We start from the raw sequence: 288,358 nt of genomic DNA on the forward strand, positions 1-288,358 counted from the left end.
ACTTTACCAGTGAGCCACATCCACACCCACTCACACCCCCACCTTTTATTCTTTTTACTTTTGAGACTGAGTCTCGCTAAGTTTCTTAGCACCTCACTAAATTGCTGAGGCTGATCCTGAAATTGCCATCCTCCTGCCTCAGCCTCTGGAGCTGCTGGGAGGCATGCAGCACCATGCCCAGTTTGGGGGAGGGGGTAATTTCTAAGATTAGGATGAAGGGAGCAAGAAGTCTAGGGGCAAACCAGAGAGTGAGCACCTCTGTAAGTTTTATGCTATAGGCACCTCTCTCCCTTCACCCAGATCTGCTAGAAAAGCCAACTCCTCTGGCATTGCCATTCTAAGAGCTACCTTGTCCATTTTAGAAAATGTACTTTAAAGAGTTGCCATGTAGAGGCTGGGGTTACAGCTCAGCAGTAGAGCTCTTGCCTCGCACAAGTGAGGCACAGGATTTTATCCTTAGCACCACATAAAAATAAAGAAAATTAATAAAGTAAAGATATCATGTCCATCTTTTAAAAAAATCTTTAAAAAATTAGCCATGAATATGAAAGTATCACCCCACACATTACCTATTCATTATAAATAAGGAGATTCCTTTATAATGGAGAAAACTAGTAGATACCACCTTAACGAAGTTATCAAACTTATTACCAAAAATGAGATAGAGTGACATTTTATGAAACACTGCACTGAGTACACAAGAGCCCTAATCTAGTATTCCTGTCCCAAAATGCACAGCCTGAATCTAATCATGAGAAAAAAATTAACAAATGCAAATTAAGGGACTTTGTGCAAACTGACCCAGACTCTAATAAAATGTTTATGATCCTTTGCCAAAGACCAAAACCAGGGATTTGGGGTATAGCTCAGTAGTAGAAGGTGTGTTTGGCATGAACAACAGTCCAGGTTCAATCCCCAGCACTCCAACAAGAGAACGAGAGAAGAAAAAAAAAAAAAAAAAACAGGAAAGAAAGAAGAGAAAGGAAAAAGGCTAGAAATTTTTCTAAATTCAAGCATACTAAAGAAATGTAACAGCCAAGCACAGTGACACATGCCTGTGAATCCAATTTGGGAGGCTGAGGCAGGCAGATCATGGAATTCGAGGCCAGCCTCAGCAATTTAGCAAGCCCGTGTCTTTTTTTTTTTTTTTAATTTTTTTAAAAAATTTTTTTAAAGAGAGAGAGAATTTTAATATTTAATTTTTAGTTATCAGCGGACACAGTATCTTTGTTTGTTTGTGGTGCTGAGGATCAAACCCAGGCCACATGCATGCCAGCCGAGCGCACTACCGCTTGAGCCACATCCCCAGTCCGCAAGACCCTGTCTTAAAACAAAAATAAAAAAGGCCAGGGATGTAGCTCAACGACAGAGCACCCCCTGAGTTCCATCTCCAGTACCAGCCAGGTGTGGTGGTACAGGCCTGTAATCATAGCAACTCAGGAGGTTGAGGCAAAAGGTTTGCAAGTTCAAGGTCAGCCTCAGCAATTTAGAGAGGCCAAAGGCAACTTAGTGAGACGCTGTCCTAATTTTTAAAAAAAAAACAAAAAGGCCTGGGATGTAGCTCAGTGGTAAAGTGCCCCTGGGTTTAATCCCTAATGCCTATCCCCACCCCACCCCCCACAAAATCAATCCCCAGTATTGAAAACAAAAAGTATGGAAAAAGGAATATGGTATCAATTTGCCATTTGCCATATGAAACCCTCAATTCAATTCTGGATTGAAATTAACAAAGAAAAAAATTCTGTGGCTGTAAGATATTATTGGGACAAGTGGGGAAATTTTAGTACAGATTGTATGATAGATGATAGCATTATATGAATATTAAATTTATTTAGTATGGAAATCATATCATGGTTATATATGAGAATATCCTTATTCTGAAGACATGCATTTTAGGGGTAAAGTATTACATTATCAGCATCTTATTTTAAAGTGGTTCAGCCAAGGAGTGTGTGTGTGTGTGTGTGTGTGTGTGTGTGTGTGTGTGTGGTGTGATGGTGTATGTGTAAGGGAGGGGAGAGAGAAAGTAAATGAGGGAAAGTTAGCAGTTAGGCAATCTAGATGAAAGGCATTTGAGTAGTTATTCTACCCTTCTATTTACCTATTTGTTCATTCATTCATTTTTGTGATACTAGGGATTGAATCCAGGGTTTTGCAAATGCTAGGCTAGTGCACTACCTCTGAGCGACATCCTTAGCCTTTTATTTTATTTTATTTTATTTTGAGACAGGCTCTGGCTACATTGCCCAAGCTGGCCTAAAACTTGTTATCTTCCTGCCTTAGTCTTCTGAGTAACTGAGATTACAGATATGCACCACTGTGCCAGGTAGTTACTGTACCATTCTTGCAATTTTTATGCAGGTTTAAAAATTTTCACAATAAAAAGCTGGGAAATTATGTAAACATACATACCTATTTACATATTATGCTTAAAGACTATAGCTTTTTGTCTGTTTAGTATCCCTTTCTTCCTTTCTATACTAACAGACTTATCCCATTGCCTCCTCCCAATCATGGAACATCTTCCTTTGACCACAGTGATTTGTTCAAAGTAATGGTGAGAACTCAAAAGTATTCAACAATCAGCAAGCTGGTTGAATATAAACCCTGATCCAAAGATAGGCATGTGCATAAGAGGAGCTGATCCAATTACTTCCCCTGGATTTAAGAAAAAAAAAAAAATGGTCCTGGAAAGCAGAGAAGCTCTTTTTATATTCTTTCAGTCCCTAATGCCTTAAGAGAGGGAACTGGATATAAAAGGTACAGAGAGGATTCCAAAGACCTTCAAGTCTCAGGTTCCAGTATTCCTAAAGTCAGTTTCACTCCTGCCCCTTCCAGAGTTTGTTTAGATGAGCCAACAGATCACCTGGGGCTTATGCTGGTTTGATATGAGGTTGAGGTTCTGTCACTTCCAAGCAAAGGCATACTTTATTTTCCCAGAATTTAATTAAGGCCATAAAACTAATTCTTTATTTATTATAAAATTAGTCTTGTGGGGCTGGGGTTGTGGCTCAGCGGTAGAGCACTCGCCTCCCACACGCGAGGCCCTGGGTTCCATCCTCAGCATCACATAAAAATAAATAAATAAAATAAAGGTATTGTATCCAACTACAACTAAAAAATAAATATTTTTAAAAAATTACTCTTGGGACTGAGGTTGTGGCTCAGTGGTAGAGCACTTGCCTTGCACATGTGAGGCACTGGGTTCGATCCTCAGCACCACATAAAATAAATAAATAAGTAAAACAAAGGTATTGTGTTCATGTTCAACTAAAAAAAAATTTAAAAATTAAAAAAAAGAAAAAATTAGTCTTGCAGTTTTATTAATGTAGTATTCTCTCTGAAACAAACAAAAAAAGTTAATGAAAAGGTTGATTTTCCCACATGATTTGCAGTGGCCAGTTAATACAGATCAAATTAATAAGACACAATCAGACATACATGTTAAGTGGGGATTCTGGGAATCTATTGTTTAAAAGAATTTATAGAAAAATAAGCAGTTTGTTTAAGCCTCCTTGCCATCTTTTGGGACAGGCAGAAAGAGCACTGGATGTAGAAAGCCTGAATTCAAACCCTAGATGGATTTCTTATTGACCTCTAACCTTGGCAAATGATTTAACTTTTACTTCACTTTCCTCATCTGTAAAATTGAACGGAATAACAATCACTATCACACTAAGTAGATACTAGCCTTAGTAGATATTCAATACATATTCTTTGGAGTGCTCTTAAAGTGCTTAAAATCCAGAAGCACTCTGAGTATCACCTGGCCTTCTGTTCTCCAACCTATGTCAGTCACACTGAACTCTGTCACACATCCTTCCTGGGAGAGACTATTTAGCAGGCACTGTGAGAAGCAAAAGTGTTCTGATTGTAAACTGTTCCTGTTCTTCAGAACAATAACAAAAATCAAGTGTTAATGCCTGTCTTCTGTCCAGCATGCATTATACTACAGTAATCTAGTGCTAAGGGTGCAACTGGGTTAAAATGAAAAGTATGCACTTATTCATTTGAGGATACCACTTAATTAGAGATCAGTAGCAGCAGCAGAACAAAACTGTACCAGAGTAGTAGATATCAAGGATGCATCCCCAACAATAGGCAACTAGCTGCTAGAGAAAATTTCTCGGATGCCTCACCTCCTTCTAGGCTATCTTCTGAGAACAGGGAAGGAGACAAGGTGTTCCAGAGCAAGACCTGTCCTCCACATGCCCTCCAGGGCACAAGAGTAGGAGGAAGATTGAAAAAGTTAATCAATTTCCTCCTGTTATAAGTCTAACTATTGGAGAGGCTCAGCACTTTGATCCAATTGTGAAATTAATGTTTTAAACCAAATGGAACTGAGTTTTAGCAGTCAAGTAGTAGAATCTGCCCTGGGTAGCTAAAGAACAAAGAGAGGGATTTGCCACAGCACAATTGATAGTCAAAAATAACACTTAGGTGGATTATAGGCCCATGCCTGTAATCCCAGCAGTTTGGGAGGATGAGGCAGGTAGATCACAAGTGTGAGACCAGCCTCAGCAACTTAGCAAGGCCTTGTCTCAAAATTAAAAATAAGACATAACAAGGGCTTAAATGTATGTCAGTGGTAAAACGCCCTAGATTGATTTTCTTTCCTTTTTTCTTTCTTTCTTTCTTTTTCTAGTACCAGGGATTAAAGCCAGGGAACTTTACCACTGAGCAACATTTCCAGCTCTTTTTAAATTTTTTTTATTTTCATACAGGGTCTCACTAAGTTGCTCAGGCTGTGGTCTCCTGCCTCAGCTACCCAAGTCACTGAGATTACCAGGCACACAGTCACCATGCCCCGTTAGCACCCTGGATTTTAGTACCAAAAAACAAACAGGCAAAAAACAACAGCACAAAACACTTAATAAATAATTTCTGAGTATTTACTGTGTGTTCAGTCTGGTCAAGAACTTTATATAGTCATTTCTCAATATTTGCAGGGAATTGGTTGTAGGATCAACTCATTTTGCATTTCTGCAAATGCTCAAGAAGCTGTTTTTGTTTGTTTGTTTGTTTGTTTTAGTTTTAGTACTGGGAATTGAACCCAAGGGTGTGCTACCACTAACTACATCCCCAGCCATTTTATTTTTATTTTGAGACAGGATCTAAGTTACCAAGGCTGGCCAGGAACTTGTAATATTCCTACCTTAGTCTCCTGAGTAGTTGAAATTACAGGGCTGAGCTACCAGCTGGGTTTCAAGAATCTTTATATAGAGCCGGGTGGTGACCCATGTCTGTAATACCAGCAATTAGGGAGGCTGAGGCAGGAGGATTGCATGTTTAAAGCCAGCCTCAACAATTTAACAAGGCCCTAAAGCAATTTATCAAGACCCTGTCTTAAAATAAAAAATTTAAAAAGGGGGGCTGGGGTTGTGTCTCAGTGGTAGTTGCAAGTGTGAGGCACTGGGTTGGATCCTCAGCACCACATAAAAATAAGTAAACAAAATAAAGGTATTGTGTCCATTTACAACTAAGAAAAAAAATTAAAAATTAAAAAGAAAAGGGGGCTGGGGGTATGGCTCAGTAGTAAAGTGCCCCTGGATTCAATCCCTAGTACCAAAAGAAGGTGGGAAAACACACACACACACACACACACACACACACACACACAAACACACACACACGAATATAATATAAAATAGCATAGGGAGCCAGGCATGCTAGTGCACCCTTGCAATCTCAGCAACTTTGGAGGCTGAGGCAGGAGGATAACAAGTTCAAAGCCAGCCTCAGCAAAAATGACATGTTAAGCAACTCAGTGAGACCTGTCTCTAAATAAAATACAAAATCAGGCTGTGAATGTGGCTCAGTGCTTGAGTGTCCCTGAGTTTGACCTCTGGTACCATCCCTCGACCAAAAGAAAATGGCATAGGGGTTGAGGATATAGCAAGCTTGTCTAGCATGCAAGAGGTTCTGGGTTCCATTCCCAGCACTGCAAAATAAATAAATAAATACATGAATAAACAAATAAAAGATGTACTGTTGACAAGATTAGACACCGAGGAATTAGCAGGAAGAGGATTTACTTATTTATTGGTTGGAACCAGGTTCAGAGGGCAAAGTTTTTCACTGTAATAAATCCCTCTGAACCCTGAGTTTAGGAATTTTTAGAACTTTGTACCCCATGTATAGGGGGAGGAGCTCAGAGGTTCACAATCTTCAGAAGTTCACATGACAACAGGTTTTTTGTTATTTTCCCCCCCTCCTCTGGGTTCTCAGCTCAGGCCAGGTTTTACAAAAATAACCCAAAGACATTTTCTCTCTTCTGTCTGTGAAAATCAGTACCTGGAAAAGAGATATATTTGTTTGTTTGTTTGTTTTCTCTCACCAGTTGCCCTTAACTCTGAAATGCAAACGCCTCTATGAAAGCCTTGGGTTAGTTTTTCTTATCACACTGTGTTTCTGCAGTAATATCCCCTGCCTGAAAATAGTTTTACAGAGAATCTAAGAACGATTATGGTGGAGGTCTCTAGAGAAGCTTAATTAAGATTTTCTGTGGAGGAGAGTGGTGCCGCCTCAGTACTGTTTACACATAACCTACATACATCCTACCATGTACTTCTAATCACCTCCAGATTATCTATAGTATGGTTTATGTGTCATGTAGCTGTTGTACTGTATTATTTAGGGAATAATGAGGAGAGAAAAAAAAAGTCTGTATGTATTCAGTACAAATGCAGTTTTTGTTTGTTTATTTGTTTTTCAAATATTTTCTATCTTAGCTGGATACTGTGCTGCACACCTGCAATCCCAGTGACTCAGAAGGCTGTGACAGGAGGGTCTCAAGTTCAAAAAGCCAGCCTCAGCAAAAGCTAGGTGCTAAGCAACTCAGTGAGACCCTGTCTCTAAATACAGTACGAAATTCGAAATTGGGCTGTGGATGTGGAACAGTGGTCCAGTGCCCCTGAGTTCAATCCTCAGTGTTCCCCCACAAAAAAATATTTTAATCTTCAGTAGGTGGTGGGTGTGGAACTTGAAGAAGTGGAGCCCATGGACCTATGTTAACCTTTCTCATCTTCACAACAACCCTGTGAGGTAGGTCCATTACAATCTCAACTGGACACAGGAAGGAATAGAGGCACAGAGAAGTTGATTTGTCTCATTTGAATCTGGGTAGTTCTACCCCAGAGTCATGCTCCTGACCAATATGCTTACTTGTTTCTTGTCCCTGACATGAGATTGCTCAGTAAGCCAGTTGCCCACAGATGAGGGGCCCACCACATATCCAGACCACATAGTATATCACTTCATAGCCCTATTTATTTATTTATTTGTTTGTTTGTTTGTTTGTTTATTTATTTATTTATTTTAGTTGTCAATGGACCTTTATTAATTAATTTATTTATATGTGGTGCTGAGAATTGAACCCAGTGCCTCACACACACTAGGTGAGCACTCTACCACTGAGCCATGACCCCACCCCAGAGTCCTAATTTTCTACTTGCTTAAGGAATAAAATCTTTGCATGTAATCCCAGCAGCTAGGGAGACTGAGGCAGGAGGATTGCGAGTTGAAAGCCAGCCTCAGCAAAAGCAAGGTGCTAAGCAACTCAGGGAGACCCTTTCTCTAAAGAAAATACAAAATAGGTCTGGGGATGTGGCTCAGTGGTCGAGTGCCCCCAAGTTCAATCCCTGGTACCCAAAAGAAAAAAACTGAAATCTTTCAGAATATGAATTTCAAGAACTCTTAGCATATTAAAAGGGGACATTTTAAAGATAAGGCCCACTTGGATTGTAGAAAAAAGGCCAAACTGATCATCTACCAAAAAGTCAAGAAGGCATTTGCTTCTCTGCTGTTGCCCACTTTTCTCAATCCATTTTTTACGTGATGTTGAGAATTGAACCCAGTGCCTCACACATGCTAGACAAGTGCTCTACCACTGAGCTACAACCCCAGCCCTCATTCCATTTTTTAATATATTTTTTTTAGTCGTACCCAATACCTTTGTTTTATTTTTTTTTTTAATACTTATTTATTTATTTAGGCGGACACAACATCTTTGTTTGTATGTGGTGCTGAGGATCGAACCCGGGCCGCACGCATGCCAGGCGAGCACGCTACCGCTTGAGCCACATCCCCAGTCCCAATACCTTTGTTTTATTTTTTTATTTTTATGTTGTTCTGAGGACCGAACCCAGGGCCTCGCATGCACTGGGCAAGCACTCTACCGCTGAGCTACAACCCCAGCCCTCATTCTGTTTTTTAACAGCAAGGATTTTATATTAGAAAACAGTCCTACAGAATAAAAATGTCTTTCTTAAGCTCATTGCCTCTTGTCAAAGATGTCTGTATTGTATTTTTTAATAGTTTAATTCAACAAATATTATTGAGTACCTGAATTGTTGTGATAGGTCTTTGTCTCAAGTTAAATCACACTCCACCAGGAAAGGATGAAAAACACATAACTAACAATAACTCAAGTCTGATTGTAATAGTACTTGTTCTAGTGGTGCTATGGAAACCAAAAGACATAAAAGCTTGGTGTTCGTGGGGTATGTCAGGACCTTTATGGAAACTTCATGGAGGAATTAGCATGTGATTTGGATTGTGAAAACACGAATAGTATAGATAGGGAGCAAGGATGGGAAAACAGCATGCCAGGGAGGATAGAGCAAACCATGGAGATATAAAGTTCATGACATATATGTCCTGGGAAAGACAGACTCTACAAGGCTGAAAGAAGGAGGATGAATATGGGGACAGGGTAGGATTTAGGAAAGAAGCAGAGAATCAGGCAAGAGTGAGGTAGAAAGAGGATGCTACAGAGAAAAGGAACCCAGTGGAGAAGAAAGGAGCATTAGGAAGTGAAGTCTACAAGACTGTGCCAAAGACTAGGCGGGAGTGTGAAAAAAGGTTCAGTTGGGAGGAACTGGTGGTTGAGGCTAAAAAATTAATTTGAGGCTAGATTAGGGAAAGTTCTGTTTGAGACGTTCGCAGATTATCTAAGTGGGGATATTCACTAGGAAAGTAAAAGTTAGGGTCTAAAGCTCAGCCAACTTTATGGCTATGAATAAGAAATAAGGAAGTCATCAACCTGTGAGAGAGAAAAAACTATGAGAGTAGATAGTTATTCAGTAACTAAGGTAGAAAAAGATGCAAAGATTGTGAAGACAGAGATACCTGTATAGGATAAGTAGAGAAAAGAAAACAGTGAAGAATAATGAGAATAACCTGTTGGAGAAGTAGAAGGAGAATCCATGGAAGAGGAATTATGGATTCAAGAGAGAAGAGATTCAAGGAGATTCAAGGCAAGACATGGGGGTGCATACCTGTAATCCGAGAAACTTCAGAGGCTGAGGCAGGAGGATTATAAATTCTAGGCCATCCTGGAAGAGAGTTGTTCCATTCATCACAACCAAGAAAAGGGGGTGGGTTAAGGAAAGATGAACTCTTCCAGGACATGCGCACAGTGACCCACTTCCTCTAGCTATAGCCCCCTCCCCTGCTTATGGTTACTATCTACTCAGTCCATTCAAAGTAGGATGGACTGATTTGTGTTCAGTTTTCATAATCTAATCATTTCACCTCCGAGTATTCCTGAATTAATACAAGAACTTTTGAAGAACACTTCATATCTGAACCATAACATTCTCCCCCTGGTAACCAAAAGTTCACGTCCATACATTTAGTCCATCTCTAAGAGTCCCATAGTCTTAACAATTCCAACATTTCCCAAAGTCTACAGTCTCTTCTGAGATTTCAGGCAAACTCTTGGCTGTGAGCCCTTGTAAAAATCAAGAGCAACTTAACTTATATATGTCCAGTATACAGTGGTACAGAGTAAACTTTCCCCTTCTGGGGGGTGATGTTGTCGCTTAGTGGTAGAGCTCTTGTGTAGCTCATGTGAGCTACACAAATTCAATATTCAGCACCACACAAAAATAAATACATAAAATAAATATATTGTGTCCATCTACAACAACAACAATTTTAAATAAATAAATAAACTTTCCCCTTCCAAAATAGAGGAATAGAGGGATCCAACATGGCGGCCGGCGAGGAAGCAGCACTTTCAATATCTCCACATTAACGGGATCAGAAACACCCATTAAAACAGCTACATTCTACCTACTGAGGATCTTCTAGCAAAATTCCATTGAAAGGAGACCTGCCGAGAATTAGTAAGTTTATTAGACGTGACAGTTTGCCCCAGACAAGTGAAACTTGACCGGCAGCGCGGGCTCAGAGTCCAATCCCGCGGCCACCAGCCGCTTCTACAAGCGGCAGGCGGCCCAGAGCAGCGCGGCAGAAGGGTCCCCGCCCGGCCAGCAGACAGCTCCCGCCATCCCGGCTACCCTGGCGGCCCTGCTCTCGCTCGGCGAACAGCCACCCGGCCCGCCTGGTTCTTAGCCACGCGGCTGCAGTCACCCGGCTTTACAAGCGGCCCCCGGCGGCCCTGCTGGGCGAGAAGGGTCCCCGCCCGGCCGGCAGACAGCTCCCGCCATTCCGCTCTTGCTCTGCAAACAGCCACCCCGCCCGCCTGGTTCTTAGCCACGAGGCTGCAGCCGCCCGGCTTTACAAGCGCCCCCGGCGGCCCTGCTCGGCGAGAAGGGTCCCTGCCCGGCCGACAGACAGTTTCCGCCATCCCGGCTACCCTGGCGGCCCCGCTCTTGCCCTGCAAACAGCCACCCCGCCCGCCTGGGTCTTAGCCACGCGGCTGCAGCCACCCAGCTTTACAAGCGCCCCCGGCGGCCCTGCTGGGCGAGAAGGGTCCCCGCCAGGCCGGCAGACAGCTCCAGCCATCCCGCTCTTGCTCTGCAAACAGCCACCCCGCCCGCCTGGTTCTTAGCCATGAGGCTGCAGCCGCCCGGCTTGACAAGCGCCCCCGGCGGCCCTGCTCGTCGAGAAGGGTCCCTGCCCGGCCGGCAGACAGCTCCCACCATCCCGGCACTCCTGGCGGCCCGCCCGCTCTGCGAAGGGTCACCCCGCCCGGCTCTTAGCCACGCGGGCGCCGTCTGCCTGGCTCTGTGGGCGCCCCCGGCGGCCCAGCGCAGCCAGAAGGGTCCCCGCCTGGCCCGACAGAAGGCCCGTGCCCTTCCGGCTCTGCTAACGGCCCTGCCCACCCGGGAAAGGGCTCACCCCCTTGAGAGGACGGGAAGGAAATCTAACCAAGCTTCTATGAATTAGCGAACTGGGATCTAAAACCAGAGATTGTGTCAGACAAGAGACAAGCCAGTTCCACCTCTCCCTTCGGTCACTCCTGCAAGGAGCCAGGGGCCCGCCATAGCAGAGAGGGGAAGTCACCAAAGATCGGCCAAAGAGATTCCTTCGCAGCGGATTCTAAATTAGCAGGAGCAGCGCGGGAGCCGGCCGGAGCTGGCGGGAACCGCGGCAGCGGCACGGGAACCGGCGGGAGCTGAGGCTGCGCTGACGCAGGAGCCGGCCGGAGCCGCGCGGCGCGGGTCTCCCAGCTACCGCTCCCACCAGTGCTGACAACTGAGGTCTCTTGCACCAGATACGGGGGCGTGGCTACCAGAAGGTAAGCAAATTTGCTGGGGGTTCTCAGCCCCAAGCTCTACAAACTTAGGGCCTGAGGGAGGCAAACAAGGAGAGTGTGCCCGGGCACTAATGAAACAGCTGCTCCACGCGTGTGCAAGGTAGGCGGAACTGTGACCACCGACAAAACAGGCCCAGTGGACCGCCAGACACATCGCTCCAGTTGGGGGAGGGGCAGAGCCGCCGGGCGCCTGCAAGGTAGGCGGACCCACTACCCACCAGCAGAACAGGCACAGCAATACACAGAGCGGCAGAGCCACCCCCCGAGCCTACAAGGTAGGCAGACCTGCGACCCACCGGCAGGTCAAGCCCAAAAACCTGCGGAGGGGCACAGCTGCCCCACGTGCCTGCTAGGTAGGCTGAACTGTGACCACCAACAGAACAGGCCCAGCGGCCGGCCAGACACATCGCCCCGCCCCGGTTGGGGGAGGGGCAGAGCCACCGGGCGCCTGCAAGGTAGGCAGACCTGCGACTCACCAGCAGATCAGGCCCAGTGACCCGCGGAACGGCAGAGCCACCCCCGCGCCTGCAAGGTAGGCGCACTTGCCACCCACCAGCAGGTCAGGCCCAGAAAATCTCGGAGGGACACAGCTGCTCCACGCGCGTGCAAGGTAGGCGGAACCGTGACCACCGACAAAACAGGCCCAGTGGCCCACCAGATACATCGCCCCGGTCGGGGGAGGGGCAGAGCCGCCACCAGCGCCTTTTAGGTAGACAGACCTGCAACCGACAGACAGAACAGGCCTAGTGGCCAGCGGAGGGGCAAAGCCGCTGCTCACGCCTGCAAGGTAGGCGGACCTGTGACCACCGAAAGAACAGGCCCATCGAAAGTACAGGTACAGCGGCCTCCTGGCGTGGTAGGCACATTGCCTCAATTGGAGGAGGGGCAGAGCCACCGCCAAAGCCTGCGAGGGAGACTTTGCAGCTATACAAGAGCAATATAAATATATAGGGGGAAAAATCAATAACACAACAGTTTCACCAAGCAGAAAGAAACGCGATCAGTATGAAAAGACAAGGAAAGAAAGGACCACAAGCAATGCAGGTCAACTCAACTTTAGAAGAGGTAATATCTGCAGCAGATGGAATGTCAGATAAAGAATTCAGGATATACATGCTTCAGATGATCTGGAGTCTCAAGGAAGACATTAGACAGCAAAATCAGACAATGAAAGACCACTTCGACCACTTTGACAATCAATTACATAAACAAATCCAAGAAGTTAAAGATCAATTATACAGGGAGATAGAGGTTATAAAAAACAAACAAACAGAAATCCTGGAAATGCAGGAAACAATAAACCAACTTAAAAACTCAATTGAGAATACTACCAGCAGAGTAGAACACTTAGAAGATAGAACATCAGACAATGAAGACAAAGTATTTCAACTGGAGAAGAACATAGACAGCTCAGCAAAGCTGTTAAGAAATCATGAGCAGAACATTCAAGAATTATGGGATAACATAAAGAGACCCAACTTAAGAGTCATGGGGATACAGGAAGGTATTGAGGTCCAAACCAAAGGAATGAGCAATCTATTCAACGAAATAATACGAGAAAACTTCCCAGACTTGAAGAATGAGACAGAATCCCAAATCCTAGAAGCCTACAGGACGCCGAATGTGCAAAATCATAAGAGATCCACACCTAGACACATTATAATGAAGATGCCCAACATACAGAATAAGGAGAGAATTTTAAAAGCTACAAGAGAAAGGAAGCAGATTACATTTAGGGGTAAACCAATCAGGATAACAGCTGATCTTTCAACACAGACTCTGAAAGCTAGAAGATCCTGGAATAACATATTTCAAACACTGAAAGAAAATGGGTTCCAACCAAGAATTGTGTATCCCGCGAAATTAAGCTTCAGAATGGAAGATGAAATTAAAACCTTCCATGATAAACAAAAGTTAAACGAATTTGCAGCTAGAAAACCATCTCTTCAAAACATCCTCGGCAAAATATTACAGGAAGAGGAAATGGAAAATATCAATGAAAACCAACAGCGGGAGGTAGTACAGTAAAGGTGGGGGGGAATAATCAAAGAGGAAAACAAACCATGTTTAGTAACATAAATAAACAAATATGGCTGGAAGAACAACCCATATCTCAATAATAACTCTGAATGTTAATGGCTTAAACTCACCAATTAAGAGACACAGGCTAGCAGAATGGATCACTAAACAAGACCCAACAATATGCTGCCTTCAGGAGACGCATTTGATAGGAAAAGACATACATAGACTGAAGGTGAAAGGTTGGGAAAAATCATATCACTCATATGGACTTCGGAAACAAGCAGGAGTGTCCATACTCATATCAAATAAAATAGATTTCAAGCCAAAGTTAATCAAAAGGGATGAAGAGGGACACTACATACTTCTCAAGGGAACCATACACCAACAAGACATAACAATCATAAATATATATGCCCCAAACAATGGTGCAGCTATGTTCATCAAACAAACTCTTCTCAAGTTCAAGAGTCTAATAGACCACCATACAATAATCATGGGAGACTTCAACACACCTCTCTCACCACTGGACAGATCTTCCAAACAAAAGTTGAATAAGGAAACTATAGAGCTCAATAACACAATTAATAACCTAGACTTAATTGACATATATAGAATATACCACCCAACATCAAGCAGTTACACTTTTTTCTCAGCAGCACATGGATCCTTCTCAAAAATAGATCATATATTATGTCACAGGGCAACTCTTAGACAATATAAAGGAGTAGAGATAATACCATGCATCTTATCTGATCATAATGGAATGAAATTGAAAATTAACGATAAAAGAAGTAAGGAAAAATCATGCATCACTTGGAGAATGAACAATAGGTTACTGAATGATCAATGGGTTATAGAAGACATCAAGGAGGAAATTAAAAAATTCTTAGAGATAAATGAAAACACAGACACAACATATCGGAATCTATGGGACACATTGAAAGCAGTTCTAAGAGGAAAATTTATTGCTTGGAGTTCATTCCTTAAAAAAAGAAAAAACCAACAAATAAATGATCTAATACTTCAACTCAAAATCCTAGAAAAAGAAGAGCAAAACAACAGCAAAAGAAGTAGAAGACAAGAAATAATTAAAATCAGAGCTGAAATTAATGAAATCGAAACGAAAGAAACAATTGAAAAAATTGACAAAACTAAAAGTTGGTTCTTTGAAAAAATAAATAAAATCGACAGACCCTTAGCCACGCTAACAAAGAGAAGAAGAGAGAGAACTCAAATTACCAGCATACGGGATGAAAAAGGCAATATCACAACAGACACTTCAGAAATACAGAAGATTATCAGAAATTATTTTGAATCCTTATACTCCAATAAAATAGAAGATAGTGAAGGCATCAATAAATTTCTTAAGTCATATGATTGGCCCAGATTGAGTCAGGAAGATATTGACAACCTAAACAGACCAATATCAATTGAGGAAATAGAAGATACCATCAAAAGACTACCAACTAAGAAAAGCCCAGGACCGGATGGGTATACAGCAGAGTTTTTCAAAACCTTTAAAGAGGAACTAATACCAATACTTTTCAAGCTATTTCAGGAAATAGAAAAAGAGGGAGAACTTCCAAATTCATTCTATGAGGCCAACATCACCCTGATTCCTAAACCAGACAAAGACACTTCAAAGAAAGAAAACTACAGACCAATATCTCTAATGAACCTAGATGCAAAAATCCTCAATAAACTTCTGGCGAACCGGATACAAAAACATATCAAAAAAATTGTGCACCATGATCAGGTAGGATTTATCCCTGGGATGCAAGGTTGGTTCAATATACGGAAATCAATAAATGTTATTCACCACATCAACAGGCTTAAAAATAAGAACCATATGGTCATCTCGATAGATGCAGAAAAAGCATTCGACAAAGTACAGCATCCCTTTATGTTCAAAACTCTAGAAAAACTAGGGATAACAGGAACGTACCTCAACATTGTAAAAGCAATCTATGCTAAGCCTCAGGCTAGCATCATTCTGAATGGAGAAAAACTGAAGGCATTCCCTCTAAAATCTGGAACAAGACAGGGATGCCCTCTCTCACCACTTCTGTTCAACATAGTTCTCGAATCACTGGCCAGAGCAATTAGACAGACGAAAGAAATTCAAGGCATAAAAATAGGAAAAGAAGAACTCAAATTATCACTATTTGCAGATGACATGATTCTATACCTAGCAGACCCAAAAGGGTCTACAAAGAAACTATTAGAGCTAATAAATGAATTCAGCAAAGTGGCAGGCTATAAAATCAACACGCATAAATCAAAGGCATTCCTGTATATCAGCGACAAATCCTCTGAAATGGAAATGAGGACAACCACCCCATTCACAATATCCTCAAAGAAAATAAAATACTTGGGAATCAACCTAACAAAAGAGGTGAAAGACTTATACAATGAAAACTACAGAACCTTAAAGAGAGAAATAGAAGAAGATCTTAGAAGATGGAAAAATATACCCTGTTCATGGATAGGTAGAAGTAACATCATCAAAATGGCGATATTACCAAAAGTTCTCTATAGGTTTAATGCAATGCCAATCAAAATCCCAACGGCATTTCTTGTAGAAATAGAGAAAGCAATCATGAAATTCATATGGAAAAATAAAAGACCCAGAATAGCAAAAACAATTCTAAGCAGGAAATGTGAATCAGGCGGTATAGCTATACCAGACTTCAAACTATACTACAGAGCAATAGTAACAAAAACAGCATGGTACTGGTACCAAAACAGGCAGGTGGACCAATGGTACAGAATAGAGGACACAGAAACCAATCCACAAAACTACAACTATCTTATATTTGATAAAGGGGCTAAAAGCATGCAATGGAAGAAGGATAGCATCTTCAACAAATGGTGTTGGGAAAACTGGAAATCCATATGCAACAAAATGAAACTGAATCCCTTTCTCTCGCCATGCACAAAAGTTAACTCAAAGTGGATCAAGGAACTTGATATCAAATCAGAGACATGGCGTCTGATAGAAGAAAAAGTTGGCTATGATCTACATACTGTGGGGTCGGGCTCCAAATTCCTCAATAGGACACCCATAGCACAACAGTTAATAACTAGAATCAACAAATGGGACTTACTCAAACTAAAAAGTTTTTTCTCAGCAAAAGAAACAATAAGAGAGGTAAATAGGGAGCCTACGTCCTGGGAACAAATCTTTACTCCTCACACTTCAGACAGAGCCCTAATATCCAGAATATACAAAGAACTAAAAAAATTAGACAATGAGATAACGAATAACCCAATCAACAAATGGGCCAAGGACCTGAACAGAAATTTCTCAGAGGAGGACATACAATCAATCAACAAGTATATGAAAAAATGCTCACCATCTCTAGCAGTCAGAGAAATGCAAATCAAAACCACCCTAAGATACCATCTCACTCCAGTAAGATTGGCAGCCATTAGGAAGTCAAACAGCAACAAGTGCTGGCGAGGATGTGGGGAAAAGGGTACTCTTGTACATTGCTGGTGGGACTGCAAATTGGTGCGGCCAATTTGGAAAGCAGTATGGAGATTTCTTGGAAAGCTCGGAATGGAACCACCATTTGATCCAGCTATTCCACTACTCGGTCTATTCCCCAAAGACCTAAAAAGAGCACGCTATAGGGACACTGCTACATCCATGTTCATAGCAGCACAATTCACAATAGCAAGACTGTGGAACCAACCTAGATGCCCTTCAATAGACGAATGGATAAAAAAAAATGTGGCATTTATACACAATGGAGTATTACTCTGCATTAAGAAATGACAAAATCATAGAATTTGGAGGGAAATGGATGGCATTAGAGCAGATTATGCTAAGTGAAGCTAGCCAATCCCTTAAAAACAAATGCCAAATGTCTTCTTTGATATAAGGAGAGTAACTAAGAACAGAGTAGGGACGAAGAGCATGAGAAGAAGATTAACATTAAACAGGGATGAGGGGTGGGAGGGAAAGGGAGAGAGAAGGGAAATTGCATGTAAATGGAAGGAGACCCTCAGGGGTATACAAAATTACATACAAGAGGAAGTGAGGGGAAAGGAGGGAAAATATAAGGGGGAGAAATGAATTACAGTAGAGGGGGTAGAGAGAGAAGAGGGGAGGGGAGGGGGGAGGGGGGATAGTAGAGGATAGGAAAGGCACAGAATACAACAGACTCCAGAATGGCAATATGTAAATCAATGGTTGTGCAACTGAAGTGATTCTGCAATCTGTATATGGGGTAAAAATGGGAGCTCATATCCCACTTGAATCAAAGTGTGAAATATGATATAGCAAGAACTATGTAATGTTTTGAACAACCTACAATAAAAATTAATTAAAAAAAAAAAAAAAACAAAATAGAGGAATAGGCACATAAAAAGAAGGAAAGGAGTCCTGTGCAGTGGCGCACACTTATAATCCCAGTCTCCAGAGGCTGAGGTAGGAGGATTTCGAGTTCAAAGTCAGCCTCAACAAAAGCAAGGTGCTAAGTAACCCAGTGAGACCCTGTGTCTAGATAAAATACAAAATAGGGGTAGGGATGTGGCTCAGTGGTTGAATGCGCCTGAGTTCAATCCCCAGTAACCACCCCCTGCCCCCCCCCACCAAAAAAAAAAAAAAAGAAAGAAAGAAAGGATGGGATCTAAACAAGACTGAAATTCAATTTGTCAAACAGGTCCCGTAACTGTGTACAGCATCTAGGACACATGATGGTGAGATGCTTCTTCCAAAGGGCTTGTGCAGCAGTGCCCCTTTGGCCTTGCAGGTTGCAGTGCACGTGGGCTCTCTTTTAGCCTGATGGTCTTTGCAGCTGAAAAGAAAGTGAGAAAGCGAGAGACAAGCGAGTGAGAAATGAATGACGGAGATCAGGCAGAGATCCACACAAAGGTTTATTTGTCAAAGCTGACAAATAAAGGCCATCCCTCTATAGAGTGGAGAGAGGCACCGGAGATATTCAAGATATTCCATGTTCAGCTTTTGTGGATTAGGGGAGTTGTAGTTGTGAAGCTATGGGATAAGTTTTGGGGTACTTGCGTCAGAGCTAGGCGGGTGGGGAATAGCATGGGATTGGCTTAGGTTCCAGAGTCAAAGGGTTGTGTCCTTTTGGGATTGGTTTAGGATTATGGTACCATGGGGTAGGTCACTAATAGGGGTGGCGGGCGTTTGGGTAAGAGGAAGTACAGGATATCTTTGTTTTGTTCCTATCAATTCTTTTTTTTTTTTTTAAGAGAGGGAGAAAGAGTGAGAGAGAGAGAGAGAGAGAGAGAGAATTTTAATATTTATTTTTTTTTAGTTTTCGGTGGACACAGTATCTTTGTTTGTATGTGGTGCTGAGGATCGAACTCGGGCTGCATGCATGCCAGGCAAGCCCGCTACAGCTTGAGCCACATCCCCAGCCCCTAAAGAGGAAGTTCAGGAAAGCGAAATTTATCTCATAAGATGGCAGATAACATTTAAGATGGCTACTCAGATGTTAAATCAAGACCCTATAGCAGGGGCTGGGATTGCGACTCAGTGATAGAGCACTCGCCTAGCACTTGGGAGGCCCTGGGTTTGATCCTCAGCACCACATAAAAATAAGTAAATAAATAGAATAAAGGTATTAAGTCCAACTACAACTGAAAATTAAATATTAAAAAACAAACAAACAGGGAAGCTGAGGCGGCGGCGGCGCTGCGGCGGGGGCTGTGCGCTCGGTCCCGGCCCGGTGCGGCTCTGCGGCGTGGGCCCACCACGGCGAGCCTGAGCGCCGCGGCGGCCCACCTGCGGCGACGGGGAGAGATGAGCAGCAGCAGCAGCAAGAGAGCCCCAACGACAGCAACCCAAAGACTGAAGCAGGACTACCTTCGGATCAAGAAAGACCCGGTGCCTTACATCTGCGCCGAGCCCCTCCCTTCCAATATTCTTGAATGGCACTATGTTGTCCGCGGCCCTGAGATGACCCCTTACGAAGGTGGCTATTATCATGGAAAGCTAATTTTTCCCAGAGAATTTCCTTTTAAGCCTCCTAGTATTTACATGATAACTCCCAATGGAAGGTTTAAGTGCAACACGAGGCTGTGTCTCTCTATCACGGATTTCCACCCAGACACGTGGAACCCAGCGTGGTCTGTCTCCACCATCCTGACCGGGCTCCTGAGCTTCATGGTGGAGAAGGGCCCCACCCTGGGCAGTATAGAGACCTCAGACTTCACGAAAAGACAACTGGCTATACAGAGCCTAGTGTTTAATTTAAAAGATAAAGTCTTTTGTGAATTGTTCCCTGAAGTTGTGGAGGAAATTAAACAAAAACAGAAAGCACAAGATGAACTCAGTAGCAGACCACAGACTCTGCCCTTGCCAGATGTGGTTCCTGATGGGGAGATGCACCATGGCCAGAATGGGGTCCAGCTTCTCAATGGGCATGCACCGGGAGCCGGGCCCCACCTTGCAGGGCTCCAGCAGGCCAACCGGCACCATGGACTCCTGGGCGGTGCCCTGGCGAACTTGTTTGTCATAGTGGGTTTTGCAGCCTTTGCCTACACGGTCAAGTATGTGCTGAGGAGCATCGCACAGGAATGAGAGGCACCAGAGCCAGGACCCTGTCGCTGCAGATGCAAGTGCCAGAGCTCGACACAGGCGGGCTGGACATGCTGCTGAGCCAGGGCGGGCCTGCCGGACTCCTGGGTTTCTCTTTTTAAAAACCTTAAAAGGAAAGCAAAAACCAAAATGTGTGATTTGGAGGAGACACGAGATCCTCAGCTCCCTCTGCTCACCTGGTGTGGTGTGTGTTGGGGCCAGTGTCTACCAGGGCCGCTCACGTTTGGTTTTATAGCTTATCTCCTGTATTGTCTTTTGGACCTGTTTAGTAAACCTGTTTTTCATTTTATTAGATTTGGTCACTTAAAAATATAAAACTCAATGCCTATCAAAAAAAAAAAAAAAAACAAAAACAAAAAACAAACAAACAACAACAACAAACCTAAACAGCCAGCATCTTTTCTTAGCAGATAGCCCATATTATTGGCATCTCTCAATTTCTGGGATCTCCATTCCAGCTTTGATTTCACTTGTACAGCGTATGCATCACCCTTTCATGGATAGGCTGCAGGGACTCCAACCCTGCTACCTTTTGTCTAGCCTCACAGGCCTTCCTTTGAAATCTTAGTGGAAGTCTATGACACCTAAATTCAAACATTTTTCATTTCTGCAGATCCAGCACCACATGGATGACACTCAACGTTTTCTACCAGCTTGCACAATAACTGGGTCTCACGGAATTACAGCTGCAGACCCTTCTGATAGCCTGCATAGCTAAGCATGGTGAAATAACTTCCTAGGCCCTCTATGCAAGCATAGTACCTCCATGATATTTTCCTACCGCAGCCCGGCCGGCTGGGCAAAATAACGGGGGTGGGGTGGGGTGGGGTGTGGGGGGGTGGGGGTTGGATGACGAACAATTTGTGTACCTTGATACAGCAGGAGTAGGAGCCATTTAGATACAGCAGTCAACCAATAAGGAATCTCCACACTTAATGGCCCGCTTTTGTTACTTCACAAACCACTCCCTCTGGCATTTTGCCAGGCGCCATCCAGACTTGTTTACAGACTCTAACATTTCCCCAGGAATCCCCACTGAGAACTCCAGAGTAGCGGGAGAACTCAAAAGTAGCGGCCAAGGCGGATAGTAATGCCTCGCCTGATAATCAATACTGTTGGCAAAATGCCAGGGGCCATACAGACTCCTCCGTGGCTCTCAGCATTTTCCCAAAGGAATTTTCCTTTCTACATCCTTAACCTGGAAATTGGTATGGTCTTGCAAATTCCCAAGACACCCTCAAACCATCTTTCCTATTGTCTCTCTGCAAAGTACTTAGCATCTCCTTAGTGACTATAATCTCTTTAACAACACCCGCTTCCTTGGTCCCAGTTTTACAAACACTTTTCTGGCCAAACTATATTTTTAAAAAATCTTTCAGTTCTGTTTTTGTTATAAATTTTCACAGTAAACCTGGCTAAAAACTTCCAGCAAAATCCATGCCACTGACTGAATGTTGCACTGTCTTGAAATTTCCTTTGTCAGACTAATTAGTCCATCACCTTTAAGTTCAGCCTTACAGAAAGTCTCAGGACATGAGGAAAATGTAGACCTGTACCAGAATATAAAAGTGACCTCTAATCCAATTTCCAATAAACTGTTCATTTCCCCTGAAACTTTATGAGCACAGTCTGCATTCCTTTTAGCATTCTTGTGTCTGAGCTTCCACCAGAATTACCCATTAAGCTCTGCTTTTAACATACTCAGTCTTATCCATCCTGCATGTCCAAATTTTTCCAAACCCCCCCACAAATCATTCCCAAAGACTTCTGAACCACATGATCAGGTTGGTCACAGCAAGGACTCCATATCTTTACTAATTTCTATGTTAGTCAGCTTTGAATCACTGTGACCAAAATACCTGACAAGAACAATTTAGGGAAGGAAAAGTTTATTTTGGCTCATGGGATCCAGAGATGTAGTCCATATTCAGCCAAGTTCATTGCTCTGGGTCCAAGGTGAGATAGAAAATCATGTCAGAGAAGAATTGATCAATTCATGGCAATCAGAAAGTAGGGGTGGGTTCAGAAAAGATGAACCCTTCCTTCTAAGACATGCATAAAGTGACCTACCTCCTCTAGCCATGTCCCATCCTGCCTTAGAGTTACCACCCAATCTGTTCATTCAAATTAGGATGGGTTTATAGGATTAGGTTACAGCTCTCATAATCTAGTCATTTGACCTCTGAATATTCCTGCATTAACACCAGAGCTTTTAGGCAACCACTCATATCCAAACCATAATGAGCTGTAATATCAATAGGCAATCTGTAAACCTTTTTTGGATCATTATTTGAACAAATCAATTGTAAAAAGACACCATTGAAACAATCAGCAAAATCTGACTATAGTCAAAGCATTAGATAAGATATTAAGAATTACTGTTAATTCTTTTATGTATAATAATGTCAAAGTAGTTACTTTAAAAAAAAATCCATATAGCCAGGTGCAGTGGTATACACATGTAATCCTAGCAATGTGGGAGTCAAAGGCAAAAGGATTGCAAGTTTGGGGCTAGCCTGGCAACTTAACAAGATACTATCTCAAAATAAGAAATAAAAAGGACTGGGGATGTAGCTTAGTGATGTCCCTGGATTCAATCTCCAGTATGAATAAAATGATAATAGCAACAACAAAAATAAAATGTCCATAACATTAAAAAAAACTGAGAAAAAATGGGAGAGAGGATAAAATATGATGAGGATAAATAAAAAAATACTGAAAAATGAGTTCCTCGGTTAAAAAAAAAAAATCTGTTTTATTTTAGAGTCTCTATGTCAAAGGAGAACATTCATTTTTTTAGTTTCACATATATCTGTTTAATCATGAAATTATTAATTTAATACTTTTTAGGCTATGTGTGTTTCAACATATAGTATCATAATGCTTAAGGGCGCCTTTTGGATTTAATTTTAACTCTGGCAAAGAGAAAAAATATAAAAAGGAAACAATAAAGGCGGGCGTGGTGGCGCATGCCTATAATCCCAGGGCTCAGGAGGCTGAGGCAAAAGGATGGTGAGTTCAAAGCCAGCCTCAGCAATGGCGAGGCACTAAGCAACTCAGTGAGATCCTGCCTCTAAATAAAATACAAAATAGGGCACCGAGGCTGGCTTTGAACTCATGATCCTCCTGTCTCAGCCTTCCAAGCCGTAGGGATTACAGGCATGCACCACAATGCCCGGGAAAATAGTTGAATTTTGATGGACTTGGATTATAGCAAAGTGAAGTATTTGTATTCTGAGCATGTTCCTTTCCTTCTGGCCACAGAATCAGATCAGGGACCATTTATACTATCTCATACCCTGACCCCAATGCTAGGAACAAGGAGAGGCAGAGGACCCATGGCTTCAGCACTTTAAGTATTTTCCAGGGTTTTCCTGACTGGACCAAGTGGAAAAGGACCTATTCATCTATGATTTCAGAGCTGTTGGTATGGAAACCAGACCAACTCGATACTTTGTTCCTAATTAACTACAAAAGCCATACAATAGGAGGAGGAAATAAGATTGTCAACAAAAAGAACAGAAACAGGGAAAGAGAGGCTGGACTGGCAAGTTCTGACAACTTTCATCTTTGGAGCTGGTGTCCCTGAAGGCAACATCATCTTTGTCAGGCTTTCAAGGGGTGAAACAATAATCTGACCCTTTTTATCTGAGGTTGTTTGAGTTGGGTTTCTAGAATGTACAGTTGAAAGAGTTAAAAATTTTTTGCAGTAAAAGTTGCTAAATCCCAGATGGAATCTAAGAAAGGCTTGCTTTCTAAGGAAAATCTCTGAGATTTGTCTAGAAAGGTCAATTCTTTCTGTTAGAAGGCCTGAAGTGAATATGTTTCTTTTCCTATGATTTTAAAATGCAGTGACCAGAAAGAAATCACTCAATTTCCTTATTACCTGCCTGAGGAGATAAAAAGGTATTTTTATTGTAATCTGATAGTTACAAATGGGCATACAAATACTGAATTATTCTCTTGTCATTCACCATATTAAGAGGCTTGTTAGGAACAGAAAACCCTTTTGGGCCTCAGGATAATTCTTTTTCTTTAAAAAAACTAAACAAAACAAAACTGCAGGTCTGGGGATGTAGCTTAGGGGTAGAGTGCTTGCCTGGCATGTGCAAACCCTGGGTTTGATCCTGTGCACTACAAAAAAAAAAAAAAAAAAAAAGAAAGAAAAGAAAGAAAACTGCAACATATGAAGTTAACCAACAGTAAACTGCCAGAGCTCATTTATTCCACAGGATAAACACTAGCCATCCACTTAGACAAGCACCCTAGATACCTTCAAGCAAACAAACCCCTGAGCAGTAAGTATCATGAAGAATGAATGAGTTTCTTTAACACTTGATCTTTTTTGCTCATTTATTTGTTGTTGTTGTTGTTGTAGTAGTTGTTTTCTTTTCTTTTTGGTACTGGGGATTGAACCCAGGGGCACTTTACCACTCAGCTACATCCCTAGTCCTTTTTATTTTTTATTTTGAGACAGGGGTCTTGCTAAGTTGCTGAGGGTCTCGCTGAATTGCTGAGGCTGGCCTCAAACTTTCAACCTCTTGACTCTGCCTCCTAAATCGCCAGGATTAAAGGCATGCACCACCATTCACATTGTACCCATTTATTTCTGTACATTGTCTCCTCTGAGTAATCTTTCAGTATTTATTCTTCAGGAAATCTTGTGTCTATATTGCCTTTTGAGAACTGATTACAAGATGTTTCAAATTCTTTGCGTGGTAAGAGCTGGATTTTCTTTCATGATAAAGGTATTTTACTGGTAAAAGCCATTAGCATTGCTATGTAGGACTATACGTGACTTTTAATTTCTAGATTTAATGTTTCTGAATTGTTTGGAGTTTTTTTGTGAATGGAGTTTATTTTTTTGGTTTTTTGGATTTTTTGTTGTTGTCGTTTGCTTTTTCATGTGTGGTACTGGGGATTGAACCCAAGGATATTCTACCACTGACTGCATCCCCAGCTATTATTATTTTTCATTTTGAGACAGGGTCTCAATAAGTTGCCTAGTATGGCCTCAAATTTGCAGTCCTTCTGTCTGAGTAGCTGGGATTACAGGTGTGCATCACCATGAGTGGAAAGTCATCATCTTGTTGATTCTGTCAACATATCCTCATTCTTGTATCAAGTATCTATGCTTAGATGATGATGTAAAAAAAAATTATCCAAAGAACTTGCTTTTGCTGGGGAGGGACTCAGCTGTTAGTGCATTTCTGTCAATGGACTGAGATCTCAGGAATTGAGACACAAGAACCAGTACTAAGGTGAGTGGGGTGTCATCATCTTGTTGATTCTGTCAACATGTCCTCATTCTTGTCTCAACAACTGCACATCAGCAGTGCATCATCTGCCTTTGACGTTGGTCTCTGTGTGCTGCAATTGGTTAAATAGATCACCTGACATTTCTTCAGAGTGAGTGTGATATAAGCCAGAGACTTCTATGACTTCACTTTATTGGGCCTCCTGATTTCCTATTGTTGTTGTTGTTATTGTTGTTGTTGTAGGGATCGGGAAGTGAGGGGGCAGGAAAGGGGACTATAAGAAGAAGGGCATCTGTACCAGAGTAGTTTTATACCGCCAAAAGTTTGTTCTATCAAAGTCAGCATGATCCTTGCCTGTTTTTACTTTACAATTATTGGAAGTGCCTCCAAATTTCACTCTTCTTGGTTGGTGCACAGTTTATTGCACTAAAGGTTCTATAAGAATGTTACTGGTGGGGCTGGGGATGTGGCTCAAGAGGTGGCGCGCTTGCCTGGCATGCGTGCGGTCTGGGTTCAATCCTCAGCACCACATACAAACAAGATATTGTGTCTGCTGAAAACTAAAACAAAATAAATATTGGAAAAAAAAAGAATGTTACTGGAATCTCAGATTCAGCTGCTTGCCACTCAACCATAAAATTCAGGAAACAGAGATTGGTGGAGGGAAACAGGTTAACTCAAAGCTGGCCCTGAGGAAAATAAAGATCTTTTTTTTTTTTTTATCTCAAATCTCCATCTTCAGGAGATTCAGAGGCATGAAAAGGCTCTATAAGAGGAAAGGGGGTAAAGTGGGACAAAAGGCAAGAAATATATATCTATATATATATTTAGCTAGGCAATGCTAGCCAGAGAATATGTTACAACTCCAGAGTTTCAACACTTGCTGATGTCTATCCAGGATAAAGGGCTAGTCCTTCAGATTCCATTCTCAGGATGACGATGTTCAGTTGCAGAAAAACAATTTATCAGGAAACTGGGGAGATTGGAGCTTTCAGACTAAAGGAGCTCTGTTACAGTCCCCCCCTAGTCTTATCTATCCCTCAGTCTTGAGGGAATTTGGGTGCCATGTCATCTGGCTGGCTGTTTATTGCTGGATCAGTGTAGATCCCATTGAGAACCTCTTGCTTATTCCTCTTACTTGTACAGTTAAAAATTTAGAAAGTGTTAAAGTCTTAAATATTTAACAGTTCCATCTAGGAGAAGGATTTTAGTGTTAGGCAATCATCATGTGTAAGAACTCTCTATAGGGCTGGAGTTGTGGCTCAGTGGCAGAGCATTTGCCTGGCATATGTGAGGCACTGGGTTTGATCCTCAGCACCACATAAAAATAAAATAAAGATATTGTGCCCACCTAAAACTAAAAAATAAATAAATAAAAAATTTTAAAGAAAAAGATATTAAATCCATTAAAAAAAAAAAAAAAAAACTATATAACCTCCCAGCCCAGTTTAATTTTGGTTTGCTTTCACATGTGACTTTCTCATCCCCCCAACTCTAAACCCATCTCTGAATAATTTCCTCTGAGGACATTACTGATTATTCATCAAGTGGTTCAGTCCCACATCATACGAATTCTTTCCTGTTCTTTGATATGATTAGTCTCATGTTGGAGGTACATACTTCTAATCCCAGTGATTTGGGATGCTAAGGCAGGAGAATCTCAAGTTTGAGGTCAGCCTCAGCAATTTAACGAGGCCCTAAGTAACTTGGTGAGACATTGTCTCAAAATAAAAAATAAAAAGGACTGGGGATGGGCCTGTAACTCAGTGGAAAAACACCCCTGAGTTCAATCCTCAGTACCACAAGGAAAAAAAAAAATCTTCCCTGACCTAAGCCGTGTTATCTGTCCTTCAGCTCAACTGCAGACAAAAATTAAGAAATTCTGGACTTGGAAACTGGAACAACAGCTCTCTCAAGGATACAAGTTGAACAATTAATTTGATTACTGATAATGATATTTGAAGAATAGTCCTTGTACTCCCCTTTTATTTACTAATTTTTTAGTTGTCAATGAACCTTTATTTTATTTATCCAGTGCTGAGAATCAAACCCATGCCTCACACATGCTAGGCAAGCGCTCTACCACTGAGCCAAACCTAAGCCCCCGAAATCCTCCTTTAAAAGCCCTCTGTTCCCCATGGCACTTAGAATTATAGCCTCTGAAACTTGAGTCTCCTGATTTTCATGTTTGCCAGCAAATCAATAAAACTTCTTCATTTTTCCTCAAAACGTTGTCCTTGTTATTGGACTGGCCCAGTGACAAGAACTGAGCTTTTAGTATCATTTCGAAAAGAAAGAAAGAAAGATAGAAAAAAAAGAAAGAGAGATTCATCTCACTGGAGTTACTAAGTTGGTACAGTGTAACCTGGAGCTGTTGGGTGGCCATCATTTTTATTACAACACTAGAGTTTGCCAGGAAGTGAAGTGAAGTCAACTCAAAGGAAATCAAAACTGAAAGAGAAAGGCATATTTGTTGTGACATTAATCCAATCCTTAAGCTAGAACATCACCAGTGAACTCCATGATTCATTAATCAACATGTTTACTTTTATTGTGTAAATCAGTATGAGTCGGATTTCTGTTACTGAGTTGGATTTCTGTTACATGCAATTAATACAGCTGGCAAGAGAGATTGATTAGTATTTCTTTCTTTTTTTTTTTTTTTTTTTTTTGTGGTACTGGGGATTGAACCCAGGGCCTTGTGCATGCAAGGCAGGCACTCTATCAACTGAGTTATATCTCCAGCCCCTAGTATTTCCTTCTTCTTTATCAGATGGGTAATCCTCTAGAGAAGAAAGATACTAAAGAAAAGTAAGTTGACAAAATAACAAAAATAATGTATGCTAGGGGCTGGGTATGTAGCTCAGTGGTAGAGCACTTGCCTACTATTTGTGAGGCCCTAAGTTCAATCCCCATCATTACACACAAAAAGTATTATTTCACTGTCCCTTAAGAAAAACAGCATAATGGGCTGGGGTTGTGGCTCAGTGGTAGAGCACTTGCCTAGCACGTGTGAGGTACTGGATTTAATCCTCGGCACCACATAAAGATGAATAAATAAAGGTATTATGTCAATCTACAACTAAAAAATATTAGAAAGAAAGAAAGAAAGAAAAGAAAGAAAGACAGCATGAGCACTGTATACACCTGTAATTTCAGCAGCTCTGGTGGCTGAGGCCAGAGGATTGCAAGTTCAAATCCAGCTTCAGAAACTTAGTGAGGCCCTCAACATCTTAGCGAGACCCTATCTCATAAAAAATTAAAAAAAAAAAAAAAAGGTGGCTTAATGGTTAAGCACCCCTGGGTTCAATCCCTCGTACAAAAAAAAAAAAAAAGCATGATACCCCAAATATGCAATCTCAGGAGCCTATCACAATACTATTTGAATCTTAAAATCTCTTATTTTTTCATTAAGTACACTGGACATGTTAGTTAATCCTGAGCTTCTGTTTCTTTTTTTGTAAATTGGGAACAGCGTTATCTACTTCCCAGGGTTACTGTAGGAATAGATATAATGTATATAGTACCTGCAACCAGGAGTCTTTTAATAAATGATAGTTATTTGGGGCTGGGGATGTGGCTCAAGTGGTGGTGCCCTTGCCTGGCATGTATGAGGCACTGGGTTCAATCCTCAGCACCACATAAAAATAAATAAATAGAATAAAGGTACTGTGTCCATCTACAACTAAAAATATATAAAAAATAAATAAAATTAAATATCAAACACCTTGACCTGCAAAGACTTTGGGCTAGCGTTTTCTAGAGAGATTAAAAATAAAACCTAAACTTGTTTTCTATCTCTAGTCATTTAAAATCTAGATTGGAAGAGGAGAAAGAAGTATTAAAAAGAGCATTGTGGGGCTGGGGATGTGGCTCAAGTGGTAGCCCGCTCGCCTGGCATGCGTGCGGCCCGGGTTCGATCCTCAGCACCACATACAGACAAAGATGTTGTGTCCACCAAATACTAAAAAATAAATATTAAAATTCTCTCTCCCTCTCTCTCCTCTCTCTCACTCTTAAAAAAAAAAAAAAAAAAAAAAAAAAAGAGCATTGTGCTGGAGTTGTGGTTCAGTGGTAGAGCACTTTGCTTGAAGCCATCAGCCAAGTAGGTATGACAATCTCCTTGCCAGCTTACTCCCATGCTGTCTAGTGGAAGGACTTCTGAAAGGTGACCTTGCTCAAGGACCAGGGCAGGATCCGTGTTTAGGGTGTTCCCCCTTTAGAATAGGGCGGTTTAGCATAATAGGAGATTAGGGTGTTCCCCCTTTAGAATAGGGCAGTTTAGCATAATAGGAGATTAGGGTGTTCCCCCTTTAGAATAGGGCGTATCCTGCTGCTGAGTTCCTCTTGAGTTCTTAGGGTCAGACAGTATATTTTGGGAGACAGAAGCCCATGTGGAGTGGATTTGGGCAGAGTGTGGATTAGGGCAGAGTGTGGATTTGGGCAGAGAACGTGGATTCCCCCAGAATGTGTTTGTAGACGGCCGGTGTGAGTTCGGGAATAAAGAATTGCTGTTTGAATCTACAAGCTGTGTGGAGACTCGTGATTCGTGCCCAGTCAGAGACTGCGGCAGCACTTGCCTAGCATATGTGAGGCACTGGGTTCAATTCTCACCACCACATATAAATAAATGAAGTAAAGGTCCATTGGCAATTTTTAAAATCTTAAAGGGTGGGGGGGCGCAGTACAAGTTGTCATGTGACAGGCCCAGACTTTGTTCCCTTTGGGCTGATCACATAAGCCTTCATGGAAGAAGTGGGATTTGAGTCCCAAAATATTAACAGAATTTTTGATAATAAAAATTGAGAGAGAACATCCAAGAAAGAAAGAAAGAGAGAGAGAGAAAGAAAAGTGAGAAAATGCACTGCTGTCTTTGGGCATTGTAAAACTTCTCAACATGCCTATCGTGTGGAATCCACACAGGAAGTAGAAGAAGGAAAGTCAGTACCATAACCTCACATGAGAACTGTGGTTTCCATTCTTAGGCAGGGGGAACATATTTTTTCTTTCTTCTCTTTTGTGTTGTGGTATCAACCCCAGTTTCAACTCAAACTTGTGATGTTCCTGCCTCAGCTTCCAGAAAATTGGGATTACAAGAGTATACTACCATGCCCAGGTTAGGCAATGGAAATCTTTGAACATAAAGTGTTTGTACAAGATGAAAGTTATGATTGTTCAGGACTGGATCCTTATTCAAATTGTGCAGGTCTACCAGTTTTCCCTAGAGTCCTGTCTGGGTGAACTACTATAACTGAGGAGAGTGAGTTATATGGTGGAACATGAAAAATGTTCGGGAAACATCAGCCCATAGTGGAAAGACTATTTCAGACACTATTGTGTATGGTCAAAAGGACACTTAGATTCTTAAAGCTATAAGAGAGATGAGGAGTGTAGCTCAATGATAGAACACCTGCCTAGCATGTATGGGGTCCTAAATTCAATCCCCAGCAGTGCCATAAAGAAATACAAAAGAAAGTCTACAGAAAGAGGGGGCTGGGGTACTTACATTCACTCTTCTCTTGGAATACTATAATTCATTTATTCCTACCTTCTTTTGCTACCTCCAGACTTCCATTTCAAACTCTCATATTTTCTCCATTTTTAATGCCAATAAAACTTTACCTGTACCTTTCTTCATGCACACTGTTTGTTTTTAAAAATATCTATAATTGGGCTGGGATTGTGGCTCAGTAGTAAAGGGCTTGCCTAGCACATGAGGCACTGAATTTGATCCTCAGCACCACATTAAATAAATTAATTAATAAAGCTATTGTAGCCATCTAAACTAAAAATATTTTTTTAAAAAAAATTCTCCTATTTCCTGTGCAGATTAATCTTGTTTTGATTCTGTCATCCCAATTCCAAACCCATTCATGACAATGTACAAATTAGACTGAAATTCATCAGTTTTCCATAGAAGATACCTTTTTGATGAGATGACAATCAGCTTTTAGACTTGCTTCCTGCTATTCATCATCAGGTGTCTTCAAGTCAAGAACTACTCAAGAGTTCCTTGATTTTCTAATTTCATGAATCTTTCATGATGCTCATTCCGCCTGGAATACCACTCCACAGTCCCTTTCTGAGCTGTCTTAATCTTCTGGGTCCTTGAAGGATCAGTTCAAATACCTTTCTCGTCTCTCTTTCTCTCTCCCATTCTGACTTTGATAACTTCTCCATTTTGAATGCCAATAAAACTTTACTTGTACCTTTCTTCATGCATACACTATTTGTTTTTAAAAATATCTATAATTGGGCAGGGGTTGTGGCTCAGTGGTAGAGAGCTTGCCCAGCATGTGTGAGACACTGGGTTCAATCCCTGGCACCACATAAAAATAAAACGAAATAAGATAAAGTTACTGTGCCCATCTACAACCAAAAAAAAAAATATTTTTAAGAATCTATAATTGTTTATTTTAAAATAAAAATATTAGTACTGGGGATTGAACCAATGGGTTTATTATATCTTTAATATTGAGCTATATACTCCATGATTTTTATTTTTTATTTTTATTTTATTTTATATTTCAGTACTTGGGGTTGAACTCAGGGGCACTCGACCACTGAGACACATCCCCAGCGCTATTTTGTATTTTATTTAGAGGCAGGGTCTTACTGAGTTGCTTAGCACCTCACTTTTGCTGAGGATGGCTTTGAATTAGAAATCCTCCTGCTTCAGTCTCCTGAGCCGATGGGATTACAGACACATGCCACCACGCCTGGCTAATACTTTTTATTTTTCATTTGAGTCAGGGTCTAGCTAAGTTGCTTAGGGTCTTTCTAAGTTGCCCAGGCTGCCCTCAAACTTGTGATCCTCTTGTCGCAGCCTCCAGAGTGGCTGAGTTACAGGCATGTGCCACCATGTCAAGCTAAATCAAATTTTAAAACAGTATGATGAATAAAATATCAATCACACATATTCCCACCATCCAAAATCACCCATTTCTAACAGTTTCATATTTGCTTCTCCCATGTTTTTAAAAGAAGTGAAGCATTATAAATAAAATTACAGTCCCCTTCAGCCAGGCTCAGTGGTGCACGCCTGTAAGCTCAGTGGCTCCAGAGGTGGAGGCAGGAAGATAGAGTTCAAAGCCAGCTTCAGCAATTTAGCGAAGCGCTAAGCAACTCAGTGAGACCCTGTCTCTAATAAAATACAAAATAGGAATAGGGATTTGGTTCACTGGTTGAATGCTCCTGAGTTCAATCCCTGGTACCCAAAAAACAAAAATTAAAAAAAGAAAAAAAAGTTACAATCCCCTTCCATTATACATCCTCTGAGTTACATTTCCCTTTTCAATGTGCAATGACAAGTGCCATCATAAGTGTCATGTGTATCATTCCATTTCATACCCTATAATTTTACATGCATACATTTATGTATTTATCATTAATAGATTGTGATTCTCTGTGTGTATGTTAGGGCTGGGTGTGCTATTATTCTTTCCTACAGTCTGTGTTTCATTAGGGTTTGGGTGATTGTTTTTGTGATGGTAGAGATGGAACCCAGGGCCTCAACCACTGAGTTAAATCCCTAATCCCTAATGTTATTTGGGACCACTGCAGCAGAGAAATTCAAGGGATAGGGTTAGATATTTCATGCATTCAGTAGCAGCCAATAAGACAGAGCATAATGATGACTTCCAGGTTCTAGAGGAATTAGGGCACTCTGATCCTGATAGGATGTCCTTCAGAGTTAACCTCCCCCTCACTCATCAAACTCCTTTCCAATGTCACCTCCTCTGGGAAGCCTTTCCTCTTCCCCTTCTATTGGCTTTCTCCTTCTCCTGTTTATATTTTGATCAGAGTACTTATTACACAGTATTATAATTATGTGATTATGTGTTTATCCCCTGCCCCCACTAAAGCTCCAGGAGGGCAGGAATGTCCATACCATGAGAGCAGAATCGGCATAAAATATGGGAGGCATGAGTATTTGGACGAACAGGCCATGATGTAGTGCCAGTCAAAACAAAAGGCAACTGGGCATTGAATTTTCTTGTGTAAAATGACTCAAAGGACTTACTGTGCTATAAAAATGTACCAGGTCACTGTGAGGAGTGTTGAATAGGAATGTAGCAAAACCAGTTAGGAAGCTCTTGAGGTGACCCTGCAGTGAGATGTTCAGAGAACTGAGTCCAAATGATCACTCCCGCTTGGGGAGAGAGAAATACATCTGAGGGCCGGGGTTGTAGCTGTGGTAGAGCGCTTTCCTAGCATGTGTGAGGCACTGGGTTCCATCCTCCGCACCACATAAAAGAAAATAAATAAATAAACAAATAAAGGCATTATGTCAATCTATAACTAAAAAAGAAAAGGAAAGAAAGAAAAAGGAAAAAAAAAAATAAAAAACATCTGAAAGGCTTTCCAAAGGATATAATGCAAAAGTTGGGATTCCTTGATTTCTCGCTGTGTGGACTAAGACAGTCTCACTAAGATGGACACAGAAATCATCATTTTTTCCGCCTATGTGTAAGGGAGATTTAGGCAGATTAAATGACTCCCTGTGGGTAACACAACAGCAAGTGGCAGAGCTGAGCTTCCAAGGTAGGTCTTTTGGGCTAGAAAGGGTGTGAGACTAACCAGTCCTCTCTCTGCAAAGAGGAGGGAGGAATGTTTTCCAGTGTTGAGATTCCAGTTCCTCAAGAAAAGAGCTTTGCAGGGCCTAAACATTAGAGCTCACATTTATCAAGCTGCCACTCCCTTTCCTGGCCTTAGAGAAGTGCACATAAGGGTGGAAGCAGGCGCGTGGCGCCCGTCCCAGGGCAATGAGAAAGCGGGCGAGGCCTAAGCACCGCGACCTTGGAGCGGATGCGGCTGAGTCACGCCGGGGGCAGGAATGCAGCCCTTTCCGAACACCCCCACCCCCCGCGCTCATGGCTGCCATTCTCTCCTGCGTTGCTGAGCCGTGACTCTCAGCGTCGGCATCTTCAGGGCTGTGGGGAACAACTAGTGACGGCGGTGACCGGAAGAGCTGAGTCAGAGCTAGTAGCGTGATCGACGCCAGCGGGGAGGGGCCGGAGCGCGCCACTGCTCCAGGGCCCGCGCCCAGGGCTGCGCGCCACCGCGGTCCCTGGCAGTCTGACGGTCCCTGGCAGTCTGAAGGCCCAGCCAAAGCCAGATTAGGTGTGAGATTTCCGATATCCCACTCGGACCTGGAATCGTAGATTGAAAATTTAAATCCTGAAGGGGCCTCAAGGGACAATTACTGTTCGGCTCCAGGTCTGCAAACACTATGTCTCAAGCATACTGTTTACTTATCCGAAAGAAAGAACGGAGAGGTTTTGATGAAATGGAGGGGCTCACCGCCCAAAATGACAGGGAGAATATATATAGGATCGGTTGCATGCCGACTGCACAGATGGATTTTGTCTGCTGTTTATGAGTACATTCCTTTACTTTACAATCAAGGTCACTGTTTTTGATCTTCGGCTAAAAAGATTGTAGGGAATGGAATAGCTGGTATTCCTGCTCCATTTCCTTCCTTATCACGTTTTTCAGAGTCTTTATCTTATTGCCAGCTTTCCTAGGCACTGATTATTGTTTAACTAAACACTGTATGCAGGTTTCGGTGGAAGCTACCGATCTTGTGACAGAAAATCACAATACCTTGAGGTAGATGTTGAAGATCAAAGGCACGAAGCCAGAATCAAAGGGATTTTCCTGAATCAGTGCCAAAATATGGTAAATAATAATTTAACACACACAAACACTATTATTACTATTATTTTTTAATGCAATAGTAAAAATTTTAGAATTCCAAGAGATTACATGGCTTTCAAGCTGAAGTTCTAAGAGGATGGGAGCTTTTCAGAGGAAGAAATGTTCCATAGGTCCATGATAAAATTAGTAAGAAGGAACCAGTTTCTTTCTGAAGATTTCCCCACTCTTACTAGACTACTGAGGCCTCTCTCATTTTCATATAATAATCCTTTGTTGGTTTTGCTTTAGACAAACTCCAGCATGCTATATATAGTTCTTAAGGATGAGAACCACATACCTAATTAGAGGCCCTAAACCAGAAACCACAGTTACTTTTATTTCTCTCCCTACATTTTTTGTTCACCTGAAGAGGTTTTTGCATGGCTATGTTAAAACTATCATTTTTTATTTTACTGTTTTCAGGCAACATTATAAAAGCATTCACCCATGTCTCACATATCTACAACATCATTATTTTATTTTTTGTTGGTGCTGGGAGTTTTACCTAGGACCTCACACATGCTAGCAAGTCCTCTACCACTAAGCTACATGCCCAGCTACTTTAAGTAACTTCATTAGGCTCACCACACAAACTCCTAAATTACTCTCCTAGGTGTGTTTTAGGGTTGGTTATTGGCTGGATTTGCTTTTTTTCTGGTTGTCAGGTTTTGTCCTCCATCAGGAAATGTTCTCAATGAGCAAAATGGCCAAGTCTTGTGAGGCAAAGTGGCTGCCAAGTACCCTACTCAGAAAAGCTTATTTTTTAAGAGTTGGCATCATTTTCCCAAATTTCTCATGATATTTTATCCCACATGGGTAATCACAGCCTTTCTTTCAAGCTGTAATTCATTAAGGGCACATACCCTAAAAAGTAGCCCTTTCTAGGTGTCCAACAGAAGTCTAATCCAGAATTGTGTGTGAGATGTTTAGATTTTCATTAAGAAATCTAGTATTTTTAATTTAAATGCCACTGTAAACTAACTGTATGACAGGTTTTGTCATACAGAGCCAATGTTTTAATCTCTATTTCAGTTTTCCTACCTGAAAAACGAGGATAAATCACTGTGAGAATTAAGTGGGATCATATTTGTGAGTCCTAAAAATGATATCCACTTGTACTTGGTGCTCAAAAATGTTTACTTATAATAGATATAATTGTCTTTTGCTGTTGAAGAGAACTATGCTCTGCACTCAGTAACGAATGCCATGCCTGCCATGGTTGTCAAAGCTGAAATGGTACAAGTGTTTCTTTGCAGACTCTCTCCACCATTTGAAAATCAACTGAAAGTGTATAAGTCCTTCTTAATCAGATCAGTTATTTCATAAAGAGAAAATGGATAAAGCTGAAAACAGATATAATGTCACAAGATCTTTTGAATAAAGTTATATATTTAATTATATATTTAGAAACTTGGGTCTGCCTAAAGCATTATGGGACTGAACATTGAGGGAAAAGAAGATCAAGAAATTATTCCTTTTCCTCTTAAGCTCTTTGGCACTACTTTCAAACTACATGCATATGTTGCTTAATTCTTTTTTGTTATTTTGTTTTGGATGTGTGGCCTGAGTGCTTGCCTTGGATCAGTCTGCTTGACAGGTCTTCAAACTGAAGACCAAGAGTCCCAGAGCTGTTTCTGATATAATACAAAATTCTTGCTATTTCACCCTGCTGTCTTAGGCACAGTTTTCTTTTCCTTTTTTTTTTTAATATTTATTTTTTAGTTATTGGCAGACACAACATCTTTGTTTGTATGTGGTGCTGAGGATCGAACCCTGGCCGCACGCATGCCAGGTGAGTGCACTACCACTTGAGCCACATCCCCCGCCCTTAGGCACCGTTTTCAATAGCTGTTATTCATTCATCCATCCAGCACATTTATTTATTTATTATTATTATTATTATTATTTTGTAGTTGTAGATGGACAGAATGCCTTTATTTTATTTGCTTATTTTTGTGTGGTGCTAAGGATCGAACTCAGTGCCTCACATGAGCTAGGCAAGCACTCTGCCACTGAGCTATAATCTCAGTCCACACCCAGCACATTTGTAAAGTGACTATTACATGCTGGGCACTATGCTAGGTACTAAAAATATTCTTCAAATAATCAACCAAAATTTGAAACCTGCTATGAGCCAACCATAGCTGTGGATCATTGAGCTTGTTGCTAACGAATCTTAGAATTATCTAACAGTAATATAGATTTCTTTGTAACAGAACTGAACCTAGAACACTATTTTAGACTCCAGGGACCTGGTGCATGTGAATAAGACATAGAAGTGATTTGGGCCCTCTCATGAAGGAGTCTTTTCCACTAATACTGTTTTTCTTTTCTTTTCTTTTTTTTCTTTCTTTCTTTTTCTTTTTTTTTTTTTTTGGTGCTAGAGATTGAACCCAAGGCCTTGTGCATGAGAGGCAAACACTCTACCAACTGAACTATATCTCCAGCAATACTGCTTTTCTGGAGCTATGCCCTGACAGAATATTATACTAAATGGCTCTATGGACACTTTGCTGGAGATATTGATTCAAGTGGATTCAATTCTAAATTGTGTATCAAGAACTTATTATTTATAAGCACTAGAGTAGAGGGGCAGATGAACCAAAGATAAAACAACTCAAATCTTAAAGCTTATTATCTTAAACCTTCCTAAAAACTTTTTCTTTCTTTCTTTTTTCTTTTTCTTTTCTTTTCTCTCTTTCTCTCTCTCTTTCTTTCTTTTTTTGGTTCCAGGGTGTTTAAGCCATATCCTCAACTGTTTTTGTTTCTGTTTTTGTTTGGTACTGAGGATTGAACTCAGGTGCACTTGACCACTGAGCCACTCCCAAGCCCATTTTTGTATTTCATTTAGAGAAATGAATGAATTTAGGGTTAGGGTTAGGATTAGGGTTAGGGTTAGGGTTTTTGAACTCAGGTGCACTTGACCACTGAGCCACTCCCAAGCCCATTTTTGTATTTCATTTAGAGACGGGGGGGGGGGGGGGGGGGGGGGGGGGGGGGTCTCACTGAGTTGTTTAGCACCTCTCTATTGCTGAAGCTGGCTTTGAACTTGCGATCCTCCTGTCTCAGCCTCCCAAGCCACTGGGAATACAGGCATGTACCACTACACCCAGCTCTCAGCTGTTTTTATTTTTTTATTTTGAGACAGGGTCTCATTAAGTTGCTGAAGCTGACTTTGAACTTGTGATCCTCCTACCTCCGCCTCCCAAGCTGCTGGGATTACAGGCATGGGCCACAGTGCCTGGCCCTAAAGATGCTTCTTATTTAAATACTTCTCTTTTAAAAATCTTTAATGGGTCTCTGTTTTGGTAACAAATACCCAAGATAATTCAACACACAGAGAAAAAAGGTTTATTATAGCTCAGTTTTAGAGTTTTGAGTCTATGATCAGTTGAGTTCATTGCTTTGGGCCTATGGCAGTCCATGGTATGGAGTGTATGGTAGAGCAAAACTGCTTACCTCATGATCAGGAAGTAAAAGCAAGAAAGAAGAAGGGATTGAGGTTCTACTTTTCCCTTTAAGAACATACCCATTGGGGCTGATGCTGTGGCTCAGCAGTAGAGTGCTCACCTAGAATATGCGAGGCCCTAGGTTTGATCCTCAGCACTATATAAAAATAAATAAAATAAAGATATTGTGTCTAGTTACAACTAAAAAATAATAATAAAAAATAAAAAAACATACCCCAATGACCTAAAGACCTTCCACTATGCTTATCTCTTAAAGTTTCCATCACCTTTCAATAGTGCCAAGTTGGGGACCAAATCTTTATCACACAGGTCTTTGGGAGACATTTAAGATGGATAAAAGTCCAGCATGAGGAAGTAACCAGTTGAGCTAAAGTCACCCCTTTGGGATATTTAAAATCCGAACTATAGACACTCTGGCTTTCAGGTGTTTTTTTTTTCTTTTTTTTTTTTTTTATCTTGGAAATACTGCTTTTTAGGCTTCTTTTTTTTCTCTCTCTCTTTTTTTCTTTTTCTTTTTTTTAAAAAGGAAAATGTTTATTGCTTTGCTAGCAAAGGAGACTCACAGGGGACTCCTGTCCCAGAGCCTGTGATTCAGCCCATCATGGGGAACAGGGTTTTTTTAAAGAGGTAATTAGGGAGGAGAGATTAGGAAGGAGAAGATCAGGAAAAACAAGATCAGGGAGGAGAAGGTTAGGGAAAAGAAGGTTGGGAAAAAGAAAAACAAAAACATGTAAGTTTTAAAGTGACAAGGAATATAGTCAAAGCATCAAGTGAACCCCTGTAATATTTCCCCACTGTCAATTTCTAGCTTCCATTTCTATGGAAAATTGTTTTTGTTTTTTCAGAGTTGGGGACCAACCCCATGTTGCACATGCCAGGCAAGCATTCTACTACTGAGTTATACCCTCAACCAAACAATGCATTTTAACTGTGTATCTCAGATACTAAACTTGGGTTGGTATACTATTTCAGAAAATTGCATTATTGGGGCTGGAGATGTGGCTCAAGCAGTAGCGCGCTCGCCTGGCATGCGTGCGGCCCGGGTTCGATCCTCAGCACCACATACAAACAAAGATGTTGTGTCTGCCAAATATTAAAAAATAAATAAATAAAGTCAATTGTTTTTAAAAAAATAAAATTGCATTATTGATGACAGTAATATTGCTGGTATTTGGCATCCACACAGTATACTTGTATTAATCTGAATTTGTAGCTGTAACATTTATGCTTTTGCAGTGAACAGTTGCAAGCATCTGGCTACAGCATTATGAATTCTAGTGTAGCTGTGCATGAGGAATTACATATTGAAATGTGTATTATTACAAATCACTTTCCTTTTCTTTCTTTCTTTTTTTTAGTACCGGGGATTGAACTTAGGGGCACTCACCACTGAGCCACATCCCCAGCCCTATTTTGTATTTTATTTAGAGACAGGGTCTCACTGAGTTGCTTAGCACCTTGCCATTTCTGAGGCTGGCCTTGAACTCACAATCCTACTGTCTCAGTATCCAGAACCACTGGGATTACAGGCATGCACCCTGGCTTTACAAGTCATCTTGTTTCCACATCTAAAGTTCCATTGCCATTATCTGAGTTTCCCCAAAAATATAATCTGAGATAATTTGTAGTTGGAAGTATAATTCCAGAGGGCAGGAATGAGGTATGGATGCCATGAAATTAAGAAGGAGAAAGAGCCAGTACAAGGAAAGGCTTTTAGTTGTCCGCTACTGAGAGAGACTGGAGCTTGATAGTGTGGAATTTGAGCAGATTTATAAAATGTATCTCAGGACCAGAGAAGAGATGAAAGAATCAGTTTCTCATTCTCTGGTGGTCAAGGATTGTCTTACAGAGTATTAACCTCTCTATATTTCCAGCTTGGGCGTGCAGAAGAACCAAAATTGTTTCTATGGGTATACGATAATATAGCATCAGAGAAGCCCTGGGGTAGGAAATGATAGGCCTGAAGAGAGTGTCGGGAGCCATTCTCACACGTGACTGGGTGACTCCCGGTTAGGGTCTGAGGCGCTCTGGCTGTGTCGGAGCTTTCCCGGCCCTCTCCTGTTGAGAGAACCTGTCCGTGTGGGGGTGTAACTGACCACTGACCCCGGAGGCCCAATCACTGACCCTGACCTTGGAGTGTGGCCCCCCGTTCAACCTTCATTGGATGGAATTCTCCCCTGAATTTCTTGCTCCCCAATAAAAGGCTACTCCCTGGCGTGCTTGCTCTCTCTCTCTCTCCTGCTAGCCCTGAGTAATCCTTGCTGCCCTGCCGGGCGGTTAGTGGAGGGAACCAGAGAGGGGAGCCGTCTCGGACCTGGTCATAGAAAAAGGTAACTGAGTCTGTGTGTTTATTTCGATCTCGCTAGCTAACTGTTATGCCAAGAACCTCATTAATGAAACCATTGCGCTGGCTGCATGGTAGAATTGGCGCCCAACGTGGGGCCCTTCCACTGACCGGTCTGTAAATCTTTCCACAAAACTCTGCCTAAAGGGCCTGTTACTGAGGGAGACATTTGTCTCTCAGCAGCAGTGTGACCTTCTGCGTCACAGTTTAAAAAATTTAGAACAAACAAGGCATGATTAAGGCTATTTTGGGGAGTCATAAGCCTATCCCCCCTTTTTAATTTTTGTAATTGAAGTTTAATAGATAAATGAGCTCGTTCTACAATGGCTTGACCTTGGGGGTTATAAGGGTTTTATGATTAATTTTAAACTCTTGACAAAATTGTTGAAAAGAAGAGCTCACATAAGCTGGAGCATTATCTGTTTTAATCTGCATAGGGCATCCTAAAACAGAAAAAGCTGCTAGGCAATGAGAAATTACATTTTGAGAATTTTTTTTAGTACGTGCTGTGGCAAAAATAAATCTAGAATAAGTGTCCACTATGACATGCACATAACACTGCTTACCAAATTGAGGAATATGAGTTACATCCATTTGCCAGATTTGATTTGGTTTTAATCCACGGGGATTTACCCCTGAAGGCAGAGATGGAGTGTGAATAACACATTTAGGGCATTGGCTTACAATCTGATGAGCTTGTTCTCTAGTAATATTAAATTTTTTACGTAAGCTAGAAGCATTTTGATGATGCAAGGAATGGGAAGCTAGTGCACAGTCATATGAAGACATCTGTTGACAAAAAGCTACGAGTCTGTCAATTTTGTTATTACCTGAAGCTAAAGGTCCTGGAAGATTAGTATGAGCTCGTATATGTCCTATGAAACATGGATATTTCCGCATTAGCACTGCCTTTTGTAAATTATGAAATAATTCAAATAACTCTTGTGATGAAGTATACCCAATAACTGAAGTTTCAATATTTTTAGTAACTCCGACTGCATATAAGCTGTCAGAATAAATATTAATAGGCTCATTTGCAAAGTAAGTTAAGGCACAAATCACAGCTTGAAGCTCTGCTCTTTGGGCAGAAGTATAAGAAGTTTGTATTACCTCTGTGTGAACACAACTATAAAATCCTGCTTTACCTGAACTTGATCCATCAGTGAACACTGATAAGTCTTCATCTATAGGATGGGCACGAACAATCTTTGGAAAAATAAGTGACGTTAATGATGCAAATTGTATAATCTTATCACGAGGATAGTGGCTATCTATCTGGCCAGGAAAATCAGCAAAAGTTATTTGTCATGAGCTAGAAGTTTGAAAAAGCCAATTAATCTGTTGAACAGAAAATGGAATAATTATGATATCAGGTTCAGATCCAATTAATTGTAAAATCCTAGTTCTACCCTTAATTACTAATTGAGCTATAGAATCATGAAAAGGAATTAATGTTTTTTGAGGGGAGTGGGATAAATAAATCCACTCAATAACTCCTAATTTTTGCCATATGGCTCCTGTTGGTGTATGTTCAGTTGGAAATATTAATAAATACACCATTTCCTTAGGATCAACTCTAGTAAGCTGTGCATTTTTAATTGCATTTTCAACTTTCCTTAAAGCTGTTTTAGCCTCTAAAGTTAGCTGACGTGGAGAGGTTGGAGAAGGATTTCCTTGTAATATCTGAAATAAAGGACTTAACTCAGAAGTAGTTAGTTTTAAGGATGGCCTCAGCCAATTAATATCTCCTAATAGCTTTTGAAAATCATTAAGGGTATGTAACTCCTTAATTCTTATCTGAAGATTTTGAGGACGGATTGTACGTCCTTGAATTATCTGACCTAGATATTGAAAAGGAGACACTTTTTGAATTTTTTGAGGAGCTATGCATAAACCCATTGCTGTAAGCAAAGTCTCTAACTGAGTAAAGATTTCTGAAAGTACCTCTGGTTTAGCATGAGCCAATAATATATCATCCATAAAATGAATAATATATGCATCAGGAAAGCTACTTCTTATGGGATCTATCGCCTGGTCTACGTATTTTTGGCACAGAGTAGGACTATTACGCATTCCCTGTGGGAGTACTTTCCAGCAATATCTTTTAACAGGTTCCTTAAAATTAATTGTTGGGACAGTGAAAGCAAATCTCTCACAATCTCCAGGATGTAACCTTATAGAGAAAAAACAGTCTTTTAAATCTATTACCATCAAGCTATAATCTAAAGGAATGGCTGTGGGAGAGGGAAGTCCTGGCTGTAATGATCCCATAGGCTGAATTGCATGATTTATTGTCCTTAAATCCTGTAGCAATCTCCAATTTCCTGACTTTTTCTTAATAACAAAAATAGGTGTGTTCCAAGGACTAAGCGTTGGCTCTATATGACCAACCTGAAGTTGTTCCTCAACTAGCCTATGAATTATTTTAAGCTTTTCCCCTGAGATGGGCCACTGAGAAATCCATATAGGCTCCTCTGTGAGCCAGGTGATTTTTTCAGCTGTCTTAGGGATCGGGGAAGTACTCAGGGCCCCTAATAAAAATTTTGGCTTGGAGCATTTACTAATCTTTGTCGTGGAGACTGGTTTGTAAACAGATACTTTTCCTGAAGGGTCTCCTTATCATCTCCAGGAAAATACCTTTGACTAACTTCCTCAACTGACCTTATAGAGTTAGGAGTAACTAATAATAATCCCATTTTGGTTAAAATATCTCTCCCCCATAGATTAGCTGGTAAAGGCTCTGTGCTGTCGCCATTTTGAAATTGGGCTTTTAAGTCACGTGGCTGAGAAGAACTCTGAGCCCCTCTAGGAACCTCTTCTGGATTTTCCTCTACAGGAAGATCGTTTACCTCCTCTGGAAGACTCTCTAGGACCTTGGAGGTATCTCCTCTCTGATATTGCTCTCCATAATCTCCCTGAGGAGTAGCCTGATTTTGTAAATTTAAATTTACATTTTTAACTTTGGACCTGGCTCCTAGTGCTTTTGTTTTTACGCGGCTTAAAGGAAAAGGAATTAACTTAGCCTCAGGCGGATTTTCCATTTATAGACTTGATAGCCCGTTGAATATCTTTTAGCAGGTCCTCAGGGGGCCACGAATTCTGGCCCATATATTCAAAAAGACAAACTTCCAAAGCCGTCCAGGTTCTCTGAATATTATCTATGCTTCCCGGTAATTCATTTGAAAGACAGAACTTTTGTAACTTTCTTCCTAATTTCTCCCAAGTAAGTAAATTTGGAGATTCTTGTTCACAAAACCAAGGACAATATTTACCTACAATCTCTAAGAATTGTAATAACTGAGCTTTCTTTATCTGTTTTCCTTTCTGATTAATTATACTGTCTAAAATAGTCAGATACATTTCCTTATCCGTAGAAGTTGAATTTCCCATTTTAATTAATTTAACGTCTCTTTCCTTCAATATCTTAAGGTACTTTTGTGACCCAAATTGTCACCACTTCCTTTTGTGACCAAAATTGTCACCACTTCCTTTATCTTTTACTTTTTTCTTTATCTTTATAGCGCGCTCCCACTCAATCTAGCTAATCTAGAATGCCCCCCTCGTGGGCGCCAATGCCATGCTAATTATAAGTATGTGTGTGTTACAGCTGCCAAGTACAATGCTTCTCTCTGGGATTGGGAGAAGGTTAAAAACCATTTGTTAGGTATTTGGCAAAATAGTAATAATAGCTTGGATATTCTGGAACTTCATCACCATATCCAAGACATTCAAAATAATAGAGCTAATTTTTCAGATCCTTCTTCTTTGGCTAACCAAATATTGAAGGAGTTAAATGGATTCAACCCTGGAAATATTCTCAAAAACTCGGCCTGGTACATTATTGGATTATTCTCTTTGCTGCTAATGCTCTATTGCGTTGTAATTGTAGGATGGCGAGTCTTCGGAACAAGAATGCAGAAACTCCGGAGAGTGAACCGCCGCCTCATTTTTGGGAAAAGAAAGGGGGAATATGTCGGGAGCCATTCTCACACGTGACTGGGTGACTCCCGGTTAGGGTCTGAGGCACTCTGGCTGTGTTGGAGCTTTCCCGGCCCTCTCCTGTTGAGAGAACCTGTCCGTGTGGGGGTGTAACTGACCACTGACCCCGGAGGCCCAATCACTGACCCTGACCTTGGAGTGCGGCCCCCCGTTCAACCTTCATTGGATGGAATTCTCCCCTGAATTTCTTGCTCCCCAATAAAAGGCTACTCCCTGGCGTGCTTGCTCTCTCTCTCTCTCCTGCTAGCCCTGAGTAATCCTTGCTGCCCTGCCGGGCGGTTAGTGGAGGGAACCAGAGAGGGGAGCCGTCTCGGACCTGGTCATAGAAAAAGGTAACTGAGTCTGTGTGTTTATTTCGATCTCGCTAGCTAACTTTTATGCCAAGAACCTCATTAATGAAACCATTGTGCTGGCCGTATGGTAGAAGAGAGGACTGGTGATACTCACAGGTTGCTCATGAATATGTCAACATTTAGCTTGTAAATACAGGTAAAAGCAAGCCACCATTTCATTTACAATTTTATAGATTCTGACAGAAAATGTGAGACCTTGGCTAGAGACAAAGGACTTTTTTACTTAATACAGCACAAGTGCTGAACAATTCGGTTATACTCTGTGCCACACAGATGCAATCATAATCTCTTTTAATTTAATCTCTTTTAATTCTTTTTTTTTTTATTGGTTATTCAAAACATTACAAAGATTTCAGAATCACATCGGTTACACATCCACATTTTTACATAATACCATAATAGTAACTGTTGTATTCTGCTACCTTTCCTATCCTCTACTATCCCCCCTCCCTTCCCCTCCTCTTTTAATTCTTTTAGCAGAGTTCCTATATCCTTATCCTTAGGTAAGCATCTGGGTTGCTGCTTACCTCATCCCAGTTTTCTCATCATGATTGGCTGCAATTGGCTATTCACCATTGTCACCAGACACAGAGGCATTATATTAATGAGTGTTGGTTATACTGATCCTTATAGCAACTTTTTTTTGGCCTGCTGTTTCATTTGTATAAGTGCAAAGTGACCAAGGTGAAAATTGTAACTTTGAATTTGAATTCACTGTGTCTCACTCGAATGGAGAATATCCTACTTTCAACATTTGTTCCCAGATATAGACTACATATCAACATTAGTTCAGCACATAAATACATCCTAGAGGATAGCGTCCCAAACACAGGGTGCTATGTCCAAGTTGATGCATAGAGTGAGACATTAACAGGCCACTGTAATGAATTTCAAAAACGTTTTGAGATGGGAAATATGGAAAGGATTGTGTCCATCCTCTTACTGTTGTACTTTCTTTGCTATAAAGTCCCTCTCTCTTTCTTTTTTGCCGTGCTGGGGAAGGAATTCCATGCCTTGTACATCTAGGCAAGAACTCTACCAACTGAACTACATCCCCAGTCCAAGAGTCCCTATTCTAAAGCCAAGAGAGCATGATTATGCATAATTCCATATACTTGGGAGAGTAAGGCAGAAGGATCATAAGTTCAAGGCAATATCTTATACCCTATTTCAAAACAAACAAACTAGGCTCAATGGTAGAATACTTGCTTAGGATGTACAAGGTCCTGGATTAGATCCCCAGCACTACAATAAAGAAAGACAGAAAAATTCTGTAAATATTAGGTGGTGCTGGCAGAAGCATTGTGGGTAGCAACAACTTCATTTCTGGAGTAGTTGTGAATCGTACTAAGACCACATTGCTACTCATTCAAGGAAGAAATGGGTTTGATATATTCAATCTGACACCAAGGAATTAACTGGGCCCTCCAATGATGGAATAATATTGAGGTCTCAGCAATAGTCTCTTATGCTAGGGTTTGGGTATTCATCAGTGGCAATAGCCAGATCAACATTGATTGAAAGGAACCCATGTTGGGCCTATGTATAGCCTCCAATCCTACGAACTTGACCACTCCATGAATAGACTCATTGAGGACTGGGATGGCTAAAAAGAGTCTGACTGCCATCCATAAAGCAAGTCATCCTGTCTTCCTGGACTCAGTGTATCCTTTGTGATATTTGTTCTGTAGTAGACATTATCCTGAGACACAAAATTCTATACTCTTTATGCCTGTTTCTTTAAATTCATCAATTTACCTCTTCCTCAGGCCCTTTTTGTCCCATATTTCAAACTTCTTCAAGGATCCTGATTAATCAGACAATGCATACATTACTGGGAGTCCATATTATATCCCTACTCAGGCCACTTATCCCTCCATACAAATCAAATGAACAATAGCCAGGGACAGTGGTGCACACCTGTAACCCCATCTACTCAGGAAGTTGAGGCAGGAGGATCACAAGTTTGAGGCCAGCCTTTACAACTTATTGAGACCATGTTTCAAAATAATAAATGAAGAGGGATGGGGATATAGGTCAGTGGTAGAGTGCTACAGCCCTGATTTGGGATGTCCATGGATTCAATCCTCAATATAAAAAACAAAACCAAAACAAATTGAATGGCCAAAGGTACTATTCTCAACTCTCCCCTCTGGGAGGATATTTCTTGATCATTGTCCTTTATGGTCACCCCCAAGTAGAAGCAGGGGTATGGTTTGATCCATTCTTTTTGATGTTGTTGTACTGGTGATTGAATTTGGAGGGCTTAACCACTGAGTCACATCCCCAGCCCCCCCTTTTTTTTTATATTTTATTAAGAGACAGGTCTCTTTGAGTTACTTAGGACCTTGCTAAGTTGTTAAAGCTGTCTTTGAACTCATGATCCTCCTATCTTCCTGCATCAGCCTACTGAACCACTGGGATCACAGGTGTGCACCAAAGTCCCTGGCTTAAACCCTTTTTTTTTTTTTTTTTTTTTTTTTGGTACTAGGGATTGAACTCAGGGACACTGGATCACTGAACTACATCCCCAGCCCTATTTTGTAATTTATTTAGAGACAGGGTCTCACTGAGTTGCTTAGCACCTTGCTTTTGCTCAGGCTAGCTTTGAACTTGTGATTCTCCTGTCTTAGTCTCCCAAGGTGCTGGGATTCAGGCATGCTCCACCAGACCCAGCTAGGGATATAGGTCAGTGGTAGAGTGCCACATCCCTGATTTGGGATGTCCATGGGTTCAATCCTCAGTATAAGAAACTATACATCCATCTGTTCTTTATTAATGCCAACATAATACCTGACCCTTCTGTAAATAAGGCCTGTTTCCTGTCCCCCCATCATTAGAGTGAATTGAAGGAATTGAAGTGCAATTAACATTAGCAACATAGGAGTTAGAATCATTTGAAATTTATTCATGTCTTCTGTTCCTCCTTAGACCTAATCCCAAATGTAGCATTTCAGTTGTAAAAGGAAATTCTTGACCATATGGCATGATAGACTATGTTAGTCCTCTTTTCATTGCTATGACCAAAATACCTAACCAGAACAACCTAGGGTAGGAAAAGTTAATTTTGGCTCATGGTTTTAGAGACTTAGTTCATGGATGGCTGACTCCCGGGATGAGGTACGTGACTGGGAGCTTTGGTTGCATTGTCCTTGGTGAACTATAGTAAAGTATGTAGGCTCCATTGGGTCCTAGTTACATACTAAATACTGTTTCTTGAACAGTTACGTAAAGGGCCAGAGAGTAAATATTTTATATTTATAGAACATATACAGTTTCTGTTGAATATTTTTTGCATTTCTTTTTTTATTTTTATAATTTTTATTATTAGAGTTCAAAATTGTTTACATATTTAACTTTTGTCTATTTTCCTTTTTAAATTTATTTTTTACATACATGACAATAGTAGAATGTATTACACTCATTATTACCAATTTATAGCACAAGTTTTCTTAACTCTGTATATAAAGTATGTTCATGCAAAATTATGCCATTATACATGTACTCTCTCTTTTTTTGCATTACAATTCTTAATACACAAATATACCACAATTTATCATATCTCTGTATATAAGGTATGTTGACACCAAATTCAAATCTTCATATACATATAGTGTATAATGATAACAATCACCTTCCACCATCCTTGCTATTCTCCTTTCCCCTCCCTTTTCCTCCCACCCCTCTTCCCTACCTAGAAATAATCTTCCTCCCTTGGTCTCCCTCCCTACCCCACTTTGAGTTACCTGCCTTATATCAGAGAAAACATTCGGCATTTGTTTTTTTTTTGGGATTGGCTAACTTCACTTAGCATAATCTACTCTAACGCCATCCATTTACTTGCAAATGCCATGATCTTGTTCTTTTTTAGTACTAAGTAATATTCCATTGTGTATCAATACCACATTTTTTAATCCATTCATCCACTGAAGGACATCTAGGATGGCTCCACAGTTTAGCTATTGTGAATTGTACTGCTATAAACATTTTTGTGGCTGTGTCCCTGTAATATGCTGTTTTTAGGTCCTTTGGGTATAGTCCAAGAAGAGAAATAGCTGGGTCAAAAATGTAAAAACGATTTTTAGCTTGTGGGCTGTAAAAACCAAAAATATGAAAAGGAACAACAAAACCGCTGGGCATGGTAGTGCACACCTATAATCCCTGCACTTTGGGAGGCCGAGGCAGGAGGATCACAAGTTCAAAGTCAGTCTCAGCAACTCAGTGAGGCCCTAAGCAACTCAGGGAGACCCTAACTCTAAATAAAACATAAGAAAGGGCTGGGAATGTGGCTCAGTGGTTAAGTGTCCCTGGGTTAAAATAAAGAAAGGAAGGGAGGAACAAAGGAAGGAAGAAAGAAAGTTATTAAATGGTATGATACAGTGTATAAACTTCAAGATTAGCTTTTCTCACTCAGCAACCTGCTCTGGAGATTCATCCAGGTGGTTTTGTGTAACATTTTTTTCTTTCTTCTGCTGGATACAGGTGATGCATACCTGTATTCCCAGCAACTCAGGAGGCTGAGGCAGGAGGAATATAATTTAAGGTCAGCCTGTGCAAGACTGATTCAAAATAAAAGTGCTAAAGATCTAGCTCAGTGGTAGAGTACCTCTGGGTTCAATCCCCAGTATTGGGGAAAAAACAAGTTTGTTCCTTATTGAGTAACAGCATGCTATAGGTGTACCATAGTTTATTTAACTGTTCACCCACTGAAGGACTTCTAGTTTCCAATATTGGACTAGTATTAATAAAGGATAAATAAATATTTATGTACAGGTTTTATGTGAACGCAACTTCATTTCTCTTCAATTCTCAAGACTGCAATTTCTTGATCATATGGTGGTTTCATCTTTAGATTTTTTTTTCCTTTTTTGCAGTATTGGAGATTAAACCCAGGGGCATTCTACCACTAAACTATGTCCCAGCCCATTCTCTTTCTTCTTTTAAGTATATATTTTCCTGATATATATATTTATTTATTCTGGTACTGGGGATTGAATCTAGGGTGCTTTATCATTAGTCCCATTCCTAGTCCTTTTTATTTTTTATTTTGAGACAGGTTCTCTCTGAGTTGTTCAGCTGGCCTTGAACTTGCAATTCTCCTGCCCTGCCTCCTGAGTTCCTGTGATTACAGGTATGCACCACTGTGCTGGCTCTATTTATTTATTTATTTTTAATATTTATTTTTTAGTTGTAGTTGAATACAATACCTTTATTTTGTTTATTTATTTTTATGTGGTGGTGAGGATCGAACCCAAGGCTTCGCACGTGCAATGCAAGTGCTCTACCGCTGAGCCACAACCCCAGCCCTCTATTTATTTTTAAGTTTTATATATTCTTTTCTATCTTATAATAATTTCTCAATAATGATGTATGAAACAAATCAATAATTGAAAAAGTGATTGACTTATCTTTTTATTCACTGCAGTCTCATACTAGGCCTCTGGATCTAAATTAATAATAATTCTCAATTATCAAATCTTTGGTAAATTCCACCACTATGTGAATATCTGAAAACCATTCTGGGTGAAATGTCTTGAAACATATCATTTGTTCAACATTCTTTGTGTACAAAATTTGGGCTAACTGCTTGATATATATCATCTTACAACAATATAATGATAGAAATGCGGTCATTCCTATCTCACTGAAGAGAAAATTAAGCCCATAGTCATATAAAAGCTAAAAATTATAAGTCAAGATTCCATCCAAGTTTGTCTGCCTTTACTAAGCCACAATAGAAATGAAACCCTGTGGTTTGACTAGTATAATTTTTGCCGCTTAAAAGTTGAATATTTCTGAATCAGCTGTCAATTAGATTGCTGTACTAGACTGTTTTCTGCTGCTATTAAAAAAATTCCTGAGGCTAGGTATTTTATTAAAGACATCTACTTAGATCACTAAACAGGAGTCTGGAGGATCCAAACAGTATGGCACTGCCTCCTGATGGGACTCCCTGGCTGTATCACTACATAGTGAAGAAAGAAAAAGAACCAGACATGTATATAAGGGGCCAAATGGTGGTATCCCTCACCTGTTCTCATAATAACTAACTTGGGTCCAAGGAAAACTATATTAATCTCTTCCAAGAGTGATGCCTCTGATGACCTTCCAGTAGGCTCACCTCTTAAAGTTTCTACCTCTTTGAACCATATCCAAACATGATTGATTACCTTCCTAGAAAATGAAGGCTGCCAAATCCCCAACCACAGTTCTTCTTCCTGGTGACGGGACGGGGCTGATCTTAGGTCAGAGTTTTCTGAGTATTGGAGAAAAAGCTACCTCACTTTTTTTTTTTGGTGGTGCTGGGGATTAAATCCAGGGCCTTGTGCATGTGAGGCAAGCACTTTTCCAACTGAGCTATATCCCCAGAACCTACCTCACATATTTTGACTTCTTTTTGTGGAATCTTCCTGTTTGCCATCTTTCTATATCACATGACCAGGCAAAGTGGGTGGTATATCTCTCTCACAGTATGAGTGGACAGGTAAAAGGAAACTTTTCTAATGTGAATTAAAAGGATAAACGTAGCGTGGTGGTGCACACCTGTAACCACAGCTGCTTGGGAGACTGAGGCAGGAGGTTTGCAGGTTCAGAACCAGTCTCACAACTTAGCCAGGCCTTAAGCAACTCAGTGAGAACCTGTCTTTAAATAAAATATGAAAAAGGGCTGGGGATGCAGCTCAGTAGTTAAGTGCTCCCGGATTCAATCCCAGTACCAAAAAAACAAAAAACAAACCTGATGCATGATTTCTCTTTTGACCCTCATTGTTACCCTGAATACTTTAGGTGATAAAAAGAATATCCAGCTAGGAATGTACTCCAAGGTATAATGCTTGCCTAGCACGTGACACTGGGTTCAATCCCCAGCACCACACAATAATTAAAAAAATAAAATAGGCCTCTCAGCGTCACTAGTTGCTGTGTGCATGCGGAGGAGCGAGCTACCTCGCAATAAACACCTCTTTGTTGCTTACATCGATCTTGGTCTCTGGTGGTCTTTTGGGAGTCCCAAATTCAAGCATAACATATGGGGGCTCGTCCGGGATCCTCCTTATGAGCCTATCCAGACACCCCGATCGAGAGGTGATGAAAACCCGGCTGAAGCACCCATTCCCAGATGACAACCTGTTTTTCCCCAACCAGACTTCAAATGGAACTGACTTCTAAAAGGGAACTCACGTCTCCCATGTTGTCGAGCCCCCTCATCTTACACACCCCCTTTCAGCTCTGAAGCAGCCAGAATGAGCCGTTGCCCCTTCTCCTTATAGCAATAAGGAGTTCCTAAAATTAGAGGGGGGAATGAAGCCAGAAATAGATAGACAATGTAGTTAGGTAAATTGAGTCAGGTTGGATCTAGGAGGCCAATTTTTTTTCATTAATTTTTTTTTAAAGAGAGAGAGAGAATTTTTTTTAATATTTATTTTTTTTAGTTCTCGGCGGAAACAACATCTTTGTTTATTTGTGGTGCTGAGGATTGAACCCAGGCCGCATGCATGCCAGGCTAGTGGACTACCACTTGAGCCACATCCCCAGCCCTAGGAGGACAATTTTGAGTGAGTCTAGGAAGTTGAAGACTGTCCCCTGAGGGTTACTGTTTACCAAGATGTAGAGCCTGCCCAAATAGACCTCCAATGGAGGGAACCATGATTGGTTTCCAATTTTCCAGACAAAGGGGGGAATGAAAAACCAGCCTCTACCTCAGAGCAAAGCCTGTCCAAGGAAGGGGGTGTGACCCTTGTCCTTGGAAAGACCCACTGAGGACTCCTATGCACATACCCACCCTGCTGAGTTGTTTATCTACAAATAACAGGAGAGATCTGCTGCGCCAAGTGTCCCTGACTCAGTCAGGCTAGGTGGGGACCCATAGCAACCCCCTAGCAGCCACCAATCAGCATGAGACAGGGAAAATACCTGGGATCCCAGATGACCCTCCCAGTAGTTTTTGGTGGTTGATAACATGTTGGGAAACCATGTAGTTCAGCATGTACTTCCCTTGAGGTTTAAACCAATCAGTTCAAACGAATCCCCCTCTTGTACTAACCAATCACCCCTACCCAACTTGTTCCTGCCAGTGATGTGCTAATCATGTTTTAGAGTTGTTTTATGATTTTCCTACAGTGTGTGATGATTTGCTAAGAGATACTATGATGTATGTGAAGTCCCTGCCTTCCCCAAAGAGTGTATAAAACTGCTGCAAACCCTGGGCTTGGGGCCTCTTAGCGTCACAAGTTGCTGTGTGCGTGCAGAGGATTCAGCTAGCTTGCAATAACACCTCTTTGCTGCTTAAAAAATAAATAAATAAAATAAAATAAAAATTAAAAAGGATCTACCTTTCTATTGTAATGAAAATATCTCTGTTTCTAACCATGGCAGAGTAACAGCAAACACCTCTTGTTGTAAAGAATGAGAAACTGAGTAAAATATATCAAATAACTATTTTTAGATATTAGACAAGATATGTGGGTACATTGGTGACTTAGGAAGCTGAGGCAGGAGGATTTCAAGATTGAGGCCAGCCTCAGTTTTAGTGAGACCTTGTCTCAATGAAGGGAATGAGGATGTGGTTGAGTTGTAGAGGATTTACTTAGCATATGGAAGGCCTTGAGTTACATCCCAGTACCTGAGCAGAAAAATATTCCAATCATATAAGTCACATTCTCTATATTAGTAACTTTATAAAATAAAACCAAATCTACATATAAGTTGGATATACTACTTACTCTGTCACCTAGCTCCCAAATGGTCCTGGGGCCAAACTATTTTTTTTTTTTTAATATATATAGACTATTTTTTAAAAATATTTTTAGTTGTAGGTGGACACAATACCTTTATTTTTATGTAGTTCTGAGGATCAAACCTAGTGCCTTATGCATGCTAGGTGAGCGCTCTACTATTGAGCCACAAACCTAGCCCCCAAATTGCTTTTGTATAGAAAGGAACTCTGTATTCCTAGATAGGGTCATGCACCCAATGTGTTCTTTTCTCTCTGAAGTATGAGACACAGGCTCTTGTCCAGCTATACACTTGTAAGACTTTTTGTCTCCCAGTTCTTGGTACTATCTCTTTAAAAACATATGTATCTTTTTATCACCACCCCTTCTCCTTTTCAGTTTCAGGGAAGAGTATTAATATTTTTAGATCACTGTCTACATGCCAGGTGCTTTTGCATACACTATGCTGTGCTGTAATCTTCACAATTCCATAATATATGTCATTTTTGGAATCTAAACTATATATGTAATAGTACAAAGAGAGCCAGGTGAAGTGGTACACTGTAATCCCAGCGACTCAGGAGTGTGAGGCAGAGGATCAAAATTTGAAGCCAGCCTTGGAAACTTAGTGATATCCTAGCTCAAAACAATAATAAAAAGGACTGGGGATTCAGCTCAGTGGTAAAGCATCCCTGGGCTCAATCCCCAGTACCACAAAGGAAGGAAGGAAGAAAGGAAGAACCGATTGGTTCATGAAGAGATTTAGATTCTGGCTCAACCATCTAAAGTCTATTCATTCTTTTCAGTATTTGCTCACTAAAGTATTTACTGAACTCCTCTAGTCATTTGAGCTGTGGTAGGAATGGAGGATGCAAAGGTAAATAAAACAATCCTTTTTTTTAAGGCTCTCATATTAAAGTGGTGAAGGGAGAGGAAAATTCTTTATTTTTTAAAAATTTTCTTTCATGATTTTTTTCTTTTAAATATATATTTTTAGTTGTAGATGGATACAATACCTTTAATTAATTAATTTATTTATGTGGTGCTGAGAACAGAATCCAGTGCTTCACACATGCTAGGCAAGTGCTCTACCCCTGAGCTACCAGCTCAGCCTGAGAGAAAAATTCTTAAACATATTATATCAGTACAATGCTAGAGAGTTCTACAGATCTTTATTATGAAGATTTTTTTTAATATTTATTTTTTAGTTTTTGGCGGGCACAACATCTTTGTTTGTATGTGGTGTTGAGGATTGAACCTGGGCCGCACATCCCCAGTCCAATTATGAAGATTTTTTTGACCTTTCACAATCTTAAATAGACTACCTAAGCCTTGGGTTCTTCATTTGTAAATGAGGAATAATTATACTTCACTTCAGGCACAGTAGCTGGCACATAACAGGAATTAAGATTACCAAATCCACTATTCCAGGGAAAGGCTTTTGAGCTACATCCCTAGTCCTTTTTTTTTTTTAATTTTTTAATATTTTTTTTTTGAGAGAGAATTTCAATATTTATTTTTAGTTTTCAGCGGACACAACATCTTTGTTTGTATGTGGTGCTGAGGATCCAACCCAGGCGGCATGCATGCCAGGAGAGCGCGCTAACCCTTGAGCTACATCCCCAGCCCTTTTTTTCAGAGTGGAAAATAGAAGTTTATTAAAGGACAACAGAAAAGACTTCTCCCAGAGGAAGAAGTGGACCCAAGAGATGGAATCCTTTTTTTTTTTTTTTTTTTGAGAGAGAGAGAGAGACAGAGAGAGAGAGAATATTTTAATATTTATTTTTTAGTTTTCGGCAGACACAAAATCTTTGTTTGAATTTGGCACACATGCCAGGCGAGCACGCTACCGCTTGAGCCACATCCCCAGCCCACATCCCTAGTCCTTTTTGTTTATTTTTTGAGAAGTGTTCTTACTAAATTGCCCAGGATGACCTTGAACCTGACATTCTCCTGACTCACCTCCCCCAAGTATCCAGGATTACAAGTGTGTGCCTCTTTACCTGGTGGCTTTTACTTTTTTTGTGTTTGTGTGTGCGTGGTACTGGAGGAGATTGAACCCTGTGCCTCACACATGCTAGGTATACACTCTTTTTTTTTTTTAAAAGAGAGAGTGAGAGAGAAGAGAGAGAGAGAGAGAGAGAGAGAGAGAGAGAGAGAGAGAGAGAGAGGATTTTTTAATATTTATTTTTTAGTTATCGGCAGACACAACATCTTTGTTTGTATGTGGTGCTGAGAATCGAACCCGCCGCACGCATGCCAGGCGAGCGTGCTACCACTTGAGCCACATCCCCAGCCCTAGGTATACACTCTTAACACTGAGCTACACCCTCAGGTTCCTGAGAAAAGTTTTAGTGTGCACTCCTCCTTTCTGTAAACTAAAAACGACAAATGATCGGTTAACAAATTATACTTGAAGCTGTTTACATGATTTTATCACAATAACATAGATATAAAAGGAAATTACCCCGAATCTCCTAGAAAACAATTTTTTTTTTCATTTGCCAACCTTGCTTCCCAGTCTTTGTTCATGTTACAAAGCTAAATCTTTGCATGAATGCTTTCCTGGTGATACAAGGTATATATTTGTAATCTGGGAAAGGGCAGTGTCTCCCCAGTTGCCTTGGTTACTGGACTTCATCTTCTGTGCACAAGGAATCCTGCCACAGTTTTCTAAGTAGCTGAGGCTGAAAGTGTGTACCACTGCATCCAGCAATGTTTACAATTTTTAATGGCTGTGACAGACATATTTAATTAACTGGATTCTTATAATTTGCTCAACCATTTTCATATTGTTGGACATTTCTCTTGAGATATAGTTTTTCAGTGGAGAGAACGAAAACTTTGAAAGCAGATTTTTGTTGGAAAGCGTAGTTGAACCTCCGGTTAAGTAATCTTGTAAAAGTAATTTAATCTTTCTGAAACTGCTTTGATGAATGAAGATGAATTTTTTTAAAAAAATATTTATTTTTTAGTTGTAGTTGGACACAACAGCTTTATTTCACTTGTTTATTTTTGTATGTGGTGCTGAAGATCGAACCCAGGGTCTCATACCTGCCAGGTGAGCGCTCTACCCCAGCCACAACCCCAGCCCTGAAGATGGCTTTTACTAGGGCCTACACTTTTACTCTGCATTTAGAGGTGATTTATAAAAAGTCCTGGCAAACATATGGATATTCAATAGACGTCATTACTTCAGTATTTTGTAATTACAAAAAAAGTAATGTGAAAAATAGCATTCACACATAAAGCTTAACATTTTGTATTATAGTATTTCCTTAGCATAAACAGTCTCATAAATGGGATTACTGGGTCACGGAGTATAAACTTTTTTTTTAACATTTAGAAATACATCTCAAATTGCTTTTCAAAAAAGTTAATTCAGAAGGGCGTGGTGGCACACACCTGTATCAACAGCGACTAGGAAGGCTGAGGTAGTAGGATTGCAAGTTGGCGGCTAGCTTCAGCAATTTAGCGAGTCCCTGTCTTAAAATTAAATAACTAAATACATAAAACTGGTAACATAGCTCAGTGGTAAAGCGCCCCAGAGTTCAATCCCCAATGCCCGCCACCCTCACACACACACACACACAAAAATTCCTTTGATTACACAGCTATTACAAGGACTGCATCAAACATTGTATCAGATTCCCTAGGTATATTATATGAAATCTTTGTAACTCATTGTCTTTATTTTCTTTCCGTGGTTTAAACGTTTTTTTCTTGAAGAGCAGGACTCATCGGTGGGAGCCAGCCACGTGGGCTGCGTCTGCGTCCGCGGACTACATTTCCCAAAGCCCTCCGCTGGCGCGCCGACAGGAAGTGGCCGGAGCATCTCCCGCCTCCACACCGAGGCGAAGAGGTTCTATCCGGGGCCTTGGCGCTTCTCTTTCCTTTCGCGCCGGTTGCCGCTGCGGAGCGCGGCGGGTCCATGTGCGCAGTGAGTGGCGCTACTCTTGCCTCAGTAGCATCCGTGCTCCGGGTTTGACCGAGTCCGCGCTACAATGGACCCCAATACCATTATCGAGGCCCTACGGGGCACCATGGACCCAGCCCTGCGCGAGGCCGCGGAGCGCCAGCTGAATGAAGTAAGGACGCCCGGCTAGCGGCGGCGGCGGCGGCGGCGGCGGGCGGGCTGACTCTGGCAGGCAGAGCCCTCCCGGCCTGGCCAGAAGCGCGGACGGTGTCGCCAAGGGGCCCGTATGGAGGGGTCGGGTGGAGACCTGACGGCAGTGCCCACGCCGGGACGCCTCAGTCTGATGTGGTGGAGGTGGCAGCCGCCAAGGCTGCCTTTGCGTCTGATCCCGAGCTGGGCCTCTGGCTACGGTCTAGGCATGAGGAGCCGGCCCGGGCGAGGCGGGCGTGACGGGCTGGACACATGGCTGGCTCCGGTGGCTGGCCGCCCTCTGGCTCACATCCAGCTCTTTCCTTGAGTCCAGGAGGGGGCGAAACTCACTGGAAGGTTTTCAGACGTTTTCGTGAGCAGTCTTGTCGGCGCCGAGTCTGAAGGGGGCTCCTGGGAATGCATACTGGTTTATGGGGGGCTGCATGTCGAGCCTTGTCACTTTGCTGGGCTGATCAGTGGCCTGCCTCTTGGTCACAACTTATTTCTGGCGAGCTGCTTTAAGAGGGAAGCCTGCGCCTCATTGGTAGGCAGGAGTAGTGTGGGTTAACATATGAATCTGATCCTTGCTCTTCTGTCATAATGCCACAGTCGAGAGGCGGGGTGATGTAGTGGAAAGGGTCAGGTGAAGTGCACCCTTCTAGGTGTAGCTGCATCACTAATTTCTTGAGTGACCTTGGGCAAGTTGCTTAACCTTTTGATTCTTAGTTTTTTCCATTCATAAAATTAGGACACAGGATTGCTGTGATGGTCAAGTGAGATAATGTAAATCTGAGAGCTTTGAAACGTGCTCCACTTGCAGATCATTTTAGATGCTGCATTTGCTGAGGGTTAGTTTCTTCTTGCCCTGTATTTTTTGGAGAGCATTACCACGTGGGTATCTTATTGTACTGTGTTCATCATCATTCCTTGTTTCTTAACTGGTACAGTTTTAGATATTAATGATTCCTATTTCAAAGGCTTCCTCAAAGGACTATTGTAACTTCTGTTGCCAGTTAATAACCGTATTTTGATATATTGTTGAATCTGTCAGTTTTAGTGATTTAGCATACATTTTTGAACTTAAAAAGAAGTTCCACTTTAAAGAGATTCAGTTATTATATGCTCGTCTTAGCTGACATTTAAAACATTACTTTTTGATTTATCAGAAGCAGCAGGAATACCACCAATTGAACAACATCTTGTACAATGTTGTACTACAGAAACAGTTCAAGAAGACTACTCAGATGAATTAAGTGTAAAATTTCAAACTAAAAAGTTAAATCTTTTCTATGTTAAGATCATCATACTATGCTTAACAATTGCATGCTCAAAGTCACCTTGGGAGGAGCTTAGATTTCTTTTGGTGTAAAAGAGGAAGTTGAAACAAATTCCCACTTCGAACCATTACTAAACTATGGGGGCAGTTATGGATCACTTTTTGTTTTGACTTGTGTTATGATAGACACGAATTTTGATGAACATTATTTTGCTTATGAAGTATTTATGCAGGTGTGAGCCTAGAAAAGCAAAAAGTAATTTATATCGTAACTTAGCTCTTAATAGCACATTACTTTGACTAAATATACTTGCATGTAATCATTAATTTAAAACACTGTTACTTGAAAAAGTTGATTCCCTTACATAAAAATTGCATAAATAATACTTTGTGCAAATTTGAAAATCACTTATTCTTTTTAAATTTAAATTAAAACTTTTATTGGCACTTTGTAATTATACATAATAGTGGGATTCATTATGCCATATTTCTATGTGCGCTTATGAATCATTTTTTGGGCAGGTGTTTCATGTCTTGTTATATGCACTGACATAAAAGACCTGGGGTAAGTATTTCACAAGCTAGTTTTTGGAAGGTAAATAATCAATGGTATTCAAAGTCTTTTATTACTTAACCATTGAGTTGCTGTTTTGTAATACTATGGAACAGTGAACACTGTTGATCTTTTCTAGCAGAAAATGTGTTTTATAGCTTTTATGTCTGTGATTGTTAGCTGTTTACATTTTATATATGTCTTTCAATTATTACAGTAATATTTTGTAGTAATTTTCCTAAGGTACCTTTTTAAAAAATATTCATTTATTTACATGTTTATTTAGTTACTTACATACTTACTTGTTTTGTGGTACTGGGGATTGAACCCGGAGCAGTCTTACACTGAGCTACATCCTCAGCCTTTTTATTTCATTATTTTATTTTTTAAATTTTGAGACAGGGTTTTGCTAAGTTGCTGAGACTGGCCTCTACAATCCTACTACCTTAGCCTTCAGAGTTGCTGAGATTACTTCTAGAATATTTACTAATTTCTAATCTTTATTCCATTTTAATGCATTAGTTCCTCCCTCCCTTATATGTGAGTACTTTTTGCTTTGACTTTTTTGAAAAAAATATTTTTTAGGTGTTGATGGACCTTTATGTTATTTATTTATATATGGTGTTGAGACTCAGTGCCTCACACATGCTAGGCAAGTGCACTTCCACTGATCTACAACCCCAGCCCTTGCTTTGACTTTTTGTGACTGAAACTTGATTTAGGGAGAAGATTCCGATTGAGTCTTGAAGCTTGAATATAGTAAAAATGAGGAAGTAACATTTTTATTCTTGAGAGACTTTAGCTTTGAAAACTGTTGATCATTCTACATGTCTTATCATTTTACTGAAGCTGTATTTTGGCTCATTTAATTAAAGGAAAAAGATCTTTAACATGTGAATGAATCCTTTCTTCACTAAGTGAAGTAATCACTGACTGTAAAAATTGCAGATGTTTTCAGAGTATTTATAATATAGATAATATGAAAACAAAACAGTTGGCCATAGAGTCTTTGCACTTAGCTGTTACATTTGGTTGGAACTCCTTTTATTCAATTATCTCCCTGACTTGTTCTCTTATTTCCTTTGTCTCCTTATCACCAAGGAGTTCCCTGGCTAACACACTCCCTGTCTCTCTGTATTTGTTTGCTTTTCTTTGTAGCACTGATTTATTGTACATTTTATTTCTGTTTTCCCCCTATAATTTTTAAGTTTCATGAGGAATGGAGTTGTTTTTTGTTACTATTATTCTTTGATTTGCCAGTGTTAGATTTTATTCACTGACTTAATATTACAATATATAATAGTATAGAATTTAGCTCTGTTATACCCCTTTCAACTCAAGGATGTTTCATCTATTTATTGTACATAGATTGTTAGCAACTGTACTGAAGTCTCCATTTTTAGCAGGTATTATCAAGCTACGTCTACTTAGTATGACTTATTCTGTAGTATGTTTTATGTTTTGATGGCTCTTTTTACTTTTTGGACCACTGTTACAATTTTGGAACTTATTGTCACATTCCAATTCTAATTATCTTCATGTGGCAAACTTTGCCGTTATTATTGGAGAAAATAATTGAAAGGTACAAATTGGAAATTCCATTGAAAGCCCTTTAGATGTTTTAAGTACTGAAAAGTTCTGACCAGTCCTTCCTAGGTATTTTTGAAAGATTCGTTCCATAACCACCTTGGTTTAGAATACCAAGGATGCTCAAGTCCCTCATAAAAGGTAGAATTTCCACATAACCTATGCATATATATCCTTCCTCTACTTTCTTCTTCCTCCCCCTGCTTCTCCTTCTCCTGCTGCTGTTCTTCTTCTTTTGTTGCAATATTGGGGTTTTGAATCCAGGGCAGTCTGCCTCTGAGCTATATCCCCATCCCTTATCTTTTACTTGGAGACAGGGTCCTGCTAAATTACCCAGCCTGGCTCTGAACTTGGAATCCTCCTGGCTCGACCTCCCAAGTCACTGGTGTTACAGGTGTGCACCAGCCAACATGCACAGCCATAAACTGAAGTTTTTATATCTAATGCCAAGAAAAAATCTTGAAATATATTCTGAATGATACTCCTAGTCTGGTTCACTTAATGCCAACTATCTGTATGCTAAATAGTAAGCAAAGTTGTTAGAAATTGAATACTTACCTGCAGTCAGGACTGTAATGGAGCTCTTTGTATGTTTTAAGTGAGAAAACTATTATGTATGACTTTGGTAAAAGGCAGATATGATATCAGCATTAACAGTCCCTCTCTGTCACATTTGTAGCCAAGAGAAATGCCCTAAGTGGAATTTGAAGGCTTACCTATAGATGCCATTTAAACCTTCAATTCCTAAGCTTAATGTGCCATGAAATGGTTTTATAGGCAAAAATGCTGCTGCTTCCTTACATGTTTTATGTGAAAAAGCAAATGAACTTAGTTTTGATATATTTCTTTATTTTGTGTTTACAAATGGTGATGGACAAACTAATGTTGTGATGGACCTTATTTATACATGCTAATTTGATTTTTATTTTTATTAAAAGACAAAATCAAGTGCAAAATAATGGCATATTTGTAGGCCAATTTGCACATTAAACAAAATATTTAAATGTGTAGTGTGTACAAATATGCCGCAGTCTGTCTGGGCACAAAATAACCAAGCCACCACAAAGCCTTGTAGGTTCAAACAGCTACTCTTTATTCCTGAACTCTCACCGGCACTCTACACAATTCCCGGGGAATACACTCCCCTCCACCGGCTCTCCGAGCCAATGGGAAGTCCAAAGTAGTGGGTGCCTGAGGCAGCAGGATCCACCTTAATCCTGGAGCCGCCCTAATCCCAGAGCAGGGTCACCTTTCAACCATTCCCTCTAGCAAAATGCGAGGCGTCATTCCGACTAAACTGTGGCTCTCAACACACATATATATGTATATGTACACACACACACACACACACTTTTTTGGGGGCGGGTACCAGGGATTGAACCCAGGGGCACCTAACCACTGAGCTACATCCCCAGCCCTTTTTAAAAATTTTTTATTTTGAGACAGAGTCTTGCCAAGTTGCTTAGGGCCTAAGTTGCTGAGGCTGGCTTTGAACTTAGAATCCTCTTGTCTCAGTCTGTCAAGCTGCTGGGATTACAGTTGTGTGCCATTACGCCTTTCTAATAGTGTATATTTTTGGAAGACCAGAGTTTTCTGTAGGTTGAGTAGCTAACATTCCTTAACCAGGAATATTGAAAAGTAGATACTATTTGGAATCTGGGAGTGGGAAAGTCTCTGGATACTTTGGCTTTTAGGAAATTACTTGGTGACAGCATGTTGAAGATCTGAAAGATAAAATATGAAAGATTTTTTATATATATATGTATTATTTTGTACTGGGGATTGAACTGAAGGGTGTTTTACCACCACTTTACATCCCTACTCCTCCCTTTTTAAAACTTAAAATTTTCAAGGCTGCCCTTGAACTTGTGATCTTCCTGCCTCATCCTCACAAGTCAATGGAATTATAGGAATTTCCCACTACATTTGGTTCTGTATTAGTATTTGTAATAAAATAGTCATTTTCGGATGTAGTAGATGGATATATAATTTTTTTTATTGTTTCTGTCAGTTACATATTAATGATGAATCTTAGTAAAGTGGCATTTTTTCCTTTTGATCTCTAAATAATTTATAATGAAGTTTTTGTTTGAAGCAGGAGAATGTAGTGAGAGTCTCAGCCTGGTCCTAACTTTTCCCCCTATGATAACTTCATTATGCTTCATATTTCATGTAAAACAGGTATAGTTATTTGGCTTTGTCAAGTTATTTAGTAAAAGGAAAGGTCAGAAATTCTATAGCTTTTAAAATTATTTTGTATTCATTTTATGTAAAAATTTATTGTGTCAATTCCTTAAGTCTCCCTCCTCTTCATTATAAATGGTTTAACTTAGACTAACTAATTGAAGTCTCTCTGCTTGCATTTAACAAATAAACTTTCAAGATATTGAAATTAGGTGATTCCATTGGAAAATGTGGGTCTAGATTGAAAACTGACTTTGGGAGAAGGGATTTCTCTTCATGAGTTAAAATTTATGTCTGGTTTGAGGAGCTGATAAATAAACATCATTGACAAACAGTATAGCAGGCAATTGGAATGTAGAACTGAAGTTTAGAAGAGAAAACCACAATGAAAAGTCATTTTCTTTTGCAGGTTACTATAGAGAAGAAGAAAGTATGAACCAGAGGTGTGGGGTGGACTGGAGGGCCAAAGTTTGGTTATGCCTGTTTTTTGGGACTTGGAGAAACGGGGGGGGGGGGGGGGGGGGGTCGAGTCGATTGGGGAATTGTGCATAAAAGTAGGAGAGATACAAAGAAAAAATTTACAAGTGAGAAGGATAGTTGTGATTAATTAATTTATTTTATATTTTAAATTTGTCCTTTTTAGTTATATATGACAGTAGAATGTATTTTGACATTATACATACATCAAGTATAACTTCCCATTCTTGTGGTTGTACATGATGTGGAGCTACACTGGTTGTGTATGCGTATATGAATATAGGAAAGTTATGTCCGATTCATTCTACTGTCTTGTGGTTAGAGTTAATTTAGCTTCATTTTTCTTACACTATTTTCATAATTTTTCTACCAGTGAGCATGAATTATTTTCACAATATTTTAAAAAACTATTTGAAGAAAGGAATATTGGCATTTCTGGGATTTTTTTGTTTATTTGTTTTTCTAGTGATGGGCATCAGTTGCAGGGCCTTGTGCATGCTAAGCAAAAATTCTACTGAGCTTCATCCCCCATGGCCTAGGTATTGGCATTTCTTTTTCTTTTTTTAAAATATTTTATTAGTTATTGATGAACCCAGTGCCTCACTCTACCCCTGAGCCACAACCCCAGCCCCAAATGTTGGCATTTCTGAGAAATTAAAGTGAACTGAAGACTTTTCAGGGGTAGGAGAGTGGGGAACAATTTCTGATTACAGGATCAGTGAGTGGAATGCTAGTAAAGGAGTAGGATAGATGGTAGATTAAAAAGGTATCAGGATTAGAGAACTTTGTGGTTTTTGTAGTTTCTAATTTTGCCCTGTAAACTTAGACCATGGGAAAGGCGGGGAGGCCCAGTAACCCTTTGGGGAAACTGGCTGTGGAGTAGAAATGAGGGACTAGTAGGTAATTCTGGCCTGTTATTGTGCTACCTGTTATAATAATAGTTTTTTCATTCATCCTGTTTTATAGTCATCAGTCCTTGAGTTAGATCCTTCATATTGCTTCAAGATCTCCTATAGCGTCAATCTATCTGGTCATGTAAAAATTCTTTTTAAAAAATTCACATATAATTATTATTATTATTTTTTTTGGTACAAGGGATTGAACCCAGGGGCACCTAACTACTGAACCACATCCTCAGCCCTTTTTTAATATTTTATTAGGGACAGGATTTTGCTGAGTTGCTCAGGGCCTTGCCAAGTTGCTGAGGCTGGGTTTGAACTCATGATCCTCCTGCCTCAGCCTTCTGAGTTGCTGGGATTACAAGTGGTGCACCACTGGCCCAAATTAATTAGATTTTTTGATATCTTTTTCTTTTTCTTTTTCTTTTTTTTAAGAGAGAGAGAGAGAGAGAAAGAGAGAATCTTTGTTTATTTTTTAGTTTTCGGCAGACACAACATCTTTGTTGTATGTGGTGCTGAGGATCCAACCTGGACCGCACGCATGCCAGGCGAGCGCGCTACCGCTTGAGCCACATCCCCAGATCTGATATCTTTTTCTTAAATATTTTTGTTGTAGTTGGACACAATACCTTGATTTTATTTTTATGTGGTGCTGAGGATAGAACCCAGTACCTCATGTGTGCCAGGGGAGTGCTCTGCCGCTGAGCTATAATCCCAGCCCTTAATTAGATCTTTGTGTCACAATTTACTTCTTCATATTTTATCTTTCACCATTTGCTTTCATTCTCCTAATAATCTGTTTTATAAAACTCCTACTTTTCCTATTTAAAATTTTGTCCTTGCATCTCAGAGTTTAAGCCCTTTAGGGTTTACTTTGAGATTTAATTGGTTTGTCCAGTTAAAACTCTTCAGTATAATATTAAATTATGTGGCAATTGTAATTCTAGTTAGAAGTGTAGAGTTAAGAGATGGACAATGGTGTTGGGATTATTGAAGAATTTTGATAAGATGAATTAGGGTGAAAATTGAAATTATCTGGGTTGATGACAGATACTGAGAAGGTACAAAGTTTTGAAAGGTGGTTTTATGTTAAGACTAGCAGCTTTTAAACTTGAATATTAGGAGTTTTATGTGTGTATGCCCTAATTAATAATGGTGTATAATGACTTGTCTGTTGCTTTAGTTCTCCGGTACTCTGACTGCTAGAATCCAAGAGCTTGAAGAGAGGACTTAGTCCTGTAATTAGTGTCAGCATACAAAAGTTACATTTAGACTTTGACTCACATAAAAGATCTATTATGACGTCTTGAGGCCCATGTCAGTATTTGCTATATGCTAAACTGTTGAGAATACCATAATTTTGTAAAATTTATAGTTTTGTGATAAAAGATTGATGTTAGTGGCATTTTTACTTTAGTTTATTTTTTAAATTGCCTTTAAAAATATGAAGAAAATTCTTTTTTACTATGTGATAGTTTGCTATACTCAGGAATGTCAGAAAGTCGTTAAAGATTTGGCTGGGGTTGTGGCACAGTGGTAGAGTGTTTGCTTGACATGGGTTCGATTCTCAGCACTGCATATAAATAAATAAAATAAAGGTCCATCAACAACTAAAGAAGAATTTTCTAAAAAAGTAAGTTGTTAGAGATCAATGCTCTTAGAATAACAGTTTTTCCTAATTTGGAGAGTTAATGTATGTCTTTTATATATAGATCTTTGGCCTTTTGTTATTTGTATATCATAAAGTTCACCTGTTTTAAGTGACAATCAGTGATTCACACCCCACATGCACTCCATCCCTCCAGTCCTGGGGATTGAACTCAGAGCCTTATGCATGTAGGTTAAGTTCTGTTCCACTGAATTACATTCCCAGTCCTTTTTATTTTTTGTGTTGAGACAAAGCTTCATTAAATTGCTGAGACTGGCCTTGAACTTGTGATCTTTTAGCCACAGCTTCCTGAGTTGCTGAGATCACAGGTGTGTGTCATCATGCCTGCCATATTTAGTTATTTTTAGTAGATTGAGTTGTATAACCACCACCCCAATAATATCCCTTATGCCATTTTGTTATTTATCCCCCATCCCAGTCTCAGGCAATCACTAATCTACTTTCTGTCTCAATTTTACTTTTGATTATCCAATATTTATTACTCTCATTTCTATCATTAACTTTGGGAGAAAGCAGTGCTTCTTCTGCCTTAGGAATTTCAAATGGATGGAAATTTGTATGGAAAAGGTAGATAGATGTCCCAGGTTGAGGTTATTTGTGCTAACCCCTCTTACAGAAATTTTCTTTTTACTGTTAGACTAACTCAGTTGCTTGAAAGACATAGTTTTTATCATTGCACTTTTGAATTTATACCTGTATTTTTCAAGGCAGTATAGCATTAATAAAGTAATAAGTACTTATTTTTATTGTTGAGTGTGGTTGATTTATTTTTAAATATTGTTTTTAATTATAGATAGACAATATCTATCTATCTATCTATGTATTTATTATGGGGTGCTGAGGATTGAACCCAGGGCCTCACACATGCAAGGCAAGTACTCTACTACTGAGCTACAACCCCAGCCCCAGTGTTGTTGATTTTTAAAGACTAATTATTGAATTCACTCATTTAAAGTATGCAATTTAATGATTTTTAGTATAGTCACAGAATTATGCAAACATCATCACACTCTTTAGAACACTTTCCTCAGCCCCAAAAGAAAATCCATACCAATTAACAGTCACTTCTCATTATGCCCCCCTCCCCCCACACACTCCTGCCCTAGGTAATCCAGGCTTTCTGTCCATATAGATTTGCCTATTCTGGACATTTCATATAATTGAAATCATATAATATGTAGTCTTTTGTGACTGGCTTCTTTTACATAGTGTACATGTTCAAGATGCATATCCATGGTAGCATGATCGGTATTTCTCTCTTTTACTAATTGTTAATGCTGTTAATGTCCATGGAATAATAGTTTTTTGTTTTTTTTCAAATCAGAGTAATTTGCATGTAGTACAAAGCTAAAATAACTGTATAGGTCATTCACTTTTTGCCTAGTTATTTTACCAGGGTAGTCATTACCCAGACCAACATGTAAATAATATTTTCATTAGCCTAGAAAGTTTCCTTGGTACTCTTCTTATTGAGTACCTTTCCTTCTCCAGGTTACTATTATTCTGATTTCTGTTACTATGGTTTAAATTTGCCTGTCCTTGAATTTCATATAAATAGAATCATATGGAATGTATTTAAGGAGTTTGACTTCTTTTTCAACTGTGTGTGTGTGTGTGTGTGTGTGTGTGTGTGTGTACACACGAGGGATTGAGCCCAAGGCCTCCACACTTAGGCAAGTACTCTGTCACCTATCTTCATCCCCAGCCCTCAATGATGCGTGTTGTTTATTTTTAATTTTTTTCATAGCTGTAGGTGTACAGCATGTCTTTGTTTATTTTTATGTGTTGTTAAGGATTGAACTCAGTGCCTCGCACATGCCAAGCAAGCACTCTACCACTGAGCTACAGCCTCAGACCCCCTCAACATGTTTTGAAGATGAGTGTTACTGGTTGATTTTGTAGGTTGGTTTTACTTCATTTTTTAATTACTGTATAGTATTTTATTATGAACGTTCCATGGTTTGGTTCATTCTTTCACTTGTTAATGGTTGAATATTATGGATATAAGGACTCATTTTTCTTACATGTATATGTATGCTATAAGGGTAAAATTGCTAGGTTATTAGGTAGTACATGTTAGAAACTGCCAGTTTTCCAAAATGGTACCATTTTCTACACCATTAGCATTGTAAGAACATTCCATCTTTTTATATCCTTATCAGTGCTTTGTCATATTTCATATATTGTTTTGGCATAGGATTGACTATTGTCTACTAATACTAATTGTAGTGAAGTTTGCAATTTTTTTTTTCCTTTTCCTTTTTGGTACCAGGAATTGAACCTGGAGCATTTTACCACTGATATATGTCCCCAGCCCTTTAAATTTTATTTTGAGAAAGAGTCTTGCTAAGTTCTTAAGGCTGACCTTGAATAGGAACTTCCCATCCTCCTAACTCAGCCTCCTGAATCAGTGGGATTACAGTCACCCACCATGGTCCCCAGGGCTGATCCCCCCCCCACCCCTCCAGGGATTAAACACAGGGGTGCTTAACCACTGAGCCTGACTGGCCTGGCTGAAATTTGCACATATTTGTTGTTCATTTTTTGTTTGGAGTAATGAACTCTGTTCCTAAGATGTTACAGGTATTTTTCTTTTCCTTTTTGATTTTGTTTATACCAATGGGGGGAGTTTAAAAGTTCTTCCTTTTTTCTTTTATTTTAGTTGATACTAGCGATTGAATCCAGGGTCAAGTGCTCTACCATAGCCCAGCCCCCAAACTTCACATTTTATCTACTTAATTCTAAACTACTTTTTTTGTCTCTCTGCCTTTGTTATCATGTTGTTTTCCTTGATGATATTAATGTTTTGCCTTGGTTTCCTTGAAGTACCTTTTGTGATCTTATTTTATTTCATGTCCAGGATGGCTGCAAACTGTGCTCACGTGAATTCCTGGGCTCAAGGGGGTCTTCTGCTGTAGTCTCCCAAGTACCTGGGACATTCTGTTATTTTATTTACCCCAAAGCTGCTTGACACATTGACAGCATATTAAACATTTTGAAAACGTAAGAAGAAGAAAAAAAGGTGCTTGACACAGTATCTGTCTTTTTTTTTTATATTAAAATCTTAAGAAGTGAGTACCAGTTATGCTGTAGGAAGATACAGTGGGTAGCATATGCTACTTTTAACTCCAGTAATGTACCTTTGTATATGTAAGGCAAACAAAAATAGTGGTGATTGTGATGGATTATGTTGGTTTAACATGACTCCTAATTATAAACCAACAACTTCATCAGGACTTTTTTTTTTTTTGGTATCAGAGATTGAACCCAGGGGTGCTTAACCATTGAGCCACATCCCCATCCCTTTTTATTTTTATTTTTTTATTAGAGAGAGGGCCTCGCTAAGTTGCTGAGGCTGGGTTAGTACTCATATTCCTTCTGCCTCAATCTCTCAAGCCCCTTGATTACAGGTATGCATCATCATGCCCAGCCTTCCTCAGGACTTAACATAGAAAGTAATCTGTTTCAAGTCTGAAGGACAAACTTCAGCTTTGGGACCTCAAAAGAGATTGTTTAAATACACAAAGCCACATGTGCTGTGTTTTATGGATGATTTAAAGAACTAATGAGTAACTTGGCTACATTCAGTTTACATCTTTCTAATGTGAGATCATACTCTTTAAGAAAGATGAACTCCTACTGAGTATGGATATATAAGGAACATACACATTTGTTATGTGGTGTTTTGCTGGTTTGTTGTTGTTTTTGTTGGTGTTGAGGATTGAACCTTGGGCCTTGCACATGGTATGCAAGTGCTCTACCATTGAGAACAATCCCAGCCTGTTATATCTTCATAATTTGTTAAAATATTTTCTGTGTCTTTTTTATTTACTTCTTACAAACATCCTATGTAGTGAATTTTAGTACACATTTTGTAATTGAGACAGATTTTCTGAATTAGCTTTCTCAAGGCTTAACAATATAGGAAATGTCATCACTTAGAATTACACCCAGGACTATCTGATTGCTGCAGTCCATTCCAGAAGCTTCCAGTTTGATATATAGTCTCCAATATTATAAATGGCCTAAAATTAGTAATAGTATGGATAGTGGTGTTTGTTATGTCTTTCTATCTATCCCTTAAGTATAAATATCCTTTCACACTCTACTATGCTCCTAGGCAATCATGTCTTCTTTCAAGGCATTTATTTCTTGTCTCTTTGAATTTATTCAGTAAATAGTTTGACTGTCTGAAATGCCATGCATCATAATGAGGATTAGGTATATAAACAGTGTGGTCCCTATTTGATCGAACTTAAAGTCTAGTTAATGGTAGAAAAAGGGATAAAACTGGTGTGGGTTACAAATATGGTAGTTACAAATATGTAATAAGTATTTTGAAGAAAAAATAGTTAAAATTATGAGCATTCTAGGGAGCCTTACTTTAACTTGAGTGATTAGATAGGAAAGACTTCTTTAAGGAAATAATGTTTAAACTGAGACATAGAGTGAGACATTGGGAAGCAGTTAACTCTGCTGAAGCAAGGGGAGAATAGAATGTTGTAAGTAGAAACTCAGAGCATGTACAAAGACTCTGAAATGGGGTGACATTTATTATTGAAAGAACCCAAAGAAGGATGGTAAAGTAAGGGCAGGGGAAAAGCTTTTTTTTATTTTACTTATTTTTATTTGTTCTTTCTAGATACACATGACAGTAGAGTGTTTTTTGACATATTACACATATATAGATTCTTTTTTTTTTTTAAGAGAGAGAGAGAGAGAGAGAGAATTTTTTAATATTTATTTTTTAGTTTTCGGCGGACACAACATCTTTGTTTGTATGTGGTGCTAAGGATCGAACCCGGGCCACACGCATGCCAGGCGAGCACGCTACCACTTAAGCCACATCCCCAGCCCCACATATATAGATTCTTAAGTATAACTTGTTTCAGTTAGGATCCCATTATTGCAGTTGTATGTAGTGTAGAGTTACATTGGTTGTGTATTCATATATAAGGATAGGAAAGATATGTTCGATTAATTGTACTGTCTTTTCTATTCCCAGAGAAAGTTTTTTTTTTTTAATTTTAAAATTTGTTCTAATTAGTTATATACTACAACAGAATGTACCTCAACTCATTGTACACAAATGGAGTACAACTTCTTATTTCTCTGGCTGTACATGATACAGAGTCACACTTTTCATGCAGTCATACCCATATATAGGGTAATAATGTCTGTTTCATTCCATCATCCTTCTCACTCACTCCCCTCCCCTCACTCTCCTCTGTTCAATCCATAGTTCCTTCATTCTTCCCTAGTGCCCTGCCTCGATCCCATTATGGATTATCGTCTGGATGTCATTTGGCCTTTGTTTTTTTTTTTGTAAATTGGCTTATTTCACTTAGCATGATATACTTCAACTCCATCCATTTACCTGTAAATGCTGTAATTTCATTCTCCTTTAAGGCTGAGTAATATTTCACTGTGTATACATACCACATTTTCTTTATCCATTCATCTGTTGAAGAGCATCTGGGTTAGTTCCATAGTTTAGCTATTGTGAATTGAGCTGCTGTAAATATTAATGTGGCTGCTTCACTGTGGTATGCTGATTTAAGTCTTTTGGGTATATGATGAAGATTGGGATAGCTGGGTCAAATGGTGGTTCCATTCCAAGTTTTCTAAGGAATCTATCTCCATACTGCTTTCCAGAGTGGCTGTACCAATTTGCAGTCCCACCAGCAATATATGAGTGTACCTTTCCCCCCCACATTCTTGCCAACTTTTATTGCTACTTGTAATCTTGATAACTGCCATTCTGACTGGAGTGAGGTAAAATCTCAATGTAGTTTTGAGTTGCATTTCTGAGATGTTGAACACTTTTTCATATATTTGTTGATCAATTGTATATCTCCTGGAAGTGTCTGTTCAGTCCCTGAACTCATTTATTAATTGGATTATTTGTATTTTTTGGTGCTATTTTTTAGAAATTTTTTTTAGTTATAGATGGACGCAATATCTTTATTTTGTTTATTTTTATGTGGTGCTGAGGATCGAACTCAGTGCCTCACATGTGCGAGGCAGACACTCTGCCACCGAGTCACAACCCCAGCCCCTGGTGTTTCGTTTTTGAGTTCTTTGTATATTCTGGAGATTAGTGTTCTACCTGAGGTGCTTGTGGTAAAGTTTTTTTTTCCCATTCTGTAGGTTCTTTCTTCACATTATTGTTTCCTTTGCTGAGAAGAAGCTTTTTAATTTGAATCCATCCCATATATTGATTCTTTTTTAAAAGTGATTCAAAGGAGTTGTCCTCCATTATTATTATTATTATTATTACTATTACTATTATTATTTTGTAGATGAACAGAATGCCTTTATTTGTTTATTTTTATGTGTTGCTGAAGATTGAACTCAGTGCCTCACATGTGCTAGGCAAGTGCTCTGCCATTCAGCCACAGCCACAGCCACAGCCCCCATATATTGATTCTTGAATTTATTTCTTGTGCTTTAGGAGTCTTGTTAAGGAAGTCAGATCCTAACCTGACATGATTGGATTTGGTCCTATTTTTTCTTCTATTAGGTCAGAGTGTCTGGTCTAATTTGTAGGTCCTTGATCCACTTTGAGTTGAGTTTTGTGCAGGGTGAGAGATAGGAGTTTAATTTCATTTTGCAACATATAGATTTCCATTTCCCCCAGCACCATTTGTTAAAGAGGGTATCTTTTCTCCAATGTATATTTTTGGTGCCTTTGTCTAATATGAGATAAATGTATATGTGGGTTTGTCTCTGTCTTCTGTTCTGTACTATTGGTCTACATGTCTGTTTTTGTGCCAATACCATGCTGTTTTTGTTACTGTAGCTCTGTAGTACAGTTTAAGGTCTGGTATTGTGATGCCACCTGCTTCACTCTTCTTGCTAAGGATTAGTTTGGTTATTCTGAGTCTCTTAAAAAAATAAATCCTCAAAAAAATTAAAATACTTGGGAATCGGGGCTGAAGTTGTGGGTCAGTGGTAGAATGCTTGCCTAGCATGTATGAGGTGCTGGGTTCGATCCTTAGCACCACATAAAAATAAATAAGTAAAATAAAGGTATGGTGTCCAACTATTTAAAAAAAAGTATTTAAAAAATACTTGGGAATCAATCCAACAAAAGAAGTGAAAGATTTCTACAATGAAATCTACAGAACACTAAAAGAAATGGAAGAAGATCTTAGAAGATGGAAAGATCTCCCATGTTCTTGGATAGGCCAAATTAATATTATCAAAATGGCCATTTGCGTTTTTACACAAATTTAATGCAGTTCCTTTTAAAATCCCAATGTCATTCTTCATTGAAATAGAAAAAGCAATTGTGAGATTTGTTTGGAAAAATAAGAGACCCAAAATAGCCAGAGAAAGTTTTTTAAATGAGCCTGACGAAGGGGGCAAAATATCTTCTTTTTAAGGGCATCAAAAATTGTAATAGAACGTTTTTTAAAAGAGATTGATTTACAATCTTATTTTTAATTAATTAATTAATTATTTTGCTGTACTTTTTAAAAAAATATTTATTTTTTAGTTGTAAGTGAACACACAATATCTTTATTTCATTTTTATGTGCAGAGGATTGAACCCAGTGTCTCACGCATGCTAGGCGAGCACTCTACCACTGAGTCACAACCCCAGCTCTATTTTTGCTGTACCCAGGGATGCTTTACCACTGAAATACGACAGCCCTTTAAAAAAAATTTTTTTTAGGTGTAGATGGACACAACCTAATGCCTTTATTTTTATATGGTGCTGAGAATCGAACCCAGGTCCCGCCTGTGCCAGGCGAGCACTCTACCGCTGAGCCACAATCCCAGCCCCTCAGCAACCCTTTTTATATTTTATTTTAAGACAGGATGTTGCTAAATTGCCCAGGCCGACCTTGAACATGGAATCCTTATGCCTAGAGTCTAGGATTATGTTTAAATCTGGTTGGCTGATAAATGGAGAATGGTTAGGAGTGAGAATAGTTAATTTAAGAGGGATATGAGATGGGGTATAGTTTAGTGGTACAGCTTTTGCCTAGCATGTGCAAGGCTCCAGTTCTGGGTTTGATTGCTATCATCACAAAAATAAGTAAATAAATAAAAGGATGGTAGTCACTTGGACTAGGTTGGTATCAATGGGAATGAAGAAAGTGGGTATATTTTTAAAATGTACATTTTAGAATTAGGACTGGATGTGTTAAATTGGGAGTAGGAGAGGAAAGTGTGAGGATTGCCAAGGATGTGATGATGGAAGTTAAGAGAGTTAGTATAGACAGTAGCATAGAAGTTTATGGGAGAAACGATGCTTTAGATACTGAAATAGGGATGTGTAATAGATAAGTCTTTTATAATGATCTGGGTTGGAAATAATGTATGTAACATATAAATTATATATATACATATATATATATACACACACACACACACACACACACACACACACACAGACACACACGTGCGTTATTTTTTATTTTTCATTATCTTTTGTATGGAAGTATTGAATTCAGTAGTGATGTGTAACCACTAAGCCATATTCCCAGCCCTTTTTATATTTTATTTAGAGACAAGGTCTTGCTAAGTTGCTGAGGCTGGCGTTGAACTTGTGATCCTCCTGCCTCAGCCTTCTGAGCTGCTGGGGTTAATTGGTGTGCACCCCATGCCTGGTTATATAGATAGTATTTAAAGACAGAAATTAGATGAGATCAGCTGGAGACTGGAAAAGATGGCATAGGACTGGGTATTGGTAAGTTCTAGCATTTATAGATTAAACAGAATGGGAAATAAGCAAAGAAAGCCTGCGGAGAGAGATCATGAGTGGTGTGATAAATGGCGTTGATGAAAGGTTTCTAAAGACAGTTATTTACTGTGTTGATCTAGTTGGAGAACAGGAAAGGGGTTAGTACCTGCCCTTCATCTACTTGATTCTTCTGTAGTGTCTACTACTTCTTCCATTAGCTGTTTGATTATTTTATATTCCTTCAGTACACTATATGTTTCTATGAGGTCATGGAACTTGGGTGTAATATTCAGTCCTGTATCTCAGCTTCTTGCATAATGTCCTGCACCAAGAACATGTAACTATAATTTTCAGACTATATAATTATCACTCTAGATGTTAATTTGGAGTAAATTTTTTTTGTATTCAACAATAAAATTCTCTGTGAGAATGTGTTTGTAGAATGTTTTTTTGGAAAGTCTTTAAAGAGGAAATTAAAATAAAAATCAGTATATTTCATGTGAACACCTGCACAAAAATACTAAAACTCAGGCTGAAAAGAGATGACATTTATAGGTGGTGATTTTGTTAGAATGGAGGGGAATTAAATGGCAAAATATACAAGAAGTAATTTAACTTGAATGTTCAGTATTGTAATATAAAACTTGCAAAATAGAAAATGTGTAAGGAGTAGCTCTTATTACTCAATGATAACTGGTTTTAGCATTTTTGGTGTGTTTTAGTTTCAGTCTTTTCTGTGAGTTGCATTGCTTATCATATATTTATTTAAGTATGATCATATAGTTTTTATTTTACTTTTATTATGTTAAAGCTATTGATTTTCCCTATTCCATTGAAATATAAAATGTACAGAAAAGTGTTTATAAGGATACAGTTTTCACAAACAGCACACTTATATAAAACAGCAACCAGATCAGGAAATAAACATTATTAGCACCTTGGAATCATCCCAATCTATTCATTATTCATTTTTATTGACTTAATATGTGTCTAGCTATTTAACAGAACATGTATACAAAGAAATTATTACTGAAACGTTGAAGTAGATATCATCACAGAGCATTTTGTTTTTGAGTTGCTCCTACTAATGTAGGTTAAGAATGCTAGTTGTGAGAAATGGAAAGGGCAGTGCAGACAAATGCAAACATACAAACATTTTTAGGATTTGTCATTATTTGTTCAAGTTCAGTTTAGGAGAGTGATGGGCAATAAATCTGGGATCAGGTGACAAAGTCCTTTGTACAAGCCAAGCAATGGAAGAGTATTAAAGTTCTTTGGATCTGTTATTTTAAATTATATTTATTTATAGAAACTTTAAAAAGTTTATTTTTTCCCCCATTTGTTTGTAGGCACACAAGTCTCTGAATTTTGTTTCAACATTGCTCCAAATTACTATGTCAGAACAACTGGATTTACCTGTAAGACAGGCAGGTACGTTTCCTGAATTATTTTCTTGATTGTAAAGATATTGTTTAAAAGGTTTGTAAATTGAATAGCAGAAATATTTTGGGGTGGCCCTTCATGATTTTCCTGAAAACAAATTTGCCCTCAATAAACAGCAAGTGTCTTGATATTTGGTGTCAATTTCAAAGGATGGATGGATGGATTGATTGATTGATATTTTTTGGTGATGTTGGGGATTGAAACCAGGGCTTCAGGCTTACTATTGGTAGAGTGCTTACTCGACATGTATGAGGCACATAGTTCGATCCTCAGCACCACATAAATATAAATAAATAAAATAAATGTATCGTGTTCATTTGCAACTAGAAAATATTTTTTAAAAAATGCTAGTAATGTCAGCTGTCCTTGTTCCAATGTGTGCAGGACTTCCAGTAAGAATTGCTCAGTTGGTAGAGTGCTGCCCAAGGCCCTGGTTTCAATCCCCACTACAACCTCAAAAAAAAGAAAAGCTAATCAAAGAACCAGAATTTAGGAATTAAGTTTGAATAATTTCCCTTGCTGTATCTCTTCTACTTTTGTGGTCCATACCCCACTAGCCTCCCTGGCTTAAGGGCTGGTTAAAAACACCACCACCACCACCTTGTTAGCCACCTAAATTTTCCCACATCAGTTTGATCACTTCATCAAATAGCGATGTACAAAGGTAGTAATATATAATAGTTGACAAGAAATTGTCATCTTTTTTTTTTTCCCTCCTGTACTAGGGGGTTGAACCCAGGGCTTGAGACAGGATCTTGCTAAGTTCTCCAGGCTGACCTCGAACTTGTTATCCTCTTGCCTGAGCCTCCCAAGTCTTGGAGCTGCAGGAATGCACTATGGCATCTGTGATCTGTCATTTTTGAGCATAGCAAATTCTTCCATAAAACAACATGAATTTAAATTACAGGTAGCACTCACCTATAATCCTAGTGGTTCTGGAGGCCAAGACAGGAAAATTGTGAGTTCAAAGCCAGCTTTAGCAGAAGTGAGGTGCTAAGCAACTCAGTGAAACTCTGTCTCTAAATAAAATACAAAATAGGGCTGGGGATGTGGCTGCATGGTCCAGTGCCCATGAGTTTAATCCCCAGTACCCCACCCCCAAAAATGAATTTGAAGTGCTGTGTGATTGAAACCCTTGCGATTTATAGATTTAAGAACCTTTATATACTATGATTTTTCTTTTCTTTTTTTTTAAAGAGGGAGGAGAGAGAGAGAGAGAATTTTTTAATATTTATTTTTTAGTTTTCGGCGGACACAACATCTTTGTATGTGGTGCCGAGGATCGAACCCGGGCCGCACACATGCCAGGCGATCGCGCTACTACTTGAGCCAGCCCCACTACTATGATTTTTCTATATTATACATTTATCACCTTTGTGAGATTAGTTTTAGAAATTATTTTAGTGTGAGATACTTCTGTCTTCAGGTTTTTTTGGTTAGAAAACTGTTAAAATTAGTTTAACTATTCTATAGAAAACTGATTATTTTGGGCATGGTGGCACAAGCCTATAATCCCAGCCCCTCAAGAGGCAGAGGCAGGAAGACAACAAATTCAATGCCAGCCTCAGCAACTCAGCAGGATCCTAAACAACTTAATGAGACCCTGTCTCAAAATAAAATATTAAACGGGTTGGGGATATTTCTCAGTGGCACCCAGCATTCAATTCCCAGTAACCCCCCCTCCACCAAAATAACCGTTTTGCTTCTAGTGTTTATTTGCCAGGTTCTCTTAGATTTAGTGTTCAATTATGTTGGTTATTGCTGTCACTGAGTAGTAATTGCTGTAAATGAGAGTTAATTTTGTTTTTTGATTATTAACTTTTAACATACTTGAAAAAAGCTGGATACAGTAGTATATGCCTATAATTCCTGCTGTTTGGGAGGCTGAGGCCAGCCTGGGCAACTTGAGGGAGACCCTGTCTCAAAATAAAATGTCAAGGACTGAGGATATAACTCATTGGTAAAATACCCTTGAGTTCAATCCCTTGTACCACCAAAAAAAAACCAAAACCAAAACCAAAAAACCGATATTGATTGTAGTATTTTGTTTGTAATACAAATTTTTTTTTGTTTTATGTTTGTAACTAAAAATGATTTGGAAGAAATAATTGAGGTATGGACTTTGTAAAGGGACATTAACATTGCTTTCATAGTAAATATTCTTTTGTCAAACTGATCCATATTTTAGGTGTTATCTATTTGAAAAATATGATAACACAGTATTGGCCTGATCGAGAAACAGTACCAGGGGATATATCCCCTTACACTATTCCAGAAGAAGATCGACACTGCATTCGAGAAAATATTGTAGAAGCCATCATTCACTCTCCTGAGCTTATCAGGTATGTAATTTTCAGGTTCTTTTTTTTTTGGGAGGTCTATTTAGAATATGCAAACCTACCTTTTTTTTTTTTTTTAACTTTATTTTATTTATTTATATGTGGTGCTGAGGATCAAACCCAGGGCCTTTCATATGCGAGGCGAGCGCTCTACTGCTGAGCCATAACCCCAGCCTGCAAACCTGCAATTTTTATAGCAGAAAACTTATCCAATAATGTTTTTATACGACAGTGTCTTTGATTAATTTTCTTACTACAGTTAAATTTTACATTCGTAAAACTTGGAAAACATCCTGTTGACAGATGAAATGGCCGGGTATGGTGGTGTATCCCTGTAATACCAGTGGCTTGGGAGGCTGAGGCAAGGAGGGTCCTGAGTTCAAAAGCCAGCCTCAACAACTTAGCCAGACCCTCTCTCTAAATAAAATACAAAAAAGGGCTGACGATGTAATTTAGTGGTTGACTGTCCTTGGTTTAATTCTCTGTACCAAAAAACAAACAAACAAATAAAAAACAACAAAACTGTGAAATGCTGTCATATACTATATGTATGTATGTATTTTGGTACTGGGGACTGAACTCAGGGGTCTTAACTATTGAGCCACATCCCCAGCCCTTTTTATTTTTTTGAGACATAGTGTCACTATGTTGCTGGGGCTAGCCTCCAGATTGCAATCCTCCTGCCTCAGCCTCCCAAATCGCTGGGATTATAGGTGTGTCACCATACCCAGCTCATGTACTTTATATTGTGTAGTCTTTCAATATTTGAAAGCTCTTTTCTATTTATTATTTTATTGAGGTTCTGGAGTGAACTTAGGGCCTCCCACATGCTAAAGCTAAGCAGACACTCTACCATGGGCTATACCCGCTGAAAGCTCTTATATATTTATATTTTGCAAAATTTAACAAGTGTGGTTGTTCTTAAATGATACTAGTTTCAGGGATTTAAAAAAATCTGCACGCATAACAATTATTCAGTTTCTTTTAAGTTGGTAGGAATAGATAGGTTTTGATGAATGACTTATTTTGAATTATTATTTTGAATTATTTGTATTGCATCTATATACAAACATCAGGTAGATTATTTGAAATTAGGTGTTGTCTGAATAGCCCATTTTCCCTTTATGAGCCAGTGAAATTTTATCTGTTAGTATTTCTTCCTTCTTACTATATATATTTTTTACTTACAGGGTACAGCTTACTACATGCATTCATCACATCATCAAGCATGATTATCCAAGCCGCTGGACTGCCATTGTGGACAAGATTGGCTTTTATCTTCAATCTGATAACAGTGCTTGTTGGCTAGGAATTCTCCTTTGCCTTTATCAATTGGTGAAAAATTATGAGTAAGTGTCTTTCTCATGGAATTTCAAGAAGTAGGAAGAGTTTTGAAATTTCACATACCAATTTGAAAATGTAAAATTATATTTGACATAGCTCATGAAATTAGTGAACTAAATGGTAATTTTAATTTAGTTTTTTTTTTTTTTTTAATTTTTTATTTTTTGTGGTAATAGGGCCTTGTAAATGCTAGGCAAGCACTCTGCCACTGAGTTAAATCCTAGCTGTATTTTATTCTTCTTTAAGATAGTCTCACTGAGTTGCCCAGGTTGGCCTCAAATTTGGGATCCTCCTGCCTCAACCTTCTGAATAGCTGGGATGACAGTCTGTTCCTCCCACACCTGGCTCCTTTTAAAGCTTTGTGTATTGAGGGATTCATACTTAGCTATTTCACTGTTTGCATATTTAAGCATATTATAAATCATGTAAGGTAATTAGTATCAGAAATATTTCTGGTTAAGAAATCATTTTACGTATGGGTTTAGAAATCAGAAAAAAAAAAAAACAACCTTGTAAGTTAAGGTATAGCACTAATAGTGCTAAGCGAAATGTTGAAGGGGCTTTCCTTTAAGCATATGGTAACAGTAGTAAAATTGGTAGGCAATTGAAAGTCTTGATGTGGAAAAATTATGAGGAAGGCTTTTTGAATTCTATGATGGTGATTTTATTTCCAGTCCTAACAGCTACACAGATGCCTTTGTGATACCTCCAAATCTAGGAGTTGTAGTTAGCCTCCAGTACCATTTTTGATTCCCATTTCAAAGTAGCTGATAAACTGCTGCTGTTGTTCTGAGCAGTAGAGAAAATATACCATTTACAGCACTGGTGCTGGTGTTTTCTTGTGTTCCCACTAGCTGCCCATCTTCCTGCTAAGGAATGTTCCAGCTGTTGCTCCAACCTCTGTCAGAATGCCAGTTGTTGTAGTTCTGGTAAGTGAGTGACTAAAATCAGAGAGAATAACAATGATAAGCTGTCAGTTGTCATTGAGGAGGCTCAAGTCTCTCCTGTTTTAAAATCTTAGCAGGAGGGAATTTGATAGGCATTTTCAAGTGGGAAATATAGGAGGCTGCTACAATACTAGAAGTCCAGGTTTTTTTTAGGCAGTGTTTATGGAACTCAGGTATTCAGAAGGGATCTGTGTGGACTGATGAGGTTCTAAGAAAATTCATGGAGATACTTGAATTTGGTGGCCTTCAGGAGCATAGATTCTCAGGAGTTGCTTGTCTGTTGAAGGAGCACAAAGAGCATTTGAAGAGGAAGGCATGTCACACTGAAGTGAGTAGTATGAACAAAGAAAGATGCAGAGGTGGAAATGAGACACTGTATTAAATGGATAGAAAGGAAATCACTTAATAGTATGCATAGTTTCTTATGAAAGGTTGGGAATAATAGTTTGGACTAGTAAATTGGGACCATATTAAATAAGGTTTTATATGACAAAAGAAAATATGGATGTGATTTTTTTTTTTTTTTTTTTTTAGAATTTTGTTTTTTAGTTATCGGCGGACACAACATCTTTGTTTGTATGTGGTGCTTAGGATCGAACCCGGGTCGCATGCATGCCAGGCAAGCGCGCTACCGCTTGAGCCACATCCCCAGCCCCGTGATTTTTTTTTTTAATATTTATTTTTTAATTGTAGTTTGACACAATACCTTTATTATTTATTTATTTATTTTTATGTGGTGCTGAACATTGAACCCAGGGACTTGCATGTGCTAAGCAGGTGATCTACCACTGAGCCAAAACCTCAGCCCTGGATGTGATCTTTTAGATACTGAGGAAGCATTGAATAGTTTATGAACAGAAAAGTGATAGTAGACTTGTATCAGTGTCACATTTTCACATTTTCAGGAATTTTCAGGCCTTGGAGGGAAATTACATGTTTGGCATTAAAATTTACTTTCTAGGGGCTGGGGCTGTCATTCAGTGGTACCGCACTTGCCTGGCATGTGTGAGGCATTGGGTTCGATTCTCACTATCACATATAAATAAATAAAATAGAGATATATCAACAATTAAAAAAAGATTTTTAAAAAATTTGTTTTCTACTACCTCCCAACTTCTAGACCATTATTTAGCACAGTGAGGGGAGGTAGCAGAGAAGAAATTCTAACATGGCATGAGTATTCACATTCACAGTCATCTGGGATGGATAAGTGGAGAGTGCTGCATAGTATAGTTTTCTTTTATTAAAAGAAAGTTTTGTCTATAGACATTTATAGTTTGTGTAGTCAGACTAGAGAGTGCAAATGGCTTTCTTTCATAAAATGTTGCCGTTTTATCGACTCAAAGGTATAGGTAATCCTTTTTAAATATATGCTGAGTATAATTTCTTAGGATGTTAAAATAATGTGTAAAATGAGTTTTCAGTTTTGTTAGTTTTTTAGTTGTAGGTGGACACAGCATCCTATTTATTTATTTATTTATTACTTATTATTTATTTATTTTTCTGTGGTGCCGAGGATTGAATCCAGTGCCTCACAAGTGCTAGCTAAGTGTGCCACCACTGAGCTACAGCACTAGCCCTGAGTTATGAGTTTTGTAAATAGCCTTACCAAGCATTAATGTGAATCTTAATTTTGGTGATACTGGGAATTGAACTCAGGGGAGCTCTAACACTGAGCTACATTCTCAGAGGGCCCCCCCCACATGCTTTCTTTCTCAGTTTCTAATCTTCCTGTGTCCGTCTGTCTCCTATTTGTGGGGATCACTGAGATTACAGGCATGCACCCTGAGCCCGGATCTTTCTTTGTTAGCTTTCTGCCTGCCTTCTTCCCTTCTTTGTTTCCTTCCTTCCCCTCTTTCTTTTCTCTCTGTCTCTTTCTCTCGGTTGGAGATCCAAATCCAGGGTCTGACACATGCAAGGCAAGCACTGTACCACTGAGTTATATACATCCCAGTACTGAACATTTCTTTTTTTCTTTTTTTTTTTTTTTAAAGAGCCCCTCTTTTTTTTTAAGAGAGAGAGAGAGAGAGAATTTTTTAATATTTATTTTTTAGTTATTGGTGGACACAACATCTTTGTTTGTATGAGGATCGAACCCTGGTTGCACACATGCCAGGCGAGCGCGCTACTGCTTGAGCCACATCCCCAGCCTCAGTACTGAACATTTCTTTGAAAATTTATCTTGGTTCTCATGTCACCCAAATAGAAACAAAGAATATACCTTATAAAAAAAAGAATCTTCATTTACTTTTAAAAAATGTACTCAGATATTCAATTCTTTTTTTGGTACTGGGTTTGAACCCAGTGGTATTTATCACTGAACTATATACACTCCCAGATGTTTTTTTTTGAGACAGGATCGACCACTAAATTTCTGAGACTGGCCTTGAACTTGATACTTGGGCCTGAGCTTCCTGAGTTACTGGGATTACAAGTGTGAGCCACTGAGCCTGGCTCAGATGTTTAATTTGTAAATAGATTTTCTCTGAGAGAAGAAGGGTACAAACAAATAAAACTGGGACCATTGATGAGAACTATTTTAAAGCAATTTAAAATAATCATGTATTCCAAAAAGACAAGCTTTGGTTATTAATTCCATAACCAGTAATTTGTATTTTACAAATCTAGTTTCCTTGATGTATCCTTAGTAATAGAAACTTGAATTTCATTTCTATAATTTTAACCTATAAAATGATTATTTGATTTTTAAAAAATAAACTAACATATCTTTTAAAAATTTTGTTAAAATGATAAGTAATATATACAGAAATGTCCCAAGTAGGTCAGCAATTGTTTACCCATAATCCCTAGAACAAAGTGGAATTCAGAATTTTTTGGATTTTAGAAAGGTAATAAGGTCATCATACTAGTTAAATAATACTGGTACACAGTAGCACCCAGTAGTCCAACATATTATATATCTGCTGAAAAAATATGTGAATATTGACCCCAAATGGGATAAATGAAGATTGTGTATAGTTTGTTGAGTATTTTTTTGTTGCCACATGGATGGTAGAACTTCTGGTTTAACAATGAATGCTTTTAGACATTTATTTTCTGCTTTGTACATGCCATTTCTGCCTTAATTTTGTTTGTAATGTGAAAAACTTCCTGATGGTAAAATTTAATTGTTTTTGTTTATTCATCAGCTACTACTGTTTCAGTTAGTTTGTTGTAGCTCCTTATTTGTACCAGTATTCACACTTAGAGACTATATAGTGATTTGGATCTCATTTGGTTAGATTTATGCCTCCATGTGTAATACTGGGAAAGATATTTAACTTCAGGGACTCATTTCTCTCAATTCTAAAAGGGAGACTACTAATGGGGGACTTGAATATTATTGACCTCATTATAAATGTTCAGTCTATATTAGATATTCTGTTTTTGAGGTTTTATTCAAGTTGCTTTTGTTTGTGGTTTTGTTCCAGAATAGGTTTTTTTCTTTTTCTAGATGGATTAGAAAGCATTTTCTTATATTTGTGTAGAAAAACAGGTAGTTTTTATGTATACATAAATTGAGGAAATAAATTCTTACAGAATTAGTTTGTATTCCTATCCACAGGTACAAGAAACCAGAAGAGCGGAGTCCCTTGGTAGCAGCAATGCAGCATTTCTTGCCAGTTCTAAAGGATCGCTTTATCCAGCTTCTTTCTGATCAATCTGATCAATCTGTCCTAATCCAGAAACAGATATTCAAGATCTTCTATGCTCTTGTTCAGGTAATTTGTATAATGTAGATTTTATATATAAAGTCAGTCTACACTTATCACATTAAAAATTAAAGAAATTTGGGCTGGGCCTGTAACTCAGTCAGTCACTCAAGGTGCTTGCTGGACATGTGTGAGGCACTGGATTCAATCCTTAGCACCACATAAAAATAAATACAATAAAAAATAATTTTAAAAAATTTTGAAGAATATGAGTATATAAATAATGATTCAATGGATGATTTGCTAGTAAGATTATACTTGCCAGTATTAAAAGGATAAAGCCTAATTAGCAGCGTACATAAATAATCTCAAGTTCTCTTAAAAGTGTTCAGCACTACAAAAGTAGTCTTTATTTATTTATTTTTTTCCCAGGGTCATAAATTCTTGCTCTGATGTCTGCATTGGTCTTGAACTCATGGGTTAAAGTCATCCTTTTTCCTTAGCCGTCTAACTAGCTGGGTATATAGAGAGCATCACCATTACTGGCCTGGGGTTGTGGCTCAGTAGTAGAGCGTTTGCCTACCACACGTGAGGCACTGGGTTCGATCCTCAGCACCACATTAAAAATAAACAAACAAACAAACAAACAAACAAATAAATAGATGTATTGTGTTCACCTACAACTAAAAACTAAGTATATTTTTAAAAAGAAGAAGAAGAAAAATTTGAGTCTAACTTGGTGTGGATGCATGCCTGCAGTCCCAGCACTCTGGATGCTGAGGTGGGAAGACCTTCAAGCCCAGGAGTTTGAGACCACCCTGGAGAACATAGCAAGACTCCATCTTAAAAACAACAACAAAAATAATTCATGAGTCTAAAACATATGACTTGATTACAGTTAAAAAATATTTTTTGTATAATATTGTTCTTAATCTTCCTTGAATACAAAATAACCCACTATGGTATTGGTTGAATTTGTATTGTCAGTGGAATGTAATTACTTTTAAAATAGATTCTTAAAATTCAAGTTCTGCTTTTTTGTGTCATGTTGTTGCATCTTATCAGGATCTTTTGGTTCAAGTCATACCATTATTAAAAATCTTAAGACTTGTGATTACACCTCTCCTAAGATGTAGTTGATTTTTGTTTTGTTTTTTTGTGGTACTGTGGGATTGAACTACATCCCAGTTCTTTTTATTTTTTATTTTTGAGATAGGGTCTTTCTGAGTCACAGGGGCTGGCCTCAAACTTGTGATCCTCCTGTTTCTGCTTCCTGAATAGCTGGGATTATGGGCATGTACACCTGGCTTTCTAGGTCTTTAAGATATTCTAATCATCTCCCAGTCTGGATCTTCCTTACATAATTCTTCAGTTAAATGCCACTTGAATGGCATTTAAGCTGTAGACTTTTCATATTTTCCTAGCTGGTATGATCATAATTTTAGATTAAAATAATCCTTGAAAATTATCAGAACATAGGACAAAAGAAGTATGTTATCTTCCCAACTCATTCTCTTAGCTTAGCACATCCTTATATCAAAATGTCTCACTTGTGAAAATAGATGCCTTAAAATCCTAAATAGGATATTTATTTTATCAGCCTACTGAAAGGATGTATACCAGGGATGGAAGAATGAATGAGCAATAAGAAATTAATTTTTGCGATTACCTCATTAAGAGAGAGACAGACCTGTAATTATCCTTGGGGATCCCAGAGAAAAGCACTTGATAAAATTAAATAACAATTCCTGCTTTAAAAAAAACAAAAACAAAAAACTGTTTGAATTGTAAATAGAAATTTCCTTAACTTGATAAAAGGTATTTACTAGAAATTTACAGTAAATATCATACTTATATATGAATATAAGATTCAATCCCAGGAAGTTGGAACAAGATAAGGATGCCCATGGTCACTGCCAGTATTTTCCATTATAGATAAATAATCAAAGAAATTTACTTATGTACTAATGGGAATACATTGATTCAATGAAATACTCCTACAAGCAGGGTATGGTGGCCCATGCCTGTAATCTCAGCAGCTCAGGCAGCTGAGGCAGGAGGATCATGAGTTCACAGCCAACCTCAGCAACAGTGAGGTGCTAAGCAACTCATTGAGATCCTGACTATAAATAAAATACAAAAATGGGTTGGGGATGTGACTCAGTGGTTGAGTGCCCCTGAGTTCAATCCCTGGTAGCCCCCCTTCTGTTAAACAAATAAATACTTTTACATGGTATTGTGTGAAGAGTAAATGGAAGTGGAATAGTAGAATTTTCTTTAGAAAGATTTAAAAATATTAATTCCTGATTTTTATTTAGTATACACTGCCACTTGAGCTGATAAACCAACAGAACCTGACAGAATGGATAGAAATTTTGAAGACCGTTGTGAACAGGGATGTTCCTAATGTAAGTTTCTATATGTTATTATATTACAAAACATAAATATTTAATAATCTCTTGGATTTTCACTGATAGTTCCTATAACATTGTTTATGAACTTCTGTAATTCATGATGCAGTTTTTTCTAGATACATGGATTTCTTTTGTTTATATGTATACTAAGTAAATTGTGAAAGGTTATTTCATATATTATTGGTTAAGTGCTTGTGTGTATTTGCTTATTTCATTCTAATTTTTCTGTTTCTTAATTTCTCTGTTTTATGGTACTGGGGTTTGAACATTCTTGGCAAACAGTTTACCACTGAGCTACATGCCAGCCCAACTTCTCTCTTCTTAACTAAATGAATTTAGGATTAGCTGGGTGTGGTGATGCAAGCCTATAATCATAGTGACTTGGGAGGCTGAGACAGTAGTATGACAAGTTTGAGGCCAGCCTCAACAATGCAGTTGACATCCTATTTTAAAATAAAGAATTTTTAAAAGAGATAGAGGTATAGTTTAGTACTGCCTTCCACCCGACCCCTCACCTTTATGGCTGGATTTTAGCCCAGTAATTTGTCAAACATCTCTGGACAGAGGGAAAACCTGATTCACAAGTTGTCAAGACATTGTACTTACATTATTTTTAAAAAATTATAATTTATGCCATAAAATATATCCATTTACCATGTTTAACATAGTGGGTTTTGGTACAGAGTTGTTACATTTTACATTTTATCATAAGTTTTAAAATTACCATAATATTTTTATATAATCTAATTTTTATTTTCCACATTTTTTTTTTAAAGAGAGAGTGAGAGAGAATTTTTAATATTTATTTTTTAGTTTTCGGTGAATACAACATCTTTGTATGTGGTGCTGAGGATTGAACCCGGGCCGCACGCATGCCAGGCGAGCGCGCTACCACTTGAGCCACATCCCCAGCCCTATTTTCCACATTTTTTATTGGTGTATTATAACTGCACATAGTGGTGGGATTTGTTGCTACATATTTATACATGTATATAATGTAACAATATGATTTGGCCAGTTTCACTCAACTGAATAATCTAGTGTCATAGAAAGTAAATACAACTTGTAAATACAAGTTTCTCCTGAACAATTAGTATGTTTTAGGTTCTGTTATATAATTTGCTTATTTGGTCCTCAAAATAATCCTTCTGGCTTTTATATTAAACTTAGTATGGGACAATCATGTACCTTCTTAGTGGGATGTTTAATAATTGCCTAAAGAAGACTAGGTTCTTATTTTGCAGTTTACTTATTTTTTCCCCTGTACTGGGATTGAACCCAGGGTCACAGCTATGCCAAGCAGACACTTTTCCACTGAGCTATATTCCCAGTCCTTATTTAAATTTTTATGTGTGTGTGGTAGTCCCCCCCACTCCTCCCAGTACTGGGGTTTGAACCCAGGGGCACTCCACTACTGAGCTACATATGTTTTTTTTTCATTTTGAGATAGAGTTTCACTGAGTTCTTAAGGCCTCAGTAAGTTGCAGCCTTGAACTTACAGTCCTCCTGCATTAGCCTCTTAAATTGCTGGGGTTAGAGGCTTCTGACATTATATTCAACTAGATTTCTTTTTTAAAGATTTGAATCCATGCAGAAGATAAAATATTTTCCCCCCTCCATAGGAAATCAGGTTGGTATGTATTTTTAATTGGTACAAAATATAACTAAAATGTCTTATATATTTTACACTTTTTTGTGGTATAATTTATATTCAGTAACATTCACCAGATTATAAGTAAATATTTAAGTGGGTTATTTCAGTTGTATGATCAGTATAACAGTCACCCCAGAATGTTTGTTCATGGCTGGTTCTTATCATCTGTTATTGATTTTTGCCTTGTATATTTCTTTTTTCTTTTTCTTTTTTTAGAAGTAATTGAATACTATACCTTTATTTGATTTATTTTTATGTGGTGCTGAAGATCGACCCCAGGGCCTTGCACGTGCTAGACGAGCGCTCTACCGCTGAGCCACAACCCCAGCTTCTGTCTTGTATATTTCTTTTTAAAAAAATATTTATTTCTTTTTAGTTTTAGGTGGACACAATATCTTTATTTTACATTTATGTGGTGCTGAGGATCGAACCCAGTGCCTCATGCATGGTAGGCGAGTGCTCTACCACTGTGCCACAGCCCTAAAATATTTATTTTTTTAGTTTTAGGTGGACACAATATCTTTATTTTTATGTGGTGCTGAGGATTGAACCTAGTGCCTCATGCATGGTAGGCAAGCATTCTACCACTGAGCCACAACCCCAGCCCTGTATATTTATTTCTTGATATTACAAGTAATCTTATGTTTCTTCTTTTGCTTAATATATTAGTGAGATTCATTCATATTGTATAGGAGATTGTTTATTTGCTGTAAAATATTATCCCTTTGTGTAGATATACCTCAATTTATGATATGTTCTCATGTTGATAGATAATCAGGATGGTTTTCGCATATAAGTATTTTGGATAGAACCACAATGAACATATTTAAGACTTTTTTAGTAATTTCCAAAATGACTTTCAAAGTGGTTGTAGCATTGTACTCTCTGTCAGTATATGACAGCTTCTTCTGTTCTTTATTTTTCTTTTTTTGAGAGAGAGAATTCTTTAATATTCATTTTCTAGTTTTCGGCGGACACAACATCTTTGTTTTATATGTGGTATGTGGTGCTGAGGATCGAACCCGGGCCGCATGCATGCCAGGCGAGCGCGCTACCGCTGGAGCCACATCCCCCAGCCCCTTATTTTTCTATTAGATCGGTGTAGCAGCTCATTATTTGAATGGTTGAATAGTAGTCTTATGAAAGTGATGTGATTAAACATTACCTTATTAGTAAATAATTAGGTTCTTTGCATTTTTTTGCTATTATGAATAGTATTGTGAATATTTTCATACATAAAACATTGTTTATCTATACTGATATCCAAAACTAGATTTTGGAAATGGAGTCTCTTATGTCCTTCCCATTATGAACTATTCTGATTTTTTTTTTTTTTTTTTTTTTGTGGGGCAGGTAAGGGGAGGGTACTGGGGATTGAACTCAGGGTCATTTGACCACTGAGCCACATCCCAACCCTCGTTGGTATTTTATTTAGAGACAGGGTCTCACTGAATTGCTTAGCGCCTCACTTTTTACTGAGGCTGGCTTTGAACTTGCAATCTTCCTGCCTCAGCCTCCAGAGCAGCTGCAATTCCAGGTGTGCACTACTGAGCCCTGCTATTCTGTTTTGATTAAGATACTATTGTCTGGGCTGGGGTTGTAGCTTAGTGGTAGAGCACTTGCGTAGCATGTTCAAGGCATTGGGTTTGATTCTCAACCCCACATATAAGTAAATAAAATCAGTCCATTGACAACTAAAACAATTTTTTAAAAAAGATACTATTTTCATTGGCTTGACTATATGATTAAGATCATGGCTAAAATTGTTGATTTTAATTGTCTATAAGAGTTTTTAAAAGCCTTTAGATTAAAATAGGGGTCAGTACTTTCTCAAGTCTGATCTATTGCAAAAAGCCAGCATTAGAAGCACATGCACAAGCTTTTCCTTGAAGATAGTATTATCTTTTATTAACATTAAATAAATATTTCTTTAAAGGAAACTCTTCAAGTTGAAGAAGATGATAGACCTGAGTTACCATGGTGGAAATGTAAGAAGTGGGCTTTACATATTTTAGCAAGACTTTTTGAAAGGTAAGCTTTTCTCTGATTTGGTGATTTCAATTTATTTTTTAAAGCTTTTGTTTTTATAAGTGCAGATTTTAAAGATTATAAAGAAATAATGGGCATGTTAATGTTCTGTTAGATATGGAAGTCCTGGCAATGTTTCCAAGGAATATAATGAATTTGCCGAAGTATTTCTGAAAGCATTTGCCGTTGGTGTCCAACAAGTAAGTCTCAGATAAGTTTTCCTAAGTAGAAATATTTTACTTTAAAGTTAATTTCTGTCTTGCTTATTTCTAGTTTTCTTTTCATCTGAAGGCTGCATGTTTGAACCCTATAGCAATTCTCAAACATTTTTTTGGTCTGAGGACTTCTTTCTGATCTTTAAAAATTACTGATCTTTAAAATTTACAGGGTTGTACTTACTGATATCATATCATTATAATTGAAAACAAAATTGAATAGATAAGTGGGGCATGATAGCATACACCTATGGTTCCTGTGACTTGGAAAGAAAAGGCAAAAAGATCACTTGAGTCCAGAAATTCAAGACCAGGCTGGGCAAGATCCAACAACATCCATTATTACATTTTAATTTAAAAATTTGTCTATACAGTAAAAAATAGCTGCTTTCCAAAATGAAAATGTTTTAGAAAGAGGACTTATTGTTTCTTACACATTTTTTTTTCATAATATCTTTAATAGAAAAGACCTAGATATTTACCTGCTTCTGTATTCAGTCTGTGTTAATTCACTATGGTTGACATTAAAAACAAAATATTGGCCTCACAGGTATGAAGTTGAAAAATGGAAGTGTAATAGACTTCAGATAATTATGGAAATTCTTTAAAATCTCACCAAAATTTGACTACACATTTTTTCCAAGTTCATTGCAATATGGAGTTTCTAAAGTGGCTGGGTGTGGTGGTACACTTTTATAATCTCAGGCTGAGAGAAGGATCACAAGATCAGCGCTAGTCTCAGTAATTTAGGGAGGCAACTTAGTGAGACCCTGTCTCAGTACTTAGACAGGTCTGGGAACTGTAGCTCAGTGTTATAGCACCCTGAGTTTAATCCTCAGGACCCAAAACAACAATAACAAACTTTTTAACAGTGAACATTTTCCATTAAAATATTTTGGTGTATATTGCAGTCTGAGTCTCTTATTTACACGTGATTTTATAACATCTTGGACTTGGCATTTGAAAAGTGTTTATTCATTGAGTTAGTGCAGGCTTTGCAAATGTCATCACCTCACTGTACAATTTCAAAAGAAACCATGCTTGTTAATATCACCACTAGTCTTATCATTTCTATTGTAAAGCTCTCAAGCTAATGGTGGTGAATCCAGGATGCCTAGAATTCTAATTTTTGCTTGAAAACTGAAATTTAAACAGTAGCATGTTTTCAGTTATTTTCTTTTAAGTGACAGGATTATTTTGTTTATTTTAGAGAAAATTCTGCCATATGCACAAGTCTAATAACCGTAATTTGTTTTTTAGTTCTTTCTATCATAAAATAGTCTTTCATGCAATGAGTAATTATTTTAGTTTGCCCTTCAGTCTCAAATAGCTTTTCTTCCTACCTTTGTACTTTGCTTTGTAACATGGCAGGTGATCTCTATGGGTACTTTCTGATTTAATAATTTAGTAATTATAATTTTTTCTGGTTCATCAGAGACATTCTTAAGGAAAACTTGTTCTACATGTATGTGGTTTAGTGCTACTTCCTTGATTCTTTTAGGTATCAGGAACTTTAGTTGATTGATGCAAATGTCAGCCCAGTTTAAAAAGAAGGGCATATAGTATTTTGGCATTATTATGAAATAGCTTTAATCTGTTGGGTCCTCTGATGAGGATCTTCTTAGGATTCACAGAAGTCTGAATCATAATGAAAATTGGTGTTGTGAAATATCAATTAGAGTTAGAACTCTTGACCACAGTTAAATAGGTGAGTGGTTTGGTAGGTTTTCCTAGAAGATGCTCAATAAGACAAGGCTATCTCAGAATATTGTGGTAATTCAGTAGGCAGCATATGTTTTTCATTGTATACTGAATCAGAAACTAGGCCTTTGATATATTCTTGCTCAAATTTGTTTATGAAATAAATGCCTTGGGAGTAAATGTGTTTCTTCACATAATTTCAAAAATTATTACTTATTAAATGAATTTGGATGTTAGTTTTACTGATGATCTGGACATTAAGGTAAATGTCATATTGGGCTGAGATGTTGCTTAGTGCTAGAACACTTGTCTAGTATGTGTGAGGCCCGTAGTTCAATCCCCAGAAATGCGAAGGTAAAGAAATAATGTCAGATTATTTTATTTCATAAGTGGTTAAAATTTTTATTTGAACTTCAGTTTTTGATGGAACTTTTTTTTCCCCCCAAAGGTTTTATTGAAGGTGTTATATCAGTACAAGGAGAAGCAATACATGGCTCCTCGAGTTTTACAACAGACATTAAATTATATAAACCAAGGAGTTTCCCATGCCCTTACTTGGAAGAACCTGAAGCCTCATATACAAGTAATAGTTTTGTACCTGCAATGCTTTTCATAAATATAATAGAAATAACATTAATTTCCACAAAGTTTGAAAATTTGTGTTTTTAAATTTTTTTTCCTATTGTAGTTCTGTTGATTATTTTGATTGTATACTAGTAAAAGGAGAGATTGTTTTCCAGGATAATTGGCTGACCTTCTATAAGTAATTTATTTGTTTATTTGTTTTTACAGCTATAGGATTTCAGAGACTTAAAATTTCATATTGAATTCCTTCAGAATACTTAATGTGTACCTATATATGCATGTCTTATTTTATAATCACTTCTTACAGAAAAGGTAAAAACTTGTAGTTGATCTGGAAATGCATTAGTAAAGTTTGGATTAAACTTTAAAACACACCAAGTATTGTGGTGCATGCATGTAATCTCAGGAAGGCAAAGGCAGAAGGATCCTAACTTTAAGGGCAGCCTTGGCAATTAGTAAGATCCTATCTCAAAATCAAGAAAGGACTGGGGATATGGCTCAGTGGTAAAGCACTCCTGGGTTCAATCCCCAGTACAAGAAAATAAAATTCGAGTCATATTTGGCACATACTCATAATCCCATCCTGTCTGGAGTTTGAGACAGGAGGATTGTAAGTTTGAGGCCAGCCTCAGCAAATAAGTGAGGCCCTAAGCAACTTAGCAAGACCTTGAAAAATTGAAAAGCCTTGGGGATGTGAGTCAGTGGTTAAGTGCCCTTGGGTTAAGTCCCTGGTACCAAAATAAACACACATACACACACAACATAGTTATTTATTTTTTTTAGTACTTAAAGGAGATTTGTCAGTTGAAATTTGAAAGCTGAAGGCTATTACTTTTCTTAATTTTTAATTTGCAGGGCATTATCCAAGATGTTATTTTTCCATTGATGTGCTATACAGATGCTGATGAGGAACTTTGGCAAGAAGACCCTTATGAATATATACGCATGAAATTTGGTGAGGAGTTTTAATTTTTAGAAACAATATGTCAATAGTAAAAGTTAGTGATTATCTGTAGCAAACCTAAGTGATGTTATAGCCTCATCTTTGGTTCTTTCAAACAACAGTTTATCCATTCTTAAGATGATTCATTAATTATAACATGATAATTTTTATTTTTAGGAGACATAAATTGTAGAAGTGTTAAATTATTTAGTTATGAGGATTGCATGTGCTTCTGACACATGCCAAAACTGTTAGATAGTGAAGATTACTCCTTAACACTAAGTGTCTAACCTGTGCTTTTGGATCCAATGTCAGTCATAATATGTGAGGGAATTAAAAAGATGCATACTGAAACCTGGAGTAACATGTACTTCCTGCATAAAACTAAAGAATTATAATTTGGCTAATGTTGAGTTTTTGTCCTTTTTCCTACCAGAATACTCTGTACTTTTGCCAACCCTATTTTGAAAATTCCCGTAGTGTTTTGTGTGAAAGAATTTTTTAGGAGAATTAGGTGTGTTACCATTTAATTTGTTTAAAAAGATTAAGATTAATTTTCTTATTTACTTTATATCAGATATAGAAAATTTTAAATGCCCTTTTTACACAGCATAACCTATAAATTGTTTATTATTATGAAATTTAAAAAGAAATTTTTTTAGTTGTCAATGGACCTTTATTTATTTATTTAATGTGATACTGAGATTTGAACCTAGTGCCTAACACATTCTAGGCAAGCGCTCTACCACTGAGGTACAACCCCATCCCTGAAAATGTTTTTTGATGAAATTAAAATTATTGTTTTCTGTTGTAATTTCAAATTTGTTTTCCAGATGTATTTGAAGATTTCATCTCTCCTACCACTGCTGCCCAAACACTTTTATTTACAGCCTGTAGTAAGAGGAAAGAGGTAAGTTACTTACTTTGCAGATAACTTTTGCTACAGTACCTAAAATCTGTTCAGATATACTCAGTTACAAATGCCAGACATGTTAGACGTTTGTTAAGTGTATTTTTAAGGAGTATTGGAGTAAAGTATTACTTATCTCTCAATCTAGGTACTACAGAAGACTATGGGATTTTGTTACCAAATTCTTACAGAACCAAATGCTGATCCTCGAAAAAAAGATGGAGCCTTACATATGATTGGCTCTTTAGCTGAAATACTTCTGAAGGTATTTGTTTTTTTTTTTTTGAATGTGTGTCTTATGCAGGTAGTTCATTTAAATTAACTCGTTTATTGAGGTACAGTAAACATATGATGCAGTTTGCCCATTTAAAATGTACAGTTCAGTGGTTTTTAGTTATATTCAGAGAATTATATAATCATTACCCTTGGATAATTTCAAACATTTTCATCAATCCCAAAAGAAACCATGTGGACATTAGCAGTCTTTCCTCATTTCATCCCAAACCTCCTAGCTGTATGCTGCTCTTTGTGTACAATTGCATCTGGATTTGTTCTGGATATTTCATATAAATGGAGGTGTAATGTATGGCCGTTGGAGTGTTTTCTTTCATTTTGTATATTTGCAAGGTTCATAATGTAGCATTTGTCAGTTCTTTTTGTTGGTACATTTTGTTGAAATTTTGCATTTCATTTGTTCATTCATTAGTTGGTGAACATTTGCTTTGTTTCCACTTCTTGAATATTATGAAAAGTGCTATGAATATTTGTGTACAATTTTCTATGGGGATACAGGTTTTCATTTCTTTGGGGTATGTACCTAGGAGTTTAAATTGGTGGTCATAGTTGAGAAACCACAGGATTCTTTTCCAAAGTGGGTATAGCATTTTATGTTTCTACCAGCACTGTATGAAGGTTTTCATTTTTCCACATTCTTACCAGTACTTATATTTTTTATTATGCCAGTTTAGTTAATGGGAAATGACATGTCATCATGGTTTTGATTTCCATGTTCCTGACGGCTAATAGTATGAGAATCTTTTTTTCTTTTTTAAACAGAGAGAATTTTTTAATTTTAATTTTATTTGTCAGTTTTGGGTGGACACAACATCTTTATTTTATTTTATGTGGTGCTGAGGATCGAACCCAGCGCCCTGCGCATGCCAGGTAAGCGCGTTACTGCTTGAGTCACATCCCCAGCCCAGTATGAGAATCTTTATTGGCCATTTGTATATCCAGTTTGGAGAAATGTCTATTCAAATCATATTTCCCTCTTTCCTTTTATTTATTTATTTATTTTTATGTATCATACTTACATCTTTTTAAACACCTTTATTTTATTTATTTTTATATGGTGCTGAGGATCGAACCCAGGGCCTCACACTTGCTATGCTAGTGCTCTCCACTGAGCCTCAGCCCCAACCCTCCCTCCCCCTTTTAATTGGATCATTTTTTAAAAAAATATTTTTAGTTTTACATGAACACAGTACCTTTATTTTGTTTAGGGTTTTTGTGGGGGGTTTTTTTGTTGTTGTTTTTTTTTTTTTAATGTGTTGAGGATTGAACCCAGTGCCTCATGCAAGTGCTCTACGATTGAGCCATAACCCTAGTCCAGGTCATTTGTTTTTTACCATTGATTGATTAGAGATCTTAAATACTAGACCCTTGCTTGCTTGCTTGCTTGCTTATTTATTTTTGCCTGTGTAAATGCTCTATTAGCTTTCATGATCAACTGAGATACAAAAACAAAATTATGGTTTATAGATAGAGTTTAGATTTTGGTTTATTGGCTTAGAGTAGTTGCTTAGAGTAGATATTATCAATATAGATTCTATAAAAATATGCTGTTTTATGAATATGATTTGCAAATATGTTCTTCTGTTTCTTAGGTTATCTTTTCATTTCCTGGATGGTGTCCTTTTTTTTTTTTTTTTTAAACAACCTTTGTGATACGGGGGATTGAATCCATGGATACTCTACTTCTGATCTTACTTTTTTAAAATTTGGCCATCCTTTTTTCTTTAATTTGAGACAGTCTTGCTCTGTTTCCAGGATGACCTGGAACTTGGGATCCTCCTTAGTCAACCTCTTGGCAGCTGGATTTATATGTCTGGGCCACCACATCTATCTCCCTTCGTGATGTCCTTTAATATCTCTATAGGATTTTGATACTATATCCAATTTATCTACATTTTCTCTCCTTGCTTGTGTTGAAGATATTTGTTTTCACATGAGGTTTTTGTGCCCATATACCCACTAGCTACTGGCATACTGGGGTTTGAACCCAGGGATGCTTTACTACTGGCTGTGATCCCCAGCCCTTTCTATTTTCTTTGAGACTGGATTTCACTGTTATCCAGGCTAGAACTTGCAGTCTTCTTGCCTCACCCTCCTGAATTGCTGGGATTACTGGTGTGGCAACTACATCAGGTTGAGGTTTATTCTGTACATATTGCAGGATAGTTGTTAAAGAATGTTTTTCTTCTAAAATTTATGGATCTTTAGGACAATTTGCAAACATGAAACATCCATTTGCAGGCTAGGCACCTCATGATTTTGTCACAAATATTGTGGTAAAGAGTAACAAATCAGATTAGTTTGTGTTTAGAAACCTGAACTCAATTATATACATTGTATATGACATCATAAACAAGATCTACATTTTGTTTTTCCTTTGAAGTTAGTAAATCTACTCCAGATGTATGTAAACATTGAGTAATTGTAACTTCCCTACTACCAGGAACCTTGCTCCACTGAATTCATCACATTTTTTGTTTTACCTACTATGCCTTTTATGGTTACATTTTATATAGGCATGGCACAATTAACAAATCCAAGAAATTAATATTGTTGTAGATAATTTTATAAGTTTTCCCACTTATTCTTTAATGTTCAGTTCAAGGAATTCTTCTAAAACCATTATTAACCATTTGGGAAATAGTGAATTTTAGATTTATGAAAGTATCTTTCTTTTTTTGGTGGTGGTGCAGCTACTGAGGATTGAACTTAGGATGCTTTACCACTGAGATATCCCCAGCCCTTTTTATTTTTTGAGACAGGGTCTTGCTAAGTTTCTTAGGCCTCAAAAAACTTGTGATCCTCCTGCCTTAGCTTCTTAAATTGCTGGGATTACAGGTGTGTGCCACCACTCTTTGCTCAGGAAAACGATATCTAGTTTATTAGTTTGAGAGCAGGATATTTCTCTAGCTATATATGTTCAGTTAGATACTATACAGAGAGGTTGTTTTGTTAGAAAAGTTTCTTGAGAAAAAAGTAAGAAGTAAAGTTAACTTTGTTGTCATTAAACACCATTTTTATTAAAATTTGGTCTAATAGCTTGTTTGCCATTTTGTTTTTAAACCTTGGGTTGGGCAAGGTAGGCCTCAGTAATCATACTGAAATTTTTATTTTTTGTGGTGCTAGGAATTGAATCCAGGACCCAGCACAGCACATGCTAGGAAAGTACTCTAACCACTGAACTACACTCCCAGACTTCTAATTACTTTCTAATGAGGTGATTTTAAATATATAAGAATGTATTGGGGCTTTGGTTTCAAGGGGTCAGAGGATTAAAGTAAATGTATGTTATGACATTAATAGTCAATGTTCTGTCTACTTGGAAATTGAAATGATGGTATTTGGAACTATATCCAAATAATCATTTATATTTACAGAAAAAGATTTATAAGGACCAGATGGAATACATGTTGCAGAATCACGTATTCCCTCTCTTCAGCAGTGACCTAGGCTACATGAGAGCAAGGGTATGTATGTATATCCTGTAATAAATGACTGTGGGATTTTATATTTAAACTTTTGAATGTTTTACTTCAAAAGCTATGTTTCATGTAGGATGTCTGTTTAATGTAAATCTTTAAATGGCTGCTATAATGTGTGCATGGTTTTCATCTGTGTCTGGTAGCAATGTCTGTCTGTGTTTTGCATTCAGATCTTGCTATCCACACAAGTGTCTTGTAGCCAAAGAGTAACTTGGGATCATAGTACTGGTCTAGTGTTGTCTCTTTGGACATATCTACCACTGGCCAGCCTCCAAATTCCCACACATTGAACTCTAAAAAGAGATTAACTTGGGGGAATTTGGTGTATGATATTTATAGTCATTGTGCTTTTTTTAAAAGGCTTGCTGGGTACTTCACTATTTTTGTGAGGTGAAGTTCAAAAGTGATCAGAATCTCCAAACAGCCTTAGAGCTGACAAGAAGATGTCTGATTGATGATAGGGAAATGCCTGTAAAAGTGGAAGCTGCCATTGCACTTCAAGTGTTGATCAGCAATCAAGAAAAAGGTAAAGGATTTGCATGTCAAAAATACCGAATTTCTTTTTGCCTAATTGTACAATATTTATTCTTAGGAAGTTAACACCTTTTTATTTCTTCTTTCTTCTTTTGTGGTGCTCCAGATTGAACCCTGCACCATGCTGGGCAAGCACTCAAACACTGAGATATATCCCCAGTCATATCATACTTCCTTTTTATGTGAAAGTACTCTTTCTTACATGTTGTGTCAGGTTTCTAAAAGATCTAATTGTTTTACAAAAGAAGGGTTTATTTTTTTTTGTTTTTCTCTTACAGCTAAAGAATACATCACACCATTTATCAGACCCGTAATGCAGGCCCTTCTTCATATTATAAGAGAAACAGAAAATGATGATCTTACCAATGTAATTCAGAAAATGATCTGTGAATATAGTGAAGAAGTTACTCCTATTGCAGTAGAAATGACACAACATTTGGTATGTTTGGATTACCATTTTTTGCAAGCATTTAAATTTAGCTCGCAGTAGGTTCCACTTAACATGTCACAAGTATCTTGACTTAGGTTTGAAACAAATATTTTATGAAGCTTAATAGGTAGGATGTAGGGTTTTAAGCCTCTTGACAGCTATTTTAACTCATTTAATTTTCATACAGACCTGGGTAAAGATTATACTATTTTACAGATACAAAATATAACAGGTAAAAGTTTAAATAACTTGCCCACATTGGATATGGTAGGGCTTGAATTTATACGTAGGCCTCCACCGTACTCTTTGTTTTTTAATTCTTTATGGTATTGGGGATTGAACTCAGGATGTTCAATCACTGAATATCCAGTCATTTTAAATTAATTAATTTATTAATTTGTAATTTTTTCTTTTGAGGCAGAACCTTGCTAAGTTGAACAGATTGGCCTTGATCCTCGTGCCTCAGCCTTCTGAGTAACTAGGACTACCAGGCTTTCACCTTTGAGCACAGATTTAGCCAGTAATATTAATGAAAATATTTATGATATTGAATACATTCTATAACTTGTCTCCTTTTTGAGAAAGTGTGAGTAACTGGAGCTCGAACCTAGCTAGGGTGCTCTATCTCTGAGCTGCACGCTCAACCCTTTTCTTTTACTTTGCTTTGTTTCGTTTTTCAGTTCTGGGCATTGAACCTGGTGGCGTTTTACCTTTGATCCATATCCCCAGCCCTTTTTATTTTTTATTTTGAAACAGGATCTTGATAAGTTTCTGAGGCTGTTCTCAAACTTGTGGTCCTCCTACATCGGTCTCTTACATTACTGGGATTATAAGTGTGCGCTACTGTGTGCCCAGGTTTTATGTCATTTTTGAGACATGATCCTGTTAAATTGGCCAGGCTAGCCTTAAAACTTGAAATCCTCCTACCTCAACCTCCTTGGATTACAATTGTGTATCACTGCACCTGGCCACTTGTTTCTTTTAATCTTCACAGTGTTTCTGTGAACGTCCCAAATTGTCATGTCAAGAAAAGTCTAGGAAGGGAGTTCAAGTAAGCTTGTTTCAGGTCACCCTATGAGTGATGGAGCAAGACCATTTGATTATAGAGTCTACACTGTTAATTATTCATTAATTTGGAGGCATTGATTTGTTCTGCATTCCCAGTGAGAACATTTTAAAAATAAAAGTGTTGCGGGAAGGGCAGGGTGGGATTGGAGGGGGAAAAAAACACCTGCAAACTAAAATAGTGTTAAGACTATGTTATAGTGTTTAATTGGCAAACCTAAGTTGCATTCTTTTGGGTCTAGGCAATGACGTTTAACCAAGTAATCCAGACTGGTCCAGATGAAGAAGGAAGTGATGACAAGGCAGTTACTGCCATGGGAATTCTCAATACCATTGATACACTTCTTAGTGTAGTTGAAGATCATAAAGAGGTAAGAAATGATTCATTCTGGAATAGGTTTTATGCACTGTCATTTTACACTGAGTGTGCTATAATTTTTGGAGGGCATGACCTGAGATAACTCTATAATCATCCCATCTACATTGACTTTGCATTTTTAGTAAAAAAAAAAAAAAAGTTTTGGTAAAATATGTATAACATAAAATTTGCCATCTTAGCCATTTGTAAGTGTACAGTTTACTATTATTGAGTGCTTCAAAGCATCACCACAATCTTTCTACTTATCTTTTTTAAATATATTTTATTTATTTATAGTTTTGTAGATAGACACAATACCTTTATTTTATTTTTATGTGGTGCTGAGGATTGAGCCCAGTACCTCATACATGCGAGGCAAACACTCTGCCACTGAGCCATGATCCCAGCCCTTCTTACCTATCTTTTTTTTTTTTTCGGTTGTCTTTTAGAAAATTAAGGGAACTATAATCATGGATTTTTAAAAATTGAATTATTTCAAACATCCAGAAAAAGATAAACCATAGAGAAAACTATAGCTGATACTACCTAATCACTACCAAATATTATTGCATTTAATCATTTTTATATTACGTTTAGATTTTACTTTCAGGAAAAACAATTTCAGATGATTTGGGGTTTTTTTGTTTTTGTTGTTTTTATTTATTTATTTATTTATTTTGTGGTGAGGGGTGTTGCATGCACGACCTTGTATATGTAAGGCATTTTGTCTGTTAGTGTGCTTACAGCCCCAGCAATTTCAGTTAGATGTAGTTGAATCCCTCAGGGGATTGCTTCCTAATCTCCTTTCCCTCCTTCTATTCTTCCTCTAAAATTAATCACTGTCATGAATTTGGAGGAATAAATTCTGGTGTAGATGTTTCTATAGGTTATCGTATCCATAGCTTGTGTTTTTAGATCTCTGCCTTTTACAGCTTGAGATTTCCAATAAACCATTGTTGTATTCCCTATTAAAATAGAATATAGGCAGAAGACATCAGAAATCTTATAGCTGCTTTAACAAGTAGATTATTTTGAGGAATTGAAGAGGTATTGCATAATATGTATTTGAAATGGCTATCTTGCTTCTTTTTTTGGGGTTCAGGTATTGGGGCTGAACTCAGGATAACTGGACCACTGAGCCTCATCCCCATCCCTATTTTGTATTTTATTTAGAGACAGGGTGTTTCTTAGTTGCTTAGCACCTCACTTTACTAAGGCTAACTTTCAACTTATAATCCTTCTGTCTCATTCTCCTGAGCTCCTGGGATCACAGGTGCGTTGCATCGCACCCTGCCCTTATTATAATTTTGAGACATGGTCTTGCTAAATTGCTGAGACTGGTCTAGAACTTGGGATCCTTCTCCCTCAACTCTTTGAGTCTGTGAATGCAGGCATGTACCACCATGCTCAGTTTATCTCCTTCTATACCTGATTAGTAGGAAAATATTTAATCTCCAGAATGTTCTTTTAACATTCTGATGGCTGTCAAAGATTTGTGGTTCTATTGAAGGCCATACTGAAAATTAATGAGGAGTTGATTATTTTCTATTAATTGTGATTGTGATGGGGAGCCCAAGTTCATCTCCTTGGTTCACTGATATAATTTGAAAAACAGCAGTGACTTCAAAATTATTGAGATTGGTAGCAACAATGACTTCCTTCAGATTATTTCTCTTGTAAGTGTGACTTTTCAGTTACCTCTGGACTGAAGGAGTCAGTGCTTAACACACAAAAAAAATACCTCTAGGTGCCAGGAGCAGTGACACTTGCCTGTAATTCCAGCACTCAGGAACCTGGGGCTGAGACAGGAGGGTTGCAATTTCAAAGCCAGCTTTGGCAAATTAGTGAGACCCCATGCAACTTAGTGAGACCCTGTCTCAAAATAAAAAGGTCTGGGGATGTGACTCAGTGGTTAAGCACGCCTGGGTTCAATCAATTAAAAAATCAAAACCTATAGGTTCTCTTCAGAATAGTTAGATTGCATATCCCAATATGCAAATTATTACCTTTCAGTTTTTAGTAGATGAATCAAGTTATTTGTGTTTTTTCATTATAATGATATTTTATCAAATTTCAATCTCAGATTGGTGTATAGTTTCATAATATGCATGTCATTTCATAACAACATAATTTAACAATGTGCTTTCATATAGAAATGTAGTGGGTTATTGAATATTATCTTAATTTATTAAGTGTGCTGCAATTCCATATGATTTTTTTGTCCCCCTTTTTTAGATAACCCAGCAACTTGAAGGGATCTGCTTACAGGTCATTGGTACTGTTTTACAGCAGCATGTCTTAGGTATCATTACACATATTGTACTAAGAATTTAGTGCCATTCACATTGGTAAACATTTTCCTAATGACTTAGTATTCTCTTTTAGAATTCTATGAAGAGATCTTCTCTTTGGCTCATAGTTTGACATGTCAACAAGTATCTCCACAGATGTGGCAGCTACTGCCCCTTGTATTTGAGGTCTTTCAGCAAGATGGCTTTGATTACTTTACTGGTAAGTCTAATTAGCATGAAAATGCTAATTAGAGGGTTTCACCTTTCCTCCATGTTGATTGATTCATTTATAGCTTATCATTTGGTTATATACTTTTAAATGCTCCAACTTCTTCATTGGTTGGGTAAGTTATCATTAGTAGTTAATGCTCAAGGATAACACACAATATTGATTTAGTTATTTTAGGTTTGCTCTTTTAGTGCCCCCATAGCTATTTTATGTATGATTATTTGTATGTTTGTTTTACTATTAAATATGAAGGAATACAATTAAGAAATAGGTTCCTTTCTGCATTAAAATTGAATACATCTTTACTAAAATTGAATGACAGAAAATGGGCATCATGATGTTTACTTGTATTCCCAGTGTCTCAGAAAGCTGAGTAAGGAAGATAGTAAGTTTGAGGCCAGCCTTGTCAAATTTTAGATCACCCTGGACCAAGTTGGGAGACCTTGACTCAAAATACAGAGGGCTTGGGATGTAGCTTAGTGGTAAAACTCCCATCAAATCCCCCATACTAGGAGTTAAAAAAAAAAATAGAGAGAGATCATCTGATTTCACAGATTTGCCCTTTTCTAAGGAAAATTTTCAGAAGCAAAGATAAAGCATTTGTATTAGTATACATATATAACTGATGCTTTTTATTAATACAGACATGATGCCTCTTCTGCATAATTATGTAACAGTTGATACAGACACACTTCTATCTGATACCAAGTATCTTGAGATGATATACAGTATGTGCAAAAAGGTAGGTCATTTTAAGGTAATATTAGATCTTACAAGTTTGCTCCTATACAATTATGAGGATACATTTGATATCACATTATGAAAAACATGGTGAGCACGTGGGTCTGATAAAATCAAAGGGTTTAAAAGCTATGAACACTCAGGCGTGGTGATACACACCTATAATCACAGCAGCTTTGGAGGCTGAAACCAGAGGATTATAAATTCAAGACTAGCTTCAGCTAGTAAGTGTGGGAGACCAACTTTACAAGTGACAGATTCACTCTCCCCTCGCCGGTTAGGTGCTGAGGCGTTCAGTCACAGAAATATGGCAGAGCTTTCCCCACTCTTCTTGGGTGTGAAGGTCGGTGTCTCTCGTGCATCGGGTGTGTCTTGCTACAGCCCCTTGGGTGGACCTATGCTCACCTATTCCTTTTTAATATAGTCCCTTGCCCTGATTAGGATAGAATCTTCCATGGAAATGCCTTGTGTGGGTCCCCTTCTCTTACTGTGCCCTTGGGTGTGGCCTACCCAGGTGTCAGTCAACCTGCTGACAGTGAACCATCATGAAGATAGACTCAGCCCTCTGAAACCTGACCCCTTGCCTCATTTAAATAACCTTCCTCAATAAAAAGGGTCAGCATGTGCTCTCCCTCTCTCTCTTTCTGCGGACCCTTAAGGTCAGAGGAGCCATTACAGCGACCCCAAACAAAAAGATATTTGTGTCTCTTGTGTGGTTATTTTGCGCAGCCCAGTCAGCCCAGTTTTACTGGAGTGACCCCTGAGCCTTTTAGTCTCGAGAACAGAAACCCGGCAAGAAAGGCCCTAAATCAAGTAGTGAGACACTGTCTTTAAATAAAAAAGAGCAAGGCCTGGAGGTATGTAGCTCACGAGTAAAGCATCCCTCAGTTAAATCCCCAGTACACCCCACTCCCTGAAAAAAAATTCAAAAAAAACTTTGTTTTCTAGATTGCCTAGTAATGACTTTAGCATGCACATGTCTTCTGTATGGCTTCTGACATTTACTTACTTAGAGTTACAAATGTTTTGATTTTTAGTGTCTGGAGTTTACTTTAACCTAGTTCTGTGGAAACTAAAGAAGGAAAGAATCAATAGCTTGAGATTTTTTGAAAGAATCAAGAATAGTAGACAGATGTTTTGTTTAATTTTTTTTTTTTTTTTTTTAGTTAGAGTTTGATAGAGATGTATAAAGGAAAGAAATACTTGGAGATTGTAGGTTTCTAGAGGCTAGAAAGTAAAAATACTATTCTTACAACAAGGGTAGGAGGATAAATTTTTACTTAAGAGTTTGATTGGTGAGACGTGTTTAAATGGGGGGCTGGTATTATTTGAATTTCTAACAGTTTTTGTTAAGAAGTAGCAGCACATTTTGCTGCCAAGTATGGATGTAATTCAAGCTACTGATGAGATTGAGGAAGGAAGATTGCTTGAGCCCATGAATTCAAGGCCAGCTTGAGCAACAACCTTAGTGATAATCTGATTTACGAAGGGGAAAAGTATTTTTGTCAAGAAGGTTTTAGATATGCTTGTCTTTCACTTAATATTTTTCTTTTTTGACCCCTTGTTCATATAGTAATTCTTTAGTTGTGTTATTCATTTATTGCCGGTTATCTTGTCTATATTAATATTATGGTAAAAGAAATAATACTCTTACAATCTACTTTGTTATTCCAGAACACTTATCCATACATTTACAGTTTTCTAATGTTAAGTACCATGTTTTCTAATGTTAAGTACCATGTCATGTCCATGTTCTTTAGTTCTTGTCTGTTGTTTATAGGCCAGTGGTTGCCATCAATAGGATATTTCTTCCTCCTTCATCCCACAGCACCCCAACTCATCATTTTTCATATTTTGAGACAAATGTTTTGTCTACAAATAGCAGCATTTGTGTAATTCTTAACAGAAGAGTCAGTACCCTGAGAAAGATTGTTTTAGCTTCTACCTTTGTGTGAGAAGGTAGTGGTTCATATCCTGTTTTAATCCAGAATGGCATTTCAGGATAGATCACTAAGACCAGGACACCAGAAGGCTAGACTATTTGACAAGTTTAAATCCTCAGGTGTTGTAGTTTAGTCTCTACAATGAACATTGTAATCATTCAGAACCACTCAGAAAGGAAAGGAAAGGAAATTATTTCTGATGTAAACATTTTCATGAAACCTTCTTGGAATTTATATTTTTTGTTGATCAGGTTCTTACAGGAGTTGCGGGAGAAGATGCTGAATGTCATGCAGCAAAATTGTTAGAAGTCATCATTCTACAATGCAAAGGGCGTGGCATTGACCAGGTCAGTGAGGGTAACTGTGTGTAGGTTGTTGAGATTGAATCCAGAGCCTCATGTATGCTTGGCAGACAGTCTACTTTTGAATTTCATTTCATCCCCAGCCCAAGGCTAACTTCTAATGCTTTTATTTGGAACTTCAGAGAATAAATCAATTTTTTTCTCAATCTTTTTCTCCTTTTGGCATTTACAATATATTGTGATACACTGTTGTGTACCATAGCATTTATTTTCACTGTTGGTGTAAAATTTAACCAATATATATTAATGACCATATATTTAATATGTTAAATACAAGTATTGAAGTTTCATGTGTACTTTGTTATGCTAGGTAAATTTTGGCTTAAGATTTCTGACAGCTTTAGTAATTAAATGAGCCTAAAGGGTTAGTTGAGGCAACAGTTAAATTAATATGGATAGAATAGTTAGGGTGCTATTCATTTCAGTCTTGGACTACCTTGTAATCTTTCTTTACAGTGCATTCCCTTATTCGTGGAGGCAGCTTTAGAGAGACTGACAAGAGAGGTTAAGACAAGTGAACTTCGAACAATGTGCCTGCAAGTTGCAATTGCAGCTTTATATTATAATCCGCACCTCCTACTGAATACCTTAGAAAATCTTCGCTTCCCTAATAACGTTGAACCAGTAACAAACCATTTTATTACACAGTGGCTTAATGATGTTGACTGTTTCTTGGGGTAAGTAACATGAATTGGACCTTTATGAAGAACTCTGTTTACTTAAGAAAATAGAGGAAAATTATTTTTATATATTATTCTTTTAGGCTTCATGACAGAAAAATGTGTGTTCTTGGCCTCTGTGCTCTTATTGATATGGAACAGATACCACAAGTTTTAAATCAGGTTTCTGGACAGATTTTGCCAGCTTTTATCCTTTTGTTTAATGGATTAAAAAGAGCGTATGCCTGCCATGCAGAACATGAAAACGACAGTGATGATGATGATGAAGCTGAAGATGATGATGAAACTGGTAAGAGATTTGTGGTGAATTTCAGCAACACATATATAGTTAAAAAACTACTGGACTTAACTTTTTTCTAGTCCTTCTCCCAAAATTTAGGATCATAGCCGGATGCATTTATAGTTGTTCATTCATAGAAAGACTTCCTTATCTCAGAAGAGTAGCAAAGTCTATAAAGGCAGAATTGTCATCTATGTTTCCTTATAAGAGGGAAGTTCCAGGCATTATAGTATGCAATCAATAAAAGATGGTTACTCTGTATTTGTTTGGCATAGCAAATATAGCAAAGAATGCATAAGTGGTATTAGAAATTATTGCAATTGAGGGGCTGGGGTTGTGGCTCCATGGTAGAGCCCTTGCCTAGCACATGCAAGGCCCTGGGTTCAATCCTCAACACCACATAAAAATAAATAAATAAAGGTATTATGTCCAAGTATAACTGAAAAATAAATGAATATTTTTTTAAAAAGAAATTACTGAAATTGATTCAAGGTAAGATAGGCATTGCAGTTTCTTTTCTTTTTCCGCAAGTATTAACTTAGCAAGTCTTGTTTTCCATTTTGGCAGTACCAGGAATAGAACCCACGGGTGCTCTACCACTGAGCTACATCCCTAGCCCTTTTTTATTTTTATTTAATCTCACAAAGTTTCTATGCGTGAGGCTGGATATGTAGCTCAGTTGTATTGCACCTTCCTTGAGGCCCTTGGTTTGATTTCCAGCACTGGCCCCCTGCCAAAGTTTCTATGTGTATTACTCAAACTATATAATTTTTTTTGGTATTTAGTTTGAATTTTCATACTAGAAGGCCAAGAGCATATCATGGGCTGCAATCTTCCTTCAAACTAGGTGAGGTGGCTCACACCTGTAATTCCAGAGGCTGAGGCAGAAGAATCGAAAGTTAAAAGCCAGCCTTAGCAACTTAGTGAGACCCTTTTCAAAAAAAAAACAGGCTGGAAATGTGGCTCAGTTGTAAAGTGCCCCTAAATTCAATCCCTGGTACTCCTACTACCCCTTGCCCCGCCAAAAAAAAAATCATCTCTGGTGTTTAGAATAAGACATGGTTGGGTTTCTTGAACATGCATAAGAAGTTATTATTCTGTCTGTTGCTAGACATGTGTTTAAATACCAATTCCTGGAACTTTTCCTTGACTTTATTAATGAATTATAATTCGCTGAAAATGGTAAGCTATTGTCACTTAGAGTAACAAACTATTTCAGTGTTATATTTATGAATTGGCAGAGGAACTAGGGAGTGATGAAGATGATATTGATGAAGATGGGCAAGAATATTTGGAGATTCTGGCTAAGCAAGCAGGTGAAGATGGAGATGATGATGATTGGGAAGAAGATGATGCAGAGGAGACTGCTCTGGAAGGCTATTCTACAATCATTGATGATGAAGACAACCCTGTTGATGAGTATCAGATATTTAAAGCTATATTTCAAAGTAAGTCAGCTTATCACATATAGAACTTTAATTAAACAATCTGTCCCTTAATGAAGAGATTAATTAAAGTACCCAAAATTATTTATGATGATGCCATCAAACTACTGAGTATTCTGTCCTCTTCCTCTTGTTTTTCCATTTAGTTTAGAATTTTGAAAGATATACATTCTAGATTATAGTGTATTTCTTAAAATTTAAGTACAGTGACAATTCCTCTTTCTTCTGATTCTCAGTCTTTCAATTTTCCTCAATTATTCTTCCAAGTTTATATCTATTCAGTGATTATGTATTTTTGCATCTCTTAATCAGTTCATTCTATTATTACAGAATTAGCAATTCTAATATAATCAATTTTAAGCTTCAAGCAGCTAATTTAACCACCCAAATTTGGTTGTAGTTATACAGATTTCTCCTGGAATTCTAGATATATCACAGTTATGTGTGGCTATAGAATACGACATGCTATTTTTGGTTAATAGCATCTTTTGCTTGAATTTCAAGGTGTAATGCCTATAGTCCACCACTCAATTTATGAAACTAAATTGCTGATCGCGTAGTTCTGTAGTCTCAGCTATTTGGGAAGCTGAAGCAGGAGGATCAAAGTTTGAGTATAGCCTGGGCAACTTAGCAACACCCTGCCTCAAGATAAAAAATACGAAGAACTGGGGATGTTGCTCAGTGGTAGAGCAACCCTGGATTCAGTCCCCAGTAATGAAATTGCCACTAAATTTGAAAGCCCTTCCCCCTGGGGTTCTCCACTGTTACTTATCATTTCTACATAGGAACTTTGATATGGAATAAATTCTTTCATAATCAAGGTTTAAGTACTCCAAGCCCATGAAAGTATTTTTGATGCCAGTTCACAAATCGTTTTCTGAATTAGATGATAACAAGAATTGATTGAAGTGCCAGAACTTCTGGCTTGCTTTGTTTTTTGTTAGGTATGAATAGGACAGTCTCTAAAATATAGTTTCTAATACAGCGCCTCTGCACAGTTGAAGTAAAGGAGAAACAGAAGATCTAGTGATTTAGCATTAGGATTTTGCCCCCCAATTACCTTGCACCCAATACACGTGGATATCACTTTTACATTCTTTACTTGCTCGGCAGTGAAAATTTTGGGGGTAAAACCTATTTTAGACTCTTTTTGCTTGCAGATGTGTGTGTGAAATAGGAAATACTTGCTCAGACCTACCACCATTTTATATTCACTTATGTAGTGTATTTTTTTGGTTGAACATTGTGTAATTTTAACACTTGTTTTTGTGACATTTGGAAAAAATTTGTTCTATTCCTCACAGAGTAACCATTTTTTAGGCTATGATGTAAAAATGTGTGACTTGTCATTTTAACTTGAGAATTGCAAAGTTACCTTTCTATGGAAAGACTTTATGTATATACGCTTTTCTTTTTTCTTTCTTTTTACTGCCTGCCAAATCTGGGGTCTCACATACTCCAGGAAAGAACTCTAGCAGTGACATAAATCACAAACCAAGTTATATTAAAGAGAGGTTTTTGAGTAGGCAGAGGACGAAAAATAAAGCGTTTATTTTGTATTGTTCACCCTTTTTCTTGCATCTGTATTTTCAAGTCATTTAACTCTGAATATTTTACTTTATTTTATTTATTTATTTAGGGAACCAGGGACTGAACTCAGGGGCACTTGATCACTGGCCCTCATCCCCAGCCCTATTTTGTATTTTATTAGAGACAGGGTCTCACTGAGTTGCTTAGTGAGTTGCTTTCTAAATTGCTGAGGCTGGCTTTGTACTCGGGATCCTCCTGCCTCGGCCTCCAGAGCCGCTGGGATTACAGGTGTGTGCCACTGCACCCCACTTATTTTATTTTTTATGTGGTGTTAAGGATTGAGCCCTCAGCACCTCATAGTTGCTAGGCAAGTGCTCTACCACTTAAATTAATTTTATTATTGAAACGTCCCTAGTACAATACAATAAGAACAATTAACGATATTTTTGAAGCACAAAGATGAACTGGAATTAACTGTTTGCCCTATATCTTTTATTCCATAAGTAACTTAAGATAACTTTTAAAGTTATTTGGGAGGGCTCCAGTTGGTGGAGTGCTTGCCTTGCATGCACAAGGCCCTGGGTTTAATCCCCACCACCACAAAAATAAACAAACAAACAAACAAACAAATAAATAAACAGAAATAAAGTTATTGGGGAGAATTTTATTTTTGGGTTGCGGATAGACAGAACAGAATAGAAAGAATGTATCAGTTGTCCAGCACAGTGGCACACGCCTATAATCCCAGCGACTCTGGAGGCTGAGCAGGAGGATCAAGAGTTCAAAGCCAGCCTCAGCAATGGCAAGGTGCTAACCAACTCAGTGAGACCCTGACTCTAAATACAAAATAGGGCTGGGGATGTGGCTCAGTGGTTGAATGCCCCAGAGTTCAATCCCTGGTACATAAAGAAAAGAAAGAAATAGCTGTCAGTCCTGCGTATTAATGTTTTTCCTACTTGTTTTTGTTTTGATAGCTATTCAGAATCGTAATCCTGTATGGTATCAAGCTTTGACTCATGGTCTTAATGAAGAACAAAGAAAACAGTTACAAGACATAGCAACTCTTGCCGATCAAAGAAGAGCAGCCCATGGTATGTTAGTCAACCATAATCCCTTTTTGATGTAATTAATGACTTAAAAGTTTTTTCTTTTAAACATATTTTTTTGTTGTTGTTGTAGATGGACACAATATCTTTTGTTTTTTTTATTTATTTTTTTTATTTATTTTTATTTATTTTTATGCGGTGTTTAGGATCCAACCCAGTAGATTACACATGCGAGGCAAGTGCTCTACCACTGAACTACAACCTCAGCCAATGATTTATGAAGGAATTTAACATTATATAAAATGTATATTGTATAATGGTATGTAGACTATGTGTATAGCTCAGTGGTAGAGCACTTGCCTGGTATAAGCAAGGTCCTGGATTTACTCTACAGTCAATCAATCAATCAGTCAACCCAAAAAATCTATTGTGGGTGATAAATTTAATCTGAGGGATTTAATACAGGTGATAATTTGGTTTTAACTACATTTCACCTATTTTTAAGTGCAACTGAAGATTACTTTCAATATGTAGTAACTTTAATAAAATTGCTTAAGTTCTTGCTGATATTTTGATAAAAAAATATTTTGTTATAAATCTAATATTTTTTTAAAGTAATAAATTACCTGGGTGTGTTAGCACATGCCTGTAATCCCAGCAATTTGGGAGATTGAGGCAGGACAATTGCCATTTTTCAAGACTAGCCTCAGCAATTTTAGGAAGACCCTGTCTCAATACAAAGGGTTAGGGATGTGAGTTGGTTATTAAGCACCCCAGGTTAAATCCCTGTACTAAAAATAAAAAAGGTAATGAATAGAAAATCCCCAGTTTTTTTTATCTTTAAACATTTTAATATACTCCCTCATTCCACTCCATCCCTATGCTCCATGTTAGGAGCCAAACTTTACCAATATATATATATACTTTACCATATACACACCACTATATGTATATATATACTTCCAGCCCTGGAATGCATGTTCAAGATCTATTCTTTTTGTGTGTGTGTGTGTGTGTGTGTGCCAGGGATTAAATACAGAGCCACATCCCCAGCCCTTTTTATTTGGAGATAGGGTCTCACTAAGTTGTTCTGGGTCTCAGTTGCTGAGGCTGGGCTGAAATTTGTGATCCTCCTGCCTCAGCTTCCTGAATTGCTGATATTATAAGTGTGTAGCACTGCGCCTAGCAAATGTGTACTTTTAATTTTATATACTCTGTAACAGTTTTCTCTAGGTTTTAATACTCAGACCCCTTTATAGTTGTGGTCAAAGATGAGATCCTTGGCCTGGGATGTGGCTCAGTGGTACAGTGCTTGCCTAGCATTCATGAGGCACTGGGTTCGATCCTCAGCACCCCTTAAAAATAGACACAATTGTCTATCTATAACTAAAAAAAAAAAAATAGTAAATATTAAAAAGATGGGATCTCTTATAAATAAGGCATAATTTTTTTTTTTTTTTTTTTTTTTTTTTTTAAGATACTAGGATTGACAATATAAGATTAGGGATTGAATTCAGAGGTGCTTTATACTGGGCTACATTTCCAACCTTTTTTATTTTGAGATAGTGTCTTACTGTGTTGCAAATACCACTATACCCAGCTCTTAAGTATTTTTTATTTTAGAATTCTTTTCAAGGTGGTTCCTTATTGATACATATGGCTGGTATCAATCATGGTTCCTTATGACTCAAAATGGAGTGTTTAAAGATTTTTTTTTCTTGAGGCCAGGCATAGTGGCACACAACTATAATTGCAGCAACTTGGGAGACAAAGCATTTGAAATTCGAGGCCAGCCTCAGCAATTTAGTGCCAGCCTGTCTCAAAATAAAAGGGCTGGAGCTATATCTCTGTCATATAGCACCCCTGGGTTCAATACTCAGTACCTTAAAAATGTTTTTCCTTAACCATGGAAATTAAAATTCGCTAAAGGATTCTACAGCATAAAACAGGACAGATTATCTTCTCTACATAGTGCATGCCCTCTTTCCCCTTATACTTTTGTCAGGGAGAATAGAGCTGTCAACTTTGGAACATCTTGGCTACTAATGGTAAACTACTATCTTGTTAATTCTTAAGTTCTTTTTTTCCCTACAAAGTAGTAAGATAATTGAATGTCCTACTAAAGTTTCACTTATTTATTTTCTAGAATCCAAAATGATTGAGAAGCATGGAGGATACAAATTCAGTGCTCCAGTTGTGCCAAGTTCTTTCAATTTTGGAGGCCCGGCACCAGGGATGAATTGAGTTCTCAGTTTCTTTCCTGCTGTGTGATTGTAGTGAAGAGCTTGTGTTCCTCCTAGTAGTGGTTCCAGAACTGGTTCATGTTACCTACTCTAAACTAATTGATCAATAGATGGACAAAAAAACCCAGGAGGTGGGACCTGATCATGCAACCTGGCACTGGAAGTGAAACCAGAGGGAATTTTGTGGGGAGGGGGGGTTAATGTGGGGGTATTTTCTTTATTTTTTGAAGAAAGTAAGATCCTGACTCTGAAGCTTCAAGTGACACTGTGGAAATCTGAAACAAGAGGGTATGTCATGAAGGCAGCTTTTCTTTTTCTGAGGAAAAAATAGGCATGGGCTACAGGACTATTTAAAATGTCTCATTTACAGTATAAAGCTCAAAGGTAGATGTAATTTTTACACCTATGAGTATTTGTCCGATTTCTGTCTCTTCCTCACCATTGGGTATCCTTTGTATGTAAATAAGATAAGGTAATATGATAGCCTTATTCAAATGTCTTCATTTTCATTCATCAGAGATTGTTCCTATGTAGATTATTGGACCTTTATTGTAGCACTACATAACTGATTTAAAAATCTGTAAATGAATTAGCACTTTCATATTGAAACAAGCCTGCTAGCCTATGTATAAAAGCAAAAATGTTTGCTGTTTATAAAAAGGGATGTAATAGGGTGGGGGGCAGGGGTAATTTCAAGTTATTAATTTAAAAATGAACTAGCAATTTTGTAACTGGTAACTTTGTGGTACACTCACCTCTGATAGTGACTTGAATTCGGTATGTAAAAAGGGGTTAGTGATATTTCATTGCTGCTAAAAATGGCAACTCCCTCTGTGTCCTGTTTTTTTCTTAAAGCTCTCAGTGTACAAGTGAATATTTGGATACAAGACCTTACTGTAACAAACAAGAAAGGTGATATCTGAAGCATGTAAATTGGATATAAAGTTCTGCTCTTAAAGAGTTGATCTTAGAGTATGGCTAAACATCTATATATGCAATATTAAAAGAAATTAATTCGGCTATTATGTCTTGATTTGATTGCAGTTTTGTTCCTATTTATAATTTCTTCCCTTCAATGGCCTGTTTTAATCCAATAACAAGAAAAAATGCAAAATGCATCCTTAACAGTTTATATCATCTGCCTATTTCCCTTTGCACAGCTCCTCTGCCCCTCTTGATGATTGTGGTATCTGATCTTATTTATAGGCTGAAGGCACATGGTTTGCTCCAAAAACCACTATTGATACCACTGGAAAAACGAGCCAGCAACAAGACAGTGTCGAGAGGTTGGCTTGCTCCCCTCTCTTCTAACTGCATGTTGAAAATAAGCCTTTATTGATCTTAAAACGTGTCAGATGAGTCATACATTGGGTTATTTTTATATACATGTATACACAATGTTTCAAATTGAAAGCAACATCTCAGTGGACTCAAACTTACATGCTATTGTCTAAAACATTAAAAATTTGTAAGTATAAGAATAAAATGCACATAGATATTTAAAATGCATAATTAAGGAAACCCATTGGTGTTGTGCTTTTCTTGTATATCAATAATTAAGCCACTATTGCTGGCACTGTTTGGTTTTCTATTAACACAGAAGGAGTGAAGTATTTCGTATATTTATGAATTTACTACTAAAATCTTGGCAAAAAAATTGTCTAATGTCTATGAGTGAAAACTGTTAATCAAGTATGTTTCTACTGCCCTGCCCCCAAGTTAGACACCAACTGTATACCCTAAATTGCTTAAGGGGATTTCACATTATATAAAATTAATAAAAAATGGAGTAGTTGTATATATGCAACATTGTGTACAGAGGGGAGATATTAAATAGTATTTGTCTTCCTTTACCTCTTTTTTTTTTTTGTCCCCTACTTTTTAAAATTTCAAACTTTACTGCTGTTTGAAATGATAATTCCAGTTTTCACATTGTTATTGGAAAACCATATCTAATAAAGGTTTTAGTTACTCCCATGAACAGAATGACAATTCTCATTTGGGGTTTTGTTTCAAGAAGATGTATTGTCATGTCTTTGAGAACAAGTTTTATTGTCTCTCATTAATTGGTTCCAAATTAATCTCCATTATTTATTTATTTATAGTTATACACAGGCACAATATCTTTGTATATTGTTGTGCTGAGGATCGAACCTAGGTCTCACACGTGAGAGGCTAGCGCTCTACCGCTGAGCCACAACCCCAGCCCCACCATTGTAGACTTTAACTCCAAATTATACCTTATAATTAAACTACTTAAATAATGTTCAAATGACAGCTTTTAATGAATCCAATATATACCTCAATTTTCATGATTTCCTTAAACAATATCAAATTATAGTTTGTTACAGATCATATGTCTTAATATGTTTGAGTTTCTACATGGGAATGCAACTCTTGTAAGTAGTTATACATAGACACCCTCCCACCCCAACCTGCCCTGCACTGGGCATTTGAACCCAGAGGTGCAATTGCAATGGAACTACATCCTCAGCCCTCTTTTGAGACAGGTCTTACTAAATTGCTGAGGCTGGCCTCAAACTTAAAATCCTTCTTCCTTAGACTCCTACCTCCCTGGGATTATAAGCATGCTCCACCATGCCCAGCTATAAATTTGTTTTGACATATTAAGATAGTGACTGCTGTATTTTGCTCTAGAAGAGACTAGACTATAGGAGGGGCCAAACCAGAGCCTCATAGCTATATGCCGCTATTCAGCCCAAATATACCCTCTTCCTGAAGCAAGCACGAAGAAAAAGGCATTAAGAATTACCATAACATACTGTAATACCAGCTACTGTGGCAGTAGGATCACAAGTTTGAGAGGAACCTCAGCCACTTTAGCAAGATTCTATCTCAAAATATAAATTGATGGGTGTGCTGGCACACACCTATAATCCCAGCAAGGTCAAGGTGTAAAGATATCAAATTCAAGGCCAGTCTCAACAAATTGGTGAGGCCGTATGCAACTTAGTAAGGCCAAATCTCAAAAAATAGAGCTGGGGATATAGCTCAGTGGTAAAGCACCCCTGGGTTCAATCCTCAGTACCAAAAAAATAAGAGCTGGTATTGCAGCTCCATGGTAAAGCTCCCTTGGTACCACCAAGTGGGAGTGGTATTTCATGAATTTAATGAAAGTTATGTCTTCAGTAAGAACACATGACTTAAGCATAACAGTCATTCCATACTTACAAAATGAATCACCTAAGTTACATCAAACTGCTATAAGATTTGTCCGTTCTGATATAATGTAAATTTTTGGCAAAGATAACCTGAGGTTATTTACCATCAGTGTTTCTACTGAATTCCAGTCCAGCTTCTACTCTTAGATTGGCTACCCTTGCAATACCAATACTTGGGCTTCATGGTTTTTTTTTTTTGTTTTTTTTTTTTAAAGGTTACATGTTCACTTACATGTCAAGTATCTTGGAATACTTTAATCTTTTTCAGAAAAGGAGAAATTGTTATCTAAATAAGTTACATCTTGAAGCTAGAAAAAGTTCTTCTTGCAAGAACATTAGTTCTTTTTTCTGTGTGTGGTAGTAGGGATTGAACCTATATTAACAGTAGAAATCCCTCATTTTAGCACTATGAGAGGAATTAATATCTTAGAGTAATTTTTTTTCTGGGATTATCATCACCCCCTACCACATTTTTAAAGTACAGGTTAGTTCATCTTTATATAGTACGATTCTGCTTCCATGCATATACTGAAGTTTGTCAGCTATACTCAATATTTGAAGCTTACATTTTAAATGCTTCCTATCAAAACCTTTTTAAAGTGTCTTTTAAAAGACTGGCCAGATTAGCCAAATTTTGTACAAACGTGTAACAAGAGACTCCACTACTGGGGTGGGGTTATGGCTTAGCAGTAGAGCACTTGTCTAGCATGTGCAAGGCAATGAGTTCAATCCTCAGCACCACATAAAAATAAATAAATAAATGTCCAACTGCAAGTATAAAAATAGAGACTCCACTATGTATAATGCACCCCAAAACAGAACAACAACAGAAAACCTGGCCAAACAATAAAAAGAATAAACTTCCTCAACTTGATAAAGATATCTACCAAAAACCCAAAGTTAATATGCTTAATGGTAATAATTGTTCCTAGTCAGGAACAAGACAAGGATGATCACTTTTACCACTAGTACTCAACATTACAAATCAAGTTCTAGGCAAGGCAATTAAACAAGAAAAGGAAGTAAAGAGAATCCAGGTTGAAAAAGTAAAAATATATTCACAAGATGATATGATAGAAAATTCTAAGAAATAACATGCACAAAATGATTTTAAGATTGCAAGATACAAGGTTAGTAATATACAAAAATTAGTTGTTTTTCTAAACAGCACTATGCTAAAACTAAAATTCCACTTACGAGTAAATACAACAAAACAGGGTAAAACTGAAATAACTATATAAGTGGAAGATAACATGAACGCTGCAACATAGCACAAATTGATCTACAGATACAGTTTTATCCATATGAGATTTCAACTATCTTTTTACCCCCTGCCCAGCAACTTACAAGCTTATCAAAATTCTTGGGGAAAACTATACACATAAATCTTAATGGTTCTTTATTAGGTAGTGGTTTCTTAAACTTGTATCCAAAGCACATATTTAAGGAAAAAAATAATTGGGCTTCATCAATATTGTGGTTGTATTTTTTGTTGTTGTTTTGCATGGTACTTAAAATAGAACTGAGGGACTTGCACATACTAGGCAAGGGCTCTACCACTGAGCCACAACCCCAGCACTCAAAAAGACATATTTATTTATTTTGGTACTAGGGATTGAACTCAGGGGCACTCAACCACTGAATAACATCCCCGCCTGTATTTTGTATTTTATTTAGAGACAGGGTCTCACTGAGTTGCTTAGCGCCTTGTTGCTGAGGCTGGCTTTGAACTCCTGCTTTAGCCTCCCAAGCCACTGAGGTTACAGGCATGCACCACCACACCCAGCCACAATGTGTAAAAACTTTTGCAGAGGGTCCTAATTTCAATCCCCAACACTGGAAAATAAGTAAATAAATAAAGGGTGGGGTGGGGTGGGGATAAAGATGGATAATTACAAGTACTGGCAAGGATGTGGAGAAATTAGAATCTTTACATGTAAAATGCTCATCTGTTGTGTTTGGCAGTTTCTCAAAAGGTTGTAAACAGTTTTACCATATGACTCTGCAATTGTATTCCTAAGTACATATACCAAGAGAAATAAAATACGTCCATAATACTTGCACAGAAATGTCATAGAGGCTGGGTGTGATATTGTCTCTCTGAAATAGAACGGGGGGGGGTGTATGCAGAGATGTGCTTCAGTAATATCCAAAGTGTATTCCTAAGAGCCAAAAAGAAAAAAATCTTACATGCAGAAGGCCCTTGGTTCAATCTCCAGCACTACACACACACACACACACAAAAAGGTAGAAACAATTCAAATATCCATCAGTTGATAAATGTTAGATTCATGCAATCAACTGTTAGCAAAAAGGAATGAAGAGCAAATCACATGCAATCCCAGCAATCTGGAATGGGGAAGCAGGAGGATCCCAAATTTAAGGCCAGCCTGGGCAATTTAGTGACCTTGTCTCAAGGATTGAGGATGCTGCTCACTGGTAGAGCACCATGGGTTATATCCCCAACACAAAAATAAAGAACTATAATGGGGTGGGACTATAGATCAGTGGCAGAGCACTTGCCTAGCATATATCAGGTCCTAGTTTGTTAAGAGGCATACCTTTGGGATCTTCAGGGCGTTTGAAGTTTTAAAAGTTATAAAATTATATTCCAGAGAGTATGGTGGTGCATGCCTGTTATCCCAGATATTTGGGAGACTACATGTGTGAGACCAGCTTTGGAAATCTAGTGAGACCGTCTCAAAATAAAAAGGGCTGAAGATGGCAGAGCATCACAAATTTGAGATTGGCTTTAGCAACTTAGGGAGACCCTGCTTCTTAAAAGTATGTTCTAATTAAACTCTAACAAATGGAATGTAAATACGAATTTTCCTTTCTGTGTGAAAGCTAAGAAAATTATCTTCAATCTACAAACCCAGGATTTTCTCTTCTTTTTTGAGACACTGTGTTATCCAGGCTGGCGTCAAACGATTCTTCTATCTCACCCTCCCAGTTCACTGAGATTACAGGTGTATGCCACCAAATATGGCACAAACCAAAGACTCAACCCTGTATCCATGAGCCCTATGAAAAGTACAGTTGTTCAGTATATTTTTTTTCAGAGGTTTCATCAGAATCTCAAAGGAGTTGTCAAAGTACTTAAGAACCACTGCTATAGGAGCTGGGATTGTGGCTCAGTGGTACAGCGCTTGCCTAGCACATGCGAGGCCCTAGGTTTGATCCTCAGCACCACATTAAAGAAATAATTAATTAAAACAAAGATATTGTGTCCAACTATAACTAAAAAAACCAAATTTTTTTTTTTTTAAAAAAGAACCACTGCTGTAAACAATGAAGTGGAAAAAGACATTTATTGAGCACTAAAAAACATCTGAGAGGCACTGTGCTTTCTATCTACATTACCATAAACCCTCCCAGCAATATTGTTAAATGGGTGGCAAGTGACACATCTGTAGCTACAGTTCCTAATTGAGACAGACAAAACACTGGTTTGGGGTGAGGTGGTACTCTCCTATAATCCCAGAGTTCTGGGAGGCTTAGGAAGGAGGATTGCAAGTTTGAGGCTAGCCTCAGCAATTTATTGAGACTGTATTGTTTTGAAATGGATTCTGGGGATAGAACTCATTATATCAGGACATAATAAGCTATGTTCCCAGTGCTTTATTTTTCGGTACTGGGAACTGAATACAGCTACCACACATGAAACGACTTATTTGTACCCATTAACTTCATCACTGAGCTACATTCTCAGCCCTTTTGGTTTTTTTTTTTTTTTTTTAATTTTTATTTATTTATTTAAGAGAGAGGAGAGAGAGAGAATTTTTTTAATATTTATTTTTTAGTTATCCGGAGGATACAACATCTTTGTTTTGTATGTGGTGCTGAGGATCGAACCCGGGCCGCACGCATGCCAGGCAAGCGCGCTACCGCTTGAGCCACATCCTCAGCCCCAGCCCTTTTGGTTTTGAGATAGGTTGCCCTAAATTGCTGAGGGTCTCAAAAAATTGCTATCTGGTCTTGAAATCCTGCTGCTTCAGCCTCTGGTATAGCTGGGATTACAAGTGTGCACCACTACCCACAGAACCTCTTATCCTTCAGCTGAGCTTTGCTTAAAAGGGAATCAATCTATCCATTTATTTTTTTTGGTATTGGGAATTGAACCCAGGAGTGCTTTACCACTGAGTCATATCCCAGCTCTTTTTATTTCAGATGTACATGGACACATGTGGTGCTGAGGATAGAATTCAGTGTCTCACCACTGGGCAAGTGTTCTACCACTGAGCGACAACCCAGCCTTATTTTTGAGACAGGGTCTCACTAAGTTGCTTAGGACCTCATGAAGTTACTTGGGCTGGCCTCAAATTTGCAACCATCCTGCCCCAGCCTCTCCAGTCACTAGGATTACAGGTGTGAGCCAAGGGCTCCATTAACTTGTAAATGAGCAAAATCCTCTAGCATCAAAATCCTCTAGCAGCTTTTTTTTTTTTTTTTTTTTTTTTTTTTTGGTGCAGGGGGCTGAATTCAGGGGTATTCCACCACTGAGCTATATCCCAAGCCCTATTTTGTATTTTATTTTAGAGACAGGGTCTCACTGAGTTGCTTTACTTTTGACGAGAATGGCTTTGAACTGGCGATTCTCCTGTCTCAGCCTCCCCAGTGGCTGCGATTACATTTTTCATACAAGAACCTAAAAAGTAATCAGAAATATTTTAAATTCCTAAAGAATGTGTTAAAGCTTAAAAAAAATCCTATTTTCCTTCTAAGAGCGTTTGGGTGCAAATTATGCATGTTTGCCTTGGTTAAGGTACACCTAACCTAACTGCAACCCCAGAGTACAGATATGCACCAAAGCACTAACTGTCTTGAGGGCTGGCTATATTTTAACATATTTTTGACTTATCCCCCTGTCTATTCCATAATCATCTGAAATGCAAGAAACTAAACATTATCCTACTCTCTCCGTTTAAGTACCCAAATCTGTTCAAGCAAGCCGGTATCCTCACAATCGATTCTACACCTGGCTTGCCTCATTTAGCAAATATTGAGTCTACACACTTTATTTCATTTTTACTCAGGATGGTTTCCCAAGCAAATAATATTTACTCAATACCTCCTGAAATTACTAGTATTTCCAATGACTTAGAAAAGGAATGGATGAGAGCTACCACACATGAAACGACTTATTTGTATCCATTAACAGGTTTAGGGGACCCGATTGAATACTTTCCCGCACCCCTTTGACTTTTTCAGTTATCAACATACAAAAGGGAAATAAGATTCAAAAGAGCGTAGCGACACCAATTCAGTTGACTTCAAACTTTGAGCCAAAAGTAAAAAAATGAATAAATGCTTCCAGTCTCCCGGAGGAATCTTAGACTACCACCACTCTGGTGCCAAACTCCGCGGGAGTTTCCGGCGCAGAAGGCTCACCCTCCCACCGCACGGTGATGCCCCCGGCGACTGGAGAAGCGCAGGCAGGCCTGGAAGCCAGTCACAGGCACACATCAGGTCTCGGGTAAACGGCCTTTGCCCAAGACCAAGGGCCTCAGTCAGCATTGAGAGCCCCCGGGGAGCGGGCAGGTCTCCCATCCTGTCTTATGCTTCCCCTCCTCTTCCCTCCCAATGGTACAGCATTCGGCAAGTGCTAGGCAAAGCTCATCTGTTCTCCAGAATTCATTCCAACAAGCCCACCGGGAAATCCCAATCCGCCTCTTCGCCCCTGTGGGGAAAATGGCGCCCGTCACCCTTTCTCCCTCCCAGGTAATCACAAGGACCAACCTCCCTCCCTTGCTACAAAATGGCGTCTCCCGCTGGAGCCCCGGAATCCGCATAATTAACTTGTCAGTGAAGTGGTGTTGGTCTGGGATGAGCGGTTCTGCCAACCAGTAAGACACAGAAACTTTGATTCAGCACTTTGCGCGAGCCACTCAGGCGCTGGCTGGAAGACCAACCTCGATGACGTCCCAAGTTGGGGCGTGCCTAAGGGGGCGATTCCCTTCTGGTAGGTTAAATTTGGTCCAATTAAAAGCAGGGAATGTCCAGTGAGTGACGTAATACCTGCCCAATGGAGGCTGGGGGCGGGCCTCAGACACGCTATGCGGGTTGCGGGGCCTGGGGGCCGGGCGGCTGTTTCCTGTCCTGGTGCATGGTGGTCGGACGAAGGAATTGTTGGAAAATTTTCTCGGAGGTTCGTATATAAATGTGTTTTTACCCAGTGTGCATTATTCTCCGCCCGGCCGCCGCCCTCAGCGCGGCGGCGCGGGCCCGCTTGGGCCCGGGCTCCGGCTCCCACTGCTCAACCCCGGCCGCAGGCCTTGTTGATCCTACGGCCGCCTCGGTAGCTGCGCCTGGGCAGAAGCGGAGTTTATTAATAACCCGCAGCCGCCACTCTGGGCGGCGGAGCTTTTCTAGCTGAGAACGCAACCCCCCCTTGTCCCAGCGTGCCGCGCCCCGCCTGTTCCCCTCAGGGGACCGCCGAGGGGAGGGAGAGTGAGAGGAGAGGGTGGAGTCCTCGGGAACCTGGCGGCGTTTCTCGGCCTGACCTCGGCGCAGAGTCCCCAGGCGCGCCGGGGCGAATCTCCTCGGCTGCTACGGGTCCACGGTTCACACGAGGGCCCAGCAGGGGCGCCTGCGGCCCGGCTGGCCGTGGGCCCGCTCGGGACCCTGCTTGCGGATAGCATCCAGAATTTCCTCCCACTCGGATCGCGGAGAGATTTCTTGTTTTCTTCACTTGCTTTATTATTAATTTTTAAAGGACTTATGAATCCTAACACCGAGTTATAGAAATTTGTAACTTATCATTCTCTCTTTCCCCGGTTTTGACTAAAGAGTGAACAAATCATTATAACATCTTGTAATATTTTATCGTTTTGAGTTCATTTTTGTTCCCTCCTCTTTTGATTTTTAAAAACTATCCCCCACATTATAACGCTTTTTAAAGGGCACCGTTGTCGGCACATTATTTGAAGTTAGTTTCTGCCTTTGCTATGGAAGAGTATAAATTAGCTGCATAGTTAAGTGGGGATGTAATGAAAAATTGTAGATTTTAAGATTGTGGTCGTTTTTGTCCTTAATTTTGCCAGAAAATGACGTGAAATCAGTGTAATACTATTTTATTTTTTTAAAAGTAAGTACATAGTTTATTGTTTAAGAAATTTGACGAAATCACCCCCAAATACCAGTAAGATGCATAAATAGTTTTATCCTGGCATATTTTGACTATACTGTTTATACTAAATTGGTTATCTAAAAATGACACCTCCCCCCATTAAAAAAAAAAAAACAACTATTGATACGATGCACATGCCTTACCTTCCACAAATTAAAGTATAATTAGCTGAGTTTTATTATATTCAATTTGTACACTTCTTTTACTTAAAATATCAATCCCATTTATGTATCACCACAATTTTTTAAACATGCTCATCACTCTAAAAAGAAACTATGATTCCCCGCTTCCTCTCATCACCCCAGATTATGCCTATTCTGGTCATTTCACGTAAATGCAATCATAGAGGAAGTGATCTTTTGTGACTGGCTTAGCATAGTATTTGCCAGAATGTTATAACGTGTATTAGTACTTTATTTCTTTTTTATTGCCAAATGGACACAGTCAATTTTATTCACTCATCTGTTGATGGATATATGGGTTGTTTCCATTTTTTGGCTATTATGGATAATGCTTCTGGGAACATTTGGGTGCAGATTTTTCTATGGACATGGGGTTCAGGTGGGGAGTGTTATTGTTTTGCAGTGCTGGGAATCCAAACCAGGGTCTTATGTATTCTAGGCAGGTAGGTACTTGACCACCAAAATACATCTGTAGTCTTCTTTAAAAATTTTTGAGAAGGGCCTCACTAAGTTGCCCAGACTGGCCTCAAACTTGTGATCCCCCTGCCTTATCCACCTTTGTAGCTGGGATTACAACCATACCACTATACTGCGTTTGGAGATAGGTGTTTATTTCTCTTGGGTACATGTACTATAAGTTGTCTCATATGATAACTGTATGCTCAACCTTTTATGGAACTGTCAAACTGTTTTCCAAACTGGCTGTACCATTTAGATTTTTACCAGCGAGGTATAAGGGTCCCAACTTCTCTACATCCTTGCCACTACTTGTTATTATACCCATCCTGGTAGATATGAAGCGGCACATATTGTGGGTTTGATTTGCATTTCTCTGAATGCTAATGATATTGAGCATTTTTTCCATGTCTCTTATTGGCCAGTTGTATGTCTTTGAAGAAATCTACTTGGATCCTTTCCCCCATTTAAATTTTTTTTTTTTTTTTTTTTTGGCCTCTTTATTTATTAAAAAAAATTTTTTTTTTTTTTGTACTACATTCACAGTCCTTTTCATTTTTTATTTGGGAGGCATTTAATCACAAAGCCACATTCACAGTCCTTTTTATTTTTTATTTTCAGAGAGGGTCTCACCAAGTTTTTGTAGCCTTGCTAAATTGCTGAAGCTGGTTTTGAAATTGCCATCCTCCTACTTCAGTCTCCTAAGCCACTGACTGGTATTACCGGTGTCCACCACCATGCCCAGCTTCTTTTCATTATTGAGTTGTAAAGTTCTTTGTGTACTCTAAATAGAAATTCCTTATCAGATACATGATTTACAGAGTAACCTAAACCTTTGCTAAGCATTGGGATATTGCTTAAAGATTCATTGTATTCTTCATAGAAAGATGACCTGGCTGGAGTGGAAAAAAGTAATTTATTACTTTAGCTGTTATTCATTGTTTACAGTGTGTGTGTGTGTGTGTGTGTGTGTGTGTATGTATATAGATAGATAGATGTGTGTGTATATATATAATGATGTGTGTATGTATGTATATGTGTGTATGTATGTATATATATATACATACACACACACACACATATGTATATATATATATATATATATAATGATCATTTGAGAAGAACTTTATCAGTCCTGATTTCATTACTTAGCTTTGAGGTTTTATATAGTGTTTTAGAGTTTTGGTAGGGGGTAGTGGTTAAATCTGAAGTTTTACCCAGTTCTGAATCTTTTTGCTCCTGGCTTTATTTCAGGACATAATGATTCCCCACCTCCATATTGGTGATTTACCCACTCTACTACTGAGCTACATCCCTAGCACTTTTTATTTTATTTTGAGACAGAGTCTTACTTAATTGCCCAGGCTAGCCTTGAATTTGTGATCCTCCTGCCTCAGCCTCCCAAATTGCTGGGATTACAGGATCACTGCCACCACTCCTGACTAGAAAAAAAATTTTTTTGAAAACAGTGAATACCTTTCTTCACACTTTCTCATAAAACTAATCATATTTTAAAACTGCAGTGACAACTCTACCCTGTGGAAATATATATTCATTAAAATGTAGACACAGATATATCCTTCCTGTCTATATTTCTTGGACTTAATATTCCATTTCCACTTATGTATACCACTTCACTGGCTAGGCACTGAATTATGTGATTAAGTGTTTTATATATGTACATAAACTTATAATCCTCACTACAAACCTACTACTGTTGTTACAGTTACTACTTTGCAGGTGAACCAGCTGAACATTAGAATTACTTGTCCACTGTAAGCTGAGACATGATCCTGTGACTGGCTCAGAAGCCCATTCTCTCAACTGAAATTCTCAATAACCTACAAGATTTTAATAAGCTACCAAATGCCCTCCTCTTTAACTTCTAAAATATATCTGTTGACCCTAGAATAATAGTATTTTGAAATCTGTACATAAAATAACACACATAGCGTTATTTATATACATCTTTTTAAAAAATATTTATTTTTTAGGTGTAGATGGACACAAAATAGTACCTTTATTTTTATGTGGTGCTGAGGATCAAACCCGAGTCCCGCCTGTACTAGGCCAGCACTCTACCACTGAGCCACATATACGTCTTTAATAATAAATGCATTTGGGTGGGGATGTGGCTCAAGCGATAGCATGCTCGCCTGGCATGCGCGGGGTGCTGGGTTCGATCCTCAGCACCACATAAAAATAAAATAAAGATGTTGTGCCCACCAAAAACTAAAAAATAAATATTAAAAATTCTCTTTTTTTAAAAAAATAATAAATGCGTTTGGCTCTATAGACTCAGTTTTGAAAATACAGAAATTCATTATATAGTATGGGTATAATGATCATAAGAAATTAGAATCATTTAAATTCATGGCACTTTATAAACAATACATACACACAGCAGCATACCATACAAAGTGAGACAATGAAAGAAAAGGAATAAAGATCTAATCTTTAATCTTGCCTTAGGCTATAACTAGCTATAACTACTTACAACTTGTATTTCTTTTTTTTTTTTTAATATATATGTTTTTTTAGTTGTAGTTGGACACAATACCTTTATTTTTTTAATGTGGTGCTGAAGATCAAACTCAGGGCCTTGCACGTGCAAGGCAAGCTCTCTACCACTGAGCCACAACCCAGCCCCACAACTTGTATTTCTTTGTTCATCCTATATTTAGAAAGCATATATTATGTGTCAGGCATTCTCCTAAGAACTAGGAATTCAATGATGAACCAATAGACAAGAAATCCTGATATCATACAACTGAAGTGTTTGATTACAAATTCTCTAAGAGGCAAGAAGTAGATCAAGAGAGTGCTATGACAGAGAATAAGGGATGTTGTTAAAATGTCACATATTTGAGATAGGAGGTGACACCTAACAATAAGCACAAAAGCCATCAGAAGAGTTAGGTGTATTCTAGGAAATAAAAGGGTCAGCATGGATATATATATATATATATATATATATATATATATATATATATAAAATGGAGGAGGACAGTTGTTGAGACCTCTGACATATGATTATGATAAATTCAGATATTTATTGAACATATAGTCATAATTTTTAAAAAAACAAAGACCATGAGACACAGTAGCAGCCAGGTACAGTGGCACATACCTGTAATGGGAAGTTGAGGCAGATAGATCCCAAGGTCAAGGCCAGCCTCAGCAATTTAGCAAGACCCTCAGCAACTTAATGAGTTCTTGTCTAAATATAAAATTAAAAGGACTGGGAATGAAGTTCCATGGTAAAATACCCCTGGGTTCAATCCCCAGTACCAAGAAAAAAAAAGACAGTAGCATATAATAAGCTGTATCAGGTGGGCGTTGTATTCTCTCTCTCTCTTTTTTTTTTTTCCAAAATAGGAAACAAGCTCAGCAAGCTGGAGCTAAACAGAATTTGAATGTATAAAGGCCAACAAATGATATAATTTTGTATAGATTAAGAGCTGTGACGAAAAACACATGACCAGTGATTCAAAGTGATCTGGGCTATAAGCCAAATAACTGCAAATGCTGTAGCCCTTGATGATAACTGAGAGCTGGGTAGTGAGGGAAGGACACCTTGGAATTGCTAATAAGGATGTGTGGAATAAAGACTCTTCTCGTGTGTCTGTACTACCCTTTATGTTTTGGGCTTCTACAGAATACCTACTTATTTATTTATATTCACATTTACCAGCTGAAGTTGTAGCTCAGCGGTAGAGCACTTATGTAGCACATGTGAGGCATTGGACTCGATCTTCAGCACAACATAAAAATAACAAAAAAAGGTATAGTGTCCGTCAATTTTAAAAAAAATTCACATGTTCATTTTTGTGTGTCCATAAGGCAGTTAAGTGCTTCTTTATTAATGTTTTTGTGTCTAGTTAAAAAAAAGAAAAAGAAAAATTAAGTGACTGTTTTTATTTTAAAACGAAAATAGTAAGCCATGGAAATAATACACGGTGATTTTTTTCTAACTTACAGGATGTGTACAGTAAAAATTAAAAGTCTCTTCCCCATTCTACCCTCATTGCCTAGTCCTGTTACTGGGTACAAACTATTTGAGCCCTTAAATGTATTCACAAGCTTGTGCTAATACTTTTATACATTTTTTAAAAACATGAATGCAATCATACCAGGTATATTCTGCATGTTGCTTCCCCTGCCCCCCAACTTAAAATATATCTTGGATTTGCTTCTCCATGTTACATAAAGATCAATCTCATTCTTTTTTTTGTTGTTTTACAATGTTGGGGCTTGAATCCAGGATCTTGTGTATGCTAGGCAGGCAGTGTACCTTGGAGCTATATCCTCAGCACCTCTCTCATTCTTTTTAATGGCTGCATATTTCACATATAGATATCCTATATTTAACATCCTTTTGAAGGACTTTTAGATTTTTGACCATTTTTGCTATTATAAATAATGCCTCAGTGAACCTTGCACACTTTCATGACTGTTAGAAAAATTCCAAGAATCACTTAGTTGAATAATTGCATTAAATTTTTGATAGTTTGGTGTCGTGTACAGTGGGGATTACACTTTGTGCTTTTTTTTTTTTTTTTTGAATATTTATGTTTTAGTTATCGGCGGGCAAAACATCTTTGTATGTGGTGCGGAGGATCGAACGCGGGCCGCACGCGTGTCAGGCAAGCGCGCTACCGCTTGAGCCACATCCCCAGCCCCCACTTTGTGCTTTAATGACCTGTTTTCATGTTTCTTCTGCCATGGAGTTTCTTTTTTGTTTTGTTTTTGGGCATTGAACTCATTGGCTGCTGATCTTCATTCCCAGCCCATTTTAAGTTCCCACACTGGCCTCAAACTTAGAATTTTCCTGCCTCAGCCTCCTGAGTAGCCAGGATTATAGGCATGCACCACCATGCCCAGTTTGGAATTAGTTTCTTAAAGTACTGAAGATGACTAGGAATGTAAGGTAGAGGTAGAATGGTCTACCAGCATGCACGAGGCCCTGGATTTAATTCCCAGCACCACAAAAGGAAAAAACAAAACCCCAGGAGGACTTTAAAACAAACAAAAACCTCTCTATGTTTTCAATAACATGTATGTTGAGATGTGCATATACACACAAATAGATATATACACACATATAAACATATAAACATGTGTTTGTGTGTATATGTCTTTTTAATAGTTTGCCCATAGTTTAGGTAAAGATCTGAAGGTGAATGATGGAAGATGAAATTACAAAGGTAAGTAGGTGCCAAATTGGAGAATTGCCTGAATGTCAGAAGACCTACAAGCAGTATGAGTAAAATATTAGAAGGAAGAAATGTGCAAGCATTGTATCCTAGAATCCTTTGCAAGAATCCTAAGATTTTGCTCTACTTTAAAGGAACCCAAACTACAATGTGTCGTACTAGGGATTTTTACAAAAAGACAATGCTGAAAATAGACCAATTCCATAGACCAATTCTCAGGAAGAAAAGATTTTTTTTAAAGAGCTTTAGCAAATAAAAATGTGTTTCTGTGTTTAAACTAAAAACAATTAAGGTACATATCATTTTAATGCTTCCCTTCTTTGATTATCTTTAATTATCCCTCTCTTAAATCAAACAGAGGGTCTAGCATATCGTCAAATACCAGTAAAAATATGGGGAAATTAGCATATTCATTATGTTGCTGGTAGCAAAGCAGTTGAAACAACCATTTTAAAAAATAATGACAGGCAGGCTGGCAATGTGGCTCAGTGGTAAAGCATTTGCCTAGCATGAATAAGATCCTGGGTTCAATCCCCAGCATTTTGGGGGTAGAAGATGACATGGCACACACCTATAATCCCAGCAATAATTTGGGAGGCTGAGGCAGGAGGATCATAGTTTGAGGCCAGCCTCAGCAACTTAGCAAGACCCTGTCTTAAAATTTTTTTTAAATAATTAAAGGATAGGGGATGAAACTCAGCAGTGAAGCACCAAAAAAAAAAACAAAACCCAAAAAAACCATAAAGAGGGCCTTGGTAGAACACTTGCTTGGCATACATGAGGCCCTAGGTCCAATCCCCAGCTCTGTAGACACACCATCACCACCATCCCTGCCGCCCCAGTCATGCAAGTAATGATCACTGATTGTTATAAAAATGCTCATATTTTCTGATCCACTAAACTTAATTGTGGGAGAATTTTTCTTTTTTTTTTTTTTTTTGAGTGGCACTGGGGATTGAACCTAGGGGTGCTCTACCACTGAGCTACACCCCCAGCCCTTTTTACTTTTTATTAATTTTGTCGGGGAGTACCAGGGATTGAACTCGGGGCCACTTGGGCACTGAGCCACATCCCCAGCCCTATTTTGTATTTTATTTAGAGACAGGGTCTCACTGAGTTGCTTATCACCTCGCCATTGCTGAAACTGGCTTTGAACTCACAATCCTTCTGTCTCAGCTTCCCAAGCTGCTGGGATTACAGGCTGCGCTACTGCACCCAGCTCCCTGCCCTTTTTATGTTTTTTATTTTGAAACAGCGTCTTGCTGAGTTATTGAGTCTGCCTTAAACTTGTAATCCTCCTGCCTTAGCCTCCTGATTAGCTGGGCTTACAGGCATGTGCTCTGAGAGGTTAAGGATATAATCTACTCTGCTTCTCCAAAGACACTATATTTGTAAACACATTTACTGAAAGATTATTTTTAATGACAAAGTCATTTATGCTTATATTTAGTAAGAAAAATGTTAAATGGCTTATAAGAGAATTTAATGTTGTTTTATTTGTGTTTTGTGTTCATTTGGTACTGGGGCTTGAACCTAAGATCCCTTGAATGCCAGGTGCTCAGTCCACCATTGAGCTACACCCTGGACACCTTAATTTAATTTAAAAGTGATCACCAGGTGTGGTGGTGCACCCCTGTAATCCCAGCGGCTTGGGAGGCTGAGACAGGAGGATTGCAAGTTCAAAACCAGCCTCAGCAAAAAGTGAGGTACTAAACAACTCAGTGAGACCCAGTCTGTAAATAAAATACAGAAAATAGGACTGGGGATGTGGTTCAGTGGCTGAGTGCCCCTGAGTTCAATCCCTGGTAACCCCCCCTCCCAAAAAAAATGAATTAAAAGTGATCATTATTAAGGTGTGTTGTCAATTTGGCAGAACTTATAGAAGAGAAAAAAGCTAAAGATTCTACTTTTAGGGATCGATTTCCGTAGTTTGTTATTAAAATTTTAAAAACTGAATACAAAATAATATCTCTAATTACAACACTGTAAAATATATGTATATATAGATAGCAAGAACTAAAGAAGAAAAATGAAAATGTTTGATTTTAAACTATTGAGAATCATTTTTCTTAATTTTTTTTAAAAAAGAGAGAGAGAGAAAATATTCCAATATTTATTCTTTAGTTTTTGGAGGACACAACATCTTTGTTTGTATGTGGTGCTGAGGATCGAACCCGGGCCACACGCATGCCAGGCGAGCACGCTACTGCTTGAGCCACATCCCCAGCTCCATTTTTCTTAATTTTAAAATTTATTTTATAATATTGTACACAAGAAAAATTTCAGTGGTATACAGAATAGAGTGAGATAGCTGGCCCTGTTATGGACTTGAAGAATGAGAATGGCACAAAGAGAACATAAAGAGATTATTGCAATAGTTAAGATACAAAATGAGGGCTGGGGATGTAAGTCAGTTGATAGAGTGCTTGCGTTGAATGCACAAGCCCTGGGTTCAATCCCTAGCACCACATACACACAAAAGATATGAGATGAAAAAGTTTTGAAGAGTGAAAATCATGTGTGGGCAACTGCTGTCTTGTAATCAGAATTTAAGCCAAGGGTGGTGGTACATTCCTGTAATCCCTGCCACTTAGGACACTCAGGCAGGAGGACCACAAGCTCAAAGCCAGCTTCAGCAACTAAGCAAGGCCCTTCTCAAAATAAAACAATTAAATTAAATAAAGACTGGAGATGTAGCTCAGTGGTTAAGTGCTCCTGGGTTCTAGCTCTAGTACCATAAAAAAATAAAATTAAATGAAAAATTTAGTTAAGGGGTGACCTGATCATTTTTATTCTGGGTGTCTCACTTTGATGAAAATAGGCAAATCCAGATGGCAAACCTCTTAGAGCAGAAAGATGAATTGGCAAACCTTAATGGTGTTAGGGAATGTGTTGTGTTTATTTGGAAAGAAACAGGATATATATACATATATGTATATGTGTATATATACACACATATATACATAATTATATATACATTTTATATATATATATATATACACACACACACACACACACACAGTATATATTTGTATAATTTTTGGTTTGTTTGTTTTTGTTAGTACTAGGTATTGAACCAATGTCCTGGAGTCTTTTTATTGTGCACCTGTGATGAAACTCTTATGAGAAAACCCTTGCATATAAATTGTACTTAGATTTATAGTTTTTAAGGTAAGATTGTGGTGGTAAGTTACTATTTTTAGTATAAACAAGAGACTAAATGAAGTAGGAACAAATGGGAACAAATGCCTGCTTTCTTTGCCTTGGCATCTTATTATTTATATTTAATAAAACAATGCTAAAAATTTTTGAAATATTTTTAGTTGTAGACAGATATGATACTTTTATTTATTTTTATGTGGTACTGAGAATCGAACCCAATGCCTCACACATGCTAGGCAAGTGCTCTGTCACTGAGCCACAACCCCATCCCCACAATGCTAAAATTTATTTCTAGTATATTTAGCTGCTTTATTTCTAGTATATTTAGCTAAAATTTATTTCTAGTATATTTAGTATATTAGATATACCACAACTGGTATGTCTCCTAGTATGCTGAAGTTGTGTTCAAATTTTCACTTTCAGGTTTAAATTGATAATATGAAGCTTTAAAGAATCTAAATATATGAAGAAATATTTTCTACTTTTGTGTTTCATGTAAATAGAGTTATTTTCCACAGAGAGGATGTACCCAGTGCTTTTTAGATATTCCTTCAGTCTTCTGGTATGCAAGTACTTTACCCTGTATATCTTAAAAATAATTAGTGATTAAACTTCAAACATATTATCTACTACTGTTCTAGTGCCAGTAGATCTATTTGATTAAAGCATATTGTGGGATTTTTAAAAAAATTGATCTCTGAATTAATCTGTGCAAATCAGCTTTACCTTTCTGTTTCTTCTCTTGGCTCTATGATAAATTGGATGCATAACCCTGCTATCATCACTTTTATTTTGATTTAAGATTTTGAGTTCATGTAAGCAATCATTCTCATGAATAAAATTTAAAAGGTTACACTTTAAAAAAGAAGAAAACAAAAGTTTACACTTAAAATGCATTTATAATCAAATGCCACTTTTAGCTGTTTTTTATTAGGGTTCAAGATTGTGTGTGTGTTTATTTGAAAAAAAGATTCTACTCCAATACATACTTGAAAGCTTTTATAATATGCTCTGATTGTTCTTTTAATATCTCTTTTTGCAACTCTGTACCTCAAAACTAATAAACAGGAGCTGGAGTGCGGTGGTGCACGCCTGTAATCCTAGCGACTCAGGAGGCTGAGGCAGGAGGATCACAAGTTCAAAGCCATCCTCAGCAATGGCAAGGTGCTAAGCAACTCAGTGAGACCCTGTCTCTAAATAAAATATAAATTAGGGCTGGGGATGTGGCTCAGTGGTTGAGTGCCTGTTACTCCCCCTACCACCCCGCGAAAAACAGTTAACATATACAGTGTTCATCTTGGGGGATTTAAAGTACAATCTCCTATTGTGAATTTTGAAATGGCTTTTTTTTTTTTGGTACCTGGAATTGAACCCAGGGCCACTTAACCACGTAGCCACATCCCCAGCCCCTTTTTATGTTTTATTTAGAGATGGGGTCTCACTTAGTTGCTGAGGCTGATTTTGAACTGGTGATCCTCGTGTCTTAGCCTCCCAAGCTTCTGGGATTGCAGGCATGCACCACCACATCTGGCCAAACTGCATGCTTTTTAATAGAGCAACTTCAGAAGTGGTGTTTGGAATATCAGAATCTTTTTTCTCTACTTCTGTTCCTCAGACTCCCTAGTCTCACGGAAAGCAAACCAGAGTATACTTACCATTCAGCTTTGTTCAGGTGTGCCCTTACTAAGTCATGTCATTAGTGCTACTTTCTTGAGGTATAAGACATACTTGTAGTTTTAATACTCTTACCCTGCATATTAAGTGAAATTGCATGTTATATCAAATATCTTATACTGTTTATGTCTTTCAAAATTTGGGGGGGTTCAGTAATATATTTATGTCTTTTGTTTTATATGTCATTGTTTATCCTCAAGGGACTGTATTTTTCTTCAAGGTAGAAAATGTTGTTAGCCCAGATAAATCGGGATTCTCAAGGAATGACAGAGTTTCCTGGAGGAGGAATGGAGGCTCAACATGTTACCTTATGCCTCACAGAAGCAGTAACTGTGGCAGGTGAGCAGTCATATTTGAAGGGACCACATGGGTTTGGTAATATCATTTATCTTAAATAGAAACTTATGACACTGTATTTACTTCCCTGTAACTTAATTAGAGGTAACATAAACGTAGGCCTTTCTGAGGTTTTGTTTTGTTTTTTGGTACTGGGGATTAAACCCAGTGGTAATTAATCAGTCAATCACATCTCCAGCCTTTTTAAATTTTTATTTTGAGACAGGGTCTCACTAAGTTGTTGAGGCTGACCTTGAACTTGTGATCCTCCTGCCTCAGCCTCTTGAGTTGCTGAGTGTGCCACCATGCCTGGCTATTCTGAGCATTTTTTTTTTTTTCCCCTGATGTGGGCATTGGGTATAGCAGGGCAGGGAAATATTTTTTAGTAAATGCTAAAAGAGATTCCATTTTGGTCTCTTTAAGTATTAGGTAAAGCAACCTGCCTATTGCTAATCTTCATTTTTTTAAAAATTTAATCAGTATGCACATATACTAGTTATCTAAAGAAAGTAATTTTGTTTTATAATAGATGGTGACAATTTAGAAAATATGGAAGGTGTAAGCTTGCAAGCAGTAACACTTGCAGATGGCTCTACTGCTTACATACAACACAATTCTAAAGGTATGTGCCTCCTAAATGGGCAGTTGGTTAGTACCAGCAATTTATAACGTTAGCATTGGAACCCCTAGCAACTATACCTCCTTCCCAGTCTCTCCTAAAGACACTAGATTGCTTATAATAATTTTAAATTATTTTTAACTTTAAATTTTGATAACTAGATAATTTTGGGACACCCTTTTAGATAATAGGAAGATACTCTAGGGTATCAATTTAGTGGGAGAGAGGAGGGAAGGGAGTGTGTCTGACCTATTTCCTATTTTGAGCAAAACCATTCTTTCGTTTTTTAACTTTAGGTTATTATTTAATGTGTTTATTAAACATAAGGATAGACATTTGGTTTTGCTTTTGTAACGTTGTCTCTAAGTTACTGTTTACTTTGCTCCAAGAAATAGCCCAATTCTAAAACTCTTTGTTTTTATGGGAACCTACTGAGCACAAATGTATATACACAGGGTCTGCATTCCTCCCAGGAGTGACAGTGACAACCAGCCTCACATACGCTGACATATTGTTCAGCTTCCCCATAGTCAGGGTCACTGATTCTGAGTGGTTCTGAAAGGTACCTTGAGGTTCAATTCATATAGCTTGCTGTGATGAGCCACTCTTCCTCTTGTACTTGTTTGATTGAAAATTGGAGGGGAGGAAGGATGGCTGAGGGAGGATTTTCTGCTTTCTATAGGATCACTGGATGTGTTATTGAATTGCCTCAGAACGTTGAGGGAAGAATCAAGATGAACATGAGCTTAAGTAGTGTATGTTTTTATAGTTGATATCATTTTGAAATTGTATAAAGTTAAGAAATTTTTGTTTGTGCTAATTTATTGGCTTGAATCTTTTGTTCCAGATGGGAAGCTCATTGATGGCCAAGTCATTCAGTTGGAAGATGGTTCTGCTGCCTATGTTCAACATGTGCCCATACCTAAAAGTAGTAAGTATTTAAGATACAACACAGGAAACCTCCTGATTCTCTGATTTCGGTGTTTGCTGCCACCAGCTTCCTCATATTACCTAAATTTGGTCCTGATTTCTAGTCTGCCTTTTTTTGAAAAGGGAGATAAGTAGGTGCCAGAGGTAGAATCTAAAGACCTTTTTTGTTGTTTTTTTTTTTCCTCCAATACTAAAGATTGAACCCAGCACTGCTCTACTATGAAGCCATAACTCCAGCCCTTTTTTTTTTTTTTTTAAAGAGAGAGAGAGAGAATTTTCTAACATTTATTTTCCAGTCTTCGGCGGACACAACATCCCTGCCTGCATGTGGTGCTGAGGATCGAACCTGGGCCGCATGCATGCCAGGCGAGCGTGCTACCGCCTGAGCCACATCCCCAACCCACCCCAGCCCTTTTTAAAGAAATTTGAGACAGGGTCTTGCTAAGTTGCCCAGGCTGGTCTCAAACTTGCAATCTTCCTGCCTCAGCCTGTCAAGTAGCTAGGATTGTAGGTGTGCACCACTGCACCTGGCTTAAAAACCATTTTAATGTAACCAAGACTGAGTCTCAAAGATAGTGGAAAGGAAGTTCTAGAAATTAGTGGGTAGCAGTCCTAGGTGAATGTGTCTATTGTTTGAAATGAATCCTACATTACTCTTTTTCTTTTTTCCCCTACTTTCAACTCTCTTCCCCTTTTGTGTGTATTCCTAAAACAAGTATTCTATTGCTTTTAAGTGCTTTCTCAAAGCAGCTTTATTGACTCATAAAGCAACTATAGGTTGTCATCATGCATTTAATAGCTAATTGATTGGTTTTTGCCAAGTTAGTAATTGGAACATGTTGGAAAGCATGGGACCTAAATGTAAACAATTGTTTCTTGAGCAGGGGACAGTTTGCGTCTAGAGGATGGTCAAGCAGTGCAGTTAGAAGATGGAACCACAGCATTTATTCATCATACCTCCAAAGGTACAGTAACTTTGAAAATATGAAGTAAGGGAAAAGTGGGAGTATGGGAAAAATAATATCTGCTGAAGTGTCATCATGTGAAAAAAATTGTATTTATCCTTTGAAGTTCAAGGCACCTGGCTTGCACACAGTTAAAAAGAGAAAGCTTTCTCACAATTTGAGCTGCCAGAAACCATTTGGAACAGTAAACACTATGGACTTTGAAGTCATAATTACATCAATTCAAATCCTGGTTTCTTTTTTGTCCTATCTTTATTTTATTTATTTTTATGTGGTGCTGAGGATCGAACCCAGTGTCTCACACAGGATAGGCAAGTTCTCCACCACTGAGCCACAACCTCAACCCACATCCTGGGTTCTTTACAACTGATTTTGACTATTACTTGTTAGGTTTTTAAAAATTTCCTGGTTCCTAAGGAAAAGTGACTTTTCTCAAATTCTGATTCCCATTTGTATGGTAGTAAATATACCTGTTTCATAGAAGTTTTTTTGAGAATTAAATGAAATAACATAAAGCACGTCATCTGGTGTTTCTAGTACTACTCAGTAAAAGTTTATTTCCTTCTTCTTTTAAATATGTAACTGTTTGTCAAACCTTAAGGCCTTTCTCTTCTACTCCTTCAGATAGTTATGACCAGAGTGCATTACAGGCTGTTCAGCTGGAAGATGGCACCACAGCCTATATCCACCATGCAGTGCAAGTCCCGCAGTCTGACACCATCTTGGCAATTCAGGCTGATGGGACAGTGGCAGGGCTTCACACTGGCGATGGCACAATTGACCCTGACACTATCAGTGCTTTGGAACAGTATGCAGCAAAGGTATGGTATTTTACTTCAGTACTGTCCCAGGTACAGCCTCTTTATTTTTCATGGAAAAAAAAAAAAAGTACACTTTATTGGGAAACTAGCAATACAGAACCCAAATCATTCAACCTCAAAGAGAACTGTATTTATCTTAAAAAGGTGAAGTGTAAAAAGATATATTGGAAGAAAAAATAAGGGAATGGGGTAAGGACTTATAGAAAATAAATGAATTAGCAGGTCATTCTCAAAAAGAGATATTCAAGGATGAGTGCTATAAAAGAAATAATAAAGTATAGATATGCCCAGCATGCCTATAATCCCAGTGGTTCAGGAGGCTGAGGCAGGAGGATCATGAGTTCAAAGCCAACCTCAGCAACTTAGCAAGGCCCTAGGCAACATAGCGAGACCATGTCTCTAAATAAAATATAAAAAAGGGATTTTGGCTTAGTGGTAGAGTGCTTTTGTAGCATATGTGAGGCACTGGGTTTGATTCTCAGCACCACATATAAATAAATAAATAAATAAACAGACAAACAAATAATCATCCACAACTAAATATATATATATATTTTTTTTTTTTTTTTTTGCATTGGGAAACTAGCAATGCAGAACCAGCAATGCATATATATATATATATATATATATATATATATGGTTTGTCAGCAGTGGTAGAGTGACATTACAGAAATAGAAATAATACAGAAATCCAGCGGAGCTTATATTCTGCAATCCAAGGCAGTTTGGGAGACCAGGCAATTTTCTTATTGTTCCATTCATGGAATTTTGTGGATCCTTTCTCTGTGACTTACTCATTACACACATACTCTCTCTCTCTCTCTCTCTCTCTGTGTATATATGTGTATATATATATATACACATACATATACATACACACACACACACACACACACACATATATATATATATATAAATGTAAGTAATATATGTATATTTAAATGTAAAAAAGGGCTGCAACAGTGGTTCAGTTCTGAAGTGCCCCTCAGTTCAATCCCTGGTACCAAGAAAAAAAAGAGATGGATTGAGTTTTGATCATTGTGTAATGCTGTATGGCTATAGTTTCAACCCTTTGGGAGGCTGAGTTAAGAAGATGTTTGAGTCTCAAGAGTTCTAGGCCAGCCTGAGTAATGTACAAAAACCCCAGCTCTAAAAGGGGGTGGTGGTGGGTATTTTTCCTGCATCAAACATATTTCTCTCATTTAATTTAAGTTTTTTTTTTTTCAATTTTTATTTGAGAAGTTTACACAAATAATAATAATGATAATAATAACAACAACAACATCAACAACAACACAACAAAACCTCCATGTTCTCACCTGCCATACATTACCAAAATGTAAAACATGGGGCTAAGGATGTAGTTTAGTAGAAGAGGGCTTGCCCAGCATGCATGAAGTCATCCTGGTATCTTGTCACCACACTGTAAAAATGTAAAGATAAGGGGCTGGGGTTGTGGCTCAGTGGTAGAGTGCTCGCCTCACATGTGTGCAGCCTTGGGTTCAATTCTCAGCACCATGTAAAAATAAATAAATAAAATGAAGGTATTTTTAAAAATGCAAAGGTAAAACATCTTTAAGCTTTATTTTATTCCTATAGGTGTCCATTGATGGAAGTGAAAGTGTAACAGGTACTGGAATAATTGGAGAAAATGAACAAGAGAAAAAAATGCAGGTATGTAAATCTCCTTTGTTATATAAGAATCTCTTAACGTTTTCTAAGCAACAATAGAGAACATGCTACTTTTCCAGGAAAATTGCACCATTTCAGAAAAACAGTATCCGTATTAGGACCAGCTTTCTCAAATTACCTCAGGCCCTAAGATTTGTTAGTGGTGGTAGAGTGACATTACAGAAATAGAAATATCACAGAAATCCAGCTTAGTTTGTATTCTGGAATCCAAAGCAGTTTTGGAAACCAGGCAGTTTTCTTACTGTCCCATTCATGGAATTTTGTGGATCCATTCTCTGTGACTCACTCATTACTATGACCTAATCCTTGCTATTTTGCCTTTTTTTTTCTCCACCGACTTTCGTACCTCCATACCCCCACCCTTCCCCTTTCTCCCCTTTGCCTTATCTAAAGTTTGTCCATTCCTCCCAAACTCCCCCCCAATCCCCATTATAAATCAGCATCCTTATATCAGAGAACACATTCGGCATTTGGTTTTGGGGGATTGGCTTACTTCACTTAGCATTGTATTCTCCAACTCCATCCATTTACCTGCAAATGCCATGATTTTATTTTCTTTTAATGTTGAGTAATATTCCATTATGTATATATACTACTTTGCCATTTGTATGTTTTAAAAGTTTCTTCTACTTCTATTCTTCTACTTCTATTCTGGTATTTTCCTTTTCAAATTCTGAAGGGAAGATCCAGACAAACTAATCATTATTATTCATACTTAGCAAAACTGATTGTACTTTTTGTACCAGACTGCTTCCTGGGCTGCAAATGGCCTGTGGCTTCCTTTGATTCAGTGTTCACCCATGGTCTAGTCATTGGCTACCCCTTGCTCAGGTAACACCCTATTAACCACCCAAGTAACCATCTTTTTTGTCCCCCTTCTTACTGGGAATTGGACCCAAGGCCTTGTACATGCTTGGAAAGCACTCTACCACTGAGCTATATTCCCAACTGTTTTTTTTAATATTTATTTTTATTTTGAACCCACCTGAGGCACTGGGTTCAAACCTCAGCACCACATAAAATGAAATAAAAGATATTGTGTTCACCTACAACTGAAAAATAAATGTTTTCTTAAAAAGTTTATTTTTTAGTTTTAGATTGACATAATATCTTTATTTTATATTTGTGTGATGCTGAGGATCTAACCCAGTGCCTTATGCATACTAGCGAGCACTCTACCACTGAGCCACAACCCCAGCACCCCCAACTATTTTTTAATGTTATTTTGAGAAAGGTTCTCACTAAAGTTGCACAGGCTGGTTTTGAACTTGTGATCCCCCTGCCTTAGCCTCCCAGGTAGATGGGATTACAGGTATATGTCTCTGTGATCAGCCAGAGACACGTTTTTGAGCATTAACATCACCACTTAATAACATTTAGTGAGATTGTTAGGGCTTATCAAGAGGTTTTTCAGTTATAATACTAATAAACGATAAAAGAAAAGAATTACTGATATCTCTGATACAAGTTTGATGATTGAATAGCCAGTCTATATATTTAACAGCTCAAGTGGTGCTACAGAGTAACAAGAATATAAATTTAATTTTCTGTTTACTAAGTCCATGAGCTTTGAAATTGTGTGATTCTTGGTAAAGTTTTCAAGTCTTGGAATTCACTTTCACATTTTATGAATGAGACTTAATATTTTTAAATTTTATTATGTCAAATTCATCTCAGCTAAATTCTACTGAAATGGAAACACATGTAAACGTATGCAAGAGATAGCTCAGTGACTTGCAGTGGCCTATTAAGTTTTCTTATTGGTAACTACCAAATGATAAGATATTTAAGCAGTACAATCTTAGATTTTTTTTTCTTTTGCAGTACTATGTTTTGAACCCAGGGGTGCTCTACTACTAAGCTATATACATCCCCTTTTCTATTTTTTATTTTGAGACAGGGTCTTGCTGAGTTGCCCATGCTGGCTTTGAACTTGTGATCCTCCTACTTCAACTTCCCAAATAGCCAGGACTACAGGCCTGCACCACCATGCTGCAAACAGATTGGGGGTGGGGGGTAATGGAAATTAACTCAGAGTATTGTATCAGGGTATACATTCCCAGCCCTTTCTTCCTTTCTCCTTCCATTTTTGTACTTTTCCCCCTCTTTCCTCTCTCTCTTTCTTCTGCTTTCTTTCCCTCCCTCTTCCCTCCCTGTCTTCATCCTTCCCTCTCCTTTCCTCCCCTTTTCCCTTCCTTTTTCTCTTTTTTATCACCAGGGGCACTCTACCACTTACCTACATCCCCACCCTTTTTTATTTTTTATCAATAAATTGCTGAGGCTGGCCTGGAACTTGCAATCCTCCTGCTTTAGCCTCCAAAATCACTGGGATTATAGGCATGTGTCACCATACCTGGAAACTGTAAAATATTTTTAAAGAAAGGAAGTTATAAGTGTGCTTGTAATTAACTAATATAGAGTGAGACTTAACCAAAAAATGAATGAATTTACCATCAGGCTTCTTAACCTATTAACATATATTATTATAAAAGACTATTAACATCAGTTGTTAATTTCTTTTTTTTTTTTAAAGAGAGAGTTACATATATATATATATATATATATATATATATATAGAGAGAGAGAGAGAGAGAGAGAGAGAGAGAGAGGGAGAGAATTTTTTTTTTTAATATTTATTTTCTAGTTTTCGGCAGACACAACATCTTTGTTTGTATGTGGTGCTGAGGATCGAACCCGTGCCGCACGCATGCCAAGCAAGCGTGCTACCGCTTTAGCCACATCCCCAGCCCAGTAGTTAATTTCTGAATCCAGAAACAGAGGGATTGAGAATTACTAAGGCAAAAATGTCATTAAAAACTTCATTACCTTTTTTTTGAGGGAGTATCAGGGATTAAACCCAGGGGTGCTTAATTAACTACTAAGCCACCTCCCCAGCACTTTTTAAATATTTTATTTAGAAACAAGGCCTCGCTGAGTTGCTTAGGGCTTCACTAAATTGCCCAGGCTGGTTTTGAACTCCTGATCCTCCTGCGTCAGCCTCCCAAGCTGCCATGTGCCACCATACCCCACAACTTCATTACTTTTTATCTGAAGAAATAAAACCATTGTTATTGGTACCAATAGACAAAATAAAAGACGGTTCAATAGAATTTTTTTTGACTAAAGCCTTCTGTCTTTTTCCTTGCAGACTAGATCTGTGCTGTCCAGTATGGTAGCTACTAACCACACGTGGCTATTGAGCACTTGGTGGCTAGTTTGAATTAAGGTGTGGATTTTTAAGACATATTGTGAAAAAAAAAAGTAAAATATCTCATCAATAATTTTTCATATACATGTTGAAATAACACATATTTGGCCTATTATATTGGGTTAAATAAAATTAACTTTATCTGTTTCTTTTTCCCATTTCAATGTGGCAGTAGAAAATTTTAATTATATATATGGCTTGTATTTGTGACTTATTCTTTTTCTCTTTGGTACTTGACCAAAACTTCCTGTTTCTCTAAAACAATTGAGTATCACATTTGATATTGAGGGCCCAATGTATGGTATTAAAAAGCCAGACTGCCTCAAGGAATCGTAGCAAATAAGCAGAACGTATAACTTCTGGTCTCATCCCTTTGTGCTCCTTCTATATTTTTGCTTATGAAGTTGTAGCTCTGTGTCTGCCTGAACTTTAAAGAAATTGATAGCTAAAGCAACAGATTTTCCTGTAAATAGTCTTGTTTCCAAGGTCTAGATTTTTTTAAAAATTGTGATATTTACAGTTTAGAATTTTTGTTTCAGCTGTAACATGAAGATGTTAGTTGTGCCACTGAACTCATCTCTGTTATGAACAACAACAAAAAATTCACCGGACAAGGAAAGGCTTAGAGTACTTAAAGCAGTTCTCAGGTGGAGGCAGTTTTGCCCCAGGACATGTGGCAATGTCTGGAGACAGTTTTTTTGGTTGTCAGCAATTTAGGTAAAACTACTTGAAACTTGGTGGGTAGAGAGTTCCCCCAAAGGATAGCTCCACCAACAAGGAGTTACCCTCTGAAAATGTCAGTAGCACTGAATTTATTTTCAAGAATTTTTTTTTTTGAGAGAGAGAGAGAGAGAATTTTTATTTATTTTTTTTTAGGTTTTTTTTTTTTTTTCTTCGGCGGACACAACATCTTTGTTTGTATGTGGTGCTAAGGATCAAACCCGGGCCGTATGCATGCCAGGCGAGCGTTCTACCGCTTGAGCCACATCCCCAGCCCCAGTAGCACTGAATTTAAAACCCCAATATAAAATAGTCTCTAAGAATACCTGTGTGTTCATTTGTAAGAACTGTAAAAACACTGGGGGGAGGGGGATGTGTTTGTGGCAGACTATAGCTATTGTCATTGCCCTCATGTTACAACACCCTTATTAAGTAGAAAACAGTATTGAAGTAGTATACAATTTATAATCAAAAGATCCAGATTAAGTTTCTACTCTGCTATTTAGTAGCAGTGGGACTTGCAGCAAGTTACTTCTCTGGATCTGAATTTTTTTATCTGTTACTTGAGAATGATGATCATATTTGCTTTACTCATCTCATGAGTTTATGATAACCAAGTGAGATTTTTCATTTGGTTAATATTTAAGTAACACATGAAAATACTATTTGTAGATACATATAATTGTTGATACTCTACGTGTTATGTTAGAATGCCAGGCCCTTTCATCATTCAAAACTAACTTTTCTTTAATTGGAGATCAAAGTACTTTGGTTTGACAGTATTTTAATCAGAGCTGTAATAGTTGGAAGACCCACAAAAACCAGTCAAGCTAGCTCAAGGAAAAAAGAGATATATTGTAAGGATATATCAGAGCAAATAAGAAGATCAGAATGGGAACTGCTGAACATTTAGTCCGCACAGGCACTAGAATTACAAAGGAATCAGGAATGGAGGCTGATCTCACTTGTTTTTCTTCTCTCTCCCACTTCCCACAAAGGGCTGGTTTCTTCCATGGCATCTCTGCTCCCTTTTCTCTGGAGATACGCTTTCTCTGTCTTCTTATTGAGTTTGCACATGACTCATCATAGCCATGCTTTCTCAGGTTTACCACTCATGACCAACTCAGGATTTCCATTTCTTCCTCCCTTCCTCCCTCTCTCCCTCCCTCTCTCCCTCCCTTCCTTCCTTCCTCCATTTATTTCTTAGGTCAAATTCCTGCAGAGAGAATCTGTACACTTGGCGAGACTTTTTTTTTTTTTTTTTTTTAAACCTAGGCTGGCCTCAAGCATCTGGGCTCAAGTGATCCTCTTACCTCAGTTTCCAGAGTGCTGAGACTATAAAGGCATGTAGCATGGGGCTCAGCCTGAATTTTTAAGCCAGACCACATAGGCATTGATATATCATTGGCCAGCCTATAGATGTACAGTCTTCCAGAATCCGTGGATGTTGTTTTTCCTAAATCATGGGATTGAACCCAGGGCCTCATGCCTGCTAGGCACGTGTTCTTGCATTGAACCAAACCTGTTTAGTATAGGCAATTTAGGTGTGGTTCATATTTTATTTTTGTTTTGTTTTCTGTATTTTTTAAATCTAGCTACATGACCTTGAACCAAGTGAAACTTTATATATATATTTGCAGTGCTGAGGATTGAACCAAGGCCTCATGCCTGCGAGGCACATGTTCTTGCACTGAACCACATCCCCAGTCCAAACCTTGCTTTTCTTAAATATTTTAAGCCCACTTTTTTCCATCTCTTAAAGGTAATAATTATATCAGTGATTATTAGTCAGGGGCAAAGGATTTTTTAAGTTGACACAACAGTTGTACATATTTTGGGGCCAGGCACAGTGATATACACAGCAACTTTGGAGGCTGAGAGAGGAGGATCACAAGTTCAAGGCCAGCCTCAACAACTTAGGGAAATCCTATCTCAAAAAATAAAGAGACCTGGGGATGTAGCTCAGTGCTAGATTCCTCATAGGTTCAATCACCAGTAATCCCTCCCTCCCCCCCAAAAATTGTCATACCTCTTTGGGGGGTATAGTGGGATATTTCCATACAGATAGACAACATGTAGTGATTAGGTCAGGATAATTAATGTATCCATCACCTCAAATATTTATCTAGGATTTTTTTAAAAAGGTGCTAGAGGTGTATCTCAATGATAGAGTGTGTGCTTAATATGCATGAAGTTCTAGGTCCAATCCGTAGCACCAATATTAATATTTTAGTGTTTTGTTTTTTTAATTTGGAGATTTTCCAAAAAGAAAACCCAAAATGACCCATAATATTACCATACATATAGCTGTTGTATATACTTTAAAAAATAAAGTTTTTTACAAGATGAAATGGTATAAATTAGGAAAAATTTGTTGGATACTTGGTTCCCCCCCCCAAAACTAGGGATCATACCCAAAGGGGCTAAAGATGTAGCTCAGTGGTAGAACACCCCTAGATTCAATTCCTAGTACAGCGAAAAAAAAAAAAAAAAAAGAGGTCTGGGATATAACTCAGCGGTACAGTACTTACTTTCCATGCATGAGGCCTTGGGTTCAATTTCCAGTAATAAAGAAAAAAAGAAATCTGAGGTTACTGAGATGGGAGAACACATTACTTTAGAGTCTAAATATCTAGTAATGTAGATTTTTAAAATTTTTGTGAAACTGGGTATCAAATCTAGGGTCTCATCCATTCTAGGCAATATTCTACTGAGCTACCTTCCCAACCCTAAAATAATTTTTATTGATCAGTTCTCACCCCATAAATCAGATTACATGAAACATTAATTTCCTTAAGAATGAGGATAAAAAGCAGCAAGCAATTAAAAATACATTTATGAAAATTTACTTACCAAAACCTTCATATTTATCTAAAAGTAGTGAGGTATGGCAGAATCTCTTATATAAATCAGATATTTTTTTAAATAAAAAGAGAATCAACAGATCTTTGAGGAAAAATCATCAGGATCACATGCTTGTTATGCCTTTTATTTTCAGATTTCTTTTTAAGCCTACAACATCTGTAGTATCACCCAGTGATGATTTTGGCTTCATTATTGTGAATTTTTTACAACATTAAAAAAACCTCTGGAGCTGCTCAGTGGTAGAGCACTCGCCTGGCACATCTGAGGCCCTGGGTTCAATCCTCAGCATCACATTAAAAAATAAATAAATAAAATAAAGGTATTGTGTCCAACTACAACTAAAACAAAAAGCAAAAACAAAAAAACCCCACAAAACTCTGAGTCATTTTTGAACCTTGAGTGACAGCCAGCACAGAAAAGAGTATTGCAACATATCACCATATGACCCACATAGTAGACAGCCATTCTTCAACATTTGTGGTATCATAATTTCTAAAATAGGCAGCAATCTTTAAAAGCCTTTACTAGCATAGGAGTGTTATTTGAATTCTTATGGTATTATATCCAAAAGAAAAGATCTTGTGCTGAATATAAGTACAGAATGTTATATTGATTGTATTATCTCCTATAGGTGACTTAAATGACCTAATGCCTGCACATACCTCCTCCATCTTTCTCTTTCTTCCTTTCTTCTTTCTTCCCTCCCTTCTTTCCTTCTTTCTCCTCTTCCTTTTCTTTCTTACTATTGAACCCAGAAGTGTTCCACCAATGAGCTATACCACATCCCTTTTTTTTTAATATGTATTTTTTAGGTTTTAGGTGGATACAATATCTTTATTTTATATTTATGTGGTGCTGAGGATCAAACCCAGTGCCTCAGGCATGCTAGGGGAATACTTTACCACTGAGTCACAATTCCAGCCTCAGCCCTTTTTATTTTTTGATTTAAGACAGGATTGCCTAAACTGGCTTTGAACTTAGGATCCTTCTGCTTCAGCCTCCCAAGTAGCTGAGATTACACATGTATGCCACTAGGCCCAGCTTTTCTCATTGCTTTTGAAATGCTTCTGAAATTGAAAATGTATTTGACATTTTAGGGCATATGTCCTTAAAAAAAAGCATAGTTAAATAATAGTATGTCAAGAAATACGTGCATACAATGGGGATGGTACTTGGGTTGATTTTCTAGGAGAGAAATAGATCTTTGAAACTAGCAGTGCCTTCAACTGTAGCTCTCCTTTTGACTGTTTCAGAGCCGCTGACTTCAGCAATGGAACAGGAAGAATGTGACTGATTTAGATTGATAGACTCTTGATAAAGTGATAATCTGAATCTGGAACCCACATTATAGCTTTATCTTTTTTTATTGTGAAAATTTCAGCTTTTTTATTTCCATTTGAGTAATTTAAATCATAATTTTTGTTTTATCTAGATTGTCTTACAAGGACATGCAACAAGAGTAACTGCTAAATCTCAACAGAGTGGAGAAAAAGCATTTCAATGTAAATATGATGGATGTGGAAAATTATATACAACAGCTCATCATCTCAAGGTGTATATATAAATGTTTTATTTAGTTATAAGTATACCTAGGACATTAAATACTAATGTGATATGCATATAGCATTCAAATGCTTATCAAAATACTGACACATGCTCGCACTCAGACACACAAAAACCTGTACAGACTGTAGAAACTGTCAGTTCTTTAAGGACCTGGACTGTGTTTTTTCACCTGTATATCCCTGATGTCCTGCATATTACCTGGCACATGTGAGACACTTTGTATATTTCAAAACATTTGGTCAAATATGAAATTTTTGTAATTATATGAGAGATGTGTATGTTCACTCTGCTAACAGTGATTCACCAGAATCCAGCAAAAGTTGATGTTAATTTGTCCTGTATTAAATTTTTGGACGAAGTATTTTATTTTAATTGTAGATGAACACAATAGAAGTACTGTGACTCATTATAACAATATCTAAGACATATTAAATAACTATGTCAGAAAGTGTGCACGTAGCATATTTGGAGTAGTGACCCAAGAGTCCATCTTCATTACTTGTTAGTGTATAACCTTGGCATATAATTGACTTCTTGGTACCTCATTCCCCCAACTATAATTGGATCATAAGAGTACCTCTCTCACAGAGTGGTTATAAGAATTAAGTAAGTTCTGCTGTCACAGCAATAGATACTATTATGTCCCCACCTTACAAAGAGGACTTCAAAGTTTAGAGAAGGAAGTGGTGGAACCTTACTTCAAACTTAGACCCCTCTAATAGCAGCCTTTACACTTTTTACATTGGGTAACATTTCCTTGCACCCTGTCCTAATTCTCTTCATTCATGTTTCATGCAGGTACCTTTAATCACTCTGGAAAAACTCAGACCTCAGATGTTCCTGTTCCTTATTAAAATGAATATTTTAAGCCCATTTTATCCCCTCATCCTAGATGTAGAATACAAATAAAAACTTAAATATGGGCTGGGGCTATAGCTCAGTGGTAGAGTGCTTGCCTTGCATACATGAGGCACTGGATTCAATTCACTGAGGATTCAATCCTCAGCACCACATAAAAATAAATAAAATACAGATATAGTGTCCATCTGCAACCAAAAAAAAAAAAACGTAAGCTGGGCATAGTGGTGCACATCTATAACCCGAGCTACTTGGAATACTGAAGTAGGAAGATTGCAGGTTTGAGGCCAGCGTGGGCAACTGGCAAAACCTCATGGCTCATGCCTGTAATCCCAGCAGCTTGCGAGGCTGAGGCAGGAGGATTGTGAGTTCAAAGCCAGCTTCAGCAGAAGCCAGTTGCTGAGCAACTCAGTGAGACCCTGTCTCTAAATAAAATACAAAAAAGGTCTCTCCGAGGTGTGTGCCACTGCGCCTGGCTTGTTTGCTTGTCTTTGTCTTCTTTTTTAGAGTGCTGGGGATCCAGCCCAGGATCTCACCATGCTAAGCAAGTACTGTACCACTGACCTATATCCCTATCCCTGGGCTATAGTTTTTGTGGAAAAGGTGTTTTATTTCTTTCAAAAGCATACAACAAAATCACTCAGCAATAAGAGGGGAAAATAGGTCTATGTTAAAATCATCTTACTTGAGGAATGTGTGGAAGAAATGGAATCATGCCTGTGTTTTAATAACAGGTCCATGAACGGTCACACACAGGAGACAGGCCTTATCAGTGTGAACATCAAGGCTGTGGGAAAGCTTTTGCAACAGGTAAGAACATAAATTTTCTTTGTTTCTAGGTTCTGATGGAGGTCAAGCAGAGATAAGTGGGCAAAAACTTGACCCTTCATCCTTGTCTTGAGTCCAGAGAACACATGATTGGGTTTTCTTTTCTTTTTTAAATATTTATTTTTTAATTGTAGTCGGACACAATACCTTTATTTATTTATTTTTATGAGGATCGAACCCAGGGCCTCACACGTGCTAGGCAAGCGTTCTACCACTGAGCCACAACCCCATCTCTTCTTGGGTTTTCTTTTTTTTTTGAGAGAGAGAGAGAGGATTTTTTTAATATTTATTTTTTAGTTTTCGGTGGACACAACATCTTTGTTTGTATGTGGTGCTGAGGATCGAACCCGGGCCGTACGCATGCCAGGCGCGCTACCGCTTGAGCCACATCCCCCAGCCCTTATTGGGTTTTCTTAACTCTTAACTGCCTCCTTAGCCTGATTGCTCTATCCCTCTCTGTGTTCTTTTTTTCCTTCACAGACCTGTCTTTGCCTACTTTGGTGCTTCTCACTACATGTTCTACTTTCTTTTAGCAAGAAAAATAAAAGCCAAATTTTAAAAGCTGACTAAAAATTTGACATTAATACAGACCTTAGGGAAGTTCCCACTGAGAACTGGAACTTAACAGTGGGATGGAGTCTACCCAGGGATATATGTGGCAGGGCCAACATGTACCAGTCCTCCTGACATTCATTCTTTGTTCCTTGTCTTTAATCCAATTTAAACTTTTTGGATATGAGTTGTGAACATCATCTAATATAATTGGGACACTTTTTTAAAAATATATTTTTAGTTGTAGATGGACACAATACCTTTATTTTATTTATTTATTTTTATGGGGTGCTGAGTATTCAAACTCAGGGCCTCACATGTGCTAGGCAAGCGCTCTACCACTGAGCCACAGCACCAGCCCAATTGGGAGACTTTTAAAAAATTAAACACACACTTCTAAACAGAGATAAACTACTAAAAATTTTCAGTGTGATAGTCCTGAGCCGTCTAAGAACGTTTTTAATAACATGTTTTATTCTTGGAATTTACTATATTTTTCAGTACTTTAATTTCAATGTGAATGTTTAGAGGAGTATTGTGTAATCAAATTTCTTTTAAATTTTCCTTGAAGGTTATGGATTAAAAAGTCATGTCAGAACTCATACAGGAGAAAAGCCATATCGGTGTTCAGAAGATAATTGTACCAAATCTTTCAAAACATCAGGAGATCTACAGAAACATATTAGAACTCATACAGGTACCATTGTAAATAGTGTCATATCTAGGACAAGAATTCTTCATCTTCAGGGAGGGGATTTGGGGAAGGAGTATCTGGAAAAATTTCAGGGAATCAGTATCAGGGGCTTCTTTTAAATTCCTGAAATTCCATGGAATTTGCTATTTGTGTTTATATATTTCTTACCAGGATAAGGGCTCAAGACTCTCTTAGATTCTTAAAAGGGTCTGTGTTCCAAAAGAGATGAACAATGGCTCTAGAGTACCATCCCTTGCAGCTTGCAGAAATTATCTGAGCAACAAGCTCATTTTCCTAGGATTGCATGTCTAGTTAGTAGCCTGAGAACAAAACCTAAGGCACTTGATTCTGCCTGAGTGTAGTATCGCTTCTCCTTAGTAAGCTGCTGCTGAAGAAAATATCTGAGCCCCTAATAGCCCCACAGAAAGAAAAACATGTAGCCACTTGCAGCAGTGTATGCCTGTAATCCCAAGGACTTGGAGACTGAAGCAAGAGGATCACAAGTTCAACTCAGGGAGGCTGTCTTCAAAATAAAAAATAAAAAGGGCTGGGGATATATCTCACAGATAGGGTGCTCCTGGGTTCAATCCCTAATACCCCTCTCCTCACCCCCTCCCCAAAAAAAGACTTGTTACTTGTGATCATCTCTTCTCCTCTTTAAATGTCTTTATCTTCTTTTTCTTTTTTAAACTGCTTGTTTCCTTTTTTTTTTTTTAGAGAGAGAGAATTTTTTTAATATTTATTTTTTTTAGTTTTCGGTGGACACAACATCTTTATTTTATTTTTATGTCGTGCTAAGGATCGAACCCAGCACCCTGCGCATGCCAGGCGAGTGCGTTACCGCTTGAGCCACATCCCCAGCCCTCTTACCTTCTTTTTCTAAGTGATACTTTATTCTTATCTCCCCTCACTCCCCTCTCTACCCTATGCTTGACTGCTTGTGGAATTGATACTATAAGGGTGATTATTTGTTTTTAGTTTTTTTGTTTTGGTATCAGGGATTGAACCCAGAGGCTCTTAACCACTAATCACATCCCCACCCCTTAGCTCTCACTAAGTTGCTTAGGGCCTCACTAAGTTGCTGAGACTGACTTTGAACTTAAGCTTCTCTTGTCTCTGCATCCCTAGCCACTGGAGCTGGGATTCTAGGTGTGTGCCTCTATGCCTGGCTTAAGTATTTGTTTTGGATCAGAGCTGAACAAAATTCAGAAACTGTTGATAAAAGATGCTATTTTAAGCTATTGACTAAGTAATAAAGCATAAAGTAATTTAGAGATTTTTAGTATAGTTGTTTTAAACATGGTGTCATAACTTTGTCCCCAAATGTTGCAATTTTTGCACTTCCAAATACTCTGATATAGTTTAACAGATTTCCAGGGAGGATTCTTCTAGCAACTAAGGTTAATCTTTAGTACAAACATGATCCTAAATTTGCTTTACTTTGTAATGCTTAGGAATGGTTGTAGGTATCTGCTTCCATCTCATTCCTGCACTTATTTTTATTCATTATATCAAAGGCAAGTGTTTCCAAGATGCTATAAATTTTGTTTGGATTTGCAATATAAAGCCAATTTGTTGTATAAAAGCTATATACAACCATGACATTGAGCAAAAACGTCAGGATTATGATTGGATTTTTTTTTTTTTTTTTTGGTACCAGGGATTGAACCCAGGGATATTTAACCATTTAGCCACATTCCTGGGCCTTTTTTTTTTTTTAACTTTTGAGACAGGGCCTCACTTAGTTGCTGAGGCTGACTTTGGGATCCTTCTGTGTCAGCCTCCCAAGATTATGAGATTATAGGCGAGCATCACTGTGCCTGTCAGAATTGTGATTCTTTAATTCATCCATCAAAACATACAGTTTTGGTCTTTTTTTTTTTTTTAAGAGAGAGAGAGAGAGAATTTTTTAATATTTATTTATTTATTTTTTAATTTTCGGTGGACACAACATCTATATTTTATTTTTAAGTGGTGCCGAGGATCGAACCCAGCACCCTGTGCATGCCAGGCGAGCGTGCTACCGCTTGAGCCACATCCCCAGCCCCTGACACTGGTCTTTATGTTTTGTTATTTCTTTATTTTTCATGGTGCCAAAAGTTAAACCCAAGGCCTTTTGCATGTTAGACAAGCTCTACCATTGAGCAATAGTACCAGCCCCCATACACCACTTTTATCATGACATTTTCATGATTTACAATGTTATAATGGCATAACATTTTTTTTTTTAAGAGAGAGAGAGTTTTTTTTGTTTTTTGTTTTTTTTTAGTATTTATTTTTCAGTTTTTGGTGGACACAACATCTTTGTTTGTATGTGGTGCTGAGGATTGAACCTGGGCCTCACGCATGCCAGGCAAGCGTGCTACCACTTGAGCCACATCCCCAGCCCATGGCATAATATTTTAACATGGTACAATGTTGGGTTGAATAAGGGGCTTAGGAACTTAGGTGATTTCAGTCAAAAACAAATTAGGTGCTACAGAATAGTAATACATATAGTACAACGAAAATTGTCCTAGAAAATTGATGCTTTTCATACCATGTCACAAGTGGGAAGACTTTAGAGGTCTTCTAGACTTGGAGGAGATGGGACTTGCCCAATATGAATTCTGTTCTCCTTTGGTGAACATATGGTGAAAAATTCACTTGAAGAAAAGAGAAAGATTCCGTTCCTTTTTTAATGATTTCAAACTTGAGGGCAGAAGTCTTTTGGAATGGTCTGTACCAACAGGGAAACCATAATTTTATTTGACCCAAAGAAAAATAACAGACTTTCTCTCTCTCTCTCTCTCTCTCTCTCTCTCTCTCTCTCTCCATATATATATATATGAAATACTTGTGTCTGTCTATAAAGATTTTTTTTTCCTGCTCCAGAAGTTGTTTGCTTGAGTTCATTATAGAAAAGGGCAAAAGCTCTTCAATTTCTATAATTCATTATAGAAATTGAAAGCAAAAGCTATCTCCTGCTTGACTGTTCAAAGGACTTTTGAGTTTCAAGGTTGTATAAAGCAAATAGGAAAGAAGGAATATAATTGGCAGAGTTTTCATTCATAAGTTTGGACTATGAGAATAGTAATGTATTTAGCAAGTGTTTTGACAAACATGCTAAGCACTAGATTTTAAAAGATTAAAATTATTTTTTCTGCCAGATATCGTAGCATAAATAAAGCAGGAAACAAACTTTTAAGTGATTCTGGGGTTGTTCTAACTTAATCCTTATTCTTGACCCTATTTTTCTCTTATATATTTTTTTTCTGCCATTTCTTTCTGTGTTTTTCTCAGCTCAATTTTTAATATGCACATCTGAATGATTCCATCTTGGGGAGACATGTAATCACTGATGAGTTTTGAATACCATTCAGTTTTTCTAAGGCAAATTTGTTAGGAGTGGAAAATACTATTTCCAGGGGAAAAGAGAAAGCCTAAAAGGGAAACTTAATAGAAGACTCAAGTCTTGAGCCTGATCCCAGGCAAAATTGAAGATAAGACATTTCAATTTTCTATCTATTTTTGTACCATTTAATTTATTCTCCTTTGTATTTTCAGGAGAAAGGCCCTTTAAGTGTCCCTTCGAAGGCTGCGGTCGGTCCTTTACAACATCAAATATCAGAAAAGTGCATATTAGGACACATACAGGAGAAAGACCTTATTATTGCACAGAACCAGGATGTGGGAGGGCATTTGCCAGCGCAACCAATTATAAAAATCATGTGAGGATACACACAGGTAATGATCTCTGATCTCTTGGTCCTTTATCTTTGAAGGCTTAGTTTAATTCTTGCCCCTTCCAGAAACAATACCTAGCTAATCTCTTCTTTTCTTCCTACCAGTTGGCATGGAGGAAAGAAGTTAAACACCTTTAAAATTTTTCAACTTAATCATTCTTTTGTATGTTCATTTCTTCAACAATTATTGACATCTATCATGAGTTTTTCTACCAGACACCATAGATTTAGAGACAGATAAGACATTATCAAATACAGTCTAGTTGGGGAGAGATTAGTGGTCATGAACTTGCTGAAGAATGTCTGTAACATGAACAAGATGCTTGGGAGCAGAGGCAGAAACAGTCATTTCTTGTAGGAACGGAAGAAATGTTTCAGAAAGACTTTACTGGGGAATTTGACTTTTAGACTGAATCCTGATGTAAAAGGTAGACAGAAGATTATTCTTTGCAGGGGAAGTGTAATGAATATAGGCACAAAGGTATGAAAAAACATAATATTGGGTGGTTCCATATAATTAGAGCATAGATTACATGTAAAAGATTTGTACGCAGTGAAGTTGGAGGAGTAATCAGGGGACTTTTGTATTATGCTATCATGGTAAGGGTGTTTCTTAAATTAAACATTGTGGAGCTTGTGGGGTAGAAAAGGAGGAATGATCTATGGATACATTTTCCACTTTTTTGGCAATACTGGGATTGAAACCAGGGTTGGTGCTCTACATCCCCAGCTGCGCCGCCCCCCCCCCCCCTTTTTTTAAAATAAGACAAGGGTCTTACCAGGTTGCCCAGGCTGTCCTTGAATTTGTGATTCTACTGCCTTAGCCTCTCAGGTCACTGGGATTATAGGTGTATACCACCATGCTTGGCTTCTCATTTTTTAATACACAGCTATATTAAGATAAAATTCACATACTAGACATTTATCCATTTATTTTTAAAGAGAGAGAGGGATAAAGAGAGAATTTTTTTAATATTTATTTTTTAGTTTTCGGTGGACACAATATCTTTATTTTATTTGTATGTGATGCTGAGGATCGAACCCAGCGCCCCTTGAGCCACATCCCCAGCCCCATTTATCCATTTAAAGCATAATGATTCTCCAGACGTGGTAGTGCATGCTTGTAACCCTAGCCACTCAGGAGGCTGAAGCAGGAGGATTGCAAATTCAAGGCCAGCCTCAGGAATTTAACAAAGCCCTAAGCAACTTAGCAAGATCCTGTCTCAAAATAAAACATAAAAAAATGCTGGGGCCAGGTGCAGTAGCGCACACCTGTAATCCCAGCGCTTGGGAAGCTGAGGCAGGAGGATGGTGGGTTCCAAGCCAGCCTCAGCAACATCGAGGTGCTAAGCAATTCAGTGAGACTCTGCCTGGAAATAAAATACAAAATAGGGCTGGGGATGTGGCTCAGTGGTTGAGTGCCCCTGAGTTCAATCCCTGGTACCCGAAAAAAAAGGACTGGGAATGTAGCTTGGTGATAAAGCACCCCTTGGATTTAATCCTCAATCCAAAAAAAAAAAAAAAAAAAAAGGGAGTGGAATTATTGGGACACTTTAAAAAAGTCTTTTAACTTTTTGTTTTTTTTTTCCTCATCAATGAGTTTTTCCCTTCTTCTTCTTCTTTTTTTTTTTTTTTAGTTTTCGGCAGACACAACATCTTTGTTTGTATGTGGTACTGAGGATCGAACCTGAGCCTCACACATGCCAGGCGAGCGCGCTACCGCTTGACCCACATCTCCAGCCCCATCTTTTAACTTTTAAAAAAAATTTTTTTCTAGTTGTAGATGGATACAGTATCTTTATTTCATTTTATATATATATTTATTTTTATGTGGTGCTTAGGATCAAACCCAGGGCCTCACATGGGAGAGGCAGCACTTTACCACTGAGCTACAACCCCAGCCCTGTTTTTTAACTTTTGAGGAACGGCCAAACTGTTTTCTGAAGTAGCTGTGCCATTTTACAATCTCACCTGCAATGTATGATGCTTCCATTTGGTCCACACCATAGGCAGATAATTGTTTTTTTTTTTTTATTATAACTTTCCTAGTGAGTGTGATATCTTTTGATTTGCATTTTCCTGATGACTAATAATGTTAAGTATCTTTTTATGTGCTTATTGGCCTTTCATATATCTTCTTTGGAGAATTATCTTTTCACATCCTTTGCCCTTTTTTAACTGGGTTGTTTTTTCACTATTGGGTTGTAAGAATTATTTATTATTCTGGATACAAGTCCTTTGTCAGACAGATTTGCAATATTTTCCCTTCTATGGGTTGTCTTTTCAATTTTTTCTTAAAATGCAGTCTATCATGAAGTTTGATTATCAGATGATCCATGTGAAGCCATGTAGCCAGCCAAAAGGAACTCTAAAGCTCAAGCAAAAAAAAAAAAAAATTGATGGGGGTGTACCAGGAATTGACCCCAGAGGTGCTTTACCACTGAGCTACATCCCCAGTCCCTAGCTCTATTTATTTATTTATTTATCTATATATTTATTTATTTATTTATTTTGGATAGCATCTCACTAAATTGTTGAGGTTGACTTTGAATTTTCCATCCTCCAACATCAGCTTCTGGAGTTGCTGGGATTGAAAGCATGTGCCATTGTATACTGCTCCATTCAGTTTTTGACTGTGGTTTGGTGCCGCCTAGTGGGGATTTCTGTTCTCAGTTGAAAATTGGCTGATTTTCCAAGTTGAAATTTGCTGCCACTTTTCTGCTTAGGAAATCTACTCCCACTTCCCTTTCCCTCACTACATTTTCTTTACAACCATCCACCAAGATAAGAACTTAATCCTGCCTGCTTTGAGAATGGATATTGGGAAGAGGACAGGAAGCCGTCTCCAATTACTTTTATGTCTAAAACTTAAATTATATTAGTGAGGGATTTCTTTGTGGGTAGTTTTACTGTGGTTAGAGCCATGAGAAGAAATGCCCCAGGGAAGATATAAAATAAGAATTAGCTGGAACATGCATCTCTACACTTACACATTCCATATCAGAAATGAAGCATTCACACTAATACTTCCAATTCTAATATGTCCTACAAGGCTCTTCCTCCCCATTCCATATTTGTATGTCTCTTCCACACTGAGAACCCTGGCTTCTACAGCATTGAATATTTATTCATTTTCTCAGTCTTTAGTTACATCTAAAATAATTTTAGTATAACTTCAGTCATACCACCACAATGCACAAGCCTATTGAAGAGTTCAAGGTTTGTTTGCAACTGCTGCCTCATCCCTAGCTCAAGACTGAGGACATATAGTTAAATGCCATATATAAAATATTAGTTAAATACTCTATATGAAAGTTACTTGATGGGGGGCTGGGGTTGTGGCTCAGTTGTAGAGTACTTGCCTCACATATGTGAGGCACTGGGTTCAATCCTCAGCACCACATAAAAATAAATAAGTAAAATAAAGATATTGTGTCCATCTACAGCTAAAAATACTAAAAAAAAAAGTTACATGAGGGGTGAGGGTGTGGCTCAGTGGCAGAATGCTTGCCTAGCATGTGTGAGGCATCACATAACAAATAAAGGCATTCTGTTCATCTACAACTACAAAAAACAAATTACTTGAAATAATTTATTTTCCTCATGCCCCAGTGTGGATAAAAGTATTCACTTAAACTATAATTAGGATAACTTGTTCCATTTGCTTTCAGTCTTAGGTCCCCATACCACCACAAAATAGCATTGCCTAGATATTCTGTGATATTAAGTAATTTTGTTAATTTTGTTTATATTTTGTTTAAAAATAACAGGATCCATCTTTCATATACATAATCTCACACATTTCGGATAATATAGAATGTTTTCTGGGGTTTTAGAATAATCCTAGGTAGGAAGAAGGGATAAATTTCTAATAAATAAATGAAACAATATTGGTTATGAATTAATAGTTGAAGCTGAGTGATTGGTACATGGAGTTTTGTTATACTGTTTCTCTATATTTTTGTGTAGTTTTTAAATTTTCCATAATAAAAAGTTCAAAAAATATTATATACTACCTATAGTATTCTCAGATTATTTCATAGAACAGGAATTAATAGTTTTTCTTCCATTTGTCTTGCCTACTTGCTATTGGTGAGGAAAGAATAGCTTTTGATTGGATCTAAGAGGTCAAGTAAAGTTAAATTGTAAATGTTCTTTTAGATATATTTAGATATATAGTTGAACATTGACATGTCTAACTTGTCCGTAGACTTTTTAAAAAAATCCTTTTTCATTATCTTTATAAAACTTTTTGGGTAAGCTGCATTAGTTATAGTAATACTTGCATTTGTTATTCTTATTATTAGTATATCTATCTAGTTACAGGAAACAATAAATTATAGTTTCATCAAAGTTAAACTGGGTAATAACATCATCCTTAATTCTCTCATCTCTTGAAATTAAGGAAACATTGGGATTGATGCTTAAGGACAATATTCAGAATGTAGACTACCTTTTGAGCCAAGTTAAAATTATAGTTATGGTTTTTCCCTCATGGTAGGATATGAAGAGATTTGGAAAGCTTTATGTATATATGTTGCTGTGTTGGGTAAGCGCTTCATTACTGATCTATGTCCACAGCCCAGATTTGGCAGCTGTTTAATTTTAGAGGTCCTCCACCCCATAATGGAATAATTATGTCTACCTATGTAAAAGCTTTTTCTTTTTTTTTTTAAAAAGCTGACATTTTTGTGTGCTGGTTTTTCTTAGGGGAAAAGCCATATGTTTGTACAGTTCCTGGGTGTGACAAAAGGTTTACAGAATATTCTAGTTTGTACAAACACCACGTCGTTCACACTCACTCCAAACCATACAACTGTAATCACTGTGGTAAGACATACAAGCAGATCTCCACGCTGGCTATGCACAAACGGACAGCCCACAATGACACTGAGCCCATTGAGGAGGAGCAAGAAGCCTTCTTTGAGCCTCCCCCAGGTAAGGTTTTTGTCCATTATAGCTGTTTCTGAGTTTGAGAATCAAACAACTATGAATATAATTTATGATTCATAACATTTTATCAAATTAGAAAGTTGCTTTTCTGTAATCACACAAATTTATAATTTGTAACTGTGAAAATTACTATTGAAGAAAGGTTCTAGAGCTCTGGGTTGTGTTAAGAGAGGAACTTGGTCTTATCTGGGAAGGTGTAGGTTTCTCTGAGGAAATGGTGTTTGGAGACAATCTAGAGGGTGAATCTTCATATAGGCTAACTAGGTGAAGAAATGGGTTGGGGGAAGGGAAACAGCAAAGATGAGAACTTTCAAGTAGAAGGTATGATACTACAAAAAGCAGGAGGTTAGAGAGAGCAAAGTAAATTAGAGATACTGAAAAAAGCCTGATCAGGTTGGTGGTTCTGCCTGGGAAGGTGGTGTGAAGTGAGGGTAGAGAATGAGGTAGGGGCAGCCTAATCATAAGATTAGAGAAGTACTCCAAATAATACTTCATTGATTCAGGTGCTATTAGGTATACAGTAAGAAACAAAATAACTCATTTCAATGAGGAAAAAACTTTGAAAAATATTTTATAGAATTATAAAATTCTATAAAATTTTAAACTATAAAACTATAAATTTTAAACTATAAATTATAAACTATAAAATTTAAGGCCGGGCACGGTGGCACTAGCCTATAATCCCAGTGGCTCGGGAGGTAGAGGCAGGAAGATTGCAAGTTCAAAGCCTGCTTAGCAAGGTACTTAGAAAGGTACTTAGCAACTCAGGGAGACCCTGTTTCTAAGTAAAATACAAAAAAGGGCAGGGGATGCTGCCCAGTGGTTAAGTGCCCTTGAGTTCAATCCCCAGTACACAAACAAAAAAATGTAGTCATAAGACTCTTATACTTTTTAAGCCCTTTATCTTTTTCTTTTCTTTTCTCTCTTTTTTTTTGGTGGTACCAGGGATTAAACCTAGGGGTGCTCTTCCACTGACTATACCCCATTCCTTCTTTTTTTGAGATAGGGTCAAGACAAATTGCCAAAACTGTCTTCAAACTTGAAATTCTGTCTCAGATTCCTGAATCTCTGGGCTTATATGCATGTATCACCATTCTCTGTCTTTTGATTATCTTTTTTTCTTTCTTTTTTTAAAATATTTTTTAGTTGTACATGGACACAGTGTCTTTATTTTGTTTACTGACTTTGTGCTGAGGATTGAAACCAATACCTCATACAAGGGAGGCAAGTGCTTTACCACTGAGCCACATCCCAGCCACCTTGATCCTTTCTTATATGTTAATATTTCATATTATTAAAAATTCCTGTTTTTTTTTTCCCCAGTACTGAGAATTGAATCTAGGAGGTACACTATCACTGAGCTACAACTCCTGACCTTTTTAAAATTTTGAGACAAGGCCTCCCTAAATTGCAGAGGCTGGCCTTGAACTTGTGATATCTTAGGTTTAAAAAAAAAGCCTAAAATCTGGTGGGGCACAATGGCTAATCTCAGTAGCTCTGGAGGCTGAGGCAGAAGGATTGCAAGTTTAAGGTTAGCCTCAACAACTAAGTGAGGCCCTAAGTAATTTAGGAGACCCTGTCTTAAAATAAAAAATAAAAAGGGTGGGGATGTTGCTCAGTGGTAAAGCACCCCTGGGTTCAATCTTCAGTACAAAAAGAAAGAAGGGAAGGAAAGGGAGAAGGAGGAAGGAGAAAGGAAAAGAAAGAAAGGAGAGGAGAAAGACACAAGGAAGGGGAGAATGTTTTTCTAAGAATAGGTATAGATTTGTTTTCCTTTCACTTGGTTCCCTGGGTTTTGTAACCAGTTGGAATAATAGTGTATATAAATATCTGTGGAACAGAAGAAAAAAGAGTGAAGTCATTACTGTCATGGAAATGGCACCTTGATGACTGTAGTCATGTGCATGCATCAACTACTGACTTTCAGAAGACTTATAGATTACTTCTTTGTAGGGGAAAATTTTTTGCTCTCTTTCTTTCTTTTACTTCATGTGAAGTGGAAAATGTTGGAAGAATAGAGATCAGTAATCTCCCTAGTTGACAAGTATAGCAGTAATGACTTAAAATTGCTGTTTACTTGCTAGTGGTTTGCAAAATAAAGAAGTAAGGAGGTTGCTTTTGTTTAACTTCTTAAATGATTAACTTCACCTCAGATAATGTGCCATTACATTGTCTTTGCACAATGATGTCATTGTTTATTGATAACCTGTAATCAGTCACTTGTGTTAAAGGCTAAATTAGTAGACAGAGTTTGCAAAGTTTAGTAGTTTTGTGGTTTATGTTTATGAAGATTCTTTTATTTTATGGTTTATTTTGTTTTGTGCTTTTTAGTTATACATGACAGCAGAATGTATTTTGACATACAGACATGGAATATAACTTCCCATTCTTGTGGTTGTACCTGATGTGGAGTTACACTGGTCGTGTATTCATATATATATATGTACACACACACACACACACACACACATATACACACACACACATTTGTATATATTTTATTGTAGATGGACACAATGCCTTATTTTATTTATTTATTTTTATGTGGTACTGAGATTGAACCAGTGCCTCACATGTGCTAGGCAAGTGCTCTACCACTGAGTTACAACCCCAGCCCCTGGTCATGTATTCATATATGAACATAGTTATATCCAATTCATTCTACTGTCTTTCTTATTCTCACCCTGACCCCACCCCCAACTTGTATGGCTTCTTAAGTGACTCCAAGAACTTAGTGCATCCTTGTTGTATTGAAGGATTTTTTTCTAGTCTTTCTATAGAGTTTCTCCTTTCCCTTTCCCAACACATATGCACAATATCACATAATTATTCCAACTAAGATTTAAAAAGTGTGGGGCTGGGGTTGTGGCTCAGCGGTAGAGCGCTCATCTCACACACGAGGGACCCTGGGTTCGATTCTCAGCACCACGTAAAAAATAAATGAGTGAAATAAAGGTATTGTGTCCAACTATAAAATAAATATTTAAAAAAAAAAGATTTAAAAAGTGGTCCCCCAAAATTAAAAGACTTAAATTTGATGGGAAAGGTTTGATGTGGTCTGATATGATTTGGTTTAGCTTTCAAAATGTAGAAGTGAAGGAAGTAAAAGGAGGTACTAGAAGCTTTTTTCGTAATTTAGAATATACTCATATAAATTTTATATAATATGCTCTTTAATATTAAAATATTCTCAGTTTTCTAAACAGATTGATTAATTGGTCATAGAGGTTATTCTTTTTTTTTTTTTAAACAGGTCAAGGCGAAGATGTTCTTAAAGGGTCCCAGATCACATATGTTACAGGTGTAGAAGGAGATGATGTTGTATCCACACAAGTAGCCACAGTAACCCAGTCTGGGTTGAGTCAACAAGTTACACTCATATCCCAGGATGGGACCCAGCATGTAAGTGTCTACCAAAAGCTAGTCAAGTTAAATCATATTTCTCTTCAACCGTTTTTGAAAAGACAGTCCAGGTCCTCATTGAAGAATTTCCTTGGAATATTCCTTGGAATATCAAGGAATAAAGGTTGGATTTCAGCCTGTAGGCAGGCAGTAACATATCTCCTAAAAGTTCTCCATAGGCTACTGAAAGAGATTACATGAATGAGTTTAGTAGGGAGAGAATGTTTACGTCCCTGTAAAATTCATATTGTGTGTTACTGGTATCACTCAAAAGTGAGGGGTAATGAAGGTCAGAACCACAGGGAAACTGAGGGCTTGAAAAGTATCCAAGTGAAACATAGATCTGAGAAGGGATAGATTTGGTGGCTAATTAGGTCCAAGAGATGAGGTTTGAGAAAACAGCAGAGCCTTGGCTGAGGTGATCAGGATATGATGGACTCAATAATAAGATCCTGGGAAATAAGTGACAGGCAAACCTATGAAATTTCCAAACTGTAGCACTCTTCCTTTCCAGGAATCATGGAAGTTTACTCAACTAACTCCACAGAGTTAATAAAGCAAATATCTTGATTTCCTCCAGAAAATGCACAGTTTAATGGCTGTTCTCTAAAAGCTAAACTTGTCGTTGTTTTCTAGATTCTGCTAGCTTAAAATAACTTTGATTTTATTTTTGAGTTCTAACTAAGGTTTTCTTAGTACCTTTAAAATCAGAAATGTTGGGGTATAATGTGCTTTTTTATCTGTCTCTTCCAAGGATGAATCTCTCCTTACTCATCTCTCTTGGACTTTTACCTTCCATAATTAATCTGCCTTTTTAACAAATTGATAACTATTAACATGCCTGTATTAGTTAGGTGGCAGAACCCATTCAGGATCAAATAATACAAAGCATTCATACCATCACATGCTTGCACCCCCAGCCCCCACTTTGACATTGTGAATTCTGCACAGTACTCTGCCCACTGACTGGCATGCAAGAAAGATTAGACATATTTACTTAACCTGATTTTAATTCATTAGCTCTAAAACTTTGTCTTGAATCAGATCATCACAAACAGAGGACCTCTGGAAGTCATTTAATCTACCCTTCCTTCCTATGTAGGAGAAATCCCTTCTATAGCAACTTTGAAATATCCTTTACTGAGCTAATACATAGTGATTGATTAACTTCTCTGTTAAGAGGCAGCCAGGAGAACTCTACTATTTATAGGGAACCCACCCCTGTATTGTTCTTTTTTAACCATACGGAATAAATCTAATCCCTCTTCTTATACTCCAAAACAACTGTCTTCCCCATCATAATGAGTGTTGTATTTCTTCTAGATTCAACCTTCCCATTTCCTTCAGTAATTAGATTTCCATTCCATTCCTTCAACAGATATTTATTGACCATCTATCCCATGCCAGACATTTTGGTACTCAATACTGGGTGTACAGGAAAGGGAATATCACAGTCTAGGAGAAAGCCATTTCTAAAATGAACAGTTTCTCGTAATGAGGGATATATAATTGATGGGCATATAAAGTGGTGTGGAAGCCTGAAGTAGAAAGTAATGAATCTTGGAGATTCTTATAGATTTGGTCATTCAGTTGGTTCCTGAAAAATTTTCATGAGCTTGCCATGCTAAGAATGAAGGGAAGGGAAAAGCCATGAATGTGACTTTGTCTAGGACTGGGAATCAGTTGTGGCTGGAGAGTCAGATGCAAATTAGGAAGTAGTAGTTGGTAAAGGCTAGATCATGAAAGGTTAAGGATGCCACAGAGGAAGTCTGAACATTGAAGGATAGGAAGTAACTAGGAATTTTAGCAAGTAGAATAATAAGACTTGATTTGCTTTGTTTTAGAAAGGTGTTAAGGTGGAGGATGGTTAGGGAACAGTTATGCTGGACACTTGGAAAGGAATTGGATTACTACAGAAATTCAGATGAGAGAAAAATGGGGTCTCAACTAACAACAGGGATGTAGAGAAGAGGAAGAGATCATTTAAGAAATACTGCTGGAGCTGGGGATATAGCTCAGTTGGTAGAGTGCTTGTCTTGCATGTACAAGGCCCTAGGTTCAATCCCCAGTACCACAAAAAAAAAAAAAAAGAAAGACTGCCAGGCACAGTAGTGCATGCCTGTAATCCCAGTGACTCAGGAAGCTAAAACAGGAGGATTGCAAATTTGAGACCAGCCCCAACAACTTAGCAAGGTCCTAGCAACTTAGTGAGACCCTGTCTCAAAATAAAAAATAAAATGGGCTGGGGATGTAACTCGGTGGTAAAGTGCCTCTGTGCCTCTAGTGCCAAAAAAAAAAAAAAAAAAAGGAAGAAAAGAGAAGAAGACTGATTTGTCTGATGACTAGAATAATTTATTCAATTGTGAAAGGTTTATTTGCTCCCACAGACTAAACCTATATAAGGGTCAGGCCCTATAACTAAGATCGCCAAATATAACATGAAGCATTGATTTGTAAAAGGCACTGTATTACAGGTCAACATATCTCAAGCTGACATGCAGGCCATTGGCAACACCATCACAATGGTAACGCAGGATGGCACACCCATCACAGTCCCTGCTCATGACGCAGTCATCTCTTCAGCAGGAACACACTCTGTTGCTATGGTCACCGCCGAGGGTACAGAAGGGCAGCAGGTAATGACCTTTGTCTGTTATGTCAGTCAATACATATATCCATTTCAAAACTGTTGCACATATGAAAAAAAAATCTGTTACACAACTTTATATATATGACAGTGGTAAGGCACAAAAACTTCAAATTGAATCCAGTTTTGGAATTTCTTAGCTAATTAACCCTCAGAGTCTGGTTTTTTGTTCATCTTTAATTAGGAGTGATAGTTCTATCTGCTCCATAAGATCAATATAAGGATTAAATGAGATAATGCATGTAAAATACTCAGTCCAGCTGTATATTAAGTGTTCCTTACTGGTAGCTCTTATCACCATCATCATTATCATATACTCAAGAAATTAATTCATTTGCAAAATTTACTTATTTTTACTTTATTAAATTTTCTAGGTATTAATATACTCACATAATTAAAAAAAAATAGGGACAGGGTAGAGCCAGTAGTAGAGCCCTTGTCTAGTATGCATGAGGCCCTGGGTTCCACCTCCAGCACTACAGACACACACATACCAAAAAAAAAAAAAGGACAAAAATGTATATACAGGTGTACAGTGAAAAGTCTCCTCCCATCCTTGCCTCTTATCTACTCAGTTTTTGCCCCTACAGATAATTCACTTTTATTAACCTTTGATGTGTTCTTCTAGTAATTCTTTAAGCATATACAAATAAATAGTTGTCTTCCCTTCTTTCTTCTTCTTCTTTTTTTTAATGGCAGTAAATGATACTTTTCTGCATCTTGTTTTTTAAACTTAACACTAAGCTGGGCTTGATAGTGCACACCAGCAACTCAAGAGACTGAGGCAGGAGGATTGCAAGTTCACGGCCAGCTTGGGAAATTCAGTGAGATCCTGTCTCAAAATTAAAAATAATTTGTCTCTAAATCAAGGCTAGCAGTTTGTTGAAACTGTTCCAAGCAAGAGCCTAAACAAATGTCTTTCTGTTGTCTGTTGGCCATTTCAGAAATTTGGAAATGTAATGATCAATTCATTAGAAAGAAACATCTGAGTCATTGGAAGTAGATGTGGGCTAAGACTTATTTGTGGTCTTAATACTGGGATTCCAAAATATCAATACAATATTTATCTCTATTTTCCTGATTTAATTGTTCATTAGAAGTATAATGCTCTTAAATCTATTAAAATAAATAAATAAATGCAAATAAAAAGGGTTGGGGCTATAGCTTAGTGGTAGAGTGTAATCCCTAGTTCCACAAAAAAATAAATAAACTCACATTTTTTTCCTGTTTTTATTATAACTATCAACACATTTTAATTCTACAAATCAATGAGTTTCAGTGTGTCATTTCCATACATGCATATATCATGGTAGATACATGCTTTTATTGTATCTACCTTCCCTACTATTCTCATCTTCTCTCTCCCTCTTCCCCCTTCTCTTCCTTAATAATCCCTCTTCTATTTACAGATTATTTATTTTTTTCTTTTTAGTCTTCACATGTGAGAGAAAACATGTAACCATACTTGTCCTTTTCTGTCTTGCTTATTTCACTTAACATGATGGTCTCCATTTCTATCCATTTTGCTACAAATGACAGGATTTCATTCTTTTCTATGAGACTGTATTTTAAATACTCCATTGTGTATATATACATATTATTTTATCCATTCATCTATTGATTGGCACATAGGTTGATTCCATGTCTTGGCTATAATAAATGGATATGCAGGGATCTCTCTTTCTTTTTTTTTTAGAATTTTTAAAGATGTTGATGGGCCTTTATTTTTTTATTTTTTGTTTATTTATTTTTTTAGAGAGAAAAAAATTTTTTTTAAGAGAGAGAGAGAATTTTTTTTTAATATTTATTTTTCAGTTTTTGGTGGACACAACATCTTTATTTTTTATTTTGTGTGGTGCTGAGGATCAAACCCAGTGCCCCACACATGCCAGGTGAGCCACATCCCCAGCTCAAGAGAGAGAATTTTTTAATATTTATTTTTTAGTTTTCAGTGGATACAACTTCTTTATTTATTTATTTATTTATTTTTATGTGGTGCTGAGCATCGAACCCAGTGCCCCGCACATGCCAGGCAAGCGCACTACTGCTTGATCCACATCCCCAGCCCCAATAAATATTCATTTCATTTATTTGTATGTGGTTCTGAGACTTGAACCCAGTGCTTCACACATGCTAGGCAAGTGCTCTACCACTGAGCCACAACCCCAGTCCCGCAGGGGGATCTCTTTTGTATGCTGACTTCATTTCCTTCAGGTATATCCCCAAGAGTGGTATAGCTGAATAGTTTCCTGAGGAACTTCCATAGTGTTTTCAATAGTGGCTGTACTAATTTACATTCCCACCAACAGAAATGTATAAAGGTTCCTTTTTCTTCATATCCTCACCAGCATTAGTTTGTTTTGTATTGTTTTGTTTGTGGGTACTGGGGATTGAACCCAGGGAGCTCTACCATTGAGTCATATCCTCAGCCCTTTTTATTTTTTATTTTCAGATAGGGTCTAGCTTCAAACTCAGGATCCTCCTGCCTCAACCTCCTGAGTTGCTGGGATTACAGGCATGCATCATCATGCTGGCTTCAGCATACTTCCATTTGCATTTCTTTAATGGCTAAAGATATTGAGCATTTTTTCACATTTATTAGCCATTTGTGTATCTTCTTTTGAGAACTGTCTATTCGGGTCATTTGTCCATTTATTGATTGGATTATTCTTTCATTATTAAATTTTTGAGTTTTTTTTAATATATTCTGAATATTAATCCTCAATTACATGAATACTAGCAAAGATGTTCTCCTATTCTGTAGATTGTCTCTTTATTCTGTTGATTGTTTCCTCTCATTTGCTGAAGCTTTTTAACTCAATGTAATTTGGTTTGTCAATTACTGCTTTTATTTCCTGGCCTGTTAGAGTCTTATTCAGTACTTCCTATGCCAGTATCTTGAAATGTTTCCCATATGTTTTTTTCCAATATCAGATTCAGGTGTTACATTAAGGCCTTTTGATTCTTTTTCTTTTTCTTTTTCTTTTTTTAATTTTAGAGACAGGATCTTGCTGAGTAGCTGAGTTGCTTTGGGTCTCACTAAGTTGCTGAGGTCTGCTTTGAACTCTCCATTCTCCTGCCTCAGCCTCCGGGCTGCTGGGATTACAGATGTGTGCCACCGTGCCCAGCCTTATGTTCATTTTAGGGTGAGAGATAGAGATCTAGTTTCAGTCGTCTACATGTGGATTTCCATAGTTTTCCCAGCACCATTTGTTGAAGAGGCTATCTTTATTCTAACATGCTTTTGGTAATATTTTTGAGAAGCAGATGGTTGTGGATGTGTGGGTTTATTTCTGGCTCCTTTTTTGTATTTTGGTTTACATGTCAGTTTTCTGTTTGTTTTGTTTTATAGTAGAGCTTGAACCCAGGGGTGCTTTACCACAAAACTATATCCCTGACATTTTTATTTTGAAACAGGATCTTACTAAGTTGCTTAGGGCCTCAGCCTCCTGAGTCACTGGTATTATAGGTGTGTGTCACTGCACCTGGTGGTACATATCTGTTTTTATGCCAAGACCATGCTGTTTTGGTTATTGTGAATCTAAAGTATATTTTGAAATAAGATATTATGATACCTCCAGCATTATCTTGTTTTGTGCTCAGGATTTCTTTGGCTCTTCAGGGTTTGTCCTTCCTTATAATTTTAGGATTGATTTTTTTTTTTTTAATTTTCCTATGAAGAATGTAATTTTTTTAAAAAATATTTTTAGTTGTAGATGGATATACCTTTATTTTGTTTAGCATTTTTTTTTTTAATGTGGTACTTGGGATTGAACTCCAGTGCCTCATGCATCAAGCACTCTACCACTGAGCCATAACTTCAGCCCTGTCATTGATGTTTTGATGGGGATTGACTGAATCTGTAGTTACTTTTCAATAGTGTGACTTTTTATAAACTTTTATTTGCATTTGTTTTATGCTGAATTTATTCCAGTGCCATGAGTTTTTGTTTCTTCTGGGATCTTTTTCTTTTGTGCAGCCTTTTCTGGCTTAGGAATAATTTATTCCTTTTCAGTAAAGATCATCTCGATGTGGCAGGGGAGCTTGTGTATGAGTTAATCTGACCATGCACTTTGTAAGTGTAGCAGCCCATCTTGTTGCTTCATTCACCTGGATAAGTTCAATGAGTAGAGAATGTACATCTAGACCCTTAAGATATTTTAAGCATGTGCAGTAGAAACTCAGCACTCTTTTGGAGCCACTACCCATGTATTCAACCTCATTGTTTGGCCTGGGCATACTTACCAACTCCACAGTTGGCCTTTTTTTTTTTTTTTTAATATTTTTTAGTTGTAGTTGGACCCAATACCTTTATTTATTTATTTTTATGTGGTGCTGAGGATTGAATCCAGGGCCTCACACATGGTAGGCGGGTGCTCTATTGCTAAGCCACAACCCCAGCCCAGTATGGCCATTTTAACAATATTAATTCTCCCAATCTGTGATCATGGGAAGTCTTTCCATCTTGTGGTGTCTTTCTTCAACTTCTTTTTCATTTTATAACTTCCATTGTAGAAGTTTTTCACTTCTTTGGTTAGACTTATTCCTAGGTATTTTTATATTTTGGTGTGGGGGTGATATTGTGAATGGGATTGTTTACCTGATTTTTCCCCCTTCTGGTAATTCATTATTGGTGTATAAAATTACTGATTTTTGTTTTTTGTTTTTGGTACTGGGATTTAACTCATTGAAACTTTATCACTAAGCCATGTCCCCAGCCCTTTTTAATTTTATTTGAGACAGGGTCTCACTAAATTGCTGAGAGCCTCATTAAGTTGTTGAGGCCAGCCTCAAACTTGTGATCCTCCTGTCTTGGTCTCCTGGGTTGCTGAGATAACAAGGATGTGACACTGTATCTATAGGCCTGAGTTTTGTATATTGGTTTTGTATACTGATTCTTTGCTGAATTTTTGTATCAGTTCTAAGAGTCATTGGTGGAGTCCTTAGGATTTTCTAAGTATAGAATCCAATCATCTGCAAATAGGGATGATTTGACTTCCTCCTTTTCTGTATGTATCCGATTTTTTTCTTTCTTCCTTTCTGATTGCTGATTCCTGTCTGATTGCTCTGGACACACTTACTCTTTTTTTTGGTACTAAGAGTTGAGCCCAGGGTTCTTTACCACTGAGCTACATCTCCATCCCTTTTTTATTTATATTATTCATTTTGAGACAGGGTCTCGCAAAGTTGCTTAGGACCTAAATTGCTGAGACTGGCCTGGAACTTGGAATTCTCCTACCTTAGCTGCCTGGGTTGCTGAAATTACAAGCATGTGTCCTTGTGCTTTTTTTTTTTTTTTTATTGGTTGTTCAAAATATTACAAATCTCTTGACATATCATATTTCATACATTAGATTCAAGTGGATTATGAACTCCCATTTTTACCCCAAATACAGATTGCAGAATCACATCGGTTACACACCCACATTTTGCTGTTTTTGATTATAAAGGAAATGCTTCAGTTTTTCCCCATTCAAGTTTAGTGTTGGCTGGAGGATTGTCACACACAGCCTTTATTATGTTGAAGTATGATCCTTTATTTGATTTACTCAGGGCTAACATGAAGGGATGTTGGATTTCATCAAAGATTTTTTCTGCATCTGTTAAGATGATCGTGTATTTTGTTTTGTTGTCAGTACTGGGGACTGAATACAGAGGTCCTCTACCACTGAGCTATATCATCTGCCCTTTTTAGGTTTTATTTTGAGAGAGCCTCCGTAAGATTCCTGGGTTGGAATTGAGATCTAGTGATCACTCTGCCTTAACTTCCCAAGTAGCTGGGATTACAGAGAGGCATTACAGCATACAGTGGGCCTTTTTATTTTTATTTTTTAATAATTTGTTCAGCTAGTCTGCATCTTTTAATTGGAGAAATAAGACCATTTATATTAAGGGTTATTATTGAAGAGTGTGTATAATTCCTGTTGTTATTCTAATGTTTGATTCTTTGCTAATTCTCATTTACTGCTCTACTCTTCTAATGACATTTATCCTTTCCCATTAGTTTGTTTTTTCTTTTTCTTTCTTTTTTTTTTTTTATATTTTATTTACATTTTAGTTTTCGGCAAACACAACATCTTTGTTTGTATGTGGTGCTAAGGATCGAACCTGGGCCGCACCCATGCCAGGGGATTGGCGCTACAGCTTGAGCCACATCCCTAGCCCCATCCCATTAGTTTGTGATTGTTTATCTTTCTTCCTCTTTAAGTGTCTTTTGTAATGCTGGTTTAGTAGTCATGAATTCCTGTAGTGTATACTTACCTTGGAAAGTCTTTATTTCTTCTTTAATTCTGAAGGAAACTTTGCCGGATGTAGTAATCTATATTCACATTTATTTACTATCAGGGATTAAAATACATGATTCTGTGCCCTATTACCCGTTACAGTTCTGAAGAGAAATCTGCTGTTATTCTGATAAGTCTGCCTTTATATATGACTTGGTGCTTCTCTCACAGCTTTTATTATTATTTCTTTGTTCTATGCTTTTGGCACTTCAACTACAATATGTCATAAAGCAGTTCTTTTCTGGTCATGTCTGTTTGGGGTTCTAAATGCCTTCTATCTCTCCATGTCTATATCTTTCAAAAGATTTAGGAATTTTTTTTTGAGGCCTTTAACCTATACCTCTCCCTTGCCTATTCTATTTATATTTGTGCTTGATTTTTAATGATGTCCAATAAATCTTGCATGTTCTGTTCATTCTTATTTTGTTCATTACTGTCTGAATATGCTTATTTTCTTTAAGTTCTGATATTCTTTCTTCTACTTGATCTAGTTTATTCATGAGATTTTCAACTAAGCTTTTTATTTGACTTATTGAGATCTGTTTCCAAGATTTCTCTTTGGTTCTTTTTCAGAAATTCTTTTTCTTTATTGAATTGTTCTTTTGTACCCTACTCTGTTTTCCTTAATTCATTCGTTCAGTTTATTTGTATCATCTTTTTTCTTTTTTAAAAAAAATATATATATATTTTAATTTTAGGTGGACACAATATATTTTACGTTTTTTTAATGTGGTGCTGAGGATCGAACCCAGTGCCTCATGCATGCTAGGTGAGCACTCTACCACTGAGCTACAACCCCAGCCCCCATTTGTATCGTCTTTCAATTCATTAATTGTTTTTTTTTTTTTTTTTTTTTAGCAGGGAGGGTACAGGGGGTACGGGGCATTGAACTTAGGGGCACTCAACCACTGAGACACATCCCCAACCCTATTTTATATTTTATTTAGAGACAGGGTCTCACTGAGTTTCTTAGCACCTCGCTGTTGCTGACGCTGGCTTTGAACTTGTGATCCTCCTGCCTCAGCCTCCGAAGCTGCTGGGATTAGAGGTGTGCGCCACTGCACCCAGCTCATTAATCATTTTAAAATAATTCTTTTGAATTCTTTGTCCAGCATCTCACCCCTTCATTACCTTTGGACAGTTATTAGAGAGTTATGAATTTTTGGAGTTGTTGAGTTATCCTGTTTTTTTCATATTGTGTGTTTTTGTGTAGAGATTTAAGCATCTGTTAGGATAGATATTCTAATTTTATGTAAGCCTCTTCTTAGTGAGCAGCCTTCTCTTGACAGTGAGTCCTGGCATTTCAGTTTGTTGAGTAGTGTTGAGTTTGATTGCAAATGGACTTTATAATGTAGTTTCCTTGTGGCTTCTTTGGCTGTGATTAGTGGATTTTGACACAGTGTGTACTGTATTGGAGCGTGAGGGATTCATTTTCTTTGTAGGCCTCCCAAGAGTAGGGTCCTTCTAGTAGTTCAGGCAGGTGTGTTGTAGAAAGATGAGTATATGGGGTGTACCCTCCATGGTTATTCTTACAGTCTTGTCAACAGGGTATGGGAACAACCTAAGTTGAGGTCCCTCTGGATGTGATATCCACAACCGTTGTTTTACTTCTCTTTGCTGAAGGTGAATGGGCTTCTGGACCTACTTAGCCATTCCTACTTGGTACCAGGTCTTCTTTAAGTTGAAGTATCTGCCAAGTTTGATTGGGACATGGTCATGGCTTGAGTAAGGTACAATTTCTCCCAGCTGGGCTAGGATGTGGCCCAGTGACAAAGTACCTATCAAGTGTGTTCAAGGTTCCAGACTCAATACCTAGGACCATTCAGAAAGAAGAAAACAAAAACAGTAACAACAACATAAAAATAATCTAAATATAGAAATACAGTAAAAAACAAGTCAAGATAACAATAAAAAAGGACCAGGCGTGGTGGTACACACCTGTATTCCCAGCTACTTAATAGGCTGAGGCAGGAGACTCACAAGTTTGAGGCCAGCCTGAGTAACTTACCAAAAACCAATATCAACACAAAATAAAGCTGGGTGCACTGGCACATGCCTATAATCCCAGTGGCTTAGGAGGCTGAGGAAGGATTGCGTGTTCAAAGCTAGCCTCAGCAACTTCGCAAGCCCCTAAGCAACTCAGTGAGACCCTGTCTCTAAATAAAATAAAAAGAGCTGGGGATGTGGCTAGTGGTTAAGCATCCCTGGGTTCAACCGTTGGTACCAAAAATAATTTAATTAATTAATTAAAATCGAATGACTTAAGGGTTGAGGACGTAGCTCAGTAGTATAGCACTTGCCTAGCACGTATGAGGTCCTGGATTTGATCTCTACTATACCTCCCCCCGCCCCCCCCCAAAAAAAAAGAAGAAGAAGAAAAAGAGAATAATAAAGAGGAGGAAACAGAGAAGAAGAGAAGAAGGTGGTTTTGAGGAAAAAAGTGAGAAAAAAAACTCAACTAAAGCATTAAAATAAGAAAAAAATAGAAAAATTTAAACAATAATATAAAAGGATAGATGGGGACAGAGGAAAAGAGTCAAAAATTCCTCCCAGCTGAGGCGGTTAGATTGTTGATGCTTCTTTCCAGGTCTTCTGATGTTGGACTGCTAGGTATGAGGGCCAGGGTGCCGCAGCTCAAGCCTGTCGTGTTCCTCTCAGCTCATATCAAAACAAGATCGGGCAGTATGCAGGCTGTGACCTAAGTTTCTCACTGGGCAGGTTGAGGAAATGTTGACTGCACCAGTGCTGTATTCTCTCTGGAAACTTTATGTTTTACCCATGGGTATGGTGAACATTGGGGTTACCGTGAGCCCTTCTTGCTGATTAAGATTCAGTGGTATGTGGACCATATCAGTCCAGAGGTTTCTAGTCTGTGCATATGGGGAGATGGCAAATAATCAAACCATGGCACATCCCTGGAAATGCCTCCAGGAGTTGGGGGAGCAATCAGACTCCCAAGTTTTATACTCAGTAGAGGCACAGGAATGGAGCAATTTGCTAGCTTTGTCTTATAGTTCTCTATAGCATTGGTCTCTGAGTTCTTGGACCTGGCTCCCTTGTGAAACCACATGTAACTGGTCTTGCTCCTTATCACAGAGTGTAGAATTGCAAACTGCTGTGCCCCCATTCTCTTCCCTATCATAGGCTATGTTTCCAGCTGCTTAAACCTCTCAGGTTTGTGTCATTCTCCCAAACCATGACTGTCTTACATGGCTGTCTCCCACCCAGTCAAAGCATAGGGTATCCTAAGAAACTCAGAATTGTTCCAAGTTTGCTGATCCCCAGAGCAGTTTAGTCCCTACAGGACCCTTCTCCAGATGGCTCCTGGTTATAGCACTCAGAGTTTGCTGACTGATGTGATAATGTAATGTAAGCTAGCTTGTTGTGCTGGAGGAATCACTTTCAGACCAAATGTCCAAAATGGATTTAAAGTTTATAAGAACCATGGATCTCTCCTACAGTTAGGACTGCTGGTCTGCTGTTATTATCCAGGTTGTTTGCATTCTCTAACTTACCTTGTGTTTGCAGTGTTGGGCTCCCTATCCCTAGCCAGGGAACCAGGGTTGAAATCTTTCCAGTTCTCCTAAACCTTGTTGTTTAGGTTTCCTGTCACTGTGTATTGGTTCTCAAAGTTCTTCTTTTCTTTCTCTCCTCAGTGTATGGTTTCTCCTTTGTTATCTTGACTCGTCTCACTTGCAGAGTCACATGGAGGATACTTGTATTCCACCATCTTGTTTCTCTGTTTCTTACTATTAAGATTGAAATGGAAGGTTGGGGATATAGCTCAGTTGGTAGAGTGCTTGTCTTGCATACACAAGGACCAGGTTCAATCTCTAGCACCACCAAAACAAAATTTAAAAAAAGATTGAAATGAATGCCAGGCACAGTGGCACATACTGTAATCCCAGAGACTTGGGAGGCTAAGGCAGGAGGATTGTGAGTTAAAGCCAGCCTCAGCAATTTAGCAAGGCCCTAAGCAATTCACAGAGACCCTGTCTCAGGATAAAATATAAAAATGTCTGGGGATGTGGCTCAGTGGCTAAGTACCCTTGGGTTCAATCCCTGGTTTTAAAAAAAAAAAAAAAGATTGAAGTGGACTCATCCAGAGAAAGCTTTTAGGGACCCTAGAGAGAATCCTTGGCCATAGTCTTTCAATGAGTGTTTATTGAGCATCAGCTGCATGCAACATACAAGGAACAAAATGGTGAAAAGGACAGTCTGTGCCCACAGAGTTTTCATTCAGTGAGACAAGATGTATGCCCAAACCCAAAAGAGAAACACAGACAAAGCCATACACACCCAGCTAGTCCACACTCTAGTCCTCTGTGGAAGAAATGTCTCTGAGTCAGCTCGGACCTACTGACCTCCAAGATTCAAAAGCTGGGTCATGGTTCCCAGAACTGCCTGAACAGTATATCCCCTGCAGTCTGGGGATTGAACCAGGGCCTCCTGCATGCTTGATTAGCACTCTACCACTGAGCTATACCCTCAGCCCTTTTTATTTTCTTTGAGACAGGATCTCACTAAATTGGCCAGGTTGGCCTCAAACTTGCAATCTTCCTGCTTTAGCCCTGAGTCACTGGGATTACAGGTGTGGGATACCACACCTGGCTTAGATGAGTTGAGCTGATTTAAAAAAATTCACATGAAAATGCAAAAGAACCTATAAAGCCAAAACAATCTTTTTTTTTGAGACCGGGAGACAGAATCTTGCTGTTGCCCAGGCAAAATTCTCTTAACTCCTGGGCTCAAGAAATCCTCTCACTTTAGCCTCCCAAATAGAACAAAGTTGGAGGTCTTATATACCTTGAAATCCAAAACTCAGAATCATAAAACTTTTAGAAGAGAGGCAAATATTTTTGAACCTCAGGGTAAAGATTTCTTGGACAGAATATAAGAGGCACTAACAAAAGGGAAGAGGAAAAAAAAAAAAAAAAAACAGATACATTGGACTTAGAGTTAATTCTGCTCACTAAGGCAATGTAAGGTAAGGATTAGATATCCCTAAGACAGGGAAAAGATTATTTGTGTGTGTGTGTGTATGTGTATATATATAATAAAAATAATAAATAACAGACAGCTACAAATCAACAATAAAAAGATGAACAGCCCCTTAAAAATGAACAAAAGGGACTCTTAACTGCTAAGCCACATCCCCAGCCCTTTTTTATTTTTTATGAGACAGGGTCTTGCCGAGTTGCTTAGGGCCTTGCTGAGTTTTGAACTTGCGATCCTCATGCCTTTGCCTCCCAAGTCGCTGACATTATGGCACCTGCAGGCACACCTGCTAAATTTTTAAATGTACAGATCATTCTATTTATATTCTTTATTTGAACAGACTTCTCCTCAAAGAAGATATAATCTATGTATGACCTATAATGAAAAAAAATTAAAAAAAGCTTCACATTTTTGTTCATCAAAGAAATACAAAATAAGGGGGTAAGGGTAGAGCACTTATCTAGCAGAAACCTTGGGTTTGATCGCCAGCACAGAAGGAAAGGAAGGAATGGAGGGAAGAAACAGCAAATTAAAAATCACTATGAGATACCATCTTAGACCCAAGACAATAGCTAAAATCTAAAACCAAATGTTGACAAGGATGTGAAGCAGCTAGTGGGAGTATAAAATAAACATCCATCTGAGTCATTTGGTAGTTTCTTATAAAATCAAAGAACTCTGTACTTTATGATTCAGCAACTCCAATTAGAACACATATCGTATGATTCTATTGCCAGGAGCCATTGCACACATGTGTAATTTGGGAGGCTGAGGCAGGAGAATTTCAAGTTAGAGGCCAGCCTCAGCAATTTAGTGAGACCCTGTCTCAAAATAAAAGACCAAAAGGACTGGGGATGAAGCTCAGTGGGTAAGTTCTCCTGGGTTGAATCCCTAGTACTAAAAAATCAATAAAGTCAAACATCTCTATTCTATAAAGCAACAATTCCACTAGGATACATATTGTATGATTATATGAACTATGGACAGACAGAATTAATCCATTTTGGAGGGAAAATTGATTAAGTAGAATATGAAAAAATTACTCCAGATTTTGTTTTAGGTAGTGGTTTTAGAGATGTATTTAAGTGTCAGAATTCAACAGACTACCCAACATCTGTCCATTTTTTTTCATTCCTTTTTTACTATATGCTAATTATACCTTTATTTTTAAAAAGAGACCAAAACAAAGTACAGGTACTTGCCTTCAGGCTATCTTGTGAACAGGAGGTCCCACCTAATAATCAGTTTGCAGTCATTTCCTTGGTTCAAAGATTCCAGGATGGGTTTATAACCCAGCTTGGGTAAATATACCTTGTACCAACTGCAAGTCCAGACCCTAAGGCAAGCATTCTTATGTAGATTGTCTATAGACTTGTGAGTATGGAAACTAATCAGGCTTTAAAAGCTGGAATGAAACCAGGCAGTTTCCAGCAAAAGAAAATAACACAAGGGGTGAGGGTTTCACCTAAGGACTACTCCTTTGGCTGCTGCAGCAGCTGCAGCGTAGGTCTTTGGGCAAATGTTGGCTTCTGAGATGTTTGGACATAACCTGTGAATTACTTTAATCCTTAAATTGGCTACAGCTGTTTCTGTATATTCATTGGGAAGTCCTTCCTGACTCAGTCCCCTCCTTTTCCTCTCCTTCTTCCCCTCCCACTATTACATTTCCCATTCTTAATTTTTTTGGGTTAGTGCAGAGAAACATACCCATTTCTTTATGTATGCTGAGCACACTCTATCACTGAGTTATACCCCCTGTCTCTGCTTAAAAATTGACCATTCAGGGCTAGGGTTGTGGCTCAAATGTAGAGCACTCTCCTGGCACCTGAGGCACTGGGTTCAATCCTCAGAACCACATAAAAATAAAATAAAGGTATTGTGTCCACCTACAACTAAAAAAGAAAAATATTTTTTTAAAAATTGAGGGCTGGGGTTGTGGCTCAGTAATAGAGCACTTGCCTAGCAAGTGTAAGGCTCTGGGTTTGATCCTCAGCACCATATAAAAATAAATGAAATAAAGATATTATGTCCATCCACAGTTTAAAAAATATATATATACATTTTTTAAACTGACCATTCAATGGAGTAAGGATAGTCTTTTCAACAAATGGTACTGGGAAGATTGGATATCCACATGCAAAAGAATGAAATTGTGCCCTTATGCCATGTACAAAAAATAATTCAAAGTGAATCAAAGATCTGAATTTAAGAGCAAAAACTGTAAAACTCTAAGAGGAAAATAGATGAAAATTTTCATGACCTTGGACTAGGCAGTGATTTCTTATATGACACTAAAAGCATAGACAATGAAAGGGGGAAAAAATAGATAAATTGTGTTTCATCAAAGTGTAGCTCAGCAGTAGAGCACTTGCCTAACATGGCTCAATCTCTAGCACTAGAAAGAAAAAAGTTTTTGTGCATCAAAAGGATATTACCAAGGGCTGGGGTTGTGGCTCAGTGGTAGAGCATACACTTTGAACTTGTGAGGCACTGGGTTCGATCCTAAGCACCAGATAAAAATAAGTAAAGGTATTGTGTCCATGTACAACTAAAAATGTATTTTTTTAAAAAAAAAGGATATTACCAAGAGAGTGAAAAGATAGCCTACAAAATACTTACAAATCATATCTCTGATTTGCACAACAACACTAAAAACCCCAACTTAAAAATGAGCAAAGACCTTAAGTAGACATAAAAAAAAAAGGCCAAGAAATTCATAAAAAGATATTCAATATCAATCATTAGGGAACTACAAATCAAAATTAAAGTGAACTTTTACTTTACCCCCGTTAGGATGTCTATTATACAACCCCCACCCCACGCCCCCCGCCAAAAAAAAAAAAATGTTAGCAAAGATGTAAAGAAATTGGAACTCTTTTAAGTATCACTAGTAAGAATGTAAAATGGCACAGCCATGCTGGATGTGGTGGCACATACCTGTAGTCTCAGTGATTTAGGAGGCTGAGGCAGGAGGATTGCAAGTTTGAGGCCAGCCTTAGCAACTTAGTAAGATCCTGTCTCAAAATAAAATAAAAAGGGCTGAGGATGTAGCATAGTGGTAAAGCAGTTGCTTAGCATGTACTAGGCCCTGGGTTCCAATTCCCAGTAGCATACATACACAAAAAGCACAATTCCCAGTACATAGAAAAGAAAGTCATAGCTACTATGGAAAACAATAACAATTTGCTTATGTCTATAACACTGTGCCAATATTTTGTTAAAATTTTTTGAAAATTTGTATGTTGATGTTCATGTTTATAATTTTTTTTTCCCTGTGAGTTCATCTATTTCCAAATCAAAGCTGTGCCAGCTTTACAAAACAAGTTGGGAAGTGATTTCTTGAGTACAATTTTCTGTTTGTGTAAGGTTAGCATTATTTTTTTCCTTAAATGTTCGATAGAATTAGTGACATCATCTGAGCCTGGAGTTTTTCCTTTTGGAGGAATTTTATTATGATTTCAAGTTTTTTAAAAATAGGTAATAGTGCTAGTCTTATTATTATTTTTTTTCTTTTTAGTTGTTGATGGACCTTTATTTTATTTATTTATTTATATGCAGTGCTGAAAATCAAATCCAGTGCCTCATACAGGGAAGTGCTCTACCACGGAGCTACAGCCCCAGATTTTTATTTATTTATTTTTTATTTTGGCAGGGGTATCGGGGATTGAACTCAGGGGCACGAAACCACTAAGCCACATCCCCAGCCCTATTTTGTATTTTATTTAGACACAGGGTCTGAGTTGCTCAGCACCTGGCTGTTGCTGAGGCTGGCTTTCAACCCGAGAACCTCCTGTCTCAGCCTCCCGAGCCGCTGGGATTATAGGTGTGTGCCACCACACCCAGCCCTATATGGTATTTTGGCATTAAGCAGTTAATCTTCTAAATTATGTTACAGATAGGTGAGAACATAATACTTTGTACTTATTAACTAATTCATCATTTCCAGTGGCTTTCCTTCGTGTCAATTTGAGTTTACAAACTCAGAATCATTTCCCTTAGGCCTAGAGTCAGCTACTGTTTATTGGGACTTTACTGCAAACTGCACATATTTGTGGTTTTATAGATCTTAAGGATTTGAGGAAAGTAGATTTGAGGGTCCTCTTTCTAGTTAATCCCTTCTTACATATCCCTCTCAACGTATAGCTATTCTGGAAGCCTTGGATTCCATTATACCCTAAGTTACTCTATGTCAAAAAGATGGTTCGCATCTTCAGAGGAAAATCTATCTAAAGCATAGATGTAACCCAGGTGATTCTCTTCTTTTGAGAATCCTGTCTAGTTATTTTTCCTGTTTTTCATTGTTCTTCAATGCCTTCAAATTTGCTTTTTTATATTTTTGTCAAGAGTTTATAATTGTTATCTTCAGGAGGTTTAGTCTAGTTTAAACTACTCCAGGGGCTGGCTTAGTGATAGAGCACTTTCCTAACATGTAGAAGGCCCTAGGTACACCTCACAAAACAAACAAACAGTATAGGCCCCTATGCTATTGGTGAACTGAAATCTAGTTTTTGTTTTTTGCTATTTTTTGAACATTAGTGGAATTGATCAAAGTTAAATATTTGCTTAAAAATGTACCATTTTTAGTAGATTAATTGCCAAGTAAAACAGCAATTTTACTTTTCAAAAATTTTATTTGTTCTTTTTAGATTTATATGCCTATAGAGTATATTTTGACATATTTATACAAACATAGAGTATATTCTAACTAGGATCCCAGTCTTATGGTTGAACAATTTAAATTTTAATCTGTTTCTTTCTCTGAATTTGGCTGAAGAAATCTTATTTATTTATTTATTATTTTTCAGTACTGGGCATCAACCCAGTACCTAGTACATGCTAATCAAATGTTCTACTGATATGAGCTACACACCAGCCTAGAAATTTCAGAATATCATGTAACAAAAGTAGTTTTTATCATTTTCTATATCATATACATTTTTAAAAGCTACATTAACAAGACGGAGTGGTGCATAAGGATCTCAAGTTTGAGGCTAGCCTCAGCAACTTAGGTCCTAAGCAACTTAGCAAGACCCTGTCTCAGAAATTAAAATAGGACTGGGGATGTAGCTCAGTGGTAAAGCACCCTTGGGTTCAATCTCCAGCACCAAATAAATAAAATTTAAAAAGAAGTTGTATTTATGCCAGGTTCTGTGAGCAAGTCTGTAATTCCAGCTATTCAGGAAACTGAGGCAGGAGGATCATCACAAGTTCAAGGTCAGCCTTGGTCATTTACAGAAACCCTGTCTCAAAATAAAAAGAGAAAAGCTAATACATTTGTGGTGTAAGAGTTACACAAGCACTGTTGACATATTTGGCCACAGAGGCTTCAGGAGGAATATCAAAAGGTTCTGTGGAATCTAAAATGGGAAATTTAGATTGGAAATTTAAAATGGGTTCAGTGGCAGACACCCGAAATCCCAGTGACTCAGGAAGTTTAGGCAGGAGGATCACAATTCATAACCAGCCTCAGCAACTTTGTGATGCTCTAAACAACTTAGAGAGACCTTGTGGGGGATGTGGCTTAGTGGCAAAGTGTCCCTTGGTTTAATCCACACAACAAAAATAAATAAATGAGTATAAGAAGTGATGTTGTTCATCAGTAATACTATTGGTTCTTCCAGTTTTCCTAGTTAAATGGAAATTTAGGGCTGGGGTTTGGCTCAGCAGTAGAGCCCTTGCCTCGCACGTGCGGACCCTGGGTTTGATCCTCAGCACCACATAAAAAATTTAAATAAGTGAAATAAAGGTATTGTGTCCAACTACAACTAAAAATAAATATTTTTAAAAATGGAAATTTAATTTTAAATGAAACAGGTAAACAGGAGAAAATAGTCTATTATCTACCACTGATCCACACTCAGAAATAAATAACGTTTGTAATGTAGTCTACCAATATAATTTTCCAAGTAGCTGTTTCCAGGTAATAGATCCTAAGTACAACCACATATCCCTGGCACAGCAGATCTACTTCTCCAGTGTCCTCTACTCTATTTTGCCAATGGTTCACTTCATAAACATAAACAAATCCCTTCTCTCTGAGGCTTAACTTCCTCAAATATAAGAGAGGAATCCAAGCCAGGCCTGGCAGTGTACGCCAGTAATCCCAGCGGCTCAGGAGGCTGAGACAGGAGGATTGAGTTCAAAGCCAGACTCAGCAAAAGCAAGGTGCTAAGCAACTCAGTGAGATCTTGTCTCTAACAAAATACAAAATGGGGCTGGGATGTTGTTCAGTGGTTAAATACCCCTAAGTTCAATCCCTGGTACCAAAAAAAAAAAAAAAAAAAAAATCCAGAATGGATAGTATAAAGTCTCCTCCAGTGATAGGCTTCATAATTCTATGATCAGAAAGGAGTATTTCCTTTTGAATTTAAAGACAATCCCTTGCATTAAATGGACTTCAGCCTATTTGAGTCATAGACTTAAGTCTTCATGTGTGCTTTGTTTTACTTAAGGTTGCAATTGTTGCTCAAGACCTGGCAGCATTCCATACAGCCTCATCAGAAATAGGGCACCAGCAGCATAGCCATCATTTAGTAACCACAGAAACCAGACCTCTGACCTTAGTGGCAACATCCAATGGCACCCAGATTGCAGTTCAGGTGAGTACAAGGACAAGCTATTTTCAGCTGACAGCAGTGCTACTCATAGCTCTCAACCCAGGACACTGGGCTTTATATGTGACCCACACAAAAGCAGGACACAGACTTATCTGGATTCCTAGCTTACCTTAAGAAAATTTCTATATCTGAGGTGATCTCAAAGAGACTAACATTTTGTTCTTTACTACCTCTGCATATTCTTGAGAAATTTATAGCAAGAAAAATATCTCAGGCATGTGTCCCTGTGTGTACCCAAACAGCCATCTTTACTATCAAAATAAAAGTCTAACTAGGCAGTATTTTGTAAAGTTCTTAAGAGCTACTCTTGGAGATGAACCTAGTATAAACACAGATCCTAAATTAGTCTTCTGAGAATTCCTGCACTGCCCCCCTTTTAAAGTGGGGAATGTCAGAAGACCTGCAAGGAGCTACTCTCTGGGAAAAGTCACTGGATTCAAGTAGAGAATCTAGAATCCTGGATGCTAGGTGCAGATATCCTTTCCTTGGGGACAATTTTCTTCCATGTGTTTACTTGATAAAGGGTTGGAACACACTCAAGAAAATGCCAGCCAACATGCCAGGTTAGTTTTCTTTAATTTATGGGTAGAGAAGCTAACAGTCTGAGAAGTTCTTCATCTCCAGACTGGTCAAGATGACTACCTTTTGTCCTCTGAAATTAGTATAAAGAGTTTATCAAAATCCCAAATAAACAAACTGCATTAGTCTCCCCCACAGAAATTTGGTTTTGTACTCTAAATGATTAGGTCAGAATAGTATTTTTAACAAGCCCTAAAATTACAGAGAGAGATTTCACTTCTGGCATATAACATTTCTTTCAGCATTATCTTGGCTGTGGCTTTTGGGTTGTTAGTGTTTGATGTGTATGTTCCTCTTTCAGCTCGGAGAACAGCCATCTCTGGAAGAAGCCATTAGAATAGCATCTAGGATCCAACAAGGGGAAACGCCAGGGTTGGATGACTAATCCTCAAAACAATGAAGCAATAAAGCAGAAGGAGCCTTTCATCTTGTGGCAGCAGAAATCCCATCTTCTGGCAGCAGAAATGCCTGAAGCCCGGGCCCTGGAAAACCAGAAGTTTTCCATTCCTGATACACTGTACACATTTTTATGCAAGAGTGGAGAACATTTTATTCTTGACACTTTTGTGTATATAACCCTTGGAATAGATTCCCAAAGTGATTCATTGTGTACAAGGAAGTATGAAATTAGGGCAATACAGTAAATTTTCATGTTACTCTTTTATCAGATCACAAACTCCTAGAATCCACTTGCAAGATTAGTGAAGTCTTTCGGAGTATTATAATGGATTATTAACTTACTGTGAAAAAAATAAAAAATAAATCCTGTATCTAAAATGTCAAGGTTCTACATGTCAAACAATCATAATTCCAAAAGCCATCATGGTCAATAAAGGATGTAAAGCCTTCAGATATTTCCCTGAGTTAGTAGAGTGTCTGCAGTTTTTGTTCTACTATATACTTGTTCATTTTTATTTGTATCTCATGGTTTGAAGACTATCCCTGTTACATACCAACCCTTGGAGCTTAAATGCTAATTTTATTAGCATTACATTGGATTATGTATAAAATTATAAAGTTGGGTTATTTAAAATTAAAACATTAAATCCAGCATTTGGGTTTTGTTAAAGATTTTACTAAGTGTTCAGTCTTTTGTTACTTTTTTTTTTTAATGTGTTCTAATGAGTTATACATGACAGTAGAATGTATTTTGACACATTTATTACTGTTTTGGGCGGGTTGTTTGTTTTTGTGGTGCTGGGAATCAAATCCAGGGCCTTGTACATACAAGGCAAGCACTCTACCAACTAAGTGTTTTTGTTTTTGTTTTTTAAATAATGAATTGTCAAAAGTTTCACCAGAAGCCAGGTGCCATGGCACATGCCCGTAATCCCAACAGCTTAGGACACTGAGATAGGAGGATCAGAGTTCAAAGCCAGCCTCAACAATTTAGTGAGACCCTGTCTATAAATAAAATATAAAAAGGGCTGGGGGTGCTGGGGTTGTAGCTCAGTGGTAGAGTGCTTGCCTAGCATGTGTGAGGCCCTGGGTTCGATCTTTAGCACCACATAAAGATAAAGAAAGAAAGAAAAAGGTATAAATCTACAACTACCAAAGAAAAATTTTTTTAAGGTGGGGGGCAGGCTGGGAATGTGGCTCAGTGGTTAAGTGCCCCTGGGTTCACTTCCTGGTACCAAAAAAAAAAAAAAAAAAAAGTTGACAGAGGCTGGTGGCCAGTGCTTTAATTGGAAAGGGCTTTACTATGAAAATTAGGTTAGTGGAGTGGTGTAAATTATTTATTTTTGCTTATGTGCTTTTGTTTTAAAGCCTGTTTGCCCTTAATTTTATTATTAATTTTGAATACAGCAATTTTTTAAATTTTACCTTTATATTTGTTTTGTTAAATTGATGTGCGTAGGGAAGTATTTCAGAAAGTACCAGTAATATAACTGGGTTCAGTGTTGCATACTGTAATTCTAGCAATTTGGGAGACCGAAGCAGAAGGATTGCATTTTTTTTTTTTTTTAAGTTTTAGGTGGACACAATATCTTACGTTTATATGGTGCTGAGGATCCAACCTGGTGTCTTGTGCATGCTAAGCAAGCACTCTGCCACTGAGCCACAACCCCAGCCCGATTGCAATTTTTTTAAAATATTTTTTTAGTTATACATGGACACAATGTCTTTATTTTATTTATTTAGTTTTATGTAGTGCTGAGGATCAAACCCAGTGCCTTACATGTGCAAGGCAAGCGCTCTGCCATTGAGCTACAACCCCAGCCCACAATTTTTTTTAATTTATTTTTTTTGTAGTTTTAGATGGACAGAATGCTTTTATTTACTTATCTATATATTTAGTTAGTTAGTTTATTTTTATGTGGTGTTGAGGATCAAACACAGTGCCTCACACATGCAAGACAAGTGCTCTGCCACTGAGCTACAGCCTCAGGCTAAGGATTGTAATTTTGAAGCCAGCCTCAGAAAGCAAGATCCTGTCTCAAATTTAATTAAAAATGTCTAGGGAGGTAGCTCAATGATAAAATGCCCCTAGGTTCAATCCATAGTACCAAAAAAAAAAAAAAAAGTACTTTTCTATATTTCTTACGTACTCATGACAACCTTGTGAGATATTTGGGTGCTTTGTTTTGGGATATTGGGGATTGAGCCCAGGGGTTCTATGTCACTGAGATACATCCTAAGACCTTTCAGATTTTTATTTTGAGATAGGGTCTTGCTAAATTGCTGAGACTGGCCTCAAACTTGCAATTCTCCTGCCTCAGTCTTCCAAGTAGCTGGGATTAGGTGCATACCACTGCATCCAGCCTCTTGTGAGGTATTTGGGATTTACTATCTCCATTTTATACATAAGGAAACTGAGCAACCAACAAAACTAATTTACCCAGAGAATTTTTTTCACTACACCACAGCTTCCTCCTCAAATGATTATTTGTAGCAGAGATTATCTAGATGTATTTTGGCCATTTCTGATTTCCTAATAACCTGAGCACTTATTTTATGATGTAAATTCAATCCACCAAGGTAAAAAGAAAAGGTATGGAGCTGGGATTGTGGCTCAGCGGTAGAGCACTCGCCTAGGATGTGTGAGGCCCTGGGTTTGATCTTCAGCATCATATAATTATAAATAAAATAAAGGTACTGTATCCAACTGTAACTAAAAAATTTTTTAAATATTTAAAAAAAAAAAAGGTAAAGGGCTGTCCTACATTAGTCACTCCTGCACTGTCCTTTAAAGCCCAGCATTGTTTGCTAGAGCATTGGAATGTGGTTATTTTTCATTTTAAACTCTACAATACAAAGGGGGAAATGTGTTGTTTTATTTAATGTAAATTTTATCTTTGGTTGGGCCCTTTGAACTCTTGCTAAAGGGGTCATGACTTGAGCATTTAATATGAGAAACACTTCAAGGTTGGACAGAGAAAGGATTGGTTGCTTTCCCTTCAAAGCCTTCCTAAAGGTATAGCATTAGAAAAGTTCCTAGTTGCCTACAAATCCAGCCTTCATTCTTTTTTTTGTTACTGGGGACTGAACCACTCAGGGGCACTTAACCACTGAGCCACATCCCCAGCCTTTTTTTATATTTTATTTAGAGATGGGGTCTTGCCAAGTTGATGACAGCCTTCATTGTTGATGGAGACATTTAATCACACACAGAACTACTACTTTAAGGCCTGAGTCTCAACAAGTGCTAGCTTAGTGGGACAGACCACAACCTATGAATCACAGGGTAGGGCTCCATCCTACCAGGGTTGGTCCCTGACTACTGTCAGGGAGCTGCTCCACTGGGCCAGGTAGGCTATTGTGCTTTGCTTTCTAGTACTAAAACCCAAGCTACCTGCCTCCTTTGGCCCCTTAATCTGTCTTTGCTCAGATTTCAGCACCTTTGCCAGTTAGATTGGGGAGGGCTGAGTTGAACAGTTTTAATGAACCTGATTGTATCCCGCTGCATCCAGAGAGAAGGGCACCATGTGCTGCTGGGTGTCCGCAACTTATTAGTGAGATGGTATATTTCCTCCAGACTCCAGCTGCTGTGTTGACAGTTACCAATGAGGCTGCTCTGAGGTCTCTTCAAGTGCAAGATGTGGAAAGAAGTCCAAAGTTGAAAAATCTCAGAAAGGCACTTGATGAAACACGACAACACTTGAACAATGGAACCAGGGAGCATAACCCTCTGCAATACAATCCAGATAATGCTCAAGGCAAACCCTTCAGTCCAAGTAAAACACCCTACCCTACCCCAGGCACAACTTAGGGTTATTACAAAGAAAAAGCTCATTGTCAACAGTCTGCATTCCTCCAACTTAGTAAATATATCAAGAATGATGGCCTCCATATTGCTTTACAGGTAGCAGCTACCCAGAGAGTCAGATCTCTTCTTCCCCCATGCCCACCTCCCAGTCTTTCAGGGACAAACTAAGCTTGGCCAATATCATAGCCGGCCTCCCTGTATGGCAGCCCTAGGGTAGGTAAGCAACTTGGGAAACTGTTGAAATTGACCGTATTTATGAACTTACACTCCAGTATGTTCTCAGAAAAGATCATAGGCCAGTCAACTATGAGCAGATCACTCAACAGTGAGCAAAAGGTGAAAAGCAAGGGGCACAGCTGAAGGCTTGTTGCCAAGGAGTAAAAGGGAACACGTGAGCTTCTTCCACCCCCTCCACTGGAGCACTTTCTATACTTAGGTATCCTCTGGAAATAAAAGGATCTGTCAAATACTGTAGCCAAGTACCACCGTGCCCAACCATTGGCTTCCTGAGTGTGTTATCAGTACAGTTTGAATAAGAATCTGTACTTAGAAGGGCCCTGAACTTAAGGTTTAATACACTGTGCCTGCCATCTTGAAATTCTTTTTTTTTTTTTAAATAATTTTTAGTTGTGGATGAACATAATACCTTTATATTATTTATTTATTTTTATGTGGTGTTGAGGATCAAATTCAGTGCCCACATATGCTAGGCAAGCACTCAACCACTGAGCTACAAATCCAGCTCGCCATCTTGAAATTCTTAATAGTTTTATCTTTGAATCTGTTTTGTGGAGTCCTATGCAATAGTGAAGCATGTCCTGAAGACTTGGAGCCTGGGCTCACACACAGTCCTACTCCTGCTGCCTCCCTGGAAGGTTCCTCACCATCACAACCTCCCCACTGCTGGCCTCCCACTTCTTGCCCTCACCCACAATTGCTGCCACCCTCTGCATAAACCCTGTGGAGTGGGGTGTGGTGGTGGCCATTCCCACCCTGAGCCTCAGGCATACCCCTTCTCCAAGAGCATTCCAGCTCTGAGCTTTAAAGATACTTGTATAAACCTGTTTACTATGGACTGGCTTGGCAGTGCTGTGGGAAGGAGAGATGCCTGGCAGGAAGGAGAATCTGGCAGATGTCAGGCTCACAAGCACCTGTGAATACCACAGTCACCATGTCCAGGATGGTTCTCAGCAGGCTCTGCTGGGATCTTCTTCTCCTTCCAGCTTTCCTAAGCCAGACTTGTGTATGTCTCTTCTAGTCAATTCTAATTTTGTGTTATTTCAGTGATTCCAAATATGAGTTAAATACTTTTTTTTTTTTTTAAATCAGGGATTGACCTAGGAGTGCTTAACCACTGAGCTACATCCTAGTCTTTTTTATTTTGAGAAAGGATCTCGCTAAGTTGCTTAGGGCCTTGCTAAGTTGTTGAGGCTGGCTTTGAAATTGGAATCCTCCTGCCTCAGCCTCCCAAGTTGCTGGTATTACAGATGTGTGCCACCATGCCTGGCTGAATTAAATACTCTTGATATTTGCTTTTAAATTTGGCACTGAAGGGGCTGGGGATGTGGTTCAAGCGGTAGCGCGCTCACCTGGCATGCGTGTGGCCCAGGTTCGATCCTCAGCACCACATACAAAAAAAGATGTTGTGTCCGCCGAAAACTAAAAAATAAAATATTAAAAGTTTCTCTCTCTCTCTCTCAAAAATAAATAAATAAATAAATGTGGCACTAAAGAATTGTTATAGTTTGGATCTTGAATGTCTCCCAAATGTCCATGTGTTGAAGGCTTCATTCCCAGCCTGTGGTGCTATTATGAAATGGTGGAACCTTTAGGAGGTAGAGACTAGTGGAAGGAACTTAGTTCATTGGGGGCATGCCCTTGAAGGGGATATTGGGACCCCAGCCTCTTTCTGCTTCTTGGCTGCCATGGTAAACAATTTTCTGTGCAATGCACTCCTGCTGTGATGTACAGTCTCACCACATGTCCCCAAATCAAACCAACTGTGGACTAGAAACTCCATAATTGTAAGCCAGAATAAACGTTTTCTCTTTTTAAGTTGAATTATTCCAATGATAGAAAGCTGATTAACACAAGAATATAAAGATGAAAGCAGTGGTACATGCCTATAATCCCAGCAGTTCAGGAGGCTGAGACAAGTGCAAGGTGCTAAGCAACTCAGTGAGACCCCATCTCTAAATACAAAATAGGGCTAGAGATGCAGCTCAGTGGTTGAGTGCCCCTAAATTCAGTCCCTAGTACCCCCGCCCCAACACACACACAAAAAGATGAGGGGTAAAATCTATGCTAAAACTTTCAATGTTTAATTTTTTTTAGAATATTAAATAGCAAATAAAGTCAATGACAAATGAAGATAGAGACTACAAGGGACAAGCTATGTGTGTCTACCTTTTTTGTATCTGTGTGTGTCCGTGTACTCACATGCTGTTAAATATACATACAAAAAGCTGCGTGTGGTGATGCATACCTATAATCCCAGCAACTCTTGAGGCTGAGGCAGGAGGATCTCAAATTCAAGGCCAGTCTCAGCAACTTAGCAAGACCCTCAAAGTAAAAAATAAAAAGGACTGGAGATATAGCTCAGCGGAAAAGTACCCCTGAATTTAATCTCTAGTACTAACAATAATAATTAATAAAATACGTAAACATACATATAATAAAATTTACCATTTTAACTTTTTTTTTTTCAGTGCTGAGGATTGAACCCAGGGCTTTGTGCATGCTAGGCAAGCCTATGTTAGAGTGTGCAATTCTGTGTCATTAAGTAAATTCACATTCTCATGCAACCATTACCACATTCAGTTCCTGAACTTTTCATCATCTAAAGTGAAGCTCTGTACTCATTAAATATTAACTCCCCATTCCTCCTCCTCCTCCCACCCCCGACAATCACCAATTTATCTCTATGAAGTTGACTACTTTAGGCAATTCATATCATACAATATTTTTTATTTTTGGTACTGGGTGCTTAACCACTGAGCTACATATATCCCTGCCTTTATTATTATTTATTTTGAAACACAGTCTCTAAGTTGCTTAGGGCTTCACTAAGTTGCTGAGATGGGAATCAAACTTTTGATCCTCCTGCTTTAGCCTCCAAAGTTGGTGGGATTCTAGGTATGTGCCACATGTCCAGTGAGTATTTGTCCTTTATTTATTTATTTTTTGGTACCAAGGATAGAACCCAGGGGCACTTAACCACTGAGCCACATCCCCAGCCTTTTTAGTATTTTATTAGAGATAGAGTCTCACTGAATTGCTTAGGGGCTTGATAAATTATGGAGGCTGGATTTGAACTCGCTATCCTCCTGCCTCAGCCTCCTGGGATTATGGGTGTGTGCCACCGAGCCCAGCGAGTATTTGTCTTTTTGTGTCTGGCTTGCTGTACCTTTCAAAGCAATTTTTTCTTACTTTTTGACTTAGAGGCCTGACATTTTCATTTCACGTTGAGCCCCACAGATTACATAACCTGTCCTTCTGAGAAATATGTTTGTGTTAGCCTTTCCCTTTCTGCTGTAGATGTGCGACTTGTATTTTGTGAATTTATATTATCTATTCCTCCCTTTAGAATATGGGGTCCTTTATGCCAACTGGAAATTTAAGCTTCCAAGTAACTCCTGGAGGCTTTGCATAGCAGCAGCATCACAGCTAGCTGTTTCCTCTTATTCTAAACTCACCTGGCTTGAGAGATACAGGGACTCCTCAATTCTCTAGGAGATTCATTTTGCTTCCAGGGCATGGCTGAAATTGAAGGGACAGAAAGTCATGTGAGAGTGAAGAATGCTCAAAATTCAGGATAAACTGCATGAGTGTTACAATGAAAATTCTCTGGCAAAAGCAATTTTGTTTACTTTTCTGCCTAAATGATCTCACCTCTGAGGCCTTCCCTGGGATGCCCAGGATTCTTGAGCATATAAAAGCTCTCCCCAAGCCTGAGCACTTTCACTAATTTGCCCCAAAGCCCCCAACCTCAGAAAGAGACATGAGAAACAGCTGGAATCTGAGCTATAGGCTCAATCCCAGGGCCCACCACATGAATTATGCAATTTCTATGGGAAAAGCAAAGAGTTAAAAGCTCTGTGCCCCAGGGGGATTACCTTATCTTTTAAAACAGGATACCTTTGCTCCAGAGCAGTGGCAGGGCTTTTGAGCTATCTTGGCCCTGAGAGGACACTAGGTCCCACTTGGGAGCAGGTCCAACACTCATAGGAGGTTTTACCCAGATAAAACTGGTCAGACAGGCTTCTCATTGCTTTAGCCTTTTCTAGTATCCTGATATTGCTTCATATTCTTTTAACCAATCAAGCAGCAATGACAAAAAAAAAAAAAAAAGCTCCATAATTTTCTGCAAACATAGGCTTCACTATTATGAAGGTGCAATCAAGATTCTCAAAACTAAAAAGAAAAGAACTGGTTCATGAAAGACATGACGATGCGCCTTGGGGGTCAGCCCAAGGAGGTGTTCTGATAGTTTGGGGAGCAATCCACAAGCCTTATCATCTGTGGTTCACCTCATTCTGGGACAAATGGATCAGTTGTGTCCTGACTGGGACACTTTGGTTTTGCTTTGTTTTGTTTTTTGTTGTCTACAATGCTATTGATGGGACCCAGAGCCATATGCATGCTAAGCAAGTGCTCTACCACTTAGCTATACCAGCCACAGGAGAATCGTGTGTGTGTTACTGGTGACTGAACCTAGGGGCATGCTACCACTGAGCTATACCCCCAGCCAGGGGCTCAGTAATTCCTGAGTCTGGCCTTGATCTTATGATCCTCCTGTCTCAGCTTCCCAAGTCACTGGGATTACATACATGTGTGCCCCATGGGATGGTCTTTGTAGGCACAAAAGGAAGATCCCCCTGCTCTGTGAGTCTATACAAAGAAACTGATAGTAGACAGATTGATAGGAGAAAAAGGTATACACATTTATTATGCACACATGCACATGACAACCACAAAAAAACATGAGACTCAAAAGCCTCAATTGTTGAAACTTAAATAGAAGTTTAAACTACAGAATGACATAGGGGGTGAGGTTTCATGAATGAGGACAGGGGACATGGAGTAAGTGATTTTGAGGGAGATGAATGAATGTGAAAAACAAACAATAGCCTGAAAGAAAGTCAGTCTGGGTTATGGATGTGGTGTTCTAGTGTTCCTTTCCTAGGAGTTAATCTTCTTGTTTTTTTGTTTTGTTTTGATTTTGGCAGTACTGGGGAATTGAACCTAGGTGTCCTCTACCACTGAATTATATCCCCAGACCTTTTTATTTTTTAAATTTTGAGACAGAGTCTCACCAACTTGTCCAGGCTGGCCTCAAACTTGCAATCCTCCTGCCTCAGCCTCCTGAGTTGCTGGAACTACAGGCATGTACCACCATGCCAGGCTATTTTCCCTGTTGATGAGACTATAGGGATGGTACTCAAGATAAATGTATATCTGTTGGAGAAACCTGTCTTAGATAATTGAACTTCAGAGGGACCCCTCTTTGTGCTTTGGGTGGGTGGAATGACAGAAGGTCAAAAGAAGCTTTGTTCTGGTACTGCTTTTCTTTTTATCAATGTGCCAGACTCTGTAGTATTTTTTAATATTTTTAGTTGTAGATAGACACAATAACTTTATTTTATTTATTTATATGTGGCACTGAGGACTGAACCCAGTGCCTCACACGTTCTAGGCAAGCGCTCTACCACTGAGCTACAAACCCAACACAGGAGTATCTTTTTTGAGGCCCAACTCCTTGAAGAAAGTCATTTCATGAAAGAAAATGGGGAGAGTAATAGAGAAGAACCCTGATTGCCTCCTCAGGTCACTTGGATGTTACTATGGAAAAAGTGCTGACTTCAGATTTGGGAGACGAGTTTTGTTTTCTTACACAAAGACAATCACTTTTGGCTTTATCTTTTGATGATACAGGGGATTGAACCCAGGGATGCTTTACCACTGAGCTGTATACCTCAGCCCTTATTGAAACAGGGTCTTGTTAAAGTACCCAGGCTGGCCTCAAACTCATGATCCTCCTGCCTCAGTCTCCTCAATCACTGAGATTTCAGGTATGTGCCATCATGCCTAGCTCCACTTTGGGCTTTTATTAAAACCTAATAAACAGTGTTGGCCAAAAAAAATACTTCTGAGGGGTATTTCAGTTTCCATCCAGAGATGCAAATTGTAGTGCTTGACTAAAGACTGCTGAAGAACAAATCTCATTCCCATCCAAGGCAAATCTCTGACAGAGGCCCCTACCTGTCACTTATTCTTAACAACATTCCACACTCCTATGCTCAATTCTTCAGGACAGGCAAGGTGGTAGCAGTAAGGAAGGATCAACTATGTCAGGAATGCTCGGGTAAATGAATGAAAACTTGGAGGAAAAAAATTCAAGTTCCACCTCATCAAAATAAACTCCAAATAGATTAAAATGGTAAACATGTAATAGACGCACTATACCAAATAGTAACGGTTATGTTTAAGGGTAAATGTCAGCATTCTCACATCTTTGAAACAATGAAAGAAACTGCAAAGGAAATCAACATTCAAAAATGTAAAAACTGGACAGAATTTTTTTTTAATTTTTTAGTTTTCAGTGGACACAACATCTTTATTTATTTATTTATTTTTATATGGTGCTGAGGATCGAACCCAGCGCCCCGCGCATGCCAGGCAAGCACACTACCGCTTGAGCCACATCCCCAGCCCTGGACAGAATTTTTAAAAGACAGTAGATTAAGAAAAATGTCTTCAAAGAGTAAACAGATAACATCTCAAATATAAAAAAAGTTTGTTTAAATATAGAGGAACCATCAAGGTAATAATCCTTACAGAAGATAAGTAGGTAATTCACAAGATAAATAAAAGTAGTACCTCTACTACTGCATGGGGAAATACTCATTGTTCTTGATAATCAGAAAGTTTAAACATAACACTAACATAGTTCATTACATCTACTAAAGTGGCAAAGATGTTTTAAAACTATGATGCATAATATTAATAAACTGATAGGGCTGGGGGTGGAGCCCAGTGGTAGAACGCATGCAAGAAGCTCTGGGTTGATGGATCCCCAGCATCACAAATAAAATGAAGTGGGTAAAATAAGTCACCACATAATTTTTTTTTTTTTTTTTGGTATTGGGGATTGAACTCAGGGGCACTCAACCACTGAGCTACATCTCCAACCCTATTTTGTATTTTATTTAGAGACAGGACCTCACTGAGTTGCTTAGTGCCTCATCATTGCTGAGGCTGGCTTTGAACTTTCGATCCTCCTGTCTCAGCCTCCCTAGCTTGTCGGGAGCCATTCTCACACGTGACTGGGTGACTCCCAGTCAGGGTCTGAGGCGCTGTGCCTGTGTCGGAGCTTTCCCGGCCCTCTCCTGTTGAGAGAACCTGTCCGTGTGGGGGTGTAACTGACCACTGACCCCGGAGGCCCAATCACTGACCCTGACCTTGGAGTGCGGCCCCCCATTCAACCTTCATTGGATGGAATTATCCCCTGAATTTCTTGCTCCCCAATAAAAGGCTACTCCCTGGCGTGCTCTCTCTCTCTCTCTCCTGCTAACCCTGAGTAATCCTTGCTGCCCTGCCGGGCGGTTAGAGATGGGAACCAGAGAGGGGAGCCGTCTCGGACCTGGTCATAGAAAAAGGTAACTGAGTCTGTGTGTTTATTTCGATCTCACTAGCTAACTTTTATGCCAAGAACCTCATTAATGAAACCATTGCGCTGGCCGCATGGTAGAATTGGCGCCCAACGTGGGGCATTCTAGATTAGCTAGATTGAGTGGGAGCACGCTATAAAGATAAAGAAAAAAGTAAAGATAAAGGAAGTGGTGACAATTTGGGTCACAAAAGTACCTTAAGATATTGAAGGAAAGAGACGTTAAATTAATTAAAATGGGAAATTCAACTTCTACGGATAAGGAAATGTATCTAACTATTTTAGATAGTATAATTAATCAGAAAGGAAAACAGATAAAGAAAGCTCAGTTATTACAATTCTTAGAGATTGTAGGTAAATATTGTCCTTGGTTTTGTGAACAAGAGTCTCCAAATTTACTTACTTGGGAGAAATTAGAAGAAAGTTACAAAAGGTCTGTCTTTCAAATGAATTACCTGGAGGCATAGAAAATATTCAGAGAAACTGGACGGCTTTGGAAGTTTGTCTTTTTGAATATATGGGCCAGAATTCGTGGCCCCCTGAGGACCTGCTAAAAGGCATTCAATGGGCCATCAAGTCTATTCAAATGGAAAATCCGCCTGAGGCTAAGTTAATTCCTTTTCCTTTAAGCCACTTAAAAACAAAGGCACTAGGGACCAAGCCCAAAATTAAAAATGTAAACTTAAACTTGCAAAATCAGGGCCGAGCAACAATTCGGGGAATTCGAGGAGAGGTCCCACAGTGTGACGTCACTGGCGCTGACCAGGACAGCCCGCGATTTTTTCCGGAGCGATTTTTACCAGAACGTAGATCGCAGACAGTTTTCCTAGGGCCTTCAAGGACAGTTGTATTAAATCCTGAATCAGGGCCAGAACAAATCCCTACTGGGATTTTCGGCCGCTTCCTGATAATACTATAGGTTTAATTTTGGGACGTAATAATTTAAAGGGAGCCATTGAGGTGATACCTGGTGTGATAGATTCAAATTTTAAAGGACGATTAAATGTTACTGTAAGATCCAATTATGCCCTAAGGCTCACTCCAAGAGATACATTTGCCCAATTGATTTTATTGCCCTGTGATGCAGGGAGACACCTGCCGGTAGGTTCAGTTTCTAAGCCGCCGGACAGAGTATACTGGTCACAGTTAGTACGACAAAAGCGTCCTTTATTAGAACTTAAAATTAATAATAAAAAATTCCTCGGAATAATTGACACAGGGGCTGATATCTCTGTTCTTTCTAGTAGGTTCTGGCCAAGGAACTGGCCTTTACACGTAGCGCCAGCTAACCTAGAGGGCATAGGACAGATTTCACAGCCCGCTCAAAGTGCCAACTATCTCCATTGGGAAGATTCCGATGGGAACAGTGGAGTATTCAAGCCTTATGTGTTAGAGACTTTACCAGCTAATCTATGGGAAAGAGATATTTTAACCAAAATGGGATTATTATTAGTTACTCCTAACTCTATAAGGTCAGTTGAGGAAGTTAGTCAGAGGTATTTTCCTGGAGATGATAAGGAGACCCTTCAGGAAGAGTATCTGTTTACAAACCAGTCTCCACGACAAAGATTAGTAAATGCTCCAAGCCAAAATTTTTATTAGGGGCCCTGAGTACTTCCCCGATCCCTAAGACAGCTGAAAAAATCACTTGGCTCACAGAGGAGCCTATATGGATTTCTCAGTGGCCCATCTCAGGGGAAAAGCTTAAAATAATTCATAGGTTAGTTGAGGAACAACTTCAGGCTGGTCATATAGAACCAACGCTTAGTCCTTGGAACACACCTATTTTTGTTATTAAGAAAAAGTCAGGAAATTGGAGATTGCTACAGGATTTAAGGGCAATAAATCATGCAATTCAGCCTATGGGATCATTACAGCCAGGACTTCCCTCTCCCACAGCCATCCCTTTAGATTATAGCTTGATGGTAATAGATTTAAAAGACTGTTTTTTTCTCTATAAGGTTACATCCTGGAGATTGTGAGAGATTTGCTTTCACTGTCCCAACAATTAATTTTAAGGAACCTGTTAAAAGATATTGCTGGAAAGTACTCCCACAGGGAATGCGTAATAGTCCTACTCTGTGCCAAAAATACGTAGACCAGGCAATAGATCCCATAAGAAATAGCTTTCCTGATGCATATATTATTCATTTTATGGATGATATATTATTGGCTCATGCTAATCCCAAGGTACTTTCAGAAATTTTTACTCAGAGACTTCGCTTACAGCAATGGGTTTATGCATAGCTCCTCAAAAAATTCAAAAAGTGTCTCCTTTTCAATATCTAGGTCAGATAATTCAAGGACGTACAATCCGTCCTCAAAATCTTCAGATAAGAATTAAGGACTTACATACCCTTAATGATTTTCAAAAGCTATTAGGAGATATTAATTGGCTGAGGCCATCCTTAAAACTAACTACTTCTGAGTTAAGTCCTTTATTTCAGATATTACAAGGAAATCCTTCTCCAACCTCTCCATGTCAGCTAACTTTAGAGGCTAAAACAGCTTTAAGGAAAGTTAAAAATGCAATTAAAAATGCACAGCTTACTAGAGTTGATCCTAAGGAAATGATATATTTATTAATATTTCCAACTGAGCCTACCCCAACAGGAGCCATATGACAAAAATTAGGAGTTATTGAGTGGATTTATTTATCCCACTCCCCTCAAAAAACATTAATTCCTTTTCATGATTCTATAGCTCAATTAATAATTAAAGGTAGAACTAGGATTTTACAATTAATTGGATCTAAATCTGATATCATAATTATTCCATTTTCTGTTCAACAGATTAATTGGCTTTTTCAAACTTCTAGCTCATGGAAAATAGCTTTTGCTGATTTTCCTGGCCAGATAGATAGCCACTATCCTCGTGATAAAATTATACAATTTGCATCAGTAACGTCACTTATTTTTCCAAAGATTGTACGTGCCCATCCTTTAGATGAAGCCTTATCAGTGTTCACTGATGGATCTAGTTCAGGTAAAGCAGGATTTTATAGTCGTGTTCATACAGTGGTAATACAAACTTCTTATACTTCTGCCCAAAGAGCAGAGATTCAAGCTCTGATTTGTGCCTTAACTTACTTTGCAAATGAGCCTATTAATATTTATTCTGACAGCTTATATGCAGTCGGAGTTACTAAAAATATTGAAACTTCAATTATTGGGTATACTTCATCACAAGAGTTATTTAAATTATTTAATAATTTACAAAAGGCAGTGCTAATGCGAAAATATCCATGTTTCATAGGACATATACGAGCTCATACTAATCTTCCAGGACCTTTAGTTTCAGATAATAACAAAATTGACAGATTAGTAGCTTTTTGTCAACAGATGTCTTCATATGACTGTGCACTAGCCTCCCATTCCTTGCATCATCAAAATGCTTCTAACTTACGTAAAAAATTTAGGGGCTGGGGATGTGGCTTAAGCGGTAGCGCACTCGCCTGGCATGCGTGCAGCCCGGGTTCGATCCTCAGCACCACATACAAACAAAGATGTTGTGTCCGCCAATAAATAAATATTAAAAAAAATTTTAAAAAAAATTTAATATTACTAGAGATCAAGCTCGTCAGATTGTAAGCCAATGCCCTAAGTGTGTTATTCACACTCCATCTCTGCCATCAGGGGTAAATCCCCGTGGATTAAAACCAAATCAAATATGGCAAATGGATGTAACTCATATTCCTCAATTTGGTAAACAATGTTATGTACATGTCATAGTGGATACTTATTCTACATTTATTTTTGCCACAGCACGTACTAAGAAAAATACTCAAAATGTAATTTCTCATTGCCTAGCAGCTTTTTCTGTTTTAGGATGCCCTATACAGATTAAAACAGATAATGTTCCAGCTTATGTGAGCTCTTCTTTTCAACAATTTTGTCAAGAGTTTAAAATTAATCATAAAACGGAAATTCCTTATAACCCCCAAGGTCAAGCCATTGTAGAACGAGCTCATTTATCTATTAAACTTCAATTACAAAAATTAAAAAGGGGGGATAGGCTTATGACTCCCCAAAATAGCCTTAATCATGCCTTGTTTGTTCTAAATTTTTTAAACTGTGACGCAGAAGGTCACACTGCTGCTGAGAGACAAATGTCTCCCTCAGTAACAGGCCCTTTAGGCAGAGTTTTGTGGAAAGATTTACAGACCGGTCAGTGGAAGGGTCCAGACCCGGTGATTATATGGGGCAGAGGGCATGCTTGTATTTTCCCAGAAAATTCTTCTCATCCTATTTGGGTGCCTGAACATGCTATCAGACATGGAAGAGATAGAACCCAGATTCAAGCAACTGAGGATCGACCCAGAGGAGCCCCTACCCAGAAGGAGGAGATATCGGAAAAGGATGAAGAAAGACCAGATTGACCCAGCCGAAAAGCTGATTTCATGGAAAGACGTAAAGAAGCTAACAACCCAGGCTTCCCGAATACTTCGAGACCTAGAAGAAAAGAGGACCCCAATGATGATGGTAGCAACAGTAATTGCCCTACTGGGCTGTCAGGTAAAGGGGGATCAAGTAGACACTTACTGGACATATTTCCCAGATCCACCCCTGGTACACCCAGCTGTGTGGACTGGAGAATCTATTCCAGTATTTACTAATGACTCATTCATGATGGGAGGATTTACAGATACTCATATTACTCCCAATCATGTGACTAGATTTAATTATTCTGGCTATAGTGCCCAATTACCCTTGTGTTGGTCCCACGATAAACATTCTGGCTGTCTAAAAGTATCATTCAAAGAAAAGACAGCGATTGGTAGACCTAGACTGACAAATAATTCTATTTATGGGGATTTAAAACCTAATACTAGATCAGTAATTAAGATGGGACTTTCCCATAATAAGCCAGTCATTTCTGCAAAACCTCCACGGATACACCACTGTCCAAATAGTTCTACAATTGAGATTGGCACCTTTCCTAAATGGATGGATTGTATAAATCCCTTTCCTATACAACATAAGGTGTCTAAAGATAGTGGGTATATATTAGACTGGTCTCCAAAAATTGATAAGAGACAATTACGAAGAAATTCTGCTATGACACCTGCAGGATTTGTTAGTAATATTTTGACTTATGGTGAAGGTGGTGTTCAAAAAGATATTTGGCGTTTAATTGCTGCCTCAGAATTCTTACATTTTACAGACAAACCCTTACCAAGATTTATTGGCAAGAACTGTAAAGAGGGATCTTGCTATGGCTTACGAGCTTGTGTCCAATCTCCTTATGTTTTAATTATTGGAAATGTAAAAGTTAAATGGATAGATGACAGATATATTGTTACTTGTAAAAAATGTAACCTAACCAATTGTATTACTAGGTATAATGGAGAAAAAGGAGTGCTGATACTTCATCAGCCCTCTTTCGTTTCATTACCTGCTAATATTTCAGAGCCATGGTATGCTGATGCTGGTTTACAAGTCTTGCAGCAAATTCATGCCCAGCTGGCAAGACCTAAACGTGCTATTGGAGTTATAATTGTTGGTGTTTTGGCGCTAGTCTCTTTTATTGCCTCAACTGTCTCTGCGTCTCTGACATTGTCTCAGAATATTCAGCATGCAAAATTTCTTAATAATTTAGCTCAAAATACTTCCAAGGCTCTGCGTAATCAAGTAAATATTGATGAAAAGATTGAAACTAAATTAAACGCCTTAGAAGCAACTGTTATAGACATAGGTAATGAACTTTCAGCCTTAAAATTTAAAGAAAGGCTTAAATGCCATGCTAATTATATGTATGTGTGTGTTACAGCTGCCAAGTACAATGCTTCTCTCTGGGATTGGGAGAAGGTTAAAAACCATTTGTTAGGTATTTGGCAAAATAGTAATAATAGCTTGGATATTCTGGAACTTCATCACCATATCCAAGACATTCAAAATAATAGAGCTGATTTTTCAGATCCTTCTTCTTTGGCTAACCAAATATTGAAGAAGTTAAATGGATTCAACCCTGGAAATATTCTCAAACACTCGGCCTGGTACATTATTGGATTACTCTCTTTGCTGTTAATTCTCTATTGTACTGTGATTGTAGGATGGCGAGTCTTCAGAACAAGAATGCAGAAACTCCAGAGAGTGAACCGCCGCCTCATTTTTAAGAAAAGAAAGGGGGAATATGTCGGGAGCCATTCTCACACGTGACTGGGTGACTCCCGGTCAGGGTCTGAGGTGCTCTGCCTGTGTCGGAGCTTTCCCGGCCCTCTCCTGTTGAGAGAACCTGTCTGTGTGGGGGTGTAACTGACCACTGACCCCGGAGGCCCAATCACTGACCCTGACCTTGGAGTGCGGCCCCCCCTTCAACCTTCATTGGATGGAATTATCCCCTGAATTTCTTGCTCCCCAATAAAAGGCTACTCCCTGGCGTGCTCTCTCTCTCTCTCTCCTGCTAGCCCTGAGTAATCCTTGCTGCCCTGCCGGGCGGTTAGAAAAGGGAACCAGAGAGGGGAGCCGTCTCGGACCTGGTCATAGAAAAAGGTAACTGAGTCTGTGTGTTTATTTCGATCTCACTAGCTAACTTTTATGCCAAGAACCTCATTAATGAAACCATTGCGCTGGCCGCATGGTAGACTAGCTGCTGGGATTATAGGCGAGTGCCACTCTGTAAAACCCTGTCTGAAAATAAAAATAAAAAGGGCCAGGCGCTGTAGCCACACCTGTAATCCCAGCAGCTCAGAAGGCTGAGGCAGAAGGATCACAATCTCAAAGCCTGCCTCAGCAAAAGCAAGGTGCTAAGCAACTCAGTGAGACACTATCTCTAAATAAAATACAAAATATGGGGGCTGGGGTTGTGACTCAGTGGTAGTGTGCTTGCTTAGCATGTGTGAGACACTGGGTTTGATTCTCAGCACCATCTACAAATAAATAAAATAAAGGCCCATCAACAACTAAAAAATATTTTTTAAAAATACAAAATATGGCTGGGGATGTGGCTCTGTGGCTGAGTGCCCCTGAGTTTAATTCCCAGTATCCCTCTAAAAATAAAATAATAATAAAATAAAAAGTGGGGCTGGGGTTGTGGCTTAGTGGAAGAACGTTTGCCTAGCATGTGTGAGGCACTGGGTTCTATTCTCAGCAATGTATATAAATAAAAAATAAATAAAGGTCCATCAACTACTAAAAATATATTTTTTATAAAAGGGCTGAGGATGTGTAAATCTAAAATCTGGTTCTTTGCAGTGGGAGGAAGCAAGCAAAAAAATTAACAAATTTTGCCCAGTACAGTGGAGCATACCTGTAACGCTAGCAACTGGAGAGGCTGAGGCAGGAAGATCCCAAAATCAAGGCCAGCCTCAGCAACTTAGTGAGTCCCTAGGCAATTTATCCAGATGCTTTCTCAAAATAAAAAATAAAATAGCTGGGAATGTAGCTCAATGGTAAAGCACTCCTGGGTTTAATCCCCAACACCAAAAAGAACAAACAAACAAACAAAAAACCTGACAAACCACTTACTAACAAATTTTTTAAAAAGAAGTTTTCATAAATATAATAAGTGATAAAGGAATAAAATACTTTTGCCTAGCATGCCTAAGACCCTGTATTCCATACCCAGCATTACAAATTTGGAATGAGAAAAGGCTACAGCCATCAGTATAGGGGAAATTATGAGAATTACAAGGGAATGCTTTATTCAATTCTATGCTAATACAATATAAAATATGAATGAAATAGATAATACTCAAGGAAATGTAAATTACCAATAGGGACTTAGAAGAATACAAAATCTAAACAGATAAATATTCACATAGTCTAGGGGGATGTGGCTTAGTGGTAGAGTGTGTGTCCAGCATGTGCAAGGTGCTGGGTTATATCCCCCCCCCATACACACACACACACACACACACACACACACACATCATGGATGAAAGCTGTTAAAAGCTATACCAAAAACAGGCAAATAATAAAACCCGATAAATCTAGATAGGTTGGTGAACATCATTTTTCAAACTTTTCAGAGAAGTAATCATTCTAATACTACTAAAGCTGTTCCAAGGATAGAAAAAGAATGAAGGAAGAAGGTCATGCTGACCATACCTGTTATCATAGCTACTAGGGAGGTAGAGGCAGGAAGATGACTTGAGTAGTGGAGTTCAAGCCAATGTGGGCAATGAAGGGAGACCCAGTCTCAGAAAAAAAAGAAAGAAAAAGAGAAAGAGGGAGGAAGGAAGGGAAAAAGAAAGGAGAAAGAAAGAGGCAAGGGCCACCAGGCTGGCTCTGTGTTTTAAGCCAAAATCTTACATTGAGCAACATAAAAATTATGGACGTCATTTATGAATGTAGATGCAAAACACCTTAAAAATATATGAATATAATTTTTCAGTATATTTTGAAGCAACTTGACTAAGTACAGTTGGTTTCAGGAAGGAAAAAATGATATAAGGAAATCCATTAATCCAATTTACCACATAAATAAGTAAAATGAGTAAAAAATAGAATAATGAGAAATATTAAAATTTTGATATAATTAATTTAATATATGTTCCTTAAAAATATTATGTATTAGGGGCTGGGGTTGTGGCTCAGTGGTAGAGCGCTTGCCTGGCACATGTGAGACACTGGGTTTGATCCTCAGCACCACATAACAATAAATAAATAACTATTTTTTAGTTGTAGACAGACGTGTCTACAACTATATTAAAAAAAATTATGTATTAGGGCTGGGGTTGTGCCTCAGTGGTAGCACACTTGTGTAGCATGTGCGAGGCGCTAGGTTCGATTCTCAGCACTACATAAAAATAAGTAAACAAAATAAAGGTGTTGTGTCAAACTACAACTAAAAAATAAATATTTTTTAAAAAAACATTATGTATTAAAGGGATATAATACTTCTTTAACATAATACAGATATAAATCCTGTGAATGTTCACATGCACACTAATATATATATATCATCAACAAATAGTACTTTGTGTGTGACTAAGAATTGAATCTAGGGACACTCCTACCACTGAGCAACATCCCCAGTTCACTTTATTTCTTTTTAATTTTGAGATAAGGTCTTGATAAGTTGCTGAGGCCAGCTGGGCACAGTGACATATGCATGTAATCCCAGTGGCTTGGGAGGCTGAGGCAGGAGGATCACAAATTTAAAGCCAGCCTCAGCCCACAATAGCCAAAGCAATCCTTAGTAAGAAAAGTGAAGCAGGAGGCATTACCATACCAGACCTTAAATTATACTACAGAGCTATAGGAACAAAAATTGGTATTGGCCCCCCAAAACATGAAGCCCGATGGTATAGAAGAGAAGACACAGAGACAAACACACATAAATACAATTATCTCATACTAGACAAGGCATCATAAACATATATTGGAGAAAAGATAGTCTCTTCAACAAATGGTGCTGGGAGAACTGGAAATGCATATGTAACAAAATGAAATTAGACCCCTATCTCTCACCCTGTACAAAACTCAAAGTGGATCAAAGATTTAGACATTAAACCAGAGACCCTACATCTACTAGAAGAAAAAGTAGGCCCAAATCTCCATCATGTCAGCTTACAAATTGAATTCTTCAACAAGACTGCTAAAGCACAAGAATCAATAAATGGGATGCCATCAAACTAAAAAGCTTCTTCACAGCAAAGGAAACAATGAAGAACACAAAGAGAGAGCTTACAGAATGGGAGAAAATCTTTGCCACCTGCACCTTAGATAAAGTATAAGTCTCCAGGATATATAAAGAATACAAAAAACATTAACACTAAAAATACAAATAATCCAATTAAAAATGGGCAAAGCAACTGAATAGATACCTCACAGAAGAAATATTATTGATCAACAAATACATGAAAAAATGTTCAAAACATCACTAGCAATTCATTAAAACTACACTGAGGGGCTGGGACCGTGGCTTGCCTAGCATGTGTGAGGCTCTGGGTTTGTTTTCAGCACTGCATATAAATAAATAAAATAAATGACCATTGGAAAAAAAAAAAATATATATATACCAAAAACTACAGAGATTTTATCTCACTCCAGTCAGAATGGCAGTTATCAAGAATACAAGTAACAATAAATGCTGGCGAGGATATGGGGAAAAGGCGCACTCATGCATTGCTGGTGGGACTGCAAACCACTCTGGAAAGCAGTATGAAGATTACTCAGAAAACTTGGAATGGAACCACCATTTGACCCAGTTATCCCACTCCCCAGTTTATACCCAAAGGACTTAAAAATAAACATACTATAGTGAAGCAGTCACATCGATGTTCACAGAAGCTCAATTAACAATAGCTAAGCTATTGAACCAGCCTAGGTACCCTTCAACAGATGAATGGATAAAGAAAATGTAATACATATACACAATAAAATATTACTCAGCTATAAAAAAAAAAATGAAATTATGGGCTGGGGATTTGGCTCAAGTGGTAGCGCACTCTCCTGGCATGCGTGCGGCCCGGGTTCGATCCTCATACAAAGATGTTGTGTCCGCCGAAAACTAAAAAATAAATTAAAAAACAAAATGAAATTATGGCATTTGCTGGTAAATGGATGGAATGGAGACTATTATGCTAAGTGAAATAAACCAAAGGCCAAATGTTCTGATATGCAGATGCTGACTCACAGTGCTAGGGGAGGGGAGTGAAGGTTCACCAGATTGGCCAGAGGGTTTAGGGGGAAATCAGACATAACTTTTCTATGTTCATATATGAATACGACCAGTGTAACTCCACATTATGTATAATCACAAAAATGAGAAGTTATACTCCTTGTATATATGTCAAAATGTATTCTACTGTCATGTATAACTAAAAAGAAAAAACAAATAAAAAACAACGAAGCCAGCTTTAGTAACTTAGCAAGGCCCTAAGCAACTTAGTGAGATCCTGTGTCTAAATAAAATATAACAAAAGGCTGGGGATATGGCTTAGTGGTTAAACACTCCTGGCTTCAATCTTTGGTAACAATAACAACAAAAAAAAGTTGCTGAGGCTGGACTCAAACTTGCTATCCTCCTGCTTCAGCCTCCAGAGTCTCTGGGATTACAGATATGTGCCAATGTGCCTGGAAAACTAATGTTATTCTTCTTCTTTTTTTTTTTTTTTTTAAAGAGAGAGTGAGAGAGGAGAGAGAGAGAGAGAGAGAGAGAATTTTTTTAATATTTATTTTTAGTTATCGGCGGACACAACATCTTTGTACGTGGTGCTGAGAATCGAACCCGGGCCGCACGCATGCCAGGCGAGCGTGCTACCACTTGAGCCACATCCCCAGCCCCTAATGTTATTCTTAATATCCCCATAGGATGCTCACCATCTCTATTATTTATTTATTTGTTTGTTTGTTTATTTATTTATTTTTAGTGCTGGAGATCGAACCCACCAGGGCCTTTGTGAATGCAAGGCAAGCACTCTACCAACTAAGCTATATCCTCAGCCCTATTATTTAATATTGTTCTTGATGTTGTTCTAATTAATGCAACTAGACAATAAGAAATGAAACACTAGGAAGCAGAATTATTATTGATTATATCATTGTCTACCTAGAAATAATCAAATGAATAATTGTCAGAAATAATATTTCATTTATTTATTTGTGGCTCTGGGGATTGAGCCTGAAGCATGCATGCTAGTCAAGTATCTTACCACTGAGCTACATCCCTAACCCTTTGTTTGTATTTTACATGTTTTTATTCTACACTGACAATTTTTCTGTGTTCTATTGTTTCTTGGATTTGACTGGCAAGTATCACAACCCAAAAGGCCCTGGAAGTTATCAGAGTGGATGGTGAAAGGTGAGAGTAGGGATGGGCAGAAAACAAAGCCTGGCTGCTTCAAACTCCTTAAATGGAAGGCAGGTGATCCTGTTAACACTGAGTAGGAATATTGCTCACAATTCTAACATTCTAGCTGCACTTCCTTGGAAGGAAGGCTATTATGAACCAGCAGGGGCCAGGAAGCTCTTCCTTATCAGCAGCTCTTCACAGATAGCAGCCAGAACACAAAGCTGCTTGTCTGAGACTGACTTGGAAGGCCAGGTCAGATAAAGTAAACAAATTAAGAGAAAAAAAAGTGCAGGGTTCTTTCCCCAAGAATAAAGCTGGGGGTGGAGGGGGAGGGAAGACTTGTGGAGAAGTGAGGAAAGGGAAGGTCTCAGGCATAAGGAAGCTGAAAGAAAGGAGCACTCCAATCATGTCAAATCTTCAGAACTTGCTATAATTTTGTCTGCCTTATCCAGTTTTAGAGAGAACTAGGATTTGTTCCTGGCTCTCTCTTTGATAAGCACTCAGGCACTTTGACTTATTTTTGTCTCATTCAATCCATTACAAGTCAGAGCTTTTGACAACTTTGTGTATTTCTTCACATTTTTCTGTGGTAAATGTATGCTTCAGGTTGATTTTCTTGTTTTTGTATTTTAATGTAATCATCATATACTTTTGCAACTTTTCTGATTATGTTATGGACATCTTTTCATTTTGTACATGTAGCTCTGATTCATTACTTTGCAAAATGTAGTTACTTAGTATGTCATGGACATTTGAGTGGCTTGCAATTTTGTATTATAACCACAGATTTCCATTTGGCTGATTTCTTCATTCAGGATTCTACTTAAGTGCTACCTCCTCAGATTAGCATTCCTCCATCTCACCACTTCTTAATCCCTCATTCTACTTTTTTTTTTTTAAACAACACTTACCATAATGTGATCTTTTTGTGCATTTGTTTACTTATGTATTGTTTGTAATATACTGGTTGCCTTGAAAATGTTATGAAAGTTAAAATTCTTGACTGGCCTCAGTGGCACATGCCTATGATACCAGAATGGTGAGAAAGGAAAATTGAAAGTTCAAGGCCAGCCTCAGCAATTTAGCAAGACCTTGTCTAGAAATAAAAAAAATAATAAAGGTTGGGGATATAGCTGAGAAGTAAAGTGCCTCTGGGTTTAATCCCCAGTACCAAAAGAAAAACAAAGAAAGCAAAAAGAAAGTAAAGATTCTTGCAGGCATGTTAGGGAACTTCCATAGCTAATCCTATAATCCCAGCTACTCAGGAGGGTAAGGCAGGAAGACAGAAATTCAAGATAAACTTTGGCAATTTATTGAGACGCTGTCTCAAGATTTTAAAAAATTTAAAAAGGCTAAGTATCAGGAAAAAAAAAAAAAAAAGAAAGGGAAAATAAAAGGTAAGGACTCCTATGCATCCCTGCTGTGTTCCTAGTGCCCAGAAGGTGCCAGGTCCAAAGGGATATCTAAGTATTTACTTGGTGAACTAATCATATAACAGTAAACATTCTTTTACATATTTTTGTAAATCTGTACAAATGTTTCAGTAGTGTTACTGGACCAAAGAGTGTGAATATTTAAATTGTGACAGAAATCACCAAAACAATCTTTTAAAAATGGTACCAATTCAGCAGGGCTCAGTGGTGCCTGTAATCCCAGTGATGTGGGAGGCTGAGGCAAGAGGACTGTGAGTTCAAAGCCAGCTTCAGCAATTTAGCACAAGTAACTTAGCAAGACCCTTTCTCAAAATAAAATATAAAAATGGGTGGAGATGTGGCTACGTGTTTAAGCACCTCTGGGTTCAAAAAAGGGGGGTACTGGAGTTGTAGCTCAGTGGCAGAGTGCTTGCCTGGCATGTGTGAGGCACAGGGTTCAATCCTCAGCACTACATAAAAATAAATAAATAAGATATAGATATTGTGTACATCTACAACCAAAATAAATATTTTAAAAAAGGTACCATTCATATCTATCCCAATAGTAGATAATAATGCATAATCTGCAGAACACAGGATAATATCAATCTTTGCATTCTCTCTTCTTGATCTGAGAATTTAAAATACATTTGGGTTTTATGATGGGGCAAAAAAGTCATGCAAGTCTGGCTCCCTCTGGATCTACTTCATCAAGAGTGTGCCTTCATGTAGGGACTTTAGCCATCACACTGCCTAATTAGTCAGGTCCACCAGCAAGGTCCAATGATTCTGCTTACATCAAGTCTCTAATTAATTCTTCCCCTTCATCTTACTCCATTTTTGCTGGGGTAAGAGGAACCAGGTCCTAAACCAACAGTAATACAGTCTCAGTAATGCCAGTTCTATGATTGTATATCGCAAGTTCAGCCAGCCTCAGCAATTTATCAAGGCCCTAAGCAACTAGGGAGACCCTGTCTCAAAAAAAATAAAATAAAATAAAAAGGCCTGGGGAATATAGTTCAGGGGTAAAGCACCCCTAAGTTCAATCCCAGTACCTGAAAAAACAAAAAAAATCTTCTCAGAGAGTTCACTGGGTGCCATGGTGCCTGTAATCCCAACAACCCTGGAAACTGAAACAGGAGGATCTCAAGTCAACACCAGCCTCAGCAATTTAACAAAGCCCATAGCAACTTAGGAAGACTCTGTCTTTAAATTAAATAAATAAATAGGGCTAGAGATGTAGCTCAGTGGTAAAGAACCTCTGAGTTTACTCCCCAGTACACTGCCTCCCCATCCACCTCCCTCTCCCCCACCAAAAAAAGGATGAATATGTACAGCCGCTGATGCAGTATTTATCACATAGTTGATAAACATCATAAATGTTCTCCTCTCCAAAGCATCCCCACTCTTTGTAGCACTAAGAACATTATATATATATATATATATATATATATATATATATATATATATGTATACATATATATATACACATATACATATATGTATATATATATATACACACACACACTGACCAGCATTAAGGGAATATGCAGTTGATAGGCTAAGGTTGGTACCTGAACATGGCAGACACTCAACAGATGACTGTCAAGTAGAGTTAATTTTTGCACTTAGGAACCTGTGTTTTCTTCAGTGTACACATTTACACTACCAAGTGACTGAACATGTCACACAAATGGATGCTCTCTAACCAGCTAGTCACTAGATGAGCTCATCTCTCAATCCTGTCTGAGCAGAACAAAGCCTTTTACAGAACTTTTAAGACTGACTCACCACTTAGTCATCAAAACATAGCAATACTCCAAACATACTTGCTCTTGTTAACAAAAGACCAGCATGGGATGTCTGTCTTTTCTCCCTTCCTTCCCCTACTGAGAAAGAGCCCCTTGACTCACTAGCAAGAATCATCTCAACAAAGCTGATTTAAATAATCACACAACATTGCCACCATCTAGGTCATTTCCTGTGTATGTCACAAATCCAGGGGAGAGTCAATTAATCAATTATCTGAATTTTTTTGAGTGGTTGCAATTCCGTTGGACACTCATGATTCCCCGTTTATGACATTTCTGAGAAGTGATCTTTTCAGTTATTTAAACTCATTAAAGTACAGAGGAAAGTAGCCCTTTGCCTCTGGAAAGGGAAAAAGGGGAAATATTGGATTTCTCTGAATATACTTGATTCCATCCCAAAAGAGTCATTAAATAGCAAATATTGTGCATAATAGCTGCTTCAGAGAGGCATAATTTTAAAATATGTTGGTTTTAAACTCCTCTCTTATCTAGGAATGATGTGGTCAGTGGTATTTTCTCTTGAGAAAGGTCTTACAGTTAGTATCATCCATTGCCTGACTGTAGCAGACTATCAAGCCTTTCAAGACCAGGAGCCTGCATGAGGCTGAGAGCTGCTGAAATAATCAGGAGGAGCCTGATTATTCACTAATAAGGATGTTTATAGCCAAGGTTTTCTACGGGTACAGACACAATTTTAAAATACCCTAGCATGGTCTCTCCTAGCTTAAGACCCCCAAGCAAAAACTGAATGAGAATCTTCAAACTTTTCTTTTTTGTAGTTCTGGGAATTGAACCCAGGGTCTTGCATGCACTAGGCAAGCACTCATTACTGAGCTACAACCAGAGCCCCCAGATCCTCAAATTTTAATATAGAAACCATATAAGTGAGCCAGGCTTGGTGGCATAGACCTATAATCCCAGTGATTTCAGAGGCTGAGGCATAGACCTATAATCCCAGTGATTTCAGAGGCTGAGGCAGGAGGATGTATGTTAGAGGCCAGTCTCTGCAAAGAAAAAAAAAATTGAATCAGGTTCTCAGAAGCTTGGTGAGACCCTATCTCAAAATAAAAAATAATAAAAAGGGCTAGAGAGGTAGTTCTGTGGTAACACACCCCTAGGTTCAAACCCTAATTAAAAAAAAAATTGGAATGAATATATATACATATACATATATATATATATATATATATATATATATATATATATATATATATATAATCCATACCTAACAGATATAATTAAATCTGCCCTTAATCTACCTTATATAAATATTAGGAAATAGTATATTAGTAGTCCCTGAAGATTCAGACATTACAAGAAATGTTTATTTCATTAAACTATCAATTGGTCACCTTTACATTGGTATCATTTCTGTTCTGATTTGATTATCCTAGCTGGGTGTGCAAAACTGTCTATTCATATTAAGTAAATTTTGGGGGGGATATAAGGAGTCACATGTTGTATTTACTGACAGTAAAGTCATGTAAATTGTAATAATTTACAAATGTAAATTATTCTCAAACAACACTGCTATAATTAAAAGCATATTTCTAGCATATACTTAACTATTTGTAAGGAATAATACTAATTTTACATTGAACATCTAGGGAAGAATTTGACTTTGATTAGTTTGTACTTTCAGTGTAAGCTGATGAACATTTAGTAAAATGGTCAAACAACCTCATCCATCAGAGGATATTAAGGCAAGTGACAAAATAGAGAAATCTAATCTATACCTGAGAAGTCAAACAGGAGCAGTGCTAGGAGTTGCCACATTCTAGCCTGTGACCTGGATTCCTGAGGTCAACCGGCAGTTGGTAGCAGTTAAAGCTGAGGTTTGTTGAAAGAACAAGCAGAAGGGGAAAGGTAAAGATAAGGAAGATGAAGAAAGACAGTTGAACATTTTTTTTTTGTATTATTTGCTTTTCAAGTGAAAATGTGAGATTTTGACCAATGTGGCTTTTTAATTATAAATATATCAAGTAGGCTCTTTTGAGATGAACTGATTATTTCTCTAGAATCAAAAGCATAAACTAGAAAAGATTCAGCTTTGGGTAAAGCCCCCATTAATTTTATGAAACATTCCTAGAGACTCTACATCACTGGAAAAAATTTTAGTTCTTAGTTCTGAAGGATTTCATTCAAAGAACAAAGTTTATATTAGTAAGCAAACATATTCCTGTGCTATATATATTTAAAGTGCTTAGGATGATTTAGAAATCTCAATTACAAATCTTCAGGGCATGAATTTTGCTTATTTTTCTGCCAAGGAAAGTCAGTGGGCTAATAGTGGCATTAAAGCCTTTTACTTGCTAAGTCATGGATCTAATCAGGATAAACAGGTTAAGTTTGTTCTCTCCAAAGCTAGAGGCAAAATTGTGACTCAGTTATTACAACACTACCACAAGCATGTGGATTCTGCAAAAATTGCCTAGCAACATTACAGCTGGAAACAACATTGGGTAGGGAAGGAAACTAGAAATTTGACTTAGATATGCCCTGGTGCAAATGGGTGTAACTCTTCTCTTGGGTACAGTGTGTGCTGTACTCAATGAGCATGAAATTTTAAAAATCAGAATAGTCATTTAAAATTTCAGTTAGGATGTTGCTGTAATTAAACCATAATACTGTGCCATGTGCTCAGCTGAGGAGGTAGGGCCTGATTTCTCATTCATTATGACACTTTTTTTTTAAGGATTACTAGATCTTCTTTCAGTTATTCCAGAAACATTTATGAAGCACTGTCCTGGGGTCCAAAGCACAATCCTGGTTGGTGGATGGAGTTCAAAAGACAAAACTTGATTCCAGCTCTGGGTGTGAGGAAAGACACATAAGTTAAGAGAGTTCTACAGTCCATGCAGGTGTGGGCAAGAGTAAATCATGCAGAAAAGCTTTAGGAAGTGGCTCTATCACTGAGTACTGGAGTGTGCCACCTTTGGTTCCATCCCCACCCAAGAGTAGGGATCAACACAGTGCCTCCAGAATTCTGGGCAAGCACTCACCATGGAGTTACACCTTAGTCTCTAGCATTGAGTCTTGTTTTCAATTTTTAAAAAATACTGGCTTTTAAAAACCAAAGGATGAATGTTATCTCTGATATACCAATGTTAAAACATGTTAAGTGCAGGAGGAAAGAACAGAAGTTTATTGGATTGGACAAAAGGGAATAAAGGGGACTGGGGTTGTGGCTCAGTGGTAGAGCACTTGCCTTGCATGTGGGAGGCCCTGGGTTTGATCCTCAGCACCACATAAAAATAAATAAAGACACTGTGTCCATCTACAACTAAAATATAAACATACACACACACACACATATGGGGATGAAGGGAGAGAGGATGGGAATAGGAAAGACAGTAGAATGAATCAGACATAACTTTCCTATGTTCATTTTTTAATTCACAACCAGTGTAACTCCACATTATGTACAACCACAAGAATGGGAAGTTATACTCCATGTATGTATAATATGTCAAAATGCATTCTATTGTCATGTATAACTAAAAAGAATGAATAAAAAATAATACCAGCCTTCCCCCCCCCCCCGCCCTCCCCCCTCATTCTACATATTTACTGGGAACTTACCTCACCCACTATGGGTGAGGATGCCAAGCATTCAAAGTTCTGGGACTGTGCACTGAGAATTTCCCTTCCCATATTGCCCCAGTTTGAGAACTTCCAGTTTAGGGAAGCAGACAGATGGCAATGTAGGAGTTGACAAAAACAAAACAAAGCAAACACTGTTCAGAATGTTTACCTCCAAGAAGGGGAACTGGGCTGGAAATTGAAGGGATAAATGGGAAAGTTTTGTATCATTTAAATCTTTATGATTTGGGGGTGGGGAGGCCATAGAAAAAAACGATATAGTGTGATGTCTGCTAACCTTTATACACTTTCATTGAATGAAGTAGTAATCCTCTATTCAATCTTAAAATAGGAACTGGGATTGTGACCCACTGGTTGAGCTCTTGCCTAGCATGTGTAAGGAAAGGCACTGGGTTGGATTCTGGCACCACATATATAAAGGTCCAAAAACAACTAAAAAATTTTTTTAGAAAACTCTTAGAATAGGCAAATTTAAATGTAAACTTGCCAATTTAGGAAGCTAACCAATTAACATTTTAACTAAGGGTTCTTTTATCAGTGATAAAATAGTACCTAACCCATATCAGAACACTACAATAAACAACTTAGGGAAGGTCCTTGCCCTCAGGGACCTTATTTTTCCAGCATAGTGACAAACAACCTACTTGGAGGTAGACATAAACCTGTTAAGGAAATAAAACAGGGAATTGTTAAAGACCAAAGTGGGACAAAGAAGGGGATATGAGAAGTTAGTAACAAGGGATATAAAATTCTTATAGAGGAGGGGCTCAGGAGTAACAGTCTAATGAGAAGAGGCCTAAGGGGCTTTAAAGTTCCCATTTACCTACAAAGCACATTTTTATACAAATCCATGCTTTAGATCCATAAAAGGAGCAGTTTTCTAAGGTTATTTTTATTTACATTTCATAGAAAATGTCACTATCTACACCAAATAATTCTGTTATCAGAAGGGACAGAGGGGGAGGTATTAGAGGGTGCTAGAAAACAATCCTTGGCTTTGACCAATCTGGATCAGAGAATGCCTCTCCTTGAAGTGTACAGAGTTCTGATCGTCTATAAGTTTAGAATTAAGTTTGGGTTAGCATACAAAAAAGGCATACTTACATTAGCTAGCAAATGTTTGTGGAAATAGCTGTAGACCCTTTATTGTCATCAGTTGTGATCTCAAGACAATTCAACAAGCGATGTGCTAAGTACTAAGACCAGTTTTAAAAATGCAGCTTGATGTTAGCTTTTGAAGTGTTAGAACAACTTAAATCACAAAGTATTAACTCCCATAAAATGCTATGATAAAAAAATAAATAAATATAAGTGGCCATTAATCCAAGATTACTGTCCAATATTGTGAATCAAAAACAAATTCATCACTGGTAGTGATGCACGCCCATAATCTCAGCGACTAGGAAGGCTGAGGCAGGAGGATCACCAAGTTCCAAAGCAGTCTCAGCAATTTAGGGAGATCTTGTCTCAAAATAAAAATAATTGTAGCTCAATGGTAAAGTGCTTCCAGGTTCAATTCCCAGTACTAAACCAAAACTAAAACAAAGAGAAAAACCCACACAACCGAAACCAAACCCTCCTGAACAAGCATTAAATATCCGCTGACATCCAAAATTCACAAAAAGCTTGCTGTAATCTACTGGTAGTGAGAATACAAATTGTTTTCCTGGAGGGCAAATTTGGCAGCTTAAATCCTTTGACCCAGTAATTCCCACTCCAGCAATGTTTCCTAAATAATAATAATACCACGGAGAAAGAAGGATATTAGTCGCGGGGTTATTTACAACAGAAAAACTGGGAAAGAAATTTTGTGTGTGCAATAAGGTACGGTTCGACAGGGTAAGATGGGAATTGTTTTCTCTAGTTAGACCTTAGCTGCCTGGCCAACCCGTTTTGCCAACACAGGCCCACGTGCAGGCTGACAAACACCGTGGTCGCTTGGGGGGCACCAGTTTGGGGTAGCGCCGCCGGGGTGCTGCTTCTGTTTACCGGGACAAGCCTTGGCTCGGCTGCATACGGGGCCACAGGCCTGGAGAGCTCACCTCAGCAGGTCGCACCCGCCCCCAATAGCCACCACCTGAGCAAACTGAGGCTCAGAGGACGCGCCTACAGCCAGTGTCTTCGCGTCGGGAACTCGCGTGTGAGTCCTCTGGTTGACCTCGGTGTCCCTCCTAGGCACACCAGTTCACAGAATTCAGGAAGGTCCGGAGGCCCGACCTCGAGTCCGAAACGTGACTGCACACCGCCACGCCCACAGCGCCCCAGTGGCTAGCGCCAAAGGGACGCCTGGCTGCAGGCGGCTCCGGCTACTGCCGGCCCGCAGGGACCAAGGAGGCCCCCACGCCGCCCGCAGAGTTTCAGACCCCGGAGCGGCCCTCCGGGCGGCCCTGAAGGCCGTCCCGCAAGGCGTACCTGGCTCTCTTCGCCCCTCCCTGAAGGCCGCCTCGGGCTCGCTCATAGGCCCGTGGCCTGGCAGCGCGCCGACCGGGAGGCGGAGCCAGCAGTTTCGCGCCAAAATCGCGTAGCTGGTTCCTCCCCCGCGGGCTACGTCGCGCCCTCCTTTTTTTTTCAAACCCAGAGCGGGGCGGGGATTGGTGGGCCGGGCTCTCACGTGGTTAACGGTCGCGGGAAGCCGCGGAGCCCGAACTTGTGGCTGGACCTGCGGAGACCCCAGCCTCGGTGCCCCGGCCGCCCAGCTTCCGCTGGACAGTCCGCGCCGCCACTGCAGCCGCCTCCCGCAGCCCAGAGCGCTTCGGAGTCGCCGTCGCCGCCGCGCAGGCTCGCCGCCGCCGCAGCTAGGCGCGCCCAGTCGCACGTGGCGGACCCGCCCCCTGGGCCGGCCGAGTCCTGGACTCTGCGGTCAGCGGCTCTCCAGTCCTCCGCCCCGGCCCCAGGCCCGCAATGAGCTTCCTTAGCCGGCAGCAGCCGCCGCCGCCCCGCCGTGCGGGGGCCGCCTGCACTTTGCGGCAGAAGCTGATCTTCTCGCCCTGCAGCGACTGTGAGGAGGAGGAAGAAGAAGAGGAGGAGGAGGGCAGTGGCCACAGCACTGGAGAGGACTCGGCCTTTCAGGAGCCGGACTCGCCGCTGCCGCCCGCGCGAAGCCCCACGGAGCCTGGGCCAGAGCGCCGCCGCTCGCCCGGCCCGGTCCCCGGCAGCCCCGGGGAACTGGAGGAGGACATGCTGCTGCAGGACACCTGCCCGAGCGCGGACGCGGCGGGCGGCGGGGCTGAGGGCGATTCGTGGGAGGAGGAGGGCTTCGGCTCCTCGTCGCCGGTCAAGTCGCCAGCGGCCGCCTACTTCTTAGGCAGCTCTTTCTCGCCTGTGCGCTGCGGCGGCCTGGGGGATGCGTCTCCGCGGGGTTGTGGGGCGCGCCAGTCCGGCGAGGGCCCCTGCTCGCCGCTGCCCGACCACCCGGGCACCCCGCCGCACAAGACCTTCCGCAAGCTGCGGCTCTTCGACACGCCGCACACGCCCAAGGTGAGCGGGCGGGCGGGAGGGCCGGGCGCCGGGCGGCCGGGCCTTTAAACAGGCCGCGGCGCCCAGCCGAGCGCGCCGCTGTCGGGGTTCGGTTACATAACCGCCCGGCCGCGCCCCGCTCGCTGCCCGGCGCCGCCACCCAGAGTTGGCAGCCCCTCTCTTTGGCCCTGCCCAGGAGTTGTCCGTTAAGATTATGTAACTGAACAATGGGCCTCGTCTGCACTTCTTCATTTTACAAAGGGGCTGGTCGGCGCCGTGCAGGTGGCCGACGATTTGACGCCCCCGGAGTCGGGGCCGCCCCGAGCACCTCAGCCCCGAGTGTGGCACAGATATCGAGGGGTGCAGGACCGGCCCCCTGACACTCCCGAGCCATATGGTGCCTTTTAAACGCGACGACGAGGCCTGTAATTTGGGCCCCTCGGGCAGAAGGTGTTTGGTTAAAAAAAAAAAAACAAAAACAAAAAAACTCCCCGCTCTTATCCTTTTCGTGTCTAGTGGCGTTATGGGGAAAAAGTGAGGACTTCCACTGGCGAGTAAAGCCCGGCCTTCCCCGCATTTACAGTCCTAGACTCAGAATAATGCCGGGTAGCTTTTAAGCTTCGTTCAGGACGTAGTATCGGGTAAGCGTTTGTTTTGTCCGTGGGATAGCGGTGCCGGAGTTTGGTTGCCTTTTGGGTGATGATTAGGGACTCTGCTGTTGATATCTTAAGCAGGGTCTCTGCACCTGTTGGTGGAGTATGCCGATTACCATTTCTTATACTCCAAAGTCACCCAGATTTAAGGACAGACACTGAAATTAAGACAAGCTGCACATTTGTGTGCGAAACGTATCTCAAGTGAGTCCGGGTTCACTTTGTTGTCCGTTCATCCTAAACACCAGAAATATATGTACTTTTGAGAATTAGTTTTATTAGCGGATTTGCCTACGGCAAGTGAGGGGAGGAGTCCCGCGGGAGTGTCTTTCAAAGCACTATTTAGATGGGGGAGGGGAGCTTTTATGAGACTGACTGCTTTCTATTTTCAGATGACTGGGGTTTGTTAACTTTTAAGACACTGAAATTAATTTAGTTTTAGTTAGCATAAATATTCCTTTTAGGATTTGAGACCGATTTTACTTTGCTCCCTTTTTCGGAAAGATAGATAATATCTAATCTCAGACTCTTAAATTAGCCTCTGTTTCGTTGTTGTTGTTGTTCGTTTGTTTGTTTTGTTTTTCACGAGTTAGAGTTAATCTCCAGCCCGTTTGATACAGGTTCTCGCTAAATTGTTCAGGGCCTCGCTAAATTTCTGAGGTTGGCTTTGAACTTGGAATTTTCAAAGCCTCTCAGCCTCCCGAACCGCTGGTATTAAAAGCTTGTATGTTGCTTCATTTTTTTTTCCCTGCGGTGCTAGGGATGAAACCAGGGCTTCCAGCATGTTACTCAAGCACTTAACTACTAAGATACATCCCCAGTTCTGGTGGGGTACTTTGATCTCTACCTTCAGCCACTTAAAAGGCCTGTAAAGTTTAGATTGAGAAGACTGTCTGGAGGGGTTGGGTCCTAAGAATTTTTATTTTTCCTTCTCTAGAGTTTGCTTTCCAAAGCTAGAGGAATTGATTCCAGCTCTGTGAAACTCCGCGGTGGTTCTCTATTCATGGACACAGAAAAATCAGGAAAGAGAGAATTTGACACACGACAGACTCCTCAAGTGAATATTAATCCTTTTACTCCGGATTCAGTTTTGCTTCATTCCTCAGGACAGTGTCGTAGAAGAAAGAGAGCGTATTGGAATGAGTGAGTCATTTATCAATAGTTTGGCTTTCCCATATACCCAGAATTGGTTTGGTGTACTTAACAAAGTTTAGCTTCTACTGAATGGCATAGATGGTTAATTGTGCTCTGAAATGTTTTCTTATTAACACTTAGGAAAGGAGTGTTGTGAAAAAGGAAGGAATAAAAAAAATATAAATTGTAGGAAAGCTGGTGTCAAATGAGGCAGGCAGTAAAGCCTTATTAAAAAGGCTTTATTTTCTTTTTTCTTTTTTTTTTCTTGGTATCAGGGATTAAACACTTAACCACTGGGCTACATCCCCAGTCTTTTTTTATTTTGAAACAAGGTCTCACCAAGTTGCCCAGGCTGGCCTCAAATTGCTATCCTTCCATCTTAGTCTCCATAGTTGCTAGAAATACTGGTGTGAACCAACATTCCCAGCTTTAAAAAGACTTTAATTTTGATATGTGTGGTAATGTTGACATCTAGTTAGTGAGCGTATCTCAGCGGGGACCTTTTTATTATCTGAACTGAATCTTGTGATTACAAAATTAGAGGAATTGATTCCAGCTCTGTGAAACTCCGTGGTGGTTCTCTATTCCTGTATATGTACCATAGTCAATTTTAGATCTCAAGTTGATGTATCTATTAGATGTGTTGATGAAAAAATATATGCTATTTTTTCAGTTCCTGTGAAGATATAGAAGGCAGTGATTATGAGCTTGAAGATGAAACAAGACCCGCTAAAGTAAATATTTATTTCTGAAATTTAATATATACATGTTAAGTAAGCATGAAAACATAACCTAGAATAATTTTTTAAAAGTTCACACATAGTCCTGTCATCATAGCAAAAACTCATTTTCATTTCTTTGTATTATGTACATGGATAACCTTTTTATTCCAGAGAATTACAATTACTGAAAGCAATATGAAGTCACGGTATACGACAGAGTTTCATGAGCTGGAAAAAATTGGCTCTGGAGAGTTTGGTTCTGTGTTTAAGTGTGTGAAGAGGCTAGATGGATGCGTTTATGCTATTAAGCGATCAAAAAAACCATTGGCCGGCTCTGTTGATGAGTATGTATTACACATTCCTATCTTTTTTTTTTTTTCATTTCCTATGGCATTACAAACATTAAGGTTTTAGATGATCAAACGTTGAATTTAACTTGTTTAATTTTTGAGAAATCATAATGATTAATCAGGCCCTTTTAATTTTGTGCCATTGTTTTTTTATTTTAGAGTCTAACTTAAATTTATTATTTCTAGTTAACATCCATGAATTTACAGTAGAATAGCATGTAATCTTTCCTGAGTCCTAAGGCCAGCAAACTTTGATCTTTCTGAAAGTCTTTAATGGAAGGAAGCCTTTTGGAAATCTCATGAGTCTTAACCCTGCCCCCACACTCAGCATATTTCATTTCAGCATAAAGTTTGAAAAGTAAAGTTTCAGAGAAATTAACTCAGGTTAGTCTTGAGTAAAAAATCATTTACCATTCTATTGATCTCAAATTTCTCCTAGGCAGAATGCTTTGAGAGAGGTATATGCTCATGCAGTGCTTGGACAGCATCCTCATGTGGTTCGATATTTCTCTGCCTGGGCAGAAGATGATCATATGCTTATTCAAAATGAATATTGTAATGGTGAGTAATGTAATGGTTTTCTCATACACTTATATACTTGAGAAAATGAGCACCAAGGAGGGAATATTATTATCTCAAGTTTTTCTCCTTCTTTCTCTCTGACTCTTGTCTCTGTTTCTTTTTGGTGTAATGAGTATTAAACCAAGGCCTCACATGTACAAGGCAAGCACTCCCCAGCCTGTCTTATAAACTGAAAAGATTAGAGGCCTTCTGTGTATTTTAAGTGCAAGTAGATTGAAAACCTCCCTTCTAAAGCACCTTGTAGAGACCTCAATAGAACTTTGTATACTATGCATATCCTTGTTATTAAAATTACACCAATCCATTTGAGAAAATAGCGATCTTCCCTTGTATATTCTGGTATCCTAGAACCTAGCATAAGTGCATAGGGCATATAGTTGTTAAGACTGTCTTAGTTGGGGCTGGGGCTGGGACTTAGTGGTAGAGTGCTCACTTTACACACATGAGGCACTGGGTTCCATCATCAGAACCACATAAAAATAAAAGGTGTTTGTGTCTACCTACAACTAAAAAAATACACATATATATAAAAAGATTGACTTAAAAGAATAGTTGTGTTTGGGTTATTTATCATTTATGTATTTTGCAGTACTGGACATTGAACCTAGGGCCTAACATATGCTAAGCACTACTGCTGAGCTAATCCCCAGCCCTTTTATTTTATTTGGAAACAGGCTGGCCTTAAACTTGTGATCCTTCTGCTTTATATTTTTGTGGTGCTGAGAATTGAACCTAGGGCCTTATACATTTTGAGGCAAGCACTCTACCAACTGGGCTATGTCCCCAGCCTTGGATAATTTTATAATAAACAGAAATTTATCTGGTTCATGGTTCTGAAGGCTGGGTAATCTAAGAGCTTGTCAACAGCATTTTTTAAGAGCTGAACCCCCCCCCTTTTTTTTTTAAATAAATCTATTGATAATAACAATCTATTTTTGAGGATTGAGTCCCTGTGATGTAGTCACTTCTTATCAGATACCCCCCCATCCCCACTCCCATTTCTTTTTGCATTGGGGATTACGTGTCCAACACATGAACTTTGGGGGACACACTCAAATCATAGCAAAGAGATTTTTTTTCCTGTGGGATCTCACTGCATCCATCCTTGCTTTTCCATTTTATTTTCTGTTTGTAGTACTGTTGTTGGTCATGAAAGGACAATGACTCTCCATTAATGTTTTTCATTTCTTCAAGGTGTACTGAAATTCTGCTTTACTACCACCATCTGCTATTTTTTGCTTTTTAAATTTTTTATTTGTTGATGGACACAATACCTTTATTTATTTATTTATTTATTTATTTATTTATTTTTATGTGGTGCAGAGGATCAAACCCAGTGCCCTATGCCTGCTTGGCAAGCACTGTACCACTGAGCTACAAACCCATCCCTGCTGTTTTAATTCTTTAGCTGGTCTGTCTCCCTCTTGCAAATTGAAACAAAGCAGACATGTATAGGATAAACTTTGGACCTCCTTGAATTGTTTTTACCTTCATGAAGTTCTTTAAGGACCAGCTGGTTTCCTTCTTTTATTTTATTAAATCTGTACCAAAATCCTGATTTGAATGCTGATACATAGGATTCTATTATGCACTCGTATTTCTTTATATATATTTTTAGTTATAGATGAACACAATACCTTTATTTTATGTATTTATGTGGTGATGAGGATTGAACCCAGTGCCTTACACGTGCCAGGCAAGTGCTTTACCACTGAGCCACAACCCCAGCCCCTATACACCCACATTTTTATATATGATGTATTATTTCTATTTCTGTACATCTTCTGTGACTATTAGAGAATTTGGGGTTTAGGTAACCCTTGAGAAAGCAAAAATTTATTTTTGTTCATTTTCATTTTTTCTTTAAATAAGCAATATCAGCAATCTCATAGCTTGTTAATAATTAAGTGGTACAGATTTAGGTTCTCCATATTTAAAAATAATGAACAAAGCAAGTTCATTTTCCAGTCTTTACTCGTTTAGTTCTCTGCCCTTGAAAGAACTTTGTTCATTATATAGCATTGCTGCTAATTTGTTTCACACAGCTCTAGAAATGTTTCTATTCATAACATCAAAATTTATGTAGCTGTTTCTTATGATCTTGGACTATTTTTTTTCTTAACCCTAATTTTTCAGTTGCTGAGTTTAATTTATAACAACCATATTGTCTTTTCTGTAACATATTTGCTTGATGCCATCTCCTTTTAATTTATTTTTTCACGTTGATGTGATATATCCCCCAACCCCAATTTTTAATTTAAAAATACATTTGACACCTGGAAGACACTATAGTACACACCTGTAATCCCAGCAGCTAGGGAGGCTGAGGCCGAATAATCACAAATTTAAAGCCAGCCCCAGCAATTAACAAGGTCCTCAACAACTTAGTTAGACCCTATCAAATAAAAAATAAGAAGGGCTGGAGATGTGGCTCAGCGCTTAAGTGCACCTGGTTCCAAATCCTGGTTACTCCCCTCCCCCAAAAAATATAAAATATATTTGACATTTTGGTTTAGTCTTAAATTGTAGAACCTCCTTTCCTGACTAATGCACTATTGACCTTTCTGATTTTATTACCCTGCGTGATTTTAAGTTTTAAATATATTTGTTGTTTTGTGGTGCTGAGGATCAAACGCAAAAAATAAAAGTTTTGATTTTGTAAGCAGGTTGAAGGGCAAGGTCCTAGAAAATATCATTCTTTGTTGAGAGTGAAAAGGAATGAAAGAAGACTATGAAAGAAGAAAATATTAATTTTGCTGTTTTTGTTAGGTGGAAGTTTAGCTGATGCTATAAGTGAAAACTACAGAATCATGAGTTACTTTACAGAAGTAGAGTTGAAGGATCTCCTTTTGCAAGCATGCTAGGCAAGTGCTCTAACACTGAGCTGTAGCCCAGCCCAGGTTTGTTTTAACAGTTCCTCATTGATTTTGAGACAAAGTATAAATGTAAAAAGTTTTTAAAAGTGTAAACAAATTAATTGATTGGTTTAACCTATTCTATAAAAGCAGGTTTATATTCTCATTCATAAAAGAGGTATAAATGTAAACCATACTCGGATACTGGTGTTTACCTCTAAAATTTATGGACTTGTTAGGGTTAGGGCAAGAGTTACTCATACATTGATAATGGGCATATAAATTTGGCATGGTCTTCTGTGGAGAGAGAATGAATTCGTGTGTGTTTTGCGTATATTACAAATACTTACAATCTTGATCCAGCAGTTTTGGTGCCAGGACATACTACATATGTGTGAAGTGACCTATGAATAAAGATATTCATTAGGTAGGTCACAGTATATAAAAGATTTTTAAATGTCCATCAATTAGAGGTTTGGTTAGTGCATTACCATTCAATGGAATTCTGTGGGGACACAAGAAAGAAAAGGATAGTCTTTTTATATTAACAGAATTTTCTTCAAGATAATGAACATATAATATCATTTGTTAAAATTTGTTGAATACCTAAGAAACTGACAACATTGGTTTACTCTGGGAAAGTGAACCATTCAGGTTGCTGGAAAGAAGGTTTAAATTGTATTTTCTATCCATATGAGTCTATTTACCTATTAAAAGAAAAAATAAAAATTTTATTTTGTAACAGGTTGAAGGGCGAGGTCCTAGAAAATATCATTCTTTGTTGAGAGTAAAGAGGAATGAAAGAAGACTATGAAAGAAGAAAATATTAATTTTGCTGTTTTCGTTAGGTGGAAGTTTAGCTGATGCTATAAGTGAAAACTACAGAATCATGAGTTACTTTACAGAAGTAGAGTTGAAGGATCTCCTTTTGCAAGTTGGCCGGGGCTTGAAATATATTCATTCAATGTCTTTGGTTCACATGGATATAAAACCTAGTAAGTATTATAAATCCTCTGACTTGCATTCTTTGGGGATATAGAGAATAAATCGTTTCATTGTAATATGAAACCACATGGTTTTTCATTATTATCTTAAAGTATCTTTGTTAAAAGTACTGTTTTATGATTCTTATTCATCTCTTTCCTTGTTACCCAACAAATTTACATACTACTCATTAAAAAACCTTTCTGCTGTCTTTTATAGGATCAGTGATAGAGCACTTACTGGCCTTAAGTATGTCCCTGGGTTCAGCCTCAGTACTGCAAAAACAAAAGCAAAAGACTTAACACCCTACTCCTCTGCTAGGCCAGGCCATATTTAAATTTTCTCTAATTGACCCATGTCTTTTTTTTAAATTCTTTTTAGTTGTAATGGACACAATACCTTTATTTTTTTATGTGGTGCTGAAGATCAAACCCAGTGCCTCACATGTGCTCACTGAGCCACAATCCCAGCCCCTTTATTTATCCAAGTCTCAGCAGTTGATTTGTTTAAAGTAGTATCTCTCAGCACCATGCATTACATCTGGTTATATCCATTTTTCTCTTTAGCATTTCATTCTGCTGCTACTCTCTTATTTACTTACTTATGTATTTGGTACTGGGGATTGAACCTAGGGGTGCTTTACCACCAAATCATCCCCTCCTTTTTGTTTTTCCTCCAATTATTTTTTATTTTGAGACAGAGCCTCACAAGTTTCTGAGGCTGACTTCCAACTTGTGATCCTCCTACCTTGGTCTCCAGAGTCTCTGAGGTTACAGGCATGTGCCACCACACTTGGCTGCTTTTTTTCTACTTTTTAAAAATGATACAGGATTGTCTTGCAAGATACCTTTTCTTCTGAATTTGATTAGTTGCTTCCTTGTATCATTTAACTTGTTCCTTTCTCCCCTATATTTCCTGTAAATTAATTTGTAGCTAAAGGTTGATAGGAGTCAAACTGAACATTTTAGTCCAAGTGTTTTTAAGTTGAATTTTATAGGTTTTTTTTTGTTGTTGTTGTTGTTGTTTTTGATTTTAACAGTACTGGGGATTGAACGCAGGGCTTTATGCATACAAGGCAGACACTCTACCAACTGAGCTATTTCCCCAGCCCTTTTTCCATCTTTTTATCTATGGGAATGTATGTCAATTCATGAGAATTTAAGTCACTTTATACTTTTTTTTTTTTTTTTTTTGTGGTGCTGGGGATTAAATCTAGGGCCTTTAGCATGTGAGGCAAGCACTCAACCAACTGAGCTATATCCTTAGTCTCTATACATCTTATTTCTGATGTAATTTTTTATTTGAAATTGAACATCTCTCTAAATAAAATTTTTATTTTCAAAAGGAAAAATACATTGGTAGTGGTTGTGAATCTGAATTAGTAAGGTCCACTAGCTATACTCCCTTATAGCTTGTATGAACTGTAAGATAAACATCATAGACCCTTGTGTTGCAAGGTACAAAGTATGAAATTATTAAGAGATATGAAGTTTTTAAATCAGCAAATTTACAAATCCTACCATAAGTTGTCTAAAAATAAATAGAAATTGGACAGAGGAGTCCAGTGAGTATAACATTTATAAATTCAGAATTTTATCAGTAATAATAAAATGAAATCTGCCACTAAAACTTAAGTTAATCATGAGTTTACTTGAATTTGAAGGAAAAGCTAATGTCTGTACAGTAGCAAATAGTGAACCACAAAGCAATATTGGTCAGTAGATTCTGTATGGTAAGCCAAACTTGCTGGCTAAATGTCTTATTCATGCCAGCCTTGTAAGCACTAAATTAAAATTTGTGCTTTGGCAGCATCACAAATTACTATGTTTTGTATTGTTTTTAAGTTAATAAACTGCTAGAGATTAATATGTATTTGATTCTAATGCAGGGTTTTCTAAGTGTTCAGGGATCGTTGTCGAGCTAGGAAGTATTTTCCCAGAAAATATAGCTTTGTCATCCTCCCTTGAAGTTTTTGTTCTCATTGGTTTTGGGGTAGAACATGAGAACTGGATTTTTAAAAGCCTTTTGGATGATTTTGATATTTGACTTTGCTTATAAACTATAATTATACTTTTGTTAGTGAGGCTTAAATAATTAACTATTTAACAGGTAATATTTTCATATCTCGAACTGCAATCCCAAATGCTGCCTCTGAAGATGGAGATGAAGATGACTGGATATCCAACAAAGTTATGTTTAAAATAGGTAAGAAAGATAACTAGATTGTTATGTTAAAATTAAGACAAATGCTGTTTGTTTTGGTTTTTAATTCTGAGTGTGTGTGTGTATGGATGTATGCATGCCAGAAATTGAACCCAGGGGGCCTTGCACATGTTAAGCAAGTGATCTACCACTGGGCTATATCCCCAGCCCTTGGTTTTAATTCCTACTGTGATTTTTCAATACTTCTAGGTGATCTTGGGCATGTAACAAGAATCTCTAGTCCACAAGTTGAAGAAGGTGATAGTCGTTTTCTTGCAAATGAAGTTTTACAGGAGGTAATTTTTGTCTTTTGATAATTTATTAATACTTTATTAATACTTTTGCTTTGTACTTTATTAATATTGTTGCTTTGTAATACCTATCAGTTGTTGGAAAAATATGAATTTTTATAACTAGTGGAACAGAAAGTCTAAACCATTAGGTGGGAATATTTAATCTAGTAAAAGTCATTGAAGGCAAAGATTTATTGTGACATTGAAGTTAGAGATGTTCTCATACGCTACTGGTGAACTTTAAAATGGTAAAGCCTTTTTGGAGATCAAAATGTTAAGATCTGTCAGTATTTAAAAATCTGTGGTTTCAAAATCAGTTTGCCACATAATTTCAGAAGAAGTCTGACAAATATTTAAAATAGATTAACAACAGAAAGTATAATTATGATCTTATTAATCTTTTATATATGTATTTGTCTGCTTTATTGCTCATGTATGTATTTATAACTTGTTGGTATGTTCATGTACACGTATTGTGTTTACATAGGAATCCCTAGAGAGTGAGTTTTTTCTGAGAATTTAAGGAGCTTGTTATAAAGTTAAGAATGCATTTGGTTTTATATATATATTTAAATTTTCCCTTCTGGAAAGTGCATGTTACTTTGTAATTTAAACGTGGCATTAACATTTTAATTTAGTCTGATTTTTCACTTAAATAATCATTGAAGTGTACTCTTTTGACCATTTTTACATAACTTTTACAGAACTATACCCATCTACCAAAAGCGGATATTTTTGCCCTTGCCCTCACAGTGGTGTGTGCTGCTGGTGCTGAACCTCTTCCCAGAAATGGAGACCAGTGGCATGAAATCAGACAGGGTAGATTACCTCGAATTCCCCAAGTGCTTTCCCAGGAATTTACAGAGTTGTTAAAAGTAAGCATTTTATATATGAACCATTTTATCAACACTGTTGAATACTTTGTTAAGTTGAATATCTTTAATTTTACTTTTCTTTCTAAGGTTATGATTCATCCAGATCCAGAGAGAAGACCTTCAGCAATGGCACTGGTAAAGCATTCAGTATTATTGTCTGCATCTAGAAAGAGTGCTGAACAATTACGAATAGAATTGAATGCTGAAAAGTTCAAAAATTCACTTTTGCAGAAGTAAGTGAGAAGTTTTTTTTTTTACTTTTTCATTCTCATTAATTCTCAAGAGTTTTAATGAGAGCCAAGCACAGTGGTGTATGCCTGTAATCCCAATGGCTTAAGAGACTGAGGAAGAAGGATCACGAGTTCAAAGCCAGCCTCAGCAAAAACAAGGCACTAAGCAACTCAGTAAGACCATGTCTCTAAATAAAATACAAAAATAGGGCTGGGATGTGGTTTAGTGGTTGAGTGCTCCTGAGTTCAGTCCCTGGAACAAAAAAAAAGAAATTTTTAATGAAAGATCACTTAGGCTCAACAAAAGAAATAATATTAGTTTGATATGTTGTTGCAAATGAAAGTTTGGAGACTTCTGCCTTAAATGAGTATTTGAAATATTGTGTTCTTAATAAACTTTGAAATTTATGAAACTTAAAAATGTTAAGCCTGGAATTTTTGCAAGTGACAATAGTTGTTAACCTCTAAATAATAGTAAAAGCTAAGTGAGCCCTTACCAGTTTTTTCCCCAGACTCATCAAAAATTGTCTTCCTTAAAACATTCTGTTGTGCTTATTTTACAAAAGGATGAAATTAATATTGATTAAGTTGGCAGAGATGATTATATATATTTGGCCTAAATGGCTTGACAGTTTTAGAAAGATAGTTGTAAAGATTAAGATATCAGGGGCTGGGGTTGTAGCTTAGGGTAGAGCGCTCGCTTAGCACATGTGAGGCCCTGGGTTTGATCCTCAGCACCATATACAGATAAAATAAACATATTGTATCTACAACTAGGAAATAAATATTTTAAAAAATCATCAAAAGAGAGAAATGGGGTCTGGGGTTATAGCTCAGCAGTAGAGTGCTTGCCTCACAAGTGTGAGGCACTGGGCTCGATCCTCAGCACCACATAAAAATAAACAAACAAAAACAAAGGTATGTGTCCATCTACAACTAAAAAAAAACCACACACATATATATAAAAAAAGAGGGAAATATTGGAAAGTGTTAGTAACCACATGTCACATTTCTAGTTCTTTTGATTTATTACTCCCATTTTGAGTATAACATAAGAAAAGTGACTTTTTTAAAGTTTTGTATTAAATCTTAAAATTTTTAAATTCTAAAATTTTACATTTAAATATTAAAATGTTTACATATCTTTAGTTTGATAACCATCAGTTTATACAGATAAGGTTCTCCTTTCATCTGTTATGCAAAGTAGGTTCATAATTTAAGTTAGAGTTTTATTTGAATTTTTTTAGTGCTGGAAATTAAACACAGGGACACTTTACCACTGAGTTAGTCCTCAGCCCTTTTATTTTTTGAGACAGAGTCTTGCTAAGTTGCTGAGGCTGACCTTGAACTTGGGATCTTCCTGCCTCAGCCTCCCAAGTCATATAAATTACAGGTAGGTGCCACCATGTCTGGCTGAAATTATTTTTTAAGACCTAAAGTTATTACTATTTATTATTACTCATGTCTTTATATTAAAGTATATATGGTATTTTGATGCCAAAAGCACAAAATAAAAATAATTTTGTACATTTAAGTTGAATAGAAGCTAAAGTTTCATGTTGTATTTTTTCTCTCTTTAAAAGTAGATCTTAGAGTGAAAAAAAACAAAAGTTTAGAAAAAAAAGTACATCTTGGAATAATGGTGTATGAATAGCTCCCAGTTGATAGTACAGTTTGTGTTTGGCCTCTTAGAATCTCTTCCTAGGATTAATAGATAAAAAGTTCTGTTTTCTATTTTTATGTTCTTAGAGAACTCAAGAAAGCCCAGCTGGCAAAAGCTGCAGCTGAGGAAAGAGCACTCTTCACTGACCGGATGGCCACTAGGTCCACCACCCAGAGTAATAGAACCTCTCGACTTATTGGAAAGAAAATGAACCGCTCTGTCAGCCTTACTATATACTGAACTGCTCATTTCCCACCTCCCCGCAAAAAACTGTGACAAGAGGAAGCTAGGTTGAAATCACTGCTAGAATCCACTTTGCAATTATTTTCTCTATTGGTGTCAGTAGTTTTACTGAAATACTTTTTAGGACTTTTATTTGTGAATTACAGTTGAAAGCTGTATTTTGACCTTTGCCATATCAGGCTTTTGTGTATAGTCTTATCAGTTTGTCTTCTGTAGGATGTCAGTCAGTCACTGTTGGATGTTACACCATCCTTTGCAGGGTTAACCACTGTGGTGGTGTGCTGCTTACAGTTTTCTGTTGCATTGTAATAAAAGGTATCTTTCCCTGTAGTGACCTGTAGAAAGGACTCAAGGGCTTTATTGCAAACATACTTCCCTTTGAAAAGAGAAATATTAAGATACTCAGTACTACTCAGCCTCTCCAATGTACCTGTGTGTCAATCTTACATTTCTTTTTTTTCTTTTCTTTCTTTCTTTCTTTTTTTTTTTTTTAATTGTGAATTATACTTATATATCCAACTGGGAGCACTTTGTAGGCATTGCATGAACCATGGAATGATAATTCCATGGAAGTATTGCCTTGTGAATTTGCTGCTATTTTAGTTTTGTCTTTGCTGTAAAATTGTAGCATTAAACAATCATCATTGTTAATAGGCTTTCTTTTGAAACAATTATGTGAAATATATAGCTGCTCTTGATGAAAAGCAGCTATTTGCCTTTTTTTTCTCTTTGAACTTTGAAGCTAGTGCATTGAAAAAAATGCACCTCTTCCCCTTTGGAATGCTGTATTAATGTAGTATAATTATTACTGGTTTTGTAATTTTTTCGGATAATGTCCTTCCCTGACAACTTTTTTAAAATGTCTCCTTCCTTCTCCCAAGTTTTGTACTTGATTGTATGGTTAGTCTGTTTTTAAATGTTTTGCCTGGTTTCTCTTCAATATTTGTGTATATAAAACTGATCTTGGTAATACTGTACATAGCTGTTTGAAATGCCAGAATGACTTCTGACTATACCAAGTTTTTCACAAAATATATTTGATCTGTGATTAGCCACTTAATTATTAACACTGGCTAATGGATATTACCAAAAAAATTGTCTCTTGTTTGTTTTCTCATTAACTTTGTTCTAAAACATGTTTGCACTTGTCTGTTTGACTTGTGTTTTATTAACATTGATTGGCATATTAAAAGTCACTCTGAGCTTACCTTAATTGTCGATATCTTTGTGGTGCCTGTTTTCTCTTATTTTATCTCCATTATCACTACATTACAAAATGTAGAGTGTAATGTATATAAAGTACTATAGCAGAGTGCATATTTTTGATGAAATACAAAACTTACTACCAGTTTAATGATAGGCTTTAGTCCAGTTATATTTTGTGATTCCCTGAAAGTTCACCCATCAACTTTAAGTCATTAAAAATATTCACGTAATATTTTTGTATTGCATTACATATTATGCATCTGACTTGCTAGAAATATGGTATAATGTAATTTAAAATAGCCTAAGGTTAATTCAAGTGAATAAAATAAGATTCATGACTTTTTCTAATTTATACTGAGTCACAGAAGAGAGCTTTAAAGTGGGAAAGTTTGTGTGAGTGTGTGTGTGTGTGTGTGTGTGGTACTTCAGATTGAACCCAGGATCTCACACATGTTAGGCAAGTGCTTACCACTGAACTACACCACCAGCTCATTTTATTTTGAGGTAGTCTGCTAAATTGCCCAGATTGGTCTTGAACTTGTGACCCTGCTACCCTAGATTCCAAACTGAGTGCAAATTGAAATGATAGTGCTTGTTCTAATGTGACATTTTTTCTGACAGAGCAAGAGTGATGTTGCAAGATCATTATGCTTTGATCATAGTCTATTATCGATCAGGCTCTTGATTAGGCTCTATTTCTGCTATAAATATTTCTAACAAGCTTGATTATTTTACCTTCTTAGCATCTTAAAAAGTAAAACTTAAGAGGAAGAGGTGATAGAAATTGGTAGACAGATAAAAACTAATGGGTGCTGGGCACAGCAGTGTACACTTGTAATCTTGGAAGATTGATACCTGAGGATTGCAAATTTGAAGACAGCCTCAGCAACTTAAGGAAACGGTATATCAAAGGCTGGGGGTCCGGGAAGCTGTGGCTCAAAGATAAAGCGTTCGCTTACCATGTATGAGGCACTGGATTCCATCCTCAGCACCACATAAAAATAGAATAGAGATATTGTGTCCACCTATAACTTAAAAATATTAAAGAAGGGGCCGGTGGGCTGGGGATGTAGCTCAGTGGTAAAGTGCCTTGGGTTCAATCCCTAGTACCCCCTCCCCCTGCCGCCCCACCAAATCTGATGAGTATTAATCAAAGAACCTAAAAGACCTCATGGACTGGAGCAAGTAAATGTTTCAATTTTCATTAGCTAAGGAAGACAGCTATAAAAAATAATTTGTGTTCATTGTGATCATTCTAAGTCATTAAGGTACATTTTTCTAGTGTACTAGCTTCAAAGAAAAATTCAGGTGTTTTTTATCAAGATTTGTAGTAGTTTTGTTTTTTAACATACTGTTTAATTAGGTTAAGGAGAAAATAATCTGGTATTTGGTGCTCAAGGGGGAGTTCTTAAGCCATCTGAAACCTGATGTGAAAGTTGGACTCATGGTCACTTTTGAGTGCCTTTTATGTATTGTGGTAGACCAAAAACCAGTAAGAAATAGTCTTTGCTTACTAGGGACTCAAGATAAAGTAGAGGAGACTCATGTAAATATATATAATGACAATAAAGTGTGTTAAGTACTCTATTGGAGGGATTGGGCAAGGTTAAAATGATGGTTCAAATTTCTACACATGTCTTGGGAAGATAGTAGTGGTAGATTGAAGAATGGATCCAGGAAATGAAGTTCAGACTGGTTTCAAAGCCACTGTAGCAAAAAGAGGATAGAGATTTCATTAGATGGAAACACTGCACTTGAAATAGTTTAATTTTTATTACAAAGAATAAGAACTTAGCATAATATCTGCTGGGAAGCACTAGTGCTAATAATGATGCATCGAAGAATTTTCCCAAAAATTTAATTAAAATGCAAAGGTCTGTTACTGTTTACAGTATTTACCATTGGTATAATTATATTCTTTTTGGAAAACAGTTTAATAAAGAAGAAAAATTAAAAGCAGTTGGGTAAGAGGAATCACATTAGAATTTTTTTTTTAAGAGAGCCAGAGAGAGAGAATTTTAATTTATCTTTTTTTTTTTAGTCTTTTGGCAGATATAACATCTTTGTATGTGGTGCTGAGGATCGAACCCGGGCCGCACGCATGCCAGGCGAGCGTGCTACCGCTTGAGCCACATCCCCAGCCCTCACATTAGAATTTGACTACAAATAAAAATTTGCCTTGCCAAGACTCCAAGAGCAATACCCCTTTAATTAATGAACTTTTGAAGAGCCAATTCTCAAGCTTTGAATTTCACTTGGTTTTCACTCCACCAGATGTCAAACAATAACATTTCAAAAATTTCATATAACAGCTGGGTTTGGGTAAGGTTTCAGGCTATCTCCTAATTCTAAGTAGCAGACTAGTGTAGTTTTTCTTCCTCCCCAGTACATCTCCACAAAGCATCTCTCTTGACTTTAGCCAACAGATAAAATGTTTTGCATCCTTAAGGCATTTTTATTTATGAACTTTTTGAAGGTCAATTAAAGCAATCAACAAAGATGATGGATCAAAAAAGTTTTGGAAGTGTTTTGGATATTGTGAAAATCATAAGTGAAGCCTGGAACTAGGAATTTGGAGGAAACTCCCTTATTCAATATTTTTGAAGGCATTTGTGTAACTAAAAATCATCACTGAAACTGATTGACAATACAGAGTGAGTGGATCTAGAAGTTAACTTCTGTAAACCTGGTTATGTTGTTAGAAATTTCTCAGAAGCTCAGCGAAGTAGATAGTTTTTTAAAAAATGGAAGAGTAAAGACATCATTGAAACTGTCCCTCTTCTAACATTTAGTTTTCACAAACTGAGAGGTACTCATCTGAACATCATTGAATTTTTTTTTTTTTTCTTTGTGGCAGATGTCCCTAATTTTCAATGCAGTTCAAAGGTCTCTGGAGTAAGGAAAAAATCTATGTATGCTCTAGGAAGATTTACCAGGAAAAGATGGCATGTTCTGTCCCAACTTCATTAAACTAAGAGTCTAAGAAACCTCGGCCAGTCCAGCCCTTGAAGAAGAATACCTCAAAGGAACATTTATATCATAATTCATATTGTTTAATTTTGTATGGTTAATAAATATTTTGAAGAATATACATTTGTTTTTGAGTTCTGACATTCTTATGATATGAAGTGGATTACCAGCCCCAGAATACTGATTTATGCCAATGGGAAATAATGTACATCATCTGTATTTAAGGATGATTACTCAGTAGGAGAGTCACCTTTGTGAAGGTGAGAATATGGAAGCTTGAGGGAGTTAAACAATTTAGGAATAGGTACTCAGAGCAGAACCAAAATTCCTACTCGGATCTCATTTGAAGAACTGTGTTTTCCAGACACTTGAAAGTTGAGGACAAAACCAATTAAAGGACAGGGCAGTTAGCAAAGGATAGTAAGAAGGAACAATGTAAGAATGAGGAAAGTCGGGAGAAATCTTATGTCATAGATACCAATAGAGAACTTAAAAGAAGAAATCAGTTTACCGATAAGATTAAATGACTTAAAGTTCTGAGAAAGCACCTAGAGTTCATTAAGAGATTTTGATAAGAAGTGCTGGTAGAGGGGGAACAAAAGCCAGTTAGCAGTGGGTTGGGATGTGAACAGGATATGAAGTAGAGACAGCAAGATAAATCATTTTTAATATGGTTAAAGGGAAGAGAGTTCTAGCTAGAAAGGAATTTTGAGTTTTGTTTTTGATGAACTTTATTATAAACTTACTGTGGGCTAAGTGTTTTACAAAACACAAAAACATTTAATCCTCATAAGAACCCCATGACATCAGTGGCAGTGTACTCATGTAATTCCTGCAACTCCAGAGGCTAAGGCAGGAGGATGACAAGTTTCAAGCTAGCCTCAGCAATTTAATGAGACCCTGTCTATAAATAAATAAATGAAATAAAAGGCTGAGGATGAAGCTCAGTGGTAGAATTGTTTAATACCCAGTAACACACCACATACACATACAACTCCATGACAAAATCTGCATTTTATACGTAATATTCAGAGAAGTAAAATGAATTTCCCAGATTACATAGCTACACTCTCAGGAGTCAGACCCCAGAGTGCTGCACTGAAGCGCACTAGCTTAATTCAGAACAAATGTTCTGTTCCTACAGCAGAAAAGGAATGAGCATGGATGAGACAAATTTGGGGAATGTAGAAAATGGAGGTGGGGAATTCCCAAATGATGGACTCTCTTCTGAAGTTAGAAGTGAATTCCATGAATTCAAAGTGTTAAAGGGGCCTGAGGACAGACAAGTGGAAGGAACACTTTCCATTCCTTGCAAATGAGGTGGGTAAAAAGTTTTTTAAAAAAAGTTTTCAGGGCTGGGGATGTGGCTCAAGCGGTAACACCCTCGCCTGACATGCGCAGGGTGCTGGGTTCGATCCTCAGCACCACATAAAAATATAATAAAGATGTTGTGTCCACCGAAAACTGAAAAATAAATATTTAAAAATTCTCTCCTCTCTCTCTTAAAAAAAAAAAGTTTTCAGAGTATACTATACAGCTATTTAAAGCAGTGTTTAAAGGTGTTTTATAGCTTGGGGAAATGCATGTATTATATAATAAAGTGGAAAAAAAATCAGCAAGCAAAATTGTGCATATATGGGGCTGGGGATGTGGCTCAAGCAGTAGCGCGCTCGCCTGGCATGCGTGCGGCCCGGGTTCGATCCTCAGCACCACATACAAACAAAGATGTTGTGTCCGCCGAGAACTAAAAAATAAATATTAAAAAATTCTCTCTCTCTCTCTTTCTCCCTCCCCCACTCTCTCTCTCCCACTCTCTCTTTAAAAAAAAAAAATTGTGCATATATATATATATATATATATATATATATATATATATATAAAACATTAAACAAAAGAGCATGAGACTAAAATGATCATTAATTGAAAACTTCAATTATGGGGCTGGGGTTGTGGCTCGGCGGTAGAGTGCTTGCCTAGCGTGTGCAAGGCCCTAGGTTCAATCCTCAGTGCCACATAAAAATAAATAATAATAAAGGTATTGTGTCAACTATAACTAAAAAATAAATAAAAAAAAAGAAAACTGTGATTATGAAAAATTTCCCTCTCCTTTTTCATTTTAAACTTATCCTATTTTATTTTTTAAAAATATTTATTTTTTTAAAAATATTTATTTATTTATTTTAAAGAGAGAGCGAGAAAGGGAGAGAGAGAGAGAGAATTTTTTTTAAATATTTATTTTTTAGTTATCGGCAGACACAACATCTTTGTTTGTATGTGGTGACGAGGATCGAACCCAGGCCGCACGCATGCCAGGTGAACGCGCTACCGCTTGAGCCACATCCCCAGCCCTTAATATTTATTTTTTAGGTGTAGATGGACACAACACAATGCCTTTATTTTTATGTGGTGCTGAGGATCGAACCTGGGTCTTGCCCGTGCTAGGCGAGCGCTCTACCACTGAGCCACAATCACAGCCCCTTAAATATTTATTTTTTAGTAGTGGTTGGACACAATATCTTTATTTAATTTATTTATTTATATGTGGTGCTGAGGATCAAACCCAGGGCCTCGCAACATGCTAGGTGAGCGCTCTACCGCTGAGCCACAACCCCAGTCCCAATTTATCCTATTTTAAACAATAAGTTTTATTTTATAATAAAAATAAATTTTAAAAACATTTGAGGTTATTAACATGAACAGTACAATCTGGGAAAATCACATGGCTTACCAAGATTTTTCCAATGATGATGCCCATTCTTCCTCCAGATTTCTGATAATTGAGACCACTCCTTTGAATTCAGGTATACCAAATGGAGTTTTTCCTAGAATCTTCACCAGCATAGATGGGGAAGCAGCTCCCATTTTTTTTGGTCCCCCCCCACACACAGAAGGGGTAGTAGTATTTGCAGGAAAAGAGAATGAACCAATAATTGAGAATGAGGAGAGCAAGATCTAAGTGTCTTATTCCCCTTAATCTTGATTTATCTCCATGAGCTTACACAAGTTTTTCTTTAGCCTAAACTTTTTAAAGTCATTTTGTCTTTTTGGCCTAAGCTATTTTGAAGAGGGTTTCAGTTGCTTAAAATTAAAAGAACTTGATTATTGTAACATAGTTCTCTAAACTAGCAGCCATGAATTAAATTTTATAGATTTTGTATGACTGAGAAATATATGGCAAAGATCTGAGTGTTCCTGAGTTAATCCTTTTGTTGGAGCTCCTGCTACATCAAGATGGCATTTGACACAGAGGAGACTTCATCTCCTCTCTACCTGCCTAATTTTCCCTGGTTACATATGGTTAGAGCATCAAATTTTTTAGTGCCTACTTTGTACAAAGCCCCAGGCATAGCACTTTTAAGTCTGCTGAACAGGATTAAGCACCACATTTTCATTAACAAGTAAAGAGACGTATGTAGTCAGGTGATTTGGACAATTAAATGTGCAGTTCGTTTTCCTGTTTGCCACACACTATTGCTATGATTATCAAAGAAGCTATTCTTGAAGAAAGAGGCTAGAGATGAAGCAGGGAGATGTCTTGGATTTATATTTGACATATAAAGTTGGGAAAAAGTACTGTTTTAAGCATCCTCATTCTGAAGATGTGTATATATATATATATGTGTGTGTGTGTGTGTGTGTGTGTGTGTGTGTGTGTGTGTGTGTATTCCATTCTGAGGGATGGAACAAATACTGAAGATGGGGAACAAATACTAAAGATATCTAAGATCTGGCTCCATCACATGCTTCTGGATTTTAGAGTCCTGGATTATAGAGTTCTGGCTCTGGCATTGAAGGGACCAAAGTGTAGAATGAAATTGCACCCATGCTTTCTGTGTTAATTGCATTCTTTGGTTTGTTTGTTTCAATCTGTGTTTATTTTGAGAACTTGCACTGTGCTAGGGATTATTAGCTAGTGATAGACACTGAGGAATACAAACAAGATATACAAGATGACCCCCTTTCATCACACACTTTTTTATTTGTACACAGTGTAGAGGAGGAATTAGGCAGAAATAACTGTATGTATAGAAAAATAAGTACTCTTTTTGGTTAACATAGTCACTATGAGGACCAAATGATATACAATCCATCAGAGAGAGAGGTAGGTGTTGCTATTCTGGGAGAGGTGACACTTCCTCTATGTCTTGAAAGATGAATGACAAGTTTGCCAAGTGGATGAGGTAAAAGAGTTTCCTAGGTAAAGAGATTACCACAAGCAAGGCACAAAGGAATGAAACCGCTTGGGGCATTAAGGGGTGAGAACATAACATGTGTTAGAGGAAAACAAGCAAGCTGGTTTTGCACATCGATTACTAGGAAGCCATATCACTTTGCCAATTTCATGTTTTCTATTTCTGGGTTTCGATTCTGCAATAAACAAATGGCTAAGAAATAAGAAATTCTATTTATTCTTGTTCAGACAAGAGTAGAAAACAATAATGAATAAGCAAATGAGAGAAATGTATGTAAGAAGTCCTAGGCTGTGTCAATCAAGAAGTGAATCACAACAACCATGGGAAGAAAAGGAAAGAAGAATGTCCATTGTCATTGCAACTTTGGCCTTTTCTGAGTTCTGTCTTCTAAAAAGAGCCCAGAGTAGCTGCTCCTGCCTCACCACTGGCCCTGCTGTCTTCTTCATCAGATCAGTTCTAGGTACTGTCCCTCTTGCCCTCTGTACTATGCCCTTCTTCCTGCAATGTGTCTGGTGCTTCCTCCTCTGTGCCCAAGCCCCTATGCCAAGACTTAGGGATTGGCATGTTTTGCTTTTCCCTGTTTCCTGGTTCCTGAATACTGAGCAGTCCCTGGGGAGCTGATGGTGTAGGACAGGGCTGTATTTAGAGCTAAGCCTCTCTTCCCCTTTGGCAGAGCACCTGCTTCTCTTCCTTTTTTATTCCTTTTACCTAGAAAGGACCAGAAAGAGTAGCTCCCTCCCCACATATAGTAGAGATGTCTACTGTTGAACCCATCAGTGTTGCCTTTGTGAGCTTGGCTGGAGAGCTTGCCAAGCAGGCTTGATTTGGGGTTTAGTGTGAAAGCTATAACTCAAGGAGATCCTGATCAAAGTGGCCAGAGGTACATAAGAGTTAAGTGAACATTTTTCCTGTTCTACACCTTCAATGACTATTTAAGTGGTTAGCACATTTATTTGGCATTTCCTTGACAAGTGGCAAGATTTTTTTTTTTTTTTTTTTTTGCATTGAACCCAGCAGGCCTCTATCATTTAGCTACATCCTCAGACCTTTTTTCTTCTCCTTCTCCTCCTCTTCTTTCTCCTTTTTTTCTACTTCTGAGACCAAGTCTAGTGAAATTGCTCAGGTTGGCCTTGAATTTTCCTTCCTCCTGACTCAGCTTCCTGAGTTGCTGGGATTACAGGCATGACCCACCATGCCCAGCTTACATAAGAGATAAAATCTTAGGGAGTAGTAAGAAAGGCCAATACAGAAAACCAAATTCAATTACAAGCAAATGCAGAAATCTTGGGTCCAGGCTAGTATCAGGAGTGAGTCAGAAAGGACTGGGACAGTTACCACCTGCCCTCAGCTGCTTCACTGGTTGTCAGTAGTGTGTAATTGGTATGTCATACTGGCTCACATATGAGCTCATATACACACAGGCTCACACATCTTAGAGTACCAGAGAATAGTCTGGCTTCGCCCAGGAAGAGATCAAGACCCATGTGAGGAGTCTGCAACACACATGCCCCGTCCTCTCACATTTTCCTCTTCACAGGCCTTGGAAAGAGCTCTTTCTTCCCCCACAAGCTTCTTATGTGTGAAACTGAAGTGCATGCAGATTCAAATCTTCATGATTTCCCTTTGCCAGGAGACTTGAAGTTTCTCCCTTTGGGCATAATAAAAAAGAGAGCAATTAGAGGTGAAATGATAATGATGTCAGAAGGAAGAGATAAGGCTGGGAGTATAGAGAGACAGGCCCCTGGGTAACTTCTTGGACAGTAAAGTAAACAGCACTTGCAGATATTTGCTAAGAAACCTACAAAAAGGCTATTTTTTTTAATAAAGTGATTTATTTATTTATATTTATTTTTATAAAGAGAGAGTGAGAGAGGAGAGAGAGAGAGAGAGAATTTTTAGTATTTTATTTTTTAGTTATCGGCGGACACAACATCTTTGTTTGTATGTGGTGCTGAGGATCGAACCTGGGCCGCACGCATGCCAGGCGAGCACGCTACCACTTGAGCCACATCCTCAGCCCCAAAAAGGCTATTTTAAAATCAGGAGTTATGTGACTGAGTTCCATGCCTCTTCAAAGAAGTAAAAATGCTTGATTGATATTTTGATTGGACTAAAGGTTGAATGAATAACTTGTGGACTCTGAGTGCCTTACCCAGGGTTGGGCAGGGGGCTGACTTCCTTAAACCTATAGATCTATATAAACCTCTGGACAATAGCCACTCTTTGATATCCCTTTCTTTGAACTCTTCCCTCTTTAGGAGCTCTGCTTTCTTTCTCTTACTCTAATAAATCCTGTTACTTTGCTCCCACCCTTATATCTGTGGATTTTATTCTTCAAATTCATGAAACAAAGACCTCAACCCCATGCTCCATGCTACAGTAAGAGGGAGTGAACACAGAGAGCAGGATGTGAGTAGACCCTGTTATGGGTGGGAGAGATGAGAGGAGCTGAGGTGTCAGAAGTCAGCAAAGATAAGGACAGCCAAAGGGACTGAGAGAGAGTGACAGCATAAGGAGAAGGGCTTGGCTATGTTTCTATGTGCTTTAACACATGGATTTAGCATGACTGACATACTAAGGTTATGTAACTGTCTTTGGGGAATGGATTGAAAAACACTCACTTAGCAATGAAATATTATACTTCCTTCCACCCTGGAAATTGTCCTTGCTACACAGGGTGCCCTCCATGCTCAGTGGCCAGGTCTGTACTATGTGACCATGTCCCCACTGCTAGTTGTTTGGTATAGGGTCAGATACATGAATCAAGAGGACTTGTTGGACCTCATCACAGCTCTCTGCTGATGGCAGCTGGGATATGAGAAAGTCCAGGGAGCTGCTGACATTCAGTGATGCTGAGAATTCAGGCTGCAATGTTGTTAAAGGTTGAAACAGATTGCAGAGAGACCAGATGTTGAGAGCCACAGCCGAAGGGGCCCCAGCAAACTTTCAGACTGCCAGCTGATGATTGGCTCACAGCGGCCCCAGCAACATCTAGCTGATTGGCTCCTCTGCGGTGATGCTCATTGGGCTGTTTCCCTGCCCTTTCAGACCACGGAGCTGCTCATTGGGGGACTTTTTTGGCTCCACCCATGCGACCCAGCCAATCGGCCTCAAGAGCAGGAGGATTGTGGGAGGAAGAGGTTGTTGGGGTGTGTGGCTTGTGGGAAGCCGGTGGTGGCAGTTGGGCTCTGAGGGTTTTTTCCTGAGGAGCTGTTTTGTTTATCTTGTGTGGTTCTAAAAATAAAGTTAGTTTCTTTTGACAAGTGGCTCCTGAATTGTGCCCAGCCAGACTGCGGCATTTGGTGGCTCGCACGGGGAGCGACTGAGGGTAAGTAAACCGCTCACCCCTGAGGGCAGGGTGAGAGGATGGGGAGCCATTTTAAGATTCCTCTTTTGTTTTGCTTCATTTTTGTTTTAAGTTGCCTGTCCCTGGAGATGAGTGAGACGGAAGAAAAACCGCTCACTTCTGAGGAAAAACTATTTACATCTGAGGAACAGATAGGGAGAAAGGACGGATGCACATGTAAGGAGGATAGAAAGGCTATAATGAATTTTTGTTTTTCCATTTTTATTTCATTCTGTCTCGGTTTTGTTTGGCGTCATCTTGTTGGGTTGTATTATAGTAGAAATACGGGATCAGAAACTAGTAAAAAACAAACTGAAAGAGTGTTAAGTAAATTGTTAGAGGAAGAAGGCATCTCAGTAAAATCAAGAACAGTCAGGGCATACGTTGATACAATGCAAAAATGTAGCCCATGGCTTTTTAAGGAGGAGTTGTTAAATATATCACAATGGAACCATCATGGTGAAGATTTAAAAAGAATAGAAAAGAACAGCCCAGGAACTCTGCCAGCTGGCACATTGGCATTGTGGGCATTGGTATCTGGTTTTCTTAGTCCAAAACCTTCAATTCAGACAAAGGTAGAGGAAGGAGAAGACATATTGATTCAAGTAAATGAGGAGGTCTCTCAAGTTAGTCAGAAAGAGGAAAAGATTCAAGTAAAAGAGAAGGTCTTTCGAGCTAATCAGGCAGAGAAAGAAAGTTTAGAGCAGAAAAAGCCATCAGGGGGAAAGTTACAAAAGGAGACTGCTACTAAAACCTTTCTATCACCAGAGGGCTTAAGTGTCCAACCAACAGCACCACCTCTACAGGAGACTGCTACTAACACCTTTCTATCACCAGAGGACGTAAGTGTCCAACTGACAAGGCCACCTTCATATGCTGAGAGGCCCCCAACCCCCGCAGTGGATAGTTCAGATCCTGAGACAGGATCTCAAGTATTAACATGCCCTGTATTTGAGGTAGGAGGGCAGCGAATTTACCATACTTTAAATTTCAAAACAGTGAAGCAGCTAAAAGAGGCTGTAACAACCTATGGTCCTCAAGCACCCTTCACTGTAAGCTTGGTCGAATCCATTACCAACTCGAACATGACGCCAGCAGATTGGGCTAATATGTGTAAAGCTGTGCTAAATGGAGGACAATACCTGTTATGGAAGGTTGCCAATGAGGAATTTTGCAAGGAGACGACTAGGCGAAATGCAGCAGCTGGTTATCCTCAGAGAAATCTAGATACGTTGTTAGGAAAGGGACCTTATGAGGATCAGCAGCAACAAATTGCATATGATCCTGGTGTATATTTACAAATTGCTGTAGATGCAGTTAAGGCATGGAAGACTTTACAAGGACATGGAGGTTTACAAGGTCAATTATCTAAGATAATACAAGGAACTAATGAATCTTATGCTGAATTTGTAGATAGGCTTATTCAAACAGCTACCAGAGTTTTTGGGAATACAGAACAAGCAATGCCATTAATAAAACAACTGGCTTATGACCAAGCGAATCGTTGGTGCAGAGATATCATTAGACCATGGAAACATGAAGATTTAAACACATATATTAAATTATGTAGAGACATTAATGAACAAGATCAAGTCATGGCAGCTGCAGTAAAACAGGCTTTAGATGCCAGAGACATTAATGAACAAGGGAAAATTGTGGCAGCTGCAGTAAAACAGGCTTTAGATTCCAGGCCAAGAACATGCTACAATTGTGAACAAACAGGACATTTTAAAAGGAATTGCCCCATAGGAGGAGGGTTTAACAAAACTAGGAATCAAAGGAGTAGAATACCGGGTATTTGCCCACGATGCCGTAGAGGGAGACATTGGGCTAATGAATGCCGTTCTCAAACCACCATAGAGGGTACTCCATTATCAAAAAACGAACAAGGACCAAGGGTTTATCCACGATATCGTGGAGAAAGGCATTGGGCTCCATTGCCAAAAAATGGACAGGGGGGCCCAATGCTCCGGGGCCCAAAACCACAAATATACGGAGCACTGGAGGAACCCAGCAACCCCATCAGGGTAGTGCCCAGGACACATTGTCCATCAGATCCCTCATCAGACAAACCAGAGGGAGCGCAGGGTTGGACATCTGCGCCTCCGCCAGATCAGTACTAACTCCAGAGATGAGAGTTCAAATCATTCCCACAGGGGTGAAAGGACCTCTTCCCAAAGGAACAGTAGGCTTATTATTGGGACGCAGCTCTTCTACTCTAAAAGGACTTATGATAAGTCCTGGGGTAATTGATCCCGATTATGAAGGTGAAATAAAAATTATAGCCAGTTCTCCAAACGGTATATCTATAATTTCACCAAGAGATAGAATAGCACAGTTACTAATAATACCAAGCCTACATGATAAATTTTCCAGTCGTGCTGTAGAAAGAGGTTCCAAGGGATTAGGCTCCACAGGTATAGATTGGGCTATGCTGTCTTTAAATTTAGATTCTCGCCCCATGCTAAAACTAAATATTCAAGGACATGAATTTAATGGGCTACTGGATACAGGTGCAGACCTTAGCATCATCTCTCGTCAAGAATGGCCAAAACATTGGCCATTACAACAAGCCACTCAAACGCTTCGAGGCCTAGGAGTGGCGACTAATCCCCATAGAAGTGCAATGGTATTAGATTGGAAGGATCCTGAAGGATGTGAAGGAACTATACAGCCATATGTATTGGATCATCTTCCTATAAATTTATGGGGACGAGATGTCCTAGATCAATTAGGTTTGACATTAACAAATAACATCGACCAAAATGCACCCACTATTATGACTAGACAAGGTTTTAGGAAAGGAAAAAGATTAGGGAAACAAGAACAAGGTATAGCAGCACCAATACAAATAGATCAAGGAACAGACAGACATGGGTTGGATTTTCAGAAAGGGCCACTGAGACAATAAAAATTACTTGGAAATCAGAAAGACCAGTATGGGTTCCTCAGTGGCCCCTGACTAAAGAAAAGATACTAGCAGCCCTTGATCTGGTCAAACAATAATTAGCAGAAGGACATATACAACCTTCTGTATCTCCCCATAATACTCCCATTTTTGTCATCAAAAAGAAATCTGGTAAATGGAGATTATTGCAAGATTTAAGAGCCATTAATAATGAGATGGTTATTATGGGACCTGCTCAATCGGGGATTCCTCAATTGTCTGCTTTGCCAAAAACTTGGTATGTTTTATAGATATTAAAGATTGGTTTTTTTTCAATTCCAATTCATCCTGAGGATAGTCCACGTTTTGCATTTACTATCCCTGCACTGAATCATGAAGGTCCTGATCAGAGATATGAATGGAAAGTACTCCCTCAAGGGATGGCTAACAGCCCAACTATGTGTCAAATTTATGTTAACAAAGCAATCCAGCCACTTAGAAATCAAAATCCTGAACTACAAATATTTCACTATATGGATGATGTATTATTAGCACACAAAGCTAAAAACACATTGCTAGACTGTTATGCCACACTTACAAACTTATTAAAAATTATAATCTAGAGATAGCAATAGATAAAGTACAATTAAATTTTCCAATTAATTATTTAGGAGTTCTATTATCCTCAACCATGGTCCGTCCACCCAAAATTCAAATACGAGTAGATCAACTCAAATCACTTAATGACTTTCAAAAGTTATTAGGAGACATAAATTGGATAAGGCCTTATCTAGGTATACCAACAGGAGAGTTGGGACCTTTATTTGATATCCTAAAAGGTCCATCAGATCCAAATTCACCCCGAATGTTAACGCCTGAAGCAAGAAAGGCATTAAAAATCATTGAAACATATATGGAAAATATGAATTTGGATAGAATTGATATAAGTTTGCCTTTATTATTTATTGTACTACCAACAAAAAATATTCCAGGAGTATTTTGGCAAGAAGGCCCATTATTATGGATACATTTATCTTATTCTCCTAACACTATTCTTATTAGGTATCCTGAGGCTGTAGGACAATTAATACTCAAAGGAATAAAAGCAGCAAAGGGAGTGTTTGGAATTTCTCCCAATAAAATTATTACTCCATATACTATGAATCAAATTGATGAGTTAGCTAATGAGTTAAATACTTGGGCAATAATCATGTGCAAATCTAATGTTTCATTTGATAACCACTTACCATCTAATCCTTTATTGTCTTTTTGGTCATCGCATCCTGTAATTTTTCCAAAAATGACAAGAAAAACACCTATCGGGAATGCTCCAAATATATTCACTGATGGATCAAATAATGGTACAGCAGCAATAGTTACACCTGATCAAACTTTTACATTTTTAGTACCCAAACAATCAGCTCAAAAGGTAGAGCTTAAGGCAGTATTACAGGCTTTTGCGATGTTTAAAAATTCTGTATTTAATTTATTTTCCGATAGTCAGTATATAGTTAATGCTATAGTATCCCTTGAAGATGCTGGTAGGATTTCCCCTTCCTCTACTATTTTCTTTTTGCTTTCCACTATACAAAGTCTAATCTGGGACAGAAAAGATCCATTCTTTATAGGACATATCAGGGCACATACAGGATTGACTGGAGCCCTTAGTTTGGGCAATGATTTAGCAGATAAAACTACACATGACATACATATTTTCTCTACACTAGAAGAAGCTATAAATTTTCATAAAAAGTTCCATGTCAATGCTAATACTTTACAAAAGCGTTTTAAAATAACTAAGGAACAAGCTAGACAAATAATAAAACAATGTCAAAATTGTGTGACCTTTTTACCACAAGTTAATCTTGGAGTCAATCCTAAAGGATTGATACCTAACCATATTTGGCAGATGGACGTCACACACTTGCCAGAATTTGGAAAATTAAAATATTTGCATGTTACAGTTGATACTTCTTCTGGATTTTTGATGGGCTCCCTTCATGCCGGAGAAAAAACTAAAGATGTTATAGCTCATTGCTTACAAAATTTTGCCACTGTGGGCGTTCCAAAACAGTTAAAAACAGATAATGCCCCTGGTTATACTTCTACCTCTTTTAAACAATTTTGCTCATCATTTGGCATTACTCATATAACAGGAATCCCATACAATCCACAGGGACAAGGCATAGTTGAAAGAGCTCATCAAACTATTAAAATGTACTTATTAAAGCAAAAAGAAGGAATTGGGAAGGGGTATATATTCCCCAAAGATAAACTTAAAATAACCCTTTTTACTCTAAACTTTTTAAATTTGGATTCATCAGGGCTTAGTGCTGTGGAAAGGCATATGTGTCCAAAAAATGTATATAAGCCCAAGGTACTTTGGAAGGATATTCTAACAGGACAATGGAAAGGTCCTGACCCAGTAATTGTCTGGAGTCGGGGGTCTGTTTGTGTGTTTCCACAGGGAGAACAGCAGCCGATTTGGATTCCAGAGAGATTAACTAAGGTTCTGACCCAGTGATTGCCTGGAATCGGGGGTCTGTTTATGTGTTTCCACAGGGAGAACAGCAGCTGATTTGGATTCCAGACAGATTAACTAAAGCGATTTCTACAGACCAAAAAGAAGATGTGATATCCAGAACTCCAGTTTGGTTATTCTTACATCTGCGACAGAACCAGAATGCTTTTTTCAATATCTATTTTATTATTGCCCTTTCCCATATTTTTTTTTTGAGCTCATACAGACCTAGGTTAATGTTTTGCTGATCAGTCCTATTTTTTGACTATAGAGTTTTTAAACATTGCAATGGAGATTTCACCTGTAAAAAGTTATAAGGCCTTTACTATTATGTTATGTGTTGTATGTATTATGTGTGCACACTTGTGTTTTGTGTTTGAATGTACGTATGTCCATATGTCATATATGATGAGCGCTCATGAAAAAATGGATCCAAATAATTTTTTTTTATTCACGTGATTTAAATGGTTTAATTTAAATTGGGTAAACAGCTGTTGAAGATTGTTTTAAAATGTGAACAAAAAAGGAGGTTAACAGATCTGTTTGTTTACTTTCACCTTTCCTTTTCATTATATTTAATAATTCTCTTAAAGATAATGTAAATTGTTAAGAAAATTGTTTTCTTTTAATGCCTTCTGGAACGTTACATAATTTTTTCTTTAGCCATTATTGCCAAAATTCCTATCTTCATCCCAGTGCCGGTGAAGACAATGTAAATTGTTAAGAAAATTGTTTTCTTTTAGTGCCTTCTGGAATGTTATATAATGTTATATAATTTTTCTTTAGCCATTATTGCCAGAATTCCTATCTTCATCCCAGTGCATGAAGACAAAGATAAACCCAATCTACAGCTTCTGCAATAGCCATCACTGAACTGCTTGCAGAACTTGCCTGGACTATGTATCACTTATATGCATTGTGAACTCACTTGTATGCATTGTGAACTATCTGTTGGTGCAGCAACTTCTGGTAGTGTTGGGGTATTTATGCTGATGGTGTCATCAGTGGTACAATTTTTCCAAAAGGAGCCGTCAGCTGGCTTGGTGTATCTTCCTCCCTTCTGTTTGTCATGATCGTTCAGCTAAAATTTGGGGGCCAACAGAGGTGAGGCAAAGAACCTCACCCCCCCGCTGGTACGAAGACCTCTACACAGGTGTGGCTGTATACTGGACTGGTAGTCAATGATGGGTAAGATCCAATTACTATGGTACCAACCTAAGACAGGAGGCTGACGCCTTGAGGTCAGCTCATCCGATAACGGGTAAGAACCATATGTACTATTGGACAACCTAAGGCAGACACGGTCCCTAAGCCACATGCTTCTTGTTTAAACAGAGAGGGGAGATGTTGAGAGCCACAGCCGAAGGGGCCCCAGCAAACTTTCAGACTGCCAGCTGATGATTGGCTCACAGCGGCCCCAGCAACATCTAGCTGATTGACTCCTCTGCGGTGATGCTCATTGGGCTGTTTCCCTGCCCTTTCAGACCACGGAGCTGCTCATTGGGGGACTTTTTTGGCTCCGCCCATGCGACCCAGCCAATCGGCCTCAAGAGCAGGAGGATTGTGGGAGGAAGAGGTTGTTGGGGTGTGTGGCTTGTGGGAAGCCGGTGGTGGTAGTTGGGCTCTGAGGGTTTTTTCCTGAGGAGCTGTTTTGTTTATCTTGTGTGGTTCTAAAAATAAAGTTAGTTTCTTTTGACAAGTGGCTCCTGAATTGTGCCCAGCCAGACTGCGGCAGAGAGACCAGACATTGAAGACTTTGTTCCAGAGGCATCTGACAGAGGCCCACACTCAGGGTTTCCCTCCTATTCCTCTAGTTTAGTTGAAACTTGAAGCACTTAATTGTCCTTCCAGTTAAGTCTCACCTGCTTTTCTTAAAGTCCTTGGTTCATTTTTTATTTCTTTTTTTTAATTTATTTTTTTATTGGTTATTCAAAACATTACAAAGATTGCAGAACAAGAATGCGCACCCGATGACAAACCAGGTAGGTTAAGTTAATGGTACCCAGAGCTTTGTTCATCCTGAGACTCCTATAATTGTACACCTCTACATCTCAGTTGGACCCAGGAGGAGCTAGGTCAGTGGAGACTATTTCCCTCTAGCCAGTTTTGTTAGTCCTGTTGGCATCTACATTTCCAGTAAGGTGTCAGTCCACTCATGTAAGACCACAGTTCAGGAGGCAGCATGAGACCAGAAGCCTAGGCACATACCTGGAGTGTCCTCAGAAAAAGGACATCTATTTTCAGCTTTATGTGTGACCCAGCCTCTTTTTCTACTAAGCTTAATATCTGCAATGAAGCGAAATCCATTTCTAAACATGCAGGCAAATGCCCTGCACATGCTTACTCTGAATGTGCCTTGTATTCCATAAGTCACATCTATGCCAAATCAAGATGGGCTGCTGGCCAAGACACAGTACTTCCTCCTAAAGTCATCTGTAGGAGGAGAGTTAACAGTTGAGCAATTCAGGACCTTAAAGGGAACATAGTGTTTTTACAGTCAACAACTTGCTGATTAAAGAAATGTTTGGGACACTTTAATAAAGCTTGAATTGGTAGTAGTGAATATTGTTCAAGTTCCCTTTCCTGTTTTTGCAAAGAGAAAGCTAAAGAACACAAAGTTCAATTTGGCTATCATTAATTTTTTCTGCAAAGCTAGAGATTGAACCCAGGGCCTCTTACATGTGAGGCAAGAGCTTCATCACTAAGCTACATCCTTATCCCAGAAAGTTCGATTTGTTTTTGTTTTTGTTTTTGTTTTTTGGTGGTTCTGGGAATTGAATCACCAAAGGCCAGATGCATTCATGTGCTCTACTACTGAGCTACACCCTAGCCCTTTTAGTTAAAAATTTTAGTGTGTGTGTGATATTGAGGATTGAACTCAGGGATCCTCTACCACTGAGCCACATCCTTAGCTATTTTAATTTTTTATTTTGAGAGAGGGTCTCCTTAAGTGGCTAACCTCAAATTTGCAATCCTTCTGCCTCCACTTCCCCAGTAGCTAAGAGTATAGCCCTATGCCTCAGCACCTGATTCAGAATGTTCAATTTTGAACACATACAGTTTAAGGTCCCTGAGGGGTCCTGAGATGGCAATGGCCAATGGACAATCAGCTATATGTTAAGGGCCAGGACTTAGATTTGCGTATCACCAGCATTTGGAGAATTCTTGAAATGAATAATCAGTATGAGATAATCTGACAATAATTCATAAAATGTCAGAAGTATAACCAGGACAGAGTACTGGGGATGGCAACTATGGTGTTGATGGGGAAAAAGGGATTAGTGAGGGAAGTGGGAGGAAAGCATTCAAGGAGATGGAAGAAAATGAGGGGGAACCAGCAGCTCAGTAGCCCCAGGTGAAGATAAATAGTGGTCAGCACAGAGAAGAGGAATGGGAAGAAGATAAGGACCGAGGGGTTCCTCCAATTGAGCCACAAGGAAATCTCCATAATATTGGAAAGAGCGGCTGCAGTGGTGTAGTGTAGAGAGAATCCAGATGTTAGGGGGTTGAAGATCCTGGAACCTGTCTATAGAACAGGATTTACCCTACACTGCTCAGCAGCATGTAATGTCGTGAGATGAGGAAGGGAGAGCTGCAAGAGAAGATGACTATGTTTGGAGAACGAGGTTTTTGTTAGGAAGTATAATACTTCTAGGTGATGACAAGGTGCAGCATGTGACCAAGGGGATGAGGATCCCGAGCTATAAGAAGAGCAAATGTCATGAGAGATGAGGAGTTGGAGACTTTAAGACATAGAATGTTCTAACCACAGGGACACCAAGTGGTCCAGTATGATGGCGTTATTTCCCCTGGAAGCCTGTGAGTCAGGAGCCAGAATTCTCCATGAATGCTGGGGAAGTTAGCAGATGGCAGTACAAAGAAGGGAACCTCAAAGAAGAGGGAAGGTCTAATGAGGCAGTGAGGGAGGAAAGATAATGACTATCTTTGTGAGGTAATAGGTGGGCTATGAAAATCAGTTGGCTTCTCTCAAGAGGTAATCAAAGAGCCAGGAATGGTAGCCACATGCCTGTAATCCCAGTAGCTCAGGAGGCTGAGGCAGGAGGATCTCAAGTCCAAAGCCAGCCTCAGCAATTTTGTGAGGCCCTAAGCAACTCAGAGACCCTGCCTCTAAAAAAAATACAAAAAAGCGGGGGCTGGGGATGGGATTGTGGCTCAGTGGTAGAGCACTTGCTGGGCATGTGTGAGGCACTGGGTTGGATTCTCAGCATCACATAACAATAAATAAATAATTTTAAAAATGGGGGCGCTGAGGTTGTAGCTCAGCAGTACAGTGCTTGCCTAGCATGTGTGAGACCATGAGTTTGATCCTCAGCACTACACAAAAATAAATAAATAAAATAAGGATATAGTGTCCAACAACAACAAAAATACAAAAAAGGGCTGGGAATGTGGCTCAGTAGTTGAGTGCTCCTGAGTTCAATCCCCAGTATCCCCCTCCTGGCTAAAGAACACACACACACACACACACACACACACACACACACACACACAAAGGAAATAATCAAAGGAGCAAGATAGGGTGGCATGTACCTATAATCCCAGCTACTTGGGAAACTGAGGCAGGAGGATTACAACTTTGAGGCCAGTCTCGGCAACTTAGCAAGACCCTGTCTCAAAATTTTTAAAAAGTGCTGGGGATGTAACTCAGTGATGGAGTGTCTGCATAGAATGTATGAAGTCCTGGGTTTGATCCCCAGCAAATGCAAATATGTATGTGTGTGTGTGTGTGTGTGTGTGTGTGTGTATGTTTGTATGTATATATGTATATACATACAAATATACATATATATGTGTATATGTATAATGGCTATAATGTCGCCATTGCATACATGGTTCATCATTGACGTATATGTATGTATATATGTATATGTGTGTATAGTGTGTGTATATGTCTGTATATATATGTATATGTATATGTGTGTGTGTGTGTGTGTGTGTATATATATATATATATATATATATATACACATATATATATATATATTTTTTTTTTTTAAATAAGAGGTGAGCAAAGAAAGCCATCTGAGGTAGAAGGGGAGGAGGCTCCTTTCTATAAGTGAATCAAGCTCAGGAAGCTGTAGTAGTGATTGTAATAGTGGCAGAACAGAAGGCAGCATCAGCCCAAGAGTACAGGAAAGAGTACTGACTTGTATTTGGGGAATCAGGCTGGATGACAGGGAGGAAGCACAGTGGGACTCACTGACCAGGGATTGAAGGACATCAGTTTGAAGGGACTTCCATGCAGTACAAACTAAGACCATCGGCTATGTCTGCAGATAGGTGTGCACCAGATTCCCAGCAGAAATTTGGTGCTACATTTGAGAGTCTCTACAGGGCCTTCCCTTGGTGACAGGTAATTAGACCTGAGTCAGAACAGGAGAGGTGGATATGCTTTTGTCACAGATCCTGTGACTGGCCTTCCAACCATTCACATGATCTTCTCTTTAAGGAGCACATGCTGTTCAGGTAGAATTGACTTTGCTTCAAGCTCCAGCAGTTTGTCCTGAACCAGGCAGAGAACTTTCATCCCCCAAGCCAAGTAATTGATTCAGGGAAGGACCTAAGGCGGTCCTCCCTCCTCTCTGTGTTGGCTTTTCTCTGGCTACAGGAGTTGCTTTGGGGTAGGCATATGACAGAAACTGACTCAAACAGATTGAAGCCCAGTAATCAATCTTCAGGGAAGTTATAGAGTAAGAATGTGTAATCTGTAAAAAACAAAACAAAACAAAAAACTATAGCCATTTCTATCCCCACAAGGGAACCAGCTTGTATTACCCAGGGTGCTCCAGAGAACAGAAGCAACAGGATATATCCATAGGTATATACAAGCATGCATCTTTTAATGATGAGGACATACTCTGAGAAATGCATCCTAAGACAATTTCATCATTGAGAAACATCATAGAGTGTATTTGCATAAACCCAGATGGCTATAATGTCACCATTGCATACATGGTTCATCATTGACTGAAACATTGTTATGCAGCACATGGATGAATAGGAGATTTGTTACAGGCATTGGCTTGTATGATTATGGAGGCCAAGAAGTCCCACCATAAGCCACTTGCAACCCAGGAAAGCTAGAGTATACATTCAGTCCAAGTCCAAGGGAACAAGACCCAGGGGAGTTGATAGCGTAAATCCTGGAGTCTGAAGGCCTGAGAACCAAGAGCTCCAATGTCCAAAAGCAGAAAGCAGATGTTCCAACTGAAACAGAGAAGCAATCTGTGCTCTTCTACCTTTTGTTCTATCCAGGCTCTCAATGAATTGGAAATGCCCACCTATATTGGTGAGTGTAATAATTTTGTGTGTATGTGTGTATCAGAGGGTTACTAGATATTGAACCCAGGGATACTCTACCACTACATCCCCAGTCTTTTTTATTTTTTGAGATGGGGTCTTGCCGAGTTGTCTAGACTGAACTCAAACTTGCAATCCTCCTGCCCCAGCCTCCCAAGTAGCTTGGAATACAAATATGAGTCACCAGGCCCAGCTAGAGGGCAATTTTCTTTACTTAGTTTACAGATTTAAATTTGAATCGATTTCAGAAACCTCCTTACAGACCCACTAAAAATTAATGATTTAACTGTACATGCATACCTATAATCCCAGCTACTTAGGAGACTGAGGCAGGAGTATTGAAAGTTCAAGGCCAACTGTAAGCATGCATGAGGCCTGGGTTCAATCCCTAGACTGCTAATTAATTAATTACCAGTCATTTGGGCATCTTTTAACCCAGTCAAGTTGACATGTAAAATTAATCACCACACAGCCTCAGGACAAAGCCAGCATTCACAGAAGGGCAGAGCTGACAGAGTCAGGAGAAATGAAGTCCCTTAAGATGTTGGGAAGCTCTGGATCAAATCATTGCTTCTAGACTTTCCCCCCATTGAGACAATAGATGTGCTTTCTTGGTTATACTAGTTTGAATTGGGTTTCCTGTTACTTTGCTTTACCTGAGGCATCCCAATTGTGAGAGATTATATTAGGGTTCCCTTTGTCCCATTAACTCTCCTGCCCCATCTACTAGGTCAATGTGTGTTTGGCCCAGATTCTGAAATTAGAGCTGGATGTAAATATGAATCAGGCAGCTAATCTTCTCTGTCAGAGAATATTTGGCTTTCAGCCGTATCTTGGTGACTAGCCATGTACTGATATTTTCTAGACTCTTTTTCATAATCACTCCTGCTTTCTTAGTAATCTACCAAAGTTAGTTCTCTGCCAATAAGAATATTTACTCTTGTCTCTGATCTTTACCACATGGTTATTGGCTGCATTTCCTTCCCCTTCTCATTCATTCAGCCACTATTTATCAAGTATCTACCACATGGAAGGCACTGTTCTGGACACTGGGGACACATCAGTGAACAAAACTAACAATTCTACCATCAGGAGTTATAGACCTATGTTCTAAAAAATAAACAAAATAAATAAGTGAAAAATATGTAACTTTAGCTAGTGATAAAGTAGAAAATCCAGAGCTGGGAGGTTTTTTGTGTGTTTACTTTAGATAGGGTGAGTAGAGAAGAAGGCCTCGCTGTGAAAGTGGCTTTGGCTTTTGGGCAGAAATCTGAACAAACTGAGGCATGGACCACACATGAGTGTGGAGCAGAACAGCATTCCTGGTAGACAGAAAAGTCCAGTGGTCTTGAGGTGGCATGTGTCTGATGTATTTTAGAATTGTAAGGAGGACAGTCTAACCCAGAGGAGAGGTGAAGGGAAGAACAGGAAGTCAGGTGATGGGTGATGGGTGATGGGTGATGGGTTGCCTGGGGCCCTAGGGCACATGAGCACTTTAGCTTTTCCATCCAATAGATGAGGAAAGTTTGAAGTACTGGATTGCCAAGAACTGACTTATGTTTTAAAAGCAATAGAATAGTAATCAGTCTGAAGGAGCATGCCTATAATCCCCAACTGCTCAGGAGGCTGAGGCAGGAGGATTAAAAGTTTGAGGCCATTGTGGGCAACTTAGATCCTGTCTCAAAATAAAAAACAAAGAGGACTAGGGATGTAGCTCAGCTATAAAGTACTTCTGAGTTTAATTCCTCCACTAAAGAGAGAGAGGGAGAAAAAGAGGAGAGGGGAGTGAAGAATGAATCCAAGCTTTTGTACTGAGCAAATGAAAAATTTGACCTATTATTAACTGTTAGAGAAACATGGTGTGCTTGTGTGTGTGTGTGTGTGTGTGTGTGTGTGTGTGTGTTTGGGGCGGGCGCATGGAGAACAAGTGATCAGTGTGGATATTCAAATTTGAGATGCCTTTTAGACATCTAAGTGGAGAGGTCAAGGAGACAGAAGGATCTGGAGAGTGGAGTTCAGAGGTTAGGGTTGGAATTTATTTGAGGATCATTAGAACAGTAGTGGTATTTAGTCACAACACTAAATAGACCCACTTAAGGCATTTTTTTACTTTTACTTTAATGACCCTTTCCCTGAACAATGGCACTGCTTTAATTCATACCTTCAGATACTTTATTTAGAAAAAAACTAACACATGGTGAAAATGATGTTTTGCATCTAGAAGACTCTAACTTTGGGGAGAGGTTGGGGTAAGGCCATATTTTTGAAGTGTCACCTCCATTTATGCTAGATTTTATTGATTTAGCTAAGATAAAATAACATTTGACTGTAACTCTTCAGTATAATGAATTCATTATTGTCTTTATATATATATAAAGTAAGTTAATTAAAATTTTTTTCAAAGTATTACAGTTAAAAGGGAATCAACTTGTGCTCTACTAGTCATATGCTCTTGCCCAAGGGCCATGGTACTTTTCTGTTCTCTCTGCCTGGAGCACTCCTTCCATAGGTTGAATGAAATTTGCTCCCTCACTTCCTTCATCTCTCAGCTCAGATATCTTTTCATGACTAACCCTCTATGCTGACTAACCAGATTCCACCAGCATGTCTCATTCACTTTTCTATTTCTCTTCTTAGCCTTACCACTATGTTGCAATCTGTATATTTGCTTGTTTACTTTCCTCCATTATAAGGCAAGATTAAAGTCATGTTTGACCTGGGGTAGGAACTGCTGAATAGCAAATTACTGAATAAATGAAGATCACCTTATTGTCATTCTAAAGAATTGTATGGTCCTAGAAGCTCTGGAGGCTGAGGCAAGAAGATCATGAGTTTAAAGCCATCTCAGTAATGGCCAGGCGCTAGGCAACAGAGTGAGATCCTGTCTCTAAATAAAATAAAAAATAGAGGTAGGGACGTGGTTCAGTGGTTGAGTGCCCCTGAGTTCAATCCCCAGTACCAAAAAAAAAAAAAAAAAAAAAAAAAAAAAAAAATTATGTGGTGACTTATTTTACCACTTCATTTTATTTGTTTTGTGATGCTGGGGATCCATCCAATCCAGGGCCTCTTGCATGCGTTCTACCACTGGGCTCCACCCCCAGCCGTACCAGTTTATTAATATTATGCATTATAATTTTAAAACATCTTTGCCACTTCAGTAGATGTCATTAACTATGTTAGAGTTATAAGTTTAAACTTTCTGATTATCAAGAACAATGAGTATTTCCCCATGCACTGGGGTACTACTTTTATTTCTTCTCGTGAATTACCTACTTATCTTCTGTAAGGATTAGTACCTTGATGGCTCCTCTATATTTAAACGAACTTTCATATATTTGAGATATTATCTGCTTACTCTTTGAAGACATTTTTCTTAAGCTATTGTCTTTTTAAAATTCTGACCAGTTTTTACATTTTTGAATGTTGATTTCCTTTGCAGTTTCTCTCATTGTTTCAAAGATTTGAGTATGCTGCCATTAACCCTTAAACATAACTGTTACTATTTGGTATGGTGTGTCTATAACATGTTTACCCTTTTAATCTATTTGGAGTTTATTTTGATGGTAGAACTTGAATTTTTTTCCCCTCCAAATTTTCATTCATTTACCCGAGCATTACTGACAGAGTTAATCCTTCCTTACTGCCATATTTGGGAATATTACTTCACTAAGTGTCTCGTCAGGATTATATATACCTATTTGTTCAGTCGCATTCCTTTCATTTGACCTCAGCTTCTATTTTTGGCTTTTGGTTTAGCTACAGTCCTGCAGTGCCAAAGGAACATCTCGCCCCCTGCAGGCGGCTTCATTCCCCCAGACCTGGGAAACCCGGGGCAAGGATACCCACCCTCCGGGCTGCTCACATCCTGGTCTCTATTTTCCAACCCCGGGTGAACAGTGGACATGCTGCTCCATCACTGCAGGATGATTTGTATGGATCCACCTCCCCACCCACGCCCTTTATTTTGGCTGTGCTGGGGATTGAAATTGAACCCAGGGCTTTACGCATGCTAGACAAGGGCTCTACCACTGAGACACACGTAACCCCAGTCCTCTTTGACTAGTCTCCTTCGGCCCTTGTTTCCTAAAATCTCGAGGTTTCCGAGCCCCGTAACTCCAGTATGGGGTAGGGCCGCCGGGCCTCTACCCCGTGGTTGGGTAGGCTCTGCCCCTTCGGACTCTCTGGATTTTTCCACTTCCCTGGCCCCGATGCAACAGGTCCACTCTGCACGCACCGCACTGGGCGGTAGCGCGCAGTCCTGGCGAGCAGCCCTTAACATCACGGCTTTGCGTCGCTGGTCGGGATCGGTTCTGGGCGCTGACTGCTGCCTGTGCTGAAGTTGCTTTCCAAGCCTGCTTGCTCGTCCCTACCTCCTCCCAAGGTCCCCCTACCCTCTTTGCACACCACTCACTGTGCCTCCTCCTACCGAGGGTCCACTGCTGAAAGTGTTGCAATAGACACAGTAGTTCGACTACGAAAAACGCAATGTTTTATGTGTACAACTGATGTGCGCACACCTATTGTGTGCCAGATACTCTAGCCTGGAAGAGTAGCGTATGGAGCCAGCAACTAGAGCCAGGTTTGGGGGCTAACGTCGAAATCAGTTTGACAGCGTCTCAGGATGGGTGGAAAGGGCGCGGTGAGGTGTTTTGGGGACTACTGTCCTGGAGACGTCGGTGATGGGCAGTAGGCTGGACAATGCGCCCCTGTTCTCGCCATCTCCCCATTCCTCCGCGGTCCTGACAGTAAAGCGGGTGCTTGTGGGGAACCCAGGCCTTGAGGGCCTTGCGCCGGGGCGCCAGAGGGAGCTCACGCGCAGGGAGTTCCGCGGGTAGAGGCGCCGGGACGGCCACCCGCTCCTGCGCCTTGGGGCTGCATCCAGGCACTCACCCCAAGCGACCCAGTGACTGCACTTCACGCGCGGGTCACGCTGATTACTCTTTGGATACTGCTAACACTCCATATCTGGAACCTCCGATCGTAATTGGAGAACAAATCTTAAATAAAGGTGAATCAACCAATTGCTGCAGCACTTCCGTGAAACACACACACACACACACACACACACACACACACACACACCGGCTGGACTAAAGGACCTTTTAAACAAGTTTCTCAGCCCTGCACAAGCGTTTAGTGTCCCTTTGGAGAAGGTACATGACAACGAATCTCTGAATTTAGTATTTCTTTTAAATTAATTTGTATTTATTAATTACTATTCTATTAACAGACTCAAAAAATCTCACAGAGGTCGGACACATTGTATGTAAGGCATTGTATTTAGAAGTCCTTAATGGGTATGGAGACAACTAGGACGGATATAGGACTCAGGAAGTCCATGAAACCTCAAAAATTTCCAGTTTTTTGAGCTGTTGTGCAGTTTTCCTCGGAAGGAGTTTCATAGTTTTATGATGACCAGAGTTCAGAACCTTAGTTAATAAATATTGCTCTGAAATAAATTCTAGAGGACAGCATGTTAACTGAAATGTGCCAGACTCAGGGTCGAGTGTTTTCTCTCATGTGAGGAAGCTAGAGCAAAGAAAGGGGGTGGAGGGGTGGCGGAAAGGTTTGTATGGGGTGGAGGAGGAAGGAGTGAGGATATCTTAAATATAGAGGGCAGATCCATGGAATAGAAAGAAACTGATGGGGAGGGAGGGAGAGACGTGAAACTGGAGGCAATGTGGAATTAGCTTGACAAAATTTTGCTGTGTGCATGTATAAATATACCACAGTGAATTCCACCTTTGTATATATATATATATCTACAAAGCACCAATTTAAAAAAATAGAAGGAAATAAATAGAAGACCAATAGAAAAGAGAAATGGGAATGGGGGAGGGGAGAGGGGAGGCAAAGAGGAGGCACGGTCTGAAAAGAAGCAAACTAAATTTCATATATGTATGATTATGTCTAAATGAACAAAACTATTATGCATAACTATAATGAAACTTATAAAAGCATAAAAAACAATAGTAGCAGGTCTATGGATTCAGAACTGTGCACCAATACTGAATCTGCCTGGGGCCCTGGAATCTGGCATCGGCTGGGGAATTTGATTCTCCATCTAGAGTCACTTGAGTCTACACTTGACCTTCCTTCCTTAAAGAATACCCCTCCCCTCGCCCCACCCTACAAAAACTTTAGGGGCACAGTTGGTTTCCTTTTAAAGCCAAGTTAGGTTCAAGCAGATATACTTCTGCATTTCTGAGCTTAAATAGAAATAGCTTTCTGGTGGTTTTTCCCCCGTTAGTCATGCAAACCTCTATGCCTTGCTTATCACTGGGTTTCAGCCTCCAGGGCAGCTCTTCTGCACAGGCTTGTCTCAGGACCCCTCATCACCTCCGCACCCAGGAGTCCCTGGGGGAACTTGGGGGTTTACTTCACTGGGCTGGGATTTTCCTCAGCCAGTCACTCAGGGAGTTAAAACGTGTTCCTTTTATGGAAAAAAAAATAACACAGGTTATTTTTGTGAAGAAGAAAATTATAAAGCTACCCATAGACAGCACAATAACTGTTTTTAATATCAGCTCTTCTATGTATACACATTTTGGATTGCTGTGATTATGATAGTACAGTAACTACTTTTCTATAACATACCATAATTGTTTTATGGTCTTCATAGTTAGTGGTTTTAATAACTATATACTTTTCTATCCTACAGGCACACTTTATCATTTCCCTGGTTGTACATTTGCATAGGTTCTAGGTTATTGTGGTGTGTGTGTGTGTGTGTGTGTGTGTGTGTGTGGAGTGGTAGTGTTGTGCCATGAATGTTGTGTTCAGAGAGTTCACACAGGTTTCTTCTTTTCCCAGGTCAATTTCTAGTGTCATGATAAACTCTCAAGCTACAGAGACGCCAAGTTTGCTTTACTCATTCATCCAGTAAATATTCAATTAATGTTAACTATATTCCAATATTGGCCCAAGCACTGAGGATACAGAAGTGAACAAAGATTCTGCTACTAGGGAGCTTGCAAGGTAAGGGAGACTAGATGATGTGTTTTTTGTTTGTTTGGAAAGTAGTGAAAAAAAGATCTTTTTGATAAATTAACATTTTGAACAGAAAAGTGAAGGAAGTGAAGGAACAACCATTTTTCAAATCAGGAAAAAGTGATTTCTGGGCAGAGGAAGCACAAGTACAAGTGCAGAGGCACTCGTAGAAGCCAGTGTGATAGGAGTGGAGTGAGCCAGGACAAATGAAGGGGATGTGCCTAGAGATATAAGTTGTCCATGATAGGGCCCACATCCTGGGCGGGGGTGGGGGCTACCGAATTTTACTCTAAGATGAGGAATCATTAAAAGGTTTTGAGCTGTGACTTAACTCTTAAAGGAATCAACTTGGTCATTGTGGGGAACAGTAATCCAGGCAAGAGATGATGTGTGCTTTGGAGCAGGCACAGTGGTGAAGATGGTAAGGATGGCCTCAGGATGGATTCAGAAAGATCTTAGTGGTTTGAATGTGAAGTTTGAAAGGGAAGAGTATCAAGATTGCTTTTATGGTTTAGGTAGGATGTTGTTTTTTTGTGTGTGTGTTTTGTGAAGGGAGGCAGGGTATAAGAAATTTAGCTTTGGACAGATTAAATCAAAGATGCCTGTTAGGCTGGAGTTATACCTCAGTGGTAGAGTGCTTGCCTAGCATGTGTGAGGCACTGGGTTCCATCCTCAGCACCATATACAAATAAATAAAATAAAGGTATTGTGTACATCTACAACTAAAAACAAAAAACATGTATATTAGAAACTAAATGAGTAAATTACTTTGGATTTAAGAGTTTGAAGTTTTAGACTGGGTGTTGTGTTGCACACTTATAATCCCAGTGACTAGGGTCAAGGGGCTGAGGCAGGAGGATTGCAAGGCTGAAGCCAACCTAAGCAATGTAGCAAGACCCTGTCTCAAAATAAGAAAATAAAGAGGAATAGGGATATAGCTCAGAGGTAAAGCACCCCTGGATTCAATCCCTAATACAGACTAAAAAAAGAAAGAGACAGTTTGAAGTTTAGCTGAGAATCAGAGTTGACTTTGGAGATGTCCATGAAGATAGGATATTTAAAGCATGAGATGACATGAGATCAGTCATTTATCCAGCTACTTATTTAACAGCTTCTAATGCCTAAAAGACAAGCCAAGCTCAACATGTCCAAAACCGAATATCTGATCTTAGCTCCCCCAATGTTTCTACCCTCAGACTCCCCTATTTCAGTTGATGATAGCACCATTCATTCATTGCTCAGAAAAAAAACTAGGAGTCAGACTTTATTTTTTCTCTCACCTCCCACATCCAATCTGTCAGAAAAGTCCTGTTGAATCTGTTTTCAAAATATATCCAGGATGTAATCCAAACATCCCCCACCCCTCCCCACAGTGCTGGGGATTGATCCCAGGCCTTGTGCATGTGAGGCAAGCACTCTACCAACTTAGCTATATCCCCAGCCCCCAAACACTTTTTTTTTTTTTTTTAAACCACCTTTCCACCTTTTGCTGCTACCATCCGGATCAGAGCTGCCATTAGTTATTTCTCAGTTGGGTTACTGCAGTAGTCACTTTACAATTTCTTCTGCTTCTGCAATTGCACCTCCCCCCCCCCCCCAGCCTGTTCTTTGCAACCTCCAACAGGTGGCTGTTTCATTCTGAATAAAAGACAAAGTCTTTATAATGACTTACACCATCTGACTGGAGCCTCTACCTATGGCTTGTCTTCTGCTGTTCTCTTTATCCTTCACTTTGCTCCAACAACTTGGGTCTCCTGTCTCAAACATGCCAGACATACTCCTGCCTCTATTCCTTCACTGTCCTAAGATCTTGCTCCTCTGACTGCTCATGACCACTCAATTTACTATGCAACACTTTTCACCCTTACTCCTGCTCCTGCTTTCTCTGCCTGATCTTTTTCTTTTTATATGACTTCTCACCTAATAACATAAGACAGAGTATTTACCTGAAAGTGAGTGCTTCAAGAGCAGGAATCCTAGTTTTATTTGTCTTTTTTGTTTACTTGTGTGCCCCAAGTACTCTCAACAGAGCCTGGAATGTAGCAGGTGCTTGATAAATGTTTGCTGAATGAATGGATAATTGAATGTAGGACTTTATGAAATGAGTCTGATGGCCTTAAAGGCAGATTGTAAAGATAAGGCTGAAATATGAACATAAGGGAAGAGGCCAGGAGTATACAAGATGCAAAGACTCATTCTGGGCTAGGTGAAGGGTATAGATAAGAAAATTACAAGTGCTGAACCAAATAACTACACAGTTTGAACCAAGGTAGGGAATGGAAAATATCTTATTTATTTATTTATTTATTTATTTATTTATTGTTGTTTTTATGTTGAAAGCATATTTTAAAAGTGTTGTGCACTAAAAAAAACAAACAAAAAAAAAAAAAAAAAAAACCAGCCCTTTTTATTTTTATGTTTTATTTTGACACAGGGACTTGCTTAGGGACTTGCTAAATTGCTAAGACTGGCCTCAAAATTTCAATCTCCTGTCTCAGCCTCTGGAGTTGCTAGTCTGACTCCTAGTTTTTTTTCTGCGCATCTCCACTGCGCACCTGTAACCCTAGCAAATATGCACTTGTCTACTATGACAGTCTTAAAAATCTGGAAGTTACAGAAACCGTGCAGTTATTTGTTAGTTAACTGATTCATTCAATCATCTATGAAGTATTCCCTATATTTATAATATGGAAAATCCAAGAGTATCGATGTTCCACCCAGACAGAGACCTGAAATAAAGGTTAGAATATTTAGGTGGATGGAAGAAGAGGTGGGAAAAATGAAGTGAGTTGTCTGGTGTTCCTCCAACATATACTGCTCTTTTGCTGCCCATTAGCTCTATCCCAGTAGCCCTGGGTCAAGGAAGGCACAAATGGAGGGTTAGAGCTCCAAAGCCTCCTAAACAGCTGCATAGGGCAGCTGTGTAGGCTGAGACCAACTTGGCCTTCTCTTCCTTTCTTCATCTGCTCTGAAATGTCTGAGGTCAGTCAAATCCTGGGGTGGGACACATTGGCAAGTGCAAGGGGTGCTGGGAAGCTCTACCAATTAGAGATTCATCTGGATCAAACAGCAGATTTTGCAAATATGCAAGTCCTGAGGACTGAGATGGGTGGTATTATAGTTTGAATATATCCCCTAATGTTCCCTGTTTTGGAACTCTAATCCCCAAATTCATATGTTCATAGTATATGGAAGTGGAACTTTTGAGAGATAAGTAGGCTGAGATGAGGTCATGAGTGTGGGGTCCCTATGATGGCATTAGTGGCTTCATAAGAAAAGGAAGAGATACCTGAGCTAGCACTCTTGCAGTTTCACCACATGATGCCCTCTGTCATGTGATGACAGAAATATGGCCCTCATGGATGCAAGTAGATGCCAGCACCATGCTCTTGGATTTAACAGCTTCTAGAACTTTAAGCCCAAAACTTCTATTTTTTTTTATGAGTTACCCTGTTGCAGGTAATTTGTTGTAGCAACAGAAAACAGACTAAGACAGCTAAAAATGTATCTTATAGAATCTAAATCCCATGACAACTTAATACCCTATGTCCATTAATAAAAACACATGATCTTTTAAAGTTGGAATTTTGTGTCTTTTTCTCCTTGAACTTTCAAAATTTATTGTAAATTATTGTAAAATTCACTACAGAATTTTATCCTGATGTAATATGTTTTTATCTTTGAAAGTCCTCTATTGATTACATATTATTCTTTGAATGAATTGAAATTTAAAAGTATTGTTTTCTATGACAATAAAGTTATAGGTGCTAAATTTTTCTGTATTGAATTATGATTATTGTTGAAACACATTGATGGAAATAATATAAATGTCTTATGATTATGATGAAAAAGATTTTTTTTGTACCAGGGATTGAACCCAGGGGCACTCAACCACTGAGCTACATCCGTAGCCCTTTATATTTTTAATTTTGAGACAGGGTCTCAACTAAATTGCTTAGGACCTTGCTAAATTGTTGAGACTGGCTTTGAATTTTCAATCCTCCTGACTCAGGCTCTCAAGCTGCTGGGATTATAGGCAGTACCACTGTGCTCAGCATGAATTAAAAACTAAAAATACATTTCCAGCACAGCATATAAGACCTGGATGTAAACTGTGTTTTTCTATGGAAATTTATTTTTTCTTCTTTAAAATAATAAAAAAAAAATCATTGTCAGTGCATCTACTTACCTAGAACAAACATTTCTTGATAAAAAGTCCAAGACAGACTCCAATACATTAATACTGGGTGATTTCAACACACCTCTCTACCAGTAGGCCATTCACACATAAATTAAGTAAATACTCTTCAGACCTAAAAAATACTATCAATCAAATGGGCCTAATATGTATGAGGTCTCGAATTGGGTGTAAACAGATACACATACACACACAGATATGAAAAATTGTGGTATATATGTGTAATAAGAATTGTAATGCAAAAAAAAAAAGTACATGTATAAATTGGCGTGAACAAATCGGCGTGAACATACTCTATATACAAAGATATGAAAAATTGTACTCTATATGTGTAATAAGAATTGTAATGCATTCCACTGTCATGAATTAAAAAAAATAAAATCAGTAAAACTAAAAAAAGAAAAAAATTCTCTAATAAAAAGAATTGACCTAAAAAAATAAAAAATAAAATAAAAAATAAAAATAATTTTAAAATATGAAAAACAAAATATTAGTGAAAATGTTTCTCTTCATGAGATAGATGGGCTTGTGTTTTTTTTTTTTTTAGTTCATGTATTAGTGATTAAATATTACCTTGTTCATATAAACAGATGAGATGGAAGGAATTCAGTTATTACAGATATTTTCAATTATTTGAACCCTTTTTGTTATATACCAAAATCACATAGCAAAGTATTACCAAAAATTAATTTTAACAACTTATTAGCTGACAATTCAATTTTCAGTTTCGTTGAAAGTAAAAGAATTGAAAACCACTTCTCTTTTAAAATCATTTGTTACTCAGACTTTTTCACTCATCAATTTCCGCAAAGTGTATCAAGAAAGGCCTTACCAAGATTTAACAAATATTACTTATATCTTCAGTTCTTTCATGTAGAGATAGCTTCTTTAATCCAACATGCTCATAAAGAGAAATGTAAAAATATTAATTTTAATATGACTTGCCAACATAATTTTTTTTAAAAAAATGCCTTATTTTACTATGGGCTTTAAATAGAATTTGTTAAAGCCTTGGAGCTGCAGAATTGACTCCGTTTAGGAAAATTTGTGTCATATAATCAAATTGGCTATAATCAGCCTAATTTTCAAATTAATTAGCCAATCAGCCTTCCATTTTCAACTTCAATAAACGTATTGTGTTTCTTGGTCCTGAGTATGAATTCTGGTTCTAGATTAAATATCTAAGTGAGGCAGAGAGCCCTGCCCCAAGTTTGTGCCTGGAGGATAAAAGTTGCTGCCCTGGCATTTCTTATTGATCTCTTTGTTTTTCCCTCATAGGATTCTGTCTCTGAAGCAATGCATTCTTGCATAGTAATCTGGAGATGGGAGGGATAAAGCTTTTCATTTTTCCTTGGTTTCATTCTAGAACATGTCTAACAGCTCAGTGGACCAAATCACCCAGTTCACGAGGAGATGCTTCAAACTTAACAAAAATATATATAAAGCAGGAAAAGATAAGACTCAGGGTAAGAGAACTATGGGAGGTGGGGATGGAGTGGGGAAGTTCTGGGGAGTGATATTTGTCAAATTATATTGTTATATTGTGTATTGTGTACATGTCCAAGTATGTAACAACAAAACCCATTAGTAGCTACACCTATAGTGCACCAATAACAAACGTGGGAAAAATATATCATTATCACCATCCCCCCCAAAAAATAAGACAGTCTCAGGATAAGTGAGAGATGAGAGGTGTGCCTTTCTTTTGTAAAGAGGATGAAGAATATGAAAGGGGAGGTGAGAAAGGACAACAGCCACGATAGTAGACACTAAAAGGGCAACCTTTGATCAGTTATAGGCAAAAGTTCAATCTAACCACATGAATCCTTAAATATGACCAGATACTTTTCTCTGACAAGAGTCAGAGATGTAATAAAGGAGTAATGCAGAAAGAATAGATACAATTGAAGGGTAATCCAGAGAGATTTAAAGTGCTGGAAGACTTCCATGCACTGGCTGTTTGGAAGAGGGAGGGGGTAGCGTGTCGGAATGCCTCTGGCTTTAATAAGCTGCCATAGTGTCATTTGACAGTCAGCAAGGAAACCTCATCCCTACAACCATAGGGAATAAATTCTACCAACAACCAGAATGAATTTAGAGGCAGATTCATCTCCAAGATCTCAAGAAAGGAATGCAGTCCCACTAACACATTCATTTCAACCTTTGTGCAGCTAAATGGACAACCTATCTGAGGCATGCTGTACCTGGACTTCTGACCTGCAGAACTATGAGATCACAACTTGCTGTTGTTTTCAGCAACTGAGTCTGGGATAATTTGTTATGGCAGCGGTATAAAATGAATACACCATGCTACAATTATTTTACTTTGTTATATTATTTTTTTAAAATATTTTTTTAGTTGTAGTTGGACAAAAATACCTTTATTTTATTTATTTATTTATTTTTATGTGGTGCTGAGGATCGAACTCAGCGCCTTGCACATGCTAGGCAAGTGCTCTGAGCCCCAGCCCCAGCCCCTACTTTGTTATATTCTAAGATCATTTTGTTACTCTTGATTAGCCCCCTCATGCCTTTATTTGCAATTTAGATTTTTCTAGTGTGTCATCATAATCATCCCTGTGTTGGTCCTCAGTTCTCTTGTTCTTCTTTTCTTTTTTTGCGGGGCTGCTCCAATTTGATTGCTCATAGCACCAGAACCACATAGGCTTGTGGTGGGGCCTGAGGATGTGCATTTGGCACAAGTTTTCAACGATCTAATGCTGCTGGTCCAGGGTCCCCGCTTTAAGAACCACTGCTTTGTTATAATCATCCTAATCATCAGGGCACCTGCAACCAAGGAGCTGGGTGTTGCTCAAGGAAAATCAACCAACCCCACTGTTTTCATTTAAATTCATGATTACAGATCCTAAAGGAGCCCTCAGTAACTGCCTGGCTGTCCTTTCCAATTTCCCTAGTAAAGTCCCTTTGTCTATTCTGTACTCTGTCCTCTCTCCTCAAACTTTCATGTCTTGCCTACTCTTCAATTTCAGCAGATAACCTCACCTCCCACACTTCAGTGAGGAACTAGAGTAGAGGCCAGGAAATAGGAACTCTTGTCTTCCCAGTGGTGCTTGAGGCTCCTCTGACTTTCCTCCTGTTACAAGAGAAAGACAGATTTCTGTCTGTCACCAGTCAGTCTCCCCTTTGCTCTGCATCCCATCAGCCTCACCTTTCTTAGAGCTTTACTTTTTCAATCACTCCTTCCTTCTTATGCTATTAATGTATGTGTTGATTGGGATTGTTCCCCTCATCCCCACCTTTAACCTGCCCTTGGCCCTGTATTCCCTTCCAGCCACTATTCCTTTTCTCTGCTCCCATTTACAAAAATTCTTGAAAAAGTTGTTGACTCACCATGTTACCTCATTTCCCTTTTGCTCTTAAAAAAAGTATGTGGAGTCGGGTGTGGTGGCTCACACTTGTAATCCCAGGGCTCAGGAGGCTGAAGCAGGAGGCTCGATAGTTCAAAGCCAGCCTCAGCAAAAGTGAAGGGCTGGGCTGGGGATGTGGCTCAAGCGGTAGCGCGCTAGCCTGGCATGCGTGCGGCCCGGGTTCGATCCTCAGCACCACATACAAACAAAGATGTTGTATCCGCCAATAACTAAAAAATAAATATTAAAATTCTCTCACTCTCCTCTCTCACTCTCTCTTTAAAAAAAAAAAAAAAAAAGTGAAGGGCTAAGCAACTCAGTGAGACCCTGTCTCTAAATAAAATAGATACAAAAAAGGTCTGGGGATGTGGCTCAGTGGTTGAGTTCCCCTAAATTCAATCCCTGGTATACCCCCCAAATATGTGGAATAGATATTTATTGAATAGTAAATATTACGTAAGATACTTGATATTTGTTGGATGTTGTCCTGTGGTCCCTGTCTTCATGGAGTTCATGGACAAAACTACATGTGGCATGCAGCTAGTGACAAGTGTTGTGCGGAAAACAGGGTTTTGTGAATCAGGACATTCAAGAAATTCATACTGAGTACCCACAATGCACCAGGATCAGTTCTAAGCACTGGTAATACAATAGTGAAGAAAGAGATGAAGGCTCCTGTCCTCATGGAATTTGTATTCTAGGGGAAGGATATAAGAAATAGGAAACAACAATAGAAAGTAAAATATGTATATTAGCTAATGATCCATGCTTTAAAGAAAAATAAAGCAGGGGGAGTTAAGGAGTATGACCTGTAATTTTGAATAGGGGACTTCCTTGTGCGAACATCTGGGGAAGAACATTTCAGGCAGAGAAAGCAATGGAACAAAGACCTCAGGGCAGAGCATGCCTGGCTGTTTTGGAGTGACAGAAGAAAAGGAGGCCAGTCTGCTTGGAGGTAGGGGAGAAAGGGGAAGGAGCTAAGGAGACCAACCAGGGCCAGAGAGAGGCCAGACTGTGTGGGGCAGAGGTTGGCAAAAGTGCCAAAGTGCCAGATAGTAAATATTTTAAGCTTTGTAGGTCACATATGGTCTCTGTTACATATTCTTTTTCTTTTCTTCCCATTTTAAAAATAATTATTTAAAGAATTCTGTCCATTAAAAAAAAAAAGTTGGCCTGGGGACATAGCTTAGTTGGTAGAGCGCTTACCTCACATGCACAAGGCCCTGGGTTCAATCCTCAGCAACACACACACAAACACACACACATTTTAAAAAGTTACTACACTTAAAAGTGGTAAAATCATCTTTTCTCCAGCAGTACAAGAATTTGACCTTACTGTCACCCCTGGGACCTTATAGGCCACTGTAAAGGTTTTGGTTTTACTATGGAATGAGAAGAATTGGAGGATTCTGAGCACAGGGGTAATATGACCTCTTTTACATTTTTTCTTTTAAAAATTTTTATTGGTATATTATAGTTATACATAATTCATTTGTGAGATTCATTATGCCATATTCATACATACCCATAACATAATTCGATTAATTTCATTCCTTACTATCTTCCCTTCCCCTCGTCTCTTCCCCCTCTGATCTGCTTGCTCTACTCTATTGATCTTCCTTCTATTATTGTCATTATAATTAGTACATTATAATTAAGTATATATTTTTGGTGCCAGGGATTGAACCCAGGGCTTTGTGCATGCAAGCAAGCACCCTACCAACTAAGCTACATACCCAGCCATAAGATAGATATATATATATAATTTTTTTTAAAGAAAAGTTCATCTGTTGTAATAAGAATAGGCTGAAGGGGATGGTTATCAAGTAGTCAGCAGAGACTGGGGTTCAGGTTATATATTTTGGTATAATAAACTATCCTATAATTTAGGGGCTTAAATGACAAAACTTTATACTAATATTCATGGTTGTGTGGGTAGGAATTCTGATGAAGCACAGGAAGACCAATTTGTCTCTCTGTACCACCCAATTTCTGCTTGGCCTGGAATGTCCAGCATGATTTCTTCAATCACATGAATGGCACCTTAGCCAGGATAGCTTATGCAGGTGGTGGTGGGTTGTAGCAGCTCTCTTGTGGTCATGTGTTTGGGCGGTTTTGCTCTTGGTTCGATTCCTCTGTTTACCTTCAAGTGGTCTCCTAGTGTGTCCCTCTCTATGTGACCACTCCAACAGGGTAGCTAGATTTCCTACATGGCAGCATAGAGCTCCCATCAGGGTGCAGATGGAAGGCCTTCTAAGGTTTAGGTTCATCACTGGCAAGCATCAATTTTACACAGTCTTTTACGTTAGAGTAGGTTATAGGGCCAGCCCAGACTTGAGGCAGGGGGGCCACTCAAAGACATGAATACAGGAGCTGTAGAGTTCATTGGCTGGGGTGAGGGGGGCAATCACAATGACAGTCCAATACCACTGAACTGAAAACTTGCTCAGTGATGTAGGCAAGATGTGCTGGTAGTTTGGATTAGTGTGTTAGCAATGGAGATGGTGAGCATTCACTTGTTTATGGATATATTTTCAAGGTAAATTTGAGAGGATTTGGTTATAGTGTTGAATCTTAATGTGGGAAAGAAGAGTCAGGGATAACTCTGAGGTTTTCAGATGGAGTACCTGGAAGAGTAAGGAGGACTAAGGGAGGAATAGGCTTAGGGGGACCCTCAGGAGCTCTGATGTGGAATTTCAAGTTTGAGATTTCTTTTGGCTACAGAGAACATGTGGGTTTGGAGAAACTTGATACAGATATATAATTTATAAGTAGTGTATAGATGGTATTTAAAGCCACAAGAGAATATCACTGAGGCGGCCTGAAAGCAAGAAAGGGAAATTTCCAGGTGCCAGAAACCAAAAAAGGAGACCAAAGATAAGATGGTGAGCAGAATCCAAAGCTGGGACAGGATAGTTCTCAGGCACCAAGCATAGGAGTAATGTTGACATGGCAACAGGAGATGAAGTGCTGACCCTGATAAGCCTTAAAGCTGGAATGAATGCCTATCATAAAGATTTAGTCCATTAAATTCCAGCATAATGAATAAAAACTGGTCTTCTATAAAAAAATTCCATAACATTGTGGACAATGAGATTCTGTTTCTAAGACTTCTCCAGGGAGAAATAATAGTTTTTTTGTTAAATAAGAACCTAAAAGATCAGAATGCATTTGAATTCTACGCTTTCTCATGGAATACCAGAAGACAAAGGAGAAATGTTTCAATGTACTGAGAAAAAGTAGCTGATAGTATTCTTCTGTAATTCCAGCTACTCAGGAGACTGAGGTAGGATTCAAGTTCAAGGCCAACCTGGGAGACTTACTTGGACCCTGTTTCAAAGTTGAAAACAAAACAAAACCCAAGGAAAACTCATTTTCAACTTGGAATTCTCACCCTACCAAGCTATCATGTGAGGGAAGAAAAAGTATTTTCAGACATACAGTCTTAAAAAATTACTTATAAAGCACTCTCAGGATATGATAAGAGAATTTACCATACTGAAACATGGAGATAAACCAAGAGGGAGGAGGAAGGGGAACCCAGGAAACCAGGTATTCACCACCAGGAAGAAGTGACAGAAATCCCCAACAGAATGAAGGGAGAATCCAAGATGATGATGTCCCACAGCCTTAGAGGACAGACAGTCCGTAACAGAGCAAGTTAGAAGGCTCCAGAGAGACTACTTCAAGTAGGTGACAACAATAGATAATGAAAATAAACATTCTTGAGATTTACACAGCTGACGGAGAGCTTGACTACATTACCTATGTATACAGAAATCTAAATATATGAAAACCTGGACAAAATTTCCCTAGGGAAAACAAAACTAAAACTAAAAAATTACCAGTTGATTGTAATATGCATCATGATTTCAGAGACATTAAAATGTAAACAATGGACTGGGGTTGTAGCTCAGCAATAAAGTGCTCGCTTAGTGCGTGTGAGGCCCTGGGTTCGATCCTCAACACCACATAAAAAAATAAATAAATAAAACAAAGGTATTGTGCCCAACTACAACTAAAAACGTAAATATTAAAAAAATTAGAATAAAAATCCTAGCTGGGTGCAGTGCAATTTGCCTATAATCCTAGTGACTCGGGAGGCTGAGGAAGGAGGATCCCAAGAGGGAGACCAGCAATTTAGCAAAGCCCTAAGCAATTTAGCAAGATCCTTCTTCAAAATAAAACATGAAAAAAGGCCTGGGGGAAGAAAAAAAAACCCAAAAAGGTCTGGGGATGTATATCAGTGGAAAATCACCCCTGGGTTCAGTCCCCAGAGCAAAACAATAACAAGACCATTTTGTGGTTCATTTCGTAAGAAGCCTATGATAAGAGTCACTTAGTTTTTACATGTTGAAACTTTTTTCCTCTTACAGTGGTGTTGGGGATGGAGCCTGGGGCCTGAAGCATGCTAGGCAAGTGAGCTACTTTTCTAGTCCCTGAAAAAAAAAATATTTTTTTAAATCCTTGTAACACTTTTGAGGTTAATTTGGCTGAGTATAATTTTTTTTTTTTAATTTCTAGGGCTTTTTCTTCAGCTCTGGAGGAAAAATTTTGAAAAAGATATCAGCATTTTGATATTTGAATATCTTCAAATATTGCTTTTCTAGGGCTGGGGATATAGCTCAATGATAGAGCACTTGCCTAGCATGTGCAAAGCTCTGAGTTCAATCCCCAGCATTGCAAAAACAAAAACAAACAAACACATGATTTTAGATACACAGAGACTAAGAGAGGTGACTACCACCATGGTTTGGACGTACTTTATTTCTCAAAGATTCATGTGTTGGAAATTTGGTTTCCAGTGTGGTAATACCAAGGTAGTGGAACTTAAAAAAATTTTTTTTTTCAACAGGGTATCACTAGGTTGCTGAGAGTGGCCTTGAAGTTGTGATCCTCCTGCCTCAGCTTCCCAAGTCACTGGAATTACAGGCTTGAGCAATCATGCCTGGCTGTGAAGTAGTGGAACTCTTAAGAGATGGGGCTTAAGGGAAAGTGATTAGGTCACTGAGGACACTACCCTTGAAAAGCCCTCTTCACCATGGCTGATTTTAGGACTGTCAGCAAAAAAGTCTCCGAGAGAGTCCAGTGTAGATAAACTTTCTATTTTTGTGTTGCCCTGTTTTACAAGGCCTCTGGCCTTGAGCTGGGCTTCACAGAGATGTCTACATTTTTAAGATAAGTTACAATTGCGCTCCATGATAACAGCTGGCAGGAGGAGGAAAGAAGGGGAGAAGAAGCTCTCCCCTTCTCAGGTGTTGTCCTTGAAGGGTTAACTTTCCCAGAACAGAGAAAGAAAAAGCTGCTTTTATGTGAACTTTTGCAGGCTGTGAACTTCTGAGCCCTTCCCCTTACATGCTGGGTATAAAACTCTGAAACTACCCGAACTCAGGGTTCAGGGGATTAATTGATTACAGCAAAGGCTGTGCCCTCTGAACCTGGCTGCAGCCAAGTAAAACTGTTTCCTGCTATCTTTGATGCCTTGCCTCGTTTGTCCCTACAACACCCTCAGAAGAAGTTAAGATAGTTCTTGTGGGGCTGGGTTTGTGGCTCAGTGGCAGAACATTTGCCTAGCTTGTGTGAGGCACTGGGTTCGATCCTCAGCACCATACACATAAAATAAATAAAAAATAAATTTATTATGTCCATCTACAACAAAAATATTTTCAAAAAGATAGTTCTTGTGGCACCCCAATTAGTCCCCCCAGGAGTGAGTTGTTAAAATAGAAAAAGTTTTACCCCCTCACCCCCAGTACCCCTCTTCTCTCTGGTATCCTGTCTTCAATGGTGACTTATCTAGTGATGTAATGTTGAAGATGGAAAACATGAATTGATTTGGAATTTATTTTGCAGGTGGAAATGGAAGAATTTGTGATGGATGGAGCAATAAGATAAATGGAAAAATCAAAAATTGCTCTGGGCTTGTAACTGAAGGTACCATGCGTCATGATAGGAAAGATCAAAGTAGGAAGATGTTTGGAGAAAAGAAATCAAGAGTTTTACTTTGAACATATCAAGTTTAAGATATTTATTAAGTATGCAAGTGGAATTGTGAAGTTGGCACACAGGACTGGGTCTGGATCTCAGAACAGATGTTAAAGCTGGAGATAAACAAATGAGAAGTAATCAGACTATGAATGCTTTTTCAAATTCTGGGGTTAAAGGTATTTTCAAGGGGAGGGTGCAAAGAAAACAGCATAGGGCCCAGATTTGTAGAGCTTCATACCTGGAACTCAAGTACAGGAAGACATTGCAAAAGACAGTGAAAGTGAAATTCAGGAGACTGTTAAGTGGTTTAGCAGAGAGTGATGTTTTAAGAACAGAAAGGTCAATTATGTCAAAAACTGATGGAAAATCAAAACAGATTAGGACAGAGAAATGTTCATTGGATTTGACAGCATAGGGATCATTAGTGACCTTGACTTAGTAGTTTCAAAAGCCAGGTGGGGGGCCTAAGCACCGTGGCACGAGAACATCTGTAATCCCAGAGGCTCGGAGGCTGAGGCTGAAGGAACATGAGTTCAAAGCCAGCCCCAGCAAAAGTGAGGCTCTAAACAACTCAGTGAGACCCTGTCTCTAAATAAAACACAAAATAGGGCTGGGATGTGGCTCAGTGGTTGAGTGCCCCTGGTTCAATCCCCAGTACCAAAAATAAAAAAAGCCACGTTGGGGACAGAAAACCAGATATGAGTAGATCAAAGTCAACACAAGGAAGTGAGTTTATGTCTCTAAAATCCACTTTGCTTCAAACACATAACTATGACATTTAAAATATAAAAATGAACTGGGCATGATAGTGCATATCTGCAATCCCAGCTACTTGGGAGACTGAGGCAGGAAGATTCCAAGGTAAGGTCAATCTAACCAGATCTTGTTTCAAAATAAAAAAGGGCTGAGGATGTAGCTCAGTGGAAAAGTACCCCTGAGTTCGATCCTCAGTTCTGGGGAAAAAATAAAATAAATACCATGACTTTTTTAAAAAAAGACATGACTGGCTAGTTGTGGTGGCTTACATCTAATCTAATAATAATAATTAATCTAATAATTAGTAATATCCAATAATCCCAGCTATTTGGGAGGCTAGAGCAGGAAGATTCCAAGTCCAGGCCAGCCTCAGCAATTTAGTGAAACCCTTTCTCAAAATAAACAAACAACAACCACAAAAACACAGCTGGATTCCTATATATCCCCATGAGCCATAACTAAGCTAGAAACACAGTAAGATATTAGAGCTGAAATCCTGGGCTTGTGAAACTCTAAGTCTGGAATTTTGACATTTGGTAACTGGGTAAGAGTTCAGCCCCTGTGGGGGTCTGATGCTCCCCAAAACGTGGGAGACTGGAGCTCATAGCCTAACACCGAAGCCAACACGGGCCCACCACTTGTGAAAGAAAGTGAAGAAAATGACTGTTAATCTGTAGATTGTGGCTTTTTTTTTTTTTAATTACATCCCTAGTCCCAGCATACCCCTCCCCTTTAAAAAATGTATTTATTTACTTTTGTTTTGAGACAGAGCCTGGCAAAGTTGTCAAAGCTAGCCTCGAACTTTCAATCCTCCTGCCTCAGTTCCCTAGTCACTGGGTTTACAGGAGTGCACACCATGCCAGGCCTGAAATTATCTTTATTTCTCTTCCATTTAAAAAAAAATATCTATTCTTTAGTTATAGGTGGACACAATATCTTCATTTTATTTTACGTGGTACTGAAGATTGAACCCAATGCCTCACACATGCTAAGCAAGCACTTTACCTCTGAGCCACAACTCCCGCTCATCTCTTCCATTTTTTTTAAATACCATTATGTTATTTATTTATTTTTATGTGGTGCTGAGGATTGAACCCAGGGTCTCCTATGTGGTAGACAAGCACTCTACCCCTGAGCCACAATCCTAGCCCCATCTTTTAATGCTAATTTAACTGAGCAGGATTCTAGTTTGACAATTATTTTCCACCAACAATTTTAAAATATTTTTTATCTTTTGGAGCCTACTGTTGCTGATAAGTAACTGGGTAAACTTGTTATTTGTGAGCTGTTTTTCTTCTACTAGTTACTTTTAAGACTTTCGTTTCTTTTATATTCTCCAACCATTCTGGCTAGGAATGAATTTATTTGCATTTGTCTCCATATCTTTTGGCCTGTACCTAATGGATTATATGAGTTCAGGACATGCACTGATACAGAAACAGACTTGAGATTCCAATTTTTCATAGATGATTATTTTTCTATTTGTGATCCAGGCCAATGACAAGCTGTCTTGCTCCTTCCCCCAACCCGATTAGCAGAGTTTTTTTGTTTGTTTGTTATTCTTCTATGGAGAGTAGATGGGACATTTTTTCCTACTCAGGTTTCCTTAGAGCTCAAGTTTTCATTTTCAATTGCTACATCAACATTAAAAGCTCATCCTTAATCCTCCAAACCTATTCTGCTTTAGCTTCAGATCCTGTTCACCATGTTACCTTGGTTTCCCATTTGATTTATAGCACCTAGGAATTTCCCTTTCTTGCTTTCAATCTTAGATAAATTTTGAGAATAAATGGTCTAGCACATCTACTTATTCATATGAGAGGGAATTCCTACTTCAGTTCAATCAGCTTGTCTGGTTTCAAGAAACCCAAAGCCAACATTTCAACTCTTTCTCCTGACTGGGTTCTTTTGATTCCTTTTTCTTGGGTCAGTAACTTTCACACCTAATATTTAGTACAACCAAGTGAGCCACAATTGAGTTTCAGAAACTTGCACCCAATTTTTAATACAGTGGGGAATGAATTTCTGACCTTCAGGATAAGTTAAAGTCTACCAAACATTCTGACTCTAAATATGTTTCTAACTCTATTTCATGTTATCCTTCTTTTTTTTTTCCCCGTGTGTGTGTGTGTGTGTGTGTGTGTGTGTGTTTGTGTGTGTGTGTGTGTGTTACTGGGGAATCAAATCCGGACCTCATGTATCATGCACACTAGGCAAGCACTCTACTACTGAGCTACATCCCAGTCCCATGTTATCCTTTGTTTTCCATCCAATCCTTTTGACAAAGCAAAGTGCTTGCTGTTCTGCATGTACTCCTGGGCTTTTTCAGATCCATGGCCTTGTATACAATGCTCTTTTATCTTCATTGCAGGCTAAATCCAAACTGTCCGTTCAAAGTCCAACTCAACTGGTGCTGCAATAAACCTGAATAATCTTTCAGTCTAAGGTTTTCTGTTTCCTCTGTATTCTGTGATTGAGAAAAATACAAGACTAAATCTATGAATTGATATGAGGACTTGGGGGCTCAAGACATGGCTTGATATTCTTTTAGTAGCCTTCTCTTTTTACCTATCTGAAGGCTGATTTTTTCTTACATAAAACAGAGATGGAAGCTGGATGTGGTGGTCTATGCCTGTAATTCTAGCTACTCAGGAGGCTAAAGCAGGAGGATCACAAGTTCAAGGGAAGCCTCAAAAACCAGCAACTTTTTTGAGACCCTGTCTCAAAGTAAAAAAGGGCTGGGGATATGGTAGTGGATAGAGTGGTAGTGGATAGTGCAGTGGTAGAGTGCTTGTATAGCATGCAGGCAGCCCTGGGTTGAATCCCCTAGAACCACCACTACCACAACAAAAAGATTGAATACTGATTCAAGACTCTGACTCTTCTCAGCTCTGCCTTTTGTTCTGTCACCTTCAGGCTCAAGCTCAGAGTTGCAAGATGACCCACCACAGTTTCAGAACCCTCGGACTTTCTACTTCAAGCCTAGCAGCCAAGTTCAAGAAGCTCCTTCTCTGAAGTCTCAATTGAGTCCATATGGGTTCTCATTGGATCCTGTGCCAATCCTTGAGTGGTCACTGTGGTCAAGAGAACTTGATGCTTGGATTGACTGGTACCCAGGAGACCTTTCTTACCTCAGATCCTGGGGTGCAGACCTGCCAGCAGTACCTGGAAGGAACATGGGCAAGTGGAAGTTGTCCAATGTAAGAAACATGCTCACCTGTCCAAACCCAAAGAGTGAAACAAGAGACACAAAATATAGCAAAAAGTGAGGCACTATTGACAGTCTTGCAAAATTGGGTGTCTGAGTGAGCCAGCACCCCCAAAGTAGTTACAATCTGAATTTTATCCTCTAGAATGCAAGGTACCTTCCCCAGTTCCTCATTGGCTGAGTACTATGGGGTGCACAATCTTCCTGAACATCACTTGATTTTACTGTTCCTATTAGGTTTTTTAAAGAAATAGACTTTTAGCTGTTCCCACCTCCCTTTGTTCTCTTATGGCAGCAAAGTCTTCTCGGATTGAGTGCCTTTTGGTATGTAGGCAATTGTTCAGGTAGGCGCCTTCTTTCTTGCCTTCTGTTTGTCAAGGGACTGTGAATCTGTTACATTCAAGTGTGAACTGCTGGTAACCATTTGCTACATTTCCCCTTCAGTTGTGTTATTTTTACATCTCCAGTAATTTTATATTTAAAACTAAATACTGAACTCTGAAAATGAACGCAGACATTCTATTTCTCACATCCAGTGAGAAGTTAGGTGCATTTCCAGAACAGGTAAAGGATGCTGGATGAGAATAACTACGAATGTCCACCACGTGTGTCCTGTTGGTCAAAAGAGATAATACGAGAAACCTGATTTCAGAAAATCCCATTTGAACAAAAATGATGATGGTGATTTGGTTATATCTTTCTGTGGCACTTAGTACTTTCTTCCTCTTATCCAGAGTCATCTAGTTCATGCTTCATCTTTCCTACTTTACCTGAGCAGCTAGAGATCAGGATCTGTGCTAAGTCATCTCTGAGGCACTTTGTCACTTCTTTTTTAAAATTTTTTTTTAGTTATTAATTGTCCTTTATTTTACTTGTTTATATGCGGGGCTGAGACTAGAACCCAGTGCCTCACATATGCTAGTCAAATGCTCTACCACTGAGCCCCAACCCCAACCCCTTTCTGCCACTTTTAACATAGCATCTAGAAAATAAGAAGTTGCTCAGAAAATGATTGTGGAATAACTCAAAAAATCCAAAGCATTCCCCTAGAGTTCTGTTAATCCTGAGGCCAATGTCTCAGAAGGCTTTGGAGAATTTTAACCTTTCCCTGGATGAGATAAACAATTTCAGGAAGATGTATCCTTGCATTTATTTCTTGATCTGGCTAAGCTGCTATTCAGAGATAGAAAAATCCTTCTAGTTTATTTTTTATTTGTTTATTTATTTGATTTCTGGTTTACTTTACCCTTCCTGTTCTCATTAATGGGTGTGGGTTTCAGGAACATGCACCCTGAATGACATAATTTCCAAAGTCGCTGACCAACAGAGCAGATTTGGGGCTCCCTCCCACTCCTAGAGCCTGGGTCCAGGAAATTTTCAGATTAATTAAATGAATTGGATCTCAGTTCTAGTTGAATGCTGGGAGCCCAGCCCAGTGTGTCTACCCTCCCTCATCTCTGTAGTTGTATAATTCTCTTAGATTTCCTAACTGGACGCAAAGGCCAGAGCTACTGGGAATAACTGGAAATTGGGAAACTGAGCACTCAAAATGGAAAAAGGACCCAGAATCACCTCCTGAAATAGTCTACCTATGGTGCCTTCTCCAGAGTTGGCCTGAAGCTGCAGTTTGGCTGATTTTGTGATAAGGACACTCACTTCTTTCAGTCTCGAACATTGTCAAAAAGGCCCCATGGCCTAATTTATAATGTACTGACCCATTAATTTTCCACCTGCCCTTTCTTATGTTGTAGCAATGATGCTATTTTAGGAAACTGAAACCTTTCAGGGCAGAAACAAGAGGGCCTTTAAAAAAAAAATATATATATATATAGTTATATATATATTTTATATATATAACATATATATTATATATATATATATAACATATATATTATATATATATATATATATATATATATATATATATATATATATGTAGTTGGACACAATACCTTTTAAAAATTTATTCATTTTTATGCGGTGCTGAGGATCCAACCCAGACCCTCGAACGTATGAGGCGAGTGCTCTATGGCTGAGCCACAACCCCAGCCCCCCCCCATTTTTTTGGGGGGGGAGAAGGAAAGTTCTGATTCCAGACACTCTGAAGAAAGACACAAGCACATAATTAAATTGCAGAGTCATTGTTGGAAACAATGTCTCAGCTCCTACACACCAAAGACAATTGTTAGAGGGTGGGAGAGTCCTAATGAGAACTGACCAGGGCTACCAAAGGAAAATATGAGCTGGGCAGGTCTGTAGCACACTGCCTGGGAGTTGGCAGGCTCTGGTGTTGTTTAAAAGAAACTCACTGTTCACCATTCTCCCTTCCTGGATGGTGCAAATTACTCCAGATTTATTTCTGGAAGAATATGCCTGACTTCCAGGTTCTGACAGCACTTGCCTGTTCCCAGAGGTTATCTCATCTCTCTTGCTGACACTGGCTTCCTCTTTGAACCTCACAAAACTGCCCTGACCTGCACCCGCCTTTGGGACTCTTCCCCACTTGCAGACACAGATACCCTGCTAAAACCTGCAGCAGGGTGGCCTTGTGGAAGAAGCCTAAGTTTTGAAGTTACCCACATGAGGGTTCTAATCCTAGCTCTTAAATATGAGCAAGCTGAGCTAGAGCTAAGCAGAGGGTCAAGTTTCCACATGTAAATTGGGGATAATTGATCTTATTAGGTTTCGTAAGAATTTGATAAAATATAAGGGGTTTGGGTCAAAATTCTGAATGTTGATCCTGAAAGATGAGAATCTCCAAAATCTAAAATCTTAAGAGATTAAAATTCTAAGAGTTTAAATTCCAGAATGTTGAAAACCTAAAAGCTGAAAAATACAATTCCCATTTTTAAAAAAGGTTGTATGAAAGGGTGAAAGCTGAATTTTGGGGATTACTGCAGTTTGGAGTTGTATGCAAGATAGTTATTTCAGGCAGAACAAATTCTTGAAACTTGCTAAAGCATTATTTTCGGGATGTATGTGAGGGTGTTTCCAGAAATTAGTGTGTGAGTCTGAGCTGACTACTGAGGAGATCTGCCACGTAGGAAATGATTGTGAGTGTATTCCCTGAGGTGAGGAGAGCCTTGTCCTAAAAGAAAACAACAGCTAGTACAATACAAGACTTCAGAATATAGTTAATAATCATTAAAGTTAGCCAGCTCTTATAGACTACCTCTGTGCAGCTGCCTACAATCTGTCCCTGAAATACACTTTTTTATGTGTTGAATTTTCTTTTTTGTTATTTTTTCTTGTTTAGTTTCCCCCACTATTTTGCTTTTTAAAAAATTTTCTGTTATTATTTCATCTTTGCATCATTTCCCATACTGAAGGCATAAATATAAAACAAAATATAGAGTTCAAATTAGCTTTGTACATTTTTTTGCAAACTGGATTAGTGAAAGTGCATTATCACAATATTGACTTTATGTGTAAGCATTGTGCCTATATGTAAAAATGTTGAAACTTCCTCAATAAATAAAGCGATGTCGTTTTTGTCCATCTGTGTTTGTGAAAGACTGGGTGACTATATATGTAGTGGTGACCTATCACGGTTTTTGATTGCTCTTGTCAAAAGACTTAGGTTGTCTGTCATGGTATTTCATATGACTGTAGTTTATAAACTAAATACCAACCATAGTGATATGTGTTTCTATCTTTCACATTTTTACCTGTTTCTTTATGAATACAGTTCATCTGTTCATAACTGTTAAATAACCATGAAACTATTGTTAGTATACCAAAGTGTTTATGCTTACAAAAATGTGTATATTTTTGCTGGGTGTGGTGGCATATGCCTGTAATCTCAGCTTCTCGGGAGGCTGAGACAGGAGGATCTCGAGTTCAAAGCCAGCCTCAGCAATGGGGAGGCACTAAGTAACTCATTGAGATCCTGTCTCTAAATAAAATACAAAATAGAGCTGGGGATGTGGCTCAGTGGTCAAATGCCCCAGTTCAATCCCTGGTAGCCCCCCTCCAAATGTATATATTTTTATTGCCTATTTTATTGTGTAAAGTGGCCTATGAAGTGAATTGTTGTTTTTTATATGCTTCTCAAATAAACTGCTTTTTAAAAGTGTATATGAGGGGCGGGAGTTGTGGCTCAGTGGTAGAGCCCTTGACTAGCATGTGTGAGGCACTGGATTTGATTCTTAGCACCACATATAAAATAAATGAATAAGATAAAGGTCCATCAACAACTAAAATATATATACATGCAGAAATTTAAAAAGAAAGAACTGCAAATGAGCTTTAGCTCAGTGGTAGAGTATATGCATAGCATGCACGAGGCCCTGGATTCAATCCCTAGCACATAAAAAAAAGTGTAAATAAATATCTCTTAAAAATTTTTAAAAATTGTTTCTTTCAGAATTGTATTTTCAGGATTTTGATGTTTTGGGATTTTAACATTTGGGATTGTGGCACTGTAAAATAAGGGGACATAAGACAATGAGCAGGTTGACCCTTTGAAAAAGGAAGGTCATTACTGAGGGAGACAAGCAGTTTGGAGCAGACACAGCACATGAAGGGCAGCCTCCCTTCTCACCAGTGATAACATTTGACCACACATCTGATAGTTACCCTTAAAGCTAAAATGTCCTACCCAGATGAGACTTTCACTTCCTCATTTGTAACCTGTTCAATACTTCACAATTCATATAGTCTGGAAATTGTTTTTAATATATAACCTAAGTTCTTCCTGGTACAATGTGTCACGGCACACTTGTTTTAAAAATAGCACTCCGATCCATGAAAATGAGCCATTTTTTCCCAATGATTCAGGGGCATTCACTTGCCTTCAGTTTATTGTTATCCTCAAGAAACCAGTGAATTACTGTTTGCAGATGATATGATCCTATACATAGAAGATTCAAATAACTCCAGCAAAAGACTACTAGAGCTAATAAGCAAATTCAGTGAAGTAGCAGGTTATAAAACCAACATACAAAAATCAATAGCTTTCACAAATACCAACAATGAATCTGCCGAGAAAGAAATCAGGAAAATAGTTCCATTCATAATAGACTCAAAAACAAACAAACAAAAAAAAAATAAAAAACCTAGGAATAAATCTAACCAATGAGACAAAGACCTCTACAATGAAAACTATAGAATATTGAAGAAAGAAATTTAAAAATCCTCAAAAGATGGATAGATCAACCATGTTCATGGACATGCAGAATTAATATTGTTAAAATGGCCAGCTGGATGCAGTGGTGCATGCCTGTAATCCCAGAGACTCAGGAGGCCAAAGCAGGAGGATCACAAGTTCAAGCCTAGCCTCAGCAACTTAGCAAGGCCCTAAGCAACTTAGCAAGACCCTGTCTCAAAATAAAAAATAAAAAGGGTTGCGGATGTAGTTCAGTGGTTGAGCGTACCTGGGTTCAATCACGAGTACAAATAAATAAATAAATAAATGATGTCACTTTCAGGAAAATAGAAGGAATAGAGACCATTATATTAAGTGAAATAAGTCAAACATGGAAGGTCAAGGATTGTATGTTTTCCCTCATATGTGGAAGCTAGAGAGGAAAAAGGAAAAGAAAGGTGTGTGTGTGTTGGAGGGGGTCTCATGAAAATCAAAGAGAGATAAAAGGAGATCAGTAGAGGAAAGGTGGGATGGAACATGGGGAGAGAGGGGGGGAAGTGCAGGAGAGTGATATTGACCAAATTCTATTGTTATATTGTGTGCATGTAAGAGTATGTAACAATAAATACCAATCTTATGCACAAATATAATGACCAATAAAAAATGAACATAGCAAAGAAGTTTAATGGGTCAGCCACATTGGGGGTTTGTCAATGACCAGATATACAACTTGGCTCTGGCAAGGATTGAAATGAAAATTGTAAGTTGGTCTTTAACATTTCAGCAGATAACAGCTCCATGCAGCAGGTCATTTTGTTCACTACTTGGATACACTTTCCAGCTATTCCTTTGACTGAGCTGTGAGTATGAACCATATCTTTTCAGCTATGTGGCCCAGAATCTACTTAAGAAGCTCCTATGGGAGAGAAATGCTGGGTGTGCATGGATGCACAGGGCTGACCTCTAACTACACAGTTCACTCTGATACCTGTTGTAAGCCGGTGGCTAAGGTGATATCCTGCAGACCACAGATAGCCTGTAGACGTGTTTTGTTTAGCCTCATGGCATTACGCTTGCTTTTGCTTTTAAAGCAAAAATGTAAACCTAAAATTTTGCCCAAATATAAAAATGAACAGATTCATATGATCTCGGTGTTTGGCTTGTCTTGACAAATGGAAAATTTGGCAGTACTGAAGCTGCATTTCCCCTGATGATATCCCCTGGATCTGAGTGGCAATGGCCCATTTAAATGGGACCACCACTTTCCACTGCCTGGCTTCTGGTCAGTTTCAGTCATGAATGAACTTGTCTGGGCTCTGAAGCCATTTCAATTGCAGATCTGTGAAGCCCCCTTTGGTCATTAGTATAGGGCACAGCTGCCAGCAATATGCTCCTTTGGGGTCTCTGTCCTCTCCTCCACAAGAAACAATGTCAACAGATCAGTGTTTGTGATTCTGCAGATGTATCTTCCTGAGTTTACATGGGATGTCCACCATTGAAGACATTCCTCTTGCTATCAGTCAGTCTGGGGTAGAACAGAAGAAATAAGGATAGATAGACAGCCATCAAACAGGGAAAGAGGGACGGTAGCCTCAAATTTAAAAACCCCATGAACACCCTCACCTTCACTCCCCAGGCCTGATCTCTAGACCCAAATTCTTTTTTTTTTTCAATATTTATTTTTTAGTTTTAGGTGTACACAACATCTTTACTTTACATTTACATGGTTCTGAGGATCGAACCCAGTGCTTCATGCATGTTAGGCTAGCACTCTACCACTGAGCCACAACCCAGGCCTAGACCCAAATTCTTAAAAGGTGCAATGAATCTTAGACTGCTGTAAACCCAGTTAATTAGTGACTATATACCTTGTCACCTTATATAATTTGTTTTTAGACTGCTTAAAGAAGTCTAGAGAAAGATATAGTGTTAAAAACCCATGATATGCTGGGTGTGGTGGCGCATGCCTGTAATCCCAGGGGTTTGGGAGGCTGAGGCAGAAGGACTGTGAGTTCAAAGCCAGCCTCAGCAAAAGTAAGGTGCTAAGCAACTCAGTGAAACCCTGTCTCTAAATAAAATACAAAATAGGGCTGGGGATATAGCTCAGTGTTTGCGTGCCCCTGAGTTCAATCCCCTGTAGACCCCCCCATCCCCCAAAAAACCTCCATGATATGGGTACAGTCCAAGTCTGTTAATATTCTGAGAAGACCCAGATCACCATGACCCGTGCCCATGATCAAAGGAATTGCGCTCATTAGGCTAATGCTTTCCCATATGCTTCTCATACAAAGTTTCCTTTAAAAAGAACCCTGAGGGCTGGGTTTGTAGCTCAATAGTAGAGCACCAGCCTACACCTGTGAGGCCCTGGGTTCGATCCTCAGTACCACATAAAAATAAATAAAATAAGGGCATTGTGTCTATCTACAATTGCAAAAAATAAATAAGTAAGTAAGTAAATAAGTAAGTAAATAAAGTTATTGTATCCATCTACAACTAAAAGAAAAAAAATTAAAAAAAAAAAAGAAGCCTCAGACCCCCAGAGCACACCTCACTCTCAAGCATCCATATTTATTCTTCTTTGAGTGCATATCCTGTTCTGCTGCTGGCTTTCCTAAATAAATCTTGGTTGTGTCCCTTTTGTGGCATCCTGAATTCCTTTCTGTGGCACAAGGCAAGAACATGCTAGGCAGAATTGAGATCCCCTTGTTTCTTCTGGGGGAACTCCTTGGGCCAATTCAGCAACAGGTCGTTATATCAGGATCCAGGAGGATGAATTCCTCTTTGGAATTTGTCTTTGTACTATTTTCAGTTTCTTGGAAGTCCAAGGTGATTCTGTATGGGCAAAGGAACACTCCCTACAATTTTCAGTATAGTTGATGATCCACTTATCAAATGTATATGGTTAACACATGAAATTTAGAAAATAAGAATTTTTCAAACTATATTTTTACATTTAAATCCTGATTATAGATTATATTTCTTTGGGGTGAAAGTAAGTCTTTTTAATTTAAACAATTAGACATTTATTGTCTTCACAAAACATGAAATCCAGCAGTACAATTAACATCCATTCCTTTTATTCTTTGTTTTCTTTTTTTGTGAAGGCTGGTACTGGGGATTAAATAGGGGCACTCTATCACTAAGTTATATCCCCAACTCTTTTTTTTTTTTTAAAGAGAGTGACAGAGATAATTTTTTAATATTTATTTTTCAGTTTTTGGCGGACACAACATCTTTGTTTGTACGTGGTGCTGAGGATCGAACCCAG

The 288,358-nt window shown here is 38.5% G+C and overlaps 4 protein-coding genes, 1 long non-coding RNA gene and 2 other non-coding genes across 17 annotated transcripts; 6 read left to right on the forward strand and 1 right to left on the reverse strand.

Moving 5' to 3' along the window:
- Positions 1-19,259: 19,259 nt before the first annotated feature.
- On the forward strand, positions 19,260-20,168 carry LOC143391503 (ubiquitin-conjugating enzyme E2 J2). Its single transcript, XM_076844207.2, has one exon. The coding sequence runs from the start codon at positions 19,305-19,307 to the stop codon at positions 20,082-20,084; it is 780 nt and encodes a 259-aa protein (XP_076700322.2). The 5' UTR covers positions 19,260-19,304; the 3' UTR covers positions 20,085-20,168.
- Positions 20,169-57,782: 37,614 nt separating this feature from the next.
- On the forward strand, positions 57,783-116,030 carry Ipo7 (importin 7). Its single transcript, XM_076846850.2, has 25 exons — positions 57,783-58,024; positions 76,730-76,811; positions 79,012-79,165; positions 80,353-80,511; positions 85,019-85,175; positions 87,425-87,514; positions 91,111-91,205; positions 91,318-91,402; positions 93,567-93,701; positions 94,559-94,658; positions 95,480-95,556; positions 95,705-95,821; positions 99,228-99,317; positions 99,693-99,858; positions 100,145-100,305; positions 101,604-101,732; positions 103,955-104,021; positions 104,105-104,230; positions 104,884-104,981; positions 107,175-107,270; positions 107,742-107,962; positions 108,049-108,254; positions 109,487-109,693; positions 112,195-112,311; positions 114,413-116,030. Exons 1-25 carry the CDS (start codon positions 57,941-57,943, stop codon positions 114,508-114,510), a joined length of 3,117 nt encoding a protein of 1,038 aa, XP_076702965.1. The 5' UTR covers positions 57,783-57,940; the 3' UTR covers positions 114,511-116,030.
- Positions 99,438-99,621, forward strand: LOC143393250 (small nucleolar RNA SNORA23). Its single transcript, XR_013090549.1, has one exon. It is a non-coding gene; the product is annotated as a small nucleolar RNA SNORA23 (small nucleolar RNA).
- Positions 116,031-123,757: 7,727 nt separating the features above from the next.
- On the forward strand, positions 123,758-186,419 carry Znf143 (zinc finger protein 143). 9 transcript variants are annotated; one of them, XM_076846859.1, is made up of 17 exons: positions 123,769-123,839; positions 133,737-133,845; positions 135,731-135,849; positions 136,376-136,468; positions 137,313-137,396; positions 138,277-138,360; positions 138,985-139,181; positions 140,781-140,855; positions 149,099-149,218; positions 150,825-150,900; positions 152,042-152,167; positions 155,711-155,890; positions 160,600-160,827; positions 164,096-164,244; positions 166,719-166,880; positions 184,626-184,772; positions 185,671-186,419. In XM_076846859.1, exons 3-17 carry the CDS (start codon positions 135,738-135,740, stop codon positions 185,752-185,754), a joined length of 1,917 nt encoding a protein of 638 aa, XP_076702974.1. In that variant the 5' UTR covers positions 123,769-123,839; positions 133,737-133,845; positions 135,731-135,737; the 3' UTR covers positions 185,755-186,419. The 9 variants fall into 9 exon arrangements, with proteins under 9 accessions (XP_076702973.1, XP_076702977.1, XP_076702970.1 ...); XM_076846860.2 differs by lacking the exon at positions 123,769-123,839 and adding an exon at positions 124,696-124,778; XM_076846858.1 differs by lacking the exon at positions 133,737-133,845 and having other exon boundaries at positions 123,758-123,839.
- On the reverse strand, positions 166,597-218,217 carry LOC143392790 (uncharacterized). 3 transcript variants are annotated; one of them, XR_013090407.2, is made up of 6 exons: positions 217,853-218,217; positions 193,272-193,335; positions 192,062-192,138; positions 191,166-191,235; positions 181,111-181,187; positions 166,597-174,987 (listed from the first exon to the last, which is right to left on the reverse strand). It is a non-coding gene; the product is annotated as an uncharacterized LOC143392790 (long non-coding RNA). The 3 variants fall into 3 exon arrangements; XR_013090408.2 differs by having other exon boundaries at positions 217,800-218,217; XR_013090409.2 differs by lacking the exon at positions 192,062-192,138 and having other exon boundaries at positions 217,800-218,217.
- On the forward strand, positions 167,746-167,878 carry LOC143393268 (small nucleolar RNA SNORA2/SNORA34 family). Its single transcript, XR_013090565.1, has one exon. It is a non-coding gene; the product is annotated as a small nucleolar RNA SNORA2/SNORA34 family (small nucleolar RNA).
- Positions 218,218-218,461: 244 nt separating the features above from the next.
- Wee1 (WEE1 G2 checkpoint kinase) lies at positions 218,462-233,600 on the forward strand. The gene is made up of 11 exons (XM_076846865.2): positions 218,462-219,287; positions 220,857-221,062; positions 221,727-221,787; positions 221,947-222,119; positions 222,565-222,686; positions 226,411-226,557; positions 228,656-228,751; positions 228,959-229,044; positions 229,746-229,916; positions 230,004-230,149; positions 231,896-233,600. The coding sequence occupies exons 1-11, from the start codon at positions 218,712-218,714 to the stop codon at positions 232,047-232,049; spliced, it is 1,938 nt and encodes a 645-aa protein (XP_076702980.1). The 5' UTR covers positions 218,462-218,711; the 3' UTR covers positions 232,050-233,600.
- Positions 233,601-288,358: the final 54,758 nt, after the last annotated feature.

The sequence above is a fragment of the Callospermophilus lateralis genome, chromosome 2 (genome assembly GCF_048772815.1).
Source record: "Callospermophilus lateralis isolate mCalLat2 chromosome 2, mCalLat2.hap1, whole genome shotgun sequence".
Lineage (NCBI taxonomy): Eukaryota > Metazoa > Chordata > Mammalia > Rodentia > Sciuridae > Callospermophilus > Callospermophilus lateralis.

Coding starts and splice junctions, on each gene's coding strand:
- LOC143391503 (XM_076844207.2), top strand. CDS start 19,305: ATGAGCAGCAGCAGCAGCAAGAGAGCCCCAACGACAGCAACCCAAAGA.
- Ipo7 (XM_076846850.2), top strand. CDS start 57,941: ATGGACCCCAATACCATTATCGAGGCCCTACGGGGCACCATGGACCCA. Junction 58,025..76,729: donor CGGAGCGCCAGCTGAATGAA/GTAAGGACGCCC, acceptor ATTTGTTTGTAG/GCACACAAGTCTCTGAATTT. Junction 95,822..99,227: donor TAGCTGAAATACTTCTGAAG/GTATTTGTTTTT, acceptor TTATATTTACAG/AAAAAGATTTATAAGGACCA.
- Wee1 (XM_076846865.2), top strand. CDS start 218,712: ATGAGCTTCCTTAGCCGGCAGCAGCCGCCGCCGCCCCGCCGTGCGGGG. Junction 219,288..220,856: donor ACACGCCGCACACGCCCAAG/GTGAGCGGGCGG, acceptor TTCCTTCTCTAG/AGTTTGCTTTCCAAAGCTAG. Junction 230,150..231,895: donor AAAAATTCACTTTTGCAGAA/GTAAGTGAGAAG, acceptor TTATGTTCTTAG/AGAACTCAAGAAAGCCCAGC.
- Znf143 (XM_076846855.1), top strand. CDS start 123,798: ATGGTGGTCGGACGAAGGAATTGTTGGAAAATTTTCTCGGAG. Junction 135,850..136,375: donor AGAAGCAGTAACTGTGGCAG/GTGAGCAGTCAT, acceptor GTTTTATAATAG/ATGGTGACAATTTAGAAAAT. Junction 149,219..150,824: donor CAACAGCTCATCATCTCAAG/GTGTATATATAA, acceptor TTTTAATAACAG/GTCCATGAACGGTCACACAC.